The following is a 282,296-nucleotide window of genomic DNA, read 5'->3' on the forward strand; positions in this document are numbered from 1 at the left end:
TGTAGTGATTAATTAGAATCTGTTTCTTGCAAATGAACCCCGGCAGATGCTGCTTTTTTGGTGCTAGAATGCATACAATTGACATTACAGCTTAGCTGCAGTTATTTGCTTGTTTACTAAAGGCAGTTATGTTTATTAAAAAATGTATGTATCATTATACAATTATACTACAAACCAAAATTGGGATGCATGTACAATGCAGTGCATTTTGTGGCAGAATAGTTTATAATTTGTATTTGTGGAATTAAACAGGCAGCTGAACCCTGCAGAAACTCTGACTTTATATTTCTGTTTAGTATCTGTGCTGTTCTCTACCTTGCACCGCCACTCTTTCCTTTTCTCATTTTTCCTTCTTTTTTTTTTTTTTATTGTGAGTCACATCTCCAGCCCTGCTAAACCCCCTCCCTGATTCCTCTCCAGGCAAGTCTTGAGCCTGGTTTCCATTACAGACCAACACACAGCTAGCATTTATTCATTAATTTGCCTCTCGGTTTTCTCTACTTTTTTTTATTCCTATTGCCAGCAGAGATGATTTGTCAATGGGGCTGTCTGTGATTTAAACATTTAGAGTTTGCTCTGGCAATGGCTAATCCCACTTGGCTTTGAGTCTTGTTTGGGAAAGTTATCATGGCCAGATCTCTTTCCCTACATAAACCTGGTTCTGGCTCAGTGGTTTTAGAAGCTGTAGTCATAAGGGGGCAAATCTGCACAGTAATGTTTATTCAGAGACAATGGTGTGGCACAGGGGCAGAAGTGAAAGGAAGGACAGGAGGGAGTTTTCTTTCCCAGCTTCTGGGCATAGGCCTGTTTCGGAAGTTGGTTGTTGTAGTTATAAAGGATCAACCACAGCAGCTTTAGAGTTTATGCCCGCTAAAGGAATGCTATAACTGCACAGACTGGGACATGTTCAAGCAATCTTGTGAATATTTAGATGAACTTACTGATGTAACATGTTCTTATGCTGCTTTCTGTAGAGACATGATCATCCCCTGTAAGCGAGTTAAAGGGGCTATATGTAATTTTCAAATAATACTGCGTTTGTAGCGATACCGCATGGCCGTTAGGCGAACTGCACCAGTAACCTGTTGCTCGCTCTCCCTCGCGTGCTCATCATACGTGCTCGTACGTACACAAATGAGCATCATCATCGGCCGTGAAACACTGGATATTTACCGGCATAATGTTTATAGAGGAGTTAAGTGGTCATACACATGTGAAGGTCTGTGAAGGAGTCTGTGTGTCTGTATTCATTCTCCATCCTACAAACGACAGTCTCAGCAGGCACTGGCTGAGAGCAGGAGTGTGTGATGAGTTTGTCCATCTTTGAGAGCTCCTAGGGCGGATAGAAGTGTGTGGAAGACGGCCTCTGGCTGTGCAGGTGAAGACCGGGAGTGTGTGATGAGTTTGTACTGTTGATCTCTGTAAGCAGAACGGAGTGAGGAGGACGTTGAGAACGTGCATAAAATGTCACTTCCTGGCGCTTGCGCGGAAAATACGACCCGGGGAAACTTTTTCTACAGGCAACACAGATAGACAGTGAACATACTTTTTCACATCAGTTAACCGTTCGCTTATTAATGGGTAATAAAAAACGATTTATACATGTAAAAAGTTACATGTAGCCCCTTTAAGGTTTACCCTAAGAACAAACAATGGGTGACCAAATCTGTAAAGGTTAGCATACAGAAAGAAACTTGCCTTCAAACAGGGTGCAGCCTCAAACCTGCATGCAGCGACTAAGGAGCTGAAAATCGAAATTTTAAGAGCAAAACAAAATTATAAATCTGAAGTAGAAAACAAGATGGCAACAAACAATCTCGGCTCAGCCTGGTCGAGCATGCAGACCATTGCAGAAATTCAAAGAGTGGCCAACTCACCACATTGAATTGCTTTAATTCAGATACAGAGTTTGCAAATGCCTTGAATCATTTTTACAATTGTTTTGATGACTTTGATTTTAAATCAGACATTCAAGAACTGAATTTTAAACTCAAGGACGATCAGCACTTTGACATATCCCAAAATGCTGTAGAACAGGCCTTCCTCTCCATTAAAATAAATAAGAGTTTTGGACCTGATAACATCTGTGGCTGTCTAATCAAATCTTGTGCGAGATATCTGGGACCTGTGTTTCAATACATCTTAAACAGATCATTAAAGCAACAGCACATACCCCAGGTCTGGAAAGATGCTGTGGTAGTCCCTGTTCCCAAAACTAGTTCCCCTAAAATCCTTAATGATTTTAGGCCAGTCGCCCTTACATCAATTGTGATGAAAGTCTTTGAAAAACTGGTGAAGGTAGGGATTCTAAAGAGATCTGAGCATGCAATTGATACCCTGCAGTGTGCATACAGGTCACACAGCGGTGTAGAGGATGCCACAGTCACATTGCTGAATTTGCTGATGAAACATTTGGAACAGGAGGGGTCCCATGTTAGACTTTTATTTGTTGATTTTTGCTCTGCTTTTAATACCATACAACCGCATGTGTTTATAAACAGGCTTTTAGACCAGTTTGATTTAGGTAACAGTCTGATTGGCTGGATACTTTACTTTTTAATGAATAGAACTCAGAGAGTGAGGGTAAATGGAACCCTATCCGGACAAGTCTGCTCTTCAACCGGCTCTCCACAAGGATGTGTGCTTTCACCACTCTTGTTCATCCTTTACACAAATATGTGCCAAAGTTGATCATAGAGCAACAGCTGAGTCTGGAGACCTTGTACACCAGGCAGGTGAAGCGGCTCACCGGCTCAGTCTTAAAAGATGAGTCCCATCCTCTAAACTGTGAGTTTCAGCTCCTTCCTTCTGCACGAAGACTTTCAGTTCCAACGTGCAGAACGAAGCGCTACAGGAACAGCTTTGTCCCAGCAGCCATTATAGAGCGGAACAAGTCATAGTGTGTGTGTATCATGTCTTTCCTCTTTGCTGCTTGATGTGGTCATTGTACTATCATGAAGGCCTTGCATGGAGGGACAGAGATAGCAGCCTGAGAAGTTGTTGTCATGCTTCTTAGTGGTTCTTTATTCACATATTATTTATTCTGGTGTTCACGGCTCTGTAGCTTTTACAGATCAACTTGTTTTATTAATTGTGATTGGAACCTGCACACTTTATGCACATCAGCACTTTTACCCGTCTACCGTGCATTTGCACTTTGTGCGTTTTATATATTATCTGTGTTGTATTAAGTGTCTCTCCCTGCAACCAAATCTACCTACGGGTACAAATAAAGTAACCTGAACCTGAACCTAAACTTGTCCCATATTATCCACCACTGTGGGACATTGCTATAAATCAAAGGCTGCAAGCAGTGATTATTGTCTTTATCCAACCAATTGTTGTTGTTTATTAAGTAGACCCCCCCCTTTTTGTTTTTGTCCTATCCCTTCTCCTTTCTACATTTTGCTTAAAAAGAGATTCATAAATAGAGCTTATTGCAGATACAGTCTGCCATCTGAAAGATTAATTAAATTAATTTAATCATTATCAGTATGAGCATAAATGTTGACAAATAGAAATCCCAGGGCTTAATTTCCTGTTTACTTTATTTTTTGTAAGTTTGTTTAGCTAAGATTTTCTACAGCTTCTTTCTGCCTTTATTGTAGAGACGGACAGCGGATAGTGTCAGAGATCAGGGAGAGAGAGTGGTGAATGACATGCCGGGGGAAAAAAAGCTGGGATTTGAGTGCTACAGCCTTATGCGTAGCCTAACTGCGCAAACTAACCGCTAGGCCAACGGTGCTTTGTTTTGTTGTATTTTGGATTTGAAAGATGATTGTCATGTCCAGTTTTCTCCGTAGTTTAGTCTTAATCTTTCACACCAGAAATTTTAAACGTTTCTTTATTCAAATAAATATTTGCCAGTATTTGTTTTTTACATGTGTCTACTTTGAGGATTTTCATGTAAATCAGGATATTGAATAGATTTTTTTTCTAGACTTTTCCACATGCGTACACAGTTACTGGACACACAACACACCCATAACTGACACATGAGAAGTCTGACACATGTGGATGAGTTGCACACACTTTAAGACACACACACAAACACACAGTTTTCCATCCACAGCTTGTCCCTCTTTTATAATATTTTTACTCACTCGAGACGTAGATCTGCATAATTATTCATCACTTAGTTTGAGACACATGTTTAAGCGGGAATAGATACTTCCCTTTCAAACTTAAGTAAACTGAAATACCTGGAAAGTCAACTGCACCCAATAAAATGTGTTGTTGGGTTCATTTGCTCTCCACCACTTCACGCCATCCCACCTCTGTTTTTGTTGTTAGTGAGCTCATCTTCATCTCTATCCTGTTATCAGTTATATTTCGCTTGTATCTTCATTAGCTTATGTTTGTGTAGAGACAGTGTTACACTCATCAAGAAACATAGTGTACCTAGGAGAATTTATCCTATTTATTTATTTTTTATAAAAAGGAAGATTAAAAATGACCCTTTAGAGCAGGTTACCTCCATAACAGTTACCTGTTTGTATCTTTTCATCCACACTGTTTTTTCCACAGACATGTACACCATCAAAGAGAGTTTGTAAAATGAAGTTTTATAAATGTTTTTATGGGGCATGTTTTGTCTTTTTATTGGAAAGCCACGGTAATGATACAACCGGAAATGAGAGGGTAGAGAGGAAGCCCCAAGCTGGATTAAAATCAGAGACCACATAGTAAACATTCAGACCCTTATTCTACAGGGACGATCATGTATGTAGGCAGTGGCTCACTGCAATTTGGACTCTTAAAGCCGCCTTCATTTGTAACACTAAAATGCTATCATGGTGCATAGAGTGTTGTTTGTGATGAGTTCAGCATTTAAAACATGTCACTCCAAAAACAATATGCTGATTACTTGTGATTATTCACAGGACTCACTGTGTCAGTAGCTTTCAACAGGACTGTTTTTTTTTTTTTGTTGCTAGAAAGCCGTTCCAATCATCAGATAGTAGTTCCAATAAAATCTGCTCACAGTCAGCTCTGCAGCTCATCAAGAGATTCAGTAGTGGTGAATATTTTCAGGAATAATATGTGACTTCATTCTGAGTTGTCCAAATGTTGGCAAATTAAAATGCCATCCATTCTTATTGTGTTTGAGCAGTGGCAGGAGTGTCAGTAGTGAATTCTTCAAATTATTTTCAAAGAAGTGATATTCAGAAAATATATCTGTCAGCAGAAGTACTTCACGGCACGCTCACATGTATGATATGATTTTGACTTATCTTGATGACCTTTCAAGCTATTTTAGTCACAAATAATAATCCTGTCTTTTTTTTTTCACTTAAAAATTTGACCGTAACCTTCCTGGAGGGTTGCAGGACTGTTTTATCTTTGACTGAAATGCTTCCAACCTACAGCTTAAATTGTTGTTTATACTTTTGAAAACTTAAAATTGAAGATTTCTGCAGGCATGCAGTGCAATAAACTAGTTCATCTGCTCGTGACTTAAATACTTACTAGAGCTGTACAATAATTGTAATTTCAACAGTATAACGATTTGAGTGTTGCAATAAACACGTCATATCATATCAAACATATCATGTATCTTTCTGTTTAGGAGATTCAGCGTAGTTGTTGCAAACAGGCATTGTTAAAAACATGAAGAACAACAGATAAACTGAGTCATTGCTTATATTCTCTCATTCATTTGTTTTTAGTCATCACGCTTTATATCGTTATCACAATATGGAACACTGTTATCACACATTATCATGGAGGCCTCCACTTTGTTATGTAAAGTTTAATATCTTAACTTGACCGCCTCAGAAAAAAGAAGCTGAATAGTGTTATTAAACTTTACAAGGTGTTAGCACCTTCTCTTCTTTTTCTGCTCCGTCAGGTTTTGTAATTGCTCTTTTTCTGTGTTCAAAACCACAGCTGATTCATTTACATGGAAGTGCTCTTAGTTCTGTGAATCTTCAGTGTGTTCTCTTAACTTGTGCATGTTGGCCTTGTATATCAGTATTTCTGAGAAGTATGTAAGGAGGGCAGCGTGATGAACTGACACATTTATTCATGACTGAAGGCTGCGTCTCTGGCAGCTTCTGACAGGTTTCCTAGAACACACAAATCTTTATCAGTGTTTGTAACCCCACAGCTTGTGTGTGTGTGTGTGTGCGTGAGTGTGTGTGTGTGTGTGTGTGTGTGTGCGTGTGTTTCCCACATCCTCGATGATGCCACAGATAGTGCTGAAGTGAATTTGATCAATTCTAGTGATCTGCTGGCTCCATCTATTCCACCTTTGAACGTGCTCTAGAGAAGATATGCACAAAGGTGGCTAACAGAGTTTTTCTCTTTGACTGTGAAAGATTTGATCTAATTAAAAACACCTCGTTCAGAGTAACATGCTTAAGAAACTTTTCATAGTTACAGATTCTACAGTTGTATGAACAAACTGAAGGAGCTGATTGTATTTCAGTGAAAAAGGTAATGTTTGACTTATAAGTTCAAAAACAAACTCCTAAAATGTTGCTATTTTCATGCATATGTATTACAGTGTGGTGTGATCACAGCTGCCTTTTCTGGATTAAAGCCAATGATTTGAATAATTGAAAATGAAGACCAGAAAAAGGTCCCTGCTTGTTCTTTGACTTTTCTCAGTGTAATCACTTTTTGGATCTTCATACCACACCAGTCCTGCACGAAATGTATTTCTAACCAAGAGACCAAAATGTACATCATTACAGTAACATGTAGCAACCTTCACAGTTGTTCATTTCAATTGTCTTTGGAAAACGACTTCCAGTATTTCTTCTTGTTAGGTTTTAAATGTTGTGAAATGCATTCCAGAAGAAAAGTTCGGCCACCTCGTCGTGGAATAAATGAGAAGTGGAATATAATCAGACAAGCTATTTCTGTCCCCCCGACCCTGGAGGAAGACCTCGATAGTGTTTGTGTGTGTGACACAAACAACAGGTGGTGCGGATTTGAAAACAATGGCAGCTGCTGCAAATCACAGACAGTGTGAGCTGCAACTAAACTACAGATAAACACATTACAAAATAAAAGTTATGTACGGCAGAGGTACAAATGTTGGTGTATCTTTCAAAGCAAAGTGCAAAATATTGCAATCAAAAATATATAATTTATTTTCTGAGGAAATGACATACCAAGTAGTCAGAAGTTTTAACTTATTGAAATTAATATATTAAACAAAATCTGTTTTGTTTTTTTTGTCACATTTTCTGCATTGCTACATTTGACTGGCACACCAGTTGTAATATCTTAGTGTGTCCACTTCTTCTGTGGTGGTTTATGAGCGCCTGACTGGAGAATTAAAACAGCTCTTAATACATAACAGTGCTGGATGGAAAGTGCTTGTATTCCAATTTTCTTTGGCTGATTAGTTTTTTTTACAAGTTGAAATGTGTGAATGAAGAAAGGACTCCTATGGTACATTTATGTTTTTAATGGTACCTGGAGCTTTTTCTGGATTTATTGCCAATAGGAAATGTATTATAAAGAATCTCAGCAGCATTTTTGTTTGAGTGATCCTGAAACTCAGAGAAGAGAAGCAGAGACAGATGTGTCGGTCAAGGTCTCCCCTGTCCTCCGAGGTCCTGACGGGTGGTGTTGGAAATCTTTAAAATTGCTGCCTCTGTGTGTGTCTTGGGTGTGTGTGTGTGTGTGTCAGCGTAGGCCACGTCGACCCTCACAGGGTTTTTGGAATGTTGAGTTTGTGTCTGTCAGTTGCCACGGCAACGGCCTACAGAAAGTACCCTGGGAAGATGATTTTGGACTCCAAACATCCTGTGTGTCACTCGTGTGTGGGTGTGTGCGCTCAGACTTGTGTTTGTGACTGCGTAGGTGAGAGGTCGCATTGTTTCATCCGTCCCTGTTTGTTTGTTTGGGAGTGTTATACTTTTTTTTTTAATTAGTTTATGTGATGGAAAAAAAAATCTGGGTTATATTAATTTTGCACTACAAACTAAGGTTGTCCACATTTTCAGTACATTGATAATTTTGTATACTACAAGTTTTAGAACTATATAATTTCCATTGTTTAAATGGATGCCAGTTCACCCCAGGACTACAGATGTAAATTAGCTTATAGCTAACTCTGGTACAGCTAACAGGCCCTACACTGTCCCTGTCAAAATAAACAAATACATTGAAAATTAAATAAATAAATAAATAAATCTTCCCGAGCGCGGCCAAGGTACCCCTGAACAAGGCATCGAACTCCCATCAGCTCTGACATCTCTCCATTAGTGCATGTCCACAGGATCCTGTTTGTGTAGTGTGTGTATTTCAGCCTATGTGTGTAGCATGTTCAACAATAGTGTAAAACACTGAATATCCCTGAACTGAATATATTAAAGTTTATCTTCTTCTTCTAAATATGTAGGCCACAGTATTGACTATTATAAAGCAGTCACTCACAGTGTGTGTGTGTGTGTGTGTGTGTGTGTGTGTGTGTGTGTGTGTGTGTGTGTGTGTGTGTGTGTGTGTGTGTGTGTGTCAGTGAGTGAAGTTGAAACATTGTAGTGGAAGTTGACTCAACCTGAAAAGAACCAGGGGTGATAACTGAAGTCGATGCAGAGTCATAACATGACTGTGACAGATCCCATTCAGCTTTAAATTCTGCATAGATCTGTTGGTGGATAAAATCGTTATATTTGAGCCGCAAAAAAAAAAAAGATGTCAGCTAATTTATGTTTGTCATCCAAACAGCACAGTAATTAATCAGTGTTAATAGGTCTTTAATACGTCTTGGTAATAGAAGTCTTATGGTCTATAATACTGCATGAGTGAGAATTATAATTTCCTACACTATACCTTTATATTTGTCTTGTTGAACCAAAATCTTATGGGTCTAAATATTTGTGTTGACAGTTAAAGGTCTTTAAATCCATTCATTTGAAATGCTGGACTGAAAAAGGGCTTTTTAATGCCTCCAGGACAGTTGATAGAGTCACATGCCATGACATGCGGGAAAGGATCTACAGGTTGGTTTTGAACCTTGGCAGCACGCTTAAAGGACTATAGACTCTGTACATGGCCTCCTGTGCAAACTAACCACTAGGCCAGTTGAACGCTTCTCTCAGTGTAAATGCGTGGCTTTGATGAAGACCTGGAGGAAGCTGATAAGGAAAAGATTTTGTCTGACATTGAGAAATAAGTTGGTTTTCAAACTCAAAGCATTTCAAGAGAAATTCAAGAGAGATCTTGCCATTTCTTTTGTATGTGATGTAAAGTTAGGTCATCATGAACCTACGTTTTTACAAGTTATCGGGCCAGCAGTGAGAGGGAAACACTGCACTGTACTTCTGTTGATGATACACTGTTTTAGTTTAAAAGTGAGCTCCATGTTCTGTTCAGCTTCTGTTGCTGATAGTTTTTTGTGTTGTTAAAACAGTCACACTTTCTCAAGAGGAGAAAAAGCATTCTTTAGTCGGATTATGCACACACACACACACACACACACACACACACACACACACACACACACACACACACACAGCTTTAATCTTTCAAATATTCACTTTTGTCAATATTTTGACATTATGTCCTCGTTTAGTTTTTTGTCTGAAAGATAATTAAAATGTTAAAATATTCTCTGCATGAAAGTTTTTAGCAAATTAAGACATTAATGTAATTGTTCCCTATAAGCACTGAATAAAAATTAAAATATTCCTGTTTACTTGCAGCCTCACTCTGCTCACTCTTAACGTCCATGCCTTTATCTATTTGTTGCATTTATTTCTAAATCGCCACAAAACTGTGTTTGAACTTGGAGGAGAAAAAAGAAACATGTTTCATGAGGTTACTTTTGGGTAATCTCTAAAATGTAATTAAAATAGTTTAAGGTGAACCGGTTTGTTACACACAGTCTGCCTTTGTTTATGATAGAAAAGTGAATTCCTACTCACATTTAGTGCCTGTGTCAACTAACTTTGAGTAAACCTTGCGAGTAAAGGAGGAGTAGCTCCTCCACCTGTGTTGTTAACAAAGTTCATAAAAGAAGTTAATTTTCATTGGTCAGTGAGGGAGAAGTGACATTGATGCATGTGAAGATTTGACGTATTCTCATCTGAAAACGCCGTGAGCACAGCGACAAAAAGCTGCTGGGCAGGCATTTTTGTGCTCAGGGCGCTGAGCGCTTAAAACACTGAACTGCAGTGGTGTTGTATAGAATAAAGGCGCTAACAGCACAGAAAAAAACACTGTTAGTGGAACCAGGCCCCTAGAGCCTTAGTTTAAGGTAAAGATAAATATTTGATCTGAAATAATGTCAATAAAAAGATGCTAGTTGTCATCCAAAACTCTGAAAGTGATATATCTATTTGATCATTGTGAATCTTTTTCTGGTTGATTTGCATCCTATATTTCTTACATTGCTTTATTTTTCAACTCCAAGTCGCTGTTCTGTTTCATTGTGTCTTTACTTATGAGATATCTTTCTAGTTGTTGTGCTACTCTTTGTTGTCATTTTGACTTTTGTATATTTATTCATTTAGATTTTTTTGTATACTTCTGGTTGCTGTTTTTATTATTATTTTTGCTTCTTGTTGTCTTCTTGAACCCGTTGTGCTTATTTTGTGTTTGAGGTCTTGTTGAATCTCTGTTGTGTTGCATCTCTGTGGGCGTTATGTTTTTTTGTTCTTTGTTTTTGTCTCTTTCATGTCCTATTGCATCCATTACGTCTTTTTGCATTAACGGACTAAAAAGTGACAAAAACAATAACAATAACAAGTGTATGCATGCAAACACACATTGCTTGTTTGAGTTATTGAAGTAAATACTCAGAAAGAAGTTACAAGCACATAAGAAATACAAGAAGACAAAGAGGGAAAGGCCTTCACTGTGTGTGTGTGTGTGTGTGTGTGTGTGTGTGTGTGTGTGTGTGTGTGTGTGTGTGCGCGTGTGTGTTTCTTCTCTGGGGAGTATTACAGACCACAGTTGCAGTAATAGGAAATGTGCTGGGAGCTTGAACTTGCTGCCCTGATGGAGTTAATTCACAGAAATCAGGCCTGCTATGTTGTTGCTCAACTAGTCAGACATCTGTTGCCTGTTTTTTGTCTTCTTTTTTTTCCCCTCCACGGACACATATGGTTCCTCAAAGATGATTTTAGTCAGAAACGTGCTTACATTCTCACTATGAATTACTCTAAATGAGTCACCCTCAGCTCGTATACTTACAGACACACGGAGATTTCATTAGCTTTGACACATCCTGTGTAGTTAGGGTGTTAGTGAAGATTGAACTCAACCTCTTCATATCTTTGTTCTATTGATTGATGGGAAATACAAACATTTTCATTCTTCTTCAAAGGTGTAGTTAAGACACATGGCTTTTGAAACTATTGCTTTCATTATAGATACATGTTTGTATCATGTCTTTCACTTACAATTTCCTAGAGTGTAAGGTGAAGTATTTTCAATGTGTTGTTTAGTCTGACCAAAAGTCCAGAACATTATATCACCCAGTAGGGATTGAAATTGCAGGATCACTCACACTATGATACAACACATTACATTACGTTTTGTTTATGATCAGGACGAAATGATACAATGAGTAAGAGGCTTCAAACAGACACAAGAATATGTTTCACTTTGGGCTACTGTACCCACCTGAGGGATTTCTGCAGCAGGTAAAGAGCCAGAGATCAAGTGACAAAAAAGAGTAACCTTTAGAGTTTCATCCATCTGCGATTAGAGACACAAATAAAAAATGTGTCATTTTGCTGTGTAAACGTCTAGATGTGTTAATTAGCAACTGCTGGCGAAAAGTTTTAAGCCATCAACTTGAAATATGAGGATATGTCAAGGTTGACAAAAAGTAGGGGTGAGCCACGCCTGGTATATTCTGGTCTCTATTGAGTTGCTGCTGCACAGATAATACGACCACGCAAAGAAAACACAACTGAATGCAGACAATAAGTTAAAAAAAAACGCCTTCAACCAACGAAAACAGGATCAATTCGTCTTTTAGATGAAGACAAATACGTAAATTTGTTAATAGGGATTCTGTTGGGATCTCATCTAAAGTGAGATTTACAAACATATGTCAAATTACCACTAATCGCCATCCGTACTGCCAGAGACAACTAATCTAAGATGTTAAACACATTAAGGTCCATTTGTTGTGTAGTTAATAAGTACTTCATTCATATTACAATATTTAAAGTAAAAAGGAGTTTTTCATAAAAGGAAAGATTATCTGTTGTGGTTGTTGTCATCTATTTTGGCTCAAAAGTTGATGTTAAAGTTCATTTTGTTCTTGGCGTTATGGTTCATGAAACAAACATAAAAAAGACTAAGTATCCACATGTGAAGACCAGGTGTTGCAATAAAAAGATTCTTCTCCGAGGTTGATTTGTCATCTAATGTTTTAAAGACAGAGAACATAATATACACTTGTCTTTTTTCTATTTTATAACCTTTGTTTCATTCATCATTGGGAACACTCCATACTGATGGAAACATTTTTTTCTTACAGTATCTGTTTCAATAACAAGTTTTCTCTTCTAAGTGTGTCTCTGGCTTTCCTGTAAGTTTACACCATCTACCTTTCCTCTGAGAAAACACAGATTTGTATATTTCTCGCTCTCTTTTCTTTTCCTGCTCGTCTCGGCATAGTTATGAAAAAAACCTAAAAGTTTAAACCCAACACTGAAGAAACGTGTCTCTCTGAACACCCTGGACTGAAATTCAGCTGTGGCAGCAATTCAGTGGCAAGTTCATGTCTAGTCAGTTCCTCATTCAGTGACTCAGATCTCACTGAATGAGTCACATCCCTCTCATCTGTGCTTCACATTGTGTTTTAATGATAACATAAGACACTGCTGTTAAAAAAAAAATCAAAGACCATTCAGAGTGACTGGATTTGTTCATGTCACCGTCAGGCTGAGGAAATTGGTCAAGTGTGTGCGAGTTGGTTTTAATCTATTAATTTGATGTGTGCGGCGTTCCTGTCTGTTTTTCTGTGTGTGTGTTTGTGTGTAGGATTAACATAGACATTCCTCAGGCTCACACACTGTCACATAGACTCAAACTCATCCGGTGCACAAAGCCCTGGAATCCATCCTCCCTGCTCTCTCCTCTTCTCCTCTTCATCCCTCCCTTTCTCCCACCCAGCGCCTTGTCTTTCACCGTCTCGTCTGTTTCCTCTCACTGCCTCTGCTCTCTCACGCCACTCACCCCCTGGACCTTTTTTCTTTCTTTCTTTCTTTTTTTTTTTTCATTGTGTTGCTCTCTTGCATATGTTTGTCCCATAGGGTTTTTTGATGTTGATCCAACTGGTGCTTGCTAAATTCCACTTTGTGCTGTTTATTTGAAAGTTGGAGCCACAAAGGCTGAGTGATATAACCAGAATCTGCTGTCCTTAAGTCAGGCATTTCACATCTAGATACTGATACATCACACTGTAGCACATTTTCAGTACTTTCAATGAAGAAGCTGTAAAATGACCAAGTGGTGAGGAGCTAGTTTTACCTGGCAAAAGTTTCGATTGACCTAATTTTTTGTTGATTTTTCTCTGAGGCTGAATCTCAAAACGCCACACCTGTTTTACCTGCCCCTTGTACTAATGCTTTCTTCTTTTGTTAAATTATTTGTGATTAGCAAACAGCTTTCAGACGTGCTACAAACACCACCTGGTGGTAGTTACGCATTACACCCGGTTGATGGTTAAAAAATATATATTTTTAAGATGAGAAAACAGCTGCACGGAAATGTATGACTATTTGAATATTTGAAAAACCATATCACATCCCCAGTACAGCATCTTAGTCTGTTTCTGACTTCATACCTTAAACACTTTTATTATTGTAGGAATGAGCTCCATGTTTTGTTTTATATTGTCTTTACGTCTGTGTAACCTTCACTCACCTAAATATTTCTGGTGTCATTAACAAAGTTCATTGTTCAAATGACAAAAATGATTGCACTTGGAGGATTTCTTTCTTTCACAACCAACTAAACATAAGATCAAGTCACCCATCTGTTGTAACATTTCACACTCTATGTTGATTGTTAACCTAAATCTAGGAGTTTAGCCTGCATGATGCACACACAAGCCTCTTCTTGTTCCTCGTGTTTCCCTCCTCTGTCATCCAGGGCTCATTTTAGAGTTGGCCTCTGACCCAGCATGCCATAGGCCTGTACACATGGCTAACCAATCATCCATCCATCTGTGTGTTTGTTTGCGTGGATTTGTGTGTGTGTGTGTGTGTGTGTGTGTGTGTGTGTGTGTGTGTGTGTGTGTGTGTGTGTGTGCGTGCGTGCGTGCGTGCGTGCGTGCGTGCGTGCGTGCGTGCGTGCGTGTGTGTACACACATTCCTTCTAATGTCCAGTCGGGTCTCAGGTTTATCAGCAGGGGACAGAGCTCTCACCTGTAAAAAGTATCTCCATATGTCTGTTTTATTAGAGCATAAAAGTCTGGGTCACTGGTGATACTGTTGCAGAAAAAGTCTCAACTCAGATTTCTTGCTGCATGCTCATTAAAATCTTCACCAGGAAGTCTGTGATATGTCATCGTTCTTTCTTTAAATTCACAGTTTGCTTGCAGGGGTTGACTCTGGCACATGGCCATGAGAGCTCCACATGACTGTGTGAACACAAGTGTGTCTCACACTGACACTGCCCTGCTTTCCTTGCTCTGTACCATATGGGTCCTATTTGTTGGGAATACAGAGAATAATACAAAGGCAGTATATTGTTGTGTGCAGGGTTTGGAGTTATTTACTCACCTACCAATTCAGAAGGTCGTTTCTACCAGCCATTTCTGTCTGCATCTTTTGAAATCTATGGAGAGAGCTAAAGAGTCATAAAAAGGATGATAGCTCATCACCTTAGTCCCTGTGATGTATTGCTTTAAACAATTATATAAAAAGTACAACTTAAAATTCTTTGTTTCAGTTACTCTTGTTTTCTTACAGTTATTCAGTTTTGTATGACATCCTTCATGTGAGTAAAGTCTACTCTGTCTCACAGTCATCCTTTCCTCATTTTGTCTCTCAGGCCTCCAGTCCAAAGCTGACAACCTTCTGCTCAGATATCCAAGAGGTCCGTCGTTGCAACCGTCTGGAGATGCCTGACAACTTAAACACATTTGTTTTAAAGGTAAGTTCAGGCTTCAACTAAAGAAATTACATCAGAAAGGAAACAGTGGTGGTTTGCAGACTCTGCCCGCTGGATTGTTTACATCCACATTTCTTAGATCTCCAACCTCCATTCAACATGAAGCGGAAACAGGACAATCATTGTGTCATATCATTTCATAACAAAACTTCACAAATAGCCGGATTTAGACCTCGTTGGTTTAGACTTGAAGATAAAATCCAATAAACTTTGTCTCATGAGTTTTCAACAGTTCAAACACCTGTAGGGATTAAAGATGGGATACTTTGATTAAAGCTTTTACGTTGGATTTCACTTCTTCAATCACTTCTCACCGTCTACTATCATGTTACCAAAATGCATGATCAGTTCAACACCCTGAAGAAGTCATGATTCAAAACATGTCTGTTCTTAGTACTGTCTCGAATTGCATTGACAATAACAGCATTTGAATGGTTTAAAACAGAGAGCCATTTGGAGCTTCTTGTAATGTCCAAGTCTACTTTGATCCAAAAACTACCTACAGGAATACAAAAGATAAAGAGGCTCATGTCTCTGATTGTAGTTCATACCATTCTGCATAATAACCCTCTCTCCTCTGAAAGGGGAAGCATGCTGTAGCACATACTGACAGCCCTGTTTGAAAATCTGAATTATTGTTTTTTTTACTTTATACTACATGTTGTTTTAAGCTTTACTCCCTGTCCTTTAGATTTCAAAGTTTTATTGATTTCTTAAAATATGTCTTATCACAGGATGGTGTATCACATGTTTCATGTCTTACCTTTTACACCATGACATCCATGACAGTTTGATAGAATGAAAATAAAGTAAATGTAACTTTACCTGAAGTTATATGACTTACAAAAAAAGGAGAGCTGCTGCATAAATATCAACAATGTGCCCTTAATGAAACATTGCGCTGTTAATGTGTGTTGTCTATTTCTGATCTTTGTAAATTATAATAACGTAGTAAATATGTGCTTGGTACATTTCAAATCCAATTTGTCTCTGCAGGTTAATCGAGGTAGTTTGATATTTGAGACAGACAACGACCAGCAGGTCAGCTCCTGGACCACAGAGCTCAAAGAATGTATCAGTAACAGGTGAGAAACACAACTAAAAGTACTCTTTATAACTCAATTCTCAGCATCATATATCTGAGTCCAATTAAGGAATTCAGTCATGAAATGTAAAATGTTTCCATCAACCCTAGGAGGCCACCTTGATCCCTAACACACATACAGAGAAACAAACACCGATTATGTAACAGGAGCCTTCAGCGTCCTTCATCTGTCTATTCATGCTGCATGTTTCCTTGAGTTTCTGAGTGGAAATATTTCACACTTGGACTTTGGCTGTTTTTGAGTGTTTGTGGGTGTGCTGGATGTTTACTTGTGCTGAGTTATGTGTTTACACGTGCAAACATACCTGATCGAGGGCGCTACAGACCGGAGCAGGTTTGGGGATTGTTATATTTGGAATATTCCTGGATATAATCATTCATCAAGCTCGTTCGTCAACTTAATATTTACACATAACCTTTTTAGAGGTAACACATCTGGTGAGGAGGAAGAAGGCCTGAGAGTTGAGCAATAAAAGTAAGCATGTAATGGATTTGAACTCTTCTGTTAGTGGCATTCAGAGTGAAACGTAAACTTAGAGAGCTGTGGGGGTGTTCTAGTTAGTGCAGTAGTTTAAGATGAATACTCTATACTTTATTTAATATCATTGTTCCTCTCTGCCTCCCTTACCTTCTTGCCCATCTCAACTCGACCTCAGTTTTAAGTAAAGAATATAATAAAAGTCATCGATAAGAAGGTGGTGGCAGGTCTGACACTATCAATTCCTCTTTGGCAGATAGGACGAAAAAATGCCAATGAATGAAGTAAACACTAATTTAGAAAGGTGACACTTGCTCAATTTAACAATGTCATATAAGAAATACAAGTCTGAGATCCAAGTCCACAAAAAGGAAAATATGCACATAAGAGGTCATGAAAATGTTAGAACTTTGAGATCTAGCAAAGTAATGTTCTGCTCAGTAAAGTATTTGAAACCAATCTTTATATTAAAAAATGTTTTAGTAATACAATGCTTAAAGTAATGAGTCTGAGTTTTCTGTCTATCAATACAGAGAAATAAAAGAGTAAATAAAAAGTTTTGTGTACAGTGTATGAAAAGGCTTTTATAAGTTTGACCCTTTGTATCAAAGTAGAAGCGTGTGTGTGTGTGTGTGTGTGTGTGTGTGTGTGTGTGTGTGTGTGTGTGTGTGTGTGTGTGTGTGTATGTGTGTATTGTGCACGTGTGTAAATGTGTGTCAGTTGTGAGAGGAAGTGTGGGGGAGGTCTCTCCGACTTGGGAGAATCTCAGGACCTTTCTGATTTCTGCAGATGTCTGGAATGCTCTAACTCACACACACACACACACACACACACACACACACACACACACACACACCCACACACACATTGCGAGTCAGTCAGCAGTTCAGTGAAGAAGCCGAGTCGAAGTGATGTTGGAGTAACTTGGTGTTTATTCAGACAAACAGGCTTGTCTCCCACATCAACAAGTATTAAATTCCTCTTAAAGATTCTCCTGTAAGAACAATAAAGTTTAGACTTTTGTAAAATGTCCATTGTCAAAGGTCTTTCTTATTAGACAAATCAGAAGTGGAGTAAGCAGTCAACAGTCATGGCTGAGCATTTCTGCTTTAAAGTAGTGTTTAGGTGAGTCCCTATGTAGAAAAAGGTATGACTACATTTTCCCTTCTTTATTTCAAACATCCTGGAAGGTGTGCTGATGGGCTGAAATTTCCAACTTTGCAAACTGTCCTTAATTTCTTGAGTAAAATATCTCACAAAGAAATAAGAAGCGACACAGAGTGAGGAGAACAGAAAGAGACCTGTCTTCCTGTTATTCACAGAGCTGCAAACTCAAGTCAGCATTTTGGCAGGATTTGCTCCAGCTTCCCTCTTCAACCTTCCCTTTCTCATCTGTGCATGTACGCACACATACTGTCTGTACGTCCCGTTTAACTATGTGTACGTGTGAATGTTGTGTGTGTGTGTGTGTGTGTGTGTGTGTGTGTGTGTGTGTGTGTGTGCGCGCAATTGCGGGCAGTAAAACAGAAGAACCGTAAGTTTTAGTTCAGATGTGAACTGGTGAACTGGACTCACATCCTGTCTGCGCTCAGTGTCTTCGTGCCTCAGCCTGCTGTTTCCTCCGTGTTCACTAGACTCAGCCCACCACTAACACACACACACTCGCACGCACACACACACGCGCGCACACACACACACACACACACACACACACACACACACACACACGCACACACACACACACACACTCGCACACACGCACACGCACACGCACACGCACACACACATCTCTTCTTCCTTCTCCCCTGATCTGTGCTGCTCTCTCTCGTGCTGGTGTAAAAAACGTGTGATAAGTAGCATTAAACATCAGTGAATCATCATCATGTTCATCTTGTCAGTCACTGGTGTAGGTACACTTTATCTCCGCTGTGGTTTAGTATCTCAAAGATTTCCGAACCACAAAACAAAAAATCAACATGTTGATCTTTAAACACAGGCAGGAGTGAACTTTTTAGATAGATATATAAGATATAAGATAAGATATATAATGAAATACGAAACTACAAAAAAAAAACTTCATGAAGTCATTTTGCACTTGACCTATTTTCCTCCTCAGGTGCTCCGTGATGAGAATACCATACATGTACTGTGAATCTGTTCTTGTCCTTCAGGCCAGGCAGTGTGGATCTGGAGCCCCTCCCCTCTCCAGTTGACAGCTCTAGTCCAGCCAATCACAGAGGGAGCTCCGAGTTGGGAAGTCACAGTGAGTGCTGTGTGTTAGTGTAAAATAACTTTTGACACACATCTTTTAAGGATAGTTGTGTTCATTAAAAAGATCCTCCTAAAACGATCCTGTTCTGGGATTCAGTCTTCTTGCAGAGCCTTTGTGCTTTGATAGAAAACACTTTGATAAGCCTCGCTCTTAGATTTAAGTATATTAAACAACAGTTCCATTGATTCCCCCCCCCCCAGGCCCCGTCACCTTTGCCCTGCCGGAGCAGGTTGTCCAGAAGAGCGATCACTTCCTGTTCTCCTACCCCTGGTTCCACGGGCCCATCTCCAGAGTCAAGGCAGCCCACCTGGTTCAGAGCTCTGGACCAGAGGGCCACGGAGTGTTTCTGGTCCGACAGAGTGAGACGAGAAGAGGAGACTACGTGCTCACTTTTAACTACCAGGGAAAAGCAAAGGTATGAATCTCAATGTCTGAAGCTGGCCTGTTTCAGTTCAACCAAAAATGTAGTAATACTGATGAACCCTGTTCCCAAAGTTTCACCTGCTTACATCAAACCTTTTCTGACTTAACTTTCTCCCATACCAACAAATGTGTTTTTATAGATGTGTTTATTTTTGTATTTTGTAGTTTGAATTGAAATAAACTAAACCACAGCGGTAAAAGCTCAACGAGGGAACATGTAACATACTGCTAGTGGCAAAGAAACAAACCATATCAGTGACCGCAGGAGGAACGAGATGGAGGGTGCATTATAGGCTGTGAAAATCTCACTTATCGTGATGTTTCTTTTTTTCCTCCATCTGTCACTGCGTGTCTGCAGCACCTGCGCCTCTCTCTAACAGAGTGGGGTCAGTGCAGAGTTCAGCACCTGCGCTTCCCCTCTGTCATAGACATGCTCAGTCACTTCCGCCTCTTCCCCATCCCGCTCGAGTGTGGAGCAGCCGGGGCCGTCACGCTGTCCAGCTTCGTGGTAGCAGGCTCCAGCCCTCCATCACAGGGTGAGACTCGCTGTCATATCTCTTGGTCGCACAACTCAAACTTGAGTGATGTGGGAGTGTTTGTAGAAAGGGTTAGGTGCACATGGTTTTGACGTCATTTGTTTACGATAAACTCATGTAATTTACAAGGACAATAACTGAAGTAGCTCCTGAAATCTAGGAGCACAGCATCTTTAATGTCAGCAAATCCAGAAACCTTTAATGACTCAAATTAAGTGATGGAAATGCTAATTATTCACATGTTGCTAAATTTGCTTTACAATTAAACAGAAACACATCTCATGCAAAACTACAGCTGCAATCTGTGATGCATATTTACCTCTGTGGTTCCAGTATATATAATCATGTTCTCAGTCTCATGATCTCCAGTTGTATTAACCACCAAAAAACGAGTCAGAATGATCCTCTTGTTTACAGTTACAGGAGATGTATCATGTTCAAATCAAGCAGGATTAAGTTTTGTTGTTTGCACTCACCAAAACTCTCTTCCTCTTAACTCTCCTCAGGTCAACTGTCAGGCGCTCTCCTCGTCCCGTTCTCCCTCCACAGGTGGAGCTCTGAGCCCAGCCTGGCCCACTGCAGCCTCGCTCGCAGCTCCGGCCCCAGCACCACCTCCGGCCCCAGCTCTGTATCCCAGCCGGGGAGCCGCTCGTCTACTCGCACCAACCCCGCCCCTGCCCCTCCACCCTCAGCCCCCACTCCTCTGCGAAGGAGTGAGTCTGTGGGGAGGAGACCCCTGCTCCGCCACCATCCCAACCCCCTCCTTCCTCAGCGGGACTCAGACTACGAGCTGGAGCCCGATCGAGGGCGCAAGCGGGCAATAGACAACCAGTACATGTTGATTTGACCGACAGAGTCACACACCTCTATCACCTCTGACTGACAGATGTCATACATGAGCACACACACACACACCAGTTCACACACATTTTGTTACCTGCACCCAACGTCATGTGGGCGAGTGAGACTCTCAGAGAGCGCAGAAATACAACCTGATCACAGCAGCAGACTCACGAACGAGACCAGCTTAGTCTGACTTAGTGTGCATTTCAAAACACACGCTCACTTTAGGAGTGTATTACCAGTGTCAGACCGTCACAACCTTCAGCCTGAGTGTCCACAGTGAATGTATTTTGGGAGTTTTCTAGCAGTGCTGACCATGATGAGGATGCTAGTTTTTCTAATGTTCAGGTTCTGGAAGAGAAGAGGAGCTGCACGTGAAGCTGTCCTCCAGAAAAACAATATTTTTTAAATGTTTCTATTCCTCTGAGGCGCGCTTGATTTAACATGTTTGGCACTTCACCTTTACTAATGGGAGGTAACAGCCTGTGAAATGTGTTAAATCAAGTACTCCTTTCAAATATTTATAAGTCATTTACTCTTCACACACAGGCCTCTGTGTGGAGCACACTCCCACCTTTTTGTACAAACACAAATGAAAACGCACTCTATTTTAGAGTGGGACGCACTCTAGTAGATATTCTCTTACTGCAATTATTATATTTTTACGTGCACAGCGCTTTTCAGTGCACTTTGGAAACAATGTGTATTTTGTCTATACACAGGTTCTTTTGTAAAAAAAAAAACAAAATGAAAGTGAAAAAGTTGGTTAAAGTCAGTTGGGAAGCTGTTAGTAGAAACTGGTCTTGTTTGGCCACTCCTCCTTCAAACGTTCACACAGAACAGGAACGATCTGGATCACGACTCAGCAGATGTTCTTTAATGGTGTCTCTGAGATGATTCAAAGTGTCATCTCTCAGCAGCATTCTGTTGATGGCAGTCCGGTACAACACTCAACCAAAACTGTGCGTGTGTGAATTTCTGTCCCAGAATGCACTGGGTTTTCCTAAAGTGTGTTTATTAGTGTCACATGTTTCATTTTTTAGCATTATAGTGACGGCATTACCTCATCCAAATGAACTTCTGAGGTAGATTAAAGGTTTACACGCAAATAATCTCTGCCGTAAACTCAAAGAAAATTGATGTAATATATCATACATCAAAACCCCGCAATCCTGAATGATAGTCTGAAAAATGGATGGATGAAAATAATATTATAACAACTTTTCCCCAAAGTGAATTACGTACATGTAAAGCAGAAACAAGGCACCAAAACAACAAAGTAGTAACAAAGTGATCTAAGTCCATTTGTTCAGTCAGTTGTTTCGACTCTCTCGTAAAGATATAAAAAGATGCAGGGTTAAAATGTACGGCATTGTTATGGCTTTATAACGCATCGTTAGATCCTTTAAAGGGCTCTTAAGAGTAGACCAAGACGCAGTGTAACTCCTGATACACGAGTGCCTTTTTTTGTAAACTTTTGAACATTTTCTAACTCCGTCGGGCGACTCAGGGACCTCCACCTCGTCTCCAGCTCTTCTAAACACTCAAACAGTAGCATTCATTCTTTTCTGTTGAACTTCATTTTGAACTAGAGGCGTTATGAGGGAGCAGATGCGAGGGAGCAGCTTTGCTCTTTATGTTTTGTTGCCCTTCAACTGAATCCATCAACAGTTTGAGGTTCCTTCTGAGATAGGATTAAACCATCGGTTTAAAGCTGCACTGACTATAACAGAGCAACAACACCCAACTCAGGTGTTACTTTTTTATCCAGAGCTAAATTTGTATCAAAGGTTGAATACAGAAATACATCTTTAAAAAAAAAAAAAAAAAGCAAGCTGTTTTGATTCAGTGACCAGTGGGTGGAGTGTTTTCTCTCGCCCATAATCTGTCAGAAACCTCTCAAAGAGCTCATTAGTGACCCAAAATGACACCACCCTCGTCTCTCCTTACAGTAAACTAAGAGCATCTCATTAAACAGTGGATCTTTTCTACAAATCAAAGCAGCAGTTTCTAACATGCACCGATGACCAATTTTCTGTAATTGAGTTTCAACCTTCACTGCTATGGGCAGTGTGCTAGGACTGGGGTGTTCGTCTTCTGACCTTGCTTTCACACTGACTTTAGCCGTTGATTTAAGATTGACCGTCTGTGCTTCATGAAGGGTTTTGATCTGATTGTGTCTGCCTCCTTTATGACCATTGTTTCCTGTTCTTATTAAGAAACATTACTTACTTCCTCATGAACATGACCAGAGTAAGTCGGCTGTGATTACTTCTCTTGTTATGCAATAAGTCAGCTTTGTGTACCAAAGGAACATTTTTACAATGGTTGAGTAGTTCTCTTTTATGTATCTTCATGATGATGACTGACATTGCTCAAGTGTTTGCAAGGGGAACAAAAACAAAGATGTTTTTGGCAAAAGTACGGTTGATCTTCCTGCCTTTAAAAACCTGAGTCTTTAAAAAAAATCCCCAGACACCTCTGTCTCATTTCTGCTGAAGGAAAGTAACGGTAAAATGACTAGTTGGACTCTCGGTCCCCCTCTCATTGCTGATTTATTTTCTTGTTAGGGAGAAGGACTGTGCCTTTGCCAGAAAGCTGCTGTTGCTTTTCCCCTTTTCAAAAGGTCAGGGTGTGATGTGGTGTAGTGCAATATCAGATGCGCAGTGCTTTACACCTTGTTGTGTGTGTAGGGAACGATAAGATGAATTATTAAGTATTCAATGTATGCACCTGCTCATAAACTGAAGAAAATATATTTGACGAATGTCAAAGTTCCCAGAAAAAAAAGCTAATTTTAAAGCCCGGTCTAGCACATTTTTCAAATTGCTTTATGTCTTAGTTTCCATGGTTCTCTCCAAATGTTTAGCAATCCAGCTCATGCTCGAGAACTGCCTCAGGCGTACCTCAGGTGTCTTTAATCCTCAGAATCCACTCCAGCTATCCCCCTCCCCCCAGTGATATATTTGATTTAGAAATGTCCAGTTGATGAATGTAATGTGTTCTTAATACTGTTCATCCTGTTTGTTAACTTTTAGCACTGTAAACATTCCAGTTCAACGCAGCATCCCCTCGACAGCCAATGAAATCAACAAGAGCTTTAAAACCTGTCCATGTGTTTGCATCCCTTTCAGTAATAAGCATCTAAATTATATGAAATATATATCAACTGTATATTTGACTTTTTGTAAAATAAACCTAACCAAAAAAAAAAAAGGTGACCTGATCAGTTTGTGATGTCTCTGAAGTCTTGGAGCAGCAGCATGTGTTCACATTTCAGGTGATGGATGAAGAGAAAGTTGTTTTGACATGTGCCATTCCTCTGCTATCAAAAGCCAGAATACAATAAAACATGTTACTCTTAACAAATTAACAAGAAAGATTAATAAAATAACAGTTGGTAATTTTAGAAAACTCTGATTTGTTTTCTTGCCAAGAATAAACTAATGCTAGCTAGATAAGAACATTGTGAAGTAGCTAATGAGTTTCAGTAAGCTACAAACAAAAAAACAGGCCACAGCTCACTTAGGTCTGAAAATGGGTAAATTAATATTATATTTGAATGAAAATGCAGATTCAGTATTCTAAAGAACCCCTCAAACCCCGAAAAGGAACATCATCATCTTGTGTGCACAAGATAATTTATTTTGTAGAGATAAGTTATGCTTGGTGCACAAAACAAATCATCATCTAACTTGAGAAAACATATTTCTGTTTTTTGGCTTCAGGAGCTCCAAAGGGCATTATCAAATGACATCTTGTGCTCTAAGCTAAGATCTGTCATTGCCTAAAAGATAAACTGTGCTTTATTCAATATTTGCTTCTTCTCTATCCTGTGTGTTGCTTTGTGCACAAGTCTTCATACGGGAGAATGAAAACTAAAAACCAGAGGTTCACAGGTAGGTTAAGTTCTGAAGCTCTGATCTCAGAAACTTTTTTTTAAGATAGAACGACTCTTGGGGCGCGGGTGGCGCATGGTCGAATCCAACCAGTGGCTCCTTTCCTGCAAGTCATTCCCCCCTCTCGTTCCCTGATTTCCCACCCTATCCACTATCCATCTCTACAATAAAGGTATGAAAAGCCCAAAAATTAATCTAAAACAAAAAACATTGAACGACTCGTTCTCCTCTGAAGGACTCAGACTTCTGATTGATATTTGGGTAGAGTATTTACTGAATCAGCACCGCTGTACAGACAGACTTCACAGATCGTCTATAAGCAGTGTCTGGACTCCTGTTCATGAATAACAGATACGACACACACACAATGCAAAGCAACCACAGGAAGCCATTCAGTTTTTAAAACTTTTTTATTGTTTTTAAGTTTTTTTGCTCATTTTTTAAATTATTTATATTATCTACAAAGTAAAAGTTTTAACTTAAAAGTTACATAAGGGTCAGGTGAGAAGTGGGATTTGATCACCTCAGCCATTATAATTTCATAAATAACGTTTCTCCTGTCCTCTCGGCTGCTAAACGTGTTCATTTCTCAGGAAGCTTCTCGTCGGGTTTCGTTTTTTTTTAGTTTGGTTAGAAACTTTTCATGTAGTCTGGAAACAAACGCAGCACATAGCAGCAGCAATAAACAGTAAGATTAATACTGTTTAAAGGTTGGAAGATTTTTTTTTATAACAAGGTGCAGACAAAATACAAGTTCCAGTTGAATTTTCTTCTTCACTCTCACTGATTAGTTACTCTCATTCTCTCTTCCACATCTTACTTGGCAAGCGGACTCAAATTGCAATTTGGGACCCCTGAAAGTGTGTGTGTTGTTTGTGTGTTTATGTTTGTGTGTTATTTTTGCAGATATCAGGGGCTGAAAAGGATCAGTCATGTCCGATACAACTCTCTAGCTTGTTAAAACATGTCACTGCATCAACCTGTTAACATTCTCTTATTGCCTAGTCAGGGAGGGAAGGAGGGAGGGGAGGGAGAAGCTGATGTGAAGCATGTCTGGTGAAGATGAGGAACGAGAGGAGAGGGAGGGACTCTCATTCTCTTCCTCGCCTGGTTATGAAGGCTCGGGCTGAGAAGTGCGACGCAGAGCGGGTCCCTCGGCTCACTGGCGCCCTCTATCTACAGCTGCTGCTGATGATGAGGTTGCACTGCAGACAGACAAAATGGGGGAAACGGAAAAAAAAATATGCATTCAGTGACTTTGTACAATTGTTTAGCTCACATTGTTTTCCATTTGTCTTGTCTCTCTTGCTCATCATCAACAATAACAGACTATGAAGATAATTAAAAGATGCAGCAGTCTGTGCTGCACAAACGTGGTGATCATGTTCCATAATTGCATTAAACTTCTTCAGTACTACAGATAATAATCACTTTTTAAACCAAGAAGGAATTTTACATGCAAAAGACACATTTGACATATTATTAGATTTTTATGGAGACATAAAAAAGCTCAATACGTTCTATAATCCGTGATTTTGTTTAGGAAACTTGACTGACTGTTTGCATAGCTGTACCTTGTATGCATAGTTTGAAGAAATACAGGTTATACATATGTGTTTAATTTAAATAATGCTCAGGCAATTTGTTTGATAAAGAGAGAGGACAGAGTAAAAAAAGGATAATCCACCCGCTGTCTTGTTTCCTGCCACGGCTTCACCTCTTTAGAATAATTTATCAAGAAACACTGCCAGCGTAAATGAGCGAGCTGTCTTTTTTTCAGTCTGGCAGATTTCATTGTTAGATCTGCTAAGAGACGCTCAAATTCAGCGGGCCATCTGGTGTCACTACAACTATTCCTGTCGCAGTTTACAAGACTGTCATCACTTGTGACAGCTGACGTTACAGAGTCAAAGAATAAGAAAAATACACATTTAACAAGTTTCCACCCGGCAGGTGTGTGCTGGTTGATAAAATGAACTGACCTTGTGGATGTGCTAGGTAGGAGAAATGTGTGGTGGAAGAAACAGGTATGTGGTTGAGTGCCTGCTGGGGCATTTGGGGCTGCGGACCCCCCGGAGGACCCTGGGTAGCCATCAGCATCATGGTGGGGTGGGTTTGCCCCGGGTGGTGAGACGGCACCATACCAGACTGCATATGGGCCTAGGTGTAACAGACAGAGTGTGTGTGTGTGTGTGATAGTGAGAGGTAACAGACAAAAAGGAAGAAGAGGTCATTAAAAGATGGAACAGAGAAATCGACACCACCACACTAAAAACAGTGGCAGCTGTCAGCGCTGTACTTTTGACCCTTTGGATCATTGGGTGTGGATGATGGAATAAAGCATAAATCAAATCAAAGAGGCATGTTTGATTTTTATCAATGTAACGTAAGCCCTCATCAGATGTTTTAGCTTTCTTTAAACAGGCAAACATAAATATCTGTCTGAAATGGTTAATATCAGAAAAACAAATGGAGAGAAACACACAAACATGAGGCTAAGCTAATGAGTATATTTTAGTGTATCGAGACTGCAGCTGGTGCAGGATGCGATTAGCCTAGCTTAGCATACACTCCTCTAGCTTACCTCTTAAGAGTTCACTAATACAGAACAACAAAAACCTCTTAAGCTGTTAGTATTTAACATTCACAGTCAAAGGTAGAAGATACGATGTCTAGTTTTTTGAATGACTTTAGTGGTGATTATTTAATATTGAAGTTCATACTGGAAGTCTGCCCAGCATTATTTGCAGCGTCTCTTGCATCATCATGAGTCTCAGGGTTCAAGCTTCAATAACACTCTCGTCTTACTCTAAGTGGACAGATCCAAACCTCATAGCCTGAAAAGTTAGCATTCAGACACTTCTATTTTTTTGAATTGGAATGGAAATGGTTAAAAGTATTTTTCATCTATATATGAATCATGTTTTCTCACATGTAACTTATCTTGTGTGGGTAGCTACTTCAGTTCAACAGTACTTGAATGAAATGCTATTTCACTGGTACAAATTGAGTAATATTGCCACATTGAGATAAAATGAGCTGATACCAATAGTCACTTAAAATGTTAATATCGTCCGATATTATTGACTGGCTGGTTAATTCGTCCAGCTCTAATATAAATCTAATAACATGCGTACATCATCAAGTGGGATTTGTAGTTTAAAGATTACTGATCTGTAAGACGCACAGAGACACGGCGGTGGCTGTTTAACACACTTTGCCTTCTTTACTCAGCACATCTTCATCACCTACACGTATTTATTGTGTAAAATAGTGAAGTGTGGAAATTAAGTACCGTAGGCCTATAAATCCTCAGAATTAGTCACAGTGCAGATAGAGTCTGCCACAATAAAATGTGGCCAACAGTTAAAAAATGTTCATTGATATAAACAATATGTTCTCTCTCATCTCCACTCCGTTCACAAGCACCATTTCTTGGTGAGAATGTTTATTTTCTTTGGCTAACTTCTAGTGGTTGCCGTGATCCAGCGCTGCAAACCTTTGATCTGCACGCTCGTTTGTATGTATTTTCGTTCATGAGGCGCTTTGCATTGACCATTTAAGGTTGAATGTGGGCGCATAGAGGGCGTTTTATGTGCACACACAGGTCGATCGTGATTTGAAAAGGGAACATTGCGTGCAGGTAAAGGAAACACTCTTAGTCTGATCTCTTGTTCAGCCCGCTGAGAGCACGCTGTGACTCACCTGCTGCACATGTGCCATGTGGTTGTGGTTGTAGCCGTGCTGCACCTGCTGTGGGTGGATGTAGACTGTCTGCTGGGCAGAGGGGAACGATGCCTGGGGAGACTGAGGGTTGGGTCCTGGGGTCATGGAGGGGGGAGTGGGGGCCAAGGTTGAGTACATCTGCTGCTGCGGGGCCTGGTTGGCCAGGTGGAGGGCCTGGGCTGCTGCTGCAGCTAAAACAAATGAAACACATTTCAATAAAAACACAAAAATCAAAGCATCCGGCTCTTCCACACGGGCAGATCTCTACTATGGCCGTCACGAGGTGGAGAGGACAGAGACTGCCATGACCACATCTCCACCGTCAGCTCCCAACATCCAGACACTCATCTTACAGACTGCTGCGGTCACACACACACACACACTCCACAACATCACTGTGCGAAAAGCAATTGGCCCAGATGGTGTTTTAGGCCGGCTTATCAGAGATTGTGCTGCAGAGTTAACCGAGGTATTCACACACATTTTCAATCAATTGCTGGGATAGTGCAGTGTTCCCACATAGAAAGACAGCCTCAATACTGCCAGTTCCAAAACACACAGCAATTACTGGCCTAAATGACTACAAGACCAATAGCACTGACAGCTATCATAATGAAGTGCTTGGAGAGATTGATCCTCAAGCACATTAAGGCTGCTCTCCCACCCACCTTGGACCCACACCAATATGCTTACAGAGCAAACAGGCTCCTGTACTCTCGGTATACCTCTGTGTGATGGATTGGTGCACAGTCGAACATAATCAGAACATTTGCAGATGATACAAAACTGGTGGGGCTGATCTCTGAGAGCGACCAGTGTGCATACAGAGAGGAGGAACAGAAGCTGGTGCAGGGAAAACAATCTGGCACTCAAAACACACATGCAAAAAAAAAAAAAGAAAAGAAAAAGATTGCTGACTTTAGGAAAAAAACATGACAATCACCAACCACTGCACATTAACGGACGGACAGTGGGGAAATTCTCCAGTTTCAGGTTCCTGTGCACCCACATCTCAGAAGATCTCACTTTGACTATCAAAACACGTTCCTTGGTTAAAAAAGCACAACGGCAGCTCTACTTCCTGACGACACTCAGGAAGGATAATCTTACACAACAGCTGCTGGCGATTTTCTACCAGTGCGCCTTTGAGAGCATACTGCTGCATTGAATCCTGGTGTGGTATGGCAGCAGTTCTGTGGCTGACAGGAAGGCCCTACAGAGGATCATCCATGCAGCACAGAATATCATAAACACACTTCTGCCTGCCCAGGATGACATCTACACATCCACTCCCTACGAAAGACATCCTGCATCCTCAAGGACACATCTCACCCTAACCACTACCTGTTTCACCCACTGCCCTCCGGAAAGTGCTACAAATCAATCAAAGGATGCACCAACAGACTCAGCATATGTACAGTATGTACAGGATTTACTATTTAAAATTTGACCTATATTTATATTTGTTTTAATTCTATGGTACTTTGAGGTCCACTCAGGCTGTGCAAAAGACTTTCGTCGTATACACCTGTACAATTAACATTTTATTCTATTCTGCTCACCTGCTGCTGCCTGTTGGTGCTGTGGGTGCTGGACTGGGCTAGCAGCTGGGTGGCTTTGTGGACCTCCATGTTGAGGGGGACCACCCTGCTGGCCCTGGCCTGTAGGCGTAGCAGAGGGCTGGGGATGCTGAGGGTGAGGGTGCAAGGTGGCACTGGGGTGTGGGTACTGCTGAGGCATTGGCCCTGGAGACACTGTGGGACAGGAATCAGTGTGGGTGAGGATGAAAGTGTAAAACAGAGACACTGGACGGACACTCTGACCAACACACTCTCGTTTGAACAACAAACAAGTTCTGGGCTTCCGTACCATACATGGTGTGTGTCTGCTCCGGGTACTGTGTAGTTGAGGAAGAGACAAGGCTGGGCTGTCCATGTGTGGGAGGCGCCATCATCCTGGCACTGCCCTGCATTACTGGACTGAACACATGCTGCGCCTGGAGGACACACAAGGTCACACAAGAGATGGACAACACATCAGAGCCAGTGTGTTTAACTGATTTTAACCAGTTATGAACAAGTGCATAAGGATGCCTCTGATTGACCAACAAAAGATATCATTGTAAGCAGAGTCATTATTTCCATACATCATTTTTACAGGCTTGCCGCTGCTGTTACTGGGCTGGGTTACCACAACTAAATACACAGTATGCAGAGAGGTAGAGCTCCCTTGGGAAGCCAGGGAAAGTTCTGAAATCTGACTGGCCCAAACCCATGGTCAAAACAAAACCTGAATATGACTAAGATTAAATTCATATTTCTTGTCAAAACTAACACTGGTTGGAGTACATTGGTACCTCAGTGGTAAGAGTGCACTTTTGTTGCAGGTTTTTCTGAATGTCATGCCCATCCATTCCCATTTCTAGTTTGCCATTTCTCCATCTACGCTGAAAATGCAAAGAGGAACCTTTTTAAAGTTTCATACAGCAGGCAGATGGTGAAAAAGTGGGCCTCTGTTCTCCAGGTGTTCCAATATATGGTTTCGGAGTCTGATTTAAACTACTTTCCAAATTCAGAATTCTCTTCCATTCCCCTCCCTTCCCAATTTTATACCACATTGTGTGTTCACTTTCTTTATTGTTAAAAGCAATACAAATAAATCTTACTCCCATCCCTGATTTGAATGTGGCCTTCAGTTTACTCCTCTGTGTTCTACTGCTTGCTTACAACACTTCAGGGGGGAGAGAATGTACTCTGCTCCACAAATCAGATGTGATGGGAGGCTGGCATCATGCTGGCACTCTGTCAGGCTGCTGGGCTGCATGCATCTGTCAGACAAAGTAGTAAACAGCTGGGAGACATAAAGAGTGCCAGCTCTCACTGATTGGACCAGACTAACAGTGATAGTTACATATGGGTCTTAATAGGGGAGCCTTCTGGACTGGGCATTGCTTAATAAGCTGCTAATGATTGCATTTTTTTGTTTTGGTAGTGGTAGAAAAGGAATACACCATACCTGTGATTGGTAATGTGTCATCTGCTGAACCAGCGGCTGACTGGTGAATTGCTGAGGGCTGCAGGTGAAGTACTGAGCAGAGTAGGCGGGGCTCTGTGCTACAATAGGGGGTCCTGCTGCTGTCGCTGGATGCATCATGGTGGGCGTGCCTGGTGGGTGGTGCTGGTCTGACCTCTGCTGGGGCATGTTGGGTACTGGAGGTTCATGTAAAGAATTTATGTGGAGAAGAAGTTTTAGTTTAATATAATCAATACCGACCTGATTGGAATCGATGAGGAGTTAGGAAAATGACCACTGGTTATGACAGAGGCACTTTTTTTTTTTTTCACTGCGTTGGCACCTATATAAAGGTCCCTGATTGAAAGATGACCTTTCTTTAATCCATCTCTACAAAGATGAGAAACACCCTCAAAGATGTTTTCAGATAATGGGTTATCGCTACCAAAACTGTCTCATCTGTGTTTTGCTCCTTTAACAAACTGTTCCAGAAAAGATAGCTAATTACATCTTGCCAATGCCTTCACCACTCACTCTTTATTTATTGCATACGAACTACACCGGTTACAACTTAAAGGTGGAGGCACCGATAGCCTAGCAGTTATAATTGCAGAGGCCATGTTTTAGAATCTGACCCCGCCCCTTCGCTGCATGTCATCCCCCACTTTCTCCTCCCAACATTTCCTGTCCCTCTTCAGCTGTCCTATTTAATACATGCAAAAAGGCCACAGACACATCTTGGCCCTTGACTACAAATTCAGATTCATGTGTATCTATATGTTTATACAGATTTACCCAAAACAATCCCTTTTAGAAAACTTGTCCAAAACAAAGTGAAAGGAAATAGCTAGCCAAGCATAGGTAGTTAAAAAAGTCTTATTAATACCCCATCTCAATATTATTTCCTTGCTAATTGTCCTGTTAATTATCATCTATTTAGAATAATATATTTATTATAATTTATATATTCGTTCTTTATATTTGTAATCTATTTGTTTTGTGTTCTCTCCACGTCATTGAACATGAGGGCATGTCCTTATTGATTTCTAGAGATTAAATGAAGGTTGAGTGACTGAATGAATCTAAATGTATTATGACGACTAAGGTACTTCCTGAAGCTGAGACAAACACCTTTTGAGAGAACGCAAAGTTCATGAATATAATCCAACTCAAACATGACCTCCTAAACAAAATGACATCATTAATTGGGGCCATCGCAGTCATTTTACCAAACGATCTATTTAGTCAGCTTAAGTAGGAGAGATGCAGAGATAGAGAGAGGGAGAGAGGGAGAGAGAGAGGGAGAGAGAGATAGTTGCAGGTCAGGGGCGAAGTGAGATAAAGCAGAGGTCATTCTCACCTTTACCTGGTCTGTAGGGTTTAGACTGGCTGACTGTCATATGTGGCATCTGAACCTGGTACATAGCTGGAGACTGGAGTGAGGAGAGGAGTAAGGATGAAGAAAACAGCTTTATTTTCAAACTTCTTAGAACAAAATTAAAACCAACCCTCAATTCATAGACAAATGTCTGATGACCTGTCTTAACCGTTCTGTGGGGCTGGAACATCTACTCAGCACAAACCAACACATACAAAAAATGTCTAACTTCTAAACCTTTGTGGATGTGAGATTGTGGGAAATATATCTTACCTTGGGTCACATGCATAATCTATACCCGTCTATCATTGGGCAGAAAGAAAGTGTTTTGAACTATGAATTCAACCCAATGACTGCTCGTCATGGTCCATTCCTTAACGCTTAAACATTAGAACTCATGCATTTATCTTACAAACAGGACTGTAGCAAAGACAGAGAGGCTCCTATTAGCTTTCAGCCAGTTGTTCAGTGAATAGATGAAGCCAATAGAAAAAAGATTAAGTTATATAAGTCCATCTGTGATGACAGTTGAAATTGCAGTAAGAAGTTGGCAAACCAACATCTGATGGCATTAATTCAACAAGCAAGCAGAACATCTCACTGATTGGCCTTAAAAAAAGGAAAAGAAAAAAAAAAAGGATTAAAAAAAATTCACAAACCTTCCATATTATGCTTTTCTAATGGAGCAAGAGAGAGGAGGAGGGGGAGAAAAGGGAAAGAGAACCACTCTTTAGTTGTTCACCAAAGTACGTTTACACGTGTCTGATGTTGGATCACCAAGTTTTTCTTAAAGCAACACAGAAGATATTTATTACAGACGACTGATGTCATATTTTTATATGAAAATAATAATCTGACAGATACCAATGTCTGGAGGATGACCAAGGGAAAAAGAATGAATGAAGGTATGAATATGAAGTGTACACCAAAGAGAAGAAGAAGAAAAAGGCATGTAAGTATAAAGAGCTGTTCTCTGAAGGACTTTGAGTCACCGTGCTTTTTTCAGACAAATATCTGAATTTCGGTGGATAAGGGAAAATTATGACTGAAAATTATCTGCAGAAGTTTGTTGCTCCCAAAAAAACAGATCCAGTGATGTAAACCAGTAAAAAAAAAAAAAAAGGGCAAAGTTTGAGCAATTTTTTGTTCAAAATGAGCATTTGACTGCAGCATTTGGAGCCGTCGCTAGCTTGTGTCTTTAATAATAAGATAGTAAACTGGCTTGAAGCACTTAGAAAGTAGACAACTAGAAAAGTTTACATTTTCAGATTACAGCTAGTTCTTACAGAAAGCGGATTAGAAAAAACATGACACTCATGCAGGATGATATGAGAATGTTTGTAGCGCTGTAGTGGGAAAAAAGAGAATGAATAAAGCTCCAGCCCTATAGCCTATTAAAATAATGAATAAAGAAATCTGGGTAAAATTATGATGGCATGCTTACAAAATGATAAAATGTGCAAAAAAGGAAAGAAAAAAAAGGGCAAACAGAAGCTGACATGCTGAGAAAATGGTGATGGTTGTAAGGGATTTAATTGAATGAACTTCAAATGATTAGGGTCATCAATATTGTCAGTCGCTTCTGTCTTCATAATTCATATTTATGAAAACTGGTAAATGTCTCACCTGCACTCCAGGGCTGACAGGTGTGAGGGGATACATCTGTGGGAAGCATACTGTCTGGCCGTAAACAGCCTGGGGCTGCTGGACCATGATGGAGGGGCTGGGCTGGCCCTGAGGCCGGGGAGGCGTCGGAGTGTTGGCTGGTTTGGGCTAACGAAGGAGAGCATTTAAAGAGACTCAAAGTTAGTTAAAGTTAACTCTCAATCTTAGTTTGAGGCATTTAAATCATGAAGTCTCACAGCAGGAGAACTTACTGACCTGTGTGTTGAACCTGGGTTTAAACTCATTGGCATTAGGGTTCAGAGTTGACTTCCTCACTTGACTGCAGGAGAACAAAGTAAAGAAGTTAGAGAAGTTATTAAATCATAATAGAATTTGATTAAAAAAGGCTCCACAGTTTCAGTCTGTCATTTCCACTCACTCTTGCACAGCCTCCTTTTTCTCCTCCTTTTCTTCATGCTTGGCTCCACTGAATGAGGACGTGGCCGATGTCTGAACACCCTGTGATGTCACATCCAGCCCTGCCCTCTTCATGTCTGGGGCTGAAGGAGAGGGAGACAGCGCAGCGGGACTGCCAGGCTTACTGGTGTTGATGGTGGTGTTGGTAGATGGAGCAGGGGCACAACCGGGGGCACTTGCAGCAATCACAGCACCGTCATCGAGGCCCTCCCGCCCAGCCGCGGAGGCTTTGTCCAGGGGAAGGTCTTTCGGCTTGTCCGCTGGATCTCTGGGCGGCTTGGTCATCATCTGGTCAAAGGCGGGGTCAGAGTTTGAACTAGACTGCAACTTAAAATGAGAAGACCACTCAGGAGATACACACACAAGCTCATGAGCATGAGTTTGTTTGGTAAGATTTGAACATTTCTAAAACATGGAAATGAAAAAAATACTTACCCTAAAATCGACACTAAATTTCTTTAAATTATCTATTTGTTTTCTGTGGTCTGATGCCATAGAAGGGGGTCCTGTAGCAGGAGGAAAGAGAGAGGCATGCTTTAGGATGAAGACATTCATTTTTCAAAATTAATGAGAACTAAGGCTAAAGAAAAATCAGGTTAAGTTTAAAGCATTGCTTTCTTGAATTAGTAATGTTGTCCAGTGTGTCCTGTACCTTTACAGACTGGTCTGGTGATACTGGGTGAGCTGTCCAAGGGCTTGATATTCTCCTTGTTTGCCATTGGGGATGTTTGCCTTGTTTCCTGAACACGACACTCCTTTGCTGTAGAGAGCAGGAAATTATTAATATCCAAGTACACAGCAATTAGTTTTTTCATATCAAACATAGCATCTCTTATATCATAACCCTCAAGTGTACCATCTGCTAATGGAGAGGCGACCATGCCGGGGGCGGGGCTAGCAGCAGTAGGGGAGGAAGTTGATGTTGGTGTGGCAGCAGTTTCCACAGGTGTTGCTCCTGTCTGGGGTGAAGGTATGGAGGAGGAGCCAGGGGACGCTCCACCCATACTGTTCTGTCGGGGGGAGCGAGGTCTGTGAGCTGAAGAGGACAGGAAGAAATGAGATGATCTGAGGGTGATCACATGATGTAACTCACTTTAATCTACTGACGCACAAGCAAACAATGAATAGATTTTAAAAAAAGGACATTCAGAAGTGTTCTACCTCCACTAACTACTGATGACCATGTCCCTCCAGAGGAGCTGCTCCTGGTTGGTGGAGTCACTGGGACCTCTCCAGGGGCATTGTGGGAAATTAAGTCCACTCCTGGGGGGACTCCAGTAGTCCGGCAGGGTGGCACTCTGTGAGCACGAGGTGTCCGCTGTGATTTTGGAGACATTCTGGGTGGACCTGAAGTAAAAAAGAAAAAAGAAAAAAGAAAAAAGCTGAAGACGGACAGAACTCTTTGATGTGACAGTGGGAGTGAGGTGAACAGCGTCCTAACACTCTGCTGTGAAGATCTGCCTCTTAACTAACCTGTGTTACACAAAAGCTCTTGAAAAAAACCCAACACATCTGCACTGATTATATCTTAATTTGTGGTTCAAACATCACTAATGTTATTTGTTTACATGCATGTTAGTGGAAAAACTGCACATGATCCTGTAAAAGTGATCCAACAACACAGCACACTTATCAAACCACAGCCAAGTGAGGTGGGAGATGAGAATCGGGAAGACGGTAATGAACGTGAGGTGGACACCGGTGTTCAAAGATAACTCTTTAGTAGAGCTTGTGCAGTCACACAGAAAGAATTTAAACAGTACGGTTGTCACGATACCAGAATTTATACTTCGATATGATACTAGTAAAAATCAAACCATATCAATACCTGTTTTACAAACATGGTTAAACAATCAGAAGTCCTAGGCACCCAATAATGGGTTCAATTTGCAAACAAGCTCCTGTATAATGTCTAAATTGCACAAATAGATTGGCAACATGTTGGCACAGAAACGTTGCCAATGTTGAATGAGTGTCTTCAGTACACCCACTTTAAAATATTCCACTTTAATTATGCCTTTGTGTCAAAGTATCCATAAATTGTAATGTATAAATACGCTAAATGTGAGGCAGCAGCCCTTAATATTTTAGCTCAGTACTCTAGCAGATTAGATTCAACATGTAACAAGGGTTAAGTGGTTAAAGTGTTCACTTGGTCTAAAAGCAAGGGGAAGGCAACTTCTGAGAAAACAGTAAAAATAGCATTCTTTTTTTTTTTTTTAAAGTATCTAATTAGGGAGATGTCGCAGTGAAGGAATTCCCACCGCAGTGATCCAGGGTGGCTCAATAGTGCGGTATGCAGTATTTTCACACCAGCCCCTTTTTATTTATTTAGCTAATTTGTTTGTGACTCAGGTGTCAGAATCTGGCCCACCAGCAATAATATCTTGCCTGAAAGATTATTTTGATTGTGACTTTTATTTATTATATTCTTTTGAAAAATGCCACTCTGATCAGCACCAGGCGCTGGACAGTGTCTGCTGCGCCGCTCCCATGCACACTGTTCCGTGGCGTGATTGTTTGTCTTAGTCACTGATTGTCACGGTGTTATTGTTAATGAAAAATAGTAAAAATCAAAATAATCTTGCATGCCAAATACCATTTGCGATGTGATATCTCAAATTAGATGTTTCCTCCTTTCACACGGATCTTTTGGCCGCAGATTTTACAAATTGCATCATCTAAATTAGCTGGTTCTCCTTTTTCATTTGGCTTAAAGCTGAAATGTTTCCAAAGGGACAAAGTTACATTTGGTTTAGGTACCAGTGCAGTTGCCATTGTTTCCATACGAACATAAGGTGAGGTGAAGTTATTCACCGTGGTTAGCTTGTATATACCACGGTAGCCTTACGATTAATGGAAAAAAATGACAAAGCAACTGCACACAAAGCACACATGAATGTTTACTGCCTCCCTACTACTGTAGGACAAGTCCACAGGACAACTTCAGAGAGCGCAACACATTGTTGTTATTGCTAACCTAGTTCAACTACTTCTACTTGGCTATACTTGTGTAACTAGCTTGCTAGTTTTAGCTTATGGAAGACTCCTATCATGCATACTTAGTGCAGCGGCAGAGCTTGCACAGGTAGGTAGACAAGCAGGTTAGACATCTAGACAACCGAATGATAGGACAGTCTTATGACAGGCCTGTGACAGCCACACATTCTTCTTTAATACCTCCTTTTCTAAGTGCTTTTGCTTAAATAATGTTATCTTTACAGGTACAACAGATGACAATTCTGGCCGTAAGTGATACTGGGTGTCATCAGAAATGCAACACACTGAAAAAACATCTTAGCAGAGGAGGTTCACAGAAGAAAAGCTCAATGATAAGTTCGGTTACTCTTGCCTGCTTTAACAGAAAACATGTTGAGGTCTTGTGGAGGCATAACTCTTTTGCTTAACAGAAAGCACAGCACACATCGTGTTGCACCCACATGCCAAGGTGAAGCTGCCTGATGCACTGACGAAGGATCAGCTTTGTGGCCTACTGAATCATCATGAGTATTTGGCATGAAAATTACAAATCTGACCCCAAATCAGGTTTAAAAAGCAACTTCACCTTTTTGTGTTGTTTCACACTAGACCTGGGCAAATTGACTAGTTTTCTTATTAACTGTTAAGACACTTTTTTAACATAAAGACAATAATTTTCTTTTGATTTTGAGCTCAATCCAATAACCTTCAACGTATGCCTTTGCCCAGATCTACTCCACACTGATGTGGGTACCTTCTGAAGACATGCGTTTGGGCAGGGTGTTGGCTGGAGACGTGGGCCCATGGTGAGAAAAAGAGGATGGGGAGGAGGGGTAGGAAGGATGGGATGAGTGAGAGGGAGGCCTGGAAGGTCGAGAGGGGGGTCTGGAGGGTGGCCTGGTGGGCGTGGTCGCCCGAGGAGGCAGGGAGGAGGGGCCAGACTGGTAACGAGAGGGGGGGCGGGAGGAAGGAGACGGACAGGGTGAGGGCCAATGGGATGGACCTAAAGGAGGGAAGGACAAATGATAAAAGGATGACAACCAGTTAAAGTGGCGAAAACAAAGGTATGGTAGGAACAGAAAAAAGGGAGAGATTAACCACATGAGAAAGAAGGGCAAGACAAGAATAATATGATCACAGAATAAATGCTTTAAATAAACAACCAACTACAACAAATCTGAACTTCCTAGAGACCCTAGACCAGCGACCAGCAAATCTTAAGAGTAAAAGGTTCACAAGGGGTCAATATATAGACTAACCAATGCATTAAGTTTGCAGCAAAAACACAATAGGTTTGTGTGTGTGATGCATTCATCTTACCTCCATTGACCACCCTCTGGTCAGCCCCAGAGCTGGGACTGTAGTCGTGGGGTCCTGGTCGAGGAGCTGACGGTCCAGATGAACTCTGAGCCAGACGGGGGGAATTCTGACGTCCCGGTCCCCACGACATCGCCTCCCTGTTCCTCTGACCTGGAGGAATGTACTTGTTCTCTCTGCACTCACAGACACACACACACACAGACACACACACAATACAGTCAGAGACACGTTAGGATAACACTGTGGGGAATCAGTCTTTAACATTCAGCTAATTACTTCTCCAAATCGGCCAAAAATAATGATGTTTCTCTACCCGCTAAGGAAGTATTTGTTCAAGGAACAGCTGCTGTCTATTTAGCGAGTTTACTGGAATTACGTTGCCTCCATGTAAGGCTTGATTATTCTCCTAATGCATGTGGCTGAGCCCTCTACCTCAGACCCCTTTTACAAGCCTTATGTAAACAATATATGTACACGTACTCTGATCTTTGCTCTTTGATGGTAAGAACTTTACTGCCAAAAAATAATTGATGTTGTATTGTGTATAACCTGCTGGTATAAAGCATATTTAAAAACTTCACTTTGTGCCATGCTGGTCCATCAATCTTTCTCTTGACTCAGTTTAATATCGGTCACTGGAAGTTTAGTTTTTAGAGAGCATATACCAGTGTGAAAGCTGCATCTCTCTCTCCAGGTCTGTCTCAGTCAACACAGAACCCGGGGGACACTTCAGCACCCCAGGATGATGAATAATCTCTGTTGATATTTATAGCAAGTCTAAAAGCATGAACATGTTGCTTCTGGTTTAAAAAAACAGGCTGTTCTGATTTGTAGCAATAAAATGTGAATCATGCATGTTCCCAAAGGTGACAACATTTACAAATATTAACAATCTCGATTTAATGCTAAACCAGCGCCATAAATTCTAATATTTACAATGAAAAAATGGAAATGCAGCAATTTTGTACTACTGCATTTCCAATAGGAATAATTACCAACCGTGAGAACTGCACGGTCTGCACTGACACACAGTCACCCCTAAAAGAGGTATGTATTGCAGCATGTTTGTACATGTGTAATGTCTCACCTGCTGAGTGTGTGAGACTCTCTTTCCCCTCGCACCACAGCAGTATATTTCTCCTCCTCAGAGCGTTCATCGTTCTCCAGGGCTACGCGGGCTTTGTATGTTGCACTGGCCTCAATCTCTTCCGCCAGCTGGGCAGCACGCGCCTCCCTCTTGAGGAACTCTTCTGAGTTGTCCCGCTCCAGGGGGACCCTAGGGAACAAGCTCAGGTCAAAACAGGGAGGGTCTGAAATCAAGGTTAACTCTTTTTCATCAGGTCTAGACACGATTCAAGAGTGATACTGCGTAGGTTTAAGCAACACTACAGAATATTGCGCCTGGAATTCTATATCATATTGTCAGTCATTTCCTTTACATTTTAAATATTATTTAGAGAGAAAAAAACACTCTAGGCAAAAAAAAAAGGACAACAACATATTGCTATAGAAGATGCGGCTGGTAATGTATTCCACAAGCTTGTGCAGCTGAACTGTCATGACTTGACGTCACTGTCAGATTTATTTCAAAGATCATCCTAAAAAGATAAGATTTAAGATTAAACTTTCTGGGGGGCTGGACTCACTACTGTACAAACAGTGTGAACTAATCATGGTTCCTATTGGAGGCTTACATTTCACTGTTCATTACACACTCAGTTTAGAAAGTAAAACATGTTGGAGGGGAAGTTGCTGACCCCAGATATTAATAGAGATATTAATATTTCTCCAGAAAAGACATTGTTTCATAGCAAAATGTACACAAAAAGAAAGACACATGGACAGAGGGAAGCTTACGTATATGTAGACAGGCTGCTGTCATATGTAGACAAGACTCCATATTTCTCCTCATTGTACTTGAACATGTCATTTGGATCCCACCCGTTTGACTGAAATAAAGAAAGAGTGAGGAGCAGAGAGGGAGAATTTCACAAAAGCTCTATACATACACATCTTGTCATTGGTTTGTATCACAGCACACAAACTCAAACCTTCCTTCACTATCAAACATACAAGTTACCATACAAGAGAACAGTATAGATTCTATTGTTTGTGCAGCATCAATGGTTTGTTAAGTCTGTGTCTGTTTTCTCACCACATCTGTATCCAGAGACTCGAGGCTGTCAGAGTTGTGGGTCTCTCCTCCATCCCAAGGCTCTAGATCTTTCTCTTTATGCTCGCCATTGATCCTAGTGCTCACTGCTGCATCTGTGAAATTGTCTGCAGCACACAGAGAACACATATCTATGTACAGCAGACTGCCTTGCACAAACACACACACTAGTGTACACACACACACACACACTCAGGATGGTATACAGTCACATTGCTGCACTCTCACTGTGTATGCAGGGAAGCAATCATGCCTCAAGAGCTTCTGCCACAAGCTCTGACAGCAAAGGTTTATAAAGAGGTAAGAGTTGTCCACCAGGTACACCCACTGACAATCAGACATGAGGCTGACTGGATTCAGAAAAATCCTTTCAAAATTGATTGAGCCATCGTTCAAGCTGGCCTTGGTAAAAGTAACAAAGATAAAAGGGTTCAGGATTGGTCAAAAGGTTTGCTTTGTATAGAAATAAAATATATACTCCCCAAGCACTGTCTTAGCCTGTGACAGCCTGAGACCCCCTTTATATGACTTTTGAAAGGAATTCCCATCTCCTGTCAGCCCAAGTCTGCTCTGAAGTCCTCAGAAGTGGTACCCATGGACTTGTTGCACAAAGCATATCAGCCACCTGGTGTTACATAACTCAGCTGTCCAAACTCATCCCACAGATTAAGTTCAGAAGTATTAGATTGGCACCATACATGAAGTTGGACTAATGCCGAGGTCAGACTACATATAAGCGCGATCTTGCAAACGTAGGGATTTGGGACCCATCAACCCCCGAAAATTTAAAATCGTTTTATCTCGTGCTGTGTGTCATGGTAAGAGACAATCAAGGCCACATCTGGGATGCCTCATCTGGGACGCCTGCATTTATGTTGGCCAATGAGAGCACAGAGTGATCTGCACGCACAGTGGTTACGAGGGTGAATAAACAAAATGGTGAAGCGAAAGAAGAATGATAAAGTTGATGCTAAGAGATTGAACTTTGAGACAGAGGAAAGTTTTAATTTGACTGTAATGTTTTATGATTACAGTCTTCTTTCCGGGTGTCAGCGTCGATGATTAGTCGGGTACCACGGTGTGATCTGTCGGTCAAGTCACGGAACTAATGTATGTGTCTGTGATCGCCTAATCGGACAATGACCATCGAAACACAAAACGATAGTGTAGTCTGACTTCAGCATTACACGACTGGATTGTTTTAGTAGAGGTTGTTGAAATGCTCTATGCACTCTGTCCATTCAGGAAATCATACATAAAATAAGGATTACAAATCAAATGTGGGCAAAGTGAGGGGTAAGCAAACATGCATTTAGATTGCAGTCAATCCCATGACCTCAAAGCACCACGGGGCCAAACCAAATTAAACATCTTTTCATAAGTTGATTTTTCATACAATGCTCAGGAAGCAGATTTTGGTGCTCATGCGGGACACTAGATTTCAATCTGTTGCTTTCAATGGAATCATGTTTAAGGGTTCAATCATTTCCTTCTTGCTCTGATTGTAACTTAGAAAAGTTAAAATAAGAAATAATAACCATACTGTTGTTCATCGTTAGCCTAAATTCCACATCTGTGTCTGGATGTGGAATTTAGTGGCATGTATCAATACAAGTCTTAATTTCCTACTTTTTCATACCTTTTACTAGGACTGCACGACAAGAGTAAAATATGCAATATGGGATAATATTGTTCAATATTTCCGTACTGATATAAAGTGGATTAAGAAAAACATAAATTAACAGTGCATATAAGCCATAATTCATTTTTTATATTTGCTTTTCTTCATGTTTTACACAATACCTTTGTTTGCAACATTTTTTATTCTACAGGAAAAAGGTGTGAAAGCGTGGCCGTTATACCCAGGCCTTCATCTAATAGGTGACATGTACACATGCAGAGTTAAAAAGCATAGCTTGGTTGCATAAAATAATTTATTTATTGCCGTTAATTTAGACTTTTGCAATGTGTTCATTGCACATGCAAATGAAATTGCCATTAATTTTGCAGCCCTACTCTTTCAACTATTAACTTTATGTATCTTATACCAGGCATAGGCCCGTACATACATACAGTCTAATGTCAATGTTAGGAAGACAGGTCTTTATTTTAACCTCTGCTAAACTTGAAAGTTCAACTTAACAGCCTGTTAAAGAGAAATACTTCCACAGAAAGCAACATCCAATCAAAAGACAATTAAGGATCTCGTCAGAAGATACAGCACGAATGAGGCAGGCATTTGATTCTTATATTCAGATTGTTTATCCCTAAATTCCCCAAATCAAGTTTAATTCAAAATGCAGTCAAAAGGTGAGAAGAGATCAGCCTCAAGCCTCGAGAAGAGCTTCACAGATTTGTTTGGGTGCATACAGAGATGTGAGAGAAGAGAAAACAGCCATATATTACCTGTGTCAGAGGAGACTAGACCATCAGAGAGGGGAGACAGACAGACAACAAAATCAAAAGATGGACTAAAATACAGAATGACTGACTGGCCATTAAACCAACATTCTACTTTCTAATCAACAATGTCAGGATGTGCATCTCCCTTGAAAAAGAGAGCTCTCATCTCAATGGGACTAACCTGGATAAATAAAAGTTTAAAAAAATGTTATGTGTATCATCCATGTAAAAGCTTAAAATGGAAATTCAGCCTCATTTATTTACAACTTGAATGTGTTTATTTTAAAGCTTTTGACTCCCCATGTCCCTGGTCTGAGCTAGTGAGATGGTGAACAGCATGTACCTTGTAAAAACAAAAAGGACATTTCTAATCAGTACATCACGTGAGGTCCTCTGGTAAGACTAGTCCCATGGGAATGGAGCTTAAACAACTTAGGATCACTAACATACAAATTGAGCTCTAGATGTTGTACTCCTCTGCAGAAGATTAAAGATAATGTCAGAAGTGGGACCAGTGCAGTACCACCTCCTGAAATCATACAACAAAACTCTCAGTTTGACCAAATAAAACTCGGCCACACAGTCTATTATCGTTCAAAGGAGAATTGTGAGGGTCAAGATGAATTAGATGAAGAAGACTCATTCAGCCTTTATTGAGTGTCCTTGCTGTGCCAGGGCAACCTCTGGATCAATCAATACATCCCATTAGTCTTCAATGACTGGACACTCAGAGCAGACACACAAGATGTAACTTATGGCAAAGCCTCTGTGACATCAAGGTAGCAAATACAGACTGAAAAGGATCAATATGTTGTGTGTATACTGATGTGTATTTTTGAATATGTTTGTTTTTGTGTGTGCAATGAATACAAACTAACCTAGCTAGAATGTGTATGCTTCATGAGCTTTTAGTATGAACAAGACTGGGTACATAAAGACTGCTATTGTGAGAAAACGTGTCTACACAAACGCCCTCAGTACCTTTCCTGGCAAAATTGAGGTCCACATCTTTGAAGGTCACTACTACAACATCTGAGGCCTTGAAAATGATGCTCTCCACAATATCTTCCTTCCTGGGGGCTATGCTCGGCTCTGGGCTCTTTCTGTGGGCTGCATCCAACACCAGGTCACACTGCAGGAGTAAGTTTTTGTTAAAATGGATTAAAGGGCAATCTGAATCACAAAGACAGCCTTTACCGTGTACAGGAAAGATGAGACACGTACGCCACCATGCATTGTTTCAAACATCCAGTTACTGTAACTATTCTCTGGTTCCAGCTTCTAAAGGAGGATATTTATTAAATCTATGCTGTGTATTAAATTTATGTTTGTTTAAACAAGAAGAGATCACCCTAGGTTCAAAGACAGTGTAGAATCCTTCCTGTGCTATTTTCAGACAAAAAACTAAACATGATCAATACATAAAAAATAAAGACAATCCTGAAAAGCAAAACCAGAGAAAAGAGGACATAATTAAGTATATCCCTTGGTGTGTTTGATTGGACTGAAAATCTGCCAATATGGCTCAGTATGCCAGTATTACCAACAGAAAAGTCTCTAGGTTCATTGGCTGATAGCATATATGAACTTAAGTCTGACTGACATGAATAAATGGAGTTTGAGCTGATTGGCGTTCAGATCACAATGAGGGACTTGTTCATTGCAATATGAGCTGAAACCAACTCCAATTTCCTCAAAACAATCAGTTATACAACAACTAGTACAATGCTAAATGAGAGAATGGAAAATGCAAGTCCTGCATCCAGAGATTAAATTGTTGACAATAAGACAGTGTGGAGCAGCATGGTGAGTACAGCTTGGTGAATACTTCACCATGTTTGACTGCACCGCTTGCACACACTGTGATAATAAAAGCCAAATGTGATGCTTGGTTTTGGTCTTAAAACAAAGTGGTGTGTTTGCCTGCAAACGAACCAAATTCTATTTATTTTGGGGTATCCTGCCAGGCCTACTCACATTTCGGTCACAAAAACGTTAGAAAACAGATATTAAGATATATGCTAGAGAGTATTTATGTTACCGACATTCCGCCAAGATCTAAACATAAAGACAAACTACCTTTCAGAAACTAAAAAAATTGCTCAGGTTAAGCTTTTGATTTGTGCAAAATACATTTTCCCCCACAGGAGAGATAATATGGAATACTTCAACCTAAAAGGGAGGATGAAGGGCTGCATGCCTCTCCACCATAAAAGGAAAGATAGAAAGGGCGATCTTTGTCTTTACAACCTCAGGAGTGAAGCTGCTATTGGCTACTTGGTGGGCAGTTACTCCCAGCACAGTTAACTTTAATTTGTATTACTGCTACCGAGAAAATCACGGCTCTAGTTCCACTTTTAATTGAATAACATTGAATTGTTTGATACTTACCTCTGGGCCGTATGTCTTAAATACTCCCTCATAGACCGCTCCGTTTTTCACTTTCAGCTCACACTTGGCCCCCTATAAATCAATAGGTGTATCATTATTCAATATACTTATAAATGATCTGCTCATCAGATGATGTGTAAAATTCTATTTACACCTTTACAAAATAAATTCAGAGAGCCATGTGTTGTAAAACAAATAACCCATGGATCAATCTCTGCTTTGATTCTTTCAACCAGCTGTCTCTACAAATCACACAGGTTTTGTTTATAGCAGCGTAGACATTTTTGAAGAAACAGCAGGCAGTCAGAGACATAGACCTTCTGCTGTTACAAACTAACTTAGTTTAGTTTATTAGGATCCCCATTAGCTGCAGCATTACAACAGCTATTCTTCCTGGGGTCCTCACAACAGACTTGACAATGCAACCATTACAACACGTCATAACACAACATTAATCATAAACAGGATAAACAGGACAAGACTAGTGTAAGCGTTATTCACATTGAAGTTTCAGACAAGATGTTTTTCCTTTAGCCACTGGGCTTTTTCCTCTATTATTACATAGATAATACAAAGTGAACATACCACCACTGAAGTCAAGACATGGACCATCCTCATATTTGCATATACCCCATTGAAAATGACCTAAAGAAAAAAAACACAGTTAATATCTGATATTTCCAACGTGCAAAAAAATTATGCAACACTAAGGACATCTGTAACATTCATAAGTCATTCGAAAAAATGAAATCCAACCACTTTATTTATACTTTATCTGAAATCCATTCTTTGCCACTTTAAAACTAATTGCATGCCTTTCAAAACGATGTCCCCACCTCCAGGTGAATGAACAGAATGGACAAGAGTAAGCATTGATCTACAGTAGTGTGTGGGTTTCCAAAAACAGCTATTTTTCTTTCATGAAATACTTCATTCAGGCAACAGAAAACTCACAATAAACCAGTTACTTACAGCTGCAGGACCTTTACCACTGTGTCTGCCCCTGAAAAAAATGGCAATGTGTCAAACTCACCATCACCATCATTATTAGCCCTATTCAGATTGCCGTTTCAAGGTGCCGTGCTTACGTCCCTGTGAGGTTTCGCTTTCAATATAATTGTTGTGGGACGTAATGGGGGAACAAAGGGATCCCCCCCTCTCTATGACGTAGTCCGAGGTAGTAACAGAATCGTTGCAGTGACAAGACGGGATCGGGGATGCCAGTGGGGGAGCGCAGCGCTGTGTGTGTTTGTATACGTGGAGCTTCCGCTGTGCCGTGCTCTCTTGCGCTTCAGCAATGTCGTAAGGCAATGTGAGTCCACAGATTGGGACATCAACATAATGCCTTTGCGGAATCAATAACAATGTCTTAATACGCAAATGACGGCGGAACCTAGTAACGACGCTGTTGTGCAATCTGAAAGGGGCTATTATCATATACTGAAAACTGAAATACAGTACCCACTGATGGGGGCAACTGTACAAATGAATGACTGAAATCTCAGAAGGAGATGGGGTAAATGCCTAAAGATATTCAAGAGCCACCATTGCATGTTACAAAATTAGATATCTAGAAAATTCAAATTCATTTCATGCTTGAATGCAACACAGATTTGTGAATTCCTCACAAGAGGAAAAGGTATTTTGCTGGTTAGAAAAAATGTTGCAAGCGGCTGCCAGCCAAACACACAGTAGCCTACATTTTTTTTTCCAAGCATGTCCTAAAATGCACCTTGTTCAGCAGCTGGCACGTAGCCAGGCATTCACACACGATACAATGAAGGCAATGGCCACTTTCCCTACATTATATCTATTGTAGTATAAGAATAAGAGGCTCACTTGTCTTGGTCCAAAAGATTAATGACGGAACAAATACAACTAATTTGGAAATGTAATAAGCTGTACATACGTGAAACAGGACAAGTCTTATTTTACAATTTCTTCGCACGGCCTCAATAGATAAAAACCTACGCAATGAATGGGACGTACTGTCCTAGTGACCGGTGAATAGAAGCCTGACCGTATTAACACCTCCCATAACCACAATACGCATGCAGCTCCTACACTCACACAATGTGTTGGCTTTATCTTAGGACCACATATAACAGAGATGGCATGCTTCAAGGACATTATTTCATACGAACAGCAGCGATGGCAACGTCAAGGTTGAAAGCCCGTCGGTCTAATATCCCCCCCCCCCCCCACATCCCCCTCCTCACCCCCTCGTCTCCACACCCGCCCCTTTCTCGTGTGCGCCCACACGCTTTATATCAATTTCTAGGCAATCCCGTTGCAGCAATGTTGCGGTAATACACCACATTAAATGACAGTAAGATGCAAAGGAGAAATATTTGCTCTCGCGTAGAACAGCACGTCCCGTTAGCAAGCAAGAGGCAAGTGCATTGAATATCAAGCATGGGCTGTCAAATGGCTAATTAACGCGAGCTAAATTGACTCCATAAAACTGATATCGGCTTCACACGTGGGGGAAAAATGTGACTGTCCAACCAAAACAACTGTAAAAACAAAGACACAGTCAGAGAGCATGATGATAGGCGCAACATAAAGTGCAAGAGGAGGTAACGTTACGTCGAAGTTGCAACATTATTAGAGCCAGCTGACAGGCCTCACTAGCTGAGCAGCATAACGTTACACTGCTGGACGGCCAAAAGGCGTAAAAAAGGCCCGCACGCCGTCCACTACTTTTACACCATTTAACCAAAATGTCATCTCTCAAAACTGCCACTGATGGACGCGACTGTGTGTACGGACTGGAAACTGTCCGCATTATCCACCAGTATTGTTTTAATTTGGCTTTAGTTGACGTTTTAAATCCACACAGACCTGCCCATGTTCTGTCTTCCCCCGCCGCTTCCTCCGGCACCGGAGGCGGCGGCACCAGCTGTGCTGCCTCCGCCGGGCTTGCTGCGATTACCACCGGCCTTCATTGACATGGTGATCCCATAAAAGACGGCGTTTGAAAACGAGCAGCTTCACACCGCAACGAAAAAAAAAAAGCTTTAAGACGAGTCGCTGTGTGTGTGTGGGTTTTTTTGGGGTGACAGCTGGTTAGCAATCCTTAAAAGATCGGGCTTAGCTATCAGGCTAATGTCAATGTGTCTCTTGAGGACGATGCTATGCTAAGAAGCTAACGGTTGCTAGCTAAATTAGCAATCTGTACAATTCCCATTAAAACTGAAAAACGTGTAATTAAAAAAAAAAAGACAACACGCGCAAATCACTCTTCCAAAAATAAACATGGGTGTAACACCTCTTGTCGGTTTGTTGTGTCTAATCCTAACGAAAAATCTGTTATCTCTAAATAGGGTTTACAGCTATCTCGGGTTCTTTCCGTTGCTAACAGCGAAAAGACCAAAACAGTCTGAAAGGGCACAAAAACCAGCGGAGGGATATATGAGAGGCGTAGCGGCTCAAAACATACAGACAAATATCGCTATATTATGTTCCCTGGAAATAAATTAGTCTGCTATACAGAAAAGCTTGGGCATTTTACTGTTGATCACTAAAATAAACACGTAGATAAATCTTTGATTAAGAAAATTAAACCTACAACTTGGCACTATTTCCAGGAAGTCCATGGATCCTTTACGGCTGTTTAGCAGCATCCACGTGAGCCGGCGAACACACTAAACACACTAAACACACAAGTAGAGCACCACGTTATCTACACACTGCGAGCGTAGGTTGGCAAGCATATCTTACACGTAAAATATAATGGCTCATCATTAGGCCGATGTAGATTTTGATCTACAAGGTAAAAAAAAAGAAAAAGCAACTTAATCCTTTTGTATGAAATAATAGGATAATACTCCGGGCGTTGCAGCAGGACAGAAAAGAAAGCTCAAAAATACACATTAAACAGAATAGATAAGATAAATAAAAATAAAAACAGGGGGTATATACAAATACAAAATGAATGATGATGTTAACTATGTATGGAATTGTGACAGTATTTGCAGAGAATGACAAGATAAAGTGACAAGTGATGATTAAAGTGACTTGGTTTGATAAATAGCTGCAAGTAATGTAAACAGCAGAGAAGAGAGGCAGTGTTGTACCACAGTAATGCAGAGTGCAGTTATATAATATAATGTAGTATAATATAATATAGTGCAATATGAACAATATAGTGTAATATAATGAAATGTTATATAATATACACTAATATAATAATATAATAAAAATATATCCAATGTACAGTATGTATGTATATATATATTGATGCTAAATAATAATAATAATAATAACAATAATAATACAATGTTAGTAATGATAATAATGAAGCAGGTCATGTGGGTAGTGTTTTAAGGGGGTGAAGTTTAACATGTCAGGCTTCTGTTCGTTTTTATGGTTCAATAGCCTACATATCAATACTTATTCCCAATTCATTTAAAAGAGATTTTCTTTATTCTTATCTTTATATTGTTAATTTTTAAGATTTTTTTTATACTGTCAAATTGGGATCGCTACTCTTGTTATAGATGTTTTACTTTAAGTCCATATTAATAAAAAAATATTGTTATGTTGTGCTTGATTTTCTTTTTTAAATATATCACCAAAAATATACAAATCTTGAAAAATAGCTCAAATATCCAGTAACACATTTTAATCACGTTTCAACAAAGTTAAAGGGGACATATTATGAAAAATTAACTTTGACAGTATTTTTGAACATATATTTGGGTACCCAAACAATGTGTAATAAACCCATCCAGTCCTTTGTTTGTGGTCTGCATAAGTCTTACAACACAGAGAAAAATGCTCCGTTTCAAATTTGCTGTCCTTGTGACATCACAAGCGGGATTCTGGTAAAAAAAAAAAAAAAAATCCCCTCCCCTGGTATCTCCCCAAATGGACTCTACCCCCAGCCTAGAGCAAAACTTTTATGCAGGTCTCCCATTTTTATTCTCGCTGCAGAGGAGTGATGTCTACCAGGAAAACTGAGGGGGAACTCATAGCATTTAAAGAGACGCACACACCAAAACGGAGCGTTCTGAGAGAGCTGGTTTATACAGGGTCACAAACCTCCTCTGGTGCTTGATTCATGTTATATTTTGACCAAAGCACAGCACAGATGTTTCATTTAGACCACAGGGGACTGTGGGTAGAAAAGGAGTATAATATGGCCTTTTAAAACAGTCTCCATAATATGTCCCCTTTAAGGCAACTATCCAGTGTTTTCCAGTAGGTTGACTGAAACATTTTTGCAGCATTTTTCGAGGGGGGACAGTTTCCAAACATCTCTGATACATTTGCAGTTTTCCATTTATTCTTTATTTCTTCACAAGGACACTATCATACAGTTTGTTTCTCAAAACATAAATCCACACAGTCATCCATTATTCATATTAATGTAAGACAAACAGCAAAACACCTTGGTGAGCTTTTGTATTTAAGAACTGAATGGTTGGAAGGATGTCAATTGGGACTGATTATTGCACACCTACTATTTGTCTCTCTAGTACGGAGGCAAAACATTGTGAACACATTTTCAACATCATGAAATCCAGTGCAACAATGAGCCTAACGCTTAAAAGTAACCATAGTGATTATTAAATATATTTCTGCAAAAAAACAGAGCATTATAAGCTTTGCCAAAATGACATTTTTTTGCAGGGATGCTGCATTATACTTTAGGACATGAGCATTTTTGAATTCCAATGTTGAAGATGAGACAATCAACAGGAGGCCACAGTTGGCAGGCCAACCCACAGAAATGGCTGGGCCCCCGAAAGGCCTAATGAACAGGCCCTTGTTATATTTAATTTCATATCAACACTTGCATGTCGGCTCAGTAGCGTAAGCCTTGATAACCTTTACCTCCTTGTCCTGGCTGTAATCGATTGGCTTTTGGACATGACTTGTTAAATAATTGCTTCAATTTACAATGAACCTTGTTTTTGATGACCTCCGTCGGTGCCCCCATGATGCTGGGCCCCAGAAAGCTTTGCCCTTTTTCCTACCTGATGGACAACCTTGACAATAGAGACCACTATAACATAAGATGTTTTCTTGTTTAAAGTTGGCTCAATAGGAAGCTTTACTACATGTTTCTGCTCACTAGTGCCCGAGCACATGCATCTGGTGGTGCCCCTATATGGAGGCACCTCCTCTTCTTGTTTCATTACACTTTCCAATACTTAAATATCAATGTTTGCAGACATATACAGTGTGCACCAAGAAAGAATTAGCAAATTTGTATTTCTAGGTCACCAGTTTATTTAAGTGTTTCAAGTGTTTTTGCAGTAAAAACAAACTGGGTTTATGAAAAGTTGTCGCCTCTTATTTTGAAAATGGCCACAAAATAAATGTCAGTTAACATAACTAAGGCTTTGCCAAATTAACTTTTTTTTTATTTTTTTTTTTAAAAGATTTATTTTTGGGCTTTTGTGCCTTTAATGGAGAGATAGGACAGTGGATAGAGGTGGAAATCAGGGAGAGAGAGAGGGGATTGACATGCGGGAAAGGAGCCACAGGCTGGATTTGAGCCCAGGCCGCCCGCGTTGAGGACTACAGCCTCCATACATGGAACGCGCACACTAACCACTGTGCCACTGCGCCACCAGCGCCCTGCCAAATTAACTTTTTAAGGTAAAATTGGTTAGACAAATCTATCAAGTAATCCATGAGTCCATTAAGACAAATTAAATATGGGGGAAAATAATGAAGGATTTAATATCCTTAGAAAAGTAAGAAAAGTAAGTTGTGATTCTGATGGATACAAGTTTATCCACGTGTATGTATCCTGTTTTTTCAGTCCTTTATATAAAAATAAATTTACTGAATACATTTGATTTTATAGAAAAACAAATTAATCATTAAGTTAGTTATGATTATTTCATCTTTTTTGTTTTGTTTATATTACAAAGATGTATAACTTGAAAAATAGTCCTTTGTGATCAGAATCAGAATCAGAGATAGCAGACGATTATTCACCAGGGACTAAACAGGGAAATATTCTATCATGATGAATCAATGGAGAATATCTGCTTTCATTTACACATTTAATGAAAACAAATCTGTTATGGATCTAATATTTTTACTTTATTTTTTATATGCATGAACAATTCTTAAATGTTTTGCTTCAGTTCCAACTCCAATCAATGTAGCTCAACCTTATTGATTTTTAAAATTTCGGCAACAGAAAAGGATGTAATATTGAGATCTAGTAAAGATTAAGATCCTACATTTAAATAAAAATATTTCTCTGTCTTTTCTGTCTTCTTTATCGATAGGAAGAACCTTTTGACTTTTATGAAGAACTCTCCAAGTATTTTCTTTTTACATTTTTATGTTTATATATTTTTAATGTTCATTTCTTGTATCACTGTTATTACATTTTTATGTTTATATATTTTTAATGTTCATTTCTTGTATCACTGTTATTACATTTTTATGTTTATATATTTTAATGTTCATTTCTTGTATCACTGTTATTACATTTTTATGTTTATATATTTTAATGTTCATTTCTTGTATCACTGTTATTACATTTTTATGTTTATATATTTTTCATGTTCATTTCTTGTATCACTGTTATTACATTTTTATGTTTATATATTTTAATGTTCATTTCTTGTATCACTGTTATTACATTTTTATGTTTATATATTTTAATGTTCATTTCTTGTATCACTGTTATTACATTTTTATGTTTATATATTTTTAATGTTCATTTCTTGTATCACTGTTATTACATTTTTATGTTTATATATTTTTAATGTTCATTTCTTGTATCACTGTTATTTTCTGTTTTTATTTTTTATTTTTTATTTTTGTTCGGAAAGAAAATTAGTTATAAAGTTTTACTACTTAAAAAAACAAAACATGGAACCACATCAGGACCCGCCCGAGCCGGTAACACCACACCGGGCTGTGCTACTTGAACAAGTTCCGAACATAATCATTTTTTGATTCAGTTGAAATAGAAAATGTACTGACTATAACTAGCGGAATGTTTATCCAACATACACTTCTACTGACAATAACATATTAAATATTGTCCAAATTCTTATTGGGCTTTTTTTTTTTTTTTTTTTTTTCCCATCAGGCGTTCTAGACAGACTGCTAATGCGTAGTGCCGAGTCCCACTGACAAGATGCTATGGGATTAGCAAAAAATAGTCCAGATATGCGTGTATCTCCCTGGTCACCGCTGCAAACATTTTTGTATTTAACCCACTGAGATGCTGTTTATTTCCTCTCTGAGCGATGTTTTCTATCATACTCCCCCCCCCTGGAGACTTTTAAAAGCCTCCGAGTAGAGGTGGAGATAAACCTGCCATCACAGCTGTCCTGTTAGCGCCTCGACGACATAACAGGGCTGCTCCGCTGTACGGAACACGGTGTGCTCGTTGTTTCCGAACAGCCCGGCGGGTCAACGAAGACTTCACCGGCGATCCGTCAGACACTACAGTCGTTTTTTTTTTTTTTTTTTTGCGTCTTCTTTCCACGCTGGGCTTGGTTGTGAAATCCCCCCCTCCCACTCTCACCGTGTGGGATGCAGTGGCATTAGCTTTCCTACTAGCCACCAGCTAACTTAGCCTTGTCTTCCTTGTCTATAAATAAACGTGTAGCTCCTCTGGAAGCGGTGCGCAAGTCCAGTGTTCGTGTTTTCTATTTCACTTTGATCGGAGTTTGAATCTCTACATGGTCGCTACAGTGGATTTAAGGCGACTTGAAGAGCGAGTCGGACCCCGAGGTTGGGAACCGAGGTGGCTTGATCTAACACATCAGACCGGCTGGAGGGCTCCGGGTCACAAATTAAACCAGACCGGTGGCCGAATATCATTTTTTTATCCTAATGTTCTGTCAACAGTAGTAATATAACAAACCTTGGCCGAGCCCGGGTTTGCATAACTTCTGTAAAGTTCAGAGGCAGACACCTTGTTTCCGCTTCAGTCTGCAGAGACAGCCAGGTAAACAACAACAACACCATGTCGGAGGATAACAACGCAGACAAGTTCATCAAGGTACGTTTTTTACTAAATCTAATTAATCTTTAAATATGAAACTACACAAGTTGACCTCCTTGAAGTATTCTTTGAGAAACTGGATGCTTATTTCAGGTGTAATTATGAAATGATAAACCTTCTGGACTGTGATCTCTATTTGTCACATGGCTTTTCTTGTAAACAACACAGGGGTTTTTTTTTTTTTGGGGGGGGGGGGGGGGGGGGGGGGGTATTTTTTTACTAAAAGCAGTAATGTGGTTGAGGAAGTTTTAAGATAAACACCTAAATTGGCAGCTTCATTAAACACTTAGCACTCCCTGGTTCTAGGAGATTTTGCTTCCTGTGGCCTGCTCTCTTCAATGTGTCACCGCTCGGGCATTTATATGCCAGCAGCAGTAAAATGTGATCCCAAGTGGCCCTGGGCCCCCCGCTTCCCCCCCTGGCTCTCACAGCTGGGTCAGAATGTGTAATGCTGGATTTACTTGGGGGACGCCATAAAGAACTGGGACACACAACCATTTAACCCATTTGAGGAGGTTATCCTGAAGATCAACTAGTGGTCTGAACTTTAGCCTGAACTGTTTCTCTCTGGAACGAGTTTGGAATAAATTGCTTTATTGATAGTGCACATTATTGCCCTATTTTATTTTACAAGCTCTGCCTCTTACATGTAATGTTGCTCCGAGGTGGATAGGAAGAAAAAAAAAGAATGAAAAAGAGCAGAAATGATAACCAGCTTTGGACGTTATTTGTTATCCAGTGCCTTCAAAGATATGTTGATTCAGGTGTTCGGTGAATACAAGCCCTTTGTCCTTTGTTTTGTAATCGTCACAAATCCCTATTATCATCATCCTTTTTGTGCTTGAACACAGCAGATTAGATTGGCCGGGACTGTTCCTATATTGGTCATGACATGTTGTTACACCAAAGATCAATATATCCTAAGGAAAGAAGGACGGGGACTTGTGCTTTTAAACTGATCTTAATGTTTGAGAGGGTGATTGGTTATTGAACAGCATGTACTTCAAAACAGCACAACACTGGGAATATTGACAAAGTAAAACTATTTCTTCAAATTCAGCACAAATCTGATCCAAAGAAACTCCACCTTAATAATGTTCACCTGTTCATCATCCTATCATATAGAGCTGTATTATAATTATTTTACAGAGTGGCTAAGATTAACCAGACAGTGTTTCTTTTATATCACAGTCAAACTGTCATCTTTCAAGAATAGTCTGTGTTCAGGATCAGCACTGTTTTGGAACTAGACAGGTGATAGTGGCTAAAATGTCTGTTACATAATCCAGTGCTAATACCATGGGACAAATGCATGGCACCCTCACTCAGCACAATGTCCGCAATGTCCGCAAAAATGTTTTGTAAGATGTTTCTTTTAAAGTCATGTGAGACCATCTGTTTGATATTAAAAATAGTGCTTTTTGGAAGCAGTGGGCTGTCACTTTTTAATACATGACAGAATCTGTGCTGATTAATGTAATCATCCATAATCTTGATCCTTTTTTGTGCGAGATTTTTCTCTTATTTTTAGTTTTCCAACATCTGATACATGTGCACGTGTGTTTCCCTTCCTTGACAGGAGACATCCATTCTCGATGAGTACAACATAAACTGGACTCAGAAGTTGGGAGCTGGCATCAGTGGACCTGTCAGGTTAATAACGTTTTTAAAAAACTATAATCAGAACAGTTTGTGCTTTTGTACTCAAGAAATCCTCTGTTTATTCATTTTGTGTGTCCATGGAGAGGGCTTTCATATTCTACAATTTTGACTACCATTGTTTCATATTGCAGAAGTCATACTGGGAGAAATCTGATGTGTTGGGTTCAGTATAGTTGTGAAAGAAGGCCCAGCTTCGCTTGGGGTTGTCTTTTTTTTTTTTTTTTTTTCGTTCTGAAAATAGTTTATCGTGACTCAGAATATTCCAAAATCGCATGAAAGGATTTAAGAGATGGATGGAAATTGATTTATTGCCCAGCCCATGCAGTGCATGACTACGAACGGCTGCCAAAAAAAAAATCTTCCTACATGCTGCTGATGTTTGCAGCTTATTACTTCTCTTGCAATTGTACTTTGGTGTTTTTTTCAGTGGCATGACTTCACCAGCAGTTTGACCTTAACGTGGACATAATAATACATAATGAGAAGATTAAAGGGCCAGATGCAGATGTTACACTGTCACAACGTAATGCTTCATATGTAGGTTGACTCAAAGTTAAGCTGAGACAGGATTTCCAGCATGGCGGCTGATTCCCGGAGCCCCCTGCCGTAACAGATAGGTGACGTCACTCAGGCTCCCCCCTCCACACACACACACACACACACACACACACACACACACACACACACACACACACACACACACACACATCCTTTATATGAATTGTCTCAGCCTCTGTTAAACGGGGATGCACAAGGGATGAATGATGAAACTCAACAGCTTTCTTTATCTGTACATTCCCCTGTGCAGTCTTCCCTCTAATCCTCTTCACAAACACACAGGCAGTTTTCTTTTTTTATCACAGGAAAGCACATATTGGGTGAAATACTCCAAACAAACACCAATGACTGTTTGACTGTTGAGCCTTTTTTTTCCCCCTTCTATTTGTGGAAGCTAGACGACAGGCTGAGGTTTGTTTATGGGACTGTTGCGTTATATTGAAGACAAAATGCTTGTAGTGTTATTTCTCATCAGCCTGCAATCTGAACCAAACCGTAAATGAATGTTACCTGTTTGAGTATCTTTCATACAAACGCCATGATGACTACATTTCTTTCCCTTTCTCAACAAAGTGTGCATAATGACGTGCTTCCTTTCTTGTTTGTCTGGGGCCGAAAATTGGCGGCTGTGCACTCAGGACGTTAGAATGAAGCGTTTGTTCGCTGAGAATAACAGCGCTGCACGTCGGTCCTGTCTCTATGACAACAGTCTATTAGAAACGGCACCTGTATGATTGACACATTTCTGCTACTTTTTTACTATATTATTTGAATTTGAGATTGTTTTTACGCCAGCAGACACGGAGCAAAGAGGATGTGGGTACAAGACACAATCAGTAGGAGACCAACATCCGGTTAATATCTTAGATTTTAAAATGTGCACCGTGACGTCAACAGCGCACTTTCTGAAAACTTGAAAGATTATCAACTCGGAGAGCTCGGAGAGGCCGCACAATAAAAAAGTCAGAGCACTTTTGCGCTGCACTTTTCTCTCGGCGGTCGCCTGCTGCTGCGAACGCTCTCTCCTCATTGAAAACATTTGAAAAATGATGCTGGCGTTGAGTAAAAAAACACTAGGTGGACACCCTGGGCCTAACTGAATAATTGCTGCCTCAGTTTACATCACTTCACGCGGACAGAATATTAGGTAACCACAAAAACAATCCAGAAAGACAGTGGCTGCTCAAACAGCTTCTTATGTCTGATTACGCCGCGCGCGGTTTCTTCTGTGCCTTCATAAGTGAGTTGCTTATTCCCAGACACAGGCTGTGATAGATTAATCTGTGGCACAGAGGCTTATTCAGCAGAGAACAACCTGTTATTTCCTGATGTGTGTAGTTATGGCCTCGAGTGGCAGGAATAACGAGGAACTGACTCATCAACCCTCCATGAAAACACACAAGTAATGATACCTGATGATGTTGATGAACTCGTGATTCATGCCGTACTCTTTGTATTTCTAGTCAAGCTGTTACTAACCCTGGGAGTCATAGTTTTGAAACTGTGAGTCACTTTGTAGACTTTTGCCTTATTCAGATCTTTTAATGATTCTCCTACTCACCTCTCTATGTTTCTAAAGACATAGTCATGTACCAGCCCCCACCCCCCCCCCCCCCCCCCCACCCCCCACCCACCTCTACTGCACTCTGTGATTCATAAGGCAGGCATTGCTTTCCAGTGAAGTGAACTTTGGCCGAGGTGGAGTGTTTCTCTCAGTAATGCTTTAATAGTGTAATCTGAGTTTAAGGCCAGAGGTTGCTTTTTAAAGTGAACATGTTATGCCTTGCTGCTCAGAGGAGGACAAATGACTTCATCTGTTTTCTTCTTTCTTACTTATTTCCAGATTGAATATGAAGATTTGAAATGCGACACTCGTCTGCATATTTTTTTTTTTTGCAGACCAAGTGTGAAACCAAAGGCTGCCACCCAGGATTAGGATTTCCCAAAACAAACTTGTGATATTGACAAAATACTGTTGCTGTCTCAAGTCTTGTCAGCTGCCTAAACCTACAGCACATATTCCCAAGGCTCTCAGAGGGTTGCAAAACATATTTTGTTGAGATACACGTCGTCTGTTGGGTGACACCTCTGGAATACGATGTTTTTCATGCTCAATGTCATTATTGACCACTGCACCCCCCCCGACCCCCGTGTTAGCCTCATGTGGTTTCCATGAAGAGCTGGAGCAAGCTCCTGCCACTTTACCTGATACTGTCAGCCAGTATCAATTATACAAATTCTGGGCTTGTCGCTGTGAACATGTTTTATCACTCAGCATGCATACTCTTTCACCTATTGGACGGAGTGAGACAGTAAAATGAAGCTGAAGCTAGCTATCAGCTATCATCACATTGATGGATGCCTGTGTAGAGGTGAAAAGAAAATGCTTTTCGGATTGAGGACAAACATTTTGCAAAGATAAGTACCGGTGAAAAGGGAATCACAAGTCATATCAGAATCAGATTTTTTTTTGTATTGCCAAGTACATCTACTAGAGGTGGGGAAAAAAAGTTGATGAGATTCTTCTCTTCTAAGATTTAAAAATCAATTTATAACTTCCAAATTTTGGTGCATAAACAGTTAACAAAGGAAATAAAGCAAACATAGATATAATAGAGTATAAAGATTTTGTAAAAGGTCCACTATGTAAAATACAGTATATACTGAATGAAATGATAAAATGACCTGGCTGAAAAACACAACTCCGTCTCTTCTGAAGTTGTGCGGAGTTAGACACTGAAGGAACTTCTTCAAAAATGTTGAGTTTTAAGAGTAAGTTTTTCTTGGTGATTGTTGGTATTGTTGTTAAATTAGCGTGCCATGATCGAGGGATGACACGGCATGCTTTTATGAGCTCCATTCAGACAGACAGCTGCAGATAATGAACAGAAGAAGGAGAGAGGGATCAGCGGATGACATAAAGTCCATTCAACTCCAGGCTATCTGAAAATGTGTGAGATTGTTGGAAACATTTTTGTAAATGGTCTAAAATGCATTTAACCTTTTTAATTCAACTCTAATCATACATTTTTACATGAGGTACACATGACAGATATAATATATATGTAAGGAGAATCCCTCAGACCACCCTGATGTCTGGTCTCAGTCCTGAATAACCCCATGATGTTTCATATCTTAGAACATAAGAAGTGATAAACTGTAATCTAGATCTGTATCGAATCATATATCAGCTCTCTGTCGCATCATGGCGTGTAATATAGCATGAAACATGATACTGCTTTAAATAACCATGATGAGTTTGTTTTATATGTATAGGTTATTTGAGTTATAAGTTTAGTGATTATAGCACCTTTCCTTTGACGAAGTATTAATTCCAGGTATTAATTATTTATTTTGGCCCCTGCCCCTTTAAAACTCTGCACGTGTTTGTGGGGGCCACTGACATGCACAGAGACGGGAGCAGGAGGAGAGTCTTCGGTTGAGCATTTAAACAAAATATTGTGTTGGAGTTTGTGATATTCTAAATTCTACTTTTAAACTGAAAGATTTTCATTTTTACTTTTAGTTGCATATCGGTTCTAAATATTGATTATCGGTCTCACAGTCTACTGATAATCAGTATCTGTATCAGCCCTGAAAACTCAATATTAGTCGACCTTATGTCAACTGGGGTGATTATTGACTCGTGTTTTCTTCCTTTTTAGAGTTTGTGTGAAGAAGTCATCTCAGGAACGCCTGGCCCTGAAGATCCTCATCGATCGCCCCAAAGCAAGAAATGAGGTGAGAGGGGAAACACACAGCGGTTAATGCCTGTTTGTTGTATCAGTACACTTTGTTCTGTCTGTCGACCTGTTGTCAGTCTAATTTAAATCTGGTATTCTTTCCTTGTCAGTCTGGCTTCTGCTTTCTGTTTGTACGGGCTTTGTTTTCAGTAACATTTTCATCCTGTGGTGAACCGAGTGTCTCGCAGGCTCACCATGTCATTAGCAGCCTTCTGTTTCAATCAAGCAGCTCATTCAGCAGTGGAGACAAGCAGCACAGACTCTGCTTTACAGAAGCCATCACTGCCAAGCTGTGAAGCTTTCACTGACAATAATAATAATTACCACCAAATTGTTTTTGTGTAATTATAATTTTAGTTTTTATAATTATTCTTATTTTTGTAATTTTCAAATTAATCTTTTTTTCAATAAGTTGAATGTTAAATTCAGGAAAATAAGAATTTTAAGTGTCTGACTGGAGGAAACGAGGCTTTTAATTTTTAGATTATTTTGCATTGCAAAAATGAAAACGTAATAAATATTTTAGTGACTTAGTCGTACACGCTTTTTGTCTTCTTCAGGTGCGTCTCCATATGATGTGTGCCGACCATCCGAACATCGTGCAGATCCTTGAGGTTTACGCCAATAGTGTCCAGTTCCCGCACGAGTCCAGTCCGAGGTTAAGAGCTCTGCATGTGTGGGAATGTCTTACTATGCTTTTGCTCTGGTGTCAGACTTTATTATATATATGTATATATAATCTAGTGAGAGGCAAAGAGGTAGAGACGAGGCGGGTCTATTGCCTCCTGTCAGTCAACTCAGCCACGCCCCTTATTAACTCATTTATACATAACTTTTCTGCTTAATATTATCCAAACAAATGCATTACAAAAAAGATTCACTGGTACAGATTGGATTAGGAAAGGAGCTCTAGAGACAAAAACTGTTATTTGAATAAAACGTTAAAAATTAGCTTTTAATTAAGGGACCTATTCGGGATTCTGTGGCCTTTGCAGCTATCGTCATGTGGACACTTTGAGAACTGCAGTTTTTCAGGAGGTTGCTGTTTTTAAAAATGCGTTCAATATACAAATATAACAATACAATACTTTGTTGTCCCCCAGGGGGGAATTTGTTCTCACAGCTTTGCACGTTTGGTACACATAACCTTGGCCACAGTTCCACAGTCTTTCTGTAGGAAACACTGATGGATGTAAATTGCAGCTTCGAGGACGTACAACTGCAAACTGGTCATCAGTTCTCCTCCTCTGACTCTCGACACCTCCTGTTCTTTTTTGTTACAGAGCGAGACTCCTTATCGTAATGGAGATGATGGAGGGCGGTGAGCTGTTCCACAGAATCAGTCAGCACAGGCACTTTACTGAAAAGATGGCCAGCCAGGTCACTAAACAGGTAAGTGAAGACGCACATTTACAAACACTCATTTCAGCACATCAGGAGCAGTCTCTTTTTTTTTTACTTCCACATGTGTCTCCAGTTTACTTTTTTTTTTTCTTTGAGTGGAACACTTTTTTCACATTTTGCAGCAGCTTACGTTGTCATTTGTATCAGCTTCAATGAAGTTGCATATCAGGCAACTGACCAATGAGAAACATGGTCAAAAGAAGCAACACACACCAGCTCCACTCATGTGTGTTTTCAGTCTGCTTTGAAACACACACACATGTTGATGTCTCAGTGATGTCTCTCTCCAATGTAGATCAGTCAAGCCTTGGAACATTGTCACTCTCTAAATATTGCACATCGTGACCTGAAGCCAGAGAACCTGCTCTTTAAGGATAACTCTCTGGTAAGTTGCATTTTAATACTGCAGTTTAAAAACGGCGCACCACTCCTGATACCACTGCAGATGTTTTTGCACTAATTAGAGAAACAACATAAAACTTGCAGTTTATACTAGACAGGAAAATAAACTTTGTTGCAGGCAGACCTTCACATGTAGAGAAATTGAAATCTCATTGAATTTGGACAAAATTCTGCATTTAGTGTGATAAACTTAGAAATCTACATAACGCTAGCAGCAATTCAGCCATTTTTCTCTAACCTGAGTATAGTCAGTTTGACACTTCTGTTCTTGTTTTTGTTTTTCTTGCCAAATGACACACAATCATATTCATTTACATGATTCATACCGATAACTCTTGACTATGTCTGTTACACAGGATGCACCTGTGAAGTTGTGTGACTTTGGCTTTGCCAAAATTGATCAAGGAGACTTGATGACCCCTCAGTTCACTCCCTACTACGTAGCACCTCAGGTAAAAAAAAAAAAAGGAAAAGGAGCGCAAGACTGAACTTAAAAATGTTTTTGAATGATTATGCACAGATTTTCGTCTTGATGAGGAAGTCCTAAATTCTGCAAAAAAAATTGAGCTGAAGCAAATTTCTATGATGTTTCCCCTCCTGCTGTTTTTTCTGTTCAGGTACTTGAGGCTCAAAGAAGACACCAGAAAGAAAAGTCTGGAATTATACCTACCTCACCCACTCCTTATACCTATAACAAGGTGAGGCTCAAAGGTGTTGAACTAATGGTGTGTTCCATTTGATCTCAGAAGTTAGATATTACGAGTTCCCTGTATAATATGTCAGCAGGAACGCCCCCCTGAAGTCGCAATTCTGACTTGGTAACTCAGAGAACCTTCAGTAGTCCAATTTAAAAAATCCAACATTGTTGCTACGTGTATCGTGCAGTCTATTTGTGGACATGTTGTCATGACATTTTCAGGCGCCTATAGAGTGCAAATGGTTTCTCATTAATGTTTCCTCTCTATTATCTGCAGAGCTGTGACTTGTGGTCTCTCGGCGTGATAATCTACGTGATGCTGTGTGGTTATCCTCCGTTCTACTCCAAACACCACAGTCGCACTATCCCGAAAGACATGAGGAAGAAGATTATGACGGGCAGCTTTGACTTCCCTGAAGATGAGTGGAGTCAGATCTCTGAGATGGCCAAGGACATTGTACGCAAGTGAGTCATTCGTCTTTTTCCCCTGCTCGGTTCTACTCAGCTCACATGTCTGCACTCCATGAGCACAGGTGGGCTGTAAATGTCCACCTGTGAGAAGACATTCTTCATGATTTAGTTCTTAATCTTGCAGGGGTAAAAAAACAAGTTTGTTACTGTCCATTGTGTTGAAGCCCAAACACGATTTGGATTTTGATGTGGATCCATTTTGTACCATCTGGTGGTACTGCTGTGGTTTCCAAAACACATAAAAAAAAAAACTACCAGTTTCTAAAATATTATTCTTGTTGTTTGTCCCCCACTTTGTATTGTCTCCCTATCCATTTCCTTACTTTTTTTGTTTGTATTTTGCCTTCTTTTTTTTTTTTTCATGTGTTTTTTTCTGTGTCCGCTCCCTAATTTGTACTTTTTTCGATAACTTGACCTCTCCCCCTGTTTCTCCCCTCATCTGCTCCGTGCAGGCTGCTGAAAGTAAAACCAGAGGAGAGACTGACTATTGAAGGAGTCTTGGCTCACCCTTGGCTCAACTGCACTGAAGCCCTTGACAACGTGCTGCCCTCTGCCCAAATGATGATGGACAAGGTGAGTGGAAGGTTAAAGGTGCAGAAAATCTTCCATTGCACTTTTCACTTTTCTAACAGAGATCCTGATGTGAAGAAACCTGCCTATTAGGCCATTGGTGTTAAGTGATAGGATACGCTTTAATTACTTATCCTATGATTAGAGGGAAGGAGCCTCTAGACCTCCTTGTTTCCCAAATTCAAAGACGTCTTGGTTCGCTATAGGTTAGCTGCCCATATTTCACGGTCTGTTCTCTCCTCTTCCAGGCGGTAGTTGCAGGTATCCAGCAGGCTCACGCAGAGCAGTTAGCCAACATGAGAATTCAAGATCTGAACGTCAGCCTGAAGCCCCTGAACTCTGTCAACAATCCAATCCTCAGGAAGAGGAAACTACTTGGGTATGATTGATTTTTTCTTTTTGTTTGTAATTCAGATGTTATCCTCTTGTGATTTAAAAGTTAGTAACAGAAGTTTTTTTTTTTTTTTATGTAACAAAAATACTGATACGGTAAATGATGCATACAATTCTTCCAACATACAAGGCTGGGGTTTTACGGATTTTTTTTAAGGCTGGAGACATTTCAGTACTTTGGTGAAAGAGACGCACTTTGTCTGTAACTCTGAAACTATGTCAGTTCTTTTATTTTTTCTAAATTTTCTTTTTTAAGGGGGGGGCTTTATGCCATTATTAGATAGGACAGCTGGAGAGAGACAGGAAATGTTGGGAGGAGAGAGCAGGAAGGACGCACAACAAAGAATGACTTCACTTTTTTTTTTTAAAGGCAAAAAGAGTGCATGCTCCACTTTTCAGAAAACGTGTGCTCAAACAGGTGGTTTGGATATTTCCCCTTCATGACATCACAAAGGGTAGTAACCCCTCCCCCAGGTGGGTGACACTTCCACAGCTAGGTGTTTGTTCTGTTCTTACTGTTAATAATAGGGCATGGTGCCAGAAAGCACAAACCACCCAAGCCCTTCCAGAGAGGGGGCGTGGTCAGACACAGCTCATTTGCATTTAAAGCTACAGACACAGAAACAGCCTGTTCTGAGCAGGACTGAAAAAGAGGGCTTTATAGACATGATCAAATAGACAGACACGTTTTGGGAAGCTCCGAGACTTATTTAAACTGGTTGATAAGGAGGATTATATCTGACCTTTCATGGATCCCTGACTCTGTCAATGCAGATAAGGATGATGATGATGATGAGGATGTATTTTCCTGTTTTGTTTTTTGTCCTGTGACAATCACATGGCTGATTATTGTACTGATAGGGTACAGTTGTTCTTTGTGGTGATGATGCTTTATTTATTCATTCTTGCATAAATCACTCTGTTACTGTTACTAAATATTTCCTCAGTTACTTTTCTCTTTATTCCCTCTCTAGCTACCTGTGGCTACAGTGTTTCTTTTCATGTATTCTAGGGGTCCTTGTTTTTGATAAAAATGATCAAATATTGTTCTCAAATTTGTTTTACTGCAGCCCCAAGCCCAGTGATGGTTTCTTCATTCACGACCCAGAGAACGGAGGGGAAGACTCCAATGTGGCGCTGGAAAAGTTACGAGATGTCATTGCACAGTGCATTCTACCACAAGCTGGTCAGTGAACTCACCTTGGTGTTGTAAGAAATGTTTACATGCTAGACGAAAAGCAGACTATCAACCAGAATCTTACCTGAGAATAAACTAGAAAAAAAAACATGCCCTGTTTACTATGTATGTAAATATATATCTGTACACCACAAATAACATATCTGCTGTTATTCTAAAGATTATTGCTTTAAAGCCAAATGTTTCTGCAGCACATCCGTTCTTTAACATAAATTCAGATTGGCCATTTTGGATCCAAAAAGGGGTGTTTGATTAACTTAGCACTTTGCTTTTCAACGAAAACAACTTACAATAAGTAAATGTCAGAGTTATTTTTAGATCAGAATAGCTCTGAGTGATTTGTCGAGCTGCAATTTACATCCATCAATGTTTCCTTTGTTTTTGTTCATCCAGGTGAGAACGAGGACGAGAAGCTGAATGAGGTGATGTATGAAGCATGGAGGTTCAACAGAGACTGTAAACTGCTAAGAGACGGCCTGCAGGGGCTCAGCTGGGACGGTATGTACAATTCAGTAGTGATGACCTGCATCCTATTCTGTCTTTAAGGTCCCTTGAATATTATTCTTCCTTTTCAAGAAGGGCTGCAATGCCTTTATTTTAGAGGACAGTGGCTAGAGTAGGACATTTTGGGGAGAGAGTGGCGAATGACATGCGGGTAAGGAGCCACGAGTCAGACTTAAGATATTCATTATTAATCCTGCAAGAGGAAATTCAATTTTACACTCTGTTGTTGAACACGCTACACACACATAGGCTGAAACACACACACATTTCCAAACAGGATCCCATGGACTTGCACTAATGGAGGGATGTCAGAGTGAGGCGGTTGCCCACACTGAGCGCTCCTGAGCTGGTTCATTTCCTTGCTCAAGGGTACTGAACTGGCACCTCTTCGGCTGCCAGACCAATTTCCAGACTTGGTCTTGAACCGGGACTTGAACCAGCGACCCTCCACTTCCCAACCCAAGGCCTTACAGACTGAGCTACTGCCGACTTGAACCTGGGCTTTCCAGCTTGAGAATCATAGCATCCATACTTGGGGCTCAACCTAACAGCAAGGCCACAAGTGCCCGGTCCCGCTTTTGACAAATGTATCGCTCTCTGTGAATCTTTTCTGTGCAAAATGAAAAAAGGCTGTTTCCACAGCGTGCTGTAGCTTGTTTTGTCCAACACATACGCCACAGCAGTGGTTTCAGACACTGAAATAACAACAATATTGAAACAGTCTATCGCTATGCTGATGACCTCTTTTGCTTTTGTAGGCTCTAAAGACACATCAATATTAATTTCAGTCTGTTTCAGAACCATCTAAAAACTCCTCACAGGATCTTTGATTTTATCTTCTGCATTTAACCATCAGCTCTTTCTTTGCAGGACGATCGTTCTCAGACAGAGTCGACCGCCTGAAGTTGGCTGAAATAGTGAAACAGGCCATCGAAGAGAAGACGAATCTGGAAGAATCGCATTAGCAAACGCTGTCTTTCTATCCTCTTTTTATATTGTTTATTATGACCCTTTTTAACCCACATCTGTAAAGAGGCTTTTTTACGTGAAAAGATGCGCAAATGTTTTTTTTCTTTCTTTTTCATGAACTCACTTGCAAAGACCTATTGTACAGCTGTAGAAATATTTCAAAGAGGACTTGCTTGTACTCGATTTTTTTATTGGACACTTGCAAAGAACATTGAAGAAAAAAGTATATTTTCATTTTTGCAACAAAAAAAAAAGAGAGAAAAGAAAAGAAGACGTTAGTTCTAGACGTTATTTTCCAGGAGGGCGGTTTTATTAGCTCCTTGTCCTGGACATCAAGTTTTTTATCCCAGTAAATTCATTTTATTCTATTTTCTTTTCTTTCAAACATCCTAAGAGTTTTATTTATTTAAACAAAGACTTTCATTATTTTATACCTTACTTGTAGCCTGGCAGTGGGCTCAAGAGAAGCTGACTGCAATGTGATTTAGTTCTTCCACACAAACTCTGAATCTCAGACTGACTTTAAATAATATAAATCTTTGTTTTGTGTAACTTTCCCTTGACCTTTTTGTTTTGTAAAGGTCAAGGAAGAGTGGAAATGGAGAAAAGAAAGTGTCATGAAATAGACTAATTAAACAGCAGATTCCTTCTGTTATGAACTCCTTTTTTAAAGAGGCTTCATAAATAAGACTGAAAAGGCGTAAACAATGGCTGGGTTTCTTTCTTTACTCATAGATCAATTACTTTTTAGCCCAATAATTCTGAACACAAAGTTCTTTTTAACCCTTTCTAGTCTATGAGATTCCGTTCAAAGTTCCAGTTCAGTTATGGCCTTTTTTTTTTTTTTTGCCCAAAGAGGTTCTATTTTCAAGAATAATATTTGAAGTTCAAAATGTGAGTTTTAGCTCATCTGCGTGAAGCGATGATGCTGTTTGTCAGCGTATGAAGTTTTGGATCGGCAGGTTAAATGAAGTGAATTTTTTCCAAGTGTAAGGGTAAGAAAAGTTTGAAACAGCTGTCGATTTTATACGTCTTCCTCTGTCTGATGGAATTAAAAAAAGAAAATGTCTTAAGTAAAATTTAGAACTTAAGTGTTTTTTTTAAATTTTTAGCTTCACCTACAGTGAAGAGAGGAAACACTTTTTAATTTTTACTTTTTCCCTTTTGATTTGCACGGTTTCATCATCTGTAGTCATCAATATTTCCTTATTGGTTTAGCCATTGTGGACATGTACGTGCAACTCAAGACAGGTAACACAAGTACTCCACTTCACATTCAACTGTGTTAAAGAGCAAGTGTTTTGTGTTTGCTCCACTTTCTTTCTTTGGCTGGCCACATCACTGACTGTGCACAGCTTGACATTTGGCCACCTACATCCAGCTCGTAATACTGCAAATTCAAGGGCTTTGATTAGTGGTAATCCAACACTATATAGATAAGTAAATGGCCCCCCCCCCCCCCCCCCTCCCCAAGTTGCTCCTGCTGCTGCGTCAGCATTGTTTAAATGTGTATGAATGGGATTAGTTAAAACTGATGGACACTTTACATAGCAGCCTCTGCCATCAGTGTGTGAATGTGTAGGTGTGACCTGCGGTATAAAAAGTGCTTTAAGGAGTCAGAAGACTAGAAAAGCGCTACACAAGCTGAAGTCCATCTTCGAAATGATTACTTTAAGACCAGTCTTCATCTGTCAATCTGTGACTCATTATAGTTTCTACTGGAAGTCAGAACAGGGTCTGGTTATACCTGTTTGAGTAGTATATTACAAGAGCTTAATTATTTGATTGAGAAACTCCATGCACGAGCATTCAGTGTTTCAATCCATCAGTATTACTGTCTCGTCTTTCCTATTTTATTTAAAATGGTTTAAGTACCAGAAGTCCTCCTGATCAGTCTCATTCTTTTATTTGTTACTAACATCATATCATGTATTATCCAGAGTGAAACTACCCCTGCACTGTTTTATTCTCAGCATATCTGATTATTGTTTTTCAAACAAGGGTAAAAGAAGGGATCAATCAATCAGGCTTCATGACTGAAAGGGTTGACTGAAACTTCTCCTCTTCAGTGCCTGATCATTTCTTTGTTTTTTGTTTATTTTTATTTTCTTTAGATATATGATTAAATTCCCAAAAGCAGTCTTAAATAACAATACTGCATTCATCATTTCTCTATGACCTTAAGGAAACAGTATTTTTTGAAGTGTAAGCAGACATTTTTTTTTTTTACCGTTTTGTTGCTGTCTTTTGAAAAAACTTGAAACCCCACATTTGGTGATTTTGCATCATTCAGATGCTCTTGGGTATTGGGTGGTCCTGTCATCATCGAGATAATTACCATACTAAATAAACATTTTAAACAGTTTCCACAAACCTAAAAACAGGGCTGAAATGGAGACAGGGCAGTAAGAATTTGTAGTTTGGTCTTTTTCACACCATGTGTAACTGAAACATCTACAAGCCTTCTTTAGTACCCTACATGTCTGTATTTCCTATTCTGATTCGGTTGGATATCCTAAATTCAAACAATCATTGTTAACATAATTCAGAGAAGTCCCTTTTGATTGTCATGCGGTTTAAAAATACTGATAATCTTTTTTGTGGAGGCCTTATTAAGTGGCTTAAATCTATGCGCAAATATGCCTTTTTAATTAGGCTACTATTATTACATCTTTACTATTTAGTTACTACTAATAACAGGATGAAGGAGGTGCTCAGAATTATTTAAAGTAGCCAATTAATTGGCGTCTTTTTGGGCTGTGGTTGGTTTCACTTTAGTATGAAGGCTTTCATTTCACATTTGTCATTGGATTGGTCTTTTTCATACTTTTGAAAAAAATTCACTGCTGATAATATGTCTGTTCTCTTGCCTAGATTCACATGTAATAATGCTTGATACCACTTGTGTTTTCCATTTTAATATAGCCTAAGGCGAAAGCTAGCGGCCAAGTCCGACGGCAGCAAAATCCGTACACCAACATATCTCGTACTGTATCATTTTCTGTCTTTTTGTATAACCCCGTTTCAAAAATTGACGATTGAAATAAAAACATTGTCTCTTTTATAGGCGGTGAATTTTTTAACAAGCTTTCCGGGATTATCAGCAGAATTTTTTTTCTGGTGTTCCATCGAATAATGCTACCTATTAAAATGTGAGCTCTGCGCTTCTAATGCGCATGAGCAGATCCACAGCTCTGGGCACCTGTCATCACGCCACTTCATGCAAACTTCTCCTGAAATCTTATTTAATGGTTTTGTAACTGAGAACCAAAACCTGCCCAGAAATCCAGTACATGTCTTTACAGCCACTGATTACTGCCTTGTGATTTTATTTTATTGTTTTGAACGAACAAACATGTAAACGTGTTAAATAACTTGTGCAGGTTCTTTTTCATTGTATTTTCTTTTAGGGTATGAATTATTTTTTTTCTTGGAGATGGTATCAATCCAACAATAATATTCATCGTTTTCCTATTTGACAAACTTAAATGTGCAGAAGTCAGGTTTGTTATTTGGTTTATCGTCGTTTGGATCATTCATTTGAGGGCACAATAACTTAAATTGACCGTGTTGCAGAATCTGTAGAGTCTTTCAAAAATGTGGAACCATATAGCATTGATTTCTTTGACCATGTTTTTAATGGACGTGTGACAGGGAGAGAGTTTCTAACTAATTTGTGTGAGGGTGGATTTGTAAACTTAACCTTATTTGTGTATTTGGAGGCCTATCATTAAATCAGAGATGCTTCCTTTACCTACAAATAATATTTATATCCTTTTCTACCCGAGTTCTGCATTACTGTTGAAGGGTGGTGTGGTTTTTATTTGGACTTTGTTCTGTGTAGTCTCGGCATGTTTCTTGATATTGTTATTCCTAACAATGAAATTCCCAAAAGGAAACAAACAGTCATGCTTAGTTCGAGTTTACCTGCTGTTTCATTGCTCAATCTGGCTCAGTGTTACTAAAAAACAGGACATCTGCTTATGACAATAATAGTACTGCTGTGGAGCATTAGTTGCTGCAGGATGTCCTTCAGACTGAGGTTCAGACTAACCATGCTTTGACAGATTTCACAGAAAGTATCTCTTGTCTGCTTATTGAAAACGACCTGAAAGGCAGAAGTGTTTTAATCAGCACTCCTACTCTTTACAAACACCATTTGCCTCCATTCTCACCCATGCTGTACGTGTATTCTCAAAGTACCGAGGTGGGTTTCTTGTTCTTTGAGTTTCAAGGATTTTTTTCCTTCACTTGGTCTGGCATCAAAAACTTCACTTTTATTTTACAGTCTCCCCCCCCCCCCCCCCCCTCTGGTATGGCAGTTATGTAGCATGTAACCTTCATGAGAAACTCGCTGTATTTCTATCTATACATCTATTTTTGCCCTTTCTGTCTTCTTCAGAATGTCATCAACATGCTGACTTTGTAATAAAGGAATTATTTGACTTTTTGAACTTTTCTACATTCCTGCTCATAACAATGTTCAGCCCATAATCGCGTTTCCTTACATGATAAGTTTGGTTGTATTTGTTTACACACTTACACGTAGTAATGGGGAATTTGCCGTTCTGTGAGAAGCTTTAACTCATTAACTATAATCCTTTACATGGCTTCTGCCCAGGGGCTAGTCCAGACTTTTTCAACGGGGGTGGCCCAAAAGGGGCCCAGACTTATGCAGGGGTGGTATGAAGTTTGTGTGCACAAACAAACAAATGAATAGCATGTCCTATGTCTTGTCTCTTAACTTTAAAATGTGACACAATAGAGCAGCAACGTAAGGGTCTTCTTAACTTAAGTCTTTAGGTACTCATAAATAAGATGCATTGATAAAAGTCACAATTTAAGAACTAGATTTAAAGGGGGGGCCATGGCACCCCTCTGGACACGACCCTGCTTGTCATTTCACACAGCACAGAGGATTACTGTACACTTGTGATGTTTTCTAATATACCTTTATCTACTGTCAGCCTTAAAGAACTATTCCATCCAGCGAGACATTTTAAGTTAAAAATCTTTTATTGCGGGTTGAATACAAAGCAGATAGGAACAAAATAATTAGAAGAAAAGAAGCAAAACATGTTCACATTGATACATAACCAAAACATTCGTTCGATGTTATGCATATCTAAGGCACTTTTTAAATCTAGTTTATTCGTCGGAAAGCAGCATTAAGAACCAGAAATTTGCTCCCAGAGTTACCAAACAATCAAAAGCTTGAAAAGTGAAAGAACAATTCCATTTTACACAGAAGAAGAAACTGAAGTGATGTTTGTGACGTGGTGGAAATGTTATAACACAGACCAAAACATGTGGTACAGTAACAAATGAGATGCATGATATTATGAAGGAGAGGGAGAGACTTTTCAGATAACTTTCGTCCAATTAAGCCGGTTTATGCACATCATTTTATTTGACCAAGCAGATGACACAGACAAGTTTCTCATGGGCTCCCTCAGCCCGTCCCATTTAAAGAGACGTTATAACATGTTGCAATGATCCCAAACAGATGTAATTGTGCCCTGTTGTGATAGAGCCCAGGGCTGCAAGTGTTTACACATATGTAGTTCATTTCTTTTAAGTGGAGCATTTAAACTTAACCGAACACAGACCATATCAATCTCTTAATCTGCATTGGCACTTTAATGCGCAGTGTAAATGAGCTAAACATAATCTGTATGTTTGGAATGTGTTTCCAAGAGGTTTGCTCCAATTTGCACTACAACACATATTCTGCCCCTTAGTCCACAGTGCAGCGAGTGCTCCTATACAAATCCCCAACATGTACAAAAAAAATGCGCTGGGCAAGGCAGTAGAACTGTAAAAAGAAAAAAAAAACAACAACACAGAGGGCTGAGAACTGAGGTGTTTGCACAAAATAATGGAACCAAAATGAATTACAATTGGAAAGAGAACAACATGTCCATTTGATGTCTGTAGAAAAACTCCAGCTCCCCCCTCCCTGCCCGTCCAAAACCCGTTGGAAGACGAGGAATCTTTTGACACATCTGGCTCAGTCCGAGTCTTCGTCGTCCAAATACTCCTCGGCGTTGCTCTGTGTGCGGGTGATGTCTGAGTCAAAAGAAATGGACAGTTAACAACACAAGTATTACAATATGCCACTGCTCATATATATAACCCCAAAACACGTGTACTGTAAAATGTGGATTTCTGGCCGAACGTCTGCTTCATCTTTAAAAATCATACCCTGTGTAAGTTTGATTCATGATTTGAATAAAGCTTTAAGAACATTATTAATCAAGGACAAAAAGTAAAGTATGAGAGTCTTCGGTAATTTACCACGGAGATAAATTGCCTTTCTTTGGTTTTCCACTACAAACTGCTGTTGTCAACTTTGTGCTGACTCAAAAATCTTCAAACAATTATTCCATGCAATATCTAATAAATCAATGCAGTTTACAAAAGACTCTTCTGGGGAAAGAAGTTTGCAGAGGAGGACGTTGAAGGAGAAGAAAAGTCCTTCTTGTCCTCCCACTGACAGTTAATCCCAGTTAAAAATACAACTTAATTCATTCTGGTTCCAGCTTTAAAGTGTGAGTGCTGCCAGGCCGCCCCCTAGTGGCAGCTGTACTTACTGCCTCCCTGCTTCTTTCTAAGAAGTGAAGCACACATGGGGTTTGTGGCCATCTCAACAGCCAGCTTGTTCTCGTTGTTCCTGATGTCTGTCCTTGGATCTGAAACAAACCAGCTCACATTGAGGAAGAGTAACTTTGTAATAAAATACATAAAATTACAAGTTAAAAATTATTACATCCAAGGACACAAAAACATCCGTCTGCTGGTCATAATTTGTTCAATCTGGAACTTCTTATTTTTAAGATCTTTATTGAGTGATCTGAGGTTTTTTTTTTCTTTCTGAATCCATGTGGACGCAGCACATTTCTTCTTTTAGCAAACCAACATTAACACTCACCCTTAGCCAGCAACATCTGCACAATGTCAGAATAACCCTTCCAGCAAGCAGCGTGCAGCACTGTGTCCCCGAGTTTATTCTGAAACACAGAATATCATAATTACTGATCACACAAGACGGTCAGGGAGATTTGTGATATAACTGACATTTCAGATGATGGTTTGCAAAGGTGTTGATTCCACCTTAAACTAGAGAATTGTATTAGCGTGGAAGATTATAAGAGCAGGATAAAGGTTCATTTGTCTGTACATGTATTACTGCTGAACGCTGATCATTTATTGACTGATGTCATTTCTGCTTAATATGGTCTGTTGATCGTTTTGTGGGAAACTCTCCACTGCTGTCTTGGCCACAAATTCCTTTTAAAACAGAGTTTCTATCTCAATGGGAATATTCCTGATAACATAAAGGTAAAATAAATTAAATATAATATATAACAACATTTCTCACAACTGAAATAAATGGGAATAATTGACATTCTACAAGGTGCACAAGTATGACAAATTAAACAATGGTAATGTTAAATGTTGTATTTTTTTGGTAAAGAAAAACTAATGTGTTTCCCCCCCATTCTCCAAACCCAACATGACCTGTCTCTCTTCGGCTTTACTGTCCAGTATTGCCCCAAATAAAAAATTATAAAAACGTCCCAAAGCTAAGCTATAAACACTTATTTTGATGTTTTCATCTTGTTTGTCCAAGGGGGTTTCAGACTGTGAGGGCCATGGAAATTAATTCACTTAACACCATTCATTAAACACATGCGCAAGCCCTTTTGGGCTGTAAAAAAGCATCTGCATTTCCCATACGTAACTGCCATGTTACGTCTTCTGTCCACGAGGAAGGTCGCAATTCCTGCTCAATAATTCAAATAATGTAAATATCCTCACTGAGTTTATGTACTTTACTTCATAGGTCACACAATGAAGATCACTTTGTAGTCTCCAAAAGTGAGTCTATGATGAGTGTAGTAGTGGTTGAAATTCCCACACTCTTGTGAAATGAGATGTTTTTCTCCACGCAGTGTTGGTTCATGTCTTTGTAAGTTTTTAAAAACTCACCTGTTGATCGAGCTCCACATTCGGCTGGCTAAGCAGCAGCTCCACCACATCTGTTATAGGAAAAAGACAGAACATTGATTGACAAATTGAGTGAAGATCTACATACACAGATACAAATAACATTAGAGGGAGGAACAAGAGAGTAAAGCAGAAAAAAATAAACAATGTCAGGGACCAAGGTCCTCTTATGGTTTACTTCACTTCTCATGTTAAGCAACTGTGCCTGTGTTTTTGAAATCTATTAATCAGAGTTCTGTAAACAACGCTGATAAATAACCAGTTTGAAAATTCAGTGTTTGTTAAAAGACGCTTCTTGGTTCATGTTCATATCAAAAAGTGAGTTTTTAATGTTTGCACACTGCAGGTATCGTTACCTTTATGTCCTCCATGGCATCCCCAGTAGAGGGCGGTGTTTCCAGCCTTATCCAGCCCATTGATTCCAACCTTGTTCTCCACACATTCCCTCAGCCAGCACAGGTTACCTTTTTTAAGAACAAAGATTTCAGCGTATGGGGTCATACACACACTGATTGAACGATAACATTATCCAGGTCAAGGCTGCTTGTATTTGTTTATTCAAGGAAGAGAGAGGGAGAGAGAGAGCCGTCTTTGTAAAATTGAACGATTGTTGTTGTTGCACAGAAAAACAGACACGACAAAAAAGAAGAAAACTCGTTGAATATTTCTGAATGGTAAAGAAGTTGTCACACCTCGTTTGGCTGCTTCATGCATAGGATTGTCAATAGTTTCTGCATGTTCAGCCACTAAAACAAAAACAAAAAAAAAACACAAGTGCATTAATAAAGATTGACTTGAAGAATGAAGAATTACACAAGAAAAAGGTCTGTATTAAGTTATATTTGGTCGCTACGTACAAACTTATAACGTTGGTCTGTCATCACTGTTTACTCACCATAGTTACTTGGAATGAGTCCAGTCTTTCCTCTGCACGTCCCCTTCCACCAGTTAGAGTCAGTCTGGAAATAACCAGAAACACAGAAAGTATTCGTTAATTTTAATCAAACGTCATAGGAGCAAATTATTTGGGGCGACAAGGTCAGAGCGAAAATGAATGAAATGCAAACACAATGGAACAAAGAAGGAAAAAAGTGCAACTGAAAGAGAGAATATTTTGACTAACACAATGTAGGCTAAAGAAAGCAAAACTGTTCAGAGGAAAGAGGAAGACGTGCAGATTAACATGAGTTAGACGTGATGAATCGGCTTTACTTACTGAGTCAGAGATGTACAAGATGTCTCCTTCTTCAAAGTACAGCTCGTCTGGCTGAAAAAGAAAACGAGACAGATGCTTCATTCTGACCGCAAGCTTTGTATTCAAGCCAGACCTTTGTGAAATACACTTTCCTCGCCCTCAAATCTTTGCCTGTTGATTTGGGACTAATCAACTAACCATCCTAAATACATCACTTTGGGTTCTGAGGGATCTCAGAGTATTCTGGCTTTTTTTTTGTACTTCAGACTAAAAAGGACCAGCATTAACATCAACCATGCAGAGAGGAGTCTTTACGATGATTGTTGTTTCAAAAAGTAGTTTTTTTCTCATCCTTTACATAACATGAAACTAACACCAAGAAGCCGTGGCAAGACTTCAACTAAGTGCAATATGTTATGTCATTAATTTCAGATTAATTCAAGATGTTTGAAACTCCAGTTATGAAAGTACAACCATGTCAGATTCTTAAACTGAGAGGTTCTTTTTACAAAAGACATAAAATATAGTGCTTAATATAAACATTTAAGTATATTACAGAGAATATGTGCATTAGGGTTAGGGTTAGGAAAATGGGTTAGGGTTAACCCCAGAAATATGCAATTTAAGAATATATACATTCAATATATATATTACATGTTTTGTTTCTTTTAATGAAGTTTGATCGATTTAAAAGTCTAATGGTCTGGTGGAAGAAGTTGTTTTTCTGCTGTGGTGAGTCCTGTACTTCCTCTGTTTTTTTTCCAATCAGTCAGCAAATATCTTACACTTGTAAATGCTTAACTGTTTCAATTTGAAAAACAAACTCAGGGTTTGAGGTAACCTGTGTAATGTTATTTTTCTCTCCAAGAAACATTAGCATGATTACAAATGTTGGATTTACAGATTTTAAATCACTCATTTAATCGAATCTGAGCTTAGCACTCTACCTTTTCATTTCAGTACTTTTTGTTTGGGGGGGGGGCAGGGGGGTGTACAACAACACATCAAATAGTCTCCAACAGACATCGAATAACAGGACATAACTCAGCAAAGTAAGAGTTTATACCGTTCTTGGGTCAAAGTTGAACATGGCTCTGTACACTTTGACTTGGCCTGGTGAAGAGAAAACAAACAGATAGCATGTCAGATGAAATACAAATGAACCTCATCACTGTGTGCATTATTACACCTCACAGAATAAACTTCAGAGAGACAAGTCATGTTTCACTTCAAAGTGCTGTAACATTTGTAAATGCAAAAAAAATGCCAATTCACTTACTGTGGATACGAGTTATTGAGTTCTACTGTAGTTTAACACAAACTCATGTAAATATCCCCTTCATAGATTTGATGTTGGGTTTTCATTAGAGCCTGACCGATAGGGGACTTTTGGGGCTAATACCAATAATACCAATAAAAAAAAATCAGATACAGATATACCGGCCAATATCTTGGATCTATGTTCAATCTCTAGAGATAGAAACACATCCATTGTGTTGATCCCTCAAATGCACTTTTCCAACACTTGTGGAAAAGATACAACATACTGCAGACAAGATGGTCACTTCACAGGAAGAAACTGCGCATGTACGTGCGTCAGCGCTTAACACTGTGGAGGTTTATAATGCGCAATGTAATCCATAAAGCACACTCTGCTAGTTAAAGAGAACTGCTAGTGTAATTCAACGATACTCAAATTAAATGCTGTTTGACTGATGAATAAATGTAGTAATATCTGCACATATCTGCAATAAAATTAGCCAATACCGATAGTCAGTTGATGTGCATATATCGGCCGATATTATCGTTTGGCCGATTAATTGGTCGGACGCTAGTTTTTATGTTGATTAAGACATTTTGGAGTATTCTGCATTACTTTTTTTATTATACTGTCAAGAGTACTGGATTTTAAGGAAAACTAATCCACTATCTTATGTGATTAAATATTAAGATTTAAAGAAAGTTTTTTTGGTCCGTTTTTTCCAAGTCCTCAGGGGGCAGAAGTCACTATTATTATTATTATTATTATTATTATTATTATTATTATGGACAGCAACCTGCACTTGTGTCAAACTGAAAATGTAAGCTCCCTGTGTCGCCTCTCCTTGTGTGTGCAGGCCTGAGCTGGCTGCCCTCGGGGCCTATCATGGCTCACTGTCGAGTCTGGCGCTAGCTCTGTTGCTGGAATGCTACCAGAGTGGTTGCGGCCTTAGCTGAGCTGAACTAGTTCATGTAGATGTACAGAGAAGCTTACAGAAACAGCCACATATTTTACTTTTCCTAGACTTATAAATGTTCTTTCAAACTACAGATTCCCGGGACTCAACAATGCCTCGTATCAAGACATTTCTCAGAATGTCTTGAAATAAAATTTATATGATTTGGCGCTACTGTATGTGTGAGCAGGTGAAGCTTTAATAATTTTGTTGTACAATTTTACAATGACAATAAAGGCATTATATTCTATTCTATTCTATTCTAAGTTTGATTGATTGATTGACACAGTTGGTACTAAATTAAGAATGTATTTCATACACACAAGTTTACGAAACAGAATTAAAACGCTGGTTACGTTGAAGTGGCAGATTTGATTAACCACACTGTTTATAACCGGCACTTCTGCAAAGATAATTCTTCTGCTTTGCATCACAATTAAAGATAAACATTTCCCACAGTGCTCTACTCCACTTCCTATCACAGGTTTGTCCTGTGTTACACACCCTCTTTAAAAAATATACACAAGGGACGCTACGATAGCAGCATTTTAATTATTATTCTACTGTAAATCTAATGACATCAATACCGGTTACCATCCCACAGCAACAAAAATACAAGACCCCAATATCAGATCATTTATTGGTTTCAATCACTAAAAATGATAGACAAAGTCCAGCACACGTTCTCAATAGCACACATTTGATATGTTTTGTATTTGTGCTCTCTCTCGCTTTTTCACTTGCAGCAGCTGTTGGTTAAAAATATGTCTGAAGATTTGAAGTTTTTTACTTTGTATTGTTTTAAAAAACGTGGAATCAAAGTGTAGTTAAGCGTTTAACATTTTAACAACCTTATATTAACATACACATGAACACAGTCTGCTGGTGCTTCTGATGTTTTTAAACTGAAGAAGCTTAATCATGTTGTTTATTGAGCCCACTTTATCTAATCATATAAATGTGTGTGTGTGTGTGTGTGTGTGGCTCAGTTATCCTTGTTGAGAGATTTACAAGGTTCTTTCTTTGCTTATTTCACATTTTAACCGATCATTAGTTACACTTTTACTTTGTTGTTTTTTTTTTGGGTTGGTTTGGCACTTGTGGTGAAACTTTTAACATTTTTAAGACGGGTAACCTACAAATGAAGATTATTTTAAACAATATTTAGGGCTGTGCATTGGCAAGAATCTGGTGATATTATAAAGTTAACTACACGGGGGTTATAATTCAACATATTGGAATAGATTTCGATAAATAAAATGTTTATTTAGGTAAACTGTAATAGTATAAACGTTACAAACTTGTGCCTAAACGAGGAATAATAATAATAATAATATTTAGTTTTTATGCAAAAATGCATGCTTTTATTTTATTTCTCAAAGTCCCAGTAACATCCATCGTCATGGCACCTCTTTAGCTGCAATCTGTGCAAAAGAATTAACCCTTGCTATATCAGTTGTTAAATATCATTGCATTTATCTTGTAAATCTACCATTTTAATATCTTTACAGTACTTTGTTCCAAACGGTCGTATCAGAAAGTGTTTCAATATTCTCTTATTGTAATATGTTTAATGCATTTGTGCAAATGAGGCTTAGTGAAGGGTCCTCTCTGTCTGCTGATTTCTTTTTCTCTGTAACAGGCTTCAACACTGGAGGGTCTGTCACACCCTTCTGCAGTTACTCAGGGGTTTCTATTTAGCTAACAGTGTGTCTCAGTGTGTCAGAATGAGAGGGGCTGCTGAGCTGCTGCACAAACCCCGCTCTGTTTCCCACAGCAAGCATGCCTCGTCTGCAGGCCCGGTCACGTCGCTCACAAAATAATAAAAAAAAAAGATCTGTGAGGACTAGTCCACGTTCTCTGTGACTTTTAAAACCTCAGGGACAAACTACAGGCTAAAGGAATCACACATTAAGACAAATGCATCCTCAAGTGTTAAGAGAAAACTTTGTCAGAATGTTTCATTTGCTTGTGGGTTTTTTGATGATAATTTCCAGCTGTGTTGGTTTATTGCAAAACAACTCCTACAGCTCTGCGTGTCTGATCTTGGAGGCTGCTTCATTCCCCATTCCTGCCAGAAGCCCAACCCAAAGACCTCAACATGTAAGACTCCCAAAATATGCCACGAGAGTCTATAATCCAGACAATAAAGTGTTTAAACCAAAGAATGAACCATCTCTATCTAGTGTGAAGTTTTCCTCCTATGAAGGGAAAAAACTCACAAGCCTGGTCCTGTGAAATATATTATATTAAATATAATCCGTGTTTAATGTAAGACACCTTGAAAAACCTACTTTCAAGAGGATGAAGAGGAACTATATTTCAAACCATTGATAAAGAGGAACATTTAAAAATAAGCTGTCTTATGTAGATGTAAAAAATGTAGATGTAAAAAATGAATTCAACACTACTGTGGAAGAACCAGCTAACATATCGAGGATTGAGTAAAAAACATATCTATTGGATGCTGCTCTAAATGCTGCTGACCTTCCATGGATCTGCAGCCTTCACATTTAATAACTTTGAGGCGTGCCATTCTCATTATGTTGTGCCTCCCTTCAGGTGTATTAACTAACAAATGAATCTTTCTATAATAGGCCAACCAGCCATCTGCTGAGTAAGACGATCTGACCCTGACATCACAACCAGGCGAGATGTCATGGCGCTGACTCACGAGTGAGCATGAAGGGTATGAATGGGAATCACACATCCGTCGCTCCAATGTTGTGCTCCTCTGTTTTTTCCACAGCTGACAGGCCAAACTTCACATGTGATTAAAATACAACACGTTCTGCTTTAACACTAATGAACAAGACCAAACCTGGATAAATACACAAATGCAAGTCTGGAAGGTAAGGCTAAGAGCAATTCATAGTAGGTCAGAAACACATTTAAAATCACCCTCACCTATGTAAGGGTCACCCATACCAGCTCGGGCTCATGAGGTGTAACATGACCTTCAGTGCTTGCCGTAATATTTACAGTCTACGGTGCGTGCATTAAGTTTATGTTGTGTTGTCGATCTTATCTTTAGAGTATATTTAAGATTTGAATCACCTCTCATTACAATATGAAAGAGAACAGCATTGGAAAAATAAAAAAAAGTCTGAGTAAACCCTCAAGATGACACCTCTACCGGATGTTAAGAATTGTGGCTTTTTTTTTCCGATTTGCGGGTGATGAACCCTGCGGATGATGTTTTAAAAAGTAGATTCTTACCTATTAGGGACTCACAACACTTATGAACATTGAATTTTTATTTTACTTTACAATAACTACTGCATTTCTGGAAAAACTAATGGAAAACTTCTCTCACCTGACAAAATATAGGCTACATTTTAAGGACACGTTTTTTTTCATTTTGCAATGAGGTCACAATTGTAGTTCTGGCCTATAGTTTTACTTTTTCTTTTTTTTCACGTTAACTTTTGATCCACGAGTGTGTATTAAATTTGTGGACAGATTAGTACCCAATACACACATGTAGCTTTATTTAGATGCGAAATAATGTCTATTTTTTATTTATTTATATAGCCTGAAAACTGACACCTGTTGCACACGTTTTATGCTGTAAATATTATTTGTGTACATTTTTTAAAACTAAACTTAGGCTTCAGTTTTTGAGTGGGCCTATCAGTCACATTTCCTTTTCTCTGGCATGGAGTTAACAGAACAGAAAGACAGGATGAGCTTGCAGGAAGTCAGACTGATGTCACCATGTAGACTCATCTTCACCTCTTAACCTACGACCGAAATCCGCTGGATGACAGAAAGTCTCCTTGCATGAGTGATGGAAAATAGGGAAGTCACAGAGGCCTGCTGCTTAGAGCTGGATCCTCCTGTCAATCAGCTCGGACGCACTTTAATCACCTCCACTGTAGTCCTGCTTCACTCAGGGATGATTCTGTGTTGTCATTTATCAGCGTGTTTGGTCTTTCTCTCCACTTGTTCATGAAAGTTTTTGACAGACTAACAACATTAAAAGTCGACTTCACTAACTTAACTTAGCAGTGCTCGCCCGCCCGCCCATTGACGTTCAGCTCTCAGTGCCGACAAGGTGTGCTGTCCCCGCAGGAGACTCAGCTGTTTTCAGCTGATATTAAACAACAAATCTTTGTTCACGGAGTCTTACCTGGCTTGGCCGGCTTGGGAGGAGGCTTCGACATTTGCGAGGCACAGAGGTGATATAAAACAAAGCGCGCTTGTGTGGTATTTCAGCCAGAAAGCGTCGCAAGACTGTGGAGCACTTAACTATTTCTGACAATGAGGAAGTGCAGCAGCACCACAGGCTACGCGGAAAAGTTGAGATGCGCATGCGCAGAGTAAAAACTTTTTTTTTTTTTTTTTTTTTTACAGTATTTCATGTCCAATGCATGATAGATAGATAGATAGATAGATAGATAACTATGCTTTTAGTAAGATTTATTTACATTTTTTATATAGCATATCGATTTTTACATAGCATAACCTTTCCCATTCGGATGTTAACTCCAAACACCGATTTTTGTTTTTAAAGTACAGCCTACTTAATTTCAAATAACTTTATTTACATATTCATCTGGTTTTCTTATTAGTCTTTATATTGTTTGTTGTTTGATAATGTTTTTGTTGGCTGTATAAAGTCTAACTTTAATTGTAGGTTACATCCCTTTTTCCCTGCATCATATAAATATCCCTTTATTATCCTTCTAATGTCATCATTGATTTACATTAAAATTAAAGTTCGACTTACACCGTAATAAAAATGTCTTTAATCCACTGTACAGAGTGATTTTTATTTATCAACTTTTTTTAAAAAATTTCTTTAATTTTTTTTATCAATGAGCAGGTCATTGATGACGTAGCAGCTGCATCAGCGAATCACCGGCGTCCAGTGGTGGAAAAGCTTGTGGTAAGTTGTTGTAGCACTCGCCACTAACATGTCTGTGTACTACTTACCTGTGAAGATGAAAGTTTAACTAACTTATTTACACACGTTGGCGTTATTATTATGTTGTCAGAGAGAAGCAACAACAAGCCGAAATGAAGACACTGGTTGTGGGAGTCGGTGGGTAAGTAGGTCAGTGTAGCTTGGACTCTGCTGCTGCTGTGATAACAACCATGCAAAGATTCCCTTATATTGTTCTCTCTGGACCACTTTGCACACATATGGCCTGTCGGAGCTCAGACAGCGCACTTTCAGCCTTAGTTCAACCATAAAAGTCAGTTTTAAGCATCTTCCTCGTCTTGCAATAAGTTAGAGGAAAATAGGGAAAAAAGAACTTCACTGAGTTTGTTTACTTTATAGAGGCAGGGACGTCATCCGATCAATACAGCATACATACCACCATGTGCAGCCAAATACTGGTAAGACTGTTATTTTGCAGATAAACCCAAGAGTTATTCATATATGTGTTAGAGTCAGAGTGAAAGGAAACCTTCCAGCTTTTTGTGTTTTTAAAGACTTGTTGGATATTTTCAAAAGCAAGAGTTAAGTGCAAGCTTATTAATAATGCACCCCCTGCAACTCACCTCCCTTTGTTAGTCTTTGTTATTGTGACTGCTTGTGTTCACATTATAACTTGCCAGGCTGAAAGCAGTGTTTCACATCCTATATGATGAGAAAGTGTTGACCACACCCTAACTGTTTGTTGTGGTTGGGTTTACTCGACTGTTGGCTGGAGTGAAAGTAATACATTTATATTGTAACATGCAGATAGCAGAAAATAAGAACTCCATCTGAAATAGAGGACTTTAGGCGGTTTCAACCTTTATTTATACTCGAGAGATCATTGAGCAACCCTCGTTTACCACGACATCGAGTCATTACAGAATCAATTACAAGACAGACAACAAATCATTAAAAGAGCCAGAAGACAAGGCCACTAAAATCAACAAACTGGAGGATTTCTAAGAAGCTAAGACAATTAAAGGGTGACATTAGAGATACATACTCAAATAATTAAGAGAGCTCAATGAGTATAATACAAATAAATGCAATAAATAAAACATACTTGTGTAAAACAGTTACTAAAAGATGTTAGTGGGTTTAAAATCTTGTTTCTAAAATGTCCAAAAGGTTAAAGTTCAAATATGCACAGTTTACATCTGGTATACAGACACACCCAGGAGCTGCATTTCTATATTTAGCCACCAGGGGTCGGCAAAAACAAGCCTAATGAATGCTGCTGCTTTCAGAAGTTTAATGTTGACTTGACCTATAGTTACCTCAATCAAGAAAGTTTGTTATTCCGCTAAATGAAGACATTTGAGTAATATTAAGAATCAATATTAATTTAATTTGTGCAGCCTTTAAGTGACATGTAGTGTTTTATTATCAGGATGACCAACGGAGGAAAATCGACTCTCTCTATGAGTCTCCACCAGCAGATACCCAACAGCTGCATCATCGCACAAGACTCATATTTTAAGGTAGATTGTGAGACCTTTTTCAATTCATATTATTACATTTAAAAAGTTATTCTGGAAACTTATGAGCTTTAAGTAGTCTTTGTTTTTTTTTTCAGGATGACTCTGTGGTACCAGTGGACAGCCATGGCTTTAAGCAATATGACAGTAAGCATAATGAGTAAAGCTAAAGTATTTGATATAAAAAGCTCAACAATTGGACCAATTGTGTCACATTAAATTACAAGTGTTTTAAATGTACAGTCTGAAAAATGTTCAAATGAATACAAAAAATAAAAGCAGATTTAAAAAGCTCAAACCAGCAAAACATGAACGATTGATTGCTTCACTGTTTAAAGAATATCACATTTATACATGCACTTTTATAACCAGATAAAGAAAATGTTTTCATTATGTTTTGTCACAGTGCTCGATGCTCTCCACATGGACACGATGATGAGCGACATCGACTCGTGGAGAAGAGATCCTGAGGCGTTCCTGAAGCAGTGCGGCCCGTTCCCCGAGCAAACGGCAGCATCAGCGGACGAGGAGGTGTTTGTGCTGATAGTGGAGGGCTTCCTCATTTTCAACCACAGGTACACTAGAGAGACTGTCTTGTTTTTATTATATTATTATTATAAGTAAGGAGTGGAAAACCTAGAATCTTAGTTTTTAAAATGAAAAAATAAGTGTTGAAATCCATAATTCTAGGAATTACTTAAGAATAAAAATGCTGTAACTTGATAAAAACAATGTCTACAGGCAAGCCTGAAGTTAAAACATTACGGAAAAGAAAGCCAGCCTTATTGAATCAATAATGAAAAAGTCAAAGAAACAAGATTCCTCTGACCCAATCGACACAAGTTTTATACATAACAAAACACACTACAATAAACAACTTCACTAACATGAATAGTCATATTTCAAGTTTCCTATAACAGTACCAAACTGAACTCTTCCTGTAAACTACGAAACCCTAAAATAAAACCCCACTCAAAATGCTACATGCAAAAGCCATGAATTTGATTATTTAAAAAGTATGTCATAAATAAACCGTTATTTCATAACTTAATCCACAAGCCCACAGGGTTTACTAAATGATGTAAAAACATATATCTTAATAATAATAAGCTTTATCTATATAGCACTCTTCAAAAGAGGGTTACAAAGTGCTCTAAAAAAAAAAAAATCAGCAGGAGTTCCACAAAGGATAGAAATAAAAAGGAAATGAAAACAATTTGCACAGTAAGACAATCAAAGATGAAGGGGAATAAAACACTGTAAAATAATAAAACCAGCAAAAGATAAAAGATTCAAACAAAAAATGACCCTAAAAGCGTAAAATATAATAGATACTGCCTTCATTTGGAACAAAAGCATTGTCTAAGGATTAAAACACGCTACAAATCCCCTAAAACACGTCCCCTAAAAACTAATTTTTAAAGAGATTTAAAAGAGGACAAAGAGCTTGCCAGTCTGATCTCCTCGGAGAGGTTCCTCCAGAGGGGTGGGGGCCCTAATGGGGAAGGCCCGGTCACCCTTGGTCCTCAGCTTTGACTGTGGAAGGGCGAGCAGAGCCTTGACTCAGGACCTCAGGTTACGACCAGGCATGAAAGGAGTGAGGAGATCAAGGAGCAGGTTATAAAATATCCTAACTATCTGATTTTTCTGTTCTCTACCTCCAGGCCTCTGAATGAACTTTTTGACAGAAGCTACTTCATGCAGATACCTTATGAAGTGTGTAAAAAGAGACGAAGGTGACTAATACTTTCATCCACTTAATGATCTATACATTCATTTCATATTAGAATTAAATCAAACTGTTTTTAAACTATCTTTTCAGTTTTTGTCTTTCATACAAACACGTTTCATACCATCTCCAATTTTTATTCAGCTGAGAAAATGTATTCCTTCTTCATGTGTGTGCCTCTGCTTTGATTGACAGTTCGAGGGTGTACATGCCTCCTGATCCTCCTGGATACTTTGATGAACACGTGTGGCCGATGTACCTGAAGAACCGGCGTGAGATGGAGCGCATGGTGTCAGGAATAGGTGAGTGTGCAGTCAAAGGTGACATGTGTACACGGTGTGATACTGAAAAGATGAACATTTGTTGGAGCAGTTATGGAATATTTATGTTTGAGACCTTTAAAAAAATAAACCAAGCAGTGTCATGAGTGCAGCTTTTGCTGGTGTGCTCACGTTAGATATTTAAATAAATTACAATTTAATGTTTGTCTGCTGTTTTCAGTGTTTCTGGACGGACTGAAGCCAAAGGAGGAGCTGCTGGCTGCTGTGTGTAAAGATGTTTATCAGGAAATCAAAAGGCTGAAGGGTTAGCTTTTTTTATTTTTATTTTTGTTGTAATGACAGTCTCTGCCAGATAAACTTTAAAACATTAAAGGAGAAAACAAATATCATCCCTTGTTAAGATTGACACTATTGAGAGTTTTATCTGAATTTTTTAATTCAGATGTGCTGCAAATATCTCTGGTGCATTGCATGCTCACAAATGAAGAGTTCAAACGTAGATTCTGACATGAATAAAAGGAGAACAACTCGGCAGACAACAAGGCACAGTACATACTTAAAGATGACATTGTGTAGAGATGTGCTGTCTTGTCAAAAAATGCTACCATAATGAGAATTGATAGGAGAGTCTATCGCCATCCTCTATGCAGACAATATTCTGATATGTTAAATTAGACCTCAGACTTCCTTTCCCAACCTGAACTGACTCATTTCCTCATTTGGTATTTTTTCAGGATATAAGCACATTTATCAAAATCTTTATCATCTGTCCCAGAGTTGCCCAAGCCCTTAGTCATAGCATGGTTTTGCTCCGACGTGTGACCTAATCTAGACGTTGAAATCATGAAACTGTTCATAAATACACACGCTCTGTCAGGGAAAGAGATGTGAAATGATATGAAGGTGGTCAAACACCTGATACATCAACAACAAATGATATGAAAGTCACAATACAAATCAAACAATTTCTAATTAATCTGAGTCTCTTTGTGAGATTTAAAAAATATGAATAATATTTTTAAGGAGACCATTTAGTTGTTCTACTTTAAATATTGTCTTATATGAAACAAATGAAAGATGAAAAACAGAAAGTTCTGTTTGTTTTGTTTGCAGAGAAGAGCTGAAAAAGCTGCAGATGTCTGTGTGGATACTCTGAAGATGGACTCTGCTGCTCGTACATTTGACAGAAAGGACCAAACCAAGTGTTACCGAAGGTGTTATATAAATACACTAATACCTGTGTATTGACTTTGATAGTTTATGTGTCTGTAAGCGTACAGTAAACTGTAGAAGAGAGAATGATTGCTGTAACATTTCAGTTTGTCCAGCAGGAACCTGGACAGAAACTGTAGAACCGTGTTAACCTGATTTGTTTATTATGACACTAATGGACGGTATTTCAAAGATAGTAAACTGAAATATATATAAAGTTTTAAATACAGTAGGTATGATTTTAACTATGAACCTGAGTCTTTTATCTAAATATGCATGTGTGATATAATTTATATGATTATATAAAAATGTCAAAAAGGCACGCACATCCGAGAAAGTTTAAGTACTGAGTGCTGGACAAAAAACATCCAAAGATAGAAAAAGTACTTAATTTGCACACCAGCAGCTATGATTTTAAAACTAACTTTTTGGGGTCTGACATGCCGGAAAAATGCCAATGGTCCGATCCGAAACCCGGGGTGCCCGCTTGGAGGATTACAGCCTCTGTCCACGGGGCACACACACTAACCACTTCGCTTCCTGCGCCCCAAGTGAGGAAGATTTTTAAGGCCCAGTTTTTTATAAAAACAAACACAAAACATATTCTCCTCATTCAAATATGCTCAGTTTTTATACAACATTTGTCTCCATGTGTTACTCAACCTGTGAAGAAATCTTGTTGGTAAAAGAAATGCACAAAAGTAAGGATATTATGCAACCCAAGACGGAAAGAGTCGAGTCTTTATTGCCCTTGTGCAAGACAACGAAAAAGCAAAGCGGCTCCCTGAGCAGCATAATGCAAAGAGATAAGAACGTTATATTAAAAGATACTACAACATAAAGATACTACAACAAAACTTCACAGGGTAGACTCCAACAAAAATTGCACTGAAGATATAAAATAACTGGCATATAATGTTCACACATAGTGTAAAGTACGGTGGTTGTAGTGTTTCTGCATCTTCATGGTGACAGATGTCTGCAGCTCGTCTAGCTTTATTTCCTGCCGTGCATAAAGATGATTTTATATACTGTATATATAGATTTAAAAAATGTTAACAGCATTTCTCTATTTCGATCGATACATTTGCTCATCTAAAGCTGAGTGAAAGCCATCATGTCAAAGTGTCAAAGGAGTCTCTTGCTCGTTAGAAAAACAGAAGTTTCCCTTTAAGAAGGTTTGGTCTCTCGCTCCTTGCACTCTGCTGCAAAAATCCTCCACCTTTCACATCCTATAAATAGACCTTCACTTGCAGACTGAAACCTGTTTGACTGCAGTTTCAAAAAAAATGTTTTCATTCTGGATCAAGAGCTTTTTTTTTTTCCCCCCATGTGAAATCTCTGTTCACACCATTGTGAAACCCTCCTCTAACCCTGCGAGGTTTCCCATCACTCTCAATGATCAAATTTTAGCAAAAACTCCGTGCTGTCAGCAGAATATTTTCTGTTTACCTCAGCAGTCGACTTGCCCGACCGGCATGTTCAGTCAAGGAGCCATCACATGTGAATCTGGACATTCCTTACTTCCCTCTACAGACTATATCCTCTTCTAGATCGACGTATATAAGCATACTGCAGCCTCTTTCCCAGGCAGACTCCCACTTACAGCCTCCTCCATGTTTCAGTGCTGAATTAAGCTTTTATTGGGGACTCACTTTGAATAATCTTAAACATGTCGAACACAGGATTTTCTATGTATGTGTGTTTGTTTTTTGCCTGCTGCTTCTGTTGCAGCAGAGCTATGCCAACTAGAGTCAATCAGGAGGCGGTAAACGACAGACCTGTGATCGGTGAGTAAACAATGTAGGCTTAAAGCAGAGTTTAAATGTAAAGGATGTATTCTTTCATTTAAAATAGAGCTACTGTCAGTGATCCGGTGTGTAATCACAGCTGCTGTTTTTTTTCTCCCTTGTTTGACTCAACAAGGTGTTTTGACTCAGTTAGTCTCGGATGAAGTCATGAAACCTTTCGGGAGGACCTACATTCCTGCCTCCTATGTGAAATACGTGGAGTCTGGAGGCAGCAGAGTGATGCCCATCAGGTGGGTCGACTCCTCTTATGTTGTTTAAGACCATTAAGATGAACCCTTTGATACTTCTGACTGGAGCTGTTTGATGTACTGTTTATTATCCGTTAATATCAGTCAGCACAAGAACCGGCAGTTATTAGGTCATATTCACAGGACTGAACAACTATCATCATTATTATGGTTATTTTTTTCCTCAAAAAATACTTACCATATCTTACTAGAGCCCAAATAAAGTATTCAGTTTGTAATCCAAATGAGTGTGTCCAAACAACAAGCTAACACAGAGACTCTTTATTTATAATCTTCATGAGAAATAGAACAACCAACAAAGGGTTTTCACATTTCTGCTTGAAAAATGACAGAAGATATTCATCTTTGCCTCAAAATGTTGGCATTTAATTTTCCTTATTAAACTTATCAATGTATCAACCAATGGTTGCTGTTTTATTAAGGAAACAAGTGTTATATCGAGTCACTTTACAAAAGAGCAGGTAGAAGACCAGACTCATTGTTATGGAAAATGGGATAAGATGCAGAAAGGATTTCTCCTTTGTATTCCTCGCGTTCCTGTTGTCCACACTTCCTTGCAGCCGAGGTGGCGGTCGCAGTAGGCCGTGCAGGAATGAGGACGCCGGTGGTTGTGGGGCAGCAAAGTGTTTTTTTCTATTGTTTTTTTTTTATTGATTGATTGGAGTGGAAGCAGCTGAATGTTTGGCAGCACTTAGAGTCCAAGACAAATGTCCCCAAGGGGACAATCTTATCGTATCGTATATCATGGACAATAATTGTAAATGTAAACACTGTTAAGAAGACTCTTCTTTCAAACCTGCTGAATAAAAATATATAAGTTAACACGATGCAGCATGTTTGGAGCTGTATTTGACATTTTGCTGGATGTAGTTGACCTTTGATGTTGCGTAATTTTGAGGTATTCTGCTTAAATACAGAAAGAAGAAGTTGGTTTTCTGTCCCTTGTTTTCTTTGTGATTCCCTCCCTCCCTGTGATTTGAACGTCATTGGACCTTTGCTGTGTGAACCTTGTAAAATAGTCTAACAGGGAAGTGTTTGTTTGTCGTCCACAGATTGACTCTCACCACAGCTGAATATGAAAACATCTTCAGGAAGATCAATGGGTGAGCTGCAATATGCACTACTGGATTGACATGAATGTTTTGAATGGACACGTTGTTTACTCAGTCCTCTTATCTGTCTCTGTTTCACTGTGTTGTATCTCTTCAGCCTGCTTTTCATCGGCGGAGCTGCAGATTTGGAGACTTCAGACTACGCAAGGGTGGCAAAGATTTTTTACACGCTCGCTCTGAAGGTTTGTGCAGCAGAATTAGATTTTTTTGTTGTCCCGAAAACTCAAATACTTTTACTTTCTCATTGTCTTTGTGTGATTGACTGTCTTTAAATCTTATTTTAAAGCGATTCCATTGTTCATATTTTCTGTGCATCAGCTTATCCGTCTTTGAAATCTCTTAAATTCAACCGTCTACTATGTTTGTGTTCAGTTTTTCTGGTCTTGCTCCTGAAAGCAAAACCACAGCAGAGGACCTTCTTCATTTTGTAAGATAACGTTTTGACACCACAGCATGTAGGAATCAATAAGGAAGTCAAAACATGTCAATGATGTTTGTTATTGTAATTTGAGATCACAGTTTTGCTGGTATGGTCCTTTTAAAGAAATGTGACATTAAAGGCAGGGTTGGTCATTTTCTCCAGATACTCTTTTTAAGATTTTGGTTGAAAATGTTTTTAGGTCCTGACAGAAATGAATAATGCAGATGGTCTGAAAAGAGAACAAAGAAAATCATGCCTTTAATTCTTTTAGTTTAATATCTATTTATATACTTTTAAGTGATCTTATATTCTCATAGATGTTTAAACGTATGCCTTCTCATCTTTTACTTTAATTTTGTGTATCTCATTGTCCTACTTAAGCTTTAGTAAGTTAAATAAATTAAGTAGGTAAGAAGTGATTAAACTCATGAAAAGGCAGCTGCAGAGCAAAAATCATGTAAGAGCTGTTTGACAATCAGGAACCTGTCACTTCTGGAGATGAAGAATCAATCGTTTCACTGAGGACTGATGCAGCTGACATAACAGTGAACTATATTGTAAAATATTATTATTTATTGTAATTATTATCTAAATAGAAATGTTAAAGAATGACGTTCAAAGCTTGTTCCAAAGAATTTACATGACCTGGATGACTGATATACCGACAAGGGAAACCTGCTTTCTACAGATTGAAATTAGTCTCTGACATTATTTTTTGCTGATTTAACGATATTTAACTTAATATACACTATTTACAATATATCTTTAGCCCAAGCTAAATTGTGATTGTGAGCTAATTATTGACAATACTTGAGTTGCCCTCACATTATTAAGAGGGGTTTTCTTACTGTGTGTGTGTGTGTGTGTGTTTCAGGCTAACGACAGAGGAGATTTCTTCCCTATCTGGGGTACCTGCATGGGTATGCAGCTCCTCACTGTGCTGGTGGCCGGTGAGAACCTGCTGACAAAGACCACAGCTGAGAACATCTCGCTGCCACTCAACCTCACTACAGGTTATATATGACTGCATATCTTATTTTCTAGTACTAGAACAGCTTTGATTTGCATCTTGAATTTAGATCACATGTTCTCCATAGATAGTGAAACATGTTACAGTGCATATACTGAATGGTACCACTGGATGACAGTAGAAGCAAGTTTTTCAGAGGACGTTTTGGTGCCCAAATTGAAAACCTCTGGCACAGGCAGCACATTTCAGGGTTTCCATCATGTAATAAGGTGACTGATAAAGAAGAAGCAAGTTTGAGTTCATACACTCACTTCAATATGTTTTCCTCCTCTCATGCAGAGGCCGACTCCAGTAGGATGTTTGCAGGTCTCTCTGAGGAGCTCATGAAGGCTTTAGCCCGGGAACCTCTGACAGGCAACTTCCACCACTTTGGTCTCACACTACAGGTAATTCTAACAATACATATGACAACAACAAAACCTTTTAGATGGTATTCATCAAAAGAAGTAACAATTGGATCGCAATTTAAGATCACAAAAAACATTGACATACTTTTTTGAGCCAATAACAAATAGTTAGCTCTATTAATGACGAGTATGTTAGGTGGGGGTGTTTCTGTTGTAAATGTTCAATGAGGAAATCACAAAACAGACTGTGGATTATCTTTATGAATTTATTCGGTCAGACAACATTTCAGAAATCACATTGCTGACAAACTCATCATGTAACAGTCTTGCTTATACTCCGTTTGCAGGTACAGCCTACAAATTACTTTCTGATAGGCTAGAAAGGAGACATTTTTTTTCCTTAAAGCCTCATTTTTATTTTTATTTCATTTCGACGGCTGTACGGTGGTGCAGTGGTTGCCATACAGCAAGAAGGTTCCTGTTCGAATCCCTGTCAGACAGGAACCTCTCTGTGTGGAGTTTGCATTTTCTCCCCATGCATGCAAGTGTTCTCTCGTCCCACAGTCCTAACACATGCTCGTTAGGTTCATTGGTGACTCTACACTTCCTGTAGGTGTGAATGTGACTGCGGCTGGTTGTCTGTCTCTATATGTCATTGTGATTGATGCCTGTGATTGACTGGCCAACATTCCAGGGTGTACCCCGCCTCTCGCCCAATGAAAGCTGGGATCGGCTGCAGCTCCCCCAACCCCCGAATGGCAGAAGCATTATAGATAATGAATGGAAAATGTTTTTCACTATCTAGTTTTCTCTTTTTGTAAACAATCATAACCTTGCTCATAATATCAGGAACTCCTGCTTCTACGAGATAAAAATGTCCAATATTGTATTTTCTATAAATTATGTTGAACTTATCTATAATGAAAAAAAATCAAGTAATGGGAAAATATTATTTCAGACTTTCCAGGAAAATGAGAAGCTGCAGAGCTTCTTCACGGTGCTGTCTACAAACGTGGCTGAGAACGAAGCTCTCTTTATCTCAACATTGGAAGGTAGAAACAATAGTTTCATATTCATTTAACAATCCTCATCACTACGTCGCAAGATCAAGTCTTTAAGTGTGTTTGTTTCTTTCCTCGTGGCAGCTAAAGAATACCCCTTCTATGGAGTACAGTGGCACCCGGAGGTGAATCGTTTCCAGTGGCACAGAAAGCTGAACTTTCCTCACTCCTCTCATGCTGTTCAGTTATCGTCTCGGCTGGCTGAGTTCTTTGTTGAAGAAGGTGAGACGACAAACACACTCTATCAATAATAATAATAACTGTTTATTTTATCAGTATGTTTTACCGGTTAATGTTGGAATATGTCAAGTTGTGTCAAACTGAAAACACTGAAGCAGCTCTTCCTTTAATAACTGACCTTTTTCATTGATTTAATTTCAAGTATAAGCCAAGTGTAGACAGTCAAAGCTGCTTATTTTACTGCTTTAATCAAATCTCCTCAATTTGTAATATGCCACTCATAATCTATGTGAATATTTGTCTCCATATTTAAAAGCTGTGACATGTTGAGTGTTAAAAAGAGAGACTTTTGATCAAACATGTTACAGGAAATAAAGTCTGATTGGTCTGAGCTCATGTATGCAAAAATATAGATTTATAATAATCTGAAAAAACTGACTGCTGTGGCTTTTTATCACCACATGTGAACACCTGTTAGATCTTAATATTAACTTTATACTGATGTTGAATCTTGTGAGTGATGTGCACGTGTGATATTTAAGAGGAAGAATATCTCTTTGGACTTTCCTCTAATTTACCACCAGACTATATACCATATATGGTAGGCTAAAGTGTTTTGAGACTGTTGCAGTTGCAAATATAAGTACCTTAGGGAACTAAAAATACATTAAACATTTAATGTAAATATTGCATCAATGTGACACACTTTATTTAGTTTTTCATGTATTTAAAGACATGCGTTTAATGGTTTTCCACTTCTTTACTCCTAAAATGTACATGGTTATTGCATCCATAAGAAGTTGAATATTCACTACATCAACATGCGTGACACATACACCTACATACTTGATCTTGCATTTTGGATACTGAAATCAAAAAGTACAGATTAAGATGCATAAAACTAAAAAACAGAAGCAAAATTGAGGGATAATACTGTGAAATTATTATTATTAAATTCAATAGTGTTCTAAACAATACAGATGAATATCCTGTTGGTCATGTTTTTACCCCTGGAGATTACTCACTTCTTTTCTACACACATGTAATCACATGAATCTCACTTCTGCTTTGTTTAGGAAGGAGAAGTTTACATCACTTTGACAATCCTGAGGAAGACGCCTCCTCGCTGATTTATAACTACACGCCCGTCTATGCTGGAAACTTCTCAGGATATGAACAGGTCTACTTCTTCTGAGGAGCTCACTTCTCAAAGATTGATCCAGACACAGAGATCATTTCCATCACACCTGCACCAGAGCGTGTTGTGTGACCATCTTAGAAGTCTTTTCCAGTCAAGCTAAAAGTCCATTGTTGACCTTGAAACTATCTTTGACCAAATGTTTTCAACATAACGTCCATTTATAATTTTCAAGGTCATGAACGAACCTTGTGCAATCATTAAGGATTCATTCATTTATTCCTACCAGAGTTTTGTTTTTATTTTTATTAATAAAATAATTAAAAAAAAACTTTGATTGGTTTATTTTTAGAACGTATTTTATTTTGTGGTTAATGCACTGTGTGGTGTGAGTGTTGCCTCTCTAAAGATGAGCATTAACTGACTATGATATGGGCCAAGAGTTGACATGAAGGGGAAAATGTGATTCCTTAATGTGGAACAATCATTGGACATAAAAAACATTTATCAGAGCTTCTCAATTGCACGTTGTGGGCTTCACTAGTCCATCCGTCTCTTAACCGCTGAGGAAGACAATCAGATCTGTTTGAATATTTATAATATTACTAGTTTCAAGAATGTGTTTGTTTTTTTAAACCTCAAATAAATCAGTGTTACATTTACATGGAGTTAGAAAAATATCAACACTGACTAGAGAGATAGTGTGCATCACATTTTTACCACAGCTGTAAAAGGTGTTGATGTTTTCACCTTTCGCCTTACAACCAGTTTGCTGCTTGTTAACTTTATAGAAAGGTCAACTGGAAGATGATTCCATTGTAACTAGCTGAAAGGGGGCATATCGCCACCAACCATAGGGGTGACAGATGTACTGTACTTCCTTCAATTAATCGGTTCTCCCTCAATGCTTGTATACTGGGACAAGGACAGTAGTCCAATTGAATGTCTCTTGTGTTGACTAACCAGCAGTCCAAAAACAAAAGATGTTCAGTATACAAACATGCACAAGTCAAAATAAATAAAAGACAAAAAAGTTCAGTAACTAAATGTTCAGCATTTTATCAGCATTATAACACAATGCACAGAATGTGTGGGGGTCATGAGGGGCATTGACCCTAATCCGGCCCTGAATGTAGGGATGAGACTTTAACTGAGTATTTTTTAAAAAAAAAAGCATGCCACTGATTTATCAGCCTTAATTGCCTGGCCAGCAAACCACACATGCATTAGCAAACTGAAAAAAAAATACGTTATAAAAAAAACACAGACAGGCCGTCATAACACACGCCGACACAGACAGTCTGCTGATTGGCCGGTCCGAACGTCACTCACGTCTGCGGGTGGGCGGGATCAGGAACACGGAGCCAGTGTTCCAGATTTCTTCTTCTCTCTTAACAGATGCTGCTGCTGCTGCGGGGTCAGTGTTATGTCGTGTACAAATAATAACAGAGCCCTAAAACAGCCACAGAAGAAGGGGAAATCCACATCACCATTGCGTCTTTCTGACTGCAGGAATAGGACCAAGATAATGTGATAAACAAAAGCTTCAACTCTCGACAAACGCCTTTTATCCCCCCTTTTTTTTTTTTTTTTTTTTTGTGGTCCGTCTTTTTGTTACACAGGTGCTCTAGTCCTGCTAACCTTCCTCACTGCTTATGCACTTCAGCAGCGGTCGATTTCATCCATCTGCTCGCGCGGAAGAAGCTGCGGCTTGTTGGTAAACACGAATCCGACCCCGCCGGCAAGGACTCCCTCTGGTGCATTGATGCACCCGTTTCAGTGGTGTAACGGTGAGCAGTCATTTTATATTGTCCGAGCTCCGTTTATTTAGGCCTCTCTGATAAAAGGCTAATGTGAAGAAAAAAAATAAAAAATCCAGCCTTTTATTTGAGCACAGTGAAGCTCTGGTAGGAGGAAAAGAATAGACTGTAGACTGGAGTCTGAATCATCCAGTGTTTCTAAATTTAGACATTTCCTTTGTGAGTATAGTGGAAATATAAAGAAAAACAATATCACTCCTATTCAGACTTGTGGGGCGTTTTATAGTGAGTTGGTATCACTTTTGTATATTAGCAGTGATAATATAAATATAACACTGTAATATTATTGCATAACATGTAGGCTACAAATGCTCTTTGATGTATGTTTTTTTTTTAACAACTGTAACTTCTCTTCAAGAAGTGGAAGCCTATTGAAGAACAATAAAGTAAATAAGGTTTAACAATAGCAGATTTTTCTTAGGATCTGTATAAGAGCTGTTTCACTGCAATGAACACTAAATATTTATCTATTTGCTTTTGAGAAAAAAAGGAATTGCCAATGACCAACTTCATTGATCAATACAGTGTTTTTATGATGCAATGAGTTGCACACATTGCCTGGTTTGAGCTTCCTCAATACGATACTGTTTGTTTGCTGTTTGTGACATTGACTGGAATGATTATTTTTTGCTGGACCGTGAATCAAATGAAACTGGCTTTCTTAAAACATGACACGGACATTGTTCGGGATGCTTCTTCATCATTTATTGAAGCTGTTCTCATATCTCTTTAATCATTGTGAACACGCTCTCATCTGAATGATGCTGAGAGACAAACTGCAACAGAATCAGTGCACACAGAATAGGAAGGTAGCTGACAATGGAATAATACATTGTTGCTTTTCTTAACATTAAAGTGTGTTTTGTGGTTATTACTAAATATTTGCATACGGCTTTCATTAAATTGACCTTCAATAACGCTTTTGTAACCTTTTAAAAAAACATATAAAATTCATAAAAGACAGCATTTTGGCTGTGATTAACATGTTAAAAACGTATACGGATCAGTAGAATACTATAATGGCTTAATTAATAGAATCCTTTATTTCTATTTAAATGAATTCAGCTACAGCCACACAAGGCCAGCCATTGTGCTTTGTGCTTTTGTAACATTTTGCCTCCGTGGGTAATCTTGTTTACACTGGCCGACTCTATCTTGCAGTCCTCAATTACACTCCTCATGGCTTTGACAGATTATCTTCAACTGTCAATAAAGTCTGAGCAACTTCTGTCTTTTATGAAAAGTGCTGTTAGGGTCCAGATTTGCATTAGTCACTTGGACAAAACCAAATCTGTTCATTGCTGTGAAACGTTTTTTGCGTCAGTGATGCGTTGTCACGACAAAATCCTGGTGAGGATGATGGATTTGTGTTGTTCTTTTTTACCTTTGGCTTTTCCTGTTTGAGTTCAGCAGCTGCAGCCTCCTTGGTGGACTATTGGTGTTGTTCAGATAGGAACAATTACTCCCTTTGTGCTGCCGTTCATGGGGGGAATAGCGCACACACACACACACACACACACACACACACACACACACACACAACACAGACACAAAGTATCAAAGAGTGACATTCTGCTAGAAAAATGAAGCAGTATCAGTCAGTCACAGCTCAGAGTCTGCTCTGTGTATCAGTGTGTGTGTGTGTGTGTGTGTGTGTGTGTGTGTGTGTGTGTTGTGTGTGTGTGTGTGTGTGTGTGTGTGACTGTGTGTGACTGTGTGTGTGACTGTGGCTGTTTGGCCGAGTTGATGCGTGACACATGTAGCGCTTTCATGCATATGTGGGGTTACTTTGGGGCCCAACCTACTTTCTTCTTGGATGAACCAGCAGCAGTCATCAAGCAGGCAAGCTTGAGTGTTCCCCACTCATGTGAACTGTTGAATATTTGATGGGAAATTCTGTCTTTACTGCGAGCAGAAGCAGCTTTGTGTGAACACGGCGGTATATAGGACAAAACCCCAGCAGGCATCTCGTAGGAGCTGTCAGAGAAGCTGCTGTAGTCGATATATTTTACAGCCTTGTCAAATCACGGAGGGACTTTCCTACCTTTAAAAAAAAAAAAAAAGAAGAAGAAAAAAAGGAGAATCAGTCTGACAGCTGAAGCTCAACATGCAGTCTGACTCAGATTCCTTATGTACTCCAAAATGGGAACTTCTTTCATCTAACCTCTATCCTTTTTTCTGCATCTGCTACTCTTGGCACCATGGCAACGGTGGAGCATCCTGAGTGTGCCAATATGTAGGTCAGTGGTCATGCATGGGGGCTCCACCCAAAAGCAGAACACATATTGCTGTCTGCCCTCCATGTTTATAGCGAGGTGGAGGAGAAAGACATGAGTGCTCATCCATCCATACCGGCGTGAAGACAGTCGTGATATGATCGTCACATACGAGGACTTGAATACCAATGACCCAGATTTAGATTCTCAGTCTGCAGCAGCTTCACAGGTGATTTATTCCATCAGCTTTGCCATGACATGATTACAAGAAAAGATACACCCCCCCACTACATGTTGTAAGCCTGCCTCTTTGTCTGCCGATGGCCCTCGTGAAGCAGACTATTATAAATGTAAATATGATGGAGAGTATCTGACATGTGTACTTGCAGGTTTGCGTCCTTACGTGTGTCCTGCTACCATTGTGGACAGTGCAGTCATGAATATGGAGAATTGAATGAAATGGAAATGAGTTGACATTTTACAATAGTGCACATACACCCAAACAGTTTCAAGAAGTTGAGGACTGGGTCCATAGGTTGCCTCATTCAGCATCTGTAAATCAATCAATCAATCAATCAATTTTTATTTGTATAGCGTCAACTCATAACAAGTGTTATCTCGAGACACTTTACAAAAAGCAGGTAAAAGACCTTACTCTTTGTCTGTTAACATTACAAAAGAGCAGGTAAAAAGACCTTACTCATTGTTATGTTACAAAGACCCGGCCTATCCATCATGAGCACTTTAGCAAAGCAGCAAAAGTTACAGTGGGAAGAAAAAAACTGCCTTATTAAAAAGGCAGATATCTTCGGCCGGATCCCCGGCTCATGACGAAACAGCCTTCACAGGCCTAGACTGCGCCGGGCTTGGAAAGGGATAGGGGGAGAGATGGGATAAGATAAATAAATTATATAAAATGTTATGTGCATTTTCCTGTCCTTGTGGACCAAGTGTTACATGTTGTCTTTTTGGTGGTCCGTACTGGTCATGTGTATGTGGTGATTTATGATTTAAAATCTCATCCTGCCATCTTAAAACAGTTGAATGTAAAATCACTAATTGTCTACATACTGTTAATGTCTTTGTCTGACACTGGTTGCAGCATCGACTGGCATTTAAAATTAAAACAACAGACATAGAAAGTAATCAATCTGGTTCTGATGGTTTTGTTTGTGTTTGTTGGTCATATAGATGCATGGGTAGTAATGTGAGTGTGTTTCATGACAAGCTTAAGGCTCCTCACGAGAGCTTTTGTTGATCTGTATGTAGACATTGATCTCAAGGAAAAGTCTTGATCAAAAATCTTGAGTTGAGTTAATCGAGCATGTTGGAAACATGATTCGTGACCTCTGTATTTTTTTTAAAATCCTGGCCTCCACCCAGCACATGTTCTTTCATCAGCATACGATCATTTAGACCGTGCTGATTGTGGATCAGGCAAATGTCGAGGTCTCTGGTAAAAATCGCCTCTTGCTGAGTGAGGTAATTTAGAGGTCTTAAATGCTTATCCATCGATAAATGGAAGCATCACATCTCATTCAGAGAGAGTGGAAATAAGAGGTGGGAAGTATTGATCGTCTCATACCGCAATTTCCACTGTGAGGTGGTAGAAATGTCAAATAGAAATGTCAAAGTGTCACTTTGGCTACAGGGACGACTAGAAATAACAGGATCAATAAAAAAAAAAACTTGGCCCAAAGAAAACAATACGTACCACAGAACAGGGAAATGAAGCTGGAAAAGGTCTCCGTCATCCCTCCATTTGTCTGTCCATCATTTTTAATCCATCCAACAAAATATCTGTCTGAACATTAATTTATCTTTTTTCCATCCGCCTGTCTGTCCATGCATTTGTGTTTTTCATCTATCCATCATCTATCTTCCCGTTTATTCTCCAATTCTTTCTCCATCTGTCCATCCATCCTTTTATCTATCACCCACAATCCACCCATCCATCTATCAGCAATTCCTTTGACTTTGTATCTGCGAAACAAACCATCCATTCATCTATCTATACAGACGTTAAGCATCATTCACCGTGTATTACACCAACCATGTCTATCCAGCCATGAACTTATCCGTTATCCAACATATAGCGCCCCTTTATCTGTGTTCCATCCACCCATCCATCCATCCTTTTTTTCTCCACAAATCAGTCTGTCTCTCCTCGTATGCAACCAATCCTTTTGTAAAATGCGTATCCTGTTACACAGAGCTTACTTTTCTATCAATCGATCCAAGTATCCATCTACCATCTGCTTGTTCAGGATGTTTCAGGGCTGCAGCCTGAAACGCCAGAATCTGTTTTTGGAAAATCATCTGATTTTATCAGGTTTATATTGTTAAGTTTAAGGGATGTGGTAACTTAAGAAACGTTTGAAAGCAAAAAATATGGAGCTCCCGATTATGACTCAACACTATAAAAGCTCATATTAACAACACGCTCATCTGTGACATCAGCTGCTGTACTTTTTGATCATTCATTGGGACAAGGTTTATATGAGCAGACTGTGATGAGTCCTGCATGCGTTATCTCCCATTCACTATCACTCGCTGGGTTAGTGTGACCCTGATAGCACAAAGCCCCCTCTCACATGCAGATACGGACTTCTCATTACTCACACACATAATTCTGCTCTCTGTATCTCTGTGTGTTACATCCTCTAGTATATCAATGAGGCAAAATCTACAACTACTTCTCGACTTCATTGATCTCAGATTGTTTATACTTATCATTTAATTAACAAAGGAATCAAATACTGGAAGCATCTTATCATGCAACCTGTCCAATGTCATGCCACATTTGTTTCCTCCCCCATCTTTCTACCTCTGACCTTGACTGCAGACAGCCGTGCATCTATTTCATGGTAAAACAAACACACACAGAAGTGTAGCGTCAAAGCAGGAAGGATGAGACAAAAGAGGGCACCTTTAATGGGAAAACCATCTGTTTGGATTGGAGCATACTCCAAAGTTCTCCCTAAAAGCTCTCAGTTCAGGATGTGAAAGATTATTTTTACAGTAATTGGTGTTATATATGGATGGATCATCACCCTGAAGTCTTAGCAGATGAAACCATGTTGCTTGGATACCACAGAGTTTTACATGTTTGAATACAACATGGGTATACTGTTAGGTGTGTGCAAAGCTCCGATTTTATGGCTTCAATGTGAGTTTTTTTTTTTTATGTCTGTATAGCATAAATCTCTACTCCTGGCAATCCTTTCCCAGTGAATGTATTTTTAAATCCTTCCTCTGTCTTTGTTAAGGGTGCTTCTGTGGTCTGGGACTGGTTTACTCCAACAAGTCGTGCACCATGCCACCCATCACCTTCCAGGACCTTCCGCTCAACATCTACATGGTCATCTTTGGGACTGGTATATTTGTCTTCATCCTGAGCCTTATCTTCTGCTGTTACTTTATCAGGTTAGTAGACACCCTCCCCCCTCCCCCTCCCTACTCAAAAAAAAGGAAGAAATTAAATATGTGATAATTACAAGACAATACGAGAAGAAGAGTATTTTTCAAATCTAGAACTAATCTGCTCTGGTTTTTACAGTGGATCATTTGGTAATCTGTCCTCCTTGGTGAAATGTACTTTCACACAGAAACAAAAAATAGAGGCACACAAAAGTGAAATAATAAAAAGCCATGAGAGAGAGTTTCCAGAGTTACATCCTCCAGTATATCAATGAGGCAAAAACCATGTAGCTGAGAGTTGCGGCGTACACGTTATAGCTCGATTAAACCGATGTTGATCACTTTCCCACCAAAAGCATACACCTGATGAAGTTTCCTTACCATTCAATGTAACTAAACAGTCGGACAGAACAAAAATTGTACTCTTGAAAGTGCCATAATGCCATACATGTATCCTAGCACAGTGCTAAAAAGAGGTTAACTTTGTTGGCAAGTTCATTAATCTGTGCATCACCCAAAACCATTTTTATTTACATTCATCTTGTATTAATATCTATTCAAAATGTTACAGCAATACATCCGATAACCTTGGTTGTTAGAGGTCCTGTGACGAGCTTTATTTACTAGTAAAAAAGACCTTTAGAGAGAATATTTTTTTTCTAAATTGTATTTTATTAAGACCTTTAACCTTTGCCGCAGGGTAGGTGTCGGACAAAAAGATTAACTGCCAACTTTGAAACACTTTTTTTTACATTTTCCACCGCAAAGATTCTCAATGAGGGTTACATTTTACTGTTAAATGAAACAGGATGAGATTATTTATAAAAAAATAAAAATAAAAAAAATCATACAATTAACAAGATAAAATCTTAAAATAGGCAGTACCGCTTTGTACACAGAGGGTGCCAATACCGACACAAACTAAAAGTTCCTCACAGGAGCTTTGAGATATTTTAATCTGTACGTGGAAAAACAGCCAACATTGCTGCAGCTCAAAGCTTAACCTTTAGGGAAATTGTGTTTGTGTTGTGTTTTTGTGTGTGTGTGAGGGAGGGAGGAAGAAAAGAAATAGAGGAACATGCTGACCTCGCCGTCTGTTGACTGTGAACTCCCCGATGAGCTGAGGGGACGTGTGTGGGTGTGTGTGTCTGAAGGACGGGATATGAGGCAACAGGAAGCGGCCCGTCACAATGTGTGAGGACAGCAGCGAGGAAAACTGCAGAGGGACTGCTCAGAATAAACATGGCATGAATAGCACACAGTGGGTGTGCAAACACATCATATACATGCACGTGTGCCGTGTAGAAAAACCTCATACAGAATCTCCACACCTGCAGGATTGTCTTTGAATGACTGAGTCTCTGCAAAGTTAACAACCTATAACAATGTCTTATTTTTAATGTTGGATACGATTTAAAGTTGCTGTCCAAATCAACCTGTTTTCCTTTAGAATCAGGCTGTACAACACACATTTAAAAAAAAAAAAAACCTGTGTTTGTAGGCTGTAGGCCGTTCTGTTCCTCTCTGCAGGCTTTGTTAGGTTACATATTGTCATTGTCTTGCTCCTCTGACACCTCTGGTACTACCTCTGATGGCGAATCGGGGGGAACAACTCCGCCCCACTATTCACCCCAATGTCTTACAAATTGAAGACAAGGCGTAACAGTGTTGTACATATCCCACCCGAACTGGCAATATGTTAAGGCGACACACATCTTCTCCATAATTTTGTTTTATTTCAATTAGTTTTGTAAAAACACTAAAAAGCTTTAGTTGGTTCTGTTTTTAACGCCTTGTTTGCACTTTATATTTCAGTTAACAAAAATGTGTTTCAATTCTAGTTTTGTTTTTCATTAGTCTTTGTGAACCATGATAACCTTGGTTACAATTGAATACACTTGCAAATGCAATGAAATGCAAAACATGTGAATCAGAGTTCATTCTTGGCCAAGGAAGAAAAAAAAATCAGAATCATCAATGACTACTGAACGGGGCAAACCCCACGTAATGCAGAACAGAACTCAAAGGAAAAGCTTAGAAATCTGACAAAAGCCTCATTTTATTTCCGTGAGGTATTTTTTTTTAACATTGCATTACCAGGAGAAAAGAAAACCTTGCAAAGATATAGAGAAAAATCCGTCAATATTAAACAACAAAAGCAAGCACCAGCCTTTCAACCCAAGCCATTTTAGATTTTATTGATCAAGAGATGAAACACAGTGATTATGTGAAGCTCTTTTCTTTTTCTTTTTCCAGCCCTGGGTTCAAAAATAAATTCACCATCAACTCTGTAAGAAAAGCTCGGATCCATTCTGTTTCTCTTTGAGCACTTTTCAAAGAACCATGAGTCACTTCCTTTGGCCTCATTAACTCGCTGAATGTAGACTTGGGTAGATGTGTGATTGTGATTCCCATTATAGACCGGCTGACTTATTAGACGAATGCTGAGCAATGAATGTTGTTCTCTGCAGGTTTCCTTATTATTCCTAGCAGACCGGCTCGCTCTGATTCTGGCGTGTCACAGAGTTTGTGGGAGATTTGTCTGAATTTTTCTTCCTTTGATCACGCAAAGCAATTACATCACTTTTTTTTTTCTTAAGAGCTTTCAGATCTAAGAAGGATTTTAATGATTTGATGAATAAATTCTCTCAACCTTCATATTCAAAATGTTCAAATCATGACTCAAACTTTGGGTGAGTACAGCTTTACCTGCAATTTTACCAAGCTCACAAACTAAAAATACATCTTAATTGTACCCTAGTGTACTTTAATAGCTGCTGGTCTGCATGTTTAAAGTCCAGCTGAAACATAAAATGTCCTTGTGATTCTTTTAGATCACTTATCTAGTTAAGTTGTATTATGCACCTATTTTAGTATTTATGCCAAATAATTAAAAACATCTTCTTCTTAATACTGTTAAATCAACTTTAAATCATATTGGCTTCCAAACTTGATGTATGTTTACTTAGCTTAAACCAACCACTAGGCATTAAGATCACGATACATTGTGATCATACTGACATTGTGTGTCCACCTGAGAGCATCAGGGAAACAGTCTCCAGTTACCTGCCCTCTAACTGCAAATCATGCTGATGCCGATGATGTCATACCCAAAGAAGCGTTTCCTTCTGAGGTCATATCCCACCGTCCTATCCCGTTTCCCTTTGGACTGTCAGTCAGATACCCTCAAAAAGCTGCTACAGCTTGACTTTACAGAAGAGAACAGCAGCTTCACTTGTCAGGAACATATTTAGACGTCGACTTGTCCTTTGATATACACTGTAGTGACTGAGAGCAGTAATATTAGGCCACCAGAGCCACTTTCCCCAAATAAATGCACTGACTCATTTAATTTCCTGTCAGTGATCCCTGAGACTGAATGGAGGAGAAAAAGGACAGTTCCTAGAGCTTAATACGGTTGTTCATTAGCTGACAGGAAACATGACTTGTAGGTGTAACTTGTTATTATTAGAAAATCTTTCTCCAGTTCCCTGCAGCTCCATAGAGCTCAAAACCGGCCGTGCAGATGCTATCGTACCTGCAGAAGATTGGAAAGCAGACGGATTGGGGAAAATATATAGAGACGGTGAAATCCAAAATGCTTTAGCAGGAAAGTGGGCAGGTTGGAGGTCAGCTGTTACCACATGTGAACACAGTTTGCTGCTATCAGGGCAGAGACATCTATTAAGTCGCTCAAATCTTTAGATAAAAGTTTCTGTTTGAGAAAAGTTGACTCTGTAACCCTGAAAGAGTTCACCTGCAAATACATGTTATCCTAAAATGCTGAATGTGACTGCAGGAACAATTTGACTTGACACCATTTGCTATTGTTGTTCATGAATACTTTGATTTATTTAACACGCCAATCTGAGCTCCAGATGTTGATCACAATATAACAACTGTAAACACTTGAAGTAGATTATGGATTTATTGCATTATAGCACGCAAGATCATGCAGTCAAAAGAAGATATAGAACACTATAAACACGGGGTGTGCAATTATATAACACAGGGTTCTGGTAGCGTAGTGGTTGGTGCGCGTGCCCCACATACGGAGGCTGTATTCCTCCAACCGTGCAGCCCGGGTTTGAATCCGACCTGTCATTCCCTCACTCTCCATCTTCCTGATTTCTATCCACTGTCCTGTCTCTACAATAAAGGCACAAAAATATCTTTATAAAACACACAAACAAACAAATTCATAACCATAAAATTAGTTCATTTATTTTAATTTCCAAAAAAAATAATATATATTAAAATCGCTCAAATCAAAATGAGAAAATCTGCACAACATCAAAGAATTCAGTTGTTAAAAGGGTTTTTTCTGCGCTATAAAATGTACACCTGTGAATCATTGTTGCTTTAATACAATAAGAACTGGTCCAGAGTAACTGAATGAGGTTTTTCTATTCTTACAGAGAGGGCACAATAGTCGAACTGAAACGCTAAAATCGTCGTCTTTCCCCCCTTTCACCCACTTCACATCAGGCCTGGGAAACCTCAACAGATGTTAAACCCGTATCCTCACATTGTTCAGTATGGGGAGATTGTTAGCTGCAATCAGCATAAACAATAAACCAAGTGACAAACACAACAAAAAACTGTCATTTCCTAACTCTAAGCAGCAGTTCTTTATTTTATAAAGGGAATCAGAGCACCGAGCGAACGCTCATCTTTAATCTCAGGTGCTGTTCCTGCATTTGGTTTCAGGCTCAAATCGCAGACAGTGATAGACGTTTGAGTCTATGTTTAGTTGTGTAAAAACAAGAGGCCAAAAATAAACTCCCGAGCAGACACAGCTCGCCAAGGCGATAAAGATCTCCTCTCCATTGTTGGTTCAGGGGTGGTGCAGGGATTCAAAGAGGCAACGTACTCATTAGTAGTGTTTGTGTATTTGTGCATGTAAGCATTTGCCTGTAGTTACAGGATTACTTTGGAACAATGTGTTTGTGTGTGCATGTACAGGAACATGTGTCTGTACATAATGTGTGCACACTGTAGGGCCTGTGAAGACACTTAATTATCAAAGCTTACCCTACAATTACACAGCTTCTGTTTCACATAATGTCCAACAATTTAACCACACAAAGCTTCAATCTGTGCCTGGATACAACGACCTGATGTTGAACCCAAGCTCTGACTATATACAGACATCTTTATCTCTTAATACAAGTGGAAAGAGGTGTGAGGAACACATGCTTCAGTACCACAGCTTTCAGATTGAAGCTACTGCCTCAGTTTTATTTTCACCATTTTCATTTGTTAGACATACTTTGAGTCACTTTCGAGACTAAGATTTTAAATGTAAAGAATATGAAAAAAAGCAAAAGCTTTTTCTGTTGTGGTGGCAACAGGCGAAGCTTTCAATAAGGAGTACGTTCACACTTAAGGTGGTTTAAAATGTATTCATCAATTTGTTTTGTATTCATCCACAGCAAACTACGACACCAAGCCCAGAGTGAGCGCTTTGGATACAGAGAGGTAAAACTGAGACTTTTTGATTTTTAGTAGACTTTAATGTCTACAAAGAAAATAATTATAACTTTGTTTGTATTTGTCCCCCCCCCTCTAGGTGGTTTTAAAAGGGGATCCAAAAAAGCTGAATCTTCACGGGGTAAGAATGTGATTTATGATGATTGACATTCTGCACCACAAGAAAAACACCTACAATTTTGTCGAATAACATCATCCATTGACTGTCCTCTCTCTCTCTGTCATGGCTGTCTGTCACACAGCAGACGTGCGCCGTGTGTCTGGAGGACTTCAAAGTGAAAGATGAGCTGGGGGTGTTGCCATGCCAACATGCCTTCCACAGGAAGTGAGTACGAGAGAGCACGTTTTTCGGTCCTGTTACCGCTGTGCCGCTGCCCCGAGCTTTTGAAAACCAAAGCGTCGGCGTTTGATCTGAAGTTCGGTGATCAGGAGTTAGTTTCGGTCAAGTCCTCCTGCAGCGCTCCTCTGCTGGAGTTCTTGTCCAACATCACTGTTCATTCATTTATTCAATAATTCTGCAACTTTACTCAGGGTGAGGGAGGAGTAGTCAAGGCAGGGCCATTCCCCAGCATGCACTGGGTAGATGGGATAAATAACAACATTCTGAAGGTGATACGCATCCTTATATCTATGAGGTGTTCAAAAAATTGTTATGCACTCTACCAGTGGTGGAGGAATTATTTTGAATCCTTGAGGCAGGTACACACTATGAGGACCTAATTACTAATTTAAAGCTCCTGTTAGAAACTTTAGGTTTGTGTCCATTATTGCGCCCCCTATGGAAAGTACTACTTACTTTTTCTGCTGATCATGTCCTGTACATGTGTAAAAAAAAATCTCATCCTGCCATCTTTTAACAGTTCAATTACTTACTATTGAGATTTTTTTTTTTGCCATGGAAAATGTAAACAAAGGCCTTTATATCAGCAATCATGCAATCAATTACCTCATCTGCCTCCGACCCTGCAGCAGCATTTAAAGGAAGTATTATTAAAAAGAAATAAATCCTGTACCTGATGGTCTTGTTTGCTTTTGTAGGTCATATAAAGGCATCAGCATTCATACCAGCCTGTTTCGAAACAGAAGCTCTTGGGTTGCAGACGTGCAGGTAGCGTAGTGGTTGGTGCACGCTCCCCATCTACCGAGGTCATAGTCCTCCAAGGGGGCGGCCCGGGCTCAAATCCGACCTGTGGCTCCTTTCCCGCATGTCATTCCCCACCGTCTCTCTATCTGATTTCGAGCTCTTTCCACTCTCCTATCTTTACAATAACACAAAAAAGCCAAAAAATAAATCTTAAAAACAAACAAGTTTTTAATGTTTGTGAGTAGTTTTGAAACAGGAAACAAAACAGACAATATTTAATACTGATGCCTTTATATGACGGAAGGAAGCCAATGGTGCCTGCCGGAAAAAACTGTGAATATTTCTGTATTCTTATTTTAAATGCCTGTCACTGCAGCATGAAGACTGGAAGAATTCTTTTTTTTCCATAACAAAGTTTAACAGCTGACAGTTTCTTAGACAGATACAATGCTACAAGTCGACTTTTCAGAGCATACTTTACATCTATGAACAGGATAGGATCTGCATATAGAGCAGTGTTTCTCAACGTGTGTGACAGAGACACTATTTGAAGTTTAGCTCTAAAGTTGTGTTTTAGATTTATGAATTGGACATGTATTAAATGATTGGTTTACTGAAGAAAGAGTGAAGTGACTGGACTCCATTGGACCCCTATGCGAACAGGAGACAGGACGGGATCTTGACACTTGTGGTGGTGGAGGAGGAGAAATAAAGAGGCTGGTTGATAGAAATTCTCATTTACTCCCCTGAACATCCTGGAGGTGGTGGGTTGTGCAAAAGCAGGTCTATATGTAGGAATAGCGACGATATTTTAAGACTGCATGAAGGGGCGTAGGCTGCGAAAATCATTAGGAACGTCAGGATTGTGAATCCAGAGACATTGGCAGCGTAGGATAGTAGAAGTACTCGTTGGAAATAAATCAGGAAGCAAAAGAGATAATGGGCTTTATCATAAACTTTCACAGGCGTAGATATGTTTTCACATTGAATATTTCAAATTGAACAATCACAACATATTTTAATCCCATGAAGGGTAATTCGCTGGCTCATAAAGGGGTGTAAAGATACAACAGTATGGATCAATATAGGACTTTTATGATCAACAATTCAGAATCAGTGATACGAAGTGTACACATTTATTTCTCATGCAAACAGATAATCAGCCAGAGGGATGATAGCTCTCAAAAAGCTCATTAATAAAATTGTGAAATAGTATTTTAGTTGTATTTTGATAAAAATTGAACTGATTGTATTAATTGGATATATATTGTCTTGGATTCAGTACAATTAAAATCCTATCGTAGCAGGGATTAAAGTATTCCTCAGGATAAATATCATGTTGTACTGTCATGAAACGTATTTGCAGGCCTTGTTATATATGTATAAAACTTTAAATGTTCTCATTTAGTGTATTTTCTACATTTAAGAAAAAGTTAAAGGTTTAAAGTTTCTAAAAGCGGCCCACATTATGGGTCACCAGTGGCTTTGGCTTCAAAGAATAAAAATGATCAGGGGGGTGGGCCCAGTGTGACTGCTCTTAATATGTCTATCTTGTTCATTAAATCCTGTGCAGGTGTCTGGTTAAGTGGCTGGAAGTGCGCTGCGTCTGTCCCATGTGTAACAAACCCATAGCCGGTCCCCCAGAGCAACACCACAGCATAGGGACTCTACTGGATGAACTGGTGTAACTGGTCAACTTCTCACCAGCCTGGATGCTTTGGACCAAACCAGCTGGTTTAAGTTATCAGCCAACAGGAAGAGGGAAACTGTAACGCTGTTGTAACGCAGCTAAAAAGCCAACATGACGAAAGTGAGTTGGGGTAACCTAGTTACCACCCAAAGGACTATAAAGATGCTGTTGCTTAGCAACCTCCATCTCAGATATGGCAGCACGACACCTTGTAGTGTCTGAGAGATTATCTCCAGCCACCCACACATCACTCCACCACTCTTCTTTCATCATCCCCCCTCTTCACCCGCTCCGTCACATCCTCTCCTGCAGTCTTGAGTGAGGTAAATGGCACCGCCCGCTGAAGTGCAGGAGACGCTGATGTCAAGGCGATGTGTAAAAGTAAGTGTTGGAGGAGAACAGGAGGAGGCACTGGGCATGAATGAATGTCATTTGTTGTGTTGGTCACTGAAAGTTTTAGTGGCCTCGGCTGTCAAAACTCTTGTCAAAAAAAGAAGAAGAAATAAAGCCATACAGGCAAACTGATGTTTTAATGCTCATCAGACATGCTGATAGGGAGAAAGTACCCAGATTACAAAAGAGAGAATTCATGTTTTCTTTTTAATGTTTTTTTTTTTTTTTTAAAGAACAGATAATAAAAATATGTGTGGAACTGTCTGGAGACGAATGCAGGTAGAGTGAAGAAATAAAATGTGAAGGACAAAGACAGGGATTAATAAACTGCTTTCAAGGACACTAAACTTTTTATTTTTTACAATTTAGCCCAAATTAAATGAAATAAATGTCGCACTGATTTAATAAAAGGAGGATTCCAGCCTTATCAGTCTGGCCTTAATAATGTGTAACTCTAGTTGATTTGTAGCTAATTAATCCGTGTTTCGATCCAGTCTGTTTCTCACAAAGCAGTGGATTTTTTTGCTGATATCTTTAACTGATAGTGTAAAATTTCTACAGTGATATCATGTGTGACTTTTCCACAGGGATGTTTTATTGTTCAGTCATGTTTTTATTGTGTTGATATAGATGTAAGGAATAGACGCCTCCTGCATCTCGCTGTAACTGTTTGGTTCTCTGTTGAAATATGTTGAAGATATTTTTTAAAGATATTGCACTTTTGATTGAACAAAGAAAGGGTCCCTCGTTTTCAGTTATAGTGAATCTTTATAAGAGTCTGTATAGTATCAGAGATGCTGCATCATCAGAAGATAAGGGACGCAGCAGTACAGAGTCATTGTTGTTCTGTGAATTCATCCGGGAAGCAACCAAACCTCACTTTCTTACACAGCATTCATTTGTGGCATTATTGATGGTTGATTCTGTATTACAGTCCTCAGTAGTTAAAAAGCAAAACACTGCCTAAATTGAGCACACAACTCATAAAGCACATTGTCCATATAACAGAGGGCACCTGCACTGTAATTAAAAGCCAACACACTTACACACACACAGAGGTGACACTGTCATGGTCACGTGACTTAATGTGCCAAATGAAGGGAAAAAAAACTCTCCTGAGTTGCATTTTTAACACACACACGCCCAAGTTCACTCTGATTCTGGCCACATTCCACATTTTGTAATCCAACAGATGTAAATAACTTGAAACAATAATAAATACATTTGTCTGTTTTGCTCAGCTTCTCCTGTTTGTTTCTTTTTTGTTGTATATCTGGCGCCATCACCAGGTGATATATTGTATAAGAAATTGTCAAATTCTGGACAGTGCGACACCTTTTTGGCTCAAGACCTTTCAAGAGACACGACATTCACCCTAGATTAGAAGGTTGACAGAGTTATGCATTGATGAATATATGTATACAGTATAAAGATATAAAATGTGAAAAAAGCCATTACATGTTAGCAGAGTCAGGAGGTCAGTGTTGATTTTTAAGCCTTATATTCAGAGTCGGTGTGTCATTACAATATCAACGTGTTTGATTTGTCTTAGTTAGCTCAGCGAATAAAAAAACACAATAGGCAAAAACATGGTTCAAACCATTACTGTGCATCAATATAAAGTAGACACAGCTTCAGATAATCAGGAATATTTTGGATTTTTTTTAATAGGAAATAGAGTTTAGGTGAAAGAAAGAAAAGAAAGTTATTTATTTCAAAGGACAGTATGTGTACTTTACAAAAAAATATTTTTCCTTGTATTGACCAAAAACACACAAATCACAATGCTTCAAAATAAAAACACAAAAAAGTAAACAAAATAAAGATCGAGTAGAGTTAGAGCCGGCAAGACAGGATGCATAAAAGTTTGAAAAATCTGTTCTATCCTTGGAAAAATATGAATTTATGAATTCATATTTTTGTCTTATTTAGGACATAAACAACATTTGCAAATTTAGGAGATGCTTTTTAATTGCAGTAACACTTATTGGCCTTTTCATATTCTATTTGCACAATATGAAAAGTAAAGGATGCCCAGACGTGCTCAGATTTCTTTGGATATTCTTCCAGAAATAGCTTGTTTTCCTTTTTTCTTTAAATCGACTTAAAAAATGTGAGCAACGGGAGAAAAAATCTTTCTAACTTCATCATTTTGAGGACTGAGGACTCAGGATTTGACATGCGAATGAAAACAAGGGCCATCTGTACACTGCCTCATTAAATGTGCAAGACCCCGTCCTATTGGAGGGATCCATTGGGTACCTAGCTATTTCCCCACAGCAGATTGCAGGTGGCTGAGCGTCGGAAAAAAAATAAAAAGTCTAAAGCGCGGTCCTTACTCCTGCTGCCTTCTAATTAGACTTAAGGGCAGGACGGAGCCTCTGAGGATCTGAAAGGGAATTCCGGATGAAGGCAGATGGTGAGTAGTCTCAGAGGGACGGTGGAAGTGAACACTGCATGGTCTGATAGAAAGTGAGAGATGGAAAAAGAGAGGAGAGGCGAGGGAGGTGCTGGGAAAAGGTGGAGACTGAGAGGAGAGAGGAGGTGCTCAGGACTCACCAGGACAGCGTGCAGTTTACTCCTGTAAGGCCACTTTAACCCTCAGTGTTTTACAAGGGAGAGCCATGTTTGAATCTTTCAAGCAAAAGAGAAACAAAGAAAGAGATGGGCACTACAGGATGATGGATGATGGATTCCTTTGACTTCCACACAGTGGTCGGTAGGCTAATTAAACATTTCTTTAAAATATAAAACAGCCAGTCAATAAAACAACTGTGTAGAGTTTAAAGTTTGTATTTGGAGACTGGTATTTGAATGTTTCACGGTTATGATCTTTGTGTTTTTCAGTTTCTCAATCTGATGATGACCTTTCCGGTTATACTAACAGTCTGAAATTTATACTAACACCTCTTCTTGACCTACAAATGCAACTAGACCATCAGTGACAACAAATAACTACAAAACATGTAGTTATTTTTAATGACTGAAATCACTGCCTCCAGGTATGCCTGCAGAAACACCCCTTTTTGTCAAAAACATGACTTACTCATGTACAGGAAAAGATCTGCAAAGATCAAATGTACAGCTTACCAAAACTGACACAAACGGAAAAGTTCTTATTAGTGTGCGGGACTTTAAAAGGCTACTTTATTTGTCAAAATGTTCTGTTTGAATGATGGAGTGTTTCAAGAGGGTCCACATGGTATGAACAGATGCATGCCATCACACACACACACACACACACACACACACACACACACACACACACACACACACACACACACACACACACACACACACACACACACACACACACACACACAGCCTGGGTGGACCTGGAAACATAAGCAAGTCTTTCATGAGATCAGCCTCTACCTGAGCAATAAAGAGCCATCTGTGCTGTGAATAAACTAATGATGGCAACACACACACACACACACACACACACACACACACACACACACACAAAACACAAACATACAAACTCAGGCTGGAGAGACTCAGAGAAATGCTTGTTTCTGTCACTTCCCACCTCGAGCGTCGTGGCACTCAGCGTGAACGTAAGGTCAGGTCATTTCTCTTTCTGTGCATTTCATCGCAGCCAACCCAAACCTGAGCTTCAGTCCAGCCGCAGCGAGACCAGGGCGCAAAACACCAAGGCACATCAGGACACGACTGAATAGGTTTGTTTGTTGAATTGATTTGTAACAGGTAGAGAGATTTTCTCAAATTAAGTGTCTGCTATTGCTTTTTATTTCTTTGAGACTTTGTGGAGGTACAAAGCTTTAAAAGATTAACCTGATGCTGTACTCTGCTGCTCTGATGCTTTTATATTCACAATAGTTGCAAAATGAACATCTGATTCCTCTCTGTAAATTATTTAACATTTTACTTATCAATAATTATTTGTAGTTACAAACCTAATAGTCAGAAACCTCTAAATGAATTTGAGGGTTCACTTAATTCTATGTTTATTTTATCCCATTTTTTAAATCATTTTGCTTCATAGCCAAGCTGTGAGCACACAGCCAAGTCAACCAGTCTCTTGGTGAACCATTGTGACCCAGATTGATAAAAAACAACAACTATCAGATGACATTTTGAACATTCATCGTCCCCAGAGGATAAATAACAATACATTTTGATTATTTTTTCTAGCATCAAATTGATCTTTTTCTGTAATTTGTTTTGTGTAAAACCAAAATGTTTACGTAAATGAAGGACAACCTTAACTACACACTGTTTGTGTTAATTGGCTAACATGGCTTTACACTTGTTTTACCTCAGTCGTCAGGCCTTTAGAAATCCTGATAATAAACAATAATATATAAAAGAACAAATCCCTTATGAGCAAATCTGCTCACAGTACACATGAAATGTTTTTGCTTTTGTTTGAGAAACAATGATTTAAAATAAATATTGTCTTCTTAGGGGAGTTTCAGCACTCTGGTGATGATCACGAGACATACTTGTAAAAAAAAACCACTTTGGACCATTTTTTTTAAAGAGAGTTTGGACACCCTGCGAAGATGCTATCTGAGGATGTGACGGATGAGATGTCATGAGGACACAGAAGGCTGTCTCCAAGGAGTATGGGATACTCATCTTTTTGTGGATTTTGTGGATGCCAAATGATCGACATGATTCTATCAGTCTCAAGTGTTTGAGGACTTTTTAAGACAGTCCACCATGTTTAAACGGTGGCTTTTAGCACTGCTGGCCCGTGTTGGCCTCATTGTGTTGGGCCTCTGCAGCTGTCTGTCCCTGTTCTACTTGCTGGCCTGTAAACCAAAGTCTCATAGCAGTGAGCAGCCTCTGCTGTGGACTGGAGGGACCACCAGTAAGGAGGGATACCTGACCTTGTTACAGGAGAGAGAGGACTCTCACAGACATTACATCAACAGCCTGACAAAGCAGATAGCCCAGCTGAAAGAGGCGCTCCAGGAGAGGACGCTGCAGCTTCAGGAGTCCCTGGATAAAGCAAAAACTAAAGGGATTCTGCCTCAAGGTCTGGAGAGTCTGCACAAAACCCCAACACAGTCTGACCTCAAGGTAGGAAGTCATGATACAGAATGATGCAAATTTTCAATTGTTCAATATTGCGATAACAATATGAAGTGAAATAAATTAAGAGAAACGTTAAGAGTTCATATTAACTCACAGTTTCTTTGTCTGTCTGCTGTATTGCTTCATCTTTTACACGATACCTGTAACATGATGTTCCTCCTGAATCCAAAAGAAATCCAAACATCTATTTTGATTCTCGCCAAATTGGCATTGATTAATCTGAGGGTAGCCTGATTTTCACATGACTGCACCAAAACAGCGTGAAATCATTTGCAATTGTATCCAGGCCTCCATGCAGAAGGAACAATGTACATTGAGAGTGAGAAAGCATTGCTTGGTTACATAAAATAGTGTTTTGTATTCATTGTAATTAATTCAGACTTTTGGAATATGTTTATTGCAAAAGGAAGCAGGAAGCGCATTTATTTGTGATTGTAGGATCTCTTCTAGGATTCATTAGTTAAAGCATGAGCCTCGTATATATGGCATAAAATACACATTTTTTTAAAGGTTGACTTTCCTTTTAGTTGAGGTCATGGCAACAAAAGACTGTCTGTTTTTAAGTCTTGGGATTTTAAATGTGCCCACATTATGTAGGTGTAACCTACACAAAAACTCACTAGTACTTGAATACTTTTCTCCTCAAATATGTAAATTATTGTCCATAGTGAGAAAGAAAAAAATGAAAGAAGGGGAGACCTGATTTGACCACTTTTAGACCACTTAATTAATTAATTAAATATACAACATGTATTAATTGTAAAAAAAAAGTATTACTTGACCTAATACAAAAATCATTATGGTAAAAATGAAATTTTAAAACGATCTGTTGGTGGTGGGGTGTTTTTTTAGGGATACACATGGGCTCAGTATTTATAAAACTCTGGCTACAGCCCTGGGTATAGATGTAGTAATAAATGTTTTATCGTGTTTTCCAGGAGTTCTTTCGCTCCCAGCTGAACCAGGCGGAGGTGAACTCAGGTGTTAAGCTGCCCAGTGAATATGCAGTGATTCCTTATGACACTTTCACCGTGCACAGGTGGGTGAGATAATCCCTGATCTCTGTAGCTCTTCAGAAGTAACTGCATGACCTGCCTCTGATATCGAGTCTTACCTCATGTCTCTTCATAGAGTGGGTTTTTGTTGTGTCACTTAGAGTGTACCAGCTGGAGACGGGTCTGACCAGGCACCCGGAGGAGAGGCCTGTTAGGAGAGACCGCAGGGATGAGCTCATTGGCACGGTGGAAACTGCTCTGCATGCCCTGAATGGACCTCAGCAGCACACAGACAGCAACAGGAGGAAGCGCACATACTCCCCTTCAGATTTCATAGAGGGTGAGAGTTGTCTCATATCCTGTCTTTCATCGTTTCCTCAGGTCTCCTCTGGGTGGATGGCTAGAAATCCATTGCTACAGACACAGTAAATACAAAACATTTAGTTTGGGTTGAGTTGAGTTTAAGAGTAGGACTTTTCAAGTCAAACAAAAAATCATTCATTCATTTTTTATGAGAGATAATTGAGTGAGTGAATTAAAAAAATTTCTCTCTCCAATACGAATGTGTGAACAGACTGTAATTTGAAAATCTGATGTATTTTTACATCAAATACATTGGACAGTTTTGCCTGGAAAATTGAAAGTGTTTCCTCTTGAGTACCTTGTCGCACTTTAGCACCCAAACAGAGCAAACAGTTTGCAACACAGAAAGTCAAAGAAAGTCTGCTAACTTCAACTTAGTGAAGCCATTCTGGACAAAAAGGAATGTGAAGCATGAAGGGGGTGAACTAAGGTCATTGCCGCACGGCATTCAATTCATGGGTCCTTGTTTTGTACATTAGTTTGTCTAATCTTAGCTTGCTACACTGGCTAACATCACAAAGTTTATCTGTCTAGCAAGCAAAATACTTTCTGATAGGAAATGGTTAGCTTATAAAATTATTTTAAATGAAAATAAATTATGTAGCTCACATTAAAGAGCAATGGTGTAAAAAAAAAAACCCAGGAATGGTAGAAGGGGAAAACTAGGGTCCCCATTTGTAGACAGTTATAAGCTAGCTTACATAGCAGTTTGCCTTCTAGCTTAAAGTAACATTAACACCAGCAAAACACTTTCAAATTGGATATGTGGTTGTCTAGCTTCCTAAATGACTGTAAACGAACATGTGTAGCACACGTTTTGGTTGTGCAAATGTCTGTTTATCGTGTTCAGTGACATGTAAACAATGTCAATGTGTTCGCAAAGCTAACAAGATACTTGCATGCATGCTTGGAGGCAATCGCAAAAGGGTTAAAGTTGACCGCAGTTGATTTGACAGCCACTTGTGTCACATGGTTTACTGTCTAATTCATATTTTCACATCATGTTGCATGACTTCAATGATCTGTTTTACCCTGTTTTTAATGTTGACATTGTGTTCTATGTCTTAAATTATGGACTTTTATAGGTTTGATTCAGGGAGTGCTACTGCGGTTTAGTTGTGTTGTTGTAAAGCTTTGTTTTGATATTCATAATACTTTAACTCAATAGAGACTTCTTTATTCACACATACATACAGCATAATTCAGGAAATTGGGTAAAAGATGAAAGAGTCTTCAGGTTTAATTTTAATTGATTGGAAATTACGGTTGATGTAGTAATGAAATGCTGACTCTGGTTTTCCCATAATTATTACCAAATGACCAAGTCATTTCCAAGAAGCTTCCTAACTTTCATTTATCCATAATTGTTCTGCGAAGATTACAGGAAAAACATTTGGAATTATAAAGTTGAGTAATTGCTGATTGTGTCCTCCTGTTCCCTGTCACAGGGTTGACTCGCACAGAGCGGGACAGAGGAAGTGTTTACGAGCTGATGTTTAAAGGCGATGGGCCACAGGACTTCACACAGCTCGTGCTCTTCAGGCCGTTCGGTCCAGTGGTGAAAGTGAAGAGCCACAGTGTGGATACAAGCCACATGCTCATCAACATAATCGTACCTCTTTCCAAGAGGTCTGAAGCATTCAGGCAGTTCATTCACAATTTCAGGTATATTTTCTAAGTGAAGTAACACAGTCATGTCCACTCATTGTGGTTGTATCGTGACATTATTGATCTCACAGCACGTGGAAATGCTGAGTAAAAAGCCGTTCTGACAATCTGAATTTTGCAGTTGTGAATCTACTTTCCCTTTATTCATACAGCCGCCTTTAATCCTCCGATGGTGGAAAGTTCAAACGCCATTTTAATAATGTACTGCTGCTGTGTTCCAGGTACAAATCATACTGGAGTAAGAAGAATCTTAATTTGTCCTCACAATACGTCCTTATCGTTAAGCAACTTAAAAGATAACGAATAGTGAAAATCTGAAGGCATGTTTCAAGTTTAAACAAAATGGACATTAGCTTCATAGTAAGGGATAATGTGCAGTAAGCGGCACTGACAAGGAGAGCAGCCTCGCTGTGTTGGAACTGTCCTGTTCATTGACCAGTCTTTACACACCACAGTATCCTATCCCATGATCTGTTGGTGCCTCTCCATGGTGCACAGTTTTTGCACATTTCAACCTCTATTTCGTTTTCTTCACAGTTTTTAGTGGATTCTATATTTTTTGTAATCAGAATCAAATATTTAACACAGCTGTTTGATAAGGTAAAATTAAATACTTATTTTAGCTTAGTCCATCATTTTATACGAGTGTATAAATCGGTGAGGTTGGACGACAGCTAATTACAACATTACAGTTTTAATGGTGTAACACAGTATGAGAGGAGGCTTACATTTTTTGCCGTAATGTTAGCTTGGAAGAATTTACACCCCTCCTATTACTTTTTGGCAAGCTTAAATGTTGAGACACCCTACTTTAAAATAGAACTTGATGTCGTTCCAAATTTTCCCTATCTATTGTCTTTAACATTTTGGTGAATTTGAAAGCGATGGAACTGTTTCTTAGAATTCAGCAGTACAACATTTTGAAATCCTTTGAGCTTCCCACCCTGAGCATGCTGCAAGAGGACAATGACCTCCGTGTGAATATGATCCATTGTCCTTATCACGTAGAGGTGGGGCTATTGTTTTTTGCTCGGACAATGCTATTTGCTTAATGCTTCCTTTAACGTCTTCTGTTCAGGGAAGTGTGCATCAAGCAGGACGGCAGGGTTCATCTCACCGTGGTCTACTTTGGTCGAGATCAGATAGATCAGGTGAAAGCCATGCTGGACCAAACCCACAGGTAACGTGATGCACAAGTTGAGTTGCAAGCATTGAACGTTTTGTCAGGTCAAAAGTTACCTGATTCATGACCTGAGTTAAAGTATGTGACTAAAGGCCACTGGTAAGATGACAACATGCAAAGACACTGAGTACTTAGGGGATGTACATCAAGTGAGAGAGCTGTTTATCTGCAGGACTATATCAAATATCAAATGCTTTTATTTTCCCCATCACTTTATGGAGATGTGTCTGTGCTGCACTGCAGATATTTTGGATTAAAACACACTATATATGAAATGGAATCAGTGTTTCACAGCTCTAGGCTGATAATAAACTAGTCCTCTGGACCCCCAGAGAGTCCCCCCACCCCTTATCGTGTACAGGCTGGGATGCTCAAATCGTTCTCTGCTTAAGGCTGTTAGGAGAAAAACACAGTCGATCCCTTTAAATCATTGTTAACCATGTAATGCAGCACATCTGCAATGAATATTTTTTGGAAAAGACCCAGAAGCACAGGAGTACCTTTCTAACCTTTCTAATGGAACAGACTTTCCCATGACGGCCCCTCTGTCTTCCTCTTCTTCTTTTCTCCCTCAGAGAGACTCGTTTCAGGGGCTTCACTTTGATCCAGCTGAATGAGGAGTTTTCTCGTGGCCGTGGCTTAGACGTGGGCACCAGGGCTTGGAGGCGAAGCCAGAATGTTCTGCTCTTCTTCTGTGATGTCGACATCCACTTCACCGCTGACTTTTTGACTTCTTGTCGTCTCAATGCAGAGCCTGGTGAGAGACAGAATCACCTCAGGCTGTATGACACATTTACTCAGGCGCTTTTTCAACATTACAACACAGATATGTGGTCAAATCCTGCCAGAGTTCATACTATAACCTGGTTCTAGAAATGAACAAATGATGCCCTAACAATTAAAATAACAGTAACTTTTTTAACTGAGACAGTTTATGATCGTACCATCTGTTTCACTGAATTAATTAAAGGCTGTTAAATAATGGTCCTCTCCGAATAAATCTCTGAGCTGAGAGTTATGTTAGGTCACTTCAGTCCATGCTGTATTCTGTGAGATCCATAATTCATCTAAGGCGCTGATTTCAGTCTTTGATTTGCGTGCCAAATTTAAATTAGGTGGTTTTGGTTTCATTTTAATCTGGACACAAAGCTGTTCATGCTGCTTATGCTGATACAGATCATCTCACATGATTTATTGCCACTTTCATCATGATGTAAGAAAAGTAAATTATTGTTCAACATTGAATCGCTGACAAATCCTGATGTTGTAACATCTGCTGGTTTAACATTACCACGGCTGACGTCTGAGACTTGAAGTGATGCCATCACTGAAGAACCTAAAACAACGGTTCCTTGTAATCTTGTAAAGATCCAGATTTGGTAATCCACTGGTGAACCACTAAGGATCACGTGATCCAGCTCACTGTTTTTATATGGGAAAAAACTTGATTGGATCAACCACGATGAAGAGACAGACTTTTGAGGATTACCAAATCCAGATTGTCAGAGTTTTAAAAGGGACTTCACACTACATACTTTATCCACAGGGGGCGCCAAAATCCACACAAACTGAAAGATCCTTTCAGCAAATTTTGGGGACAAAATCCTTCTTTCCACTTTTTTTTTTTTACAACTCTTACCTTAAATGTCACTGAAGCAGAGCAGAATTGTAGTATAAAATATTCTTTTTTTAAATGGCTAATAATAACATTTTTAATGTCAAAATGTTTTATTGTTTGACCTATGTGATCCAGCCTGAATCCAGCCCTCTGCTGGGATCAGGATAATCCTTTTTTTTTTTTTTTTTTTTTTTTTTAAAGTCAAAGTAATCCTAATTATACTTAAAAGTTTTAAACAACAAAACTGGGGATGTAATCCAGATAAGAATCCGGACATGATTACCTGATCACGTCCGGGTGTCGTATCTGATTATGTAATCCTTTTTTTTCTTCTGCGGAACAACCCAATTAAAAGATTTGATCCTATCCTATTGCTTTAATTCTTGAAATTGCTTGTGAGTGTCACATTTGAGTCACAGAGTTATCCCATTTAATTTCTTTTTTCACACAGTTTTAGTATTTTTACAACTTGAATTGCTTGAGCATCAGCTGTTTTTTTTCTCTCTAGGTAAGAGAGTGTACTATCCGGTGCTCTTCAGCCAGTACAATCCATCCATCATCTACAGTAATCATACACTCCTACCTTCTGTTCAGCAACAACTGGTAGGTATAAAAAATAATTTATGGTTGAATGATCTTGAATGAATTACTGTGACTATCATCTGACTCATTCATGACCTGGTTCTGTTGTCTCAGGTGATAAGGAAGGAAAGTGGATTCTGGAGAGATTTTGGGTTTGGCATGACATGCCAGTACAGGTCTGACTTCATGAACATAGGTATTGGGAAATCTTATTTTGTCACTTAATCACATGGTTTTACATTTTAAAGACATAATGCAATCAAATTATAGTGGAAACCATCCATTTTATAACATAGAGCTATTGCACCAAACTCATATGCACTGCTGGAGTCTGTGTTTGTATAATAAAGAAATGCACTATTTACAGTATTTTAGTGATTATGTAATCCTGTATTGGTCATTTTAAATGTGCAGTAAGATTATTAATGATATTACTGTTTTGTAACCACTGTGACCCTAAATGTGAAAAAAGAAATTGTGTTGGTTTAGAGATTAGCCCTTTTCTTATCCAAATAAATTAGATTAGGGAACACAATTATTTTTAAATATGATTTCAAAGCAGCAATTAAGCAAGCTTCAAAGAGTACAGTAATATTCAGTGAGTTCTCCATCCTTATCTTATTTCCTGACAGGCGGTTTTGACCGTAACATCAAAGGTTGGGGCTTGGAGGACGTGCACCTGTACAGGAAGTACCTTCACAGTAAACTGATGGTGATCCGCGCCCCGTCTCGAGGCCTCTTCCACCTGTGGCACGAGAAGAACTGTGCAGACGAGCTTCCTCCAGACAAGTACAAAATGTGTATGCAGACCAAAGCCATGAGCGAGGCCTCGCACGGCCAGCTGGGGGAGCTGTTCTTCAGACGAGAAATTGAGCAACATTTGAACTATCAGAAGCAGACAAACACGTTGAAGAAAAGATAGTTTAGTTATTGTGATGTTATGAGTCATTGTTTTGTTTACTCTCGCTCTGGTGGCTGTGATTATTTATGTTGACTGACCATAACCTTCTTCAGGTTCAAACAAAAGCTGATCTACGATGATGAATGTTCTCCATTTGGACACATCAAACTTAATGACTTATTTTTTATGACAATAAAAGAAGGAAGTGTATGATCTTTGGTCCTATCATTGTTTCCTCTCCATAAAGGGAATATGTTAGGTTTTTGTTTGCAGAAAGAAAAGATGACCCATTCCAGCGGTCTTTTTTTCCATCATCAAGTTACTACGGTAACAGTATTTGGAACACTAGAAACTACTGAAAAATATGAACAACAACTTGAAACGGACGTCTTTTCTGTCAGTGAACTCAACGTCATAAAGCAGCCTTCATAGGAAGAGGAGAGGAGCACCACAGGGTTTTCTTCTCTGTCTGAAGGTATCAGAGCACTCTTTTATTTGTTGTTCCCAACTAAATCTGATTCAAAGATTTCTCCAGAAAAGACATTTGTAGGCTACTGGTAAAGCAGAAATGTTCAGGTGTAACTAAAGTGAATTGTAAAGCAGAGGATTAATCATGATGTCACTTCTTACACCAGTCAGGAAGTCTGATGTTTACAACTTTCCTTTTTTTTTTACAGGACTAAAAGAGAAAACATTTCCCTCCACCTTCCTGCCTAGTTCCTTCTTGATTGCCAAGAGAAACCTAAACCAATTTAATCACATGCCAAGGTGCTCGGCCTCTTAATCCTCGTCAGGTTTGTCTAGACATTGTGTCCAGTGTGGATCACAGTTTTCCACTTGAGACTATCAATTTAATTTGGAAGAGAAGATTAACATAATTTGCACATTAGGCTATTTGAATTTATACGAAATTGGTTTTCAACAGGTGTGTGAAGTTAATCTAAAGTAAATGAAGTCCATCACTTAGGCTCAGTCAAATTTGCAGCAGCAAAATGTCAAAATATTACAAGTTAAATGTTCTGCAACATTAATGTTTGCTAAGTTAAGTTAGGTTTTTGTAGCCAAATATACTAAAAAAATGGGTACATTATTTGATAAATAAAATCGGATGAATTAATTAATAAACTGATGCATGAGAGTGTAAGCAATATTTCTTGAATTGTCGTTTTGTTTGAGCTAGTTTCAACTGTTTCATATACTCTTGGTCTGTAAACTCAACAGATGTTTTGGGATATGTAAGATATTAATCTGTACAGTAACTTAAGAGGATGAAATGTATCAGAGCAACAACATTTCTCTCTGAAACTACAAAGGAGATGAAGTGTTGAGTAGCCTTAATCAAATGTAGCCTACATTTTTTGGTTTACTACAACAACAACAACCATACACCCACATTTCATTGCACCTTCTTTCCATTTTTTTATTAAGGACATTTTACTCCACTACACCTTTTTCCACAGAAGTCTATACTTTTCTAATTAAGTTTTTCTTTTAATTAGCCTTCAAATCTTATAATTAACCTACCTACCTTATAAAATAGTCTATTTACTCTTGAAGAACATGACAGTATAAAACATATAATGCTGCTATACACTCACTAAAAAAACAGAAAGGATAACATAAACAACAATTTGAATGAAAAAAAAACTCAGAATAATGAGTATAGTATATTTATATGCTTCTGTCAATACTTTTGTGCTTTTATGGAGGTACACTGTGTAATCTGAGAGTTGTTTGCCTCATTGAAAGAAGTATTTTTTAATTGGGTTTTTTTTCTTCTTGCATCTATAGGCCAACTTCAATCTGGAAAGTTATTTTTTGTATATTATTTTGTATTAAAATGTCAAAGCTAACACCAGGTGCCATAAACATGACAAACAGCTTTTTTAGGCTTTAACAATACAGAAACGTTTGTTTAATTACTACCGAATCGTATCAGTGGTGCACCGAGTAGTAGCTGTAGTAAGCCTTCTATAAATAGTGATACAGATTTAACCTCATTACCTCTGTAGGGGCATGCAGCGGAGGGAGGAGCAGATCTCCATCAGCAGACGGCTGGCGTATCGTCAACACTGGCACGCTATAGGCCCCGACTTCTATTACCACGTCCCGACCTGTGCTGCATTCAAGTACGCCTCGGAAATCCAACAGGGTTTCCAAGGACATTGTCACATGGCAGAAAAGGTTACACAGCCACTAACATGGTTTAAATGATCTCTTTATAAAAACAGAGACCCGGAGAATTCCTTAAAATAATTTAGACCAGGTAAATGATAAATGTTTCATGAAGAAAGTAAAGTAAAGTGCCTCTGTCCACAGTCCACCCCTCTGAAGTGTCTCAACCTAACTTTTTGGTCAACAAAAGGGGCAAAGAAGTCAAGCTGACGCACCCTCATGCAGTCATATCAGTAATTCCACTAACTATGCATAATGTGTATGTATGTATTTAAAAAATAACCACAACCGTACAGTGTGTGCCAATAAACACATGAACTATTCAGACTAAATGTGTTTTTGGACCACGCTTTAAACATGTTTATTTCTGTTTTCCAAATGGGCATTTTGAAATGTGTAGTATGATATATGGCTTTTGGGCGTTTGCCAGTCTCAAGAGGACACTTGAAAAAACTGCAGTTTTGCGCACTTCCACATTGGCTTCGATTGTCCAACATATGGACAACCCGACTGTGCCATATCGACCATGTTAAATTGCGTTTTAAAGCTGGACGTGTTTTTTAAAGTCTGGATTTGACTCGCCTCTGGAGCCAGCCTCTAGCGACCACTAGAGGAACTGCTGCTTTCTTTTTTTTTTTTTTTTATTGGCACTTCCGCGTCGGCTTCTCAGGAGGCTGCAGCTTGATATCACTCAGTGACTTAATCTCTCTCTCTCTCTAACATTTTTTCCCCAGCTGTACTTAAAGGCAGCATTGCTCACACCGGGAGAGGAGCTCTGGTGAACCGTTTCTCACCGGCTTACGTCTCTCCTCTTGTGGTGTGAGGACAGGACGGTATTATGAGCTGAAGATTTCCTGCAGTGTTATGATGGTTTGTGAGCTGTTTAAAGGGTGAGCGGCTCCTTACGTGTGTGTTGCTGGTGTTAGAATAGATTTAGCTTTTAGTTTTGTGTTTTATTTTTTATTTTTTATAGGTCATATATATATATATATATATATATTTTTTTTTTTCCTAAATTCCCGTCTTTAGTTTTATCTTCTCGGATAGGCTACTCGTTGTTTAGTGGAAGCTCAATGACGCTGGTGTATTTGAATTTTGTGCCGGAATAGCGACACATGTTCGGCAGATAGGCTGCTCCCCGTGTCACCTAAAAGCAGCCGGTACCGGACATTTATTACAAAGTCAGAGAGCAGAAGAAGGAGACGCAACATGTTTGACGCTTCAGGGATCCCGCTGGTCGTGCTGGACGTTACCTGCCTTATCCTCGGTACGTTAATCTCATCCTCCTCTCCTTGCCTGTCAAACTTTTAATCCGCTTTGTTTATGTACCACTTGAATTGCAGCTCATTAAACTTTCAAACTCAAATCAAAGCATGGCATCTCCTGTAGTTACATTATGCCACAGTCTAAGCAAATCATTTCCCAATTCATTTACATAAAACGTCATTTTGGAAAGCTTCAGGTTTAGGCAACCAGGCAGGAAGATGGAAAAAAAAAAAAAAAAAAAAGGGCAACAAGTCCCACCCTGTGTGTGTGTGTGTGTGTGTGTGTGTGTATGAGACTTTTTTTTCCAAGCAAAGCTGTATTTATAGCTCAGTGTTTGGAGTGTAATCACATCACAGAGACACACTGCAGTGGATCTAAAATGCTGCAGTGATACAGCAATGAACACGAACTAAAGAAACCTTTGAGCAGAGAGTTCAGTTCAATCACTGCCATGTTCGATAAGGTTTGAAAAGGCTGATGGACACAATGAGCTGCTTCAACAATCTTAATGCGTGAACAATCCGCACTCTTCTGCTTAGTCAGACTGTCTTGTGGTCTGTGCTGTAACGCTGACTGTGCACCTATCCTCTCATTTAGTGAGTGAGCTGGCAGAAAGAAAAAAAAAAACCCCCAACTGGAAAATCCAAGTCAAGTTTAGTACAAGTTATTTTATGTTTTGTGTTGTGCAGAATGTCACATGTAGGCAAAACAGATCCTAAACTAAAGTAACCAGTAAGTAAATATTCACTTCTTATTCCTGAGTAAAGAGAAATACATGCTCTCAGATTGAAGTTGTGCACTTTATTTGGACGTAGAAGTGCCAAAAACAAATGCTACTCCTTATCAGCAATGCATTAATGTGTAACTACTCAAGGTTTACTAATTTATAAACTATTCTGCTTTCCTTTTTATAACAAAGCGTTGTAAGTGAAATCTTACTAAACATCACGATCAGTGTCTTCTGAGGCTCTTGTGTTATACACGGTGAAGGATGCAAAACTTGCTCTGAAATGTAAATTAGAGCTTTAAATGTTGGTGATTAATGCAAATAGAAGCGTTTCTGACGATGCTGAACCAGAGTGCGTGCGCTTTGTTTTATTCCACCTCTGTCTGAACAGAGATTGAATCTGCTTTAAAGTTATGTGGAAGTCATGAATCATCAGGCCTTCAGATATATCTTCATGTCGTAGAAGGAGAGTGACGGTCCTGATAAATGTTATTAAACGGTGTTATCATCAGAGACCATGACTGATGTAAAAAAAAAAGAATATGTTGATTGACTGATCAAATCTGATATGTTGAACTTCAAAATTAAAACTTAAAATATGTGGAATGATATTGAGCCCACAAATCCTGAATAATGGTACAAGTACTTTACATTTTCTTATGTGCTTCTATTGGTTGTCATCACATTAGTGGTCAGTTTTACATCATTATTGAACTGAATTCATTCGATGTTACCTTGTCCTTGAGTTGGAAAACAGAAATCACTCATTCTAATATTTGTGTGCTATCTGCTGTTTACTTTGTTCCTGCTTTCACAAGATGCTGCTTTGAAATTTCGCAAAATGTCTTTCTGGGGAACAGTCATTGTTTTTTTTTTTTCCTTCAAAAACACAGCCCAAGGCGAGACATGAATAATAATATTTCGCAAGACCTGGAATGAAATAGGACTCGTATGGAGCAAGCGGCACTCTCAGTAATGAAATAACTGCATGAAATCAAGTCCAAAAGACAGACTTAATGTGCACAGTCCAAAGAATCTTCACAATATCATAAGTTCAAAGCCAATAACTGCAGCAAATAATCAACTAAAATACAGCAGGATATAACACATAAGTGTAGAGAAGTAAATGTGAAGGCTGCAAAGGGCTGTTCAAAATGACATGAAATCAAAGGGTAAAAGGTGTGTGATGGGTGTTCCTGTCATTAAACAACCAGGTTTATGGGGCGCTGGTGGGACAGTGGGACAGTGGTTAGTGCGCATGCCCCATGTATTAGTCCTCCAGCGGGTGGCCCGGTTTCAAATCCGAGCTGTGACCCCTTTCCTTCATGTCATTCCCCACTAACTCTCCCTGATTTCCCACTCTATCCACTCTCCTGTCCCTCCAATAAAGGCACAAAAGCACCCCCCCCCCCCTAAAAAAAAAAAAAATGTAAACAACCTGGTTGGAAATTCATATTGTCATGTTCTTTTTAAAATGCACATGAAGGAAATATCATATTTTACTTTTCAACCCGATGACCCCCATCCCCTCAGGTATATAAATAAGAACTCTGTACCCAATACTTTGAGCACATTTTAAAGGAATTGCTTTTCTAGTTTTCCTTGAGTAGATTTATACTTCTACTAAGTTTAATCAAAGTATCTGTACTTTAACTTGAGTACAATTTTCTTGTTCTCTTTCCACCCTGATAAAAAAGTAAGAAACTGCACGATCAGTCCAGAATAGTCCGCTCGCACTCAGACTTCAAACTTCACAAGACGTAAGGCTGTGTCATTTTCTCTGCAGTAGGTTTAGACAAACAGGCCTAAACAAAGCCCTGTGACGGTGAGATAAGTCATTTATCCACAAAAGCGTCATGGCCAATCATTGTGCTTAGAACAACTCCTGGAGCTGCATTACGAGCCTTTTCCATTTCTCTTATCGTAGCTCGGTCTTATAATGTTCAGGAAAGCTGCAGATTCAACAAAGAATACAGGGACAAAAAGAATGTGAAAACAAAGTAAGTCAGAACATGTTATTTAGGTTTTCTGTTGGTTAACCCTAAACAGACTTAACATCATACTTTCATTGTTCCCGTCTCACTTGAAAAAAGAGTTTATTGCTGCTCTTTGTCTTCCTGATTCTCATGCTTGTTTTAGCAACTTAGTTCTGTGGTAACTCCAGAGGTAATTCGGTTATTGTGTAACATTATGCCGTTACACACAAGGATGTTTTATTGCAGCTGAATGAAACCCACAAGAGTCACCAGCTTCTTTTTTAAGGAAAGGAGACACCCGTGTGATCCGAACATATCATGTTTCTTTAAACTGAATTTGGACATTATAATTGTGTAATAGTGGTAGCGTTGGTCTGAGTCACACGAGTAATTGCTGCTGCTTGTAACCATGATATTCCCTTTGATTATATGAGTCGTTAGACAAGCTGGAATATGACAACATGTTCATTTTCTCAACAGCTGGACTTCCATTTTTCATCCTCACCCCTCAACACAACCCTTTCAAACGGGGTTTCTTCTGCAACGATGAGACGATCAGATACCCGCTCAAAGAGGACACCATCTCCTACCAGCTGCTGGGAGGAGTCATGATCCCCTTCACTCTCATTGTGGTAAGATGTCACTGCAGAAGATCCCCCCATCTTCTTTGTTTTTTGACATGTGACTCTTTTGAACTGATGGTTGAATCTTGTGTGTTGCAGATCGTCTGTGGCGAGTGCCTTTCTGTTTACCTGTGTCGCATCAAGAACCAGTCCTTGGGGACTAAGTATGTGGCCTGTGTCTACAAAGTGGTGGGGAGCTACGTGTTCGGAGCTGCTGCTAGCCAGTCTCTGACGGACATTGCTAAGTACTCCATTGGCCGCCTGAGGCCACACTTCCTGGCTGTGTGCAAACCGTCCTGGGATCGCATCAACTGCAAAGCCGGTGGATACATCGAGAACTTCACCTGCAATGGAGACAAGTTTCTAGTAGATGAAGCCAGGTAATGATCCTGGTTATGAATGAAATGAAAGAGGGGAAATGAAACCATATATGTGTTAGTTTCACCAACAAAACCTGACAAATAAATATGACATTGAAAGTGAAAGCTAATCAGATAATCTGAGGGGCCAGTGATAATTATAGTGATAACTTTATTTATATAACACTGTTCAAAATCAAGTCACAACATGCTTCACAATGAAAATGGCCACATTGATTGATTAAAGTCTTTATTTCGAGCATGTATTTTTTTTCAAGATAAAAAAAAAAAACAGATCCACAAAAGAAATGTGCATAAGACAACAGAAATGTCTAATTTCATGTTCCAAAAGGAGTGTGAATTTATTTAATCCCACCCCCTCTCCATTAATCTTGAGTTAATATGTGACCATAGGCTTCCTTTAAATTTAAATCAGATAAATAAACGTATCAGACTCCAATATGAATACAAACACATACATTTATTTAAGAATATGGTTTTAAAAAAAGAAGCAAAAATTAAAAGCAGTGAGTATAATCAAAGTGTTTTATAGTCTTTTTGTTAGACCTGGCAGACCGACGTCCTTGAAATCTGTCCCCGGCTTCCCTGTTAGAAACACGTCTAAAGTCCAAACATGATGACGTCAGTCGAGTTAATGTCATAGATAATGATAGATAATGCTCCACCAAAGGTTCCTTTTAATCATTTTCTAATGTGTCACTGTAAAAGAACAAGGGGTGGGACAACATATCGATACAGCAATATATCGTCAGCCAGACTGGTGTGCCACATATTGATATTTTAATAGAAAAGTTAGAGCACTCTAAGCAGATTTGGCTTTCTGTGTTACTACTTAATGACTCAGGACAATGGTTGAATTTTGTTTTGATGTACTTAAATCTAAAATATGCGTTTGTCATCTGACTTGTTTCACATCTCTTTTGTTCATCCGTTGTAGGTTGTCCTTCTTCTCCGGTCATTCCTCCTTCTCTATGTACTGCATGCTGTTCCTTGTAGTAAGTACATATTTTCTTCTTCAGGCATTTGCTTCCAAACCTGTAATTTAAATGTTTGCTCTGACAACAACACCTGCACATCTTTGTGTTTGACGGTGTTTAAACTGTTTGCTGTCTTCCTCTGACTGCTGTAGCTGTACATTCAAGCCAGGCTGAAGTCGGAGTGGGCGAGGCTCCTGCGTCCCACCATCCAGTTCTTCCTGATAGCCACTGCGGTGTATGTGGGTCTGTCCCGGGTGTCAGACTATAAACATCACTGGAGTGATGTGCTCGCCGGCCTCCTGCAAGGGGGTTTGGTTGCTATTTTCACAGTAAGTTTTAAATAATTAAAGTCTCTCAGGGTAACTTCAAAGCAAGGTGTGATGTGATTTTTATACAGTATTATCACAACATGACGTTGAAAAGCTTAAGAATATTCTGCCGGAGTCGAGCAGCTGCGGTATGTGTTTGAGGACTGAAACGTAGAGGTCACTCCAGGATGATGCAAAATGTTCAAACAAGGGAAAAATCACCTGTGAAGGCTGCGTCTTTGAACTCCTTGATTCCATCCTCTGATTCACACAAACCACGACAGAATGATCTGATCTGCATAATTGCAAAGACGTCATTAAATGTGCTTTATATTCTAATTGGAAATGACTTACTACTTACTTACTTTACTGCTGTTATTTACCTTCGAGTGCGATTCAAATAGCTCAGCATATCTTATAACTCTGTCCTGTTTTGTTTGCAGGCGTTCGGTGTGTCAAATTTTTTTGAACAGCCGGTGGATCCGGTGGTGTCACAAGAAGAAGCCTCACACACCAGTTTACAGGAAAACCCTTCCAATGGGAACCACTACGGCAGCACTGAGTGAACCTGAGGCCTCAGAGACAAAACTGCGTGACTTTGTGCATTCAAATTGCCACGGACGACCCAAAATACACCAAAGAGCTGCAAGTGCTTCATGTTATGCTGGCTGCCTGTTACTGTGCATTGCTTGGGCACAGTTTGCTCCATGTAGCAGACGCCGCAGGCTGTAACTGCTACCTTTGGTGTGGTCACTAAACTTTAAATACAGGAAGAAAAAAGTGCACTACCGAAGACAGTACTCTCATTTTACTGAGATGTAAAGACGACAACATTTCTGCCAAGATTTCCCGAGATCCAACATAATACAGTTTATTATGGAAATAGAAAACAAAACACGGCATGTTGGGATTACCTTAGGACAACTTGCTTTTTTACAGTGTGAGCTTGTTGAAAATGTGGTTTCTAGTGTATATTGGTGTGCTGTTGCTAATATTATGACTGAATGAAATTCCTTTTGCTCAGAATATAATGAGCGTCTGTGTCCGCACTGCAAGCAGGCTTGAAGGAAGCCTGGCACCACCTGTGAATGAGAAAACCTGGCCTGTCCTTAAACTTAAAAAATGGAGACTGAACTCAAAAATAATATATTTCATGTTGATTTTTTTGCCTTAGAGTCAGATTGCTGCTACCTGCTATCATGTCCTTGTTGATATTTATTGTATAAAAATACAATAATGCTTTGATTTTTTATTTGATTTTAATAGACCTTCATTGATTACTTTTCTACAGTTTGTATGATGCTCTGTATGCTTTTTGCCCACATGGAAGCTTTAAAACCTTATTGGTCAGAGCAGCTCTGATAAAAAAAAAAGTTTTGACAAATAAAAAGTTCTCTTTTGCTATTTTGTCACAAAGAAAAGAAATGATTTGTGGTTTTGTCTCTTGCAGAAAAGCTGATTTGCGTGTGTTATGGATGTCATTGAGGAACAGATACCAAACAGTCACAAAAGTGAAGACGAAAAACTGCTTTGGGTGCATCTGAAGACAAACCACAGGCATGTAAATGGAGTGAAGCCAAAGCAAAAACAAATAGTTTGTAAGATGTCCCGGTGGCGGTATTATAGTAAGAAGATTATGCACTTCTCATCACATAAACAGGCAGACTGTCAGTAGGGCGCTGATCCTTAATGTCCAAGTTCAGGACATGTGTATGGGCGTAAATCCAATTACAGTGACGGAAGACGTAGGCTTAAGAGAAAGTTTAACACACGGACAGGCTCATTCATTGATGTCAAGTAACATGAACTAGTGACTCGTTTAAGGTATTAGCAAACAAAACAAAGGTACCCTTGAGGCGTTCATGTTGCCAACTCGCAACTGGAAAGTGGTTAACTCGGGTGTGACGTCACTCCCAGCTTCAAGGTCTGATAGTTCCGAGGTAAAGGCAACGCACCATGATCATTAAGGCATATGGTGGCAACCATTTATTCTCCTATTTGATTTGATGTAGTTGTTTCTAAAAAATATAATCACTGACCAACTATTAAATGTAGAGTGAACATGGTTTCTTATAAGTGTTATAATATTGTTTCTATTACAGGAATGTGCCTTTTTAAACGTTTTAACTAGAAATAGTTAAAATCTTTAAATTGTATTGCACAGTCAACATAATTATATTTATAAAGCATCATTTTAAAATGAAAGAATAGAGTTACAAACTGGATGTTCAAAAGTAGCTCACTAGCTGTAAACATGTGTAATTGAATTGCCCCAAACTGCTGTTAAAAGATCGACTCCAGGCCTGTTATACCATTTTTTTAAAATCTGCTCATCTTGCTCTAACATGACTCTGACCTTCCCCCACATTTAAAAACTCAGCGATCATTTTGTAAGTCGCTGCACAGAGCTCTCTGTTGTCACGTTGACCTCTGCAATTGTCCTTATTGAAAGCAGCTCCATTCACTCTCCGTCACGTGCCTCACTTTATCATGCCAGACAGTGATGGCACTGCAGAAACAAATCACTCAGAATTCAGTGTGCAGTGGCAGCCTTTACAGAGTTGGCATTGAATCATGATCCCCCGAACACTACTCCAAACAGTAAGACAAACTGTGAGAACCTACTGTGAAAATGATCCTTTCAAAATAAAAAATGTAACTATACAAAGATTAACAAACAATAATTCCTGTTTATAGGGACATTCAAATAGGAATGAGGAAGGATAACATAAAATATGGGAACGTGTAGCCTAAATAATCGGGGGAAAAAGATATCTTAGCATATAATTATGTAATTAACTTTAAGTTTGCTGTTGAGGAAATGCAGATTTGAAAGCACAGATTGTTGTTGTTAATCAACTGATGCTATAAATAGAGAAGATTAATCTAACCTTTTTTTTTTTATTGTTTACCAGAACTATTTCGGGGAGCCTTTACCCATTTCTAAATATGATCATTCAAGTTAGACATCTTCAGTTCTATGTTGTATTAAACAAGTAATAGATTTAAGTAGCTGCATCCTCCTTCTTATATAGGGTGGACTTTGGTATGATGATTCTATTAATTTTAATTCAGTTTCGTTTCCATTGATGGGAATTATCAGAGAAAGTCAGAGGAGGAAAATTAATAATAAAAAAAGAACATGGGAATGAGTTGGACAATTAACTGAAAACATGCAGCCTATTTGGAGTTATGCTGTCAAACAGAGGCTTTACATGTTATACAGAGCGAATACTAACATTAGAACAATAATATAACAGAGCAGGATTCACAGTTTGTATAATTAAAGAAATCACCATGATGGCTAAATGGATTGAGCTAAAATGGATTAATACAGAATGTTAAATACAGACCCCTAACAGTGACTCGTGTTTAAACGACCTTTAGTGAATGATGCTGTAATTAAGCTGTAATAAAATACACAGGGTGTTTGGCATCAGGAGACTATTTTGAGGTATTTGAGGCCACCTACTGGACATGAAAAATACAAACGCTGCCCGAGGTTACAACCTACAACATCGAGCTCAAACAGTAACTTAAAGGTCAAGTAATAGTTCTTCTCAGCTCTCTTTCAGGCACACAGAAAGACATCTATAGTTTCAACTTTTCAAATGTGAGAATTTGCCACTTTTATTTATATCGTATTGAATCTAATTCCTTTATGTCGGACTAAAGTAATTAATTGAGTAATCTCTGTTATCCTTACGACATTTCAAAGATAAAATGATTGATACAACCTGTGATCGGTTCAGAAAAGAAGAAATCTTTAGCCACAACCCTACAATTTAATTCTCCATATTTTACCTTTAACACATTCTTGCTCCATTTGAAATGTACCATGATGTGTGTAAATAAGCTTTATAAGCTTTGGGATTTCATCATGAAATACTTCTAACTACAAAACTGTTCTCAATATATTCACATCACATAAAATATGGTCTCACAAGATACAAGACAGGACAATAGGAGATGGACTTGTGTGACGAGAGTCACTGAATTTATTACCGTATGGAACATTTCATCCCAACACTTCATCCACAGGTGAGAAACTGGGCTGACAGTCCTTACGTCTGTAACAGTTGGGGCACACAGACTTGTCAAGTCAACCAGAACAAACGTAGTCGTCTTCTATAATATAATGCTCTTATGAACAGCAAACAGAATTCATGACTTGTGTGTGCTTCGTAGCACATTACTTCTACATTTTGGTACAAGCCTCAGGAAGTGCCTCAATAAGCCTACTGTAATGAAAGCAGGATCAGAAGAATTTTACAGCACAGTAGGTTTGTAAAATTTTATTTGGAGAAATCTGTACATGGAGGTTTTGGCCTTCAGTGTGTTCACAAATATAAGCAGAATGGGGACACAGACGGGTAGTTCACTGAAGATCAAGACAAGTGCTATCCATTACTCAAAGCTGGACAGGAAGGTCAGTACAATCTGCTTCAGCTTAGCATCTGATGTCTCTGAGATCATACCGTCAGCCCTGTAACAGAAAAACAGGTCAATTCAACACATCCAACCTAACTGTTATCAATGGTCAATTCTACGAGAAACGTTTGAAAAGAAGTCTCACCTGATTGCGGAAAGCAGGTCTTGGTGCTGGCTGAGGATGTGCTGCAGGAAAGCCTTCTCGAACTTTGTGATCTTGCTGGGCTCCATCTTGTCCAAGTGACCTCTGACACCAGCGTAGATGACCGTTACCTGCTCTTCAATGGCCATGGGACCTGGAGGAAACAGGGGACGACTGATTAGTTTTTGAATTTCAAAAACAATATACCAGTTTAGCATTTCTTTTACACAAATGGTAACCAGAGTGGAATAACTCAACACTTACAGTACTGCCCCTGCTTGAGCAGTTCAGTGAGCCTGACACCCCTGTTAAGGAGCTGCTGGGTGGCAGCGTCAAGGTCAGAGCCGAACTGGGCGAAGGCAGCGACCTCACGGTACTGAGCCAGCTCCAGCTTCATGGTACCGGCCACCTGAAAGGGTAGTTATTAGATAATAATTAAGTATAGAGCTGGAGATTAAAGCATCTGTTGAATGAGTGCAGGATTTCATTTAGTTTAAAAACACAAAAAGAATAACTTCTGCGCCAGTCGTTACCTGCTTCATGGCCTTGGTCTGGGCAGCAGAGCCTACTCTGGACACAGACAGACCCACGTTGATGGCTGGGCGGATACCCTTGTAGAACAGCTCAGTCTCCAAGAAGATCTACATCAAACAGGTAAACAAAGTCAGTGTAAAGCATCTGAATCCCTGCCAAAAATACGAACACAGAAGATGGTGTTGGACAAACCTGTCCGTCTGTGATGGAGATGACATTGGTTGGGATGTAGGCAGACACATCGCCGGCCTGGGTCTCGATGACGGGCAGGGCAGTGAGGGAGCCGCCTCCGAAGTTGTCGTTCATCTTGGCAGCTCTCTCCAGCAGACGGGAGTGCAGGTAGAACACATCACCGGGGTAAGCCTCACGGCCGGGGGGACGACGCAGCAGCAGGGACATCTGACGGTAGGCAACAGCCTGAGAGACGGAGAGATAAAGACTTCATTTAACAAAGACGCAAGAAAAACTGGCACAAAGGAAAACTGACTCTGTTATCTAAAATGAATGCAGAGGATCATTTTTAATTAAAGTTTCCAATATCCCTTAATAGCAGCAGTGTGGCTGTGTTACCTGCTTGGACAGATCGTCATAGATGATCAGGGCGTGCTTGCCGTTGTCCCTGAAGTACTCTCCCATGGAGCAGCCAGAGTATGGGGCAAGGTACTGCAGAGGAGCAGCATCAGAGGCGGTAGCAGAGACCACAATGGTGTACTTCATGGCATCAGCATCAGTCAGCCTCTTCACCAGCTGAGCCACCGTGGACCTCTTCTGTCCGATGGCGACGTAGATGCAGTACAGCTTCTTCTTCTCTTCGGTCCCCTCGTTGAAGCGCTTCTGGTTGATGATTGTGTCGATAGCAATGGCAGTTTTTCTGGAGGGGGAAGAAAGATTATTCAATAAAGCCTACTTACTTTTAAACTGCACCTCAGCTTCTGTTCCATCACTCCTTTGATAAGTAGCTCGCAAATGTATTGAACAAATGAGGAATGCAACAAAAAATATCTACCCGGTCTGCCTGTCACCAATGATCAGCTCACGCTGGCCTCTGCCAATGGGCACCAGGCTGTCCACAGCCTTGATTCCAGTCTGCATAGGCTCCCTCACAGAGATACGGGGGATGATACCAGGGGCCTTAAGACCTACACGCCTACGGATGCTGGAGCCCAGGGGACCCTGAAGGGCAAAAACAAGCATTTTAAAATCAGTTTAACATGAAAGAAGAGTTGATTGTGTGAATACAGCTTCTTAGTCATGCTGTGAAATTCAGACATTTTACTTTCATGTTGATCAACTTATTAGGCTTTTATTGGTGATGGTCCAGGACTTCAAATCAAATCAGAGGATGGCAACTCATTTGGAAACTAGATGCCTCTCCAAGTCAAACCTTTCAGTATTTTGTTAAATCCTGGTGTTTATTTAGATAATGAATTCACTGGAGAAGTAAGTAGTTGTTGGCAGAAAGTGAGTTTTCTACCAAAACACAAGTAATAGTGGCTCAATTGACCTTTCCATCGATGGCATTTCCCAGAGCGTCGACCACACGGCCCAGCAGCTCCTCGCCAACGGGTACGTCCACGATAGCACCAGTCCTCTTCACGATGTCACCCTCCTTGATCAGCTTGTCATTACCGAACACCACAACACCAACGTTGTCAGGCTCCAAGTTCAGAGACATGCCCTGGGGGGGAGGGGGGAGCAATTAGTAAAACAATTGTACCCTGCTAGCTTTGGTATACAATAAAAACATAGAAATAAAGATGTTTTAATAAAGAAAGAAAAGATAACCCTGATGGTTTCCAGGCATTACCCTCTTTTGTTTAGCTAAAAGTACACAATGTTCTTTATGTTCAATCAAATCAATATGACTAAATCTTGTATGCACCTTTTTTAGAATTAAACTACATTTGTTTTATGTGCCGTTTTAAAATCAGTACGTCCAAGTCATCCTTTGAAACATACTTTGAGTCCAGAGGAGAACTCCACCATCTCTTCTGCCTGGACATTCCTCAGACCGTACACTCTGGCAATACCGTCACCAATGGACAGCACGCGTCCGGTCTCCTCAAGGTCTGCGGTGGTGTCAGCGCCCATGATCTTCTCCTCCAGAATAGAGGACACCTCAGCTGTGCCTGTGACAGAGAGGTCGCGCAGGTTACTTCGGTGTTTGTAGAAAAACTCAAGAGTTATGTTTAACTCGTTTAGTTTACATGGTCTAAATTAACTAAAGTCAATGAAAATGTAAAACTGTATTCATGTTGCAGTACTGAGCAATTAGTAAGGTCTTTTTACAACATAACAATAAGTAAGGTCTTTTACCTGCTTTTTGTAAAGTGTCTCGAGGTAACACTTATGAGTCGATGCTATACAAATAAAAATTGATTGATTGACTTGTGACTTGTCTATGATGTGTGTTTTTTTTTTTTAAACCTAAGCTTAAATTGATTATTCATTCAGCTAGCCGATTCCAATAGAATAAAATAAAAAAGTAAAACCAATAAATTCACCGTAATCTCAGAATAAACAATTATGTAGCTTTTTGTATGGGTTAAATGTCAATATTTAAATAAACTACCAACTTTGATCTTGTCAGTGCATTTCTCCTGTATGAAAAGAGTTACTAAATCACTTCAGACAGTGACTTCTACTTGAAATTTAAAGTATTTCTGACCGTGATAAGCAGCACATTGGCATATATCAACACTGATTTACTTTGCCTGTTAAGTTCTGACAAAGCTTCAAATACTCTGCTATTAATTTGACATTGCAATCACAACACAGAATCATCAATGACCTTCCTCAATCACCCTTGGCGCTGGCCCCAAAGCGTTCAGTTTAAAGTATCTGTCGTGTTGTGTGTTCCTCACCTGTCTTCTGCAGCCATGGTCTGTGTGTGTGGAGGTGGTTGACCCCAACGCAGGCGGCCGGCACAACCCTGGACACCTGATGTAACGACAGACGTGTTGAGATTTGACGTAAATGCAAAAGCGAGTTCACTTAATGAATACTGCAGCGACCTTTTAAAAACATGAAATGTCAAGACTTAGAAGTGTACGGCTGTGCAGAGATGACGAAGTGCGCTGTCAGGCTTTCTGACCTTCAAAGCGTGGCTGAATGAGCCGCTAGCATTAGCTTGAGTGCTAACTTTAACGCTGCAAGATTAGGGCCAAGAAATTTCACAAGGGCAACTTCATTATAAACACATAACATTTATATTGGTATATCATTAAAATACGACAGTACAAACTTTGATTATGAGCGTTAATCAATGCATGTGTAAGTGGATGATAAGTTAGCTAGCGGCCTGTAGAGTTGACATTACCCTTCACGCCCAAAACGCTCAAAAAGCTTTAAAAATACTCGCTGCAACATCCTCTTCTAATTAAGATTGTTTTAGTAAAATACTTACGAATCCGGCCCTTCTGGGCAGGGTTCTGGCCAAGGCTGCTGCAACTCTTACGGATAACATTTTCTTGGGTTGCTGATGACCTGTCCTCCACCACTAGCGGCTGCGACCTGCTCGGAGACAGAAAGTAATGGCTGAATGGACTCTTCTTCTATTTATCTCAACTTGCTGGCAGATTTGTTTTGCTCAGTGCCACACGCTGCCCCCTGCCGGCGTGGACATGTTTCTGACAGCAAGCAATAACTCCGCCGTAAGTATGGAAGCCCATTTCCGCCAGTAAAAAAAATAAAAATAAAAATAATAAAGTCTCATAATTTCAATTATTATCATTATTTTGACTTTATTATCTAATTATTTTGACATATCTCATTATTATAACTTTATATCTCATTATTATGACTTTTTATCTCATAATTTCGACTTTTTATCTCATTATTTTGACTTATCTCATTATTATGACTTTATATCTCATTATTTTGACTTATCTCATTATTATGACTTTATATCTCATTATTTTGACTTTTTATCTCATTATTTTGACTTATCTCATTATTATGACTTTATATCTCATTATTTCGACTTTTTATCTCATTATTTTGACTTATCTCATTATTATGACTTTATATCTCATTATTTTGACTTATCTCATTATTATGACTTTTTATCTCATAATTTTGACTTTTTATCTCATTATTATGACTTTATATCTCATAATTTCGACATTTTATCTCATTAATATGACTTTATTATTTTCATTTTTATTTTTTTAACTGGCAGAAATTGGCTTCCATACATGCAACGTGCAAGGTATATTCTTGTTATAATAATGCACCACAGAGCAACATCAGCATTAAACGTCTAAAAACCTTTCCAAAGTGAAATACGAAGGTTTAGGGTTTGTATTTATTTACAAAAGAAAATGAAAAGTGCATTTATTTATATGGTTTCAGAGAGTGGTGGTCTCCTTGCTAGGACAATAGTGGATTTACCAAGTAAAATGATGTGATATTGGATTTGACAATAATGCCAATTCAAGCAAAAGTAAATGTGTTTGTATTATTTTTAGAATATAAAAAAAACATTATTTTTTATCAGTGTTATAAGAAATATAGATCATGCCAAAACGTCATTACATTTTGGGGAATACCAATCTAAATGCATAAGCTTCAATTCACATATGTCCCTCTTAATATTTTTAAACACATTTTTTTAAACTACACTTTAATGACAAAATTCCCAAGATAGAAAAAAGTTCTATCTTATCTTATATTAAAAACAGATGTATATGAAGTTTACTACAATTTGTGGGACATTTTTAGCTTGCTGATTTGGCAGTCGAATGGCTCATGTAGTTTGCCCTCTTTTTTAATCAATGTTAAAACAATTTGATTTGAGGTCACTTGTGTTATCAAATAATTTGTTCAAGAGAGTTTCTCTTTATCTGTAAAAAAAAAAAAAAAGGTAAAATCCGTGAACTGTATACGCGTTTAGGAAAACTCCTTTTTTTAAACTTAGTTTTTATTCATTTTTCAACACTACAACAGTACAATATGAAAAATATTTCTTTTTTTTCTTTTTCCAGCTGTATAGTTACATTCGGATATTAAGCCAGCAGAAAAAGATTAAAAAAGTAAGATACAAATCAAAATGTCCACTCCAAAGAATATACATATACACAACAATACACATAAACAAACAAGTACATAAATAAATGTTCATAAAAGTAGAGGAGAAATAAAAATCATAAATAAAAGTTGAAATCATAAAGAAATAAATTATAATCCACTCAAAGATATCACGTGTCAAAGTACAGGTGCGAAGTCAGGAAAACTCCTTTTTAAATACCGTGTTTGCTTTCTCAAAATAGATAAATAATAAATAGCTGACATACATAACTTCATGTATATCAATGTGCAATAATTACATAACTGCTGCTAACTGTTCAATATTACTTGTTAATAACTTTGTAATTCACTGCTTTATAATTGTCTATTTATTTACTCAGTCACTGCACTTTAACTGTCTATTTATTTATTCATTAATTCAGTCACTGCACAATAATAACTGTATATACTCTTTCACTGCACTATAACTTCACTTATTTGCACTATATCTCTATATTTATTTTTGTTTAATTAATCAGTCACTGCTAAATAATAACTGTATATATTTTATTTATTTATTTATCAGCACACATATAAGAATACATCAAAATAGGATTAACAGAAACATAAAAGGTGTGTCAGGAGAGGTCAAGAAGCCAACAGGTTTTATACAAGGGACCTCACCTCTTAAGAGACAAATAAATCAACTAAACAAATCGAATTACACAATTTCAAAACAAAATTAAATATAAACACATATACAGCAACCTATACACATATTCATACACACACACACACTTAGACACATACATACAATAGAAATATTATTTCAGTCACCACAACTGTCTATTTATTTATTATTATTATTATTATTATCATTAATTCACTGGCCACTTTTTGCATACTTCTCTCTCATATCACCACAAATATATTTTTGTTATTTTATTTTATTTTATTTATTTATCAGCACACATATAAGAATACATCAAAATAGGATTAACAAAAACATAAAAGGTGTGTCAGGAGAGGTCAAGAAGCCAACAAGCTTATACAAGGGACCTCACCTCTTAAGAGACAAATAAATCAACTAAACAATTATTTGATTGTTGTTGTTGTTGTTGTTTTTGTAAACGCTGCTGTTTAAGACTGCTGCTAATAAAGTTTCATTGTGTCCTTGTATACAATAATAATAAAGATTATATCTATCTATCTATCAAGGTGAATTGTGAAAACTGGATTGTTTAACCTGGATTTAACCTACGTGAAAGCGGTGTAACAGCGCCCCCTTCAGGCCAGAACAACAAATGACATGTCTGCTTTTGTCAGCGACAAGCCGAGCGCCTCAGACAGTCGTTTCGTTCTGTGGTGCTAGCAGCACAGCCAGCAACAACCAGCCGCCTGAATGTAGATCCGCATGGGCTACTACTGTTCTATCTCTCCGAATAACCCAGCGGAATCATAAGATAAGGATCCCAGGATGGTCTTAGTGCATGTCGGATATCTGGTTCTTCCTGTATTCGGCTCAGTAAGAAACAGAGGTACGGTATTAACCATTCACGTCGATTCAAAACGTGTGCCCTGTTTATCTTAATATTCACTGCAGCTGTTGGCTAGCTAGCCTGAGCTCAGCCTCAGGGTTTAGCTCATGTTAGCTAGCTTTAGATTTAAGCGTCAAATAAACCCCGGTAGATTTACGCTTCTTGTATTTGTGATAATTGCGGATACTTTTTTAAACACATCACGATATGATGTGACGGGTGTAATCACGCCGATAATGATAAAACACCGCCGTGTAAGATAAAGCTATCTTGACTTGTTGGCTCTGGCTAAATCCTGGAAGGGAAACATTTTCCACAAAGGATTCCACATGCACAGGGCGTGCGGTGTTAAAAAAAACCCATCTATATTACTACCAATTCAGAGACACACTCATGAAAAATAATTTACTCTGTTGTGCATGTTGTCGATTCGAGTTTGAATTTCGCAATATAAAGACGCATTGTGGTTTCTCCCTGTGTGTTTGCACTGTAAAAAAAAAAAAAAAAAAAAAATACCGCAAAATAGACGTAGCCTTTCCAGCCAGTCAGCTTATCTGTGCCTGGATGATGTCATTTGAAGATCACCTTCTGCTCGCTCTCGCTGCTTTTTTCCTCCCCATCGCGATTTCAGTAATCATTATCCGTGTAAAATTGGCCGATGTACTAATCGATGCAAAGGCAATTTGACCGGAGAGCCATCAATGTATCACTCGCCTTTTTCTATTATTTGCTCATAGGGCAATTCAGCAGCTGCTTGTTTGAAGCTGCCGAATTGCAAAAAAAAAAAAAAAAAAAAAGACCGGAGTATGCGGTCACAGTTTAACAATAATAAAGCTACAGTGTAAAATTAACTTCATAACAGTGGCGTCAGTGATTTCATTGTGCTTTTATTTCTGTTCTTATTTCCCTGTTTCATAGTATGGAGGCTGGCTCTACATTCTGCATTTATCAGATCTTTGTCGTCCCCCCTCCCATTGTGTAGCTAATGATCATCTGCTGCTGTGTGGTGTGGCGTGGCCTCTGCCTGTTCTCTGCATTTAGCTGTATTGTGAATCCCTTCTTCATTTCCTCTTTCCATCAGAAGACGACATTGGTATTTAAAAAAAAAAAGCACCCCCCCTCCCCTCTCTCTCTCCCAAGATGTTTTCAGCCGTAGACTTTCTATGTTAAGCAGACTAAAACAATAGCTAACACCTAGAACAGAGCACCTTTTATTTGTCTTTTTTTCTGTCAAATTGCTGTAGCACTGAGTAAACATTTTAGCTCTTTTTTTTTTTTTTTTTTAGATTATCAGTTGAATGTCATTGTGTACCTCCCATCCGGTCTTGATAGACAACATGCTGTAAATTCCTGTAAAGTGGATACATTTTGCATGATCTTAAATACTGCACTGCATTGTTGAACACCAGAATTCGGCTCATCTTCCTTCTCTTCACACAAGGTGCAATGTACATAATTAAAGTGACCTATTGGAAAAAGAGATAAAAGGTATGCAAATTGGAATTGTACGCATGCCATTTTTTTTAAATAGTTAAACTCATCCTTTCTGGCAAATAATGTCATGTGATCACTTGAAATGACTTAAGGTACACTGCACCTGTACACAACAACCTGCCATAACTGTCTCCATTTTTGTGTAATCCTTTGTTCCCCTTTGCAAATTTCAAGCTTTGAATCACACTGAATTATCAGGGCTGTTTGACCCTTACGGGGCAAACGAACCTCTAAATATTTTTAATCAAGCAAAACATGCTCACTGGTGGTTCATCACTTCCCAATTTCCCCACTAACATGAGGCCAAAATGCTATCCATTTCACAGGGATGCCTATTTTCCTGCACTGCTAAAGATATCCTCTATTAGTAATAACGTCTTTATGTTTGGTTGTGGTCTCTCTTTACCTTTTGTTCTGGTAATAGTACTTTCAATGCATGGTCACATTTATGATTCATAATTTTTGGTTTTTGTTTTTCTACATTGACTAGTGAAAATCCAATGTAATCTTTCTGTAGTAAAGATGTACCCTGCTGTACTTGAATCATGTGCTGTAGCAAACACGTCTGCTCATTGGATGCCGCTTTTGTTCTTTTTAACCCTATATGGAGCATGGTGGGCCTTGCCTTCAGTCTATGTTGTTTATTTTTGTTGCATGGATTTATACTATTATTACAAACAAACAAAGAAAAAAATACCACAAATTCCACATTTACTAATATTTTTCAATAAAGAATATAGTGTTTTTCCTAACCTTCAGTGTGCTTCTTGCTGATTTCCATTTATTGTCCTCCCTCTCCCTTGTCCCTATCTGCCCCCCTCCCCCTCCCCTCCCTCCACCCCCTCACCCACCTCCTCTCCCGCTATGACAAAGATAGACAGTTTCCACGCTTCCTCCATCACAGGGTCTGAATGAGTCTATCTGCTGTCATTCATGGTGATTGTTTTTCACTGAGATGCTTGCAAACGCAGTGTGCTCCTTACTATAGTCTAGACTTGAGCCTTTGACCAGCGACAACATGGTCATCTCATGTCTGCCCAGCTTCACCTATGACTTGTCAAGCTGAAAATATTGCCTGAGAGTCATACATTTTTATCTTGCCTGGGTTTGTTTTAATACCATACTGCGTCTTGCAAGCATACTCCTAGTAAATGCAATGTAGACTTTGCCTATTTCCTCATAATCAAAAAGATAATTGACTGTTTAAAAAAAATCCTCGTGTTTTAAACTATATAAGAAAGTTAAACTTGAACCTCATACTGGAGTTTTTCATCTTTAAGACATGCACAATTTTAACCTGTAAACTGGTAGGTTTCTGTAATATTCACCTCTTTGGTTACAGTACAATGAATCCTGCTCCACCGCAGGCCTGCTGTGGTTTCATCCTGCAAAGTTTTCTTCTACAGTTTCTACGCAAAGTAAAATTTTAACTGGAATTTTCCAGCCTAATGCTAAACAGAAGAGTCTTTTTAAGCTTAAAAGCACGACATTAAAACCATATTGTGCCACAGCACAAGTTTGCCTGTCTTTTTCTCCCCATTGAGTCTTCACAGCAGTCTGTTCGCTGCAGTCGCCAAATAGCTGTGGTTGGAGAGAGAAAAAAACATTTGAGTTATTTCCTCAACTCCTGAATGTTAACGGGAAGAAAACAAGTAGAGCTACACAGTATGTGCAAGACACAAAGATAAAGTAAGTATCAGACAGTAAAGTACCAAAGTGTAGTAGTCTGAATTTATTGCCTGGTTTAATTTTAAAGACAGAAAGAATTGTTCTCAGCAGTAACATAGATAGAGACTTGGCACCTAAACCGATTTATTTGTATCCAACAGACGGTACTAAAGGTTTTACTGCGAGTGCTCTGACCCTCTGTCAGCTGCAGAATTTACAGTAACTGAGCAGCCTCGAAGACCATGTACTGGTAGATTTCATCGGTTCGGATCCAGTTCGCTTGTGAATCCGAAGACCAGGAGTCGATCCAGAGGTCGGAAACACAGTTAAAGAATTTAAAGCTCTCGCTCTGTGCGCGGGACCAAAAAGTGGTCGCCATGTTCATGGTACTTGTGGTAACCATCATTTTCCCACCCCCCCACAGAAGTATTTTTCACCCTAGGTAAGAGGTAGGGCTTCATTAACATGCTTTATCAAACACACAGTGACACCACATTTCACCCACAATTAATTCCAGCTAATCTCTCTCTTCAGGGGCCTGACTTCTCCTCCTTATCCTCCACAGGATCCCATTTCAACCGGCAACAGCAGCAGCAGCAGCAGCACAGCCATGCTACCTCTTGCCGGCACTTCCAGTTAGGTCCTCAGGCTCCGCTGCCCATGGACTTCCCCATGCCCCACCCAGGGCAGCCACAGTCAGGCATTAACCCCCACCTTGCCCCTCCAGGCCACCAGCATGGCCCTCCACTACATCCTCCCCTCAACACTCTGCCCGCCCCCCAGTTCCAGGACATCCCTGCCCCCCCTTTCCTACCTCAGGCATTACACCAGCAATACCTCCTCCAGCAGCAGATCCTCGAGGCCCAGCACCGACACATCCTGCCACCCTCCAGGTATCCACTAAGACACCCTGTTGACCTCAACTTAGAAGTAGACCTTTGGAGCCTGTTGGGCGTTTCTATTTTTTTTTGATACAAATTAGTATTTTTCTCAATGAAGTTTTCAAATGTGAGGTTCTTTTTTTTTTTTTTTTTTTTAGCAGACGCACCCCAGAGAGAGTTCCTCACCAGCCCCACAGACTGCGGCCCGGGTACGAGTTTGCCCCCCCTCTTCATGTCCCTCCTCAGCCTGTGGTGCAGCAGCCCCGATACCTGGCTGAGGGTACAGACTGGTGAGCAATTTATATCAAAAAGAATCCAGGGGCCAGTGCCACTCATGACCAATAGTCTCAATACTTATCTTTAAAATTGTGTTTTCAGGGTGATGTAGATTTAGAGTTCATACCAACAGGTCACCTTAAATGATGAGAAATAATGAAATACTCAATTCAAATGATTATTGAATTTAGAATAGAGATGGTTTCTTTGAGGTTTATGACCAAGTTGAAGAAACACCCAAAGCAAATCATCTCTAAGTAGATACATACTGTACATTGCCTAAATCCCTGCATGCATCCCTCAGGATTTCAAATGATTTGACAAGGAGTTTGTTTTGATTAGTATGCAAGTCCAACCAGAACCTCGATAATGCTTCGGTTTTTTTGTATACCTTTTTTTTCTCAGTGTGACTGAATCAAAATCTGAGTAGAGAGAAGATAAAAGGGGGTTAAAGACAGGTTTAAACACAGCCCAAGGCACAACAAAACCCCTTTGTTGACAGTGAGCGTTGTAACTGTCTCGCGAATGTTACAGAACCGCCTTCACAGTTTCAGACGGGAATTGATGTTTTTTTTTTTATGTTTCTGCTCAGGGATCTGAGTGTAGATGCTGGGCTGCCTCCCCACCAGTATCACATCCATCCGCTGCCGCAGCACTATCAGCACTACTTGACCTCTCCTAGGATGCATCACTTCCCTAGAAACAATGCCTCAACACAAGTGGTGAGCGCCCCTCTTGCCTCAGCACAATCAATCACGTTCGTCTCCATGAACTCTCAGCAGCTCTGGCTTTCTGGGATCAAAGACGATCCCCAGCAACCGTTGGATGACCAGTAACTTTTTTCTTCTTCTTCTGATTAACGCTGCAGAGCTGACTCTAGCTTCTTTTTATCTCTCATCTCCCAGGTTGTCCATGAGATCAGAAACTACCCGTATCCCCAGCTGCACTTGCTGGCTCTGCAGAGTCTCAACCCATCGCGCCACGCGTCTGCTGTTAGAGAGAGCTACGAGGTTTGTGCTGCTTCTTCTCCTCTCTCTCTCTCTCTCTCTCTCTCTCTCTCTCTCTCTCTCCTCAGCACACACACAACAGTCTAAACGAATTTATCTTTGTTGTCTGTGTAACCAATGCTCTGGACAAGCTTGAGTGTGTAACTGATTTTCTTATTTCCAATTACTGTGGGTTCCAGATGCCTCAAATGGTCGGACTGCCTTTAATCTCATTTGTGTTCATCTGGACAAGATGCAATTGATTTTTGAGAGGCTCTTTCCTGTTCTTTGAAGCACCAATTATTTTATTCGATCAAAGACCTCCACACTTAAATGTCATCTTGAATATAGATTTTGAAGATTTTGAATGTTGTGTTTTTTTCAGCAGGAAAAAACAGAATTGCTTTCTTTGAGACTTCAACCTGATAGAAGTAAGGCTTACATGTATGTTGTTTACGCGCTAGGAGCTTCTGCAGCTGGAGGACAGACTTGGCAGTGTAAACCGTGGAGCTGTTCAAACGACCATAGAGAGATTCACTTTCCCCCACAAGTACAAAAAGGTAACATTCCCTTTTTTTAAAAACTACATTAGCTATAACTCAGTTTCTCTGTCTCTCTCTCCCCCTCTCTCACTGTCTCACTCTCTCTCTCATACCAAAGAAACTCAATCTAGAGTTAGAACATATGCTGAGTGAGAAGGCACTGATTGTTTCCATAAAATGATTTCCCTCATTATTGCGATAAAGTCAGATTTCTTTTTTAGGCATTTTAATTGAATGCTCATAATGTGATAATGATGAAGTTGCCTTTAATTGCATAACTCTTCCTGCGAGCTGATTTTTTTTTTTAATGTGGGGTTATGGTGCAGACTAAGCATTGGGCAAGAAATAAGCTGTGAGAGACGGGATTGGAAGATGGGGAACGGCAGGTTGAAAGGATCATAGAGTGAAGTCGAAAGTGGAAGATGGTCAAGACTCTTGCAGAAGTTCAAAGGTCAAACTCATTTCCGCTTGCAGATTAGTGAGACAGGTCTGCAGTGTGCACAAATCAAGGCTGCGGATGACTCATCCAGCTGTCTGCAGATATGTACGAGGAATGAATTTTAAAAATCCGTCTACGCTGAATGTGACCCAAATACTCTGCAAACAGAGTCGGATCATTTTCTACATTCTGAGTGAGAAGAAGTAATTGAGTCTTTTCCATTTGACGTCTGTTTTTTTTTTTTTCTTCTTCTGGGAAGCATGTGGAGGTGACTCTTTCCTTCTAGTCTTGGCTGGCTCAGAGACACCAGTGGCATAAACATAACAGCTCCCAACATGCAGCTGCACCAGCAGCTTTAATAATTAATGCCTGTTTGCCTTTTTCTCTGTGCAGAGAATACCCCAGGACCTAAAGATGTGTCTGGATGATGAGGAGCTCGACACAGATGAGAAGTGCACCATTTGTCTGTCAATGCTGGAGGATGGAGAGGATGTCAGGTACAACAATACGCTCTTATTTCGCGTTTTTTTTTTTCAAAAGGGAAAATGCTGTTTATGCAGGTGCACATGTCGGTTGTTGGGGAGTTTGTTGTTGGATCAGTGCAACCTTTACTCCAGACTGAATTATATGATACTTTTGATATTGACTGCTTTGAAATAGAGACTAGAATTTCATGGTTCCAAACAGGAGGAGTCAAATCTAATTTCCTCGAGTACAGTTAGAAGGTTGACATTTGTAGTTTTGAGTGACTGCCTGATGGACTTCCTTTGAATATTTTAAAGACATTAGATAACCTTGCTCGTCTCTTGACTTAAATCTAGCCCCTTCATTGGATATTTGAAGGAAATAAATGTAAAACCAAACCTAAAACCTCATCTGCACTTTATGCTCAGAGCCAGTTATCATTATCTTAAATGGTAAACATGGCAAACATTATGGCTGTGTAGCGTTAGCATGTTAGCATTGTCAGTTTAAGCACATGAGCATGCTGCATTTAGAAACTTATCAGGCACAGAGGTGCACAAAGCACTCACAGTTTCTGGCACTACTGTAGACGCTTATGCTGCTTAAAGTTGTATAAGAGTTATCATCAAACATCCAATTGTTCTACAACTCATATATCAAGATGTCTACTCAGAACTCCTATATCCCATTTAGCAGGTAATTAAATAGAATTTCCTTTAAACAAATAATATATGGATGCCTCAAATCTGCACCAACACTGCTGTGCAGTATTATTAACCCCACATTGAGGTTAAGATTTCATTGAATATACACTATTCAGTAAACAGGGAGTGCTTTATTTGTTTGTTTGTTTGTTACATCTGACCTCTACAGTCCAGTGGACTGAAGACACAGTGTTGTGACCATTATGTCGTCTTGAGGTTGTTTGTTGAGAGCCAGTTGAGGTCTTTGGTATCCCCAGACAACACTTCACATGCTGATAAGAACTCAGACAAATATCTTCACGTCCTAATTTAAATGTATTTATTCCCTTTACTTTTGTACTGGGTGCATACACAGTCAGAGTATCAGCTGGTTTTAACCATGAATTGTTGCTGCCCTGTTTATTCAAAGCTGCAGGTTTTGAAAAAAAGAATCCTGCAGGATTTCTTCTACCGTGTCGTCTTGATGATATTGCCTCAAGGCAACATTAGCATTCCACAAAACTTCATGATGTGTGTCCAGTGTTGTGATCTGTTGAACTGGCAAAGTGACAGAGCAAGTTATTGTACTCTGTGGAAAAAGAAAAGAGAGAGAGAGAGAGAGAGAGAGGGAGAGAAAAAAGAAACCTTTTACAGAGGAGATTCAATGATTTTGTTCGGGAATTCCTCATTCTTGATGTGTCCGGTTTGGTTGAAAGTCACAAGATTAAAGTTCAATAAGAGAATGATGAGATAAACACACATGATCCTCTTTAACACACTGAAGGTTTCTCTAACGTTCTCATACAGAGTCTTAGCAGCAATCTCAGTTTCCCCCAAAGAGAAAATCAAATGTGAGTTTTGAAGAGAACTTTAATGACAACAAGTAACTTGAGACACATTCCGATGTCCGACGTGGCTCACCGTCAGACAGTTGGATCTATTCTAAACACAATCTGGATTCAGGACATGACAGGACTCATAAATCACATGCACATAGAGGATTTAAAGAACTTTAACAAAGTGTAACTGAGCTGTTTAACCAGCTGTTAGAACACTTTTTCAGGGCTTCAAAGACACTGTACTTTATTTTCTAAAATACAAATACAAGACTTTGCCTTAAGGATAAAACAATCAGGCCCAGGGATCAGATGGGAAAGGGCTGTCCATGAATGAAAACCACACATTTCCCCCTTCATACTGGTTTCCATTAACTAAATTAGGATCAGGCCAGCTGTTGTTATTATTGGCGAACCGTCTTCCCATGCATAAAAATACAACAACTGTATGTGAAGGGCCAGACCTTTGCCATAGGTCAGATCTGGGTGTCCTGATAGTGGCACTACAGCCACCGTCTTTATTTTTTAAAACGTCAACAATTCATAAGGAATTCTCTCTGTTTTTCATGAACACTGTAAAAACACTTTATAACCTTTCTGCTCCCAGATATTCTGTTCAGTGGGCACAGAAGTCGATTAACTGCGTGTCACACTGTCCTTTTACAGATGTCAGATAATTAGTTTGTCAAAAATTGAGCCTACAGTACATAAAAGCCTTCAATAGTAAATTGCATGCAGACATTTTAAACACCCTACTAAGGACATCTCAGGTTCTCATCATAAAAAAAGACAGACTTTTCCGCTGAGTTTTGAAATGCAATATGAATTTCATTTTGTCAGTAATTTCAAATAGATGTGTTTACTCTGTCCAGGCAATTAAACTGCCATCTGTTGTCACTAATTGAGCGATCATTTCAAGCTTCATGAATAGACATGTCCAACTTCTAGAAATGGGGTTCACACATTCTTAGATTTTTGTCTCGACTTAATATTGTGCATGAGAATAAAAACAGCCTTTCAGTGTATTTACACGTTATCACATCGCTTGTGATGAAGCTACATTTGAATTTCACCTTTCTTGTTCCCATGAAGCTCGACATGATCATCACGTGCAGCCGGGGGGGGGCGAAAGTTTAGAGTTCAAGATTCTCTGATGTAGAATGAACGTCTCAGTAAACCGTAAAAGGTTTTGATAATATTTGGGGTTTGGATTGTTCTGTACAAAACACACAGCCACCAGTCTGTGCTGTGCAGCTTACATGTAAATTATTGAACAGCAATGTTTTTAGTTTCTTCTTCCATATGAGCCAGTTAATGATTTAATGATGTTTTTCATTTGATCCCTAATTGTGAATAACTTTGTGAGGGCTGTTTAAATAAGAGATGTACAAATAAATAATTTATCATCCTTCTGATGTTAAATAATGAGAATCAGGAGATCGCTGCTTTAACGGTTTAAAGGTACAGGGGGATGAATTATTGGTATGCGTGCTATAAATAGCCACAGCCTTGTGTAACGACTGCTGGTCTGGTGCCGTTTTAAGAACCTTGTTGATGTGACGCAATCTGCCAAACTGCACGTCCTCTTTGCGACTCTTCTCACTGAAAGGCTTAAATAGAATTAGAGCTGGCACGTGTAGCAGCATGCAACCAATCTTTAAAAACAGTTGTACTTACCGGTACATTTATACTGTACTGTGGGAGTCAAAGCGAGGCCCCTGAACATGCCTCCAGATCTACAATAATTAAAATTCATAAAACTGAATCAGCTCACACATCGCCATAATTCAAAAAGAAAGAAATGTGTATGCACATATTCTAGCCTCTGGTGTTGTTTCCATTTTTGTTTCTGGTGTTTACCAATTGGCAACCTCTGGTGTTAAAAAGTGAAACCAATGTGGAAGTGCAAAAAAACTGCAGGACCTGGAGTGTCCTCCTGAGGCTGGCTCCAAAGTCCAACACACACGCGCCCCATATTAAAATGTCAGCTTACAAAAATGATTCTTGTTCTGTTAGTAAATATATTTTTTGGCACACACTGTTCATGTTTTTTATAACTCGCCGCTTTGTTTTTATGAAAGATACGAGTTGTTCATAATTACGGGCGAGACAGATCTGACCGTCTGGTTTGTCAGGAGGCTTGAGACCCGCCTCAGCTCCAGCTCTTTGCCTGTTGTTAGGCTGACCAAAAATATGAGTCAGTATCTCCAATATCTTCAACTATTATTTAAAGTCTGTGGTGTTTACACAGTCATCAAACTTATCAAGAAAGACAAGCGTCTAATAACTGAGATCAAAATAAATAACTAAAGAAAAAGTTAGTTTCCACACAAGAGTTTGGTACGGCTGAACATTGCAAAGAGTATTCTGTGTTTTTTTGCAAGCATTAGCAAACATTAAATGCAAGTTTTATGGTACATGTTTTTTTCCCCATAGTCTTAAGTATTTGATTAGGATTTTTAGGTGTAAAGCTGTTATTTAATGTGATTTGTGGAGGCATTAGAAATGCTCTTAAAGTAAAAAATAACTATCCTTAAACTGTTTGAAACCTTTGAAATTTTCTTGAAGCTTTGTGCTTCATTCATTTAAAATCCTAACCTTGTCTCTTCTGCGCCTGCAGGAGATTACCCTGCATGCACCTCTTCCACCAGGCGTGCGTGGACCAGTGGCTGGCCACCAGCAGGAAATGCCCCATCTGTAGAGTGGACATTGAGACCCAGCTGACCCCGGACAGTTGATAGCTCCTGTCCACTCCTGCAGCTTTGGATCTGGATCTTGTTCATTTTCCGTCGCCTCCCTCTGGGAGGGGGGAAGCTCTGCCAAACCGCCCCTCTTCTCCTCTCTGCATCACTCTGCAAGCCTGCCTTCTGAGACAGCTGTGACGGAGGGATCAACAAAGCACACTCACCCGCAACACAACGAGGGATGGGGGGGGGTTGATGCATTGAAAGGTGGGCTGGACTGAAGGTTGGTTGAATGGTCTAATGGATGTAAAATGTAGGAGGAGCAGACATGTATGGACAGATGTGCCGAGGCTTCACACGATTCTGTCAGACTGTGTTTCCTGTGTACATTTCTCCATACAGCCACTGAGAGAGGACACTCTGACTGACTACCAACCTGTGTGTGCTGAATTAAGGCCATTTCTCTGCCACTATATCTAAACCCTCTCCCCCACAGGCCTGTGAAAAATCCTTTAAGCTGCACTCTGCCCAAGCCCTCAGCACATCTGTACAGAACAATTTAAAATGATTAGCATGAGGTTGTTTGGTGTGAACTCTTGTAGCTGAACGCTTGTTGTGTCATGGAGTATAGTACAGACAAAGTATTTACAGAGTAACAGTGTTGTGTAGCAAGCAAAAGCCTTTTGAGAAATATGTTTGTGAAAAATAATCCTACAGAGAGGGCGACCACGGCTCTAACAGCGAGAATATTCAGTGTGTTCAATCAATGAGGAAACAGCTTGTTGTGTTAAAAAAGGCCAAAAATCCCTCTTTCTTGTCTCACATGGTTTTTGGATTAACAGTTAGTAGATGCCATCAGAGTTGATGCTAAACCCGCTAACTGCAGGCATGGCTTCCAGTGATCTGTGTAGTGTCGTAGTCGGGCCTCTATAATCTAGAGCAGAGGCCTCAGATGTGCATGCTGTATGGCAGGCTTGGGCTGTGTCGTTAATATTGTGGAGCAGTAGAAAACAGGAACTGTGTCTGTGCATGTGAACCGTATACTATGACTGATGATCCCACTCATTCATAGAGGAGGACAAGAATGCACCTAACACCCCCCCCCCCTCACCTTCCCACACCCCTTCCCTACTCATCCAGAGTAGACCAAAGTTGCCCTTAGACACCGATCTCACATCGTTGTAGCATTTTTCTCCTGATACTTGAGGTGTCAAGGATTCAAAGAGCTGCTTGCAGATCCGTGTCTAACTGCAACTCCTTTGTGTTGCCTCGCTCATGTCATGGCGAGATCATGACATGAGAGGCCGGCATGGGCTTGAGGATGCAGTGCCTGAGTCTTGCCACCAGAGTGACTAAAATCTGACATTTGTATGACCTTTTACCAGAACCTTATTGCCTATCGAACAAGCACATGTGATTTCTATACACAGTGAGTCGCCTCTGTTGTGTATCGGCTCCTTTTCATTTCAATCTAGGTTGTTGCTCCTGCTGTTTGATAAAAACAAAAAAAACTGTGTCTGGTGTTACAGGGAAAATACAAACTAGTTTGCCTGTGATATTTGCTAGAATGTGTATGATTGTCCCCCACCCCCTTCCCCCATGGTAGTAGTGTATGGTATTGCTAGAACAACTGTGATACGTTCAGTGATAGAAGCCGTTTTCTCTTTATCATGCATGAACCATGTCGGCGTAGTTCACTTGAAGGAGGGTGAAAGGGAGAAAAAGCCATCCATTTGAAAAATACCAAACAATTGTTCTTAACAGTAATTTTATTTCAATTGTCTTTTTCTTTTCTTCCATTGTTTTCTTTTCCTTATTACTTGTCTGTCTTTTTTGTTTTGCTCACATGCCAATTTGGACATGGTACTAATATGCCAAGTCCCTGTCCATTTTAACCATCGTGAAGAAAAAGCTGCAATGCTGCAAAAACATATTTATTGTTGTTCTAATGTAGCTTGTGTTTTGTAAATGCACTATAATATGGAGTTGCCTGGTTTTTGGTTTGGTGGTGTGGGTTCTTCTTGTCCTAGATTTTGTGTTTCTATTCAGTTCCAAGTATTTTCATGCTTCCTTGTGTATTATCGGAGGGTAACTTGACTGTTTGTGTTGCGTTTTTTTTTTTTTCCTTTTCTTTTTTGTGTGTGAAACCTCCATCCAAAAAACGAAAGCTGGATGAAAAAAGGAGGTTTGCTAGTTCACATAGAATGCTGTGATTAAAGATGCCTTAAGTATTTAACAATCATTATTTATTACTAACTGTAGCTAGCTAGCTATCGTGGTGGAATATTTAATGTCTCTATCTCATAACTTTGCAATTTAATCAATATATTTATTTAAAATAACACAAAATATTAAAAAAAGAATACCTCATTATGCATTGGTCGGTGGGGATGCTTTTGCATGCCGTCTGTGTTTTCTTTTCAAAGGAGAAAAAAAAGAAACTTGTCGAAAGTTTGACTTTTTGGGGGGAGGGGGAGGGGGGACGGGGCGGGGTATTTCCCGACACACTTTCTAGCCAGCATGGTGCTGTTGATCTGGATTACATTCCATTCATGTCACCTCTTTATTTGAGTTTTGTGTTTCTCATAACATCCCTGCTTTTGATTGAAAGCAGATTTAGGGGAGTAAAACCCCGTGTTGTCTTAGTATGGCTCCATAATTAGCTTGCTTTTGTTTTGAAATACTGCTTTGTTTCCCATAACCCGTCATATTTGATTTGTTTATTATGTTATTACCAACATTTCTTCATATTCCATTATATCTGGATCTCAATTCAGTGCTTCTTACTATAATTTAGGACCCACATAATGAGCGGTATCATTTGATCTTTTGTAATGCTTGCAATAGCTTGGTGTGGGATTTTGGGAAGTATCTAACATGCTAACTTGAGCCATTGGTCTTATTGAGCAAATTTCTGGTGTACTGTGGTTAAACAATATAGATAGCGTGTTTTACACCTGGGTATAATAAGCTAACTATGTTTTCGGTGTGCATTTCTTATTAATACTCTACTAATCCTGCAAATGAATATAACATGTATCGGATTGGAATGACGCTGGCTGGTCTTACTATTATTCTAATTTCATTTCGTGCTCTCACTGGCCTTACCCCACATCCTCCACAGTGTACCCCATTTACTCCAGAGCGAACTGGACAGTAGCCATAGTATTAACTCAAGCTGATGAACCGGAATGAACAGTAGAACTTAAAGCACAAGCTTTTTAATGCATGTCCTTCTCAGGTTTTCCTATGTGTATGTGGGAGTAGCTCTGTAGACGTGTTTAATATGATGCTGTACCTTCTTGAATATTTCAGATGTTTCTTTGCTGCTGAAAAAATGTTGATTATTAACCTGCCAGTGAAAAAGGGATGTGGCCATCTTTGTACAACACACTGCTGTTTTGCTGTAACCGCGCAATGTTTTATGATCTTGAGTATTTTATAGAAAAGTAGAAGTATGTATCAATAATATGAAAGCAATAGCTAAATCATAATGAAGAATAACATGATCAGTGAATATTGTGGAAATCTTTAGATTCACTCTGGGTGGATTTTGTACTGTATTTATTACTAATGATGATGCAAAAAGTTGCATAGCTTAACCCAAACTGTTCTGTCTCTTTTTTATTTATTGTCTTGTATATGATCTTTTTGTATGTGTTTTTCAAATAAACTGCCTAAAATGCTGACAACTAATTTTCAGTGTTTTTCTGCGTTCTGTTCTCGCCCCATCGCTACGGAAATTATTTTGGAAGATCTGTCAAAGCTTGAAGAACATTTCAAGTCTAATATAAGCTTATAAGTAGATATATGTTTTAGTGTTGGTGGGCAATTCACAGTAACTTTCAAAGCTGATATAAACCAATAAAAAGCCAGAGATCATTACGAAATAGAAATTTGGAGCACTGTTTAAACTCAGTTGGTAGAGCGGACAGTCCTCATTACACTGGTTAATCCCCATGTTTCCTGTCCCCTAAAAGTCGTCCTATCCAAAAAAGCCCCCACTCCCCCAAGTCATCCTTAGAAAAAGAAGACATAGAAACACATTATGGCTCTAAGAGAGAAAAACATCTACATTTTAATTTTCTAAATAACTCCTACATAGGCTTCCTGCCTTTGACACCTACAAATAATAAGACCTTTCTGTATTATAGTTCAGTGTTGAGATGTGTGAAAAGTGGTTTGTGTATCAGTGAGTGTTCAGTGATAAAACTAGTCTCCTTAAAAGCTAATTCAATGTTTTTTACCGCTTGTATATTCCTGTTTTTTTCAGTTCACTGTGGCCTAACATAAACAGCACACAGTACACTAAATTGTTTCCTGTAAAAACACATTATGATACTGCAAGCTGTCCTAACTCCATTCTACATAACACTGAGTAGAGTATTTCCTATATGCTAGTTTTCGTGCCAAACATTTTTGATGAGCCAATTTATTCTTATAAAAATCAACAGTGACTTTCATTAGCAGCCCGGGATACTAAACTCGCCGTGTCAGATGTCAATCAAACTGCAGCACTGAAATGTCACTGTCAATTCAACCTCACAAAGAGACAGAAAATGTGCTTCCCAAACTGTGATGCTGTTGCTGTTTTATTCTCTCTGGGACAATTAGTTTGAATCCTTTGCAGCTCTGAGTGACTTTTACATTTCCCATATGCATTGCATTGTGGGAGAAAAGTGTCTATCAAGACCACAGTGACAAACGTCTTTTTCAGTTCGTATACCGGCTGTTCTGTTTATTCAGTCATATTTCCCATGTGAACAATGTCATACTTTTCATGCGTATCACTACATTTTAAATAGGATGGTCTTTTTCTTCCTCCTGCAGAGGAGAAGTGTTTAGGACTGAGCAGAGTTTAATGATGCTAAAATGCTAAACCTGGACAATCAAAAACTAAACACAGAACGAAGAATGAATAAAGAAAGACTGGATGTTTTTTTATGCTGGATGCTTTGGGTTCTGCTTTTGAGTTTATTTAAAGATGGTATAAAATGGCTTTTTGTTTTGTTAGAAGAAGGGCAACCTAAACCAGTTGGCACAAACTTACAAATGAAAACTGGTGAAAAAACATGTGGTACAATAAGACTTAAAGTGACACAAGTCTCCTTTCAAATGCATTAAAAAAAAGTCAAAAAGTTACCAAATGTCTTCCAAGTGAATGCTCACCCACTCTCCGTGTCCTCCTCCTAATATCTTGGGTAGAGCACTCGCTGAATCTGCCCGTCGGCCTTACAAGAGTCCAGCCACTTTCCACACTGGAAGATGGTTGTCACTGAGTTGGCGGTGTTGGTCACCTCCACACACTCTAAATACCACCCGCCGTTTGGGCCGTCGTTGTCGTGCTCCACTTTGACCCTCAGCAGCTCCCCGAGGTCCAGCATGTCCAGGACGAAGCGGTCCGTTTGGCCTCGTTCGAAAAGGTTACGGAACTTCTGACGCAGGTGGCGCTTGCCCGAGTCACCGTTGACGCCGTAAATGGTGATGAAAACGTTGGCGTCTGTGCCGCCCTTTTTCACGTCCCCGGTGATGACGATGATTTCATACTTGACGGGGACGAGGTTGCGCACTTTGCTCGCGAAGCTCTCGACGGACTTGTAGCACTCGAATGTCAGGAAGTGGTCTTTTTTGGCAGCCAGGGGGATTTGTGCGTCACAGTGGAAGAAGTACCTAAACATGAAGGATGGTTTGGATTCACATCAACTCCATCAACGTGACATTTTCACATAACATAATGTAGGACGTATGAGGTTCCGCTCACTTGTTTCCCAGCTCCATTTCTGTCACCACCACCTCCATGACGTGCCAGAGCGCTTCCTTCTTCACCTTCTTTCCGTCTTTTGTCACGTGGCCAAGGCAGATGCCGGCAATCTCTCCCACGTGCTTTGACGAGAACTCAAACGTGTCGGTGGCACCACTGTGAAATAAATAGAAAATAAAAATAAAATAAGTTGCAACCACCGGCAGAATTTGTGGTTCTGAACACTGAAGACTTAAACTGACTGGTCTGCCAGAGTTTTTCTTTTGTGCGTCTCGTGGGATTAGCTCTCCTGAGAGAAGAGACTCAGTGAACAGAGAGTGAAGCTGTGAGAGTGAAGGAGAGAAGCGAAGCATGTGAAAGACGGGAGATTATGTAAGGCCACGTAACATGAACACCTGGACTCTCTTACTTTAAGAACTTCTTTTTCTTATTCTCCAGGACAAACTCTTTGGAACGAGCTTTCCTTCCTTCCAGAACAATCCAGGCATTTTCTGCGGTGGCGGCGTCGTCCGCGTTCGCAGTTATTGTGGCAATTTCATATTCTGTGTCAATGCAGAGAGATAGACGTGACACTATTGTCATTTCACACCTCTCAAATGGTTGTAATTAGCTTCAAGTCCTCCATCTCCGACAGTTAATGACACGTAATTATGCATGCAGACTTCCAGTTGTACTCACTGGTTTTTTCACTGAGGTCTAAAGAGTCGTTGTTGGCACAGGCCAGCTCCCTCATGATCTGCCCGTCGTCTTCACTTTTAGCTAACCAGCGGTCGCAGGGGAACCTGAAGGTCTGGTCCATGGCCTCATCTTTCACGTCAATGTACTCCAGGTGCCAACCGGGAGCCAGGCCTTTTCACGGCAGGAGCAATAAAGTCCAGCAAAAAAATTCAGCATGAAGGTGTATTTTTCTTTTTCTTTTCACAGTCTAATCTTAAGAAGGCGCTACAATGGCACAACATTTATTTTTCAAATTGGCTGAGGAAATCCTGCTACTTATCCATTAGCTGTAGCTTAGCATAAACCAAGATTCTGCTTGTTTGTGAGAATAAGGGTCCCTCTGTTAGTCGCTGTCTGTTATGTGTACTCACCTTTGTTGTCATGCCACACTCGGACCTTGGACAGCTCACCCAGACTGAGTATGTCAGGGAATCTGAACACGTCTTTCATTTTACGCTCAAACTTGTTCCTGTTGGAGCTCTCCTTCAAAGGCAGCATCCCCGTGTCGCCGAACTCCCCAAACACTATCACGAACACATTGGCATCAGTGCCAGCACCTAAATAAAAAACCCACCACAGGCATTTACTGATGAATACAGAGCATTATTATTTGCCTTATAATGATCCATAGATGCTACTATGACATACGGCAGACAGTGTGTATTATGGAAAGTATTCACACGACCCACCTCCGACATCACTGGTCTGGACCTGGATGATGTAGGTTGTTTTCTCCACCATCTCCTCCTCATCCACCACAGCAGCCAGCTCGCACACTTTAGTCCTTTTAGGTCCTTTTGTTTTTGACAGCCAGTTCTCGTATGTAAACAGATACACCTCCTCTGTGGTCAGGTTCCGCATCAGGATCTGACGGCATTGAAGAAGACCACCATTGAAATGATTCAGGCTGATGTATAAATGTCCAAACAAGTATTCTTCTGTTACAGTTAATAAATGAGAGAAACAGAGGAGCATTAGTAGTCGTAAGGGCTGAAGGATTTCAGGGAAATATTTACTTCCCTGACCATTATTATAATATGAACGGATTTTTCTGAATTAATTCACCAGCCGGCATTGTTTGTTTCTCTGTTTATATAATTGATTATATAATAATGCATATATTTGACTTTAATTACCTTTCATTTATTTATTTCTGCTCATTAATGTTCTGCTTTGAGATGTTGAAACCATATCGTTCTCTCTCACAACATGCCAACGTGCTCATGTAACCACACATCCCTCTTTATAGAATGTAAATAGTTATTGAACAAATAGATTCACATTGCTGTGAAAAATTAAATAAAAAAAAGTCTTTCAAAGAAATGCTTCATTTTCTGCGGACACAGACCCTTTAGTTGACCCGTAATGCTGTCTAAAGCTGCACAGCTGTTTGTCTGGAAAATGTTCTGAAACATTATCAAAATATATTATCCCCCTCTCTTCTGTCAAAAACTAGTAGCTAGTCTTTTTGTTACCCTGTCAAGAAACCAGTCAGGGCGACTTCCAGTGGCGTCAATGCGGACTCTGATCTTTTTCAGAGGAGCGATGTCGTCGATCTCCAGACTGAACGTGTCTTCTTGATCTCTTTCAAACCTACAGGGAAACGTTAAGACAGAATACCATATCTAAAACTTTGCACTTTTTAAAACATCTTGTGTTTAAGTTAGGCTCAATGATGTTACACAGTCAGTCTGTCTTTCAATCTAAATGATACCGCTCTCATGTCTGCATGTTAACTGTTACATTTCTATATGTTCTTATCACTTTTGTACCATCTCTTGTGTATTTGTTGATTTGATTCACTTTAAAGGCCTATTTAGAGACAGACATAGCAAACTACTTTAAGCAATAAATGCTGTACTGGTTGAAATACGTTTACGTGCTCAATTCAAGATTCAAAATACTGAATTGTCTTTTGAAAAGCAGCTAGCTTCGTACTTTCCATGATAACAAAATCTGCCTAATCAGCATTGTTACTGCACGTCTTTTTGGTTTAAACTATACAATTCTCCATTAAACGTAAGATCTTTAGTTAACGAGAAGGCAATGAATCAAGTTATTTTGCACACAACCAACATGAAGCTCTCGCTTGAGTCTCTACCCGCTTTGGAAAGAAATATCTAACCCATGTTTTTGAAGCTGCTGAATACTTTATTATTCTAACCAGCTCTAGGCGTGCTGTCTCTGTCTGCTGTCTGGTTTTGAGGATATGGTGTACTATTATATTTGTTACTTCTTTACTAAAAAAAACACAGATGCCTGCTGCAGCCAAGAAGTGACTCAAAGAGAGACATGGCAATGAAACAAAACAGAAAAGTTGAAGGCTTAAAAGAGAAACATAATGAGCTGAAGCTTATAATATATCTCTGTGAGGGATGGGGGAATTTAGGTAATATATATTCATCATCACATATTACACCGTTTTTGATACATTGTTATACTTAATACATTGATTATAGCAGCTGTAAGTGTTCCACAGTGTCATTGAAAGTAAAAGCCATCTATACGCTCAGGGGTAGTTGGAGGACTGACCTGTCCTCGTTTTTTGGCAGCAGCATTTCCTCTGTGCTCCCGTTGGCTCCGAACACGGTGAGGAAAATGTTGGTATCAGTGCCTGCATACTGAGTATCACCTGTGACAACTGTTGCTGAATAAATAACCTGCAATACACAGCAGACGACACACATGAGGACGAGACAAATTCTGTTTTTATTTTAACAGTAATGTCTGCCAGTCGCTGTGACTCACTTTGCGGATAATGTTGATGGTGCTGGAGTCCAGCACATTGAACAGCCTGGCAGTCAGACCATCTCCCCTGTCTTTAGCCAGCCAGCACTTACATGGAAAGATGTACTTGATACCTTTGGTTGGCACGGCAACCGACAGCTCATCCGCCAACCAGCAGCTCTCTGGTGTGACACCGTTATGGCCAAGCTGATGAGGAGACGCAGAGAGGAAAAGACAGTGAGAAGAAGTGGAAGGCAGAGCTGAAAATGTATATATCCTTTGATTTTGTTTGATCTAGTTACAAGAAGGCAGAGCTGGAATTAATTATTGCTGAGCTAGAATGGTTTTATTTAAATGTTTAACCACAGTGCATCTGAGGAGGCAGTTTCACAGAGGAGACAGTTTCACAGACATAGAAACAGAGACATTCCCAGATTCTCACTTCCACCCTCTTGATCTCTCCTACGTCAATTCCATAGCACACAAAGTGCTCCATGGTGCCTGCTGTGAAGGCTTTCTTCCCCTCCGGCAAGTCCAGCCACATCCGGTCTGTCTCCACATCGCTGGGGCCGATGATGATGACAAAGACCCTGGCTGTGGTGCTGGCGTCTCGGTCCATCCCCGTGGATATGGTGAAATGATAGGGGATGACTGGGTGGAAGACAAGATTTTTTTTTTTTTAAGTTAAAGGAATAGGAAATAACAAGCGTATTCAGTTTGTAGTGAGGAGTTCCATTAAAAAGGTTGATGCCAGACTTTTTAGCTTAGCATAAAGATTAGAAACAACGATAAACATGTCTAAAGGGATAAAAAAAAAAAAAAGAGCCAGCATCTCTAAATCCAACTCATTAACATATTACATCATATGTGTTTAATTCATCCTCACCACATGTTGTTTTAACACTTCTCTCTTTGGATTACACAAATAATAAAGAATGTGTAAATGATGGAGCTGTTAGGATGTTGTAGGTGGTTTGGTTATTCTTTCAGTAGCTGATCCCCATTTAGTGTTTTAGCTAAACTGATCTATCCTGCAGTGTAAATACAAAAGAATTGTATTGATGCTCACATATAACTCTCAGAAAGAAAACAATTCAACATTTCTTTTTGACATATCTCTTTTTGGTAAGTTGGTAATTTAAAGCTTTGCATGCAGTCGTGTTTTTTTAATACATTTTATACAATATTTTCCCAACTTGTGTGCTGGTGTCTTATTTTTTTAAAAAAGTTTTTAATTTGACTTGTTTTCAAAGAGGCTCCTTTAGGCTGTTGTTCAAGTTTGCGTTAGGTCAGATATACACTCGCTCTTTAACCTTGCATTCATGTACGAAAACCAGCGGCGCCATTAACCTAATTGTTCACATACTTGGCTATGTACTGTGTGTGTTACTGCAGGATACCTCTAGAGGGCACACCAGACAGCTCAGGCTGTATGCAACTACGGGATGTTTGGGATGTAAACAACAGACATGGCGACAGTCAAAGGAGGTTACTTTTATGTTGATTCTGAATGTCATGATTTGGTTTTGTATTTGAGTTTCCCTGTTTTATCCCAGTGTTGCTGGTTTTTCCCTTGTGTGTTTCATGATTTAGTTTGTCCTCAGTGTTTCTTGTATTCCTGCCTCTGTGTGTTTCCCAGTGTGATTGCCCTGATTGTCCTCACCTGTGTCTTGTTAGTCTCACCTGTGTTTGATTACCCTGTGTCTATTTAGTCTCTGTGTGTCTTCCCTTCGGTGTCAGTTCGTTGTTGTAAGTTGCTAGTGTTGTTTGTCGTATGTTAGAGTGTCAGTGTTTCGTAGTGTTTCTTAGTGCTTGTCAATTTTTGGATTTTCTCAGTTTGGACATTTTTGATAGATAGTTTTAGTTTTTGCCTTTTGGTTTAAATAAAAAATTTTTGGTTTCTGCACTTGGGTCCACATCCCTTGTTTTACACACCGAACCGTAACACTGAAGTCGGAGCAGAAAAAGCAACAGCGGTGCCAACATTCCCACTCCGTTTCACCAATATTTTCCTCCATGCACAAACATAATGCTCCTGCACTTGTTTTAATTTGTGTTGCAGGCTACTTTGACAGGCACGTTTGTCGCTGTGCAGTGGCAATGACGCATCATACGGGTGTGGATAATTGTGGACTCGGTTAATCAGCTTGTCTTCAAAACTCTCTGCTGATGTTGACCCTGTCACATCTCTGCCTCTACACTACCCCTACCGTTCATGTGCATTCTGCATCTTGCGACTGCAAAGTGACTTTTTGAGGACATTCACAGCCAATGCTCCAAATAGATGCCGGGAATGCAGGCAGGGCATCTCCAATTTGACCAAACAAACATGTCGTCAAAGCAGATATAACCCCTGCCTTAGAGCTCTTATCACAGCCAATTATCATCTTTAGAAACATCACTATGATCAGTTTTGTGGCCTTACTTGGACCCTCATCCACCACTGCCACCTTTTTCTTCTTTTTCTTCTTGTTGGCGTTTCCGTCCAGCCCCAGTTTGGCCTGAGCGATCATCTTGGAGTATGGATCAGAACTTCTTTCACCTTCATACCCCTGGAACAGACACATGACAGGCAATCAATCCACTCATCTGTTTTCCTCATAACTTACACTTCAGCAGCTAAAACAGAAACATGTTTAATTACACTTTTCCTTACTACAACAAACCTTGACAAAGAAGGTCCTATCGATGCGTTTGTCCTCTTTCTTGGTCGACAGCCAGCGCTCACACAGGAACATATACACCTCCTCTGTTTCTAAATCCAGCACCTCCACCTGGTCCAGGTACCAATCAGCCCCTTCCATGGAGTTGTCATGGCGAATACGAATCTTAAAAACCTGGCCCAAGTCCACAGCCTCAATAGTGAATTTGTCCACCTGGGAGGCAAAAAAAAACAGTTGGATGCCTTTGATTATCCAGCAGTGATTAGACCAAGTCTCACACCTTTCCTCACCTACCTCTCCTCTCTCAAACTTGTTCTTGTTGTTTTCAGATTTGGCCAGTTTGCGCTCTCCTGTGTCTCCGAGGTCTCCGTAAATTGTGAGAAATACATTGGCATCGGTTCCTGCTCTGTACGTATCACCTGTCCTCACTGTCACATTGTATGTGTGAGCTGTAACGGCAATACAATTTGTTATCGTTAGGAAGACTGAATACATTTCTCACTTACAGATTTGTTTATATGACTGTCCTATATCAAGCTGACTTCAAAATCTGGAGGCTAACTTGCAGTACAGTTTCATGCAGTATATTTATTTTCATGTGTGCAGTCTCTGAAAATTGTTTTGAAATGGTTCTGTCTAAATAAAAATCAAGGCTTCACCAGTCTAGTGGAGAGCTATTTTACTTTCAAGAATATACACTAAAAAAGTAATGGCACTAAATAGTATGACTTTATTGATAATAAAAAACTTAATTTTATGTAATTTACCCTTACAGGTTTGAAATAAAGTCACTTAAACAAAAATATGAAAACTTCACACAATGCAAATCAAGTCCCCATATTCAACTCGTCAACTCTGTCATAGCGAATATACCTGGCTCTCTTGCAGTCTTATGCTCCACTAAGTTTACCAGCTAGCCTATAACGGTATCTGTAAACGTTTTTTGTTTTTTTTCCCTCAGTCTTTCTCTGAGAAAAAGCTGCAAGCTGTCAGAGTGAACAGGCCAATCTGCTAAACAATGAGCTATAACTGGTGCTACAGCTTTACAAAGAGGTACAGATTCAGGTGATTTTTTTCTTTTATGTTTTTAAGTTTAACATGACCCCTTTCATCATGAAACATTGTTATTATTAAAATTCAGATTAAAGTGGTGGATTCATATTTTTCATCCATTTGTTTTTCGTGAAGAAGATGCAAATTCCACCACTAATAAGAGCAAACCTACTTTCCAAAGCGTCCTCCACCTCTACTTCAGTGGTTTTCAGCTTCCCATCCCTGAGGAGTTTCTCTGTGATGATCTCCGAGGGGACCAGCTCCCTCACCGTCTCCCCATCATCCTCAGACTTAGCGAGCCAGCACTCACATGGGAAAATAGTCGTCTCTGAACCCTGCCATTAAACAAAAAGGAAATCTAAAAGTGGGCCATGGCGTGTCTGCCTGAATCTGTATTCAAGTATTATACTCTGAGAGATGTTTGAGTCAAAAGGTGTTACATCTTTATTAATCTATTATGAATTGAATAAGGACATGGACACAGAAACTCTGAGGGATGCACTTTCCTGTGCAGGTTAAACTGTAAACTGATTTTGACTACCTTTCCTTTCCTGAGCTGTCGTCTGATCTCCACTCTGTCCAGGTGCCACCCTGGGTTAGAGCCCCTGTTGTCATGTCCTATCCTGATTTTCTCGATAACATCACCGATATCCTCCAGCTGGAAAAAAAGACAACGGAAGTGTTGACAGAAGTGCAGCCGCTGTGTTGAAGGATGTGTGGTCCAAACACACACACACTAACCTCCACGATAAACATGTCCTCAGCTCCCCTCTCAAAGTACAGACGCCTCTCTCTCTTGTTGACACACAGGTACTTCTGCTGTGTGGACAGTGCGTTACGTCCATATAAAACGATGAACACATCAGCATCTGTTCCAGCGCCAAACACATCACTGGTGAATATCTTGATCTCGTACGGCACAACTGAAAAACCAGAGAAAATTATTGCTTGGTTTGGTTGACACATGAAGGATTTAGCAACAAGGGTGTTACATGCTCTGACCTACAAGGTGACATTCACTAACTGCAGGTAAGTACAGATTGTTGACTAACAGAATGATCCCTAAAGTCCAGGGATTGACATTAACTATGAAGCCATAAAAACTTACACTGTGCTCCCCCTCCATCAGTTTTACTAATATAATATGAACCGTTTCCAGAACAAAGTTACAGCCCCACGAACATCCTCATTCCTTCATGCCAGCGTTACTGAAAGCAGATATTCCGGCTATTGAACTGCTGAAGCAGCAGAAAGTCGGGTTTGGTGGCTGAACATTGAGCAAGTGCAGCAGGCACACTGGGACAACAACTGGAGCGTGTATCCACTTTGTATCTGCTATTGCAGTTTTTGGCACGTTTGGGTAGCTATATTACATTTCCTTAATTTACTTTTACGTTTGTGTAGAGTTTATATTTCCGCAACAAAACCCTCTTTGGACATGGAATTTTTTCCAAGCTGAAAATAAAACCAGCCAACTTGGATGCAGAACAGTATCTCCTGCATCCTCCTGATTTGGACTAGTTCATTCGTAAGACAAGACGTGGATATCTGTTTCTGTAGTGAAGTGTAAAAGCAGGCCAGCACAGTGACATTACAACTCTTGTTACAGGTTGAATCACAGAGTGCAAGCTCTGACAAAGCACCCTTCTTTACTTAAAGTGCTTTAAACATACTTTACTGCTAATGCGTCCACGCTCTTATCGGTGTAAAACTTTGCATAATTATCGAAAGAGTTCTCAGTCAGCGCGTTGCTTCTTTCCCTAATGGATCTGAGTATCCCCTAAGGGCTGTTCACTCACATGGCATGTACAGTTCGGTCTGTAAATCAGCAGGATAGAGGTCCCGCACAATGGCCCCATCGTCCTCTCCTTTATCTAACCAGCGGCCACATGGGAAACGCAGTCTCTGACCCTGTGAGGGGGCGTCTACCTCCACCCAGTCCAAGAACCAACCTGGTGAACCCCCTGAGAGTTGAATAAAAAAAAGGTTTAATGAAGTGTCATACAGCATAATGCTAATTGTGGCATATGTTTAGTCTGTCGATCCTTTTCTTACCCGAGTTGTCGTGTCCAATTCGTAGCTTTACCAGTTCGCCCAAATCCACCGCCTCCACAGTGAACTCGTTGATCATCCCCTTTTCAAACTTATTCTTGTAGTTCTTACAAGCCTTAAGGTTGACGATCCCTGTGAGTGACATATAAATATTACATCCAGTGCAGTATTTTAAAGTGACCATGTTATGCTAATTTCAAGTTTAATATGTTCAATCTTTGAAACCTCTGTAGGAGTTTTGCATGATTTACAATTTCAAAGCCTCCTCATTTATCACACTCTTGTGCTCGTACTGTAAAAACTTAAAGGCTCACTATGTGACACTTTGGACACATCTCCATCCCTCAGCTCCCCCTCCCACATTTCCCCCTTCCTTCTTGTTTCAGCAGCAAGTGTCTGTGACGCAGAGAGTGGCAGACAAGCGCTGATAAACATCTAAAATGAGATTTTGCGATCAATCTCAAGTGGCAACAAGCATCTCAAAGCTGGTCGTTATCTGTTTGTCTTTTTAAGGCCAAATTAAACTTTCCTTCGGTTTGTAAAGTCTGTCGGTTATCCTTCATTTGACAATCGCTTATTATGCCCCTATATATAGCGTCCATGAGTGGGCAGGTCCATCTCTTTTCACCAATGTGTTAGCAGTGCTAACGGTTGGAGAGGAAGGGGTTAAACATGTTTGAGTCTCTGAGTGACACATAAACAAGCTGAAGGAAACTACACCACATCAGTGTGAACACAGGGCTAAGAACAACAAACCCACAGGGAGTTTGACTTTGACTCAGAATGTCGCATATTAAGCCTTGAAGTTCTGCCTTTATTAACACATGCCATTTAAGGCATATTATTTCTGCATTCATGTGCTCCTCGGATGGTCCAAGTTTCCAAGTTTCCAAGTTGGGAAGTTGGCAACTTCCAAAGTGTTCACATACTTTCAGTTCAGAAAGCCAAAATGTTGTTACAAACGCTGGAACGCTACAAAGAAAATGTGGAATGTCACTGTAACAAGTTATGTTTGAGAAAAAAGATTTGATGAGCAATACGCACATTAATCAAAAGTATCTTAACATTTACAAATGTGATGACGAATATAACATCAAGTCGTCAAGTCGGGCACCTAGTTCTTTTCTCGAGTTTTCAAGTTGTTGTTCCAACTTGAGCAGGTGTTCATGTGCATTGTCCAACTTGGAAACTTGTTCTCCCGATTTGTCCGACACCACATGAATGCAGGTTTAGCCCATAGAAAGAGTACTGCGACTTTGTGATGTCAGAAAATCTCTATATCAGAAAAAAACAGTGAAACATGGTGTTCAGAGCAGCTTACAGACTAACCCCTGAAGACTGAGGAATTACTTGGACATATGTTTACCTACTGATGTGAAACTCTGCCCACATTTAGTTTATATATCCAACTTTGCAACAATATATGTAAGCCTGAACATATAGAAATGTATAATACCAACCCTTTGAAGCCAGAAACATGGAGCACAATCAAGAATACAGTGTTCAGGAAGCTGTTCGGTAATCGTACCTGTGTCATCATTTTCACCAAATAAGATGGCAAAGACGTTGGCATCAGTCCCAGCGTACTTCTTTTCTCCAGTTTTTAATTTGAGAGTGTAAGTAGTAGACATGGCTGTGAGATAAATTTGACATGTCAGCACATGAATCTTTTTCAAATCACACTAATACATAAGTTTCTCTTTTTCTCCTGTCTACACCTGAATGTTTAGTAAAAGTTACACAACTACTTACACAAAAACAAGGCTCTCTTTGATCCTGTCTCTCTACTAATAAAACACATTCAAAACTTAAACCAGCTTTAAAACTCTTACATTTCTGCTCGAGGCCCAGGGTGGCGCCTGTCCCCTCCTCATCGTCCTCTCTTCTCATAAAGGCCTCGTCCACAGGTACTAGCTCTCTTGCTAATTGTCCATCGTCCTCATCCACTGCCAGCCAGCGGTTACACGGGAAAAAGTACCTATGGAGCCAAAAACTCTGATTGGCACTTTTACTCAAAAACAGCTTATTACTTCCTCAGTATTTGTTGGGAAAATTAAATATAAAGTATAACTATTTCAAAGTGTACAGTACAATGGGATATTCTTTCAGATAACTGAATAACTGAATAAAATCCATGCAAACTTAGTTTTGGTTTTACCTACGTTATATCATCCTTTGTGTCAACTATCTCAACCCGATCCAGATACCAAGCTGAATTAGACTGAATGTTATCATGTCGGATTCGTAGCTTCTTCAGAGGACCCAGATCGACAGCTGTCACAGTGAAAACATCCTCCTAAAACAAATCACACAGAAGCATAATGTCCTGTTCAGTTACTGGCCTAAAAATGACTGAACTCTTTTAAAGGACTTTTTGGGAATCTTTTTTTCTTCAGAATGCTTTAAATAAAGACAAACACAACACGTAGGGTAAGACAGAAAGGTGGGATGACACTCAACAAGTGAAAAATAGAGTATCCGAATATTTTCCCCAGGCAAAAGTAACAAAAGCTTTATGTCAAAATACTGATGAACAAGTAATATTCATGAGTTTAAAATGTTATTTTGTAAAAACATTTCGTCAATTAAATATTGTAAACTCTATGCTGAATGGGACCTTTTACATTGTTATATTTAAAACAGGGTTAAAATGAGTGATGTAACAACCATGTAATTAATTCATTAATTCATTAATTCATTAATTGAGGAGTGGCTGGCTGAACTGGAGGTCATTGTTATCTACTTTCATGCTCGTGTGTATTTAAATCTATTCATGATTGATTGATGTTTTGGTAATACTCAATTATTTCCTCCTCTATGCATTGGAGCGCAAGTTTAAAGTTTAATGAAGAAAGTTAGGTTTCAAATAAGCACAAATATTTTGAGTTGAAATGGTATCGGTAGTGGAAATTGGTTTCCTAGTTTTCCAAGACGACAAGGCAAACTTTATCTTGTCACAGTGAAGACCTTAAGAATCATAGGAAGTTAATTTCAAGCTTAATATCTCATATTATTTTATCCTCAAAGTGTTCAGAACACATTAATCAGGACTGTGATAACATTGTTCTACATTCAGTTTGTCCATTGTTTCTACTGGAGCTACTGCAGTAGAATTTCTAAGACAGAAATCTCCTCACTATCTCACAAAAGGTTACTGTGTCCTCGGACAGAAGGTTATTGTGTCTCTTGATCAGTGAGAAGAAATACACGCCATTGTCTGTGGGCAGGAATATTGCGTGCCAGGTGTTATGTGGAGATCAATAATTCAAACGTTTGGATGAAGTAATGAGTAAAAGTAGGGCAGGTCCATTAACACAGAAGACCTCTCAGTCACAGGTGACTTGCCTGCAGACGAGCTTGTAATCCTACCAGGAAGCACCCCCACCCACACCTTAATGTGAGGATCGTGTTGTGTGGAAGTGCTTCAAGTCTTTGACTAGCTGCTGGTTAATTTTCAGCAGGATACCCGCCAAGAAACCAGATAAAAATTGCACAGCTCTACTGAAAGGTGTTAGTATTTTAACACAGACTGAAAAAAGCATTTCTACATTTTTCGATCCAGGAATCCACTCTTTTTAAAATGCTATCTGTTCAAATATTTAAGATGATTAAATAATTACAATTAAATATGGGCAGTTTACAGCCAGATGTTTCCACTTCATTGGATACAATTATAAATTATTTTGAAATGTAACTCACCAGGTTCCTTCCTCTAACCATTAACTGATTTTAAAAAGTAGTGGGGACATGTTTGTTCAAGCCTTCATACCTGCCCTCGCTCATATTTGTTGATGTTGTCAGAGTCCCTCAGATAGCGCTCTCCCGTGTCTCCGTTTTCTCCGTAAATATTAATGAAGACTTTGGAGTCGGTCCCAGCACCCAGCGTGTCCCCAGTGAAGACGCACACTTCGTAGGTGTTGACTGTCAGACAACAAAAGGGATGAATTACTAACACCTCTTTAGCCCATCGCGAATGTCGGTCAGGAAACTGTGTCAAATCAGACCACTAATGTCGGAAACTTCTATCCTAAAATGGGTAAAACAGTTTGAAAAAAAAAATCAAACCAATTCTCTCTGGTAACAAAAGCTCTACCAGGCCAAAGGTGTATTATTTAAACAACCAAAGACTGTTTCTGCTCACTGAAGAACAGGAAGAACTACAAAACACAGTTATTCCTGCTCTGCATTGTTTAAATCGACCTATCAAATATATCGATTTAAAAAAACTCAAATTCACATTGTTTTCATTTACGTTGTTCTTTCTTCTTGTGTGACATCACATTCGGGCGCACTAACACTAAGTTGTCCCGCACTGTGCTTTAGCACGATTGTCCCCCCCCTCCCCATTCCCCCGCTGGCCTGCACTCACACTGCTCCAGGACTAACTGGGCCTGAGCACGGTTTCCTCTTGCACATAACGTTGTAATACAACACATGCATGGCTTTACATAATTATGAAGCGTGCTTAGTTTACAAGACGAGCAGACTCGAGGAAAATAAAAGAGATGCGCAGTCGAGTCTGCGTCCGAACATCGGAGAACAACACAGAGAACAAGGCCGCTACTTTATTGACTTTGTGGCTTATTCTCCATCATTTTAGTCAGATACAGCCATAACACTCAGTGATTTCTCCATAATGAAGGCTGTCCACGTTGTGTGTGAATGAAATGTACCATGCCGATGCACACCTCTTCCGGGCGTGCCAGGGCCAAGGAAGTGTTGAGCACGCATCGGAGCACTCACACTAGTCAAATAAACTGGACTTTAAGGATGAAGCGTGCTTAGGCACCGTATGAATTGCCTAGTGTGAGTGCGCCCTAAATCTCAGTTGGTACAGTTAATATAGGTTTCCAATTCTTTTTTAAGGCTTGATTTAAGTTTGGTGCTCAGTAAGAAACTAGAAAAAAGTTGTATCAAGATTGTATCAAGTTGTTTCAAAGTAACAAATATTGATATCTGCAGGATCATTTAATAAGTGTTATAGAGATATATACAGATAATTAATTTGATACATCTCTTCTGAAATCACTGCACTGTGGGTGGGATGACATCTATTTTAGAGTTGAGAATGAGCTTGTTACTACTTCATAATTCAAAAATAACAACCTCAGTGGTTTCTGTGCCATTTCCATTCTGCAGTATTTGTGGGAAAACAGGTTGCGCTGTTTTGTGGTACCGTGCCAGTTCTGTTGCTGCTCAGTTGCCAAGCAAAGTTGAATCATGACATCCAACATCATCAAAAATGTGTGTTTGGCACTCAGAAAATTAACACCTCTCTCTACAAACGGACACAGAGTTATGTTTATTTTCATACCTTCCAGCTCCTCTGCATCCTCAGACAGCAGCTCCACCACCAGCTCGCCGTCCTCCTCCCCCCCGGCCAGCCAGCGCGAGCAGGGGAAATGGTAAGTCAGCACCACTTCCTGCATCTCCTCTCCTCCCTCCTCTTCTTCATCTTCCTCGTCTTTCTTCTTTTTTTTCTTCTTCTTCTTATCCTCCTTTTTCTTCTCCTTGGGCATCAAGGCCATGATGAGATGTTTGACGTCCACCGTCTCTAGGAACCAGCCAGATCCGATCCCTGAGCCATCGTGACCAATGCGGATCTTGAAGACCTTCCCCACATCTTTGGCCTCTATCTGGAAAACAGTTGTGTTGTTTTCACTCAAAAGGTGACATATAGGCAATCCCTTTACCACAAATGAAAAATAAAATAAATCCCAAGCTCAATACCTTGTATATTTCTGTGGTGTTCCTTTCATAGTTGTTGGATCTGCTTTCCAGCGTGAGGACTTCTGTCTTCCCCTTGTCCCCGTAGATCTGAATGAACACTCTGGCGTTGGTGCCAGCAAACATCACATCTCCTGTCACTACTGTAACCTCGTAGTTAATCACTGGAAAACACAGATTGATGAAGGAAAAAAGACAGGATTTTTAAAAGTATAGATGAACTGACTCTAGGATTTTTACATGCAGGCATAAAAATCTTACATGCAGCTCCATTGTCATGGAAAGTTCAAAATTCAGTCTTCTTTTAAATAAACTACAAAAACAACATCAACAACCTACTACCTGAGATGTATGAGCTATTACACAGACTTCACCATGTCAGCATAAATTAGCTGTGTGTGTGTGTGTATATGTGTTGTTGCCTTTCTTTACTATTGGAGAGCTGCCTACATTGTTCCATCTCCAGGATCTCGCTCGGGTAAATCTCCACCTCTGTCTTGCCGTCAGCCTCACACTCATCCAGCCAGCGGTGACTGGGGAACATGTACTGCCTTCCATGGACTGGCACCAGGATCTGAACGCTGTCCAAAAACCAGCCTGCACGCATGCCTTCATTTGTGTGGCCAATCATCAGACGGTTGATCTGGAACAAAATTAAAGAATATGCAAATGTGAATAAAATTTGATTCGTTGTGCAAACATTTACTGAGGGGTTGCATGCTTCTAAAGTACAATAAAATAACATTTCTAGTTTTTCACGTAAAGAAAAGCAGCATTCGACTTAGACCATTTATATAACCTCATATATGCAAGGAGCTGTACTTTGGGAAGGAGGCTGCACATTTAGACATTCAGAGTACAAAGTTAAGCTCTTATTCCCAATTGATGAAAGTAAATGTATGCTTTATAACTGCTTGAATGTTGTTCACCCAAAGGGCTCTGGACTAAATCTTTGCCTGTGTGCCTTTGATTAATGATTTTTAAAGCTTCCTATAGTGCTATCAACCTCAAACATGAAACATTTAACAATTTCTGCCTCCACTCTGTCACCTGTCCGATATCAAAGGTTTCCACTGTGAAGATGTCAATGCGACCCGTCTCAAAGTAGTTCCCAAGGTTGTTGGCAGAGACCACCAGCAGCATCTTACTGGTGTTGCCCTTCTCCCCATAGAGCTTGACAAACACGCTGGAGTCTGAGCTGCCTCCAGGGATGTCACCTGTCTTCACTGCAATGTGATAGCCAACATCTGACACACAGAGACACACAGAGACACACACACATAAGCTTCAGGGGGAATTTTTATTTAAATGTTTGAATGAAACTCAAGACTCCTCCTATACTTACTGTAAAGACGCTGCCCATTTGCAAATGGCAATAACTCTCTGACAATCTGTCCGTCATCCTCATTGCGGTCCAGCCACCTGCAGAGCACATTTAACGACACAAAGGTAGCTTGTATTCGCACACTCATGGGGATGTTACAACAGTTCGTTTCAGACTTTACACTAACGATAATGCACCTGTTGCAGGGAAACTCCACAGCTTGGGCCTCAGCCTGTCCGTCCTCTCTTACGACCACTTTATCAAGAAACCAGCCGCAGCCTCCACCTCTGCCGTCGTGTCCAATCCTCACCCTGCAGACCTGACCGATTGCCACTGCCTCTACTAAGAACTCATCCAGCTGGATAGACAAAAAAAAACACTAAGCATGACGTTTTGATGCCTTCCTATGTTATGTGTCAAATAGAGGAACATGGGGTGGATCAGCAGATACTTTGTCATCATGTATTTTTTCCACTGTTTGTGCTACAGATTCATTATGACAAATTCATTGCAACATTCCCATCATGTCTGCCCATGTAATGCATGTAAAACATCTCATTAATATTCAAACTCCATAAGGGTTAACTCCTGATCACTTGAATATACTTAAACTTCATAATCATCCTGAGACATATCCACTTCATTTTCCTTGTTGGTATCACAAACAGTAAGCAGCATGCTTCAGGTGGAGCTTATAGGTATATATAAAGGCACAGTGGTTAACTGATTGGTTCCAGTGTGAGACGGAGAAAATACTTTACAATGACATGCAACAAACGGTCAAAGGCCGGGAGGTGAACCAGCGACCAGTGCTTGAGGACTGTTCCTCTTTATAAAGCAGGGGTCTCCAACAGGTAGCTCGGGAGCTACTGGTAGCCCGCGGGCAGGTTTTCAGTAGCTCGCCTATAGGTTGACCGACTGTGTTAAAAATAAAAATAAAAATCTGACGACGGTAAATGCACCTCTTCCCACTATTCATATATTTGGCCCATAAAAACAAGTATGAAGTACTAATGTTTTCTTGGACATTGATGTGAATTTAAGATTATTGATGAGCATTGGCTTATTGCAATTTCACACATGTGCAAACAGAAGCTTAATTCAGCTGAGCTATGTAAATAAATGCAAGCGATTTGATGCAAGTAGCCCTTGGCCACTTTCATTTTTTGAAAGTAGCTCTCAGATGAAAAAAGGTTGGAGACCCCTGTTATAAAGGGGGTCTGCTCTACCAATTAAGCAAAAACCAATGCCCCAGGTTAACTGTCTTTTGATTTCATATTTCTGATTTTTTTTAATATAAGTAATAATGAAAATATGACGAGGATATTTAGAAGGAGAGAATTGTCTTCATGAAATTTCACTGAGCTCTGAGTTTAAGAATCATGCGTTGAGTGTACCCACATTTCCTTTTTCAAACTTGTTGACGTTGTTTTTGCAGTTGACCAGCTGCCGATCTCCGGTGTCCCCCCGGTCTCCAATGAGATTTAGAAAAACGGATGCGTCTGTGCCGCTGCCGCCAACAGTCCCCGTGCAAACTGTCACTCTGTATTTGATCACTGCAGGTCAGAATAACATTGTTCATTCAAGATTGATAATCTTCTCTTGAATTGCCAGAGTACATTGTAATTGCTCATGTGCAGATGTACATACATGACAGCGGTTCAGCGACCTGCTTTCCTGTGGCAGTTAGCTCCCTCACTACCTCATTATCGTCTTCATTCGTGTCCAGCCAGCGCTCACAGGGAAACGTGTACTTCTCCTTTGTCAGTGTCTTCATCAGAGTTGCCTGATTAGTATGAAACAAAAGTGGAAAGCTTGTTTTATTTAAAACACCGGGTGTGTCTGCATTTTTATTTTTCCACTGACCACTTAGAGATACACAATCATAAAAATCTTTTAAAAAAAAAAGAAAATCAAATAATATGTTCCATGTCAACAGGGGAAACTTTAATGTCTTATTATTATTATTTAGTAATGTCTATTTCTATATTTGTATAGTATCACTATTTCTGTATTTCTGTCTAATGCTTCTGTTTTAGTCCTTAAAGTTGAGGCAGGGACATGGACAGGGGTTGCTAATTAGCCACAGCTAGAAACATGTTTGCATGGCATCTACTGGTGCTATTTTACATATGAAGTAATGTACACTGCATGTGTCCCTGTTAAATAAAGGGGAACAAATATAAATACAAAAATAAGAATAAAAACCTATCTGCGTCCTTTTCACTGGACATAGCATGACTAGAACTATGCATATTTAAAAACACTGAAACTGACATTGAATTAGGAAGGCTGAATGCATGTGGACACATTACAGTCTGAATATATTCAAAGGTAGCTTGTGCAACTCCTAAAAAAGGTTATTGATACTGTGTATATACTGGGTGGGTGTGCAGCATATCTCACATACAGAGGACGAGAGCCCCTCATAGCCAGCTAACCAGCTGCAGGAACAATCAGAACAACAGCATCCTGGCAAACTAGAAGTAAATTGAATATCTATGGGTAGCTATTGTGTAGCTCTGGGACACTTTGTTCTTTGTTAATGTACAGATCAAAGGCTGTGAGAAACCATGTTTTTTCACTCTACAAAGAAAAACAGCTAGTGGACCGTGAGGGGATACTTGATGCAGGGGATGACTTTACCTTACTGAGATGCCATCCTGCAAAAGGATTTCTCTTCTCATGCCAGATACGTAATTTGGTCAATGTCCCTAAATCAGGCAGCTCAACCTGAAAGATTTGAAAAGATTTTTAAAAAAAAGTTTGTTTTAATGCCTCATTATCTGATGTGTCATTGTTTTGATTGGTTTTAATATAGCCCATACTTACCATAAACCTGTCCACTTGTCCCTGTTCAAAATTGTCTGTCTTGTTGTCCAGTCTCATCTCATCACTCTTGCCCTTCTCACCATAAACCTGGAAGGAGATGGCTGCATCTGTTCCTGCACCGGACATGTCTGACGTCCAGATCCACAAAGACCAGGGGTGCTCTGAGGAGAACAAAATCATTTCATGAACTTGAATTTACGAGCACCGTGATTTACCTCAGATTAGATTCTGGTGTCCCATTAAAATGATCACTTGTTTGATTGTGGGGCCGAGAGGTTAAAGCAGTAGTAGGTTAACTGCGCAGAGAGTACTATTTTAGGTATGTTTTCTATTTTTTCCACACACTTGGGGTCAGCAGAATGGTTTGTTTGTGCAAGTTTGATCAGTTGTACTGCCTCCAGTGTTCAGTGACGCCCCTTGATTTGCATTTTTTGCTTATTTATTATTATTTGTTGAAAACACAGTTGCAAAATAAATGACTAACTGTGAATCTGTACAGTATGTCTGAGAAGTAACATTGAGTAAAGCACTTTACACACTTTTTGTCTATACAGAATAAAAAAGTAAAGCTAATGCACATACTCTTCTTTTTGTGGACCATTTCTCTGATTTAAAAAAGAGGAAATTGGACTTTATTTTAAGAGCAAAGGGACAAACAACACACTAAAATGTCAGAGTAGAAGAAGGTGGACTGGCTGCTGAGTCATTATGCAAATGCATGAAACAAATGATGGAGCTCTAAATGGAGTTTTAAACGTTTGGCTCAATTGTTTTAGAAAATTAAAGTGAAAACGACAGCACTAACTGCTGCTAGTGAAAATACATGATTATAAAAATTGTACTTACTCTTCTGTCTTTTCTGCCTGAGTGAGACCATCTCATAGAGCTCTCTCTCTATAAGCCCATCTCCCTCCTTCTCATCCAGCCACTTACTACACGGGAAGGTCTGTTCTATTCCTGTGAATGGACAGTACACCACCACCTGCAAGAACATTGACGCTTCATTCCCGGTACATTACTAAATAGAAGGGTTTATATGTGGGTGTGCATGCCTAATGTACCTTCTCGCAGAACCACCCGGAACTGACTCCATCATTGTCGTGTCCGATGGTGACTCTGCTGACGGGACTGAGGAGCGCGGCGATCTCAACATTAAAGATATCTGTCAGGCCTCGCTCAAACTTTCCACCCTCCAAAAACACCTGGATTCAATACGTCAAAGAAAAGTTCAAAGAATGCATGATTCATCTTCTGTAATACAAAGAAAATATTCAATCTCATACATATTTAGTTAAATTAGTTTGAAAGCATGTATTGATTTGTGCGTCATGTATTGATTTGTGTCTTTTCTGCAATATTTTCCCATTGGGTTACATCAAAAACAGTCATTCTAGGTAATTATATAATGTATCTTCTCTTTACCTTGCCACTGTTTTTAATGCCTTTCGTGCCATGCATCACAATGTGGATATTGGAGTTGGTCCCTGCACCGCGGATGTATCCTGTCACAATCTGGACGTTGTACACAATACCTGGTGGGTACAGTTACACGTCAGACAATCAGGGGCTCTGCCAGCAGGTCGGCATGGTTCAAAGCACACATGCTCCCCCTAACAAGCTGGGCATCAGCCAAATCAGTTCCATCAAAACATTGTTAGTCTGACCCAAAAGTTAATGATCACACAGCAGGCCTCTGGCAAATTGGACAGAAAATACATTTTTCATTTTGGACTGAAAAACATTCCACTGCTTCCTTTTTCAAAAAATTTGATGATTAAGATCATGAAAGGCAGTTTTCCCCAGAGTCTTAAAAGCATCTCTGACTTACCTGTAGGCTGGCTCCCCCCAACCAAAATGTCTCTCTGGATCTTTCCATCATCCTCATCCAGGGCAAACCAACGACTGATTGGAAACTCGTAAACTATTTTGTTTCCCATATCATCCACAATTACCTGTAAAAAGAAAAAAAAAAGGAATAATAACAACAATGTTAAAATACCCCAAATGGGATGAAGGTAAGTTGTACACAATGTTATGACAAGTTACGGAAAAGCAGAGTTTACAAATTATGTTGAGATAAAACTACAGGTGTGTTCAGTAAAGTAGATGGATAATTCCTTCAGAACCAGTTAGAAAAGTGTTCTCTGTTATCACCTTACACTCTAACTTTGATAGTTTTGTAACAGAGTGAAAACAGACTGAGACTGTAAAACAGTAGGAATTGGTGATGGGAATCGGAGTGTCGCTATTGACCAAGTCTGGAAATTAGTCTAGTAGCGTGAGAGGTGCCACTTCACTTCCTGAGCATTTCCTAGATGCCCTTGAGCAAGGCTCCAAACCCCCACCAGCTCAGGAGCGCTCAGTGTGGGCAGCCCCCTCACTGAGACATCTCTCTATTAGTGCATGTCCATAGGACCCTGTTTGTCCATGTGTGTGTGTTTCAGCCTGTGTGTGTGTAGCATGTTCAACAACAGAGTGTAAAAACTGAATTTCCCCTCGCGGGATTAATAAAGATTATCGTCTTCTTCTAAATATGTGCAATTAATTTACTTCATTTGGTTTTTTAACTTTGAAGTTTATATTTCTTTATAAAGAATGAACAGCAGTTTTACTATGTTGAAATTATATTTAGGTTTCCTCTCTACACACTTGAGATTTACCCTTTAAATACCCTTTAAAAATATTTTTTTTTTGAAGAGGAAAGCAGGCTTGGATGTTATCTACATTTTGGAGGATGATTACTGACATCATATGTTTTCTTGGTCTTCACTTGTGAATCTGTTGATTCTGGAATTTAATTGATCAGTATATGAGATTTTTGCATCAAATTAAAAAAAAAAAGCTTTATGAAACTTTAAGTGCTCCACAAATATATCAGAAAGTAATTAAATTTAATCACATTTTAGCTACAGTGACAGGACAACACTGTGCATGAATAATTTAGCTAAAAGACTCTTTTTGCTCCCAAATGAATGTAAATATATTCCTCTTCAATGTAAATCCTGATGGCAGCACAAATGCAAAAAACACAATTCACTACAGTTGTCCCAGGTGATCTTTGGTGTCAGTCTGTGCAGCAGTAACGAGCGATTCTACAGTCTTGTCTCTCTGTTTGATGTAAGGCAATCCCTTAATGGGTCATGGTTTCTCTTTACAAAGAGGGTAGAATGACGACAGGTGGGCCCTGTGTGTGTATGTGTGAGCTTGTGCATGCATGCGTCTGTTTGAATGAAGTCATCTCTCAGCCTCACACACAGTGTGTATTGGAGGAACAGGGACACCGGGCTCAGATGAGAAAACTGAGAGGAAACAAGAGGATCACATGTCTTAAGTACCTCTGCAGAGGCAGGACTGAATAGAATGAGCAACAGTAAGACTTTAAGACTAAGTTTTGTTTCACGACAAGGTACTATAGGACATGTAAGTTACACAAGATGTGATAAATGAAAGTAACACATACATTCTTCTGTGATCTGTTTACCAACTCATAAACAAGGCTTTGTCTCAAGAAATGATGTCATGGATTTAAAAATGATTTGCTTTAAACGACTAACGACGCTTAAAATTAACATCTGTTTGGTGTTTTTCTTACCTTGTCCGCAAACCATCCTGCTGAAGAGCCTTTGTTATTATGACCGATTGTAATCTTCCTCACTTTGCCCAAGTTTGGTGCCTCAATGGTGAACTTGTCCTCCGAGCCCTTTTCAAAGTTATTCTTGTCATTGTCAAGTCGCCTTTCACCTTCAACAAAAAAAACAAATCGTCAAACTAAAACCCAAATTAAAAAGAACTAAATCCATTAGTTTCTTAGTTGTTAGGGGAGGGTTCACTACGTCAGTGGTTCTCAACTGGTCGAGCTTCAGGACCTACCAACTACTCCTACTGAAAAATCGCGACCTACATTTCTTGTATTTTTCAATCAATCAGTTTTATTTAACTAACAAGTGTGCAGTTTGGACCTCAGACGGTACAAAGCGTGATAGAACAAAGAAACTGAATGAAACAAACTTGTTAAAAAAGGCGCCTTATAGACTTTTTTGACAGGAATCTTTCTTCCAGGCACACATTCGGGACCCACTGAAAACGGCTCCGTGACCCACCTTTGGGTCTTGACCCACCAGTTGGGAACCACTGCACTATTGTGACCACATGTGAGCGAGACGTGTGATGTCTGTAGAACAAAAAAATTACCTGTGTCTCCAAACTCCCCGAAGATATTGATGAAGACATCAGCATCCGTTCCACTGCCTTTTAAATCCGGGGTGAAAACAGTCACTGCATACTTATTATCTAGAAAATCAAATCCAAAGAAGCAATTTAAAAATCAACTACATACAAACACTTTGAAGCTGTTGAAGTAGGAGCTCTGTGAGAATTAAAATCATTTTCAATTGGCCCTGAGTGTGCTGATTCACTTGATAACTGAGGAAATGTTACATACAACTACAACTTGCAAATTGTTACATCATATTAATTCATCATATATTTTATTATCTGTGCACACATACATTTGGGCATGTCCATGGGATCCATGCTACCCAGCAGGTCTCTGATATAAAGACCATCTCCCGCCACCTTGCTGAGCCAGTTGTTGCAAGCAAAGTAGAACCTCAGGTGAGGCCTGATCACGTCCGTCACCACCACCCTGTCCAGGAACCAGCTGGCGTTCATGCCAGTGTTGTCATGCTCAATCCTGAAGCAACATACGAAAACATCACGTTGAATCTTTTCCCAGGAAAAAGTGTTTAAACCTGTCAGAGATTATTTGCTTCACTCAAAAGTATTTAACAAAGTGGAATGAAGAACTAAAAAGCACCATCAGGGTCCTTATATACATTTTTGGGTCCTTATATTTACTTACCTTATCTTTTTCAAAGCTCCAACATTGTGAGTTCTGATTCTGAACACATCAGTTTTAGCCCTCTCGAATGCTGTGCGACTCCTGAAATCCAAAAATGGTCAAACGTTTCAAAGCCTGAATTCCACGATGTTTTTACTCATCAAAATCTTCAATTACAAAATGACTTCCAAACAATCAAGAGGGAAGTGATACCCGATTGCACAACGGGACATAAAAACATCTTGACCAAATCATGCAAACATGCAATCCAAAATCAACACCAATCACAGTACAGCGTGTTCTCTGAGTGATCATGCTCATTTCACTACCACAACCAGTTCATTATGAAATAAATACCTTTTTTCAGTGCTGTTTATGAGGAGAAAGAAACACAACGTTTTAGTTCAAGCAAAGTAACTTTTTAAATCACACATGTTGTCAAGGGCTGTGCTCAACAATTTTCATCTTTGCTCTTGTTTTATGAAATTCTTCCATCTTAACCCAAACGAGTGAAGATGATCTAACTGCACATCTTGATTCTGAAAAGACCTTACTTGCTGGCCAGGTGAACTTTGGGAGCGATGCCATATTCTCCGAACAGTGTCACAAACACGTTGGCATCAGTCCCTGCACCTGTCTCGTCGCCCGTGATGGTCACCACCTCATACACTGCAGGGTTTAATGGCAACATAGAAAAGGTGTGTTTTAAAAAGCAGATGGATGGTATGAACAAAACCACAGAAATAGATGGTAATGCACATTAGTAAGCGTGTACAGTAGAAGGCAGTGGATAGCTGTGTGTTTTAGTACTTCTATCTTGTTTTTTTTTAATCTCTCTTACACAACTAGCAATCATCAAAGTCTTATCACACAAAGTTAGAACTGACAGAGAACTGCTTGGGGCTGTTTGCAGATTTTCCGTTCAATTTTGGCTTTAAGAATTCATGTTTTATTTATTTTCTGCATATAAATAATATACAGTTAATATGAAACGACAAATTTTATCAAACAAATTAAAAATCGACGAAGTCCATTTAAGACACAGGGTGAAATTGCTTTTGTATCTCAATCAAATCAAAACATAAACAAAAGAGGATTGGGTGACGCTGTAAATAAACTTTCTACATAAAGTAACATTTCTAGTAAACATCAAATGCAAAACTAAACTAAAGAATACTGAACAAAAACAAACACAAAAACGAAAACAATGTCATTTCCACTAAAAATATATATTGCAAAATATAAGGAGAAAGTACGTTTTAATTACACACATTTTATTGCATAAATGTTTACATTGATTTGTTTTGTTTTAACTATGTTGTGTTTGAATTCACCACTTTTTTTTACATCCAACAATGAGAGCCAAAAAAGGGAACTTTAGAGGACTCAAAGGCTCTTATTAAGACAGGAAGCTGTCCTGTACAAACATAAGTGATTGGCAGGTGTCAGATATCTGTAGGTTGAGATGACATACCGACGATGCATGGATACTTCTTCAGCCAGTGTAATGTTACCATAAATCAAGGATTCATGTCTCGAGGTGTCACATGTCTCTTATCAAAGAGGAATTGCATTCCATAAAGAAATAACAGTATGCTATCTCTGTAGAGTATTTTATTTTTGTCACATCTACAGCTTTACTTTGGAAGATTTCAAATGTTCAAGAGTTTGCAATTACCTTTCTTTTTGTGATACTCGTCCTCGTAGTTCTCCACCTTTTCTGGCTCGTAGTTGCGAAGCTCATTCTCATAGATTTCAACGTAATTTTCAACCTTCTTCTTCTTCCCTTTTGTCTTCTTGTTGTCCTCATCACTATCTCCCTTCTCTGAACCTTTCTTCTTCTTTTCTTTCTTTTTCTTCTTCCCTTCCTCTTCATCCCCTGCTGTCTGTTCTTCCTCTTTCTCCGAATCCTTCTTGGATTTTTTGACTTCATCTTTGGACTTTTTGTTTTTAGACCCCATCTTGTCTTTCAAAGAGGGCTTCTTTGATCCTTTCTTTGTGGTCTCGATCACATCAGGGAGGTTTTCCGCTCTCTTTTTACTCCAGGAGTCGTTGTTGTTATCCTCATTTTCTGAGCTCTGAGAGTACTTGCTCCACTCATCCCTGTTATCCTCTTCGGCTTTCCTCGTCTTTTTTTTAACCTTTTCTTTAGCTCTCCCTTTATTCTTGGTGCTCCTCAAATCAGGCCCTGATGTGTCAGACTTGTATCCTTCTTCATCGCTGTCTTTAAACTTCTTCTTCAATCTTCTGGCATCCTCTGACTCACTCACCTGCTTACTTTTCTTCTTGGATTTTGGTTCCTGATCCTCTGAGTCATCGTCCTCTACATCTTTGGTTTCCTCTTCTGGACTCTGTCTTGTTTTTTTCTTTTTTGTGGGCATCTTTAATTTATTTACTACCTTGTAACTGTAAACGATTCCTGCGGGTTCCTGTGAAACTTGATTATACTGACCCGTGATTGTCCAGGAGAGACTCTTTGGCAGCACAGGTCCGAGTCAGAGAGCTCACATACTGCTGTTTGGCAGGAGGCTGGGGAAGCCCCTCTCTGAAGGTGACACAGACAACAAAAGCAGGTGCTCTGACCTCATTAAAAATGATAATGTGCATGCTGTAACCTGACCACAGGAAGCCCCCCAACCCCACACCAAGGTCTGCAATATTGGACCTTTTATTTTATTTTTAGCAGTTAAACAAATATCAGCTTTTAAATGTTAAATTGACAGTTTTGGCATTATCATGGTTCTTCATTTGTATGGTAGAGTAATTAAAAAACTGAAATAGAAAAAAGCAACATGTAAACACAGCTGGCTCAGGCCTACAGCTGAGGATAAAGATGACGTCATAACAAGCCAATTTCTCTTTCTCCTTTTTTTATACGTAGCCTAATGCTCTCTAATTGTTTTTAATTATATTCAATAACAGTTAAAAAACAAATCAATTTAGTTTTACCTCTCTTGGGAAATACTGCAAAAATAAACCCACAGAAGAAAACAATGGCCTCCCTCTCTCTCTTTTTTTTTTTGTTTTGCTAATCTGCTCACAGCTAACCTAACTACCTGGCTGATTCAATTAAGATTGTGAGCTGACACAAACTCAGAATCCCTATTAAGTATACTTCTAACCAACAAACTCACTCACCTTCAATTTCCAACATTGTCTCTCGTTATGTGATGCCCTTTTTTTCTTTTCACACAAGTTTGCGTTCATTCAGCTTCATTGGCTGCCTGCTCTTCTGTTGGATAGCAGCAAAAATGGATTTTAACGATTTTCTATTAATCTATCTGGGCTTGAATTAGCCTATAAATAAAGTAAATTAAATTACGAATGAACATTCAACTATCTAGCAATTATATATAGCAACGCTGTTTAAAATGGTTATATCCTCTCCCTCTAAATTTGCTGAAAGAGGTCAAACGTAGAGACAACCTGTTTGGACAGTGGACATCAACAAACAGTGGTTAATTGTGTGGGGTTAAGATTTATTTTAAGAGGACCCCTAGTGTTAGAGAGGTAAGTCTTTAAAACACATTTGTTATACTTTACTGACCCCTAGCGGCCATGTAAATGAGCCTTTATAAGTTCTGCTTCCCATGTTTTGAGACCTGGATGTTTTACCTAAAAGAAGCTTATACACATAGAAGGCTAGTCAAGCCAAACAGAAATGTTGCACCTGGTGAAGTCATAGGCCTACAATGCTGGGTAGACCTGTTTGTAAAAATTGGCAGAGCTTCAATTTGGTGATATTGCTCTTTGTTTTTTTCTGAAGTTTAAAAATTGGTGAGTTTTTTTTTTTTTTTTTAATGGAACTTAAACATGACACAATGATATCAGTTTGTAGGCCTATAGCCTATTCAAAACCATTGCCCATGCATCTGTCTTGTAAGAAAAGATAGGCCAACTTGCATTAAATACAATCAAGGGAGAGGGTTATAAACTTTTAGTGGATATAGGTAGGGATTAATATTTGTCTGTGCCTTTTGTGAGGTGAACCAGAGTTTAAATTCAGTATGAAGACCTTGACGTGCTGTGTGATTGCAGAGATGCACGAAAGGCACATGAGCATTTTTAGAGAATATCTCTGCAGTTTTGTTTGACCTTCATTTCAGCCAGCAGGGGGAGACACGTTCATATGCATTAGGATTTAAGGTGTATTATTATTATTAGTATTACTCACCATTACATTAGTGCAATGGTAGATGCACACTAGTTGCTTCCTTCACAATGTTAAAGTCCTATCCTATATCACAGATTTTCTCCTGCAAATTAAATGGGGAATATGGAAATGATTGGTACATTTTACTGAAAAACAACACCTCATCCTGGATTCATTTTCTGTCTAGGCAAGTGTTTTCACTTTAGGCCGTGTTTAATATGGCTGCACATTGACAAGTTGCCAGACATGATGTTTTCAGCCTTCTGTTTTCCTCACCCCTCTGTCCCCTCCTCATTTCTGTCTGCCCCCCTCTGCCGGGCTTCAGAACCTATGAATCATCCACAAATGGGAGCTGAATCATCAGAACCCTTCTCTGATTTGGAACACTTTAAATGCTAATGTTTGCACCTGCAAATAGTTATGTTGCAACTTATATTCAAAGTCGGATTTAAAAGCCAACAGTGGAGGATTTCTCAGAGTGTGTAAAAGGTCTCTCAGTTTCAGGTCATTGCATGTGTCAAATAACATTGTGTAATATTGATTTACATAAAATCTTTGTAATTTCTTGCAGGTCAGTAATGCAATTATAATTTACCCAAGAAAATTATCCTTTTAGCGGTTTTTAGAAACAGAATTGTATTCCAAAGAATTGATTATAATGGATCACCAAATTACTTTGGAGAAACTGCAGTTATATAACATGACAAAAATTGTAAAAGAAAGCAAAGGAATCAGCCCTTTTTTGGTGTATTGGACTGTAGATGAGGCAAAGGATAAGATGCATTTCAGTGACGCATGCAGGAAAATGAGTTCTATCAAGTCTTTCAAGATGTTTATCCAAAAACCAGCAGAGTTTTAAACTTCTTTCAGATTCATGGAGAGCAAAGGAAGCCTTAGAGCACAGAGGAGCGGAGAGGATGTCAGGGGCGTAAAAGTCCATAGGGGCCACAGATACAGTACTTCAGACGCAGCATTTATCTGTATTGTCTTTGAACATAGATTTAAAGGTTTGAGTCTCAAAGCTCATGTCATCTATGAGCCGGTTATCATTGTAGATTGATATCACCTGAACTATATTTGGCCTTTCATTTTGTTTCACTAGAATCAACTCTAAGTTACAACATGGAGAAGTGTGATAACATGTTCAAAGCCTCCTTGATTTTTTGCAAATAGTATGCATCTGTGACAAAAAGTTTTCCAGATGTTGTTTTTGTATAACTCTAAAAGCAGTTAAACAGTTTAGGGCATGATCGTTACACTAGACTCACACCTTGGGAACAGTTAAGAGTTTGAACCACTTGACCTGTTATCTATTTATTTTTTTAAATAGTGTAGAAAGAAGCAAAATGTTTCTTAGCTGCACATACAATGTGGATGGAAAATCTACAAAACCCATAAACTGGATTTACCGACTCTGATTTATCTCAACATATAAACACCAAGTAGCATTGTAAACTCAGATGGGATTCTGAACTTCAGATCCTTTCATGGACTTTATATTAAAAGCTTAATTAGTTTTCTAAAGCTACAGATGTTTATTTTCTATCCCGTTCAGAAGGAACTATGTGATAACAAAGCTGCAGCTCTGTGACACTCTGCAACCACTCTGAAAACAAACTTGGTGGAGGGTCCAACAGTTCACAATGGATGGACTGAAGGAAATGAAGAGGAAATAGATTGTCACAGCAGGATACGTGAGGAACATGTTGCTGTCATGTAGCTCGGCCAAAAGCTTCAGAATCATTGATTGTGGTCATGTTGTGTTTTGACAAGGAGAAAAGATCCCAGTGACATCTAGACACAGATTTATTTGGACAAGGTTGTTGGTCCCTTCTCACAGTTAGCTGTGAATGGTGGTTATGCAACACAAAGAGAGGCCTCTGTAAGAGATGATGGTACTGTGGCCAACAGGTAACTTAGTGAATTTGACTCACAGTGAGAAGCTAAAAGTGCTATTTTAGCAACAGTCCAGGGGAGTTCTACAATGCAAAAAACACTTCAACATGTTTTTCTAACACTCATATGTGTGCCTAGTCTGTCTAAAAAAATCACAATTATTAGAAAAGTACATCCACTCCCTCTTTTGCCTGCTCCACTTTTCAGAAAATGTGTGCTCAAACAGGCCGTTTGGAGATTTCCCCTCACATGACATCACAAAGGGCAGTGACCCCTCCCTCAGGTGGGTGACACTGCCACAGCTAGGTGTTTTTTCTGCCCTCTGAGTCTGCCTTCTCACCCTTAACAATAGGACATGGAGCGAGAAAGCCGGAGCCACCCATGCCCTTCCAGAGAGGGGGCGTGGTCAGACATAGCTCATTTGCATTTAAAGCTACAGACACAGAAACAGACTGTTCTGAGCAGGGCTGAAATAGAGGAGTTTATAGGCATGATAATATTATGGATCAAAGAGGAGTTTTAACTAGAAACTTCACAGACATGTTTTTATTTAAACATGTTGAAAAGGACGTATAATATGTGACCTTTAAAGTAACGCAAACCTATCTGGGTTCCACAGCAGGTCACAAAATGTAATCAAGCCAGAATATTCTTTTACATGGACAGAATTGTTATATTTAAAGTAGGACTGCTTTACGGATGTCTTAACGATGACTGATTATGTAAAATTAGATTTAGTCTGGTGTTTGTATATAAGTCCTGTTGGTCAATTAATAAAAAGTGTAGCCTCTAATCCTTTTCCTTGAATGTTGACGTAAGCTCACAGTGTTGTCGAAGTTTCTTCCATTTTTGGTTCCTTCGACTGACTCTCAAGCAGTGACTTTCCATGGAAAGCAGGGATCTGAAATGTTGCTATAAAACAGTCCTGAATCTAAAAGATGAAAATAACCCATTGCTATTTCTTCTCGTCTAAGAATAGTCCAGGTTGTGACGCAAAGTTAGTGGCTTGACAAGCCTAAAGAAAAAAAAGGAAGCTTAAACTTGTCGGTGTCCATGCTCAACCCAGGTTTGGACCATATCATGGCCTATGACCCTTGGCAGAGTTTTATAAACTTCAGTATCTATTTCAAACAGCTCTTTCATCACCATCTTTCAAAGCTGAATGTGAACTCCCTGAGATATTTTAGTTTCTTATTTTACTGAGAAAGATATGGGTACTTCAAAGGGAAACCTCTCACAAAGTTATTCAAGTAGGGTCAGAGGAGATCGAAAATAGATAACCCCACATTTTTTTATTTCCCTTCGTCTGGTAATATTTTAGAATCACAAAAGCCTCTTCAAGTTTTAAGAACCAGATAAAAGACTTGGCCTTTAGCAGAACGCATTGGTCCAAGGTCATGTCATGTGAGTTTTTTTATTTTTTTTATTTTTTGACAGTTTGTGACGACATGGATACCAGAATCATGCATAATCTGCAAAGGCAAAATAAAGAGGTATCATGATTTACTGGGCACGTTAAACAAATATGAGGAGCATTCTCACACTCCGCATGCAAACAGTCCTGAAAATGTCATGCATGTGTGGACAATACAGATCATTTTCTAACCCTGACATTATCTTGACTCAGAAGTTGGAATAAGCTGCATTTCTTTCTGTATTTCACTGATGCAGCCACAGATCTCAATTTTTTAAATTAAAAACCCCCCAAATTGTTAAGAAGAAGCACTTTGATCCAACGGGGAGAATACAGGCAGAATAATACAGCCCAGCACATGTAAGCGAGTATGTTCAAGACACAAAGCCTCTCTCAGCTTTGCAAGCCAATTAGGTAAGTGCACAATATATGATGATTTTATTATATATTAAGTTACAAGAAAGGTGCAGTCTATTTTCAGCACTCTAACAAACATGTTATACTGATTTCAGATGTAGTATCAGGAGAGTCAACCCTGATGCCTCTATTGCCCTGATTCGGAAATTATATGAAAATAAATGCAGCATTAGTGGGAGCAAAAGAGACACGGCACAGTGGAGTTCACTCTAGTTCTGTTCTCTTTAAATTGATGTGATGGCTTTGCTATTTTTCTTCTTGCTGAAAATTGCACTTGTAAGCGACATCTGATACACTCAGTGGAAGGAAACACAAATATTATCTGTTCCCAGTGAAACACTGCTGATGTACTTACATTCATGTTCATCCATGCCACCAACAATTAGTGCTGGTCTGAACAGTGGAAATAAATGAGGACGCCTTTAGTGAGGAATTAACTGAAGAGTCACATGGGAGAGAAATATAGCTTTAACAGGCAATGCTTCTTCCAACATGCATTGAAACGTGCAAAGGACACATGCACGTATCCATTTATTATGATTAATAGCATGGTAATAGTTTGTATTTGGCTCGTAAAATGTCCAGAAACATCGTGCTCCCACTCATTTTCTGCACTTTGAACTCCATGATGACTTCATAAAACATTTCAGGTGGCTGATTTAAGGACTGTCCCTGCTGTTATATCTGTTTCCTAAATGACCCTTCAGCCTAAGTTCATATTTTTTTGATTTACTGCACCCCTCTTAAGAGGTTCTCATGCCATCCACTCAGAGGAACAACAGACATGATACATCTGTTTTAGATTGGCCAACACAAAGACATAAGATTCAGTACATCAGTTTAATAACGCAACCATCAATTGAAATAACAGCATGCTAAACACAGGCACAACCCTTTGAACAACTTATGATTAATAGTGTGCTTTCCTACGCACACAGCATGTGATAAATGACCTGATTTAATACTTTAGTCACTGCTTAAGCTGGCACGCAGAGAAATGCGTTTGTGTAATGAGGTGCTGAAAACTTGAAACAACTCAGGATATGAGCAGCATTAAAGCCATCAACATAGTTTCAGAGCAGCATTTGTTGGAAAACCTCAGCGTGTGGGTCTGTGTAATCTGATCTACAGGCAGAGCAGCAGCTAAAGCTGAACAGGAGCTGCGGCCAAATTAACCTTTTTTTAAATCAATTATAAATGATGCGGCGAAAAGATGAGGAAAATGGAACTCAGCGTTTAGAGGGTGACTGCAGGGGTAATGATTATTTGAGGTATGAAGCAGAAAAAAACTTACATCAAGTGGCTGTTTAAAAAAAAAAAAAAAAAAAAAAAGATGCTGACTGTTCCAAGAATCACTGAGTGAGGAGCGGAGTTGGCAGAGACGAAGGTGCAGGCTGGGAAACGCTGCTGGCTTCCAGTATGTGCGTGAGCATGTGACTTTCTGTTGAAGCACTTTTCTGTGGACCTGAGACTGTGTGGTTAAGCTATTTACCATCATACACTTTGGCCCTCAAATCTGACACAAGCAACTTTTAAACTGTGTCGTTCTGATGTACAGATGGTTGGGAATTCATTAACGTAGTCCTGAAGTGGCTGAATGTGTCAGTGAATTTTGTTTTCTGCACCTGTAGCAGTACTTAATTCGTGTTCAAGGAATGTTGTAACATTTCAGAGAACAGCTTCTCTTAGGTATATGCAGGAGCTTGTCAGCTTAGCTTAGTTTAAAGTTTAGAAACTAAGAGAAATAGCACGCCTGCTCTGCCAAGAGGCAACCAATCCATCCTGCAGGCGTTTCTAAGGGTGCAGACCCACTGCATGCAAACTGATTGATAAGAAAACATAGACTTATTCATTTTCTGTTGCAAATTGTTGATCTAAAAGATAGAGCATCCTGGGAATGGGATACTTGCCGAGGCAGACAAAACTGTCGGTGCAACGGTAGAAGCAGGAACTTTAAGATATTCAGTATTTGCTTACATGAAGACAGTCCAATCCCGCTGCAGCACTGTATTCTTTCTGAAAGTCGACGTGTGTGCAGCCAGGAATCATCCAATGAGGAATGAAAATTGTACTGAAGTTGATGTAATAGACCTTAAAACATATTTTTTTTTTAGCAAATGTCTTGTTACAATAATATTGTAATGTTTAATCGAAATTTTTCAAAGTATGAAGCGCCTGGTCGTACAGCTATGGTTAGAAAATAGCTCAGAACAGAAGTAACTATACTTCTCATCCAGAATCCAAGTCTTGAACATTTTCTGTTTAAACAGCTTTTTACCCTTTTATTAATGTCATAACCATCCATCTTACAGTATTCAGCTCTATGCTGTTGATTTTGTATCAATAACACTATTATAGGGAGAAAGTAAGATTGATGTGATGACTCCATTCAGCCCTGAAAGCAATCATCTGGAAAGGACAACAGTTTAAACCAATTGATAGACTGTGTGCAGTAAAGCTCAATGATTCCACATCTTCTGTCTGTTTTTTGTTTTCCAGAGATAATAGGACAGTAATGGAGAATATTTGTCAAGGGCATTGGATCACTCCTGACTCAACTTTAATACTTGTGAACGGTCAATAATGAGAACTCTGTAGCATGATATTTTCAGACCAAAGAATTTGCCAAAGTTGTCAAGACGCCATCTGGAACAGGACTCCAGATCTTCAATAAACATGAGGGGAAAAGAGAACACAACCTCTTGCTTTCACATAATAACAAGTTGATTATTACTTTATCTGATAAAGGTTATTTTCTTTCTGCTTTCTTTCTTTCTTTTCTTTAAAGATTTTTTGTATGTCTTTATTTAGAGATAGGACAGTGGATAGAGTCTGAAATCAGGGAGAGAGTGAGGTGGGAATGACATGTGGGCAAGGAGCCACAGGTCTGACGGCTTCGAAGATAACAGCCTCTGCACATGTGGCGCTCAAACTAACCAATCAGCCACCGGCGCCCCTCAAAGCTTTTTTTTAATCACATTTTTGATCTCAAGCATGAAAAAGAATAATTGCAAACAGAGCAGTTTTGTTAGTCAGTATGTATAATTTTATTTTATATAAGAAGATGACATACACCTGAGATCCTTGAATTAAAAACAAGCACGTGTAATATGTAGAGCCAGTACCAGATGACTTACTGATTGAAATCGTTTTTACTTTGGAACCTTTGCAGCCAGAACAAAAAGGTTCTAGATGTCTGCGACTGATAGGAATTGTAAAATTAATGGATAGCAATGAACTCCTGAAATGATTTGATCTAATGCGGGCTAAGAAACAGGTGACTGTAAGCGTTCATAAATGATCCAGTTCCTAATTTACAAATGACTCAAACAGACCTGCACATCAGACACATTTTTTCCCAAATTACACCTCCTGCCCTTCATTCTCTAACTTTCCTATTGGTGGTCTCCTAATTTACATGTCAGCTGAATCTCATTCCGGGAGTAGGATCCTTCGAAGGACACAGCCTTCATAGCTCGTGTAGACCACAAAGTGAGAACCAGCCTGTTATGAGTGGTATAGTACATGTGTTGAGGAAAATACAGCAAAACTTGATGTCACCTAATGGAGCCTGTTGAACACCCCACCCTCTAAAAAAATAAAGAAGGTCCAAAAGATTTGACTCCCTTCAAAGAGTTTTAATTCCCATCACTTATTTACCTCTAACCTGAACAGGAAAACTGTCAACTGCTTAGCTTCCTAATTAAAGGGAAAAAATAGCAAAAAAAAAAAACAATTAGGAGCGTGTTAAAACTAACCCTAAATCTGTCCCCATCATAGCTCCCCATTTGTCTCGTGGAGCTATGATGGGGACAGATTTGTCTCGTTGTCTGACGGGTCATCTCATGTGGGGAAGTTTTTTCTAGTTGCACGGGTATTATATAACAGCGGACATCAAAGTTAACAATTAGCAGCTGATTTCATGGGAACTTGCTGGTGTACATATTTCTGCTTCAAAATGACACTTTGAGATAAATGACTCTGCATTCTGTATATTTGTGTGGGACTTAACAGAGTCAGGAAAGGGGACTAAACACCCCGGCCTTGAGCTGTTCACATTGTATGCCTGTTTACCACACTGACCACATGGTCAGGCCGCAAAGAGCAGGATTGCAACAAGTAAAAAGTAAAAGATCAAAGCGGATTAGCAGGTATGTGCAATAACGAAAGCCATATTTTACAAATAAATATACATGCTGTTTGAATGCTGTTTATCTGTTTCTGATTTGTATTTAGTTGCTGCATGTCTGCTAGTTTTCTCTTGTGGAAGCCCATTTCAAACATGCAACAAAACTCCTGAAAATGTCCTGAAACTTTTGGGGTGAGCTACCAAGTGAACACAAACAGCTGTATTTCTTTTCAATTAGGAGAGACTTAATTGAGATTGAACGATTGTGTATTTAACAGTTTATGAAAAGATAAATATGCAATGTCTTTGGCGATAAGACTGTCATGATGACTTCATTGTCAGAGGGGTAGTGAGGCCGACAGCAGGATAGGATGGAATCTTGACACTGGTGCCACTGATGATATAAATATGCTGGATGTAATGAGGAGTGGGTTTCTGAGGCTGTATGTGAACTCTGCTGAGCTTCAATGGAGGTGACTTGGGCGGAGGAAGGTTGCAGTGATCGCACTGAAAGGACTGACTGCGGAAGAGAGAGAGACGGTTGAAACATTAACAGCAGCAGGGTGATTGGTTGAGAGAGGCTGTGGCAGAATCTGGTTGGTTTATCAGTTAAAGAGTAAACGCCCATAATCAGCTGATCCGCAGAGCAGGGAGATGGAGGACGTGGTGGAGAGGGGTCGACTAAGTTGAATGAAGAAAAATTAATGAATGTGTGAAAGAATATAAACAGTCTCCCTGCTTGAACCTTGAACTTACGTCATTTGGACTTTTTTCTACCAGCCCCTAAGTGAAATCTGCAAGAAGTCAGGTGAGCGATGTGTGAGTGCAGCAGGTCAAATTCAGGAAAATTCACGTCCACTCATTCAGTGGGTGGAAGTGACCATGTTTACATGCTGCAGCAATCTTCATGTTTTGCTCATAGCGTGTTCTTTTCCACTCGTCTTTTGAAACTGTGACTGTTACCCATTACACAAAGCATTGACATAAAGGCAAAAACTTTCCATGTGACTAACATATATCGCCATCATGGATATGTTATAAAGATTACTCTGACTTCCTCCGCTTCCTTTTTACATCATATCCCCAAACCCACCCCCAAAATCTGCTGATGTGAAGGACATGTGAGAACGAGAAATTCTCAGGAGTGCTTGTGTGACTCATATGACTTGAAAAATCATGAATCAAAATAAAGAAGAAAAGAACAAATTCTTTTTTCCGAAAAAGTTCAAATAAAAAACAAACTAGTAGATCGTACATGGAAACAGCGAGGGCATAGTCCTCTTGGTTTGATCTTTCTTGGATGAGATATCTCGGCTGAAATTTCTGCCATAATCTTTAGTATTTTAGTTATTTAAGAACCGATCTACTTGTATCAAACTGGAGAAAATTTTCCGTTTAATGTCTATGAAAGGAATATTTGTCTGGGTATAAACATTAAATAAATTGACAGCAACTTTTCATAACAGTATCTCTGTTCCTTTTTTTCTTTGTTACTTCTTCTTCTCCCAATCAAAACTGGAGAAACATCTCAAATTCTAAGATTAATAATTTCTTTAATGGGACAATGTGTAAACTACGTGCCAAAATAGAACATAAGCACTACGATGCTTCACAGACAAGGGACGATACTTGCACCAACCTGAGAGAAACTACTCCAAACAGACTGTGAATGATCCTGTTGTCTCCCTTTCAATTACATGTCAGCCTTATTTTCTGCATCACTGGAGGGAAGCAGCACAGGTTCTCAAACATTTATCAGCCCCTGCATCAGTTCTGCTTTTGCTCTTACATCCTCTCCAGACTGGGATGGTTCAGTGTTTTCTTTAAACCGAGTGTGACAGCAAACATGAAGAAGCAGCAGGTGTTTTTCTGCTGTTTATCAATGAGTACAGAAGGGACGGCGTCACCCTGCTGATGTAAAACAGCGTCACATGTTTTCTCCACCTTCATGTTGGGTTGTTCATGACTGAGGATCCTCTTACAAACACATTAACTCCTCTAACCTTTAAATATCCAACAAAGGAAACATCATTTACTGCTGATTGTAAACATGTAAAAGGTCAGTGAGATTGATCTGATAGATCCTAACTGGATGTGAATGCACACCTGTTAACTCACATTACTGTTTGTCTATTTATACATTTAATTAGGGTTTTTAGAGTGTTGAGAGCAGAGAGGATCAATATTCTGAGAACTGGAGTCATTTTTCCATTCATCCCATTTCTCACATTTTTCTATTAATGTGTGTTTTTCCCAGAGTCCGGAGGATACTCTGACACTCGGGCGGCTCTGCAGCGTGTTTGTTTAAGCCACTGCATTGCTTGTTTAAGCTTAATTGCAATGAATTGGAGCCTCAGATTGTGTTTATTGTTTCTGGAGGAAAGCTCTCTCGGCCAGGTCTACTTCCTGAGACCCCAATTTTTTTTTTCCATTGACTAATACTACCTCCCTTTTTTTTCTGTGTTTGTGTGTGTCTGATGCGTTAGTTTTTTTTTTTACATATTACTAATATCCAAAAGGCTTTTAAAATCCTTTCACTTAACCATAACCCACAGTGTCAGCCTTCTCGCCGTAGAGTCATTTGTTAGTGCTAATGGGGGTCATGAGATGATGTCACCGAGCTTTTAAACCTTAATATGAAAAAAAAATAAGAGTGTGAGAAACTTTATGCTTTTATAATGAACTTCCGCTTTATGATGACAACATATGATGACCTTTCAAAGGTCTGGCTTGTTCTGAAATAATAGTGGGAGCATTAAATTACAGCTGCATTATAAACTGAACACTTTTACACACACGTGTCTCAGTTATTATTTTTCTACACACACACACACACACACACACACACACATACACACACACACACACACACACACAAACACACGCACACACACACACACACACACACACACACACACACACACACACACACACACAAACACACACACTGTGTTTACATGTGACTTAACAACAACAACAAAACTGCTCGAATAAATTCCCCAGATTTAACTCTACATTACAGTATGAACAAAATGAAAAACAAAGTGCATTATGATTGAAAGATAAATTATAAGACCTCGTTGAAGTGGCCTCTTATTTTTTTTTTGGGGGGGGGGGCAAAGTGTACCTTCAAGCAAATTTCATTACACTAAGTAATAATGAGGTGCGTTATTCTCAGCAAGTATGCACACAAAAAAGTGTTTCTAAAAATGAACAGCGACAAGAAAAACAAGAAAAGGCAAGTATGTAAAAGCATTAAGCAACAATCTGGAGTTGATGTAATAAAAGGGAGAGGGAGGTAGACGGTGCTTCAAAAAAGCTGCTGGAATGAAAAAATAATACGTGTTTAAGTGGAAAGTCAAAGGGGGAAAAAAAACACTAGTTCAAAAGTTCAGTGGATTATCAAGTGGTCAAGACTGCAATTGACAGACGCTGAAAAGGAGAATTGTGAAAATAGAAAACTGCAGCACAGAAAAGGAAAGCAGTAACTGATCTCAGTGAGGATAACATGAACAATCAGGACATATTTGACAAAATAACAGCATTTGAACAAACGTTCATCTTTAGCAAAAAGGCTGAACTAGCTGATACCAACTTTGACTTATTTGTAATTCTATCTGTTTCAATGCATCAGTTTTACCTTTTTTTTAATTACAATTTGAATTATCAGCAAGTGGATTAAGTGAGAATTGTGGTCAGAATACCTGCTAGTAAAATAATGACTTAGGATTGCAGCCCTAACTAAAAAAAAAAAAACATTTAAAAATAAAATATGCGTCACATTGATTTCAGTCCAGATCTTCTGGATGTAAATACTGGGAGATTGATGAGCTTCATAAAACTCCTATAATGAAAAAAGTGCAGAAATACTGAGTGAGGATGGACAATCCTTAAAGTTGTGATTTTTATATCTAGAATCTTCTCTTAGAGAAGACTTACGTATTGCAAATAATAATTTACAAAACATTTATCATTTACAATATCATTTTTTCTGAAGCCTACAAGTGTGTTGAAATAACTTATTATCCAATATCAGAACATTTAGCGACATGTGCCTACTGCTTTACAACATATTTTCTGTAGCTACAGAAAGCAGACCCAGTTAGATTGAAACCGTTTTCATTGAATGACTGTGGCGCAGGAGTCTTTGCACGCTTCTTATAAAAAGGAAAACTGTTCTGAGATGACAAATTTGCGTGTAATCCAAAGAGGGAAACAACAACTCAGTGTTCACCACACGATTATACTGCACTATGCATTAGTCATGGACCTAGCTCATGAGGAGTTTATAAGTGATTCAGTCCTTACAATGAGAGTTACAAATTCCAGGGATTACTCATGGATCACTTTCACCACTGTATTCATTTACCATATTGCCCATACCCTTGTGAATCAAATTTCACACTATTTCCACAATGACTGAACAAAGTGGCCGAACTATGGAAGGATAGCTTTTCTGTCTGCAACACTTGAATCAGGAAGAATGGGAGTGAGACAAAATGCTTAAATGTGCCCACATAGTTAGATTCAGTCATCAGTTGAGGTAGCTGGGTGCTGAAACAGAACACAGGACGGTGAAGCTTCAAGTTTTTTTTCCGTCAGACTTCATTATTTTAATGCGCCTCCCTCTATTTTTCTGAGGTTTGAAATGTTCACTTTTAAAGAAGTCAGTCAGTAGATGATCAAGCTCAGACTGAACTGAGAACTTTCTCTCAATCAGAGTTCAGTCAGATGCATTTCTCCTCTTCTGTGTCGTTGGTCAATGACACCTGAAGGGCTGGATCTTTTGGGCATTGCAGGGCTGAAAGGTCCCTGATTACATTTGTCTTTTCTCTATTGTCAGTCTCAACACTCCCATGCTCAGATGAATAAGAAGTATGCGAGTTTCTTACTGATGAAGGTCTTGACCCAGACAATCTGTTTTCTTTCTGACAGCTTCCAGCGTACACCTCACTTCCCTCTGGCAGGTAGAGGAAGGTCTGGGAGGTGCTGGATGCGTCTCGCAGATCGTGGGAAACAAGAGAGTGTGAGTCCCGGTTTGAGATGACCGAGGGAAGTTGATGAGCGTCTATACAGTGGAAGTTTCCCTGTCCCTGTTGTCCTCGTGCTCCCATCTTGCAAAATAAGCACTTGATTTTCTCAATGAGCTTGAGCAGAACAGCCTTGCGGAGGAGGATGTAGATCCAGGGGTCAAGGATTGGGTTGAAGGAGGCAAAGCGTATCGCTCGTAGATCGGGGTTTTTTTCCAACCGCAGCTCCACTGGAGTCTTATACAGCTGGTTCAAAAACACCTGAGCCTGCATAAGAGAGGATGATACAGGCTGAGTGGAAATATCTTTGTTTCCTATTCTGGTTTCATTGAAGTTTTGTTTTTTGAGCGAAAGACTATAGTCACCAAAACATTTTTAAAAAAGCAGCAAAAGAGAAAATTAATCTCAATTAACTTAATCAAAGTCTTAGAGTTTGATTAATTTGCATGAGTACATGTCTACAACTAAATGTATTTATGTGTAAAATAGAAAAACGTTAATAATGGATTGAAAATGGAACGGCAAAATAACCAGAAGAAGAGTGGTAAATAAATAATTGGAAACTTCTTAAGTAAAACAAATGCTTGTTTACTTCCTTATCATACACACGATAATACTTACAATAACTTATGTGGTCAAATAACCGCAATTGGTAGGTAAAAAAAGCCGTGCGTAAAACGTGCGTAATATAGAAACTGCCAAAACAGAGCAAAGAAAACCCCAAACTTACAACAAGTGGGATGGAGCAGATAAGCACAACTGCTGACGTGCCTATAAGCAAAATGACCATCTGAATCTCTGCACCGGCCAGGCGTCCGAAGCTGCGTCCTCTCCTCCGCGGGTCCTCGTTGCGCCCCAGGTCGGTTCCCAGCGATGTTCTGCGCACGTAACGCCGGTGCATCCGGATCAAAGCCCCACACACCAGAACGTTACAGATGACAGTGATGAGAGTAAGGAGAGAGCTGAAACCTGCATACATGTAGGAGTATGCTGCGTCGCTGGTCTTGTTGCTCCTCCATTCTAAGAAGCACCAAGTTTGCGGGTATTGTTTCTTCACCTGTCCGAAGCCGACGATGGGCAGGGCGCAGAAGAGCGCGTTGGAGATGTAGATCGCCAGTAGAGTCAAACCAGCTAGTTTCTGGTCCACATAGTCATTGTAGAAGTAAGCATGGTTTATGGCGATGTACCTCTCCACTGACATGGCACAGATGATACTGAGCCCCGCCAGAGAGAAGAAAAGCATGGTGAATCCAAAGTACTGGCACAGCGGGTCCTCTCCGGGCCATGATCCTTTCACATAAATGGCAATGGTGACCGGACTGGCCAGCAGGGTGCCCAGCAGGTCCGTGACAGCCAGACCACACACCAGCGTGTAAAACGTGGTTTCTTTCTGTTCCTTGCGAGATTTACAAAGAACCACAATGGCAATGACGTTCCCAACCACACCGAAAATGAACATAATAGACGGGATGGTGGGGACCATGGTCCTCCCTGTCACCGTATGATTATTCATCATGTCCTAAGTGACTTCAAGACGTGTGAAAAAAAAACTTGTTTTATCGCCAGTATTTCCAGCCCAGAGAGGGAAACTTATTTACACTTGCAAAGAGCCTGGACAACATTGTCAAAATCAGAATAAAAGGTCTGCACTTTATCCTTAAACGAACGCCTATTTAAAAAAAAAACAAAAAAAAAAAAAAACGACCAACCCTGCTCAGAGGATCATGTTGTCTGCTGCTGTGGTCACCACCGGTTCAGAGACGTGCCAGTAATAAATCCTAGCGAGTTTTTCAAGACAGTAGCATGCTTCTCTCACCAGGACAGCAAGGTAAAATCAGGCAACAGACAGCAGTGACTTCATTGAAATAAAGCTCTGCCTTCAAGCTCCCTGCAGGATTCAGTCCCTCCCCCAAGTCTGCACGCCACAGCACTCATCAGCTGTTCAGTCTGATGAAGGAAAGGTCTGGGACGAAATACACTCACAGGAAATTTTGGACAAGTTTAACATTATATAAAAAAACAACAACATCAACAAAGACCCTCAAAAATCTTGATGATGTTAACTTCTGCTTTGTTTGATACCATAGCATGCAACAAGAAGAAGAATAAAACAAGAGAAACTTCAAATAATATTCACAATAATCTAAGCACACATTGTGATAACCATCACAAGATTTAAAAAAAGTCTTAATAAAATATTTAAAAAAGACTATTTGGCATGATCATACGGAACACATGCTAGATTTAAATTTGATCTGTATGAAAATAAACGCTCCTGTGTAATACCACGACATGCTCTAACATGATATGAAATACTCATTCAGCTACAGGTTACACTTTACACTTGATCTTCTGACAAACATCCCCTTAGGTTTGGTTTGGGATTAAGACCTTATTTTCGGCGTCAAAATCATTGACACAAAATCCTCAAAATGTTGAACGGCTCAGCAAAATCTAATCAATTGTTTCTCAGTCTACTGATGATCAGCTCACCAAGTGTCATGCAGGTTTATCCAAAAACCTGTCAGGTATCCTGTGGAAGAAGTCTCTGGTAATCATGACAAGCATTACTTATAAATAAAGTACTTATAAACGAAGTACAGTGTGAAAATCAAATTGAGACCCAAGAGACTGTTTCTATGGTCCTGTTATCAGAGCACTTTATCAGAACATTGTAATTCAGTCCACGTTTTGTTTTGATAGATGACCACAGTGCAATTTGTTTTGTGCCTGTTAGTAATCTCAGAGTAAACAAACAGAGTGTCCTGCTGATAGACGCTGGTGACACAAGTGTCCCTGACTTGATAGCAGGTCTTGTGACTTATTTATTTACTTACTGTGTGATACTCAAAAGAGAGTAAAAAAAACACTTGTTCTGTATCATACAAAGAGCAGGAGATATCACAAATTAGTTTTTTGTTTCTCCTGCTGAGCTGTGTTACTGTTATCAAACAGACAATGTCCAACATAAGTACTGTTGCCATGAAGCTTCAAACTGCAGGATAAGGACAGTGTGCATGATCTCAGAAAGCAGAAGACATTCGGCACCATCTTTGACTTAGGATGAATTACTCATGAAAAGGATAAGATAGGGTACGATGTGATACTTACATTCCCTTCTTTTACTGCTGTCCAACATTATCCCACTGTCAACTTGTACTTTTCATTTCACATTACTCTCATTCATGTCATAGGCAACACCATAGTGAGTCATGACGTGAGGACAACCGTAGATCGACTCTGTTTAGAATAAAGAATGTTTTAAGTCAGAAATCGGCAAGAGAGAGAGAGAGAGGTAATGACGTGTGGGAAAGGAGCCACAGGTCAGATTTGAACCCAGGCCGCCCACTTGGACGACCAAAGCCTCTGTACTGGTGCCCGTTAGAATCACTTTTTTAAATTAAAATATGAAGATTTGGGGGGCGCTGACGGCCTAGCCATTAGATTGCAGCCCATGGGTGTAGGTGATAGTCCTCCAAGCGGACGGCTCAAGTTCAAGTCCGACCTGCGGCTTCCGTCCTGCATGCCATTCCCCACTCTCTCTTCTGGATTTTCCGACACTATCCACTGTCCTTTCCATGATGGCCCCCAAAAATCTTTTTAAAAATATCGACATTTAGCGCCTGTGTTTCAGTAATTTCATCAGGATGACAAAAAACTGCTGATATTTTGTAACGCCTCTGTGTCAAATGACAAAAGATGACAGCGAAGAAGTACACACCACAACATGGAAAATGTTCTATTCAGATAGGGGATAAAATAACGCCTCTGTTAATGAGCCAACACACAACAAAAATGTCCTCTATTGGGTTTTATTAACCTAAAACCGGAGTGACTTTAATTTTCATGTTCTGTATGGTTTTGAGATTGTTTTCGTTTGTACAATGATGGTTTTATAATCAGGACTAATGGTTCTAGCAAGGACAGAGGGCTGTGGCTGGAGCGTGTCAGTTTGGGATGTAATTACCTGTAAAGTAACTTGGACACAGAATATAGAGAGGACAGAGAGTATAAAAGGTTATACAACTATATATAACTAGTGAGCTCAAGAACACATTAAGACATATTCAAGCAACTGAAATGGTTGAGAAATATCATAATCTCCAGACTGTTTTGCCTGGAAGTTTTAGTTGTCAGTGAACCTAACATCAATACAAGTAGACTGTGGGAAAGATTATTCAAAATAAAACATTGCTGAGAACATACAAATTTTTGAAAGGTCTCATTAACGTGTCATTATTAAGATGATTTGGCTGGGAACATAAATACTCACCCGTACAGATCTGAATGAGTTAAAAACACTTGCAGACACTCAGTACTTTACTACAGTCTGTTTTCTCCCCTGCTTTAGACTTTGACTGATCTCACAGAACAAGTTGAATTCTGACGAACTGAGACCCTGAGCCCCACCGCCTGACGTCACCCTTCCACACTGACCCTGTGCTCTCTGAAAATACACTTGCTGTTGTCATTGTTGCCAGTTAGCCATTCATTGAAACATAGCGAAGGGGGAAACCCAGTGTGATAAAGGTCTTGGCATAGCCTTGAAAAATAATATTTTCTTAAGCCTGCCATAGAGTGTATGCAACATAATTAGCCTTAACATGTCGACCCTTTGAAAACAGTTGTCACATCATGTGTTTGTGTGTATTTGCAGGCCTGTGTGCATGTTTAAAACATGGTTTAGGCCTCCTGTTGTGTTTTTCTGTGTGTTTATGTCTGGTTTCAAGCTTAGCAGAATGTTCTGCAAGTAGATTTGAAAGATTAGACTTCTCATGAATGTGCTTTTCCTGGATTTGTTTGTCAAAGTCAGATAACCTGTAGCACACTTGGGCACTCTCGGTTCAATGACCACAAACAAGCTGCTGAAAGAATCAGTTTTTCCCCGTCAATGTGAATACTGAGTACAATTTGAAGACAGACAATCGCACAGCTGAGTTGGTCTTTCTGTTTGTGCATTTGTTTTTTGTGTGGACTTTGTACGTTTACGAAGGCAGAGAAAAAATAACTTTCCAAACACAGGATTTCTTTCAGGAGGTAAATTCCTTTGCAAAACAATAACAACATTGTGTATTGGAGACGTTTTCATGCTCCAAAGACTATAGCTAACGGTTGCATTAACTTTTCCTCCTGGGAAAACTTTTAGAGAATTTCTTTGTAAACCAACACGGACATTTATAGCAGGAATATAAAAACCCATGATTCAGTTATAGGTATGTGGTGAACCATTTCTGCCAAATTATTTAGCTGTAAGATTTCCTTTTTTAACAATGCCTCCGTGTTTTAGTTTAACGCTAAGGATACACTTATAGTACATATACTGCATACTTGAATGCTGGATATACAGTAAGCAACCACGCTGCAATCTCTGATGTTTAAAAACTGCAGTTCCTCAATCGTCCACTTGAGGCAAAAGTCTCAATAAGATCCCATGTTTAAAAATGTTTCTACAATTCTACAATTCTACAATTCACTTAGCAGTGAATGTTATATGAGAAATAAACATGTTTACAGTGTGTCTCAAAAAATAATTTGTATCAATAGCTTATTTTCTTTATTGGTACGTTATGATCTTTGATCTTAATGACCGCTTGTTGGCTGGCCGGCAAGTTCCAACATCAGATTGTTTGAGGAGCTGCAATGCATCATGTAGCAGTCGGGTATGACCAGTGACATCCTGTATTATACTTACATACATCTGGGCATTTCTCACACACGCAACATTATGCAACACACTTGCAACAACGGTTTGCCACTGGCCTTTTTGTTCAGGAAAGACAAAGCTACCTGTAGAGTAAAACATAATCTCTGTGGACAGTTTCAGACACATTTGGTAGTTTGTAGGATCAAGCAAATAAAACTGTCTTCATTCCTGTTGTAATTCTGCAATACATGTGCACTGTTTACCAACACACACATATCATGAGTAACAACACAGATTCAGTTTGAGCATAATTTACATTTAAGTCGAAGAGCTGGCTTTCATTAACAGTGAATATTTAAACTAATAAAATAAATATACAGTAAATGATAAATAAGTGAAGCCACTGTGTGATTACTGTGTAATGGTTTGATGATGTGCAGGGGTGCCAGTAAAGTTTAGTCTACTGTAGAAAAAGTACGAAGAATTCAGAAAACCTTTCTAGAACCCAAGTAGACATAAACAGCAACATAGACACTCAAAAAAACAGCAAAGGACCACAAACAGAGTAAATTAAGCTCAAATATGATATTTTTTTCAAAAGCAAAAACAAACAAATAAAAAGCATCATCCTAGCTGTAGACAAACATACCTGTTTTAATTATATTATTTATGTTGGAATTAATTTTTTTTTTTTTAAATCTCTTTCAGCACTAGCCACACCCATCACCAAAATTATTAACCTCTCAATATCCAAAGGAGAATTTCCAAGGACTATTAGCATTCTTCCTATATTGTCTGAATTTGCTTAGAAATGGGAAGCTGAGCAAATCATACAACCCCTGAATAACTGCTCTTTTCACCTACACCAATGCAGTTTTGCTTCTGATTCAATCATTCAACAGAGACAGCTAATTGCGTCTTCATTAAAGAATGAATAGGGGTTCTTCAATCCAAGTTATCCACCTTTATTTTTTCTGCTGGGTAGAATCATATCTTTCCAACTGATCTCAAACTGTGCACATACATTACAATCATTCTGATGCCCTCCGCTTGTCCACTGGTGTTCCGCAGGGATTTGTACTGGGCCCACTTTTATTCAGTTTGTATATAAATTACTTGCCATCTGTAGGGTCCTGATGTTCAAATCCAAATGTATGCTGACGATACAGTTTTGGGTACATGGTTTGACAAAAACAGAAGATGCTTCCAAACTCACAAATACAATGGTCAAAACTACTGGATGGCTTAATCAGGCCTGTCTCCAACTTAACTCAGTCAAAAGTAGACTGTGTTATTCCGCTTTGGAGAAGTGCTTTTGTCAGTCTTTCTGTCAGAACACCCCGACACTTATCAAAGACCTCAACACATACTAGTCATTTAGTTCTCAGTTGAAACCGTGTTTCATTAGTAACCATATCTGTCAGCACTAAACCCTGTCCCCCCTGCTTCTGCCACCTTGAGTCTGATGTCTGGGAATTCGTCCTGTTGCTTGCTTGAGTTGTCCATTGTGGTGTGCTTTTGGTATAGCTCAACCAATATATTTCACATGTTACTGCATGTATGTGCTTGTTTTATGATTGATATTTACTGCCTGCATGATGCTAATATTTGTACAATGCTGTTAAATGTACTGTTGTGTGGACGTAACATTTACTTTGGTAGCCTAATTGCGGCATGCTTTTACAAATACCTGTTTAACCTGTTTTTAAATGTCTGTTCAATGCTGCTTCTTGCCTGTCATTCATGCTTCATGTATTTTTAAATATTTGCCTACTGCTGCTTCTCGCCTGTCCTTCATGCTTCATATATTTTATGCTTGTGGCTATTTACCTGCCCACTTCAATACTGTCATGTTATTTCTGTTCGTAGTTTTAAGCATTGTTAAACCCAATGTGTTGCTTGAACTATCATGATTGTTTTATCCTTAACATTTGCTGTTTTATTTTGTTCTTCTTGGGGAGTCTATCCTTAAATCTGGCCAGGGACTACATATGGAAACTAGCCTTTTGGCTAACTCTGGTAGGCTATATTTACAGAAATGTTGATTAATATGTACTCATATGTACATAAAATTAAAATCAATAGAAATACAATAATTTGCTGTTTTGCAATGATTTGAGTTTTTTAATTTTTTCATTTCAAACCTTTATTTATTCTCGAAAAGACACTGAGGTTTCCCTAATTTCCAATGCCGTCAAGATTACAAGCACAGTAAAACAAGCAAAAACACATCAAACACTCAGAGTCTGTGACAAAAACCACTGAGATCATTTAAAACAGTTACAATTTGAAACAAAGTTGTTCGAAATCAAATTCCTAAACTCTGGAAGAGAGGGAAGAACTCCGATCCGTAGAGTTTGCTGGAGGGCCTTCCACGAATTTGGGGCATCAAAAGAAAATGCAGATTTACCGAGTTCAGTAAAAGCTTGAGGGACTTTAAGAATGAGCCAATAAGAAGAACGGGTCTTGTAGGCACCGTATTCCACTCCTGTGATGACATAGGTCTGTGATGTAAGGTGGAAGTTTTCCAATAAGAGCCTCAAAATATATATAAAAACCAATGTTTGTTGCGCCTCTCTTCAAGAGAAGGCCAACCGACCCTCTCATACAGGTCACAGTGATGAGTGTCAATTCGATCACCAGTTATAAACCTGAGGGCGGCGTGATATACGCCGTCCAGAGGCTTCAGAGTTGAAGCTGCAGCATTTTTTTTAGCAAATAATTCGATGGCTCTGTCAGTAATGTCACGGACGGTGGCTCCCGGGAAACAACATGTTATTGTTGAACAAGATCGGACATTCCTGATGATAGAGTCCCCTATAACAAGGGTTGTGGGTTGATGTGGGTGCTCACCTGTGGCCATGGAGCTGGTTTCCCTGGATGAGCGATGCCGTAGCGGAGCTGCAGACCGACGAGCTGGGGCACCTCTCGGGCTCAAAAGCGGCTCTGACGGTGGCTGAGCTGGACAAACAGGAGGCTCCTGGTTGTCGGTGGGAACGTGTTGCTCCAGCTTCCCCAGCACCTCGAACTTGTTTGACAACTGGATGGACCCAGATGTAGAAAGGGGCCTAGGTGGGGGAGTACGGGACTTGTTTCCGACCATGCCTCTTGTTACCCCGGATGGAGTAGGATCGCACGATTAGCGGTGCCGGCTCAGCGATGACGGGGGGTCGGAGCCAGGGGAGTGTTGTGTTGTTGTTGGGGAATCGGGAAGCTTCTGCGGCCATATAGTGTCAATGAACCGTTCTGCCTCATAGATTTCATAGAGACTGGAAATCCGGCACTCAAGTTCGGCAATTTTTTGTGTCAGCCGACTACACCCAGCACAGTCCGGCGGAGAGGTGAGTGGAGGCATAGTTTGAACGCTATGCCAGACTCAGACTGCTTGTTGCTTGTGTAAACAATATGGTGTACAGTAACCGGCTTTAGGCGGGAGGTCTGCTCTGCGTGCAAAGTCTCTTAATCGTGACTCAAGTAGGCACGCTCATTAGGTGTAAAAGTTGTACTACACAGTCAGAGACCTACATTTTAGGTTTGGCAAAAAAACAGAAATGTTAACAGTTCAAAAGAGCACTAAAACTTGCGCGAACTGGTAACAGCCAACCTTATGGCGTCTGACGTCATCGACATGTGATGTGCGTATGACATTAATGAGTCATGCCGGTAACACTTTATATTAAGGTGCTTGTAATAAGCATTAATAACAGGTAATAAGCCACTTAAAAGTCACTTATAAGACCTTATTAGATTCTTATTAACACAAATAAGACTATATAAGTGTTAATATAGGCATAATTAACTAATTTATTATGTCTTATAAGACACTTATAGGCTCTTAACTTATTACCACTTTATATACATCATAAACATTAATAAGATGTTTATTAACAGTAATAAGAGTTCATGAGTGTTAATTAAACTATAAATTAATTATAATTGGCTTGTAAGATATTAATTAACACAAAGAAACTTGTTTATAGACCACTTATCAACGTTCATAAGATGTTTATTAACATTGATAAAACTTTATTAGGTTCATATTAATGCCTTATAAAGATTAATAAATACTTTATTACGCACTTATTAACAGTTAATAAATCTCCTCTGCAGGTACTGGATCTAAAGTGGGAAAACTGCTTCTAAAGATTAATAAATACTTTATTATGCACTTATTAACAGTTAATAAAGCTCCTCTGCAGGTACTGGATCTAAAGTGGGAACACTACTTATAAAGATTAATAAATACTTTATTACACACTTATTAACAGTTAATAAAGCTCCTCTGCAGGTACTGGATCTAAAGTGGGAACACTACTTAAAACAAGTAGCTTACTGGAATGGTGCAAAATTATTTGTACATTTACATTCATCCATAAACTACATTTAAAAACTAATGAAAATGTTCAGCATTGAAGTATATGTAACTGCACACGCAAAACCACTGATGTGGTCATCTGAGATTGATGCTTTGAGTATAAATTCAACATAAATGCCTCACATGAGAACCTGTTTCCATTACACTTGACCTCTAGTCCAGAGAAACATAAATAATAATAATAAAACAGCATAAATAATGTAGCAACTGGCACTTCTGAACAAATTAAATTAATTAAATTGAACATCTAACAGTTTATACCAGACTATCTTCATCAGCGGAGTCACCCTACTTGACTTTAGTTTCAGACTCCCAACATCATTCACATGAGAGAGGGAGCCCAGGTGGCCCACTTACTGTCCTTGAGGTCCCTGCTGGGCCTGCAGCTTGTTTTCGCATGTTTGTTTTGAGATACTTTTGATGTGTTTATTCTGGGCTCTGTTAGATTTGTAGATAATATCCGTATGCAATCTGGCACAGAATAACAAAGCCGCTGTGCAACGAATCGGATGTAAACTGTTTGAACTGGCACCAAGTTTGACGCGTGATGCCAACATGAAAACAGAAACACTTAATGTGCTTTTTGAGACTCTTCAGAGTTAACTTTGTCATTTATTGTTTGGATTTTTCAAGCAGTCATCAAATGTATTCATGTCTGATCTAAATCCTGAAAATATAGATGCATTGTGTTGACCATTGGTAAATATGACCTTGATGGATATGAGCAGGAAACATACATCTAAAGTCAACATTTCTGTTTATATTGTTGTTTACAGTCATTAGCTGGCTCCCTCAAACACAGAGGGGACAGCGTACCCTTGAGGATGTCGGACTGAAAAGCCTGTCCAGTGTGAAAAACTGGTACAAGCTTATCTATAACACTATTATGCACTTTGTATTTAAATGCAGAGTTTTTTTCCCGATCACCCGACTCATTTCATAGCTACAGTTAAACATCAAGAACATTGGAAGTTGCTTTAAAAGTGTAAATCCAAACACTTTAGATTTAGGAAAAACAGACTGAATCAAACATCACTGCACATTGCTGAACAAGAGTATTCGTTCTGGTAGACATTCATGTGGTTGATCATTAACAGGGAGAGACATTTTAGGACATTTACCGCTAATCTTTACAAGACCAGACGACCCGAGCAGCCCATTAGAGCACAATGGAAAAAAAAGAGCATACAGCATGTCACACTGCTGATCCTACATATATTAAGGACAACGCTGTAAACTCAGTGCCAGAGGGTGAAAACGAAGCAAATGAGCAAAACACATAAACACTCCATCTCATTAAATACGCTCATTTATATTCAAACTACTGAGTTGGTGGCTTCATTAAGGACACTCTGGGTGCTCTTTGTGAACTTCTGTGAGCCCGTTATAATGGAAGAAACTTTGCATTTAAAATCAACAACAACCTAGAGACCTGGGGAGTGTGGAACTGTCTGCAACATCCACTATAATTGTGATTGCATAGCCAGACCTATCTATCTAACAGATTATAATTCTGTTCTAAAAGGGGAAACTAAACTATCTGGGTTGTTTGTGTTTCTTTAAACCAATCACAACTGTCATTGGTGGCCTTAAGGACTCAGGGATGGCGTGAAAATCCAGAGTGTCTGGAGGAGAATTATGGTGGAAAATGTTGAATAAAAATGGCTCAATCCTTGCATGTGGTAAAGCTGAATAAACAAAATAATTTCACCACTTAAGGAAAGTACACTTTGCGCTGGCTCATTCCACGGATGGAAACTTCATTTCCAAGTCAGATGTTTTTATTGTAAACAGAAATTAGCAGTGGGGCAATATATCATTTGGCAATAGATTGTCGTCCTGGCTTGTTTTATACAATTATTGAATCCCTGGTGATAAGTAGTCAAATATTTATTTGAAAAATTCAGTGCTTTACATGGATTTTCCTGGAAATTTAATCCACCTTGTCACCCCTTCATGATTCCTCAGAGGGGTGCCAATGACTTGAACGATAGTAACGTGAACAGAAGTTAATTGGCCAATGAAGAAATTGACAGCGTGATAAAAAGATGAGGAAGACAGCAGGATAATGTCAGATACAGGTCAAAAGAAGTGAGAAGATGAAGCTTGATAAGAAGTGAATAAATACATTGATTCTGCTCTTTACCTTATAAGGTTTTTTTTATATTCTTCAATTAATCAGATACAATCAAAACACTTTGATGCAAACCTTTGAGTAGCTTGAAAAGGTTACGCTTTAATCAGAAGATGACACAATTACAGTCAAATGAATCAGACACCGAATAAATCAAATCTCTATCTCTATCAAATTTAGATCTGCCTAAGTTATTAGTTTAATATGAGAGCAATACACAGATGTCAGGACACATAAAAGCCACGTATACCCGGAAAACAAACCGACAGATAATTTAAACATTATTGGTTTTCACTTATCTTTTTAAAATGTTAAATATGAAGGAGGGGACCTTGATGAATAACACAACATTATTAAACATGATCTTTTTTCTATGGACTCTGGCCAAGAGCAACAAAACCAGCTGCTTCTCTTATCCTGTAATCTGCTTTAAAAGAACAGGATACAACGGTCAACCAGTAAAGATCAAATCACACTTACAAATCAAGAAAGGGAATCCAATCCTGTTGACTTACGTGAAAGGATCAAAGAAGAAACAAAACATAGTTTGCATTTAGATGACAAGTATTAACTTGAGCCATGGGAGGATACAACTTCTTCTATAAGTGGTTAAAGATGCACACATTATGCATTAACAAGGAGGTACTGTTCTCAGAAAAAGTCATGTACGAGATAAGATGTGGATGTGCTTTTATTTCAACCACTAAGGAGTCCTGGTAGAGATGACAAAACAAAACATAGTTTGAATTTAGATGAAAAGTTCTAACTTGAGCCTTGGGAGGATAAAACCTCTGCTGTAAGTGGTTAGAAATGTACAAATGATGCATGATGTGGATGTGCTGAAGTGTTTTTATGCAACGGCGAGGATTTTCTGGTAAAGATGACCGGTGTGAGCAGAATCACAGTCCAACAATGGTGTCTATAATGTGTCCACTTTTCTCCTGTAATGTTTGCAAAACTCAAACAACCCAGTTTCCCAGCAAAGTCCCCCTCCCCCCCCCCGTCTCCCGAAAGCGTCTCTTGCACAAGCAGTGAAGGTAAACAGAGGTGTTACTTTTGAACCAGTGGTTTTATATCGAGCTTGAGGCTTCGAGAACGATAAGAGCTAATTCATTATCCAGAGTAATTACACGGTGAAAGCTTTTATCTGTGGTAGATAATAATCTGACTAAAAAAAATAGCGCAAGGCAAGCTGCAGAAAGATAAAAGACTGCAGTTATAAGATAGTTTAAAAAGATCATTTCGTGGCCTTATCCTGAGATCCCCCTCACCACTTCACGCTTTGATTAAAGCAGCAAGAAGGACGGGACAGTCACAGCAAAGTCATGTGACATGTGAACAATAGTTAAGCAAGTTAATTGTATCATGTGTTGTTTTCATTGTTTTTTAAAGTGACAGAAGAAAACACTTTGCCTATAGAACAGGAAAAAATCAATACCTCAATGTCGCATGAATAAAAGGGAGTGCTGTTTGGTCAGAGTCAATCACAATATAAAGGAGCCTCTCAGTCAGGGATTTGTGTGACGTGTTGTCTGTTTATTTTGTCTCCAGTTGATATTTGTTTGATTATTTAGTCCTTTTGGTGTACATTAACGATGAATCCCATGATTTGGGAATTTTAAGGTCTGTATAGTATTTTGTTGTGTTGATTAGATGAACTAGTTGGCCCCATACGGCATCATTAAGGGTGCGGGGTGTAAACACTGTATAGGAGAGAAAGCTGTGGAGCCCATTTTATTCCTCAGAGGTGTAAAGAGGCTGATTATCAACAATGACAGTTGTGTAATAGCCTGATCGATCTTTAAACCTCTGGTGCAAATAATGAAATGTGAAACACAACAGCTTCTAAAAGGCAAGGTTGGTCATTCTCTCCAGATACACTTTTTTAAGATTTTGGTTGAAATTGTCTTTAGATCCTGACAGAAATTAATAACGTGTGTGCTCTGAAAAAAGGAACAAAGAAAATCTGTCATATGTAGCAGTTGTAAGCCAGTAAAAACGCTGACCAATGTCTGACACGAGGTACCAATCTGATGAACCAATCACGACTCCCTGTCTCCCTGCTTGTTTTCTACCCCATGCCTGCACTAGCCAACACTCAGAGCGCGTCACCGATGACAGAGTTTATACTGTGAGTTTGTCGTTGGCCGTTGTGATTAGTAAAATTGTCATGTAAGAAAGCATGAGAAAGTTTAGTGTTTACTTACCGCGGAATGAGACGACGTAGTTTCAACACATTGCAAGCATTGAGCTGAGGTCCGCTTCTGGAGGAATGGCGCTCGTGCATGTAAGTGAGGGGCGTGGCTTTTGAGGGAGCACAGACAGGAGGGGGCGGGTGTAGACGGAGCACATTTAGGGAATGCTACTTTCAAAATCAGTCGAAAATGACCAACCCTGCCTTTAACTTCTTTATGTACACAAAACGATTAACCTTACCTTTGAGCTAACTGACCATATATGAATGATCATTTAATCTTTCTCATTTTCAAGTTGTTTTGGAAAGTGTCGTTCCCTTTAAAACTAAGAACAGTAAAACCCAAAAGATCTCAGAAATATTAACTTCCTTCAAACAGCTGAATGACATTTAATATTGAATAACTAAACACTGACTATGAGTGAAGAGCCGCTCTCAGAGGAGCAGTCAGTCAGGAGCCTCAGCACCACAATGCTTCTTGTTTCAACGGTATGTGGTTCTTATTCATCCTGGACTGCATACCAGGCAGTTTCCCAAGATCATGCTCTGAATACTGAATAGCTGCAACATAATGTGGAATGAATGCATTATGTGCACCGCCACAACAGCGTTTTCTTCTCCAGAGATCTATAATCTTATCTTTCTGTGGAGTACAAACAGGCCAGGCTCTACTCAATTTGCCACGCTAACGTGCTGTGTTAAGTGTATTTGTTGTTGCTGCACTCTCAGGTTGATATTTGACTTTTTCTACAAACATTGAGGTGCTCTCTGTGTCCATGTTTAATGCATGTTTTCCACCACGGACTGAAGGTTTCTAATAATAAATGCATTCCTTCCGAATGCAGGGATTTAGTTTTTCTCCTGATTGCTTATCAGCAAATTCTTCAGTGCAATACACTTTTCACTCCCCTGTGAAAAAACTTCCAAGGATGCTTTTGACACACACATTCACCCCCACACACACACACACAAACGCAGATGACCGCAGGCAGAGAGGAAAAGGAGTGGGAGGATGTGATGGTAAGATCTTTCCCAGCTTTGCTTCTTTTTTGCTTACATGAGGTCATCCGACCGCCACGATTAACAATGTGTGCATACGTTCCAATAATGATCCTCCGCAGTCAAGGAAAAATAAATAATGCATTTTAGACAGAATTCCTTAAAGAAACAAGAAGTCTATTTCACATCCGTAAACACATTTTTATTTTTCCTGTTTATCAAAAAACAGAGCAATACATATCACATGAAGACACAATAATCAACACTTAAAAAAGAAACTGGTGAAACATGCAAATGCGATGGTGACAATGTTAATGTTTCAAAATTTTACAGACATAGAAGTCTTATTATCTCCAGAGTATACACTATTTTAACAGACAGGTCTCTATGCTTGCTGGGCTGCAGCCTGTGCAGCTAACCGCTCCTGTGCAGCTAACCGCTCCTGTTTCTCCTGCTCTGCCTTCGCCCTCATCTCCTTTTCTCTCTGGATCAGCTGCCTCTTCTCGGCCTCCCAGTCCTGCATCCGCCTCTCATACTGCTCCAAGTCCGGTTTCTCTGCAGCCGCCAGGTTCTGCTGGGCCAGAGCGCTAACCAAAGCCTGAAAGGAGGCAGAGTCCACTTTGCCCTGAGACTCCAGCTCGCTCCTCAGTTCCTGAAGTAAAAACAAAAAAGGAACAGAAAGATGTCAAAACGCCCAAATCACGTCGTTTTGTTAATTTGTATGAAACTCTCCTAATCAGTTCATTCTCTTTGCAATACATTTTTAAAATGCTCCAGCTTCTCAGAAAACATTCCTAAATCCCAGAGAGGGATTGATTATCTACAGTTCAGTCTGTACAAACATAGAAGTCTGGATGTTCTGATTAAGAAATCTGAGGGCCGACATCTCGTATTAGAAAAGTAATGCTCACAGAAGCAAACACATAGTGAAGCTGCTCACATGGCCATCTCCGCTGACTTCATTTCAAACAATAAAAAGACTATTCCAGCTCGAACCCTGGATGACTTATTAAATTGATTGATATAACTCCAGTAAAACACAGAACTATCCATACATGTGGACGCAGACGAGGATTTGACCTTGTTTTGTACGTCTGAATTTAGACAGAATTCCTTAAAGAAACAGGCAGCAACCAGATCTCACTAGACAGTAACAGAAATCAAAGACTGGTCAGACAGAGATGACTTAAGGGTGCTTGGAAGTTATTGAATTAATAATAAATATTTGTATTTGAGACGATGCTGCCATCCTTGTCTGCTGATCAACAGGTGGATGTAACATCTAAAACAAAAATTAGGAAGAAAAAAAAACCAAAGCAGCAAAAAAGGAGGAAAAGAAGAAGGAAGCAGCCAAGTACTGGTGCATGTTACAGAATGTAGACAAACAAACTCCACGGGATATTTTTAAAGAGTAACTGCTGACACTGGATCAGGCAAGTTCACCAAGCTTATTTTTTTTTGTTGCTAATGACAAGCTAAGCTTATTGACCTGATCGCTGGAAAAACATTTCCATTGTCCTTTACCTTCATAACTCCGCTCCAACAAGACTAAAGGATCTCAGTCCTAACAGAAAAGGCTCTCTCTGTAGGCCCCTTTCCATAATAAGGTTAGCCTCCAAAAATATATAAATTTGAACCTCCCAGTAGCAAAAAAAACAAACATCTTTAGAGGACGCGTTTTGATAATGTGCAGCACGAGGATTACATTTTGCTCCATTTCCTGTCTGCCTGCTGAAGCGATCTACTCGAGCAAGTCCAAAACTTTTTGTACCTTTTATTCATTAAACACCAAAATGGGAAAATAACATCAATCATCTTTTAAAACAGAGCTAGTAGAGTGGTGAAAACAGTGAGGCATCTGATCCAACTTTCACTTTTTTGTTGACACAGCAAGAAAATTTCATGAGATGAGCCAATTTTTTTTAAATTTAGTTTGGTCAAAGGTATTTCATCATCACATGCACAGACTTTGGTCTGCAAAAAAAAAAAAAAAAAAAAAAGCATGTGACCCACATAAACAACCTCACCTTGAATCTGCTGACATATTGAGGTAGCTTAGCATGTTCGGCTTGTTCATCTTCATCCACCTCTTCCCTTTTCTTGTCCTCTTCACCCTCTGATTCGTCTCCAGATGAGTCTGAGTCTGAGGCGGACGAGAGCTCCTGCAGCAAAGCGTTCGCGCAGTCCAGCTGTAGAATCATGAAAACAAAGATGAATTACCCAGAAAGATTATTATTTAGTATTTCTGTACTTTGTATTTGCACATTCAACAAACAGCTATTCCTGCCTAAAAGTATTCATAGCTGTATATCAAGTCACGTAAATCTACAGAGGCCCAAAGGGGACATAAATCCATACATCTTATTAACTCTGTTTTCATGAGATAGAGAGTCATTTCTGGTGGTTTTGTTATATCGACTTATTCAACTCTTCTCCCCAGAGCCCAATATAAACAAATAGGCTTAATTAACCTCATTAGTGTGGGCAGTGGCCGGATCAGCCTACTGTTTCATTATCTCATATAATAAAGTAAGTAAGCTGAGATCTCCAGAAACCAGAAATGTCTCTTTATTGTGTGAAAACAGAGTAAATAATATGTGTGGATGCATTTCCTCTCCGGGTTTCTATGAGTCAAAGTTCAATATTTTAAACTTTTTTAAGAAGGAGAAGATTCATTTTCTAACTCAAAACGTTAAGGTGATGATGAAAGAGGCTGAACACCTCACCTGACAACTCACCTCTAAATCCTAGGAAGAGGTAATATTAACCGTCACTTGAGGCGGCAGACACCAGCACCTTCATTTGAGGTGTAATATTTCCTCTCTGTCCTGCAGTGTTATCTGCTCTGTCTACATTATTGCGTTGCAGCCGTCTGGCTCAGGCCGCTTGGTTCCTGTAGCAGTGATTCTCACAGACATCCTCAGCGCCCCAGGCTCTTCAAAATCTCATTAAACGTGGACAAAGCGGAACTATTAAAGCAGACAGCTAAGGCCAGATTACAGGCGCTGCACCCGACTGTGTGTCCATGCATACATGTGAAAGTATCAATGATATGACAGCGTGTGTGTTTAATCTCAGCTGATGAGGCCGGTCTGCGTCATAGACTCCACCTGGATAATAACAACAGCGGCTATTCTGTCTGTGTCTAACACTGAGCTGTTCATATTTCTGTTGTGTGACATTCAATATCGTAGCCTTGGCAACACTTACTTGTAAACACAGAATCAAGATGAATGTTAAAAGCGTCAGTCCAACAGTTTTGAAAATATGTTTGTCTGACATTAAGAGAAGAAGTCCAAAGACGTGCAGAAAGAAATGCTGTCTGGCTGCACGTGATGTTACTTTTCCGTTCCTGCTTTGCTAAGAACATTTTTTGTTATCTTGTACTTTTGAAATCAGTGTTGTGTAGTTTTATGCAATGATTGTTGCTATATGTCTACATCATCATCATCTTAAGATAAAGAAGTATTAGCTCACTTCTTGTGACGTTTGTTGATCACATGTGTGTGTGAGATCGTCTTGTCATTGCAAAACAAAAACTTAAAATCAATTCAGGAATATTTAGATGCTTTTCATGCAGATCTCCAATCAGTGTTTATAGTATATGTCGCTGCGGTGTAAACACAATGTAACCCCTCGAGAAGCTGCAGCCCTGCTCTGCTGCTGGATATCTTCTGCTGTTTAGTCTTGCTCAAGCAGTGTAAAACATGCTAGGGTGTCCCATTTCTTGCTTTTCATAACACCATTTTGCAGGTTGTTTGCTACGTAAACAAAGAGTGGAGACAAGAAATCTAATACGTAGTTCTTCCTGACCACAGATTGTGTCACTGACCTCCTCAAATGACGGCACTGGTGCTGAAAGAACGACACATTTATGTCCACACATAAAAAGAGAACATACTTTTTTTTTTATACTGTGCATCTAACTGAGATAAAGCATAGGTTGAAAATAGGCCGACTATCCATTTAAGGAGATGGTCGTGTGCAGGAAACTGTTAACCAGAAATGTTTTCTCATGGTCTGGTTTGTTTTGTAGGTCATGAAAAGACATCTGTATTAATGTCTCAAACACAACCAGCTGAAAAATCCACACAGGAGTTTTCACAAACACTTGGAAAAAAAAAAAGCCCTCCTCCAACCCTCCGTCTGATTGTTTTGGTTCTTACTGTGTCATTGGACAGCTTGACATCTCCAGAGGCAGCAGCCACTCTCTCCATGACAGCCAGCACTCGGCCCAGATAGCCACGCTCCCAGAAGAGAGGCGCCCCTTTGAACACAGCATGAATGCCGTTTGACATCTCCACTTTACCTGGATGGGAGAAAAGGAGAAATAGCGTCATTGAGACAAACAGAGGAGCGAAGGACACCGACGTACCAGTCATTAATTAATGCTAAAAAGAAAAATCCCACCTAGTAGAGCAAGGCCGAGTAGCTGAGCGCTGAGGCCGACAGTGTTGTCTTGCTTCAGTCCACAGATGAAAAGAGTTGCTCCCAGCGTCCGCTCTTCTGACACCTGAACACAGCAAGATCAAGCATTTCATTTTGAAGCACATTCTTCCTGCAACATTCACATGCTTATAAGTCAAAAGCAGACTTTTCTTTCTTTTCTTTATAATTGGACAGACATTTTTCAATGAAACCTCCCATTAATCACTCCGATGACAGAAAATGGATGTCTTCAGAGTGGTGAACATTATGTATTTTTAAGGCAATTCTTTGATTTGTTTTCACAACCTCTCCCATGTTGTTGTTGTTCACTCACAGTGAGTTGTGGTCTGGTTGCTAGGTAACTGCCCAGAGCATACAGAGACAGGATCTGTGTGGAGGGAAGGTCGAAGGCCTCCTGTAGCATTACCTCTTCAACCACAGAGCACGCACCTGTCCAGAAACAACAACAAAAAGATGTCACTTTTACACTCTTTGTTTAAGAATAAATTACACTACAAATGTCCATGATGCATAAATAATCAGCTTCCTTTTTTTTTGACTCTGTGTTCAATACATAAAAAGGAAATAAACTGTGTTGATACTATTTCATTATTCTGATCGACAAGTCAGTTTTTCTTCTTGGAAAAACTTATAAGTAAATAAAAAACTTAATCTGGAAACCTGAAACCTGGAGTTGTGCTTAATTTCCCTTTCAAACAGTTACAATGAGAATTAACGTTTAAAAAGCCTTACCTTGAAAGTCTCCATCTTTAATGTGAGAATCTATGAGCAGGTTGAAGGAGAAATCATCTGGGAATATTCCATACTGGACCTACACACACACACACACACACACACACACACACACACACACACACATACGTTTAGGATATGTAGTTCCTGATGCGTCTCACAAATCTAGACCTTTAATCTCAAAACAACAATACACCAATCAAAACAACAGATGTGCCCATACAAACACATCCCTGGCTCACGGTCACTATCTGCGTATGTTATAATGAAGTCATGTTGATTCCCAGATAGTATAACTAACTTTGGCAGAGTGCACATGCTGGGCTGAAAATGTCAAATCTGTTTTTTGTGCTGCTCAGATTATACGAGTTGGGGGGGTTACTTTGATTTTGTGACTGTTTACACTGCCAGACATGTGCAGTGTTCAGCCCTGATCAGGAGCTTCTGATGTATTTGCTGATTATGCAGATGTGCCTCCTTTACACTGATTATAAAGTATTTTAATTGTGTGTCTAATGACAGTCTTGGTAATAACTACGAGGGATAATAATGTGTGAACCTTGTTTTTAAGCGTGTGCATGGCCTTTTCCCTCGTCCCGTATTTCAGACACTGACGGATCCAGTCGTGAATGGTCCAGTCTCTCAGATACCAACAGTTAGGGCTGTGACGAAACCTGCCGTGATTTAAAAAAAAAACATGATTTATACATTCATCACAGTTCTTATTGTAAAAGATAAAATGTTAGGAAAGACGCGAGGAAGAGAAATTAACACATAAAAACACATTTATGTTTGTGGAGAACTATTTTCTCAGTTTCCAAAAAACAGAAGAGCAACACCAAACATGACAGCTGCATCCTGAATAACAAGCAATAATTGTTGAAGACATGTTGAATGTAGCTACAAAATTAAATGCTAGTTTATGAAAAATAATAAGCACTGAGCATGGGTGCGATCGGGGAAATTTACAAAATCTTGTAATTAGAAGAATGGGTGCAGATTCCAGAGGACGGAGTAAACAGGAAAGGTCTGGAGTTGCCCCGAACAAAGAAAGCATGTGACTGAACATAAACCAAAACAGAGAGAGAAGAGAAGCAGGAAAAAGTAGGTACTACACAAAACCGAGGGAGCAACAGAAACGTGTTGAGACGGAGAAAGTGATGCAGAGTTTAGACTCTTCTTACTTGTAAAGGTAGTACTCCGCTTGATCAACTTCCTCCCGGGATGAAATGTTGTCAACAAACTGATAAAAAGAAAAAAAAGTTATGCAAAAACAATGTATCCTTACTGCAATCGATTTATATAATCAAACGTATACTTTGGTTTATAACTGAACAAACAAAAAACAGGGAGATGAAATCCAGACACAACTCACCCGAGATATGGAAAGAGAGCTGACGGGGAGATTCCTCTCGTATGTCCGGTCCATGGCGTTGGCCAGTAGAGCTGTGAGTTCATAGATTAAGTACAAGATCATTTTTATAAACAACAAAAACACAATTAAGAATTACTTCTTTAATATTATGCCAAAACCATGGTTTTTTTTAACATTATAGCAGTGTGATACACTTAACTGAAAAACACGACGTAAACAACCCAAATACAATCAGCTCGAGTTGGAAATAATTTTGAAATACAAAGAGCGGGCGCCAGTGGCCTAGGGGTTAGTGCGTGTGTGCCCCATAGACAGAGGCTATAGTCCTCTAAGCGGTCCGCCTGGGTTCGAATACGACCTGTGGGTCCTTTCCTGTATGTTATACCCCACTATCTCCCTTATTTCTGACTCTAGCCACCGTCCTATCTCTAAATAAAAAGGCATAAAAAGCCCAAAAATAAACGTTTAAAAAAAATGAGGAGCTCATGTTTTGCCTTATAAATTTGATCACACGTCACAGTTATTATTCCCATGCTTCTGAACAGTCATCATTAAGTGCACCATATGCCTGCAGTATTACACTGCCCCCTTGTGTTGGCAGGGCGCACATGCAGAGCTGACTTACACGTAGGACTGCTGGATGCATCTTAACCCTGAACCATCATCAGGAGGATGTCTTCATTGTACACTGTGTGTTCCTATAAATGTCATGTTGACTGTAAAGCAGGGTATGATATTGTCTGAACACGTGTCTGACACTTCTATTGAGATACTTGACGCCGAGCTGTAAGAATATTGAGACAGACTGGAGAAGTCCTTTATAACAATGCGTAGAATTAAACACCCATTATCCTGCACATTCATCACTTATGATCTGAACATGTAAACTGGAAAGGTCCCCCATACTTTCAGGCGATTATAATGAAAGGCAGACGTATTTTTGACATTCACACTCAATGCCACACTTAAAGTTGCGTTGACTGTGAGAGCGAATCTGACTGACTTTAAACGGACAAGTTAACAACACACTGTAGGTTCCTGCAGATAACAACCTAAAACATGACACTGCTTGATATTATTAGTTTGACACTGTTAAAATGTGACATGGTTTCGACTCGTACCCAGGTTCCCAGGATCTCTGCGTCTCTCCTCCCACAGTCTGGAGTCTGTGTAAGCTGCTGAGAGCAACCATCTCCTCGCTGCAAAGACACAAGGTAAATCAGGTCACCTATGTAATAATAATAATACTATTTTTATGCTAGTCAGTCGTTTACAAGGTGATTCTCGTCATTTTAAACACATTAAAGACGACAAACTTCACAGTAAATCCTCAGTTTTGCAAGTGACCAGTTCATGTACCTCACAGCTACAGCTAACTAAAACATGAACTGGGGACATTTAGCTCTTCCTCCATCCAAACAAGGCCAAATAGACACGAGTTTAACGAACACGTTTGCTCAAATATACCTTTAAATATATCGTAGTTGATGTTTGATAGTTTACCTGAAACAGAAGGAGATAAACATTTAACTTTGACTGCTGCAGTCACACACCGTTTCCATACGGAGGCTGCCATGTTTGGACGATACCATGTGTTAGCCTTTGAGGGGGGGGGTTTGTATTGTCGAGGATGCTCCCTGAAAGTGACGTGAGAGGGTTATACCAAAAGAAAGAGGCGGTTAATTCACGTTTACTCCGTGTCCTGTATGATGTATATGTTCAGAAAGAAAGTGCTTTCTAATCATTGTCAAACATCATTGTAAAATCGCAAAGGACGTCAAGTTTAGAGTTACTTTTTTTTTTTTTTAATATAAAGGCGAGGCTACAATTTAATTTTTATTTATTTATTTATTTATTGCACACAAAAAAAAACATAAACATAATAGATAAATGGAAAAACAGACAGTACATAATGATTAGTTAATTAACAAACTATACATTTTGAAAGAAATGTGCTGGAGGAGCCAAATAAACCCAGAGGGGCTTGTCGAGTGGCCCTCCTAAAAAACAAAGACAAGTAGCCCTAAACTCTTGAAAAACTGCAGGAGCTGAATCCATTTATCTGTTGAAGATCACATTTTATAGCTCATATAAAACTCGGAATTAAAAGTAATTAATCTAAATATATTTACAATTCTTTTAAAGCTTTTCATAGGCTATTTGGGATCCCTAAGTGAGACAACACACACATTTTTAATCCCCTTTTAATTTATATTTACCTTTAAATATGTCTATCCAGAATATCAGAAAAATGTAGCATGAAAAAATTTAAAAACTACACATTTTCTTTTTCAAATGATGAAGAAATATTCTATAGGCCTATGTAAATGTAGATATTCACAACCAATCAGTCATGTTTTAGAATTAGACTGTAATGCTTAGAGTGTTTTACAGTGTAGTCTGTGACATTTATAGTGCATAAGTATAAGGAACACAAATTGGTTGGCCAGGGAATATCAAATACACTCTGTTGCAAGAGTTTACTTTGCAGGAAAAATGTCTTGAATATTAATATTATCTGAATGTCAAACCAGAAATCAGAACACTAGAGGGTGCTGTTTATACAAAGAAGAGACGGACCAGATAAATACACTCAAGCTTCACTATGCCTCAAAAAGTCACTCAGCGTTATTTACTCAGGACCATGGATGAATGCTGCCTGAACCTTTCAGCACTTAAGATTTGTTCAATAATCTTAGAATATTTTAGGACAAACATTAACATATTAAAACACTTTGGAAAAAAGAAGAAGAAATAAAGCAGGAGACATGATAAGACCTTAAACCAGTAGCAGAGCGGTTCAGTTTAAACATGTTGACCTGTCGTCCCCTCTCACCTCTCAGAGTCTTTGTTGTCCGTTTATAGGACAGCTATTATTATTACAGTGAGCTTCTTGGCTGTGGGTCCAAGGAGGTGACAGGTTGAGACTGGGGTGGGACACTTTAGTTGAACAAAACGTGGAAGAATTTTAGCACCATCTCGTTTTCTCTTTTGTCAGCAAAACAGGAAGCTCCAACCCGAGCTGCGAGTAGAGAGATCAGACAGGACGTAAACATTTTCTACGCGCGCAACTAGGGATGCAACTATCTTTTCAGGAATATAATATGACTGTTGTGTGAACATCTCTATTCTTTTGAGTTCTTGTTTAATATATTATGCTACTAATACATAAATAAATAAATACTAAATGTGCCTATGGAACATTTAGCACACTACTCTGCTCATTTAAAAGTTGTTTGTTTGTCTGCTGATGAAAACAATACAGAGGTATTTGTCGTCAGTGTCTCAATAACATGCATCCACTTTCTTTCAACTTTATATTTAACAGCCACAGCTTTACATCAGAGGACAATGCAAAGTCTTAAAAGATGAAAGATACAGCATTTGATACAAAAACTAAACTGAAAGATAAGTTTATACCTGAAGACAAGTCAGCTTATACAGTGGTAATAACTAATAAGCAAATCAATAAAATGAAAGCGTAATTTTTCATTTTGAGTTTTAATTCAGACAAAAACTAATTAGGTTCAAAATGACATACAAGAAGATGGAAAAGATTGAACAATGGTTTCTTTGTACCTTTCTAAAGTAGGGTAAAAAAACGACAGAATAACAAAGGTACATTCTGACGTCTGATGTCTACATAGCAAGATTAAAAACAGACAACTTTTAGAAGAAAAGAGTCAGAGAAGAAATAACCTCCATTCATGTCTTGTATTAAAAAAAGTTAATATTTGGAAAATGTAATCATATAAAAGGATGTAAGGAATGTCTAACTGCACTCTTTTGCATTACGAATGCTCAAAAACAGTGCAGTTATTTGTCAGCATTATCATGCTTCACACATTTTGGACGGCATCAGGCATGAAGCATGATTGGCAGTAACCCATTCTATAAAACCATAAATCTGTAGAAACATAAAAACCAACATTTATTAAGTATCAGGTCAATGAATAAGGAAGTGTAAGGTTTCATCTAAATGTTTTTATTATTAATCAGCATTTAAAAAAGTTCATGACAAGCTCGTCCATTTGGTCTTTACAATTTCTCATAGCGCTACCTCTTCCAGACTTTGTCAGGCCGACAGTCCGAAGCTGAAAGTATCCCCTCCACAGAGATGTAAACTGGAATGCATGTGTGTGTGTGTGTGTGTGTGTGTGTGTGTGTGTGGCAGAATGTATGTGGGTGTGTCATGAATGTTTTTCTTTTGTTTTAGAGAAGCAAAACAAATTGTATCGCACATTGTGAAAGGTCAATGAAGGCATTCAATTCTATTCTACTCCGTTCTGTTCTGTTCGATTCTTTTTTATGCATAGACTGTACATAGAGTTATATTATATTCCATTATTCTATTATTTCTTATTCTATTATTCTCCTGTAATATTTTTTGTGTTGTGTTTATGTTATATTCTATAGAATTCTACTGTATTCCACTCTTCTGTATTCTATTCTATGTTATTCAATTCCTTTCTCTTCTTTCAAGTTTCTCTTATTATATTATTTTCTCTTGTATTATATTTTATAGCACTTCACTGTATTCTACTCTATTCCACTCTTCTGTTTTCTATTCTATTTGGTTCTATTCAATTCTGTTCTATTATCAATGCTCATCTATTCTAAATCAAGAAAATTACAAAATCACCCCAAGGAACCACAAATATTCTGCTTCTTTGCAAATGAAAGATGAAAATTGATCAACTAATTGTGCACTGAGTCAGAGAGTCTTGGAGGTAAATTTTCATTACAGTGAACTTTGCCCAAGAAGTAGAAAAGGCATTCAGATGGATTATTTGTTTTTATCTATTTAACTTTAGAACATATTCGAGCCCTGATAATCAAAGTTATCAGCTGCAGAAAAGTCTCAGAGTGGTTTTACGTCGCTCTTTTAGGCTTACACAGCATCTTCTGTGAATGTATTTTCAAGCTTTGCCTGAGAATGAATCTAAAATGTTGAACTATTTTGAATTTCTCTGCGAAGTGCTAAATATCTTCTGGTACTTGTCCTGATCTTTATCAGTTTGTTAGTTTTGCAAAAGCAGAACATGAAGCTATCTAACCACACGGTTCATTTTCTGCTCAGGAAACTACCTGTTGTGTGTACCTGTTCTCCTGAGGGCCTGACTGATCTTTACATTCTCATGGTCTCTGAAGTTTCAGTTCTTTAAAATCAAGCAGAACTATAATAAATGAAGCTCTATCAGGTTGGTGAGCTATTTATTTGCTGCACATATTGTTATTCAGAGATTCAATAATATGTTGCTGCCTGGATGTTATGCATTGCTTCATGATTTTATGTCAGTCATGTATCTATCTTTATTTCATATTCTTTACTTTATTCTGTTTTTTCTTTTGAGATTATTCTTTTTTTGGTTGATTCAAGTTGAACTTTGAATCCCTTTATTTTGTGTCATGTTTTTCATTTTGTTATCATTTTGTTATTTTCTCTGCTTGTGTTATCATCTCTGATGCGTCTTGTTCTTTTTATTTTAGAATCATATAACTATCTGTATTCATTTTGTAAGCTTCTTAATTATTTTTTTAGTTTTGTTTTGGGTGTGCCTGGTCTCTACATTCATTTTCAACTCCTATGTTTTATCAGGTGCTTGCGAAGCACCTTAAAGTACATTGCGTGTTTTGCAAAAATAACATATACGATTGATTGTTTGAGAGAGAGGCCAGTTCACGATGGGAGACACAGACACTAGCAGCAGATCCACTATGTGCTTCCTCTCTGAGCTGGTGGTTGGGATTGAAACATGTAGGTGAGGAAAGGAAAGGAGAGGAGGATGTGAGAACTTCCTCAAACTGTTTACAGTTTCGCCCGTTAGGACACGGTGGTCGTCAGTAGTAGAAAAAGAGAAGCTGCTGTTCTGCATTTTATGCGACAAGAAATTACTCCCTGTTTACCTGAACTGGCTCGATATATAATGAGGTGTAATGTGAAAGCACGGCAAAGAGAACTTGAAACCATTCAAACTGTGATAAACAAGACCTTCGGTGACCTTTTGCTGCATTACTTTATAAAAGTTGTGAGATGGGAAAGGATGCTCTGTCTGTTCATGCAGCTTCTTTAAAAGAAAACTTTTTAGGCACTCTTTCTACCAGCACTGTTTCTGTTTTCAGAGGGGCTTCTGCAATGAGGAGAAACAATGCTTCATTCTGAGTCACGCAGACATATGAAGCCTTTGTCTGGGACACCCACTGTGTCCGTCACCACTGTTTGATCACAACCTAAAAGAGAGAAGGGGAGAGGTGTTTTCTCTTCCTCTTCCTCCGCTTTGAAAGAGAAGCAGGAGGAGAAAGGCAAGCTTTTTGAAACACACGGCAATCATCCCTGGCTCGGTAAAAAAAAAAAGAAGAGGATCGAGATTTATTATCAGGGCTTATAGTCTTCAGGATCACTCATAGGATGTTTGTGGGCTGTTAAAAAACTACATAACGCAGGTTTCTTTTCAGGGGTTTCAACTTTTATTTCTGTATTTGTCCTGCACAATGTTCACGTTTGACCACCATCACACAGACATGCAATAAAACCTCACAAATCCCCCCCAAAAAACTGAGCAATCAAAGGGAGGGTGGACCCAGACTTCTTTGAGTGGGGCACTGGCTTATATAGGGGTCACATGAGGTGTGTGTGTGCACGTATAAATGAAAATGAGCCTTAATTTACCCATTTCTATCGCAATGAATCGTATTATAGATGCCTTAACTACTAACGTTCCTTACAACTTAAGATGTTATTTCTCTTTTTATATTTCGTTTTATTTTAAAAAGTGACAGAAGTGGCAACATATGAATCTTCTTTGCTTTATTCTTTAAAGATTCAAATAGATGTATGTTCAATGTCACGATTAAAAGAGCTAACAAAAGGCAATGTGCCACTGAAAAGCAAAGAAAGTTATTAAGTCCGCTGATAAGGCAAATAGCCAATTATAATTTAGGTTGGCCAATCAGATTTCAAGGATGGCCCTCATATCCCTAGCCACCCATACCCAAGTATTTAAAAAACTAAACACTAGACTTCAAACACAGTTTGCAGTTTATTTCATAAAGACACTGAATGGATATGATACATCAAGCTTGTCCAAGTCTGTTTCTGTGTAAATAACAATGTTACACCCAAATCTCACTTTAAGTACAAAATCCCACCAACAAATGAACAAAAAAAATAAGAAAATCTCCCCAAAACATAAACAAAAGAGTCAGAAATAACACAGTATTGATTTTGATCTCATACATTTACACAAAATACAAGGGCAACATATAAAGAAAACTCAAACGTGACTTTTGTTATTCAATATTATAAAATTATTTTAAAGGAAAAAAAAAAACATTAAATATGATTTTCTATTTTATGTACAAAAACAGATTAACCCTCACAGAACCTTTCCTCCAATCAATGAACACTGACGTATCAGTGATTATGAATGATATGTTGTCTACATGCAGAATGCTTCACAGCTTTATATGTCAGTTGTATTTATTTAATTGACAAAACTATATGATTGTATTTCTTGTTACAGTGCTAAGCTTAAACAGCACCTCCTCCATAACCAATCTTCATTCAGAAATGTTCCTGGGCGAACTGTTTTAAAATGTATTTCAGACTAGTCGAAAGGTAAGAAATCCCTCAGAAAGGAGTCAAAATGTATCACAGTATATGTAACACGACCAAACAAGAGTTCACAGAGTCTGCATACTCTGCATACTGTTTATCTCCATTTTCTAGATTAAAATACATCTAAACTGCTACAGGCTGCAAGATACTACGGTGCTGGTTTACATCTGCGTAGTAGAGCGTTATGGCAGTAGCAATTTAGCAGTGCTACCTTTGCTTAGACACGACAACAAACTGGCATTGTGGGCTTACATTAATAAAAAAATCGACCTGGCACTGATTAACTTCTTCTATTTCATCGTCTGACTTCTATTATTATTGTGCTTCTTCTTCTTCATTTCGCACTAATATTGCTCACATGATTTCACTTGTTCCTCTCTGCCTCATGGTAGGTTTAGTCACAAATGCTAGGAATCTGCTGTTCACTTTGCTCTTCATGATCTAGCTCCTGGTGGTCATCTAGCTCGGAATCTGAGTCAGAATCATACTGTCTGCAGCCTGTCTCTTGGTCCTCTCCAGGCTCTGAATGAGACTCGTAATCTAACTCAGATGTGTGTTCTGACTGTAGGAGATGCTCCTGCTCACCGCTGGGGTCTACAGTCTGCTCCTCTGTCTCTTCTTCTTCTAAACTATCCTGATACATTTGTCTCTGCTTCTTCTTTGGTCGTAGTTCAGCTGGAGACCCCTGCCCTCTCTCCTCCAGCTCAGGGGAGTACTGCTCTTCTCCCGCTGGCTCGTGGTGGTCCGGCTCGGGGCTGTACGGGCTCCTCCTGTACAAACTCTCCTCATCTTCCTCCTGACACGAGCTCCCAGGGACGCTCTCACCATCAGACTGCGAGAGTCGGAGGCTGGGGAGGCCCGAGGGCTTCTGGGAAAGGTCAAATGGCTCCTCCTGGCTGAAGCGGGTAAGGAGGCCCATTGGAGTAGACAGGCAGTATCGTCCCCTTTGCCTAAACACTGAGGTTGGAGAAATAGCGATTAAATCGAGAAACTTTTGCAACAGATATGCATGCATAGTGGAAAATAAGTGCAATCTTACGTCTTTCATCCAGCCCTCTGTCCATGACTCCATGTTTGACCTTCATGTGTCTGGTGAGGTTTCCCTTCAGTGTGAACTTGCTGGGGCAGTAAAGGCATTTGAAGGGTTTGCTGTCTGAGTGGAGATGCATGTGGCCCATTAGGTTGTGCATCCTGTTGAACTCTTTCCCACAAAGCTGCAAGACAAGGGAGAGAGGTGTATGGTTGGTTTAGTTATGAGAAAACAAATAATAAAGCTGTTCACTTCACAGACTGTACACAAGAGGCGGACTTGTTGAGGTGGAATTTGAAACTTTGAAACCCGGGTTTATGGCCAGTTTTGTCTTGTTTTGGAGCCAGAGGTGTTCTTTTTAGGACTAGAGTTTCTATACCCAGAAGAATAAGTCCATTGACTCAAATTAGCCAAAGAGGCGCCAAGTAAGTCTAAGCAGCCCCAAATTAAACCAAGTAGGGTTTTTGCCTTAACTCAACCAAACTGCCTATCAGTAAGCACATGTAAGAAAGGAGGAATACCCACTTTGAAAGAAATGCCTAACAGACGCTTCTTAATAAGTTTGAGCAAACACAGGTAGACTGATGACAGCAGATCTATTGAAACTAAGCTTATGTCTAAAAAAGGTAACAACAAAAGGTTTTCAGTCATTAATAAAAAAAATCCAAAAGGCAGCAGCACACTCCGTATTTTACATGAATGAGGAAATAAGATATAGACATCAAAACATTAGTTGTACTAAGCTGTGCAGGCCTCAAGTTAAAGTGCAAATGTATTTTTAGCAAATCTGTTGAAAGTAAATGTCCTAATCTTGCAGTTGTATCTGTTGTTTGGACTAAAAGTAACTGCACAGTTTTCATTTAAATATAGTCAAGTGAGTACAAACTACAAGGCTTGCCTCTTTCATTTTGGGGAAATGGCAGAAATTTGTGAAACAGCCTAAACTGGCATGCAAGCATTGAGTGATTGTATTCATTTACACTCCTTGAGTGGCTGCAGTAAAAACTATTTGAGGAAAGAGAAACAATAGGCCGAAACAATACACCTCTATTATTTTTCTTTGTGCGCCAAAACTCCTCTGGTAGATGACTTATTCAGAGAATGCAAGCTGTGGAGATACGCAATCATGAATGAATGTGCAGGCTTTGAGATAAACAAAGAGACACACCCTTTCTCCTTCCTTCTATCCACATTTTTCCTCTTTTCCTCTTTGTCTCCCCCCCCCCCCTCCCCTCTTACTCCTTGACATACACATGCACGCAAGAAAAACAGAGAGAGAGAAAGGAAGCAACATGGAGACAGAGCCAGGAGGAGAACAGGGAAGGGCTACTCCTGCGCTGTCCTTCCTCTGCATTCTTTTTTATTAGGGTGGTCCTTTCCTTCAGGAGGAGAGAGGGACTGTAAACTGTCCAAGAGGACCGTGAGAAAACAGGAAGCTCCCTCCAGCAGCAGAGAAAGCGAGATGAAATCTATTTGAGGGCCCTGTTCTCCGGGGAGGCAAGCGGGCCATTGTTAGAGAGGCAGTTTGTGCGGCGATATCCTTCCTATGGACGAGGAGGGTCCTACTGCCAAAAAAGCCTCTCTGCTATCTGGTCATCGTCTAAGTCCTCGCACCAAACACCAAGGTCAACATAGACACTCCAGCAGACTCCACAAATGTCAGCTAACAATAAATAAGACAGGTTTAGCCTCATCAATAAACACAGATTAAAGGAAGCACCTGGAGTTTTGATGGCGTTGACCAAACACCTCGCAATTGTTTGACATGCTCTTTTGGGGTGCTGGTTTGGCTCCGTCTTTAGCCGCATCAGTTATAGATCAACAACCCATGGCTATCTAAGGCACATATTCCCCTCTTTCTGGTATCTTTTAAGTTGTTGTGTCCAACAGTGGCAATATATATATTTCTTTTAAAAAAAAGCACATTAGCTTTCTTGCAGGCAATGACATATAGGATCTTTTTCAGCTCCACTCAAATATGAAGCTAATGCAAGCAGCAAGCTAAGCCGTGCATGCACACAGGAAGCAGCTAGCCTCTTTCAAGGTTTACTAATTGGTCACATACCTGCCTTTAGTAAAGGAGAACAACATTTCCTTTGCCTCCTGAACCCGTTTAAGATAAGTGTTGAAAGATGACTAAGTTTAATGTTGTGATTGTGCCATGGTTAAGGGTTAGTTTGGTTTAGGGACAAAAGCTACATGGCTTCAGTTAGGGAACTTTCTATGTGAGAGCTAAAGATAAAAAGTCTTTTTTTTTTTTCAGATTCTGTCGTTTACCCCATCAGGACAGTTTCTACATTTAGCTTGGCCAAGGAACAAATGAGGATTAAAAGTCACAACACGAGACCAAAAAGCCAGATCACAGATGTTGACCAACCTTGCATTTATACGGCTTGATGTCCGAGTGGACGATCATGTGAGCCTTTAAGGTCTGTTTTTGGACGAAGCTCTTGAAGCACATATGGCACTGGTAGGCCCGTATGTTGGTGTGGATCAGAACATGGCGCTTCATGTTGGCCAACAGGGTGAACTCACGGCCACAGATGCGACACTTGTGCTCCTTCACGCCCTGAAGAATGACAGAATGTGGGAAGTAGTGGTGTGAGAAATGTAGTCAACAGACAAGTCTTTCTGCTGTTTAATGTTTGGTTATTCTGAACTGTATTGCCACTTGTTTTTATTTTAGTATCTATTGATCGGTTTTCAGATCCAAATGTTTTAATGTTTGTTTCAGGCATTGTGTTTCAAATTATTCCAAGATGTCAAAAATCTATTTGATTGGGCAATACGGCCATGTAAACATAAAGACGTTGGACAATGTTCTACAGGATATTTAAATATAATAGTGTCAAACAGTTTTGAAGCAGATAGTTTTTCTATACCAACATTAATTAAATAGGAAACAAAAGATACAACTCTTGAGATTAAGGGATTTAAAATAGCATCAGGAGCCAAAACTGAAGTGGAAATGCTTTGAAACAGCTGCCAAAACAACTTGTTGAGCTACTGTCCACACGCCTTCACTTTCCAAAGTCTGCACAAACAATAGAGTGACTCACGTCAAGTGACAGAACAATTAATAACTCTACTGGATGCCAACCCCAACAAATCAAACATTTTGACAAAATTCAGTTGAAACAGTTTTCTTCCCTCATTGAAACCTACTTTGTGAGTGAGCGTGTGCTGTTTCAGGTGGTGTGACTGGATGAACTCCATCCCACACTCGCTGCATATGTACGGTCTGATGTCTTTGTGTTTCATCATGTGGTTCTGAAGCTGGCTCGGGTACTGGAAAGTCTTCTGGCACTCAGTGCACCTGCAGGATCAACATGTGTTTTAGTTCATTTTTACAGAGCGATAGAGAACTGAAATAAAACAGTTGTTCAATATTAAAGAAAAGACACTTGTGCATTTTTTACATTTTATGAAATGATATAATTGATGGCACCCTCATGTCTGTTGGTTAAAACTGTTAGCTTAGCACACTGTAGTACAAAAAACTACAGGGGGGGGGGGGGGGGGGGACGAGCAAGGAGAATCCATCTATCAGCCCCTCTAAAGCTTTTCTCTGGACTTTTTTTAGATTTTATTTTATTTTGATAAATCAAATTTAGCATGCCTGTTAGTGAGCTTTAGAGGCATTAGCAGCTGCATTTTGTTATGGTCTGACAAAGCTAGGCTAGCTGTTTTACTTAATGCTAAGCTAAGCTAAGCTCACTGGCTGCTTACTAAACTGTGTGTAGGCATCAATGGTATCAATCTTCTTGTTTTACTCTCGACAACAAAAACAAATAAGGTAGTTTCCCAAAATGTCAAACAACTTAAAACATTGATATATAAAAGCACATTTTTAAGCTCACCTGTACAGAGTGGGGCCACGATGCACAGTTAGGTGCCTTTTCAGCTGTGCCAGTGTGGGGAAGTCCAGGCCACACTCCACACACACGTTCTCCTGACCCTTCTCATGCTTCAGTTCATGGGCACGGAGCTCACTGGGGTATGCGAAACCTCTGCCGCACACACTGCAGCTGAAACGGGCAGGTAAAATGAGTTGATGAATAGGATAAAAAGGTGAACAACTGAAAGTAAAAAGCGAAAAAAAAAAAAAAACCTGCTCTACCTGTATGGCTTTACATCGCTGTGCTGCATCATGTGTCTCTTCAGGTGGCTGGTCTGAGTGAAGGCCTTGTGGCACACCTGGCACTTGTGTGGCCTCATGCCCTGGTGTGTGAGCAAATGTGTATGCAGGTGGCTTAGCTGCTTAAACAGCTTCCCACACAGGTGGCACCCATGAGGTTTGATGCCATTGTGTCCCAGAATGTGCGTGACCAGGTTGTACTTTGAGGTGTAGGACTTCTCACACATGCGACACTTCCACCTCTTTTGATCTCCGCCCACGTCAACGTAGTAACTGTCATCCACATGGACGTTGAGGCCGAGCTTTTCTGCGCTCGTTGTCCCACCCCGGGGAGGTCCGTCTCGGCTGCGATGCCTGACACGGAGGTCCTCTCTTGGGTAGAAAGACCCAGGGGAGAGGTGCATAACAGGACCGGGCATGAAGAAGGGGTAGGGGAGGAGGCGATGGTGGAGGGATGGGAAGTAGGGAGGGTGGAGGAGGAGAGGGGAAGGAGGCCAAACAGGGGAGGGACTGAGAGGTTCCTGTTTGACCTGCACAGGTAGATTCATGCCAGGTGATCTGTGGTGGAGCTGCAGTCGGTTCAGCTCAATCATACCAGGGATGAGTTTTGGAGATGGGGAAGGAACAGGAAGAGGTGGGAGGGAGAAGGGATTGCGGTCCAGGTCCACAGTTGTCTTACTTCGGCTTTCCTCCTCCTCCTCCTCTTCCTCCTCTCCTCTGTTGGCGGATTCATCTCCGTGCTCGTCCATTTTGAAAGGAGTTCTTTTGCGTTTTTGGGATCCTTCTTTCTGTATATAACCGGGGCCCAGCATGGGAAAGAAAGCAGGCAGGCTGAACGTGCTGTAGGAGTCTCTGGTGGGTGACATGCTGGGGTATCTGGGAGGGGAGAATTTCGAGGGCTTAATGTAGAGCGGAGAAGGGCTCAGATAGAAACTGTGCTGAGAAGCTTGTCTTAGCTCGTCTCTGAGAGGAGGACTTCTTGCTGGTGGGAAACTCACACCGTCCTTCTCCATTTTCTCTCTGCGTTAAAAAAGAGTACAAGAGGTTAAATATCTGCAATTACAGTGGTGGAAGAACTAATCAGAAGTGTACTTAAAGGAGAATACCACCAAGTTTATAAGTGCAGGTGTGTTAACAGGTCATTGTGAAACTTAAACTGGACATGTGGAAAAAACGTGTACAGCTTTTTTTTACTACATGTGTCTAAATAAAAAATAACAACATGACACAACCAAAAGCTTTACTGAGCTATTTTCAGTTTGTTGCATTGTGGGAAATCTTGACATGTGAAAAAAAATGCATTGTATAAAATGTTGGGGGAAAAAAATGGTAATGGTTTTTAATGGTAAAACAACGTCGTCAAAGTAGTGCAATTTGAAATAAAAAAATCATCTTAAAGCTCCTGTGAGGAACTTTCCCTTTTCATCCTGGTACCCCCAGTAGAAAAAAAAGTTTTACCTCTTATGTCTCTGCTCATCACGCTGTCTATGCATGCCTTCTGCTTACTTGCAGAACCACACACTGCCACAGTTGTGTTTTTAAAATACAGCTTTGTGTGATATGAAACGGTTTCTCTGAGGCTTTCTGTTGTCGTAATGAAACTGGATCCACACTTTCAGTACGTGCATTCTGTTATCGTCACTCTCAGTTTACCTGAAACCTTTCACTTCTTCCTTTCTCACACATCTTCTCCTCTCCTGAAATTAGGAAGTTATCAGAAATGTTCACATCTACCTCCCGCACTCCTTTCGCTTCTCTTTGTCTTTTTTTCTCTGCATGCTCTGTTCATTTTTTTTTTTTTTGCACTGATAGCCAGGAAGAACTTCTCCTTTTCTTCTGTACTGATTGTACCAAAAGGTTTTAATCAGCATCTCTCTGGGCAGCCTGAGTCAGATAAAAATAACTGATACATGTGAACTTGTGTTTGTTTATATGTCCTAAGAAATATAAATAACGTCTTCACTGCAGTTTGTGCATACTCCGGTGCAGATGATGGTCATGGGTGAAGAGCTAATGATACTCAGAGTGAGGGGAACTGTTGGACTTCTCTTCATGAAATCCAAATCATGCGTTGCAGTTTTGTTCATATTGCTGTAAATAGTTCAGTGCTTATCAATGAGAAGCTGCTGACATCCATTTCAGTCTAATTCTGTAGAATGACCGCAAGTTCTACTTTCTTTTAATGTGACGTATGTGCTTTCCTCTTCAGATGCATTAATTACACTTTGTATAAACAATTACAAACCAATTGCACATTTCAAAATATAAAAGTCAGCAACTAAATTATGTTCAGTCTTATTTAACTTGCAGATTAATTTCTCAACCAATGTTTTCATTGTTTGGACAGAAATCTCTGGAAATAGAGGAAAATGTCTTTACAGTTTCTCCCCCCATTAAAGAAGACTGAAGATGAATGGTTCTAATACTAATGCACTATTTTTCCTGTAACATCTGGACACGAGGGGGCAGTTGGGTGGTGGGAGGGACTGTATCCATTTCAAACGTGCTATTATGTGCAAATGTCTACTTGCCGTGTATGTTGCAAACAAATGTACATTGATGTTGCTAATTGAAAACCCAATAAAAACTGTTAAACAAAAAAGGGATGAATGGTTCTCATATTGTTGGGTGGGACTACTGGGATGGCTGGGGTGGGTCCAGAGGTGAATTAAGCTGAGAATATTTAAATGTTGCCCCTTTTTTGTGTTCGTTTTTAAAGTAAAAACAAATAAAGAATTGAAGTTTAAAAATTTCAAGAAAATACATTGTAAACTGTTGTCTTTTATACAGATGTTGTTGTTTTTTTGACACATTTAAATACATTAATGTAAGTAGTTAAAGTAGATCACTATCGCTTCATGTGTTTGCACACACCATGGTGAGATGAATGTTCACAGTCTTAATGATATTTGGCCAAAGTTGGTCTTGACCCTTGAAGTCACCTTTACATTCAGGTGGGAGGGCGCGGAAAGGTGGGCCATGACAGAAAAGTTTGACAACCACTGCTGTAGATTCACATCAGCAAGCAATCAAATGAAACTACACTGAACCCCCGACCAAGCAACATTTGGGTATCATTGCTCTTTCTCTAATATTTTTGAATGAGCAAAATAGTTCACTCTCTGATTCGCTATTTTTTAAACATGCCTGATATCGTACAAAACTGGACAAAAAATATATACATAAAGGTTTGTAGCTGATTGACTGATGGACAGAAACTCAGCTGAATGATACAGACTTGCAGCATAATGTGAAAGCAACATCTCTGAAATTCAAAAAAAGGGAGGAAGACTGTGGACGACAAAGATAAAGATGATAAAACAAAGATCACGAAACTTCCATATCTACCATGATAAGATTTGTTTAATTTACTGTTTATATAAAGTTAGTGCAACACAATCTCCAAAAACAGTGAATATCCCTTAATAAAAAATATAATTAGCAAACAATGGAAGTATACTTTTTAACAAAAGTTTTTGGGATTAAATGTATGAATACTGACTTAACTATAAGATGCATGCTGACACGTTCAATGTTTCTCTTGGCTCCTGCATATAATCCTGTTCTTTTAGCATCTCCCTCACTTAAGGTGCACTGTGCAGAGACCCCAGCCTGTACTTTGCCCCTCCATGCATTCCAAACAATCCATTAAAAACCAAGCCCCTCCTCACATGCCAGTCAGTGCCATGTAAGCGTGTGTTAGTGTGAGGCTGCAGCCCAGTCCATGTGTGTGTGTGTGTGTGTGTGTGTGCGTGTGTTTGTGTGTGTGTGTGTGTGTGAGAGGAACTTACCAGCTGAGTGTAGTGGAGTGTGTTTCTGTGATGCTGTGGATGAAGTGCTGCTGCTGCTGCCGCTGCTGCTGCTGTTGTACCTGCGTTCTCTCCCTCCTGCTCGAGCTGCAACTCTCCTGACAATGAGCCGCCCGTCCGCGGATAGCATTTGAAGTGACTTAAGAAAGAGAACAGGAACAATCACTTTGTTCTCATTTTTCAGATGAGTACCTTCGGAGAGAAGGAAGGAAGGGAGGGGAGAGGAAGTCAACAAGCCGAGTGCCTTCCTGCAGAAAAATAAGGAAACACTAGATAGACATCTCCATTTCTCGATGAAATAGGGATTTTGCAAAGCTTTTAGATGAAGACAGAGAAGCAAAGATTCGAAAACAATGCAGTTTGAATGTGAAGCTGCTGTGAAGTGTCATGCAGTTTGTGGAAGATGAACACATCCTGTCTTTTTCTCTTTAAAAACCTAAACAAAAAACATGTAAAGAAAAGCACATTTAACTGTTTTATTGAAAACAAATATGAACTCCATATACAGTACATATATTTGCACACTAAGCAGCACTGAAAGAATTTGCTTTGAGCTTGAGCAGATAAAGTGTCTGTGCTTGGTGTTAGTCATGTGCAACATTACATAAAAAAATACTTATATAATGTCATACAGTGCTGCAGAAAAGCCCTGCAACAAAATATACTTCTGCAAAACATTTGAAGTTTATTTTTCTTTAACTAAAAAAAATAATAATAAGGAAACAGTTTTGTGTAGTTTTCACATCAAATGTTGTTAGTTTAATTGTAATAGATGGCATATATAAAAATGAAGTTGCAAAGCATCACAGGTCAAGCAACCTTTACAATGAAAATTAATGCATGTATAGTTTCTAAGTATTCAAACTGCCACTAGGAGGCAAGAGTGTGTCCTGCTTTGTCCTGTCATTCTGGTTCACAACACTCAGACGTGCTGCACGTCTTCTAACGGTGACTTCATCTCTGTTTTATGATCTAAATAAACCCTGCCACGTCTCAGTGTCCCACTCTTCTCCGTCTCGGCACAGAAGTTTCGCCGTGATAACGTCGTGTTTTAATTGAGTGAGGTGGCAGTTAGCGGGTCGGGGGGGGGGGGGGGGGGGGGAGCCGCAGTAATTGAGCTCATATCATGAAACAGTGAGACCCTCTTTCGTGAGGTTGTGGAAGATCATTAGCCAAGTTAATTTGCCGTTAACACCAATCAACCTGCGACCTGGACAATGTGTGCGTCAATTCCTGCCGGGAATTAATGACTTTATGATTAGAGAGGAACATTTGTAGGTATGTGTGTGTGTTTTTCTGGCAACAGTTTTTTTATTTTTTATTTACGAGCATCCGGCCCACCGACAAACTCTGTGAACAACCTTTCCAAGAAAAGATGGCGGGAAAGAAGGCCCAGGTTTAAAGATGGACTTCTTCTTCTTCTTCTTCTTCTTCTTCTTCTTCTTCTTGAGGCCTTTACAGCCGTCTTTTTACTTTTTCCCGCCTTTTTGTCCAGGAATAATAAACAGAAGGATATCCTACACCTTTCTCCCCCTATTTTTTCCATCTTTCCTTTTTTTCCTGTATCACTTGTTGACTTGCCTGTTTGCCTCTTTTTTTTAAAATTCTAATTTGAGGGAAAACCGCCTCGTCAAAATAGGATTTCAACTAAAACACAGAAAGCCTTTAAAATGTGTCTTCAGTTAAATCAGAGTTGTACCACACTCACATCCGCTCGTTTTTTTTTATAGATTAATCTCATCTCCTGATTCACTTCTTGACCTCTCTGACTTTTCCGTCATCTCGTACATGCACGGTCACGCAGCGCAGGCCTGTCTTTAATGATTCTCTATAGTAAGAAGCAAAGCAGGCCACAGAACCGTCTAACCCTTTGACCTGCCCAGTGGTCAACTCCATCTCCAAGAGGTGACACGAACTAAAAAAGACTCATTAGGAACCGTTAAGTGGCTTTTTGGTTTCGGTGTCACTCTCTGAAGAAGCTCTGGAGGTATATAAGTCCTGTCAGACGCACAAAGGACAGAAGAAGAAACAGGAGCGCCTAAAACGAAACACTTGAACTCTTCTCCTCATCAAGTGCCAACAAGTGAGATGTGGATGTCTGTTCAACTTTGAGGTTCAGCTTTGATTGTGTGCTGTATTCTGTTTTACATCTGTCTTCCACTCTCTCTGCAGAAATGACTGGAGCCGCTGTGTCTGTGTGCCTACTTTTCCTTCTGTCTGTGTGTTCAGCATGTTACATCTCCAACTGTCCTATCGGAGGAAAGAGGTCCATCATGGACGCACCACAGCGCAGGGTGAGCTGCTCTTATCATCATTTTAACACCTCTGCGAAAGGGTTAGAGTTAGGTTTGCTTGTTTGATTTTTCTCTTTTCAGGGGCCTAGCTTCATCCTTTAAATTTTCACTGGATAAGAACTAATTGGCACAAACAAAATTGTTGACAGTTATCCCTTTTTCAGAACAGCTAGATAGGCAATAGGTGTTGAATGGTATCTTAAAAAAATAACTAAAACTACATTCATGAAAAGTTGATGGCTACATTTCAAAACTTCCCTCCCTTGGAAATTGTTTTTTTTATCTCACTATTGCAGAAAAGGAGTTTTGTGTGTTGTGAAACTCATCCTCAAGCAGAATAAAGGGACTTAAATCAGAAAGTTGAAGAAGCACAGGCAAAAACTCAGACATTAGAATGAAAACAACAGTGATTATGATCTACCATTTCCTCCTCTAGTGCATGGCGTGTGGCCCTGGAGACAGGGGCCGCTGCTTCGGCCCCAGTATCTGCTGCGGGGAGGGCCTCGGCTGCTTGCTGGGCTCCCCAGAAACAGCTCACTGTGTGGAGGAGAACTACCTGCTCACCCCCTGCCAGGCGGGAGGGAGACCCTGTGGATCTGAGGGAGGACGCTGCGCTGCCTCAGGAGTCTGCTGTGACGCAGGTCAGATATTAAACAGTGGTGGAAGAAATGTTCAGATCTTTTACGTTGAGACACAAGTAGCAATACCGCTTTGTGAAAACACACCCTTTGAATTTAAGACTTACCATCAAAACTTTAATTAAAGCGACAGTGAGGAGCTTTTGGCCTTTGATGAAGAACAGTCAAATGTATATTGATGTCTCTATATGACCTGTAAGCAAGCAAGACAATCAGCAACAAGGTTAATAATGTCTTCATAGTCATTTCAATGCTGCTTCCAGATATGTGTCAGACAAATTTAGTTTCAGCACGAGACAGTCTTTGTTTACACTTTCCATCGCAAAGATTCTCAGTGAGTGATTCATTTAACTGTTAGAAGACAGCATGATCATTCCTACTGACAACAGAACTTACACATGGACAGCAAGAAGATAAAGGGTCACACTTTGTCCACAGGGGGGCGCCAAAATCAACAAAACCAAAAGTGAAGTAGAAACTTTCCTTCACTATGGGACAGTTTTTATGTGATTTACTTGTATTATATATTATTTAACAATATCTACTTACTATCTTTGACAAGCTTTGATTTTGTAAAACAGTGCAAATTACTGTCTTTGTGGCATGAGAATATTGGTTTCCATACAAACCCCGTAAGTCGAAAAAAGTGTATTGTTTACTCTTTCTTTATTCCCCTTGAAGCTGTATTTAATACTTTTTAAAATGTGAGATCAAAAACTGTCAAATATTTCACTCTCCATTAATAACGGCAGAGGAAAATGTAAAAAAAAGCTGTGACAGTGTCGTGAAGTTAATCACTTTGTCTTACCTAAACCCTTAGCAGTGGTTTCAGGCATTTCTATAATCACAATAATAATTCTTCTCTCTGATTGTTTGTTTTTAGGTAATAAAGGGAATTGCATATTAATGAATGTGTGTTTAGTAACCAGCTATAAACTCCTCACAGCAGCTTTAAATAGCAGCGTGTATTATGTTCTACCACATCATTCACTGTGACCTTTGTTTGGGTCATTCACCCTCCTGCTTATGTTCCTTGGACACTAAACCTGATAACAACATATAATAAAGTGTTTGGTTGCAATAACAGCAATCATGGAATTGTCTTTAACTACTTCCGTATTTCCTCTTTTCTCTCTCCGCCACAGAAAGCTGCACTACTGACCAGTCCTGCCTCGTGGACGAGGAAGGAGACGAGCAAACCAGCCAATACGAAGGCAGCGACCCCGGCGACATCATCCTCAGGCTGCTGCACCTGGCCGGTCACACTTCACATCGAGTCCACCAATGAGCTGCTCCTGACTCCACGGCCTCATGGGAAAACAAGGAATGGGACATGTAGTTGTAATGTAGTTACAGTAAAGTTCTTCTGTAGAGTTCCTTTCTCGATATATTTTTATGTATAAAAATAGGGATGAGTCCTGACAGCGGTCATCCAGATATTTGCATGTTGAAATAAAATTTTGGAAGATTAGCTGGTGTTGTTTTTTTATTTCAAGAGCCAACATCAGAAAACTTCAAACTTTGCTGCAAACTCTTTCACTACACAGGAAGGACAAGTCAGCATAAAGCTTATCAGGCTGCAGCGTTACTCGACCTGTTTTCTACTATCACAGATGAAGAAAGCACGCCGACCACTTTATCTCTCAGTGTGTGTCAGTGCGTGCGTGTGTGTGTGTGTGTGTGTGTGTGTGTGTGTGTGTGTGTGTGTGTGTGTGTATAGAACTCTCATTGACACAATGTAACTGTTGCAACACTTTTAGCACTTATCTTGTACGGTAGTCACCTTTGAACCATTTTGCACTAACCTCGTTGTTCAGATTTAGTTTAAAAAAAAAAAAATAAGTCAGATTTCACATTTGAATCTCTGAAACACTGATGACAAATTATCGAAGATGTGCTTGATTGAATGATTTTGTCTTCACTTTTGTTCGCTCTGTAGAGGCTCAGGGAGCTTACCTTGAAGAGTCACTTCACCTGTGTAAAGCACCAGTAGAGTAGAGTTCACACTGTGGAGCAGACAGTGAACTCCAGCAGGGTCTTCTATGGATTCTAAAAAAAAAAAAAAGTACATCAATGTCCATGCTCAACCTTAAGAAATTTACACCAAAATTGGGATTTGTAACACAGGAGCACTGTGAAAAATATCATGGAAAATGTGGTGGAACATCTCATTCTAAACTTTTTTTCTGGTCCAAATGTGTGCTTTCCCCTCAGAAATGTTAAATCTGGTTTAAAGGGATACTTCACCCGTTGAAACATGAATCTGTATTTACATTGGGTCATATATTTAGTAGAATTGTGAAAGAAATTTTGAAGTTGGTGCCTTCATGGCCGTGAAAAGGCAGAAAGTGTCTTTTTGGCTCATGTGGATGAAAGACACCAAATCCCAGAATGCACAGCGCCGCAGGCCACTCCCACTAAGGTCCTCTAGTTCAGAATCAGAAATACTTTATTAATTCGATTGATACAGTTTCTCCAAAATATACAATATAGCAGTAGAAATATAGTAATAAAAACATTTACAGACATATTTACTTCAACACATGAGGCCATTTCCTCAACTGATTCAGAGATTTCTTCCAGAATTGATCTTCCTGGCAGAAAACAGACTCTATGTCTGTGTCCATAGGCAAACAGTGAGAGCACCGACACTACCAGCCCGCCCCAGCTCGAGCCGGCACAAAAATCGTCATTTTGCGTCACTGGAAGCTCTCAGGGGAAAAAGAGGGCGGGCTGCACGACCATTCAAAAACACTGCCAGGTTTCTAATGACACAAAGCTTAATGCAAATGGGTGAAGTATCCCTTTAAGACAATGTATGGAGAAACGCATGCTCTCATGTGACTTGATTGGTTGCAGGCATATTAAAAAGGACAAGTGAAAGCCTGCACAAGGAAAGTGGTGAGGGAGTTTGCTGAACGACAGACAAAATGGGGAGAGACTTGTGAGAAAAATGGAGGAAAAGGGAACTGAAAGTGGAAAAAACAGAAGAAAGGGGGAAGAATGAGCAGAGAGAACGCAGCAAACAGAAACCAGACTGCAAACTTTTGTCCAATCAGCTGCTTTTTTTTTTTTTGGTGTGTGATTAAGCAATGTCACCGTCTTTCTTCAAACACAAAAGACTACCGAGATCATTGGAAGCATTCTTGTGTATGGACAGCAGTTGACAGATTCCAAACACAGTCACAGGAGGGTTATAGTCTAGGCACCCTGAACCTCTATCTTTATGTTTTTTATCTTTACTGCTGGACCGTCTGTGTGCTGGGCTGGATGAAGAGGGCGGGATCTGCCTTAAATTGGAGACACCTTGAGTTAATGATTGCAGCGCTGGAGTAAGAGAGTATAAAACTATCTGAAAGCTTCTCCTTGCTTTACCTTCACCGTCTATCACCATGTCTTTCTCTGGAAAATACCAGCTGGAGTCACAGGAGAACTTTGAGCCTTTCATGAAGGCCATCGGTGAGATTACTGCCTTCTTTACTCCACCTCTTTCCTGCTATGAATTTTTTTTTTAAAAGTCCCTGGTTAGATTAAGTGCTTGAATCATTTCCTTTTTATTGATAAAGAGTTGGAATATGAGATGTTCTCCGTTCCTGTTTTTTTTTTTTTTTTGCAGTGCTAATTTTCAACTCCTAAAGCCTTTTGAATGAAAATAACACAAACTATTTGGGATGAACTCACGACCTGCTGTTTGTTCTTGTTCTCAGGTCTCCCTGATGAGCTCATCCAGAAAGGCAAAAACATCAAGAGCATCTCTGAGATTGAGGAGACTGGTGACACCTTCAAAGTGACGGTCACAATTGGCACAAAGGTCCTCGTCAACTCCTTCACCATCGGAAAGGAGGCTGAAATTGAGACCATCACTGGGGAGAAGGTCAAGGTGAGTAATGAGGTTAAACTAAGGGCTCTATATCACTCATTTAAAATTGGCTAACTTGTATTCTTAACTCCACATCACAACCCACTGCACGCCTGTCCAAGACTTACACTTGTATTATTATTTTTATTTTTTTTTGTCATGCTTCATCTTAAGGCGGTTGTAATGCGTGACGGCAAAAGTCTGAAGGTCTCCCTAAAGGGAATTGAGTCCGTCACAGAACTGGTGGATGAGAACACAATTCTCAATGTGAGTACATTTTACAAAAATACAGATCAGCAATAAAATTCTCTTTTTTTTTTTCTTTTCTTACATTGACATGCTTGGATTATTCTTGAGTTTCTAATTTGAATTTCCTTTCCTTCCAGACTATGACTCTTGGTAGTATTGTATACAAGAGGACGCTCAAACGCATGTAAATGTCTGCACTTGGAATAAATTGTTAAAAAATTCATCATTGTCTCGTTTCTTTGGCCAAAACTTAAATGTTCATACTAGATAATTGACGGTGACTAGTACCCATTGGCACAGACTCTTGTGTGTAGCTGGCCTTATTGTGGTGTAAGTGAGATCTAACAAACTAAAGGCCCTATCCCCTTCCAAGCCCGGCGCAGTCTAGGCCTGTGAAGACTGTTTCGTCACGAGCCGGGAGATCCGGCTGAAGATTTCTGCCTTTTTAATAAGGCAGTTTTTTCTTACCACTGTTACTTTTGCTGCTTTACCAAAGTGCTGATAATGGATAGGCCGGCTCTTTGTAATATAGCTATAAGTAAGGTCTTTCACCTGCTTTTTGTGAAGTGTCTCGAGATAACACTTATGAGTTGACGCTATACAAACAAAAATTGATGATCTAATGAACTAAAGGTCGTCTTTGTCCTGACTGCAGGGAGTCACACCCAACCAGGGTAAAAAAAAAAAAAGGAGAGGCAATTTGTCCCAGTTGGTTATGGAAATCAACTTTGTTCAAATTAAAGTTATATCAACCTGAAGGTGGAAGGTGTACAAAGTTAGAGTTTATTTCTCACTGGTTTGAGACAACACCCTCATCGTCTCTTAAAACTCTTAATTTGAGGAAAATCTAGAGAGGAAGCTTGAACGGTTCAAGTCGGCTGAATTTGAAATGGCAGGGTCTCCAGCGCTGACTCTGTATCCTGGAATGAATAGGATTGTAGGAACACCCATCGAGCAGCAGAGGGAGTTTTACTTGTAACCTGCTTGTCACACAGAGAAGCAGAATAACCCCTTTATACCAAATGGAAAGTTGAAATTAAAATGATTTAAATCTAACCTTTCTAAGCAAAACTTAAAAGAACATTTTAGTCACATCTGTAAAGGAAATAGTTCTGAAAGCAGCTTTGGTGTGCAAACCTTTGCCTCTCCCAATATAGTTGCAAAGTATTACTGTCAATATATGAACTTCTCTTGGACACCAATATTTAATGAACTGTAGTTTTGCAGGGACCATGTACAAATCATACATCAATCTCAATGAGATGAGATGTGTTGCACCAGATTTGGCTGATCAGCTAGATTCCTTCATCAAACTGCAGGGAGTATGATTTTAATTATTGATGTAATGAGCAATTGGTCCAGAAGTGCTTGCATTAAAAATGACTGGATTTGGAGTAATGAGGGGAAAAAAAACAAGTTTGATGTGAAATGTTTTTAATGAAAAGTGAAACTACAAAAGTAACTGTTACAGAAAATGATGTAATTAACCGTGTAGATCCACACAACACTCAGAAATCTATAAGCCGTAAACAATGGAAGGGTTTGCTCGACGTTTCCTTGACTGCGGTCCTGTGATTATTTCTTCCGGTGGAACATATTCTTAATTCCCTCCTCCACAGACTTGGGTTCGTGCATCATGGCCATCGGTTTGTTCTTCAGAGCGGCCTCTCTCATACTGTGGTAAACATACTCGTTCTCTTTGAACATCTTTAGCTCCATCTCAGTCTGCATACGCATAGACTGTTGGGAAAAAAAAAAACACAGGAAACATTAGCAGTGTTCTCGCAGAAGGTCATAGAGCAACAGGCCTGGGACCGTTTTGTGTATGATTTGAAGTCATGGCGTTCGAGAGTGTGTATAAAAACAAAATGGTAATCTACCAATAATGGGTTTAGAAATGTGAAAAAAACAAAATATTTTTATGTTGCCCCTTTGTCAGCTTGAAGTTTAAAAAAAATTATATTCTAAGAAAGATGGCCGAGTAGAAGGTTTTAAATCTGCAATAACTAATTATCGGAGAGGGGACAACATTAGAGGATCTCAACTGGTACTTGATGGTTACAGAGGTGAGCTGGAAGTTTCCCCCAGTATGGTTTGGTGAATAAAAATACATCAGTGCTGTTGTCTGAGTTTTTCACTGTGTCCAACCCATAAGAAAATAAAGAACGCAATGGGGAGAAACCGTTTATCAACACCTGGAAAAAGTCACAAAATATATGTAACAACTGTGTTTTTCTGCTTTTGGCAGCCTGCTTTTATGTTCTTGGCAGGTCAAGGTTAATTTGTTTTTAAAGCCCCTCTGCTGAAAACAGAAGCCTGTTTGTTGCAATAATGGTTAAGTGAGAGATATGTGAGCAAACAGAAGCAGAAAAAAAATGCAGGTCAGACAGTAAAACAAGTCAGAGATCGCAGCAAAGCTCATAAAAGCAAAGAGTGTTACTTCTTTTTGTATCATTACATGACACCTCGCTTTGTGAAATAGTTATACGGTATGGTACATCGGTGTTCATTTATATAAGATTTGACATTAGGGTAATTAAACATTGGGGTCATCAGGATCATTTTTGACTGCATCCAAAATCAAACAGAGCCACCTGACCACTATCTGTTACATATAACTTAAAAAGGCCCCCAAAACGTTATTTAGCAAATACTCTGAAAGCTTAGCCACCTCCAGTTGCAGAGTTTTGTGAACGTTTTGAGAATACCAGGTGTTTACCTCCAGGTCCTTGGTGATGGGATGTGTTGGGCCGTGGGTGACCATGAGAATGGCGTAGGCCTTGCAGATCATCGCGTGGCCGACCTCGATCTCCCCGCCCTGCCAGTGAGTCACTCCAGCTCGCATCGCAGCCATGCCCAGGGCAGCGTTGTTTGGGTGGTACAGTTTTCTGTAATGGGGGAGGAAAGTTGTTTTTGTTCTTTGAATTATTTGCTCTGAACAGGACATGATGTTTGAGATGTTGGAAGAGGAAGTTCAGTACTCACATGTATCCGTCCACCATTTTACGGGAGTAATCCGCCGCGTCAGTGAAGTACTGAAGGTACGCTTGCACTTCACTTAAGGTGCTCCAAATCCTCAGCAGGTAGATGTGAGTGTCAGCCAAAACAGGCTCTGTTTTGTCCACACACTCCTTGCAATATTTTACCACCTGAAGACAAACAAACAAGAACATAAAGACAAGGTAAGAAAAATGAAAACAACTCCTGGAGTCTCTTTAAAAATGATGTCATAGGGAATTTGATACGATACCTCGTGGTAGTTACCATTTAACCGAGACTTTTCCACCTTTTCCATCATTTCAAAGCAGTAGTCAGTCGCCTCCTTCACCTGCTCCTCTGAGGGCTGAAAAAAAAGAAGATAAAGAGACAGTGATTACATTAATGTCAGCAAATCCTCTCACTGTTTGAATATGAACACACTGGCAAGAAAATATATCATATAACATGTTCTATAAAATGTATCTCAGAGGAGATATTTCATCATAGTTTTGCATTTAATAGATCCATAAAGGTGGGTGTTTGGTGTTTTGGGCCAGAGTGTGAGATTTGGTGGCCTCTAGTGGCGAGCCTGGAGATTACAGCTAAATGATTCACTCACATTATGTTACTTATTTCAGGGGATTCTAAAATAACCAAAAGCACATTATGTATTCTATATTCATTTTCTGCCATTAGTTTCAAATTATTATTAAATCCTTATTCTTGAATAAGACGTACAAGCCTGCAGAAGAGCTCCTGACGACACATGAAGGTTTTTTTTTTGTGTTCATAACAAAACAATTTAGTTGATTTTACAAACTTAAAAAATGATTAACTAACTGGATATCTTTATTGCTAATAGTCCCTGACCTTTGTTATTTATAACCTCTGACATACACACACATACGATCGACGATCACATGAGGTAAACCAGTAACCTTTGCCTTATAATAATTGTGGTGTCTCGTGTTTCAAAGAACAAGATAACGTCAATGTGTATCATTCAAGGCCAGGGTCCTACTCTGGTTTACACCACAGAGTGTTGGAGAGGGAAGATTATGAGGCTTGGTGTAGAAGCAGATAAAATAGGTGTGATTATAGATTCTGGTTTATATCAAAAAAAGATACCAGCTTTGAAGTACTTTGCTGTCAACAAAGGGTTTTTTTTTTCATTATTACTATTTTTTTTCAAGTGTATAGGTGAATGGTGGAACATATACACAGTTAACATTTGCTTAAAATAGTCCCTCTCTCTCTGCTTCTCATGTTTCCTATCACTCCTCATCACACACGTTGCCAGGAGTTAGAGTAGTGACAGAGTTGGTCTTTGTTGCCTCTGTGCAGAGTGAAACGGTTCTCTTCAAGGAAGCTTCAACTGAACACAGACAAACACGCACAAACCTTGACTCCATCCACTTCCGTCCCTCCCATCTTCAGGTCATCTTTGGTTCGGTTCTTGCAGTGCTCACACGTGCAGTCAAAGAAATATTGGGTTTTCAGCAGCCTTCGCCTGTCCTCTGACAAATTCAAGTAGTCCACGTATGAGACTGTCAGCTCCTCTCCCTCTGAGATTTTGCCAAGAGAACGCAGCTCGATCCTGATGAGGAGGAACACAGTCAAACTCAGGCGTGGGGATACAGTTTCTGATTAATGGTGAAACCCAGTTCCTCCGTCAATTCAGTCAATCCAGGTAAAGGATTGAAAGAGTGAATAGTAATAAACATCTGAGAGTCCATTTCACAGCTAAGCATATACGTTCATTTAACTGCTTTGGTGAATGTACAACTCCTAAATGTAGTATGATGTTATGCACATGTAAAATAAAGATAAGCAGAAGTTTTCATACAAGGCTGGACACTTTTTAGAAGATTTCATTCTTTTGTTGTTCATTTTGCCATCGGAATAACTCAATTTTATTACAACATTTTTGCAAAAAAAAATTGCAAAACTAAGATTTTCTCCATAATTAACAAATCTGTGTGAATATTCAAGTTGAATTATAGGGAATGGCTTTAATATTCAATTATTATGATAATCATGAATATTAATTTAAAGAAAAGTGAATATCAAAATGGAAATTATATGCATTTTTCTTTTTTTTTTAGCATGGTGTTTTGTGGTGTTAGAGGTGGACTTGAGTTGTTTGATCACAGCAGTCTGTGTTTGCACGATGGCCAGACACACTGCGATAACACACAAAGTGACAAACTCAGCAGCACACACACGAGTAAGACTTTGTGTGGACATGACAAACAGTTAGAGAAGGATGTGAAGTTGATCAGTAGGTGGAGAAAATAGGCAGCGAGACACCCTTATACTAGCCTTTAGTGACTCTGAAGAGCTGAGTCAAGGTTAGAGCAAAGATGTGCACGTGTTGATGTGAAAACCGAGTCACATCAAGCCGACAGTGAAAACTACACAGCACTACTTACACAGGCTTTGTTTTTTTAAATAGATGGATTTTGATGGAGGATGGTGGTTATATATGACATGTGATGTACATGTTTTAATTTGTGCTTTAATAAAGAACGGTCAAAAAGGCTCGGGTTGAGGTGACGCACCTCCGTTGAGAATGAAACATAGTATTCACAGCCGATTGACTGAAAGACAAACAGGAAGCAGTTTTACACCAAATGCAACCTGACGGACCACAAGTCACACAATACACAACAGAACCTAAACTCACACATACACACACACATACACACACACAGACTCTGAAAAACACTTTTTAAGTTTTATACATGAAGTTAAAGTTTGGTTTCCTTTGACATTAACATTTTAAAGGACAAATATCATGAAGAGTCATTTCTTAAAAACCCAAGAGGCACTTTAAGTCATTTTACTTACTTGCCGTGGTTGAGGATCACGGTGCAGTTCGGCCAGCAGTCATGATTCACGAGACACAAATTTGGGAAAAGACCGACACCGACTGCTTGAAGCCCCCTCTGGTCGCTCACAGTGAAACCGTTGCAGTTCACCTGGAAGAAAGAGGGGAAAATATTCACGTGAACACAATGAATATGGTCTCAGGAGGCAGGACGTGATGTAAAAGGATGAGGTGGAAATGGCAGACAAAAGCTACAGAGTCTGAAGTGTCACAGTGTAAACACCAACGAGTGTGCACTTCAGTACTTTGCCATGCTGCTCACCCTGACTTCAAACTGAAATTATACGAAGGGACTGGAAGTCAAAACTCTGGATACAGTCAGGGTGAAAAAATGTGCCGCACACACATGCAGCTCACCCAAAAAGAAGAGGACATTTTTAGTTAGTGTATGCGTGAAAACACCAATACAATATTAAAATGAAATGTTCCTTTTAATAAATAAAACAATAAATTGTGTCTGATCCTGTACTCTCTCCTTTGTATTGAGTTTTTTTTTACTTGCCTGGTCTGAATCAAACAATTATCTTGCATGTACCTATCCAATCACAGCGACTGTACACACTAGCACCATCAGGCTTCTATACGTGACTTGTGTCTGTAGGTATCACTCTGTCTCTCTCTCTCTCTCTCTCTCTCTCTCTCTCCTGCCACAATGCAGCACACACCTGTTTTTGAACTTTTCTGGGATGTACAGTATATTGAATAGATGTCAGTCTTTTATTTCTAAGTCAGACACAACCAGCTGAGTGGAACAGACAGTTTGCAGTGACAAATGTTGGCATGCATGTTTATTGTGTCGTTTGGTGGGAGGGGCTTAGGTGAGGGATAATGAGATAGCAGAGGGAAGATTTTGGGAAAGTGATGGACACGTTTGAAAGCTCTTTGTAAGTATTTTTGGTTTTTTTTTGCTGCATTGTCTCCTCTCATTTCTTTCAGGGGTCAAATGACAAAAATAAGGCATCATAAAAGTAGCTGTGCCCTTTATTAAACTAGTTTATAGTTCCTGCTGTTGTACACAAAGTCACAATATTAAAAAGAGGATAAGAAAAGAACTCTGCTGGAGCAATATTGTTCTGTTTTCGATATTTTGTTTTTGTTTTTCGTACTGTGGAATCTTAATATTAGTCATGCCTCTCCAATCTGCTCTTATAGCCTTTTGGTTAAACTGTTAAAAATAGGAAATCTGTGACAAGAGGGAGGGAATATTACGCCGTCATTAATGTCATAATGTGGAAAAGGATAGGGAATCGTAGGAGCACTGTGGCCTCTTTCTTGCCTTGCTTTGAATGGCACAGCCAGTAGTGTTTACCACTGTTTTTCACTCTTTGTCAGCTTTTGCTGGTGGTAAAAAGAAAGATATTTGATTTTGACAGGTTTACGAAGAGGACAAAAAAAAATCTGTTTCGGTATCTGGGAGGCTAGTTTGTCTGAGTTGGAGGAGAGGGACAATATCTTTCATAAAGCCCTTGATTATACATTTTAAGAGCTATGATAGCAACATGAAAAAAAGTCATTTAATGGATGAAACACATCAAACGCACCACTCCAAAAATATGTGAGATGTTGTCGATTGTGTGCTGCTTGCTTGTACGGGGCCAGTAGTCCAGGAAGTTGTGGATATCCACTTTGAAATCCTTCAACTCATCCTCCTGCATGTCAGCAATGTGGTCCTCCAGCTCGTCTATTGTGGTCAGCTGCATGTCAGACACCACACCCCCGTCCTTATCCAGGCGCCACAAGATGCGGGCCACCAAACTGACCGCCGAAAAAAAAAAAAGGTTAAAGAAATCATGACCCTGGGATAACATGAAGTCAGACGCATGTTCTCTCAGGACTAATTCAGGGGACTTGTTAACAGTGACTCATAAATTCACTTGGCATTTCTTGTTGTCAAAATCAGAATCGATGTGAACCATCCAGTTAAATTATATTTGCACAGAATCAGCATCTTCTCTTCTGATTTGGTGGGACTTGGACCGTAGGAAACGTGCCACTTACCGGATGTTTTCGTTTGGTACTTTTCCAAAAGCTTTGATGGAAGAACATTCAAGCTTGTGTTCGGCCCAGCCGGCACGCTGGCAGGTTCGGTCACAATAATGAGCAAACTTGCACTGTCCGCACCTCTGCAGCTTGTCCTGTGTGCGGAAACAGCTGTGGCAGATACGCTCTGCTAGACTGCAGAAGAAGAGAAGACACAGTATAGGTAAAGATGTTCTGATCTCCATATATGAATGATTAGTAATAAAGACACAAAGTGACAATAAAGTCAAAGTAAGAGTAGCTCACAGATAAACAGCCGAGTGATCTGATATGGTAAGTTATCTGAGTCTGAGTCTGACATCTTAGTTGTACAACTTTACACACAGTTTATCACTTGATCATTTCAGAACATCATAACATAGTCAACTATTTCAACACAGGATCCAACAGTCTTCTTCAAGAAAACCTAGTAACTTGACTTTGTGATCAGATTATTTGGTAACTTTATAAATACTTCAGCCCAAAGTGCTTCACCAAAAAACAGACAGAAAATAAGAGAAATTGAAAGAGATTAAAACAAGAAGGAAGGTTCTATACAATTATTAAAAAGGATACAATTAATTTTAAAAGATAAAATGAAAGGAAATAAATGAATAAACAAAATCAATACAATAGAAAAAATATCAGTAAAATGTAAAAGCAATGATTGATAAAAACACTGAAAAAGGCTGTAAAAGTCCTCCAAGTTAATGGCCAGATTAAAAAGGTAGGTCTTCAGCTGACTTTTAAAAATGCCCATCAATGGTAACGTAAGTGTATGCTAACGTCAGCTGTAGTCTTATGATAGGTAATGCGTTATCAACTGTGCTGTTTTGTATTAAAATGTGGCCTAATGTCGATCAGGTCTCTGTATTTATTGCCTTTTCATTTTTTGATCCATCAGGCGTCCCATTCTCTATATCAGTGATACTCAACCCGAGGCTCTCGAACCACATGTGACTCATTTGGGACTAGTTGTGGCTCTTTTAGGTCCTACTTGGAAGAAAAAAAATCCAAAGAAATTATTTTAAAAAGGGAAACATTGTCAGCAGAAACTATTCGTTGCAAGTCATGTTACTGTGTTTCCCATACATATTTTAGGAAAGAAAGAGTTTTTTTGATTGTGGCTCTTGCCGAAATATTTTTTGGTCAATGTGGCTCTTAAGTCTAACAAGGCTGAGTATACCACTGCTCTATATGCTTTTCAAACCTGAACAGCAGCACCACGATAGAAAAGCATTAGAGTTTCAAAATGAGTGTGACATCAGGGGTGAACGTCTGCAATACGGTGACGGCCTTCCAAAATATGCAAAACTCAAAATGCTTCACATAGTTTTTAAGTCAAAGAAAAAGCTGAAAGTTGTTCACTGTACCTGTCAAACACGACAGCCGAGATACTGGGCTCAGAGAAGATGACATCTCCGGCCCAGAACTCCTTGGTAGTCTTCAGACCTCTCCCCTTTCCAGGTGAGTCAAATATTGCCACGTTCTCCATGGTTCGGGAAGCTGCTCCGGTTCCTCAGAAGCTGGGGGAGAGTGAGATGACAGTGGTTTCTGTGGTAGAGAGAAGCTAAATGCAGAGTTATGGTAGTTGAGGAACTAATCTGTGCCCTTTGTGTTCTTCAATGACAACTGCACATTCCACACCCAAAGTACTAAAATAGCACTGCACCTCTTGAACTGTACCAAGGGACACAGAGAACGGGGTGGTGGTGATTCGTCTCCTCCTGAGAAACAAAATATCATGTACCAAAATAATTTTCAATAAAACCTACAACCTCGTTTAAAAGATATTCCCACTGAACTCCTGTTTGTTCGCTCTTATCGTTTGGTTTACTTAACTTTTAGGTTACACTTATTGCTTTTTAAACTTTTATCTGGTAGAAGACCCCACCCCCCCACACCCAACCATGAATTGGTAGGGGCCTGGTCCCTGTGGGTTATTTCTGGCCCCCAGATGCTCCCGTCTATCATGGGCCTGCGGTGACGTCGGACAGCTGCAAGACGTTTAACAGATCTCCCTGCCTCCACACTGTTCTGGTGCTTTCTCTTACCTACTCGCTCGCCCTCTTATTCTGTTAATTTACCATAAGTTATGACGTAATAACACATTGCTATCACACACACACACACACACACACACACACACACACACACACGCGCGCGCGCACACACACGCACACACACTGTTTGGGGGGCCCTGTAGGTATCCATCTTGGGAACCCTACAAAATAAATTCATAAAGATAAACGGCACTACATATAGGTGAACCATCAAGTTATAGACCCCACCATGTGCAAGAAATAAAAGACACAGTTTATACAAAACTCCTAATACACATTTCTGCTTGGAGTGTGTGGCAGCACACATTTAGTAGCCTGTGTCTATAAGAAAGTTTTATGAATGCCTAGTTTTGGTTGTAGTCTGTGACATGCATTTTTAGTTTTTACCTCAAACATTTATTCAACAAAGTCTCATCTATTGTTTTCATGTGCAACTGCATGTGCAAGAGTTAAGTCCCTTTTAAAATTCTTAGCTAGCTCTAATGACTGTACTGTAGGTCTCAAAACATTTAATGGTCTATTGGTAACTCTCTCTCTATAAATGAACTCTGACATGTCTGGATGTAGCAGTTCTGATCCAAAAATGATCTTAAATTCAAAAATGTTTAAAGAAGTTTGATATACTCTGAATTTGTGGTTGTGCCTCAGTTGCCCCTCCCATCCAACAGGGGTCACAGTGGATAAAAAAGATTGGAAGGAAAAGCATCTGAAAAGTGCACTGAGTGTGTTTGTGTGTGTGAGAGAGAAAGCAAGTCACACAAAAAACTATTGAAGGAAAAAAAGAGAATGAGACAAAGGGAACAGCTATCCAAACAATGTCTGGCCTTACAGATAGGAAAACGAACAGACGGCAGTGGAAAGGAATTAAACTTTAAAGTTGTCACATTGTGCCACCATAGACTGTATGTGACAAGGATGTAATCTCAGTGATCTCACCCATGGTTTCTGAAGTGGACTTTTGAAGCCAATCGATGGCGGTCGCCATATTAGAAATGCTGTCTAAAACTTACTTTCGGCCAACAAATATATCAGAAAAAGAGCTGCTGCTGAGCAGGCCTGACACCTCCTGACAGACAACTACAACCCCCCCTCACCTGTCAGTCAGATTAGCCATGCCCCCCTCATGTATAACTCCTATCCTTTATAAAATCAATATAGATAAGTTGTAAAAACCCTCAGTACAGTACAGTTCAGATAAAGAAATAAGCTATTCAGTCAAAATTATTTTTTTTAACCAGGCTGCAAAAAGCTGCGTTTAATATTGTAAAAGCAGGATTTTTTTTAATGGGTGTTAATCTGACTTCCAGGGCTTTTGCAGCCAGCCTCAAGAGGACACTCCAGGAACAGCAGGTTTTTGCATTTCCTCATTGTCTTGTTCAATGGAGGTTTCATGCTGTGTGAAATACAACCCAAGTGAAAAAGGGGATCCTCAGTACTGAGCAAAAAAAAAACATGGAAAACATTAACACCATAACTTTGTGTTAAGAATTTTCTGACAGAAGCCATGAAGTTTAATCTTCCGTGAGTAGTTTTTAGTTTTAGAAACAGACTGAAATGAATCTTGATGCCTCTTAAATGAGACCATCAGCATAAAGATTTATCTTTTCTAAACAGTGTTTTAATGCCTGTAAATGTTACGGCAGGAACGATGTCAGAAGAAGGGATTAATAGCAAGCTGTGATTTTTTTTTTTTTTTTTTACACTTTCTACTGAAAATCTTCTTGAGAAGTAACTGACTGTTAAAAACTCAGGGTCACAGATTTAAAGAAAAAATAACTATGGCCCACGCCTGTACAAGACAAAATTAGCTAGGAGATACAATGTAGTATTTTGTCACAGGGGGCACCAAAACCAACAGAACACGAGAAGCTTTAAAGGACACATATTATTCAAAATACCGTTAACGATGGTTTTCTAACACTAATATTTCCCTAGAGTTTCTACAAACTCCACAATTATGAAAAAAGTCCATCTTCTCTGCCTGTTGCCTGCTCCACTTTTCAGAAAATGTGTGCTCAAACAGGCGGTTTGGTAATTTCCCTTCATGACATCACAAAGGGCTATAACCCCTCCCCCAGTTGGGCGACACTATCACAGCTGTGTTTGTTCTGCCCTCTGACTCTGCCTTCTCGATGTAAATAATAGGACTTGGTGCAAGAAAAGCCCAAGCCATATCCCTTCCAGAATAGGGGGCGTGGTCAGACACAGCGCATTTACATTTAAAGCTACAGACACAGAAACAGCCTGTTCTGAGCAGGGCTGAAATAGAGGGGTTTATAGTCATGATAAAATAACTGGATCACGGTGGATTATTAACATGAAACATTAAATACATGTTTCAGGGACCTCTGAGACGTGTTTCCACTTGTTGTTTACGAGTATAATATGCAACCTTTAAGCATTGCTTACTTCTCGTGGGAGAAATCCAAAGTTTCATTGCAAGAGATGGAGTTTCAGACATGAGGTGTGAATTAAAGAAGCACCGTTCTCTTTATTACAAGTCAACCATTTAATGAATTTGTATTAAGGTAGAATAGTTCCAGTTTCATGTTTATTCGACATGTCGGTGTTATGTACAAGTGGCCAAACATGATCTCAAATGAGTTGACCACTGAAACCAAACTTTTTTTTTCTGATGAAACAAAATACGCTACTTGTTCATTAATATGTTATAGAAAAGAAAAAAAGCAAGCGTTTTATTTGATGATGCATCCAGCATGACTACAGTTTCTTCCGCCTCCATGCATCCATCCGGGGAAGTGTATATGGCTCTATAGGCTCTTCCCAGGGGGGAGAGAGCACTGGAAGAAAGCCAAAAGGGGGCGTTAGTATCATGCAGCCGAAGGGGCGGGGCCAGAGGTGGGTGTGTGTGTCTCTCAGCTGATGCGCGTATCAACCGACCGACTCCATCATCAGCATCCGACGCTGACAGCGGTCGAAGGCAGCATCCCCGATATCACCGAGCCTCGGTAACAGCGCGGAATAACTGAGATCCGGGGCCGACCGGGACTGACGCCGCTGTCTGGTGACATTATTGTTTACTGAGGCTGCCATCTTACGCACCGCCGAGCTGCAAAATAGTGAGTAGCCTTTGATGATGGACCGCCAGGATGCTACAATCGGTAAATCAAAGCAACTGTCGTCAATGTCAATGACGCTGTGCATGTTAATGTAGATGTGTTCTTTTTTTTAATTCGGCGAGGCTCGTGGGCTCGTTTCTTGTGTCAGGCCTAGCGAGGAGGTAATTGTTTGGGAGCGCAGTCGATTCGGGGGCTTGATGCGGATGCTGCTAAAGCCGCCCTTGCCGCCCAGGGATGCAGAGGAAAAAGGGAGAGAGAGAGAGAGAGAGAGAGAGAGAGAGAGCGGGGGGAGTCGTGAGGGGAGGGGATTGAGGCAGAGCAGCACATAGATAGGCAGTGTATTTTACTACTACTACTATTCACCCAAGTGGAAGTAAACCTCGAGTAAATGGGTTGAGGAGGGAGGGTGCAGAGGCATGACCGCGTCTCTATCTATCTATCTCTATCAGCTCCTGTTACATGCCACTGTATTTTGATGATCTCAATGTTCATTTGTAGGCATGCTTTCATATGTGGCTTATAGTCATGGCAACCATTACAAATATCGGCTCTACCTATTTAGCTATTATCCATTTTTCAACTACACATCTTATTCCCCCCCCCTACATGCATTTATTTATTTATGGTACACAAATCTCTAAAACTAGTTCAACAGTCTTATACACCAGTCCTGTAATAGATCCTACCTACATGCAGGTTATGCTCATCTTGTAGGCAGCAGTTTGTGGAGATACTGAATCGTATTGCATAACAGTGAGAGGTGTTTATTGCTGTATTTTAGGACATTTTTTTTGGTGTTACTATAGTGAAGGCGGCGCATAGCTAACAGGGATAGAGTTTAAGATGACAACAGGGTTATATATGCATCCCTGAAACCTCATTGAAAGGTGTTTCATAGTAATTGGTTCACTTTTGCTGATATAAATGGGACACTTGAGACAATACGAAACCATTCCGTTTAATTTTATGCAGCTCAGCTACACAGCAGCCTCTGAATATGCACACACTTTATTAGGTACACAAAGTTCAAAATAATTCAGTCTGGTACAGCAGCCCTGCAATAAATCATTTGTTGAAGCTGTTTCAGAGAGGTGTTGATTCCACTTTACTGTCTCGTTTGAGATTGGAGTTTCCAGTGCAGTTAGGTTTTATCCTGAGCTGTTTCTCTTGGGTTTTTTTTTTGTCCACCCCAAAATATTTCCATAAAAGATACAGCCTGCTAGGGGCCCCATAATAAGCCCCCACAGCTCACAATCCTTACAGCCCATTTTGCCCAGAGCCCAAGAAATAGTTCACCTAAACTCAAGGTTGGTTTGCAAACATTTGTTTGAGCAGAAATTGCTCAGAATAAGCACTTTTGGAATATATATCAACTTTATGTATAGTTGATAGTAAAAGTATTAATGGTGGGACAAAATGACAGTATATTATCTAACGACTCATGCAATACAATTATGGAAACGGTGGTGCCAAAAATCAATAATTGTTTTTCTTTTTCTTCATAAAATCAGCTCCTGAAACAGATTTCTCTGGCTATTTAACTCTTCACATTTTCTCCATGTGGGGCTTATGACATGAATAGGGTTAATGTGAACTTAAGTTAACTGGCCAAGTTGACAGGGTGGTTGAAAAAAAGAAGAAACGGGATAGTCAGACTGCTGTACAAAGAAGTTGAATGATGAAGCATAATGAGAAGAAAAGCTTACTCCTCATTGCAGTGAATACATTCATTAATCCTACACTTCAGCTTTTTGTTGGGTTTTGTATTCTTGAGTCAACCGGATATCAGGATGCATCAATATTATTGTCTCGCAATATATATCAATAGAAAAATGATCGCTGTCTTTGACTACGCATGGCATATCCTATATGTTTGAAGTACTTTATAGTATTGTATAGTATAGCATAGTGTTGTATCATATATCATATCATATGGTATCATATCATATTGGTTCTTATCATATATCATATCGTATCAAATGATATATGGTATTGTGTATCACATTGTATCATATCGTATTGCATCATATCATCATATCGTGAGTTATCCTGGGATTTCCACCCGGAAAGGTACAATAGTAGATTTTCATACAGGGGCCCTTTGTAAGACAGGAACTCAATGTGGATAAAATGTTGAAAATAATGAAACCTTGTACAATATTAGGCTGCTTCATAAGTATAACACAATAATATAATTCAACAATACCTCGAACTACAGCCTCAAAATGACCATAGAGTAAAATCAACACCTCTCAGTGTGAGACAGAACTACCATGAAGGCAGAATAAAATGTTGTAATGGATTGTATTCATTTTATAGCCATAACTTATAAACTGAATGGCAACTAAGTGTAGGCTCAACATGTGTGGACACAGAAACAGAAATCTCCTTCATTCTAAAGTGTCATAACACAAAAACCCTTCAATGAATTGTCCTTTTGTATAGAGTGAAATGTTTAGATATGTTCTAGTGGTATTGCTCTTTAATGTAATGTGTAGTTGCTTTATAAACCCAACAACCACTACAGTTTAAGAAGCTGCCATTGACTTAAATCAAAAGTTCTGTTAGGCATCCTTTGATGCTTTGTGACGTTTCCTTGACGTATAAGTACATTTGAAAAACCTGATTATTGATTTTCACATGTTGTAAGTGTTGACAGTGTTGTCCTCAGTGAAGTGTGCATCTGACCACAAATAGAGAATTTATATTATTTGTTACTTTTTGGTGACCGTAGTTCTACACTAGTGTTAATTAAAGGGTTCTATGAGAGATATAAATCATGGTTTTTATTTTGGTGTATTATTATTGATCTGACAAACCCTGCAGTGGGGTAAATGGTACTTTTTGCAAATATCTGATAAAACATCAGTTTAGATAACATCCATAGCAAACGGGACGAACAAATATAGAACACTATGAGCATCAAATAGTGTACATTTATTGCAGGGCTGTTGTTAAGTACTTTGTTAGACTTGTTTCATGTTTGTGGTCCACAAAAAGGCAAATTAAACAAACACTGCTTAAGTCCAGTGATGCCAATGTGTGTGATTGACCTCACTAACACACTTGTGCGCGCATTTTTTTTATTTTCAGCCTCACTACACATAAATGTCCAGACTTATTAGTTTGACCCTTATCATTTTATATCATGGTGGGAGGACCCCGCTGCCCCTGTATGTGGGCTGGAATCTATTCTGCTTTATCTATTATTGTATAACTAGTCATTATGCAGTTACAAAATTGTATAACTCCTCTCGTTTTTCTGTGTTCCTCTAGTGTGTATGCCCCCACTACCTGCATTAGGTTGTGATGACCCACACTACATCCAAATGTTTCTGTGACCCTCCCCAATCCTGACTCCTAACCTCTAATCCCTGACCTTTGACCCCCACTATGGGCAGTGTTGGCAGTGGGGTGGCAGGAGAGCAGGAGTTTGCCATGAAGTCAGTGGGTACGAGGACCACGCTGCCCCGGGCCCCTCCTCTCTCTCGCCGTTGCCCTGCTGATCGCAGCTGCAGCGCAGAGCGGCTGCCCCGCCCCCCGGCGACTATATCAGACGGGACGGCTTCTAGCGATGAACGAGGGAGTGTTAGTATCGGGACTGGGACCTGTACCGGGACTGACCGGCCCACCGAAACAGCCTCCTCCACCAACACTGAATGTACCATGACCGCCCCGTCCAACAACAACCAGTTGGAGTGTGGCAACGGAGCGGGCAGGCGGGAGAGGGAGTGGGAGAGGGAAAGGGAGAGGCAGCGTGAGAGGGGGAGAGACAGGGACAGGGACCGAGACTGGGACAGAGAGAGGCTGGAGAGGGAGCGAGAGAGGGAGAGGAACCGGGAGAGGGAGCGGGAACGAGTGGAGAGAGAGAGGCTGGAGCGAGAGAGGGAGCGGGAGAGGGAGAGAGCCAGAGAGAGGGAGAGAGAGAGGATTGAGAGGGAGAAGATAGAGCGGGAGAGGGAGCGAGAGAGGGAACGGGAGAGGGAGAGGGAAAGAGAGAGGCTGGAGAATGAGAGGATGGAGCGGGAGAGAGAGAGGGAAATGCAGGCTGCAGGTTTAGACGTTTGTGGGAACATTGTGGGACGAGGAGGAAACGAGAAGAGCATTGTTGTCATGAACCAGCACCAGCACAGAGAGATGGCAGCCGCCAGAGCTGACGAGAACAATCCAGGTGGTCACAACCCTCCAAACCACAACCCGCCCAAGATCATGCCCGTGTCAGGAAAACTGGAACAGGTACTATAAGACTGAGTACACTGGGTCCCTACTTTGGGGTCAAAATGGGTTTTAAATATGAATCTATGGGGAACTAACATGATTATCTGGGTAGAAAATGTGATATTAATGTAATATTGGTTTCATTTTAACACTCAAGGCCTTTAAGAAGTAATTATTTTAAAAAATGTGAGAAAGGGAAGTCACTGGTGAGCTCTCAGATATCTGATATAAATAAATGTTCACGAGCAAAAAAAGATTCTGCACACCAACGATTTAGAAGACAAGGGTTGGAAACCGGAACTTTTAAATGATATCATCACTCCCCCCCCCCCCCCCCGAGTCTGCCTTCATTCAGTACTCACCGTAGAGTTATTTCTGGCTGTAAACTGACTCTTCTCCATACTGACTGCAATATCATCACGTTCTATTCAGTGCTATGAGAACTATTGTTAGAGGGTAGCAGGAGCAGCAGAGTTCAAGAAATTAAATGGACAAGGGAAATGCTTCCAAACAAAAAGATGGAATTTCTAACTAAAGATTATCACTTTGTAAATAAAACTTCCAACTGTCAGAAATGGCCAAATAATTTTAGTATCTTACTTAAGTTTTTTTCCCCCTCCTATCCTCAATCATTGTTTAGTTTTCATGAAAAAGTCCATACCTACTTTGTTTGGCTACTGAGGAATACTTAGGCCTCGTCCTACTATTAGTTGAATCTGAGTTTTGTTAGTCAGGGATTGCCTCAGAGCAGGTATGGGTATGTTGGGTTTTTGTAGCCACCTGTAACACTTCATGGACACGTGAGTGGTGTAGTAAGTAAAAAAATTAAGCCAGGATCAAACTGCGTCAGAAAATATATCACATCCATGTCAGGAAATTTCAGATCGATCACAACAGGTCTCATACATGCTCCACATTGTGTTTGAATGCCTGACATTGCTTAGTTTTATAGTCAAAACTTTATCTGTGACTGCAGTTATGTATCCTATAATAATGTATGTTCTTCCCTACTGGTTTCCTCTCTCTTCCTTCCTCTCTCTGTTCTATGCTTCCTCGATCATCCCAGGCCATGCAGAACAACTCAGGCCTTGTTCGTCCCTCTGCCTTCAAGCCGGTGGTCCCCAAGAGCTTCCACTCCATGCAAAACCTTGTGAGCCAGGCAGGAGGGGCTGGGAGTGAGGGCAAGACTGAGGCAAGGAGTGAGGGGTTCAGTGAGAGCAGAGGAGGCAGGAGAGGCAGGGATGGAGCAGGAGGAGAAGCAGGAGAGGTCCCAGAGGCCCTGCTCCTGGACCAGGACAGTCCAGTAAGGGGGGGCAGGAGTGAGGGTGGGGGAAATGGAAATGAAGTGGTTCAGGGAGGGATGTCTGACTCAGGGAGGAACTCCCTGACCAGCCTGCCCACGTATACTGGCTCGGGGTCTGGTTGCGGGCCCCCAGCAGTCCTGGGGCCTCTCAGTGCTTCCACCAGTCACATCAACAGATTAGGCATGGCAGGGGCAGCTGCAGGGCTGGACAAGCTGGAAAAGCCCGGCTACCAGGTGAGACTATTATCTAGTCACTGAGTCTGCTGGTTAATGCACTTCTCTGTCACAAATGGAAGTAAGCATGATGTGGTTCTCACCTCCAGAACGGGCTCAGCGCCTCAGACAGCGGCCGGTCGTCCTCGGGAAAGAGCTCCTCGTCCTATCAGAGACTGAGCCACCTGAGTGACGCCCCAGCACCTCTACGGCCCTCCCCCTCCTCTGATGACATCATCCAGGATCTTGAAGACCGCTTGTGGGAGAAAGAGCAAGAGGTCAGCAGGCACATTCCAATTGTTTTGCACTTTGTTGGCTCTTTATAATGAGAAGTGGATTTAAAGGGACAGTTCAGAATAAAACAAACTGCAATTAGTAATGCTGTTATGTTTTGTTTTACCAGATAGTAAGATGAACATTTACAAAGTTTAGCAGCCAACCCAGGGCAGTGGAGATGAATGGAACTTGATATCTAGTGCAAAGTACATTAATCTAAAGTAAAAGCATCTTCAAGAACTGACCAAACCTTCATAGACAGGACATAGTAAAGTTAAATTTAATGGCTCATCCGTCCTAACCCAGTTATTCTTCCTTGCTATAGGTGCAGCACATGCGCAGAAACCTGGACCAAAGTGAGGCGGCAATCATTCAGGTGTTTGAGGAGAAGCAGCGTGTGTGGGAGCGACAGATGGATGAGCTGAGACAGAACTATGCCTCACGCCTGCAGCAGGTGACCTCCCTGCATATTTCAATGCATCTACACCTCCTGTCCAAACTTTGTGGAATCTCTGACAAATTTGCTGATCAAGGCAAAGGGTCAAAAATCTAGTGCAAGTATTTGGGGGGGTACGTAGATAAATGATGGAACAATAACAAAAATGCCTTTCCTACAGCCAATTTTAAAAGTCAATTAGAAGTTCACTATCCTGCAGCTACTACAGTTACTTTGTCTTCATGAAATATCAGCACAACAACAATCCTCTTTAAAAGCCTTGTGTTACTTCTATATTTATTTGTATTAATTTGTGGTATGTTATGCATTCCAACAAAAATATACTCTGAGTCCATCACAGAATATATTTTTTTAAAAAGCTTGGGAATGACACACCCTGTATGAGTCCTCTAGTCCCAGCAGGGCCGAAATAAATAGGAGAAAAGATAAAAGCATAAATATCCAAATAAACTACCCTGTAACAATATCAGAGTGTTTTTTTTACATTCAAAGCCTTTAGCAGCAGCATGTCAGAATGCCAATGAGAAACACAGAAACACTGCAGAGAGGAACATTTTGATTTTATGAAACACTTCAAATATGACAGAGAATTAGGGCCACATTTAAGAAAAAAAAATCTAAAATTTTGAGATTAAAGTTGTAAATTTATGATAATATAGCTGTACATTTATGAGATTAAAATTGTTAATTTACAATAATTAATTTGTAAATCGATTTAAATTTGGCTATGGTTCAAATTTAAAAAGGTTGTATCAGAAGAGCAGTCATCTCCCCGAGCGATAAACTATGCTCTTCTGATAAACTGTGGACTAAAAAATCTTTATTCTCATACATTTATTACTTTAATCGTGTCAATGTATGACTATATTCTAGTATTTTTTTTACTTTATTCTCGGAAATTTCTTAACTCATTCTCTTTTGACTTTATTCTTATCAATTTCCGTGTTTATTCTTGTAAAAGTTTTACTCTAATCTCGTAAATTTATGACTACTCCCATACATTTACAACTTTATTCTTGTAAATTATTGAATTTAATCTCGAAATGTTTGATTAATGTGGCCCTTATACTCCTTCATATAGAAACTCTTTGGAGGACCTTGATCTTTTTTTGTTGTTGTGACATGATAGATGGAATCTCTCCAAAATGTTAAATGCTTAATGTTTGAATGGAGACACAGGTCAATCAGATCAAATATATATATATAATATGAGCAGGGTAAAAAACATTTTACAGTACGAGTTCTAGATTCTCAAAAAACAAGCATTATAGGATGGTATTGAAAGATAAACATGTTTGTTTCACATATAAAGAGACACTGTTTATATCTCTAGGTTACCCGGCGGGCTCAGCGCTCCCAGACTGCCCTGCAGGCCCAGATATCCCGTCTGTCCCAGGACAAGAGGAGGCTGCAGGAGGAGATGGCGGCTCTGTTGGCTCAGAGGGAAGAGCTGGAGAGAAAGTGTCTGGACTACAGGAAGGAGCAAGCTGACATCTTGCCTCGTCTGGAGGAGACCAAGTGGGAGGTGAGATATGAGTGTATGAGTTGTTGCTCTTGACTGGTTAAGTAAAATGTTATCAAGTTTACATCATGATAGACTCAACACTGACCGCAAGGGTGTGTGTGTGTGTGTGTGTGTGTGTGTGTGTGTGAAGCTGTCTTTGTCTTCAGCAAGTACAAGCAACAGCAGCACACAAATATTGTAAAAACTACCACTCACTCACTCGCTCATTTGCATTTTGTGTTGCAGGTGTGTCAGAAGGCTGGAGAGATCTCCCTGCTCAAGCAGCAGCTGAGGGAGAGTCAGGCTGAAGTGACCCAGCGAGCCGGAGAGATGGTGGCCCTGAGAGGTCAGCTGAAGGAGCTCAATGCCCAGCTGAGGGAGCGCGAGGAGACCATGCTGGGGCTGAAGGACTCCTACAGCACCAAGAGTCTGGAGCTTGAGAAGTGTGAGGGAGAGCTGAGGAGGACTCTGTCAGAGGTATGTCTACACCTCAGTAACCTCCGAGAAGAGGATACAAATGACAGAAAAACACAGACCAAATAATTACATGCAGGTGCTAACGTTTAAACAGTCTTAAAATAAAATTGCAAACCTTCCCAATATGTCAAACTGTTGATTATAGTTTTCCGATTTGGCAGCGAATGGTTTCTTTGAACAGGAATAGACACCTGTCTGTCCTTTCCACAGCATGCTGACTGTGTACGATACGGCACAAGAGCGCCTCCAGCTGCTGAGGAAACATTTTAACTCTGGTTTTACCGCTCACTCTTTAAATCCATTCCTACCTTCAAACTTTCATCCTGGTACAACAATTCCCTCACCATCAAACACAAAACCAATTAATAATCAGTTCATCCCATTCATACCAGTCTCCTGTCTCTGAACTGTACACCGCCCAGATAATCTCTCTTTCTCTCTCTCTCTCTCTCGCTCCATTTCTGGTTAAACCAAGTTACTATATTATAGGTGGAATTAATAGACCATAAACAAGTGGCACCCCTTCATCTGAAAACATGTGTTACAGTGTGTTACACATCAGACACTGCTGTACTATCCCTCCTTTGTTGCTCCTTTGTAAAATGAATGTTCAAACATGAGTATCTTTATTTAATGTTGCTATTTGTATTTATTTGTACATTTTTTACATTTGTTTTGAATAATAACATGATTTGGCATCAAGATTTGAACAATACATAAATAACAAATAAACATTTTCCTATGAAATGTTTTCCTTTCTACAGGTGTCCGTTCTCAGAGAGAAGCTGGGTGTATTTGAGGCAGAGGTGCTCAGTTTAAAGCGGGCTCTGAATGAAGTGAGCAGAGGGGCAGAAGTAGTCGTGAGCCCTAACTTAGCTGCTGCGGGGCTGTTGCCGCCGTGGGGAGCTGTCCACTGCCCCCGAATACCCCCCGAGACCTCAACCAACTCCCTCACCCCAACTTCCGACACCCTGCTGAGTCTCCAGAGTGATGAAGCCAAAGCTCAAAGGCAGGAGGCTCAGAGGCAACGTGAAGAGGCTCAATGGAGGGACGCACAACAGCGACAAGACGCGCACATGCAGCACGACATGAGGATGCGACAGGATGCCCAGATCAGACCAGAAGCCCAACTGCGCCAGGAGGCCCAGCACCGTCAGGAGGCTCATCTCCGCCATGAAGCACAGCTGCGGCAGGAGGCCCATCTCCGTCAGGAGGCCCAGCTCTGCCATGAGGCCCAAATGCGACAGGAGGCCCAGCTACGTCACGAGGCACAACTCTGCCAGGAGGCCCAACTGCGACAGGATGGTCACCAACCTCAGCGGAACCAGGAGGGTCACTGGGACGAGTCAGGGGAGCTACGCAGGCAGCTAGAACAGCTGCAGGCTGCACTGCGCCTGGAGCGGCAGCAAAGGGAACGTCAGGCCCTCAACTTTGACCAGGAGCGACACACCTGGCAGGATGAGAAGGAGCGCGTTTTAAAATACCAGGCACAGTTGCAGCTCAGCTACGTTGAGACACTGCAGAAGAACCAAGCCTTAGAAAAACGTATGAGCCAGCTGGGAGCCAAATCAACCACAACCTCCACCACAACCACTGTAACCACTACCACCACCACCTCCCCCACGTCCTCCAACTCTTCGCCTCCACCTCCACCTCCGGCCCTGTCACCTTCGTCTACTCAGCCCCTACCCTCCATCACCGGCCCCATCGCCCTCACCATTTCCCCGCCTTGTGAGGACCAGAAGGGCCCTCCTTCTCTCCACCAGCTTGCTCCTCCCTGGGCGGGACCCTCACGCCTGGAGAGGATAGAGTCCACTGAGATATAGACACATGTTATCCAGCTTAATCCACTCACAGTGACAAGGCCTCTCATACAAAACCACTACAGCTTACAGGTGAAAAACACTGCAGTCTACAATAGAATAAATCAGAGCAGTTTGGCATACTTTTCAAAGCAACTATAGACACTGAGCATCAACAGAGGCCGACTGTTACATCCAACATGATCAGTATCAAGCAGATCAACTGAACAGAAAGTTGAAATACATTCAATCTACCAATGATTGTTAACCTCCTAAGCAGCCTTTCTCTCACTAGTTGCACACTTCCACATTTCATAATCAGTGTTCATGAAAAGTGTGCCACACTGACAGATGGCAAAAAAAAAACACAACAACTGTTAAATGACAATGTTTAGAATACAGCACTAATACAGGGGTCATTTTATTGCCCAAACTAGAAAGGACCAAGACAATCAGGGATATTGTCAGAAATGATCAACGAGAATATGATGCGGTATTTATTCATTGTAAGTCTTTGTCACTGGTAATGTAAAAGTAGAATTAGTGGTCAGAGTGTGTGATGTTATCTTCATTTGTGGCCAGAGAGCGCCTTACTCCGTCCTTTCCAGCATGTAGAAGAGATGAACAAACGCTGGGAAATAGATGGAGGAAAAAAAACATCAAGAGTGTGATTATCATTTTCAGTGCTTTAATTATGATATCAGCAAAAACAGTAACAAAGAATTATCACACATGGCTGGACTTATTTAATTTGAAACCCAGCAGATATCAATGTTAAAGGTCACACAGACTGATTCAAGTCATTTCATGAACAGGGTCCAACATGCATGGGTCATTTACACACATCATTAAGAGCAACAGAGTTTATATTTTCTACAAATTGAATAAAATAGATATGTTTAGCAGATAATCAACCCCAAATGAATATAGAATACGTTTTAAGATGACGGGAGAACCTGGTTCGCCTTCACCGCAGGCCGTCTGCAGTGACTAAAAACAACCACTGGAGGTCGTGAGAGAGCTGAAAACTCAACTTTCCTCCCATCTAGCTGCAAGAAGAATGTGAATGAAAGCACACGATTTGAATTTAATTATTATGACAATTGTGTCATTCACTTTGTGCATTTACAGCCAAGAAATCGAAGAAAACTGTCGGTATTTCCAAAGTTTAAAAAAAAAAAAAATTATAGAATGTATGATATAATAGAAACACTTATAATAGTTATAGATTGTAAATGTGTGTTTGAGTGAGTGAGTGTGTGAGAGAGAAAGGGGGTGTGTGCATGTGTGTATACATATGAAAAGCTTCAGCTTATGAGATTGACGATAGAGGGACTAGTGGCAATACAGCAAGTGAAGATATACAACGTGCAAAGGGATTGGATTTTTTGCAGGTTGGGGAGTAAGTGGTACGTTCATCAAAGCTGGACACAAGGACAGTGAGACACAAAAGTCAAACTGAGGGAGTCTGTATGTCTTTAAAAAACTCACTTTCCTCTGTATAGTTCATCTAGATGAAGCGGGGGAGAAGGAGGTTTAGGAAAAAAAATCAAAAAAAGTGGAGAGTCGTCTTTTTAAAGGAAGCATTCAGGCTAACTGCACTATGTAGTACACACGAGTTATGATGTACAGTAGACTCAGATGTGAATATCATGGCTTTTATATGTGTTGTTTATGCCAGCATACAAAGATGTTGCTCAAGAATATTAACTTATCTCTAAAATATTACATAGTATTATCATCTTTATTACTGTTATTATATTATGGTGAACTGACAGAGAAAATATGTGCCATTGGAGCTTTCCTTTCTGTGTTTTTCTAAACTGTGTAGATAGCCTATTGGCCTATACCATAATGGTGCAATCATAGCAACCCTGTCCAAAAAATGATGTTCTTTTTGATGTAGGTGATAAATGTAGTTACAGTATTGCACTATTTAGAGAACAAAATGCTATGGATTTTATACATGTTTCAACATTATTGTTTGCATTTATGTTATTAGTACTGTTCTGGCTTGATTAAAACCACTCCTTTGTTAAAATTCAACAAAACTAATAAAGATATGTGAATAATTCAGAATGGGTTGTCAGTGAGTAAAATTATTTGTCCTGTGGTTGACAGCAAATTGGAGTAAAATATTTGATTCATCAGCTTCAGAAAGACTGACACGAATAAATAATGAGGGGTCCTCTGAATGTTAAAACACAGGATTTTTGTAAGTGTCATTAAAGAGTCATTAATGTATCAATGCTGCCTATAGGTGCTCATACAATGAAAAATCACAAGTTAAAGTACACAAGTTTTTTTGGTTTTTTTTTTACCAACACAAGAATCAAGGGTAAACTATTGTTAATGACTACTGTACAATATATCTAATTATCCTCTTTCAACATCTGCACTACTAATTAATTATGAGCTGTAGGTTACATCTTCAAGACTATGTTTTGTTTATAAAATGTTCAATCATAATGTAACAAGAAACTTTACAAAGAGAAACTAACATGTTTCCCTTTTAAATGAAGGGAAACAAATTATAATATTAATGTTAATCAAAGTACTGGACAAGATTGTATAAAATCCATACACATGCAGGGTGTACATAATGGTTGTATGAGTTCACAGACCAACGAGGTTGTAAAGTAAACCATTATTTTATCATACAATAAAAATGGGACATTTTGTATTAGACTTTATACGATGTTATAAAACTAAATGTCCAATAGGCTCCTTCAATAAAAATACTGCGTAAGCTACTGAATGGACATACAGTGAGTGACGACCATCTTCCCAGGGAAAAGCATACATCTTACTGAGGTGTCCTTGAAATGTTGCAAGCAGCACAGTTGCATCTTGTAAAGATAAGCAACCCTGTTGACCTTTACGTGGAGGAGGCGATACATTTAAAAAAAAAAAAAAAAAAAGAAAGACAAACTGCATTTATGTATCAGAAATGGTCAAGTGAAACCCCTTTTCAAGATGTGCTGATGAAGAAAACACGCAAATATCAGCTGAAACGCAACACAATTAAGAGTATCCTTACCGTCTTTACTCAACACCTGTTGCATTCCTTGAACGGCTGACGCGTTTCGCAATTACGACGTTAAGTGTGTCCCATCTCGGCTTCCGCAGTTCTTGCCATATACACTAGCGAAGTAGCTCACAGCAATTAGCGAATTACTTTTACACAGTAAGAGGCGCAAAACAGAGACTAAAAACAACCAAGATCCTCAACGACTATGCAAAGTAAGGTTTGCCCGCTCCATCGAGGTATTTGTCGTCATTGTCCATCCTGCTCAGCATTTGCAATATTAGCCAACATGGTTCTTGTAGCTACATGTAGCACATTGGCTAAACAGAGTCAACACCTGTAAAGATGATGGGAACCAAAGTGTACCTGTATCCATAGTACACACTGTGATGTTTTTTAATGGATAATTCAGGTGTAAGGACCATATCTTTCTTATTTAAGATCAGGAATGTGTATTTTTAACCTGATTTTAATGAATATCAGTAGGTGTCTGTTACCAAAATAAAACGACTTCCGGTAGCTGGAAAATAAAATGTGCAGATAAAAGATTTAGTCATTTTTAAAATCAAAGTGTAAGTGACATACTGTTCAAACCCCATTTAATGGTGTACTATAGCAAGTAAACAATGAAAAAATGAATTAACTTTAAACACAGTAATGTATTACCTGTTTGTTGTTGTTGTTTATTCATTATTATCAATTCTACAACAATTCACTTAACAGACTTTTATCCAAAGCGACGTAGATCAGAGAGTAAGAACAACACAAGCAAGGATCTAGAAAAAAAGGAACAATGTCAGGAATCAGCTTTGAGTCCGATTGGACACACAGGTGCTGACAGGAAGTGACCAGAGGCAAAGCACAACATTGACAGCAGTTCTTGAGAGTTCTAATCAGTATAGAAACCATCTTATAAGTCGTCGTTATCAAACAAACACAATCGTCACAACCATCATCATCATCAATAACATTGAGACCATCATCATTAAGTTAGTAGGTATTCATGAAAGAGCTGGGTCTTTAGCTTTTTCTTAAAGGTGCAGAGGGACTCTGCAGATCCAATGGAGTTGGAAGTTCATTCCACCACCGGGGGGCGACAGAGGAGAAGAGTCTTAGTCAGAGACTTAGGACCCTGTTGTGAAGGTTGGATCAGACGCCTTTCATTGGCAGAGCGTAGTGGGCGGGAGGGAGTGTAGACCTGGATGAGAGAGTTAAAGTGAGGAGGAGACGTTTTAGTCGCTGTTTTGTAAGCGAGCAGCAGAGTTTTAAATTTGATTATCAAATTAGTTCAATTCCATCGTTAACTTGAATGACTATTAATATCAACAGTTATCCTTGATGCAGAAACAGAAGTGTACTGTTCTTATAATGCAGAGTTACTTGTCTTTAACCAGTTCTTGTTTGCTCATTTTTTTTTAATCAAACCCAACTAGCAAGACGTCCAGTAAAAGTGGACGTCACTATCTTGTTTTTATCATACATTGTATTACGCAACACGATAGCATGTATGAGGAAAAGTCCTTGGAAAAAAATTGCAGTTTAATGTTGTAGCTCAGAAGTGAATTAGTCTCTTCCAATGCAGGCCATGGTGAGGTATTGTTGTAATGTGAGTCAGTGTTGTAGGCACTGAATGCCTCTATTTGCCTTGACCTACAGTGGACCATTAGTGAAGCACGCAAAAGGAACAGATTTGAGTCTGTAAATTGTTGTTTTTTCACAGGTTGGAGAATATGGTTTTCAATCTCTGTCTGCCGCACTTTCACACTTCAGTGCATTGCAACAAGGTGTGTGGAACTATCACGTAACTGTACTTTTTTTTTTTTACTGACCGTGTCCAGTGTTTTCCTGTGAATTTGTCATTCTATTCAGCTGCAAACCCCATGTGACATGTAAAAAACGGTGTTCAAAAATGACCTGGAACATAAAGAAACCATTATATTTACAGCGGTGTAGTGTCTTATGAAAGAGCATTTAACCTTATTTTACGTCTACTGACTACTTGGACCGACGAGTGTTGAGATGAACAGGGCAAATTACCTTACATGGACAGCTTGGGCACAAAATAGTACAAGGTTGAGAAGGGAAAATGATGTGAAAATAGAGAGGCACAGATACAAAAGGGTATGTGGGAAACTGAATCACAACTGACCTTGGGTTCTTTTTATTGGTATGTTGTAATGTGATCTTGGATATTTTTCTCCACACAGAGGGCAGGAAACATGTTCTCTAAGACTTCCTCAGTTTTATTTGCCCCAGTCCTCTACCATCACTCATTTTGCAGTCCTTGTTTTATTAAAAGTATGTCAAATGTATCTTTGTCTAAATGGATTGCTTTGTGTCACATATTGAATCATATGAGCCCGTGAAATGTAAATGTTTTCTAGAATTGGTCATATTTTTTCAACATGCCTAAAATGAACACATTTTAACATTGTTGCAGTTAACCGATTGACTGTTGCTTCTCTTTTAACTCTTTTAAGGTTTTAATTTCAAGCATGCAGTCGAGAATTTAAATATCTTCCTGTTTGATTCTCTCTTTCAATTGTAGCTTTGTGCAGATGGCTATGACGTCTCAAACCTTGTGTCAGCGGACCCTGCTCTCCGAAGGCGGGGCTTCAAGCTTGAGTACTTCCTACGTCCACCTGTGCAGGTAAGGTGATGCACCTCTCAATCAACCAGTCCCAAAGTCTGAACTGAGACTTGAACCCATGGCCCTGCAGTTTCTAGCCTAATTCTAACAGACTGAATGCCAAAAGAGGTGTGGTCCTGCTCCTGAAACTTTGCTATAGCATAGTATCTCTTACATGAGTCAAGAATCAATACACTGTATGGGTCATTTCTAAGGTTGTTGAAATGTTTTCAATACAACTATATACTTTGATACCACATGTTCTAAAACAATAAAATCTCTGTTATTTGAATGAGCGATAGTATCAACAAGTACCAAAGCTTAAAAAAGTGACGAAAACAAACTACACAGATCTTCAGTCGTAATCTTAACCAAAAGCTTTGTGAGCAAAAGAGAGAGAGAGCACTGTCCAAGGTGATCATTTATGTTGGCAACGTTTCTGTACCAGAACTCCATACAGTGTGCAGGAGTTTGTCTACATTTTTTGGTAATGAAGAACAAGAAGTTTCTACCTCTCTATTATCCCTCTTTTAAAAAAGACGGCTAGACTCAGTGTCATATTGTCAGAAAATCCATTTTAAATGAATGGCAGTGCAGTTCTATTATTTTTAACTAAACCCAAACAATGTTTTTTTTTAATAAGTGATTTGAATCTATGGAAACACCAATGATGCATACTATTTCCCCCCTCTGTTTCCCCAGGTGACATTGAAGTTTGACTTCCAGGTGGAGCTGTGCAGGGTTGATGTGGAGCTGTGGCCCTGGGGTATGGACCGAGGACAGGCCTGCAAGAGGCTGGAGATCAGCACCAGCTCTGACCCGCTACCCTCTGACAATAATAAACACAAACAGGTTCAGCAGATAAAGGACCAGAAAGAACAGAGAGGAAAAAAACAGCGTGACTGTAAATCTCGGCAGACTAACGGGAACCAGTGGAGTGTTCAGGCCCGTCAGTGGGGGGAACAGACTCTAGATGATCCTCAACAAAAAGGCCATGCTTTTAAGTGCCATTCAAACACTGGATCCAGTGATCCAGAACCAGAGTTCAAACTGGTAGGTCGCTGCGAGCTCAGGGAGGAGACACGCGTCTGTTTCGCACGTTTAAGTAATGGTGGCAGCCGGCCCCAATCCCTGCCCCCTCCTCAACCTGCAAACTGTCGCCAAGAGGAGCTGTGGAGCCGCGGTCTGCCCTCGTTGGGTGCTGTGACACAACTGCGTGTCACAGTGCCATTCGGCGGTGCAGCCTCAGCTTTGGGGTTGAAGGCTTTGGTTGTTTGGGGACAACCTGCTCGCTGCTGTCCTCCAGAAGAAGTGGAGAGGATTAAAAGAGTCCATGAAGCCAATCAAAGACAACTGCCTGCCCCTGTGTTATTTACCGCCTCTGTCAGCAAAAAAATAACGGCATCACAAGCTGCCAAACCTACTAGGTATGTGTTACTGAAAATGACATCTAGAAGATCCCCTCATCCCAGTTGTCTAAAAAGCAATCTGATCTGATGTAAAGGTATCAGATTGGATCAAAATTTGAAAATGGATTGAAAGGATAAAAAGTTTTGATAAGTTCAGGTAATCCAATCCCAGTTTACCTCCAGATAAAACCCACACTTTGTGTTGCTCAACATTTTGATGTCGGAACCTGGACTGCCTGCTTTGAGGACTTCAGTCTCTGTACATGGGGCACGCACACTAACCACTAGGCCACTGGCACCCCGTGATACTTTTACCATATTTTACACTTGAGAGCTGTCCCAATCAAATCATCTAATAGCTGTTAATAAAAAAACACAACATATTTAATAAAAGCAACTGTCTGGATCTTTTGGTTTGTGTGGATTTGGCGCCCCCTGTGGACAAAGTATGTAGCATGTTCTCCAATTTAGAGCACTGGTAGTCTTGATTTGATAGTCTATTTGAAAACAGTAGATCATATCCAATTTCTTAGGACAAAATGGGACAAAACCTTATTACCTAATCTTGGGTAGCAAAAAAAAAAAGATTTCCATATTAGGATAATTGTTATCCAGATGATACTATTTGATCAGCCCCTTGCTGTAGATATCAAAGCAATTATTCAATATTGATTTCGAAAATATTTCTAATTATCTGTTGACTTTCTGTCCGACTCCAGCAATCATTCCGTCCCAGAGGAGTTCCTCGACCCGATAACCCAGGAGGTAATGATGCTGCCCATGCTGCTGCCCAGCGGCGTGTCAGTGGACAACAGCACACTGGACGAGCACCAGAAGAGAGAAGCCACTTGGGGTAGACCCCCAAATGACCCCTTCACTGGCGTCCCATTTACCTCGACCTCCCAGCCTCTTCCTAACCCACAACTGAAAAGCCGCATCGACCTCTTTCTCTTGCAGAAAGGGATGATGGGAAGGGATGGCATGTTAGGGGGACAAGGGGAGGGAGAGAATCCCCAGGTCTCCAGACTTTTAGCATCTGAGGTGGAGACCCAGAAGTCTCCAAGTCATAATACAAACTCGACAAACAGTGCTGGTGTTGACTATAATGGTGGCAACAGGAACTCAAATAGAATCCCAACAAAAGAAGAGACTGGTTTAGGATACTCTTCAGAAAACAGGATTCACATATTTAGTTCCCAGCCTCTGACCACAGAGAATGATTCAGAGTTTAAAGGGAGAAGGAAACGAGATCTAAGTGATATAACCAAAGAGTCCAAAGAGGAGCTGAACGGTGACAAGCAACTACTGCAGAAAACAAAAAGAGCAAAAAATGACACAGTTTCAGGTGAGTCAAATATGTTTTGTCAAAATCAGACCCTCAATCTTAAATGTCCCCCCCCCCCCTTCCTGCACCTGACATGTTTGTTGTGTCCATATTTGCTCCCTCACCGTACTTCTGAAGTCTCGAGCTGCGACTCTCATGAGCAGCGTTTGTCGGCCAGCCTGGACGAGGCCCTCTTCTCCGCTCTGCAGGGCCGGCCCTCCTTCACCACGAACTTGTCCCGGCAGAAAAATGACTCTGAACCACTGAGCACCACTCTGCACGCTCAGACTGCAGGCACCCTAAACATGCCAAGAGGTAAGACTTCTATATGCCCTATTTCTATATAAGGAAGACTCGATCCTAACAATAATAATAATAATAATAATAATAATAATAATAATAATAGCTTGGTTTTATATAGCGCCTTTCAAGAAACCCAAGAACAATTTACAGTGGAGCAAAAATTTAAAAAAAACAGAACAAAGAAAGAAATAACACAAAACAAACAAATGAAGGAAAAATAACTGGGTGATAAATTGGGGGAGACAGTTGACTGTCCAAAGACATCACATTCTGTACATGTCAAAACTGTTGTTTGTAGTTAAGGTTGTATCGTTATCCTTTTGAGGTGCTGTGACATCAGTGGATAGAGACGGTTACTTAGCGTATAGGAAGATCTAAAAAAAATTATATTAACTTCTGAAGCATTATCTAACCCTATTTAATGTACTCCAGTACACCACCACCCAAAATAGACTCCCATAATAGATCTAAATGTAATTGCACAGGAGGTCATGATGTTATGGCTCATTGGTGTATGTTATTTGTAACATTACTGTCATTTTTCTGCTATTTACTTTGTGATTTTAAAGCCAGGGTAACAAACTGATCAGCTTCTTTCTCATATCGATCAAGTTAAAGAGTTTAATCAACAAAGCCTTCTATTTTACGTGTTGTTCTTCTACACAAACTGGAAGCAAAATGTCTCCAACAACACAGCCCATCGCATTCTTTATTTAAGGGCTGTTTTTCACTAATTCGGTATTCAGAGGAACAGCTCTGTCATAGCTCACTCTGTGGCCTGCTTGATGCTGCTCATTTGGTAAATAACATTTAGTTTAAAAAGTTCATCAGGATTTGAACTGGAAAAAAAATCCCAATTAATTTTTAAGAATAAATGAGGGAGTTTAAGAGAAAGGCAGTAAACTAGAGACTTAATTTACAACATTTAAAAAACGAAATGACTTTCTAATGTGTAGGATTATTAACTGTAAATGACTTATCCCTCATGTTTGCTTGCCAGGTGACAAGACATGCTCCAATTGTTCCTGTTCCATCTCGGTTTACTCCAAACCTGCATCATGCGTCTATCGCCTAACCTGTGGTCACCTGCTCTGCGGTTCCTGCCTGCGGAGAAAATCACAACCACTCAACTCGGCCACTGAATCGACATCCAATCATGTCTCATGCCCTAACTGCCTGAGCCCTACGCCACGCAGTGACATAACAAGAGTGCATCATTGACTGACGCTCAAACGGGCACATTTACATGTCAGAGCTTGTGATGAATCAAGACTGTTGAAAAGGTGAGGACACGGTTGAACTCAAGGTTTCTTTGTCTGGGGCATAGGCTGTGCTTAAAGAAAATTTACAGATGGTGAATTTTATTTAAAGATGTGTAAACATGTAAATAATGTCTGATGATTCTTAGATTATCCTGTATATTGTTCAAACGATAAACTGAATTGCCTGAATTTGTAAAAGTATTTTTTCATTATAATATCCACTTACTCACATGTGATAATTATTTCGCGTCTAACAGTGAATGTGTTAAAATGTGCTTGGAGCCTTGATGCTACAAATGGGATATAAAAAAAAGCGCCAGTTTTCACTGCTCACAGACGTAGAAAGAACATCACTGAAGGCAAAGATATTTCTCAAAATAAAAAGTTGAAGAATATAAAATAAAACACTTGTTCTCTTCCTTCCACCCCCTCTCCCTGTCTTAGCCTTTCACCGAGCAGTGGTGTGTAGGTGCAGCCTTGGTTCTGCAGCCTTTGTACAGACTGTGGATGGGTAGGGCGCACAAAGAAAAGGGTTGGGGGACGTGAGTACGGACAGCAAGAGGCCAGAAACATTTCAACGGAAATTGAGTCGACTCAAGGCCGTTTGGTCTTTGTGCTGAAACAGAGAGGGACATGCTCAACCTTCTGCTCCGTCCCTCTTCACAAGATTCACCACTTTACATTTAACACATTTCTGTATAATTTCAGGCAGCATATTATTTAACAAAGGAAAACAAGATATTGACGATGTACCACTCTTGTAATGTGTTTTTCACTTGTATTAAATTGCACACGCTGGGATGAATCTGTGCAGTGGCATCTCTTTATCAGTTGAGAATTTAAAAAAGCAATATATTCCGTGTACTTTTATATCACACTTCTATTTTACTGTTCTCTCTGTAAGTGCAGTTGTGAGGAAACACAACATGCATAATGTTTTCCTGCATAGGCTGAAAGTCCTCAATTGTGCCCTTCCTCCAGTATTCATTTCTTACTTCACATCAACTTCCAATCATGGGTCTGGTTTTGCTCCCACAAAAGGGTTAAACAGACAAGAAGAAACACGTTTCTTTTGACCTCATATTCAAAAACAGGATTATTTATTTGTTGGTTTCCCTGACAACATCAAGCGTAACTCAGGTCATGATCCTGTATCCGCTCAGTGAGAGCAAAGAC

The 282,296-nt window shown here is 39.6% G+C and overlaps 20 protein-coding genes across 53 annotated transcripts in view; 12 read left to right on the forward strand and 8 right to left on the reverse strand.

Moving 5' to 3' along the window:
* The window catches only part of sh2b3 (SH2B adaptor protein 3), a 53,401-nt gene extending 29,432 nt beyond the window's left edge, over positions 1 to 23,969 (forward strand). For all 5 annotated transcript variants that reach the window (XM_061038671.1, XM_061038673.1, XM_061038672.1 and 2 more), the window contains 6 exons: positions 14,977 to 15,078; positions 16,093 to 16,181; positions 18,851 to 18,942; positions 19,152 to 19,366; positions 19,733 to 19,910; positions 20,417 to 23,969. In XM_061038671.1, coding sequence (XP_060894654.1) covers positions 14,977 to 15,078; positions 16,093 to 16,181; positions 18,851 to 18,942; positions 19,152 to 19,366; positions 19,733 to 19,910; positions 20,417 to 20,757 — 1,017 coding nt within the window. In that variant the 3' untranslated portion in view covers positions 20,758 to 23,969. The remainder of the gene's footprint in view (positions 1 to 14,976; positions 15,079 to 16,092; positions 16,182 to 18,850; positions 18,943 to 19,151; positions 19,367 to 19,732; positions 19,911 to 20,416) is intronic.
* A 1,074-nt stretch (positions 23,970 to 25,043) lies between these two features.
* On the reverse strand, positions 25,044 to 49,501 carry atxn2 (ataxin 2). 13 transcript variants are annotated; one of them, XM_061038681.1, is made up of 26 exons: positions 48,961 to 49,500; positions 47,089 to 47,119; positions 46,702 to 46,761; positions 46,117 to 46,188; positions 44,707 to 44,857; positions 43,729 to 43,743; positions 41,305 to 41,429; positions 41,007 to 41,098; positions 40,237 to 40,425; positions 39,150 to 39,322; positions 38,584 to 38,832; positions 36,012 to 36,197; positions 35,707 to 35,886; positions 35,503 to 35,610; positions 35,286 to 35,356; positions 34,813 to 35,171; positions 34,650 to 34,713; positions 34,395 to 34,541; positions 33,428 to 33,445; positions 32,751 to 32,823; positions 31,394 to 31,587; positions 30,248 to 30,374; positions 29,941 to 30,132; positions 28,358 to 28,569; positions 26,635 to 26,812; positions 25,044 to 25,857 (listed from the first exon to the last, which is right to left on the reverse strand). In XM_061038681.1, the coding sequence occupies exons 1-26, from the start codon at positions 49,068 to 49,070 to the stop codon at positions 25,829 to 25,831; spliced, it is 3,405 nt and encodes a 1,134-aa protein (XP_060894664.1). In that variant the 5' UTR covers positions 49,071 to 49,500; the 3' UTR covers positions 25,044 to 25,828. The 13 variants fall into 13 exon arrangements, with proteins under 13 accessions (XP_060894664.1, XP_060894663.1, XP_060894660.1 ...); XM_061038680.1 differs by having other exon boundaries at positions 32,757 to 32,823; positions 34,813 to 35,177; XM_061038677.1 differs by having other exon boundaries at positions 34,813 to 35,177.
* A 5,180-nt stretch (positions 49,502 to 54,681) lies between these two features.
* Positions 54,682 to 72,132, forward strand: mapkapk5 (MAPK activated protein kinase 5). 2 transcript variants are annotated; one of them, XM_061038691.1, is made up of 14 exons: positions 54,682 to 55,108; positions 56,691 to 56,764; positions 60,997 to 61,072; positions 61,635 to 61,732; positions 62,358 to 62,466; positions 62,774 to 62,863; positions 63,237 to 63,332; positions 63,498 to 63,578; positions 63,855 to 64,042; positions 64,501 to 64,621; positions 64,867 to 64,997; positions 66,082 to 66,197; positions 66,603 to 66,707; positions 67,584 to 72,132. In XM_061038691.1, exons 1-14 carry the CDS (start codon positions 55,073 to 55,075, stop codon positions 67,676 to 67,678), a joined length of 1,416 nt encoding a protein of 471 aa, XP_060894674.1. In that variant the 5' UTR covers positions 54,682 to 55,072; the 3' UTR covers positions 67,679 to 72,132. The 2 variants fall into 2 exon arrangements, with proteins under 2 accessions (XP_060894674.1, XP_060894675.1); XM_061038692.1 differs by lacking the exon at positions 62,774 to 62,863.
* Positions 72,133 to 73,543: 1,411 nt separating this feature from the next.
* Positions 73,544 to 83,394, reverse strand: ostf1 (osteoclast stimulating factor 1). Its single transcript, XM_061038696.1, has 10 exons — positions 83,236 to 83,394; positions 77,954 to 78,000; positions 76,909 to 76,959; positions 76,588 to 76,651; positions 76,385 to 76,438; positions 76,049 to 76,156; positions 75,675 to 75,724; positions 74,614 to 74,692; positions 74,276 to 74,374; positions 73,544 to 73,751 (listed from the first exon to the last, which is right to left on the reverse strand). The coding sequence occupies exons 1-10, from the start codon at positions 83,267 to 83,269 to the stop codon at positions 73,693 to 73,695; spliced, it is 645 nt and encodes a 214-aa protein (XP_060894679.1). The 5' UTR covers positions 83,270 to 83,394; the 3' UTR covers positions 73,544 to 73,692.
* On the forward strand, positions 83,300 to 90,307 carry nmrk1 (nicotinamide riboside kinase 1). Of its 2 annotated transcripts, none has more exons than XM_061038694.1 (10): positions 83,300 to 83,425; positions 83,932 to 83,994; positions 84,104 to 84,154; positions 85,424 to 85,514; positions 85,610 to 85,658; positions 85,918 to 86,086; positions 87,176 to 87,247; positions 87,436 to 87,542; positions 87,742 to 87,785; positions 88,635 to 90,307. In XM_061038694.1, exons 3-10 carry the CDS (start codon positions 84,126 to 84,128, stop codon positions 88,767 to 88,769), a joined length of 696 nt encoding a protein of 231 aa, XP_060894677.1. In that variant the 5' UTR covers positions 83,300 to 83,425; positions 83,932 to 83,994; positions 84,104 to 84,125; the 3' UTR covers positions 88,770 to 90,307. The 2 variants fall into 2 exon arrangements, with proteins under 2 accessions (XP_060894677.1, XP_060894678.1); XM_061038695.1 differs by having other exon boundaries at positions 87,742 to 87,825; positions 88,635 to 88,773.
* A 32-nt stretch (positions 90,308 to 90,339) lies between these two features.
* On the forward strand, positions 90,340 to 96,414 carry LOC132974564 (gamma-glutamyl hydrolase). The gene is made up of 9 exons (XM_061038697.1): positions 90,340 to 90,523; positions 90,660 to 90,774; positions 91,845 to 91,895; positions 92,002 to 92,086; positions 93,200 to 93,338; positions 93,635 to 93,741; positions 94,661 to 94,754; positions 94,848 to 94,985; positions 96,020 to 96,414. The coding sequence occupies exons 1-9, from the start codon at positions 90,406 to 90,408 to the stop codon at positions 96,136 to 96,138; spliced, it is 966 nt and encodes a 321-aa protein (XP_060894680.1). The 5' UTR covers positions 90,340 to 90,405; the 3' UTR covers positions 96,139 to 96,414.
* Positions 96,415 to 97,423: 1,009 nt separating this feature from the next.
* On the forward strand, positions 97,424 to 112,422 carry rnf122 (ring finger protein 122). Of its 2 annotated transcripts, none has more exons than XM_061038700.1 (6): positions 97,424 to 97,871; positions 103,387 to 103,543; positions 108,973 to 109,018; positions 109,110 to 109,151; positions 109,276 to 109,355; positions 111,688 to 112,422. In XM_061038700.1, the coding sequence occupies exons 1-6, from the start codon at positions 97,847 to 97,849 to the stop codon at positions 111,800 to 111,802; spliced, it is 465 nt and encodes a 154-aa protein (XP_060894683.1). In that variant the 5' UTR covers positions 97,424 to 97,846; the 3' UTR covers positions 111,803 to 112,422. The 2 variants fall into 2 exon arrangements, with proteins under 2 accessions (XP_060894683.1, XP_060894682.1); XM_061038699.1 differs by having other exon boundaries at positions 97,425 to 97,871; positions 109,273 to 109,355.
* A 2,274-nt stretch (positions 112,423 to 114,696) lies between these two features.
* Positions 114,697 to 124,788, forward strand: LOC132974566 (chondroitin sulfate N-acetylgalactosaminyltransferase 1-like). Of its 8 annotated transcripts, none has more exons than XM_061038704.1 (12): positions 114,703 to 114,916; positions 115,045 to 115,199; positions 115,799 to 115,880; positions 116,629 to 117,249; positions 118,203 to 118,303; positions 118,421 to 118,599; positions 120,071 to 120,287; positions 121,369 to 121,470; positions 122,049 to 122,230; positions 123,600 to 123,694; positions 123,788 to 123,869; positions 124,306 to 124,788. In XM_061038704.1, the coding sequence occupies exons 4-12, from the start codon at positions 116,887 to 116,889 to the stop codon at positions 124,593 to 124,595; spliced, it is 1,611 nt and encodes a 536-aa protein (XP_060894687.1). In that variant the 5' UTR covers positions 114,703 to 114,916; positions 115,045 to 115,199; positions 115,799 to 115,880; positions 116,629 to 116,886; the 3' UTR covers positions 124,596 to 124,788. The 8 variants fall into 8 exon arrangements, with proteins under 8 accessions (XP_060894692.1, XP_060894687.1, XP_060894686.1 ...); XM_061038703.1 differs by having other exon boundaries at positions 114,703 to 114,912; XM_061038705.1 differs by having other exon boundaries at positions 114,703 to 114,912; positions 116,705 to 117,249.
* A 2,633-nt stretch (positions 124,789 to 127,421) lies between these two features.
* LOC132974567 (phospholipid phosphatase 1-like) lies at positions 127,422 to 134,410 on the forward strand. The gene is made up of 6 exons (XM_061038710.1): positions 127,422 to 128,016; positions 131,199 to 131,350; positions 131,441 to 131,721; positions 132,659 to 132,716; positions 132,851 to 133,027; positions 133,450 to 134,410. The coding sequence occupies exons 1-6, from the start codon at positions 127,959 to 127,961 to the stop codon at positions 133,570 to 133,572; spliced, it is 849 nt and encodes a 282-aa protein (XP_060894693.1). The 5' UTR covers positions 127,422 to 127,958; the 3' UTR covers positions 133,573 to 134,410.
* Positions 134,411 to 137,286: 2,876 nt separating this feature from the next.
* LOC132974568 (ATP synthase subunit alpha, mitochondrial-like) lies at positions 137,287 to 141,665 on the reverse strand. The gene is made up of 11 exons (XM_061038711.1): positions 141,520 to 141,665; positions 140,978 to 141,053; positions 140,073 to 140,242; positions 139,618 to 139,791; positions 139,120 to 139,286; positions 138,684 to 138,984; positions 138,306 to 138,530; positions 138,113 to 138,220; positions 137,844 to 137,988; positions 137,583 to 137,733; positions 137,287 to 137,492 (listed from the first exon to the last, which is right to left on the reverse strand). The coding sequence occupies exons 1-11, from the start codon at positions 141,577 to 141,579 to the stop codon at positions 137,414 to 137,416; spliced, it is 1,656 nt and encodes a 551-aa protein (XP_060894694.1). The 5' UTR covers positions 141,580 to 141,665; the 3' UTR covers positions 137,287 to 137,413.
* A 2,778-nt stretch (positions 141,666 to 144,443) lies between these two features.
* ark2cb (arkadia (RNF111) C-terminal like ring finger ubiquitin ligase 2Cb) lies at positions 144,444 to 159,308 on the forward strand. Its single transcript, XM_061038712.1, has 8 exons — positions 144,444 to 144,658; positions 148,386 to 148,713; positions 148,860 to 148,991; positions 149,570 to 149,699; positions 149,883 to 149,987; positions 150,428 to 150,523; positions 151,338 to 151,441; positions 155,549 to 159,308. Exons 1-8 carry the CDS (start codon positions 144,598 to 144,600, stop codon positions 155,664 to 155,666), a joined length of 1,074 nt encoding a protein of 357 aa, XP_060894695.1. The 5' UTR covers positions 144,444 to 144,597; the 3' UTR covers positions 155,667 to 159,308.
* Positions 159,309 to 160,116: 808 nt separating this feature from the next.
* loxhd1b (lipoxygenase homology PLAT domains 1b) lies at positions 160,117 to 187,689 on the reverse strand. The gene is made up of 42 exons (XM_061039068.1): positions 186,987 to 187,689; positions 185,863 to 185,977; positions 185,330 to 185,410; positions 184,977 to 185,161; positions 184,660 to 184,758; positions 184,061 to 184,209; positions 182,297 to 182,420; positions 181,891 to 182,000; positions 181,530 to 181,670; positions 181,315 to 181,450; positions 180,469 to 180,629; positions 180,283 to 180,369; positions 179,287 to 179,422; positions 179,038 to 179,192; positions 177,834 to 177,994; positions 177,658 to 177,734; positions 177,363 to 177,559; positions 176,763 to 176,955; positions 176,316 to 176,476; positions 175,868 to 176,221; positions 174,355 to 174,573; positions 172,748 to 172,881; positions 172,418 to 172,563; positions 172,114 to 172,218; positions 170,589 to 170,717; positions 170,333 to 170,497; positions 169,275 to 169,456; positions 169,075 to 169,191; positions 168,706 to 168,868; positions 167,775 to 167,929; positions 167,484 to 167,693; positions 167,243 to 167,369; positions 165,260 to 165,468; positions 164,839 to 165,024; positions 164,623 to 164,750; positions 163,566 to 163,683; positions 162,780 to 162,957; positions 162,462 to 162,647; positions 162,052 to 162,222; positions 161,783 to 161,915; positions 161,374 to 161,529; positions 160,117 to 161,282 (listed from the first exon to the last, which is right to left on the reverse strand). The coding sequence occupies exons 1-42, from the start codon at positions 187,687 to 187,689 to the stop codon at positions 160,802 to 160,804; spliced, it is 7,323 nt and encodes a 2,440-aa protein (XP_060895051.1). The 3' UTR covers positions 160,117 to 160,801.
* Positions 187,690 to 200,195: 12,506 nt separating this feature from the next.
* On the reverse strand, positions 200,196 to 204,367 carry ptger4a (prostaglandin E receptor 4 (subtype EP4) a). Its single transcript, XM_061038713.1, has 2 exons — positions 203,078 to 204,367; positions 200,196 to 202,614 (listed from the first exon to the last, which is right to left on the reverse strand). The coding sequence occupies exons 1-2, from the start codon at positions 203,861 to 203,863 to the stop codon at positions 202,045 to 202,047; spliced, it is 1,356 nt and encodes a 451-aa protein (XP_060894696.1). The 5' UTR covers positions 203,864 to 204,367; the 3' UTR covers positions 200,196 to 202,044.
* Positions 204,368 to 217,873: 13,506 nt separating this feature from the next.
* On the reverse strand, positions 217,874 to 225,872 carry mrps27 (mitochondrial ribosomal protein S27). The gene is made up of 11 exons (XM_061038745.1): positions 225,753 to 225,872; positions 225,371 to 225,448; positions 224,250 to 224,320; positions 224,059 to 224,117; positions 223,434 to 223,548; positions 222,875 to 222,953; positions 222,456 to 222,571; positions 222,104 to 222,206; positions 221,860 to 222,002; positions 219,721 to 219,882; positions 217,874 to 218,345 (listed from the first exon to the last, which is right to left on the reverse strand). The coding sequence occupies exons 1-11, from the start codon at positions 225,823 to 225,825 to the stop codon at positions 218,079 to 218,081; spliced, it is 1,266 nt and encodes a 421-aa protein (XP_060894728.1). The 5' UTR covers positions 225,826 to 225,872; the 3' UTR covers positions 217,874 to 218,078.
* Positions 225,873 to 231,270: 5,398 nt separating this feature from the next.
* Positions 231,271 to 240,995, reverse strand: znf366 (zinc finger protein 366). Its single transcript, XM_061038714.1, has 7 exons — positions 240,827 to 240,995; positions 237,018 to 238,055; positions 236,758 to 236,925; positions 236,063 to 236,213; positions 235,275 to 235,466; positions 232,907 to 233,081; positions 231,271 to 232,824 (listed from the first exon to the last, which is right to left on the reverse strand). Exons 2-7 carry the CDS (start codon positions 238,046 to 238,048, stop codon positions 232,262 to 232,264), a joined length of 2,280 nt encoding a protein of 759 aa, XP_060894697.1. The 5' UTR covers positions 238,049 to 238,055; positions 240,827 to 240,995; the 3' UTR covers positions 231,271 to 232,261.
* A 1,786-nt stretch (positions 240,996 to 242,781) lies between these two features.
* On the forward strand, positions 242,782 to 245,247 carry LOC132974572 (isotocin-neurophysin IT 1-like). The gene is made up of 4 exons (XM_061038715.1): positions 242,782 to 242,927; positions 243,017 to 243,138; positions 243,575 to 243,779; positions 244,922 to 245,247. Exons 2-4 carry the CDS (start codon positions 243,019 to 243,021, stop codon positions 245,062 to 245,064), a joined length of 468 nt encoding a protein of 155 aa, XP_060894698.1. The 5' UTR covers positions 242,782 to 242,927; positions 243,017 to 243,018; the 3' UTR covers positions 245,065 to 245,247.
* A 1,828-nt stretch (positions 245,248 to 247,075) lies between these two features.
* Positions 247,076 to 248,107, forward strand: LOC132974573 (fatty acid-binding protein, liver-type-like). Its single transcript, XM_061038717.1, has 4 exons — positions 247,076 to 247,235; positions 247,484 to 247,656; positions 247,810 to 247,902; positions 248,022 to 248,107. Exons 1-4 carry the CDS (start codon positions 247,169 to 247,171, stop codon positions 248,070 to 248,072), a joined length of 384 nt encoding a protein of 127 aa, XP_060894700.1. The 5' UTR covers positions 247,076 to 247,168; the 3' UTR covers positions 248,073 to 248,107.
* Positions 248,108 to 249,301: 1,194 nt separating this feature from the next.
* smyd1b (SET and MYND domain containing 1b) lies at positions 249,302 to 257,392 on the reverse strand. Of its 2 annotated transcripts, XM_061038718.1 has the most exons (10): positions 257,146 to 257,392; positions 255,752 to 255,928; positions 255,295 to 255,508; positions 253,714 to 253,844; positions 253,425 to 253,463; positions 252,265 to 252,460; positions 251,135 to 251,227; positions 250,870 to 251,033; positions 250,604 to 250,772; positions 249,302 to 249,624 (listed from the first exon to the last, which is right to left on the reverse strand). In XM_061038718.1, the coding sequence occupies exons 1-10, from the start codon at positions 257,265 to 257,267 to the stop codon at positions 249,460 to 249,462; spliced, it is 1,470 nt and encodes a 489-aa protein (XP_060894701.1). In that variant the 5' UTR covers positions 257,268 to 257,392; the 3' UTR covers positions 249,302 to 249,459. The 2 variants fall into 2 exon arrangements, with proteins under 2 accessions (XP_060894701.1, XP_060894702.1); XM_061038719.1 differs by lacking the exon at positions 253,425 to 253,463 and having other exon boundaries at positions 257,146 to 257,391.
* A 3,318-nt stretch (positions 257,393 to 260,710) lies between these two features.
* lzts3b (leucine zipper, putative tumor suppressor family member 3b) lies at positions 260,711 to 273,244 on the forward strand. 4 transcript variants are annotated; one of them, XM_061038720.1, is made up of 8 exons: positions 260,711 to 260,957; positions 264,192 to 265,151; positions 266,200 to 266,670; positions 266,760 to 266,927; positions 267,251 to 267,379; positions 268,716 to 268,907; positions 269,133 to 269,363; positions 270,128 to 273,244. In XM_061038720.1, the coding sequence occupies exons 2-8, from the start codon at positions 264,309 to 264,311 to the stop codon at positions 271,187 to 271,189; spliced, it is 3,096 nt and encodes a 1,031-aa protein (XP_060894703.1). In that variant the 5' UTR covers positions 260,711 to 260,957; positions 264,192 to 264,308; the 3' UTR covers positions 271,190 to 273,244. The 4 variants fall into 4 exon arrangements, with proteins under 4 accessions (XP_060894703.1, XP_060894704.1, XP_060894706.1 ...); XM_061038721.1 differs by having other exon boundaries at positions 260,711 to 260,915; XM_061038723.1 differs by having other exon boundaries at positions 260,711 to 260,915; positions 264,317 to 265,151.
* A 1,054-nt stretch (positions 273,245 to 274,298) lies between these two features.
* ubox5 (U-box domain containing 5) lies at positions 274,299 to 281,925 on the forward strand. 4 transcript variants are annotated; one of them, XM_061038736.1, is made up of 8 exons: positions 274,299 to 274,408; positions 275,914 to 275,977; positions 276,742 to 276,843; positions 277,525 to 278,249; positions 278,951 to 279,576; positions 279,694 to 279,870; positions 280,859 to 281,141; positions 281,565 to 281,925. In XM_061038736.1, the coding sequence occupies exons 2-7, from the start codon at positions 275,924 to 275,926 to the stop codon at positions 281,077 to 281,079; spliced, it is 1,905 nt and encodes a 634-aa protein (XP_060894719.1). In that variant the 5' UTR covers positions 274,299 to 274,408; positions 275,914 to 275,923; the 3' UTR covers positions 281,080 to 281,141; positions 281,565 to 281,925. The 4 variants fall into 4 exon arrangements, with proteins under 4 accessions (XP_060894719.1, XP_060894718.1, XP_060894717.1 ...); XM_061038735.1 differs by having other exon boundaries at positions 274,311 to 274,432; XM_061038734.1 differs by lacking the exon at positions 274,299 to 274,408 and having other exon boundaries at positions 281,580 to 281,925.
* The last annotated feature ends 371 nt before the right edge of the window (positions 281,926 to 282,296 follow it).

Source organism: Labrus mixtus, chromosome 5, assembly GCF_963584025.1.
Source record: "Labrus mixtus chromosome 5, fLabMix1.1, whole genome shotgun sequence".
NCBI classification, from domain to species: Eukaryota; Metazoa; Chordata; class Actinopteri; order Labriformes; family Labridae; genus Labrus; species Labrus mixtus.

What these genes read in the sequence shown, in the direction of transcription:
- LOC132974566 (XM_061038704.1), top strand. Translation starts at nt 116,887, where the DNA reads ATGTTTAAACGGTGGCTTTTAGCACTGCTGGCCCGTGTTGGCCTCATT. An exon ending in CCCTTCAGATTTCATAGAGG is followed by an intron (nt 118,600 to 120,070) that starts GTGAGAGTTGTC and finishes TCCCTGTCACAG; the next exon opens with GGTTGACTCGCACAGAGCGG. An exon ending in CTTCTGTTCAGCAACAACTG is followed by an intron (nt 123,695 to 123,787) that starts GTAGGTATAAAA and finishes CTGTTGTCTCAG; the next exon opens with GTGATAAGGAAGGAAAGTGG.
- lzts3b (XM_061038720.1), top strand. Translation starts at nt 264,309, where the DNA reads ATGGGCAGTGTTGGCAGTGGGGTGGCAGGAGAGCAGGAGTTTGCCATG. An exon ending in TGTCAGGAAAACTGGAACAG is followed by an intron (nt 265,152 to 266,199) that starts GTACTATAAGAC and finishes CGATCATCCCAG; the next exon opens with GCCATGCAGAACAACTCAGG. An exon ending in ATGCCTCACGCCTGCAGCAG is followed by an intron (nt 267,380 to 268,715) that starts GTGACCTCCCTG and finishes TTATATCTCTAG; the next exon opens with GTTACCCGGCGGGCTCAGCG.
- smyd1b (XM_061038718.1), bottom strand. Translation starts at nt 257,267, where the DNA reads ATGGAGAACGTGGCAATATTTGACTCACCTGGAAAGGGGAGAGGTCTG. An exon ending in GTACCAAACGAAAACATCCG is followed by an intron (nt 255,509 to 255,751) that starts GTAAGTGGCACG and finishes TTCGGCGGTCAG; the next exon opens with TTTGGTGGCCCGCATCTTGT. An exon ending in GTGATCCTCAACCACGGCAA is followed by an intron (nt 253,464 to 253,713) that starts GTAAGTAAAATG and finishes TTTGTCTTTCAG; the next exon opens with TCAATCGGCTGTGAATACTA.
- znf366 (XM_061038714.1), bottom strand. Translation starts at nt 238,048, where the DNA reads ATGGAGAAGGACGGTGTGAGTTTCCCACCAGCAAGAAGTCCTCCTCTC. An exon ending in AGCGATGTAAAGCCATACAG is followed by an intron (nt 236,926 to 237,017) that starts GTAGAGCAGGTT and finishes TGCCCGTTTCAG; the next exon opens with CTGCAGTGTGTGCGGCAGAG. An exon ending in CAGAGGGCTGGATGAAAGAC is followed by an intron (nt 232,825 to 232,906) that starts GTAAGATTGCAC and finishes CTCCAACCTCAG; the next exon opens with TGTTTAGGCAAAGGGGACGA.
- atxn2 (XM_061038677.1), bottom strand. Translation starts at nt 49,070, where the DNA reads ATGTCAATGAAGGCCGGTGGTAATCGCAGCAAGCCCGGCGGAGGCAGC. An exon ending in GGAAGACAGAACATGGGCAG is followed by an intron (nt 47,120 to 48,960) that starts GTCTGTGTGGAT and finishes CATTTTTTTCAG; the next exon opens with GGGCAGACACAGTGGTAAAG. An exon ending in ATGTCTTGACTTCAGTGGTG is followed by an intron (nt 46,189 to 46,701) that starts GTATGTTCACTT and finishes ATTGATTTATAG; the next exon opens with GGGGCCAAGTGTGAGCTGAA.
- LOC132974568 (XM_061038711.1), bottom strand. Translation starts at nt 141,579, where the DNA reads ATGTTATCCGTAAGAGTTGCAGCAGCCTTGGCCAGAACCCTGCCCAGA. An exon ending in TGCCCAGAAGGGCCGGATTC is followed by an intron (nt 141,054 to 141,519) that starts GTAAGTATTTTA and finishes TCGTTACATCAG; the next exon opens with GTGTCCAGGGTTGTGCCGGC. An exon ending in ATTGGTGACAGGCAGACCGG is followed by an intron (nt 138,985 to 139,119) that starts GTAGATATTTTT and finishes TTCCCCCTCCAG; the next exon opens with AAAAACTGCCATTGCTATCG.
- rnf122 (XM_061038699.1), top strand. Translation starts at nt 97,847, where the DNA reads ATGCACCCGTTTCAGTGGTGTAACG. An exon ending in CCCGTTTCAGTGGTGTAACG is followed by an intron (nt 97,872 to 103,386) that starts GTGAGCAGTCAT and finishes GTCTTTGTTAAG; the next exon opens with GGTGCTTCTGTGGTCTGGGA. An exon ending in CAACATGCCTTCCACAGGAA is followed by an intron (nt 109,356 to 111,687) that starts GTGAGTACGAGA and finishes AATCCTGTGCAG; the next exon opens with GTGTCTGGTTAAGTGGCTGG.
- loxhd1b (XM_061039068.1), bottom strand. Translation starts at nt 187,689, where the DNA reads ATGCCCACAAAAAAGAAAAAAACAAGACAGAGTCCAGAAGAGGAAACC. An exon ending in GATCCTGGAGATGGAACAAT is followed by an intron (nt 176,477 to 176,762) that starts GTAGGCAGCTCT and finishes TGTGTTTTCCAG; the next exon opens with TGATTAACTACGAGGTTACA. An exon ending in CTGACTGGTTTCTTGACAGG is followed by an intron (nt 162,958 to 163,565) that starts GTAACAAAAAGA and finishes CAATGCCGTCAG; the next exon opens with ATCCTGATGCGGAACCTGAC.
- LOC132974564 (XM_061038697.1), top strand. Translation starts at nt 90,406, where the DNA reads ATGTCGAACACAGGATTTTCTATGTATGTGTGTTTGTTTTTTGCCTGC. An exon ending in ATCTTCAGGAAGATCAATGG is followed by an intron (nt 91,896 to 92,001) that starts GTGAGCTGCAAT and finishes GTATCTCTTCAG; the next exon opens with CCTGCTTTTCATCGGCGGAG. An exon ending in CTTTATCTCAACATTGGAAG is followed by an intron (nt 94,755 to 94,847) that starts GTAGAAACAATA and finishes TCCTCGTGGCAG; the next exon opens with CTAAAGAATACCCCTTCTAT.
- ptger4a (XM_061038713.1), bottom strand. Translation starts at nt 203,863, where the DNA reads ATGATGAATAATCATACGGTGACAGGGAGGACCATGGTCCCCACCATC. An exon ending in TCTGCTCCATCCCACTTGTT is followed by an intron (nt 202,615 to 203,077) that starts GTAAGTTTGGGG and finishes TCTCTTATGCAG; the next exon opens with GCTCAGGTGTTTTTGAACCA.
- LOC132974573 (XM_061038717.1), top strand. Translation starts at nt 247,169, where the DNA reads ATGTCTTTCTCTGGAAAATACCAGCTGGAGTCACAGGAGAACTTTGAG. An exon ending in TCACTGGGGAGAAGGTCAAG is followed by an intron (nt 247,657 to 247,809) that starts GTGAGTAATGAG and finishes CTTCATCTTAAG; the next exon opens with GCGGTTGTAATGCGTGACGG. An exon ending in ATGAGAACACAATTCTCAAT is followed by an intron (nt 247,903 to 248,021) that starts GTGAGTACATTT and finishes CTTTCCTTCCAG; the next exon opens with ACTATGACTCTTGGTAGTAT.
- mrps27 (XM_061038745.1), bottom strand. Translation starts at nt 225,825, where the DNA reads ATGGCAGCCTCCGTATGGAAACGGTGTGTGACTGCAGCAGTCAAAGTT. An exon ending in TGCACACGCTTAAAAACAAG is followed by an intron (nt 222,954 to 223,433) that starts GTTCACACATTA and finishes GTGTGTGTGTAG; the next exon opens with GTCCAGTATGGAATATTCCC. An exon ending in AATATGTCAGCAGATTCAAG is followed by an intron (nt 218,346 to 219,720) that starts GTGAGGTTGTTT and finishes TTTTTACTTCAG; the next exon opens with GAACTGAGGAGCGAGCTGGA.
- mapkapk5 (XM_061038691.1), top strand. Translation starts at nt 55,073, where the DNA reads ATGTCGGAGGATAACAACGCAGACAAGTTCATCAAG. An exon ending in GCCCCAAAGCAAGAAATGAG is followed by an intron (nt 61,073 to 61,634) that starts GTGAGAGGGGAA and finishes TGTCTTCTTCAG; the next exon opens with GTGCGTCTCCATATGATGTG. An exon ending in GTGCATTCTACCACAAGCTG is followed by an intron (nt 66,198 to 66,602) that starts GTCAGTGAACTC and finishes TTGTTCATCCAG; the next exon opens with GTGAGAACGAGGACGAGAAG.
- LOC132974572 (XM_061038715.1), top strand. Translation starts at nt 243,019, where the DNA reads ATGACTGGAGCCGCTGTGTCTGTGTGCCTACTTTTCCTTCTGTCTGTG. An exon ending in TGGACGCACCACAGCGCAGG is followed by an intron (nt 243,139 to 243,574) that starts GTGAGCTGCTCT and finishes TTCCTCCTCTAG; the next exon opens with TGCATGGCGTGTGGCCCTGG. An exon ending in AGGAGTCTGCTGTGACGCAG is followed by an intron (nt 243,780 to 244,921) that starts GTCAGATATTAA and finishes TCTCCGCCACAG; the next exon opens with AAAGCTGCACTACTGACCAG.
- LOC132974567 (XM_061038710.1), top strand. Translation starts at nt 127,959, where the DNA reads ATGTTTGACGCTTCAGGGATCCCGCTGGTCGTGCTGGACGTTACCTGC. An exon ending in CGTTACCTGCCTTATCCTCG is followed by an intron (nt 128,017 to 131,198) that starts GTACGTTAATCT and finishes TTTTCTCAACAG; the next exon opens with CTGGACTTCCATTTTTCATC. An exon ending in TTTCTAGTAGATGAAGCCAG is followed by an intron (nt 131,722 to 132,658) that starts GTAATGATCCTG and finishes CATCCGTTGTAG; the next exon opens with GTTGTCCTTCTTCTCCGGTC.
- nmrk1 (XM_061038694.1), top strand. Translation starts at nt 84,126, where the DNA reads ATGAAGACACTGGTTGTGGGAGTCGGTGG. An exon ending in CACAAGACTCATATTTTAAG is followed by an intron (nt 85,515 to 85,609) that starts GTAGATTGTGAG and finishes TTTTTTTTTCAG; the next exon opens with GATGACTCTGTGGTACCAGT. An exon ending in TTCCTCATTTTCAACCACAG is followed by an intron (nt 86,087 to 87,175) that starts GTACACTAGAGA and finishes CTCTACCTCCAG; the next exon opens with GCCTCTGAATGAACTTTTTG.
- ubox5 (XM_061038736.1), top strand. Translation starts at nt 275,924, where the DNA reads ATGGTTTTCAATCTCTGTCTGCCGCACTTTCACACTTCAGTGCATTGC. An exon ending in CTTCAGTGCATTGCAACAAG is followed by an intron (nt 275,978 to 276,741) that starts GTGTGTGGAACT and finishes TTTCAATTGTAG; the next exon opens with CTTTGTGCAGATGGCTATGA. An exon ending in CAAGCTGCCAAACCTACTAG is followed by an intron (nt 278,250 to 278,950) that starts GTATGTGTTACT and finishes GTCCGACTCCAG; the next exon opens with CAATCATTCCGTCCCAGAGG.
- ark2cb (XM_061038712.1), top strand. Translation starts at nt 144,598, where the DNA reads ATGGTCTTAGTGCATGTCGGATATCTGGTTCTTCCTGTATTCGGCTCA. An exon ending in CTGTTAGAGAGAGCTACGAG is followed by an intron (nt 149,988 to 150,427) that starts GTTTGTGCTGCT and finishes TTTACGCGCTAG; the next exon opens with GAGCTTCTGCAGCTGGAGGA. An exon ending in TCCCCCACAAGTACAAAAAG is followed by an intron (nt 150,524 to 151,337) that starts GTAACATTCCCT and finishes TTCTCTGTGCAG; the next exon opens with AGAATACCCCAGGACCTAAA.
- ostf1 (XM_061038696.1), bottom strand. Translation starts at nt 83,269, where the DNA reads ATGTCGAAGCCTCCTCCCAAGCCGGCCAAGCCAG. An exon ending in ATGTGGAGCTCGATCAACAG is followed by an intron (nt 74,693 to 75,674) that starts GTGAGTTTTTAA and finishes TCTGTGTTTCAG; the next exon opens with AATAAACTCGGGGACACAGT. An exon ending in TAGAAAGAAGCAGGGAGGCA is followed by an intron (nt 73,752 to 74,275) that starts GTAAGTACAGCT and finishes CTTTTGACTCAG; the next exon opens with ACATCACCCGCACACAGAGC.